General features: G+C 47.1%; 1 protein-coding gene across 2 annotated transcripts; it reads right to left on the reverse strand.

The window, feature by feature from the left end:
- Positions 1 to 1,578: 1,578 nt before the first annotated feature.
- On the reverse strand, positions 1,579 to 219,411 carry LOC141165423 (uncharacterized). Of its 2 annotated transcripts, XM_073651024.1 has the most exons (10): positions 219,260 to 219,411; positions 164,925 to 165,311; positions 156,481 to 156,816; positions 39,393 to 39,758; positions 27,049 to 27,156; positions 26,209 to 26,233; positions 19,109 to 19,146; positions 16,105 to 16,151; positions 14,224 to 14,301; positions 1,579 to 2,495 (listed from the first exon to the last, which is right to left on the reverse strand). In XM_073651024.1, the coding sequence occupies exons 1-10, from the start codon at positions 219,333 to 219,335 to the stop codon at positions 2,352 to 2,354; spliced, it is 1,605 nt and encodes a 534-aa protein (XP_073507125.1). In that variant the 5' UTR covers positions 219,336 to 219,411; the 3' UTR covers positions 1,579 to 2,351. The 2 variants fall into 2 exon arrangements, with proteins under 2 accessions (XP_073507125.1, XP_073507126.1); XM_073651025.1 differs by lacking the exon at positions 14,224 to 14,301.
- Positions 219,412 to 288,358: the final 68,947 nt, after the last annotated feature.

Raw genomic sequence — 288,358 nt, forward strand, 5'->3', positions numbered from 1 at the left:
AAGAAGCGTCTGCGATGCCATAGAAAGAATATGAATTCAATGATCGTGAGCATGTACTGTGGACAGGGCAGGAGTGTTAGATTCGAGGAGCAAAGGTTTCTCACCATAAGAGAACGCATTGATGCAGAAGGCTTATAATAAAGCATTTACTTAGAGTAAGGAATAATAAGGGGGTAGGAAAACCATAGTGCAAGTAAGGCAAAAGTGATACACATTTATATAATGAAAAAAAAGAGAGAGAGATGTAGTTGGCAAGTTTCCTGTTGAGATTTTAAGTATAAATCTTAATAAACTGAGACCTGGGAGATCGAACTTCGAAGCCTCTCTTGACTTACACTTGAATCTGTGTGAGTTCCTTGCGGTCTCAGGCCTTTAACCACTTAGACCCTTAGAGGACTCTAACACTTTACACTGTTTTAATAATCTGTTTGCCTTGATAAACTCTTTCAGTGTTTAATCTCTTAGCTACCCACCGCATCATGCAGTGGGTCATGGCATGTGGAACGGTTTCAAGAAGTGAGAAACTGGCTACGTTAAATAGCAGGCATCTGTGCCTAATCACCGAGGCCAGAGCTAAGCTCCACTACTGCTGTTAACAATTTAGATGCTGCTGAAAATCTCTGACAGTGGTATTTAAATGATGCAGTTGCTGGTTCTCAAAGTCATTGGCTACCAGTAACTTCCCGCATTGTGAGGAACCAATCGGTTACTATAAAAGCCAAGGTCCTGATAAAAACTGCCATTTTAGTAGAGCTGTCATTTAGTTGTGGAGCTCAGCCAAATCCTGAGCTTCATATGAGGCCATGTTTTACACTAGGTACTGCAATATTATGGTATTGCAGTACATAGTATAAAAGATCCGACTATCGCAAGTTCAAAACCTTAAAAAAAAGAGTAAAAATATAAGTTTTACAAAATCTGAAGAAAATATTAAAATTAAAATTAAAATCAATCCCTTTCTCCTGCCTGTAACAATAATTTAAAAAAAATAAATAAATAAACATATTTAGTATCACCGCGTCTATAAAATTCCAACCTATCAAAATACAAAATTAATCTACCAGTTCAGTAAGCATCGTAAACGAAAAAGAGAAGAAAAAATTAAAATTCAACGAGAAGCGATCAACAGATTGTATCTACCCCAAAATTATACCAATAAAATTATAAAATCCTTCACAGAGTTCCATCTATGGATAAATAAAAATGTTTCGGGTCTTGAAAAATAACAACAGGAACCAAATTTTTCTTGTTTAAAAATTTGTGAATGACTATGGACTGTTGGCTCTCGGAAGAAGGAGAGGAAAAATAAAAATGCAAAAATGAAAAATTGTCAGGGTGTTAAGGGTTTATAATATTGCTTCCCGCGCCCATTATATTTTTCAGAGCTTATTAGAATGCATGGTGTGAATGTACTCTTCGTTTTTTTTTGATAGTCATACCTTAGTTTTACAGCATGTTTCATCCTTTCCTGTGGGTTTCTGGTATTTGTGGTCATATTGTGGTGACATGATAGTTTTGTATTTTTAACACATACATTTCAGTTTGTCATCTTTTCTATCAGGACTTAGTAACACGGGATTATTTTTTATAAACAGATAAAGTTTATTTAGAATATGAAGCAATTGCAGATCACAAGTATGTAGCAAGATAAAAAGTCAAAAATGCTGCCAAAATTAACCTTTACCAATAAAAGGAGCAGATGCTGGAATTATGGAGGGCAGGAGGTCCATCACAACTGAAGGTGGGCCTCGGACCTACGCAATCATCATATATGTATATTAAATGTGAAATCAATTGTTTGGATATACCGTACAGCAAAAGACAGAATTTGTGGTCTTCCGTATCCTGTCATATAAGAATTTGCTAATCCGATGCAAGTAGACCCTAATTTTGGGGCTACTTGCATCAGATTACAACCGATAGTAAAAAAAAAACGGAATTTGATGACAAATAGATGATGAATCTGAGAACTGAGGCTAAATCCTGTGTAGACTAGACTTAGTATAGAAGGTTCTGTGAGGGATAAAGAACTAAATGGCCCTTTGATAATAGCTAGGAGTAGCAATTTAGTGGCTTCTATGATAATCTCTCATTGATCATCTGACATTTCCCCAACTTCCCCCCCATCTCAGCCTAGTTTATATATGGACTCACTCACTTTTTTAATCCAGCAGAACCTAATGCCCCTTGAATGCTAGACCAACACGTTCCCAAATAGGACCACTTTCCAGTTTGCAGAGTTGGCCCAGGTTCATGGTATGCCACAGGGGTGCTAGCTTATCAAAAAGAGTTTGTTTGGGGAATGGAAATTACTTATGTGTGAAATTATAGTCTGGGGACTGTTATGTTATTTATTGGGCCAAACTTTTCTGCCTCTTCTTATTTTCTGCAGTCTGGACTGAGGCGTAGACAGTTTGTTCTTGCTGAGTTTGGGATGAAGCTGGATTTCTTTCTGGTAGCTTGGTCTTGTTTAGTTCAGAATAGAGAATGTTCTCCTAGGAGGAAAAATGTAAAATGTATAAATACCAAAAAAAAAAAGGCATTTAATGTTTGAAACATGTAGGTAACCCTAATGAAATACTGGGTTTCTTTATTTGGGTTTGGGTTTAGAACTTAAAGCAACTTTGATAACCAATCTCACTATGCAAAGTCTTCATGAATCAATAAATGGACTTCTTCTGATGAGGCTGATGGTCTTGCTTTGAAAATCTATAATGGAAAAACAGATCCTCCTATCTTTCCAGACATACTAGAAAGAATCAAACTCCATAAAATCTATGAACATAAATTTGCCATTACAAATAATCAATTTCATAAATTTTGCAAAAAAATGGCTAAGATGGTCTGAATTGTTTCCCTGATAAACTAGTTCATCACTTCACCACGTCATAGGTGAAACATATATCTGGTTATTTGTTCAATTCAAGTTATAATTGATTTAATATAATATTTTTTCAATGAAATTTTATTGCAATAAATTTTATTGGTTATTTCGTTATGTAATATTTTTGTTTATGTATTACATTTGATTGTATCATATGATATTATTGAGTACCTCTATTCTCCTTCCCCCCATTCCTTTCCTTTCCTTCCCCTGTTCCCCTCAATATTCCCTATTTCCTCCTTTCCTTATTTCTGCCTAAAAATTAATAAAATCATTGGAAAATGAAAACCTATAATGGAATGGATACTCAATCCTCATGATAAGGTGAGTATTTTGAGCCCGCCTCCTGTTTACACGGCAAGATAATAGTAAAATAATTGTTTTTAGAAATGCTCGTTCACCATTATCTTGTAAATGCCCCTTAACAAGTATGGAAACAAAGTGCTTAAGATGGTGTGCTCACCTATATGAGATGGGCTACTATCAGGCACAACTCTGTTTCGATGCCTTGGGATATGGAAAAATCAGCTGCAGCTCTTCCCATGCATCCAGTCAGCTGAAGGATGCTGCTGTGTAATCCAATAATAATCAAAAATAAAAAGGACTGGGGGTAGCACTGAAGAATAAGAAGAATCCAGCGTTTCCTTTGAAAGCATTTAATTGCACATTCTTAAAAAAAACTCCAGGGATATGTGTTTCGCCGTGAGCCAGTGCCTTACTCTGGATCCAGTGAATTGTATATAGTGGATCCTTCCTATTCTTCAGCAGTGTCGTTTTACCTATTTTTAGTAATGGGGACATTTTTGATAAAGTTATTATCCAGGACAGAGAGACCCATCTGTAAACATCAGTGTACTGGTGTTTTCACTCATTCAGTACAGAATAAGGTTCGGGTGGGCTTACATTGTCTGCAAGTCGTCTTAAACCAACAGGTTCTTCACAATGAGTATCAGTAGCTTCCAAAAGATTGATGGGGAGATAACAATATGTTTAGGACATGTTCCGAGCATAAGGCTCATGAACATCAAAATATATTTAGTAGTGTTGATCGAGCATGCTCGACACTGCTCGTTACTCGCCCGAACATCACGCTACTCGGGATGTTCGGTGAGCACTGAGCATTTCCGGGTTACTCGGGCGGGAGCTCGGGTCTCCGCCCTGCATGTTTGGCGCTCTTTACAGAGCCAATGAACATGCAGGGATTGCCAGCCAGTCACTGGAATGCCGCAGCCATGTTGTTTGTGGGCATTCCAGTGATTGGCTGGCCGCACAGCGTCACCTCGAGTATATAAAACCGGGCGCCGCCATCTTCGACACAGTCGCTCCGGATCAGCCAGTGTAGGGTCAGTGCTGCTGAGTTATGGAGAGATATAAAGTGTGAAATAGGTAGTGTAGGGTCTCTAAAGGCTGCCAAATCAAACAAACAGTCCTTCTCAGAACTAATATCCATCCCAGATATCAGGCAAGCAGGCAGGCTGTATAGGAGACGCAGTGGTTATACCAGCTAACGCTGCATTACAGTCCTGTGTTCTCCTGTTGGTCAAATTGCTAGACTTATCCCCCGGTCTCAGGGGCCACAAAAAATTATTATTTTTTTCATCTAAATCCTGTCTTTTTTTTTTCCTCAGTCAGACTGTACAAATACCCGTCTTATTAACCTTTTGGTATTTTTTACCCCTCCCCCAAAAAATTGAGTGTGTCTGTGACTGTTCAGACACCAATATATCTGTTTAAAAGAGTCTGGTGTAGGCCAGAAAAATAGAACTGTGGTTTTGCAGTTCCACGGGTCAAATCTCTGTATTATTCTGTTTTTGGCATTTTTTGCCGTAAAAAAACCTGTAATATTGTCTCCCTGAATGGTCAGACACCAATATATATGTTTAAAAGAGTCTGGTGTACGCCACATAACTATAACTGTGGTTTTGCAGTTCCACAGGTAAAATCTCTATATTATCCTGTTTTTGGCATTTTTGCCGTAAAAAAATCCTGAAAAACTGTGGTTTTCGTTTTCCACAGTTCTAATCTCCTTTTTATTACCCTTTTTCCATTGATAGTGCGAGTGTAAACTATTTTACTTAACTTACAATGCGCAAGGTGCGTGGCAAGGGACGTGGAACTGGACGTTCTGGTGATGGTGCATGTAGGGGACGGGGCCGTGACCAAGGTGAAAATGTGCTACAACCAACAGCCACATCTTCTCGCTAAACACTTCTTGACCGAATTACTAGGGAAGCACACTACAACACCAGTATTGTGAACTGATCAGTGTGAACAGGTTATTAATTGGATAGCAGATAATACTTCCAGTTACCTGGGCACCACCACCACCTCCGGTCTGTCTTCCACACGGTCAAGTTTTATTAGCCGTGAGTTTCGACCGCATACTCCTCCTCACCCTGATGCTCCTTCCTCCCACCATGCGAGTGTCGTCAGACAGCAAGTGATCCCACACTTGGACACTCTGAAGAGCTGTTCACTGTTCCATTTCCATATTTGTTCCCCTCGCCTGCTCCGCTTGAAGTGGTGGAAGAGGAGATCCCATGTAGCGATGCCCAAATATTTGAACAGCCACGGCCAGAGGAAGTCGACGCTGGCAATTTGTCACAAGAGGTGGACGATGACGAGACACAATTGCCACGAAGTGAGGAGGTGGATCGTGGTGCGCAAATGGAAGAGGAGGAGGTGGTGGATAATCTAGTAACTGACCCAACGTGGCAGGAGGACACGCAGAGTGAGGCCAGCAGCACACAGGGGGAGAGAGGTAGAGTACCCCAACAGGCAGGAAGAAGCAGTGTGGTGGCCGCAGACAGAAGGCGGGCAACAGTTCCCCGTAACACCAACACGAGGGACGTTGCCAGTACAAGCGGTAGGTCTTCCAGAGTCTGGAATTTTTTTAAATACTCTGCTGATAACCCCAAAAAGGCCATTTGTACAACCTGCCATGCCAGCATCAGCAGGGGTGACAAAACTACCAGCCTGACCACCACCAGCATGATCAGGCACATGGTAGAAAAGCACCTGACTTTGTGGGGTGATCCTCAAGGTCCACGACCAGTGTCAGCGGGTGTCACCACTGCTTCTTCCACTGTAGTGTTTGTAATAGAACCCCCTGTTGCACGTGCAAGGCAATCCCCTGTCCATACTGCATGCAAAGATGCCCCCTCCTCTCAGTCTTCACTTGTTACGGCAGTTTATCAAGAAACAGCATCAACGTCCATGTCCACGTCCCACCGCAGCATTCAATTGTCCATATCCCAGAGCATTGAACGAAAGAGCAAATTTGCAGACAACGCCCCACAGGCCACAGTCCTAAATTCGCACATTTCACAACTGCTTGCGTTGGAAATGCCTTTTAGGCTGGTGGAGACGGAATCCTTCCGCAGCCTTATGGCGGTGGCCATCCCTCGGTACTCGGTCCCCAGCCGACACTATTTTGCCCGGTGTGCCATCCCTGCACCACACAATCACGTGTCACAAAGCATCTGCCGTGCCCTCAACAATGCAGTTACTGGGAGAGTCCACCTGACAACGGACACGTGGACAAGTGCTTGTGGCCAGGGACGGTACATCTCCCTGACGGCACACTGGGTAAACATAGTGGAAGCCGGGACCCAGTCGGACCTTGGGACGGAACACATCCTCCCCACACCGAGGATTGCGGGCCCTATGTCAGTCAGAGTTGCCCCCACAGTGTACAGCTCCTGCGCATCCTCCTCCTCCTCCTCCTCATGTTCAGCCTCCATCTCAGATATCACCACATCAGTTACAAGCTGGAAGCACTGCAGTACTCACTCAGCCAAGTGGCAACAGGCTGTGCTGAAACTCATAAGCTTAGGTGATAATCCTCACACTGCTTGTGAGTTGTGGAGAGCTGTGAAAGAGCAGGCAGATCTGTGGCTGAGACTGCTGAACCTACATCCTTGCATGGTCGTGTGTGACAATGGCCGTAACCTGGTGGTGGCTCTGAGGTGAGGCGAGATCATGCATTTACCATGCTTGCCTCATGTGCTTAACCTCGTGGTTCAGCGGTTTCTTAAATCATTCCCTCGAGTTACCAGATCTGCTCGTCAAAATATGCCGCCTGTCAGCTCATTTTCGCAAGTCGGCTACAGCTTCCGCCGCCCTTGCTGTGCTGCAGCAGCGTTTGCAGCTTCAGGCACACCGACTGGTGTGTGATGTCCCCAAACGTTGGAACTCTACCCTCCACGTGTTGTAAAGGATTTGTGAGCATAAGAGAGCAGTTGTGGAATACCACCTGCAACAAGGCCGTTAATATTCATCTCAGACTCCACACATAAGATCTCAGGAGTGGACCTGGATGTCTGCCATATGTACCATCCTGACAAGCTTTGAGGAGTCCACCAAGATGGTGAGTGGCGATGACGCCATAATTAGCGTCAGCATCCCACTTGTCTGTCTTTTGCAACGCTCTCTGCAGAGAATTAAAGATGAGGCATTGCAGCCAGAGTATGATGAGATGGATCAAGAACCTGTAATGGGCGATTACACACAGCCCAGCCTCATCTCATCCCAACATGCATTGGGGGACAATGAGGGAGAGGAGGAGGAGGAAGAGCAGGAGCTGGTATCATGCGCTGTAGACGGTAGTACCTGTACAACTGTCATACAGTCGGTTCAGTGTGGGTGGCTTGAGCACAGGGTGGAGGAGGAGGAGGAGAGCATGGTCAGTTGTCATCTTGGTGAGGACACGGAAGTCTTGCCCGTTACCAGTCTGGCAAGCATGGCTGACATTATTTTACGCTGCCTTAACCATGACCCTCGTGTTGACAAAATGTTGGGTGACAGTCATAACTGGTTGGTGACACTTTTAGACCCCTGCTACAAGGAGATCTTTCACTCTCTTATTCCTGAGGTGGAGAGGTCTACAAAAATGGGGCAGTAACAGAAGGCCCTTGCTGCTGAACTGTTAAAAAAATTCCCATCTGAACACGGTAGCGGCAGAGGTCACAGTTCGTTGACCAACCAAGGCGTACAGGCGAGAGAGACGCAACTCCAATCCAGTACAGGTAGGGGAACACTGTCAACATTCTGGGACAGTTTTCTGAGACCCGTCCAGCTTACAGGCCCAGAGGCGCGGGGTACTCTCACAAGGAGTGGAAAGTTTCAAAAAGTGGTGAGGGAGTACCTTGCCGACCGTACCAGCGTCCTCTGTGATTCTTCTGTGCCTTTTAATTATTGGGTATCCAAGTTGGACACTTGGAATGAACTCGCTCTGAATGCCTTGGAGGTCCTGGCCTGCCCTGCCGCTAGCGTGTTATCGGAGTGTGTTTTTAGTGCCGCTGGGGGAATTATAACTGATAAGCGCACTCGCCTGTCAACTGACAATCCTGACAAGCTGACCCTTATCAAAATGTAGAAGGGCTGGATTACACCAGACTTCTCATCACTAGCAAATGACAGCAGAGTAACATAAAGTCAAATCCACTGTTTTATTTAGGGAGGTGTATTCCCATGCAGAGCTTCACACCCAAACATGGGTATACGCTTCCTCAATTCGGCTTTTTTTTTGCTCTTCTCCTAATCCTCAGCCTCCACCACCACTATACTACCAGGGTGACCGAGGTCCGTGTTGCCAGCATTGCAACTTCCTCCGTCCTAATTTTTGGAAGCTTTTGCTTGGAAGGCATAAGCAAAGACTATGGGAGACCCACTCCTCAATAATGGAAATAATGTTTTTAATATGCTGTACTGCATGTCTCTTGTAAGGGGCATTAAAACTATCTTGTTAAACCACTCTGACCTCCAAGTCTCTTCCACACCGCTCTTCCAAGGGGCATTAAAACTGTCTTGTTAAGCTAATGCGACCTCCACCACTTTTCCCAGGGGCATTTATATTGTCTTTTTATTCCACTGCGACCTCCACGTCTCTTCCAAGGGGCATTAAAACCGTCTTGTTAAGCTACTGCAACCTCCATGTCTCTTCCAAGGGGCATTAAAACCGTCTTGTTAAGCGATTGCAAGCTCCACGTCAATTCCAAGGGGCATTAAGACCGTCTTGTTAAGCTAATGCGACCTCCACCATTCATCCAAGGGGCATTAAAAGCATCTTGTTAAGCTACTACGACCTCCACATCTCTTCCAAGGGGCATTTAAACCGTCTTGTTAAGCTACTGCAACCTCCACGTCTCTTCCAAGGGGCATTAAAACCGCCTTCTTAAGCTAATGAAACCTCCAGCACTTTTCCAAGGAGCATTAAAACCGTATTGTTAAGCTTTTGTGACCTCCACCACTTTTTCAAGGGGCATTACAGCTGTCTTGTTAAGCTACTGTGACCTCCCCCACTTTTCCAAGGGGCAAAAAAGCTGTCTTTTTAAGCTACTGTGACCTCCACCACTCTTCCAAGGGGCATTAAAACCATCTTGTTAAGCTACTGCGACCTCCACAGCTCTTCCATGGAGCATTAAAAGCGTCTTGTTAAACTACTGCGACCTCCACCGCTCTTCCAAGGGGCATTAAAACCGTCTTGTTTATCCACTCTGACCTCCACGTCTCTTCCAAGGGGCATTAAAACCGTCTTGTTAAGCTACTGTGACCTCAACCACTCCTCCAAGGGGCAATAAAACCATCTTGTTAAGCTACTATAACGTCCACCACTCTTCCAAGGGGTATTAAAACCATCTTGTTAAGCTACTGTGACCTCCACCACTTTTCCAAGGGGCATTAAAACCGTTTGTTAAGCTACTGCGACCTCCACATCTCTTCCAAGGGGCATTTAAACCGTCTTGTTAAGCTACTGCAACCTCCACATCTCTTCCAAGGGGCATTAAAACCGTTTTGTTAAGCTACTGCGACCTCCACCACTTTTCCAAGGGGCATTAAAGCTGTATTGTTAAGCTACTGCGACCTCCACCACTTTTCCAAAGGGCATTAAAGCTGTCTTGTTAAGCTACAGTGACCTCCACCACTCTTCCAAGGGGCATTAAAACCATCTATTTAAGGTACTGCGACCTCCACCGCTCTTCCAAGGGGCATTAAAAGCATCTTGTTAAACTACTGTGACCTCCACCACTCTTCCAAGGGGCATTAAAACCGTCTTGTTAAGCTACTGCGACCTCCACCACTCATCCAAGGGGCATTAAAACCGTCTTGTTAAGCTACTATAACCTCCACCACTATTCCAAGGGGCATTAAAACCGTCTTGTTAAGCTACTGTGACCTCCACGTCTCTTCCAAGGGGCATTAAAACCGTCTTGTTAAGCTACTGTGACCTCAACCACTCCTCCAAGGGGCATTAAAACCATCTTGTTAAGCTACTATAACGTCCACCACTCTTCCAAGGGGCATTAAAACCATCTTGTTAAGCTACTGTGACCTCCACCACTTTTCCAAGGGGCATTAAAACCGTTTGTTAAGCTACTGCGACCTCCACATCTCTTCCAAGGGGCATTTAAACCGTCTTGTTAAGCTACTGCAACCTCCACATCTCTTCCAAGGGGCATTAAAACCGTTTTGTTAAGCTACTGCGACCTCCACCACTTTTCCAAGGGGCATTAAAGCTGTCTTGTTAAGCTACAGTGACCTCCACCACTCTTCCAAGGGGCATTAAAACCATCTATTTAAGGTACTGCGACCTCCACCGCTCTTCCAAGGGGCATTAAAAGTGTCTTGTTAAACTACTGTGACCTCCACCACTCTTCCAAGGGGCATTAAAACCGTCTTGTTAAGCTACTGCGACCTCCACCACTCATCCAAGGGGCATTAAAACCGTCTTGTTAAGCTACTATAACCTCCACCACTATTCCAAGGGGCATTAAAACCGTCTTGTTAAGCTACTGTGACCTCCACCACTTTTCCAAGGGGCATTAAAACCATCTTGTTAAGCTACTGCAACCTCCACGTCTCTTCCAACGGGCATTAAAACCGTCTTGTTAAGCTAACGCGACCTCCACCACTTTTCCAAGGGGCATTAAAACCGTCTTGTTAAGCTACTGCGACCTCCACCACTTTTCCAAGGGGCATTAAAGCTGTCTTGTTAAGCTACTGCGACCTCCACCACTTTTCCAAGGGGCATTAAAGCTGTCTTGTTAAGCTACTGTGACCTCCACTTCTTTTCCAAGGAGCATTAAAACCGTCTTGTTAGACCACTCTGATTTCCAAGTTTCTTCCAAGCGCCATTAAAACTGTCTTGTTAAGTTACTGCGACCTCCACCACTTCGCCAAGGGGCATTAAAACCGTCTTGTTAAGCTACTGTAACCTCCACCACTCTTCCAAGGGGCATTTAAACCATCTTGTTAAGCTACTGCAACCTCAAAGTCTCTTCCAAGGGGCATTAAAACCGTCTTGTTAAGCTAATGAGAACTCCACCACTTTCCCAAGGGGCATTAAAACTGTCTTGTTAAGCTACTGCGACCTCAACCACTTTTCCAAGGAGCATTAAAGCTGTCTTGTTAAGCTACTGCGACCTCCACCACTTTTCCATGGGGCATTAAAGCTGTCTTGTTAAGCTACTGTGACCTCCACCACTCTTCCAAGGGGCATTAAAACTGTCTTGTAAAGCTACTGCGACCTCCACCGCACTTCCAAGGGGCATTAAAACCGTCTTGTTAAGCTAATGCGACCTCCACCACTTTTCCCAGGGGCATTGATATTGTCTTTTTATTCCACTGTGACCTCCACGTCTCTTCCAAGGGGCATTAAAACCGTCTTGTTAAGCTAATGCGACCTCTACCACTTTTCCCAGGGGCATTGATATTGTCCTTTTATTCCACTGCGACCTCCACCACTTTTCCATGGGGCATTAAAACCGTCTTGTTAAGCTACTGCGACCTCCACCACTTTTTCAAGGGTCATTGATCTTGTCTTTTTATTCTACTGCGAACTCCACCATTCTTCCAACGGGCATTGCTTTTCCTCCTAATTTTAGTCTGCTTTTGCTTTTCAATGCATAGGTGAACACTAAGGGAGACCCACTCCCTAATAATGGGTAGAAGGTTTTTAGTATGCTGTAATCCACATCTGTTTCAAGGGGCATTGCAGTTCCTCATAAATTTTGGAAAGCCTTCCATTCACTGCTTAGGCCAACAGTGCACAGGAGACCCAGTTGCTATAAATGGAAAAAACGGTTTAGTTAAGGCACTCTGACCTCCATGTCACTTCCAAGGGGCATTGGAGTGCCTTTAGGTATGCATGGCACTCACTGCATGCCCAATAACTGTGTAGCCGAACCTCTCCTTTTGGTACAGAAGCATATCCTACTAGACATGTGTGGTTAACTGGCCTGATATTGATGTGAATGGTCCCTGTTCCTCCTGCTCTTTCTCCTTTGCCACCACCTCATCCATCATTCATCACCTGAAGCTTTGTTTTAACGGTAGTCATAGAACTGGGATAGTAGCAGGAAAACATCCAGCAAACCTTGGAGGAGGTAGGATATACGCCAAAACGCTGACCATCTCAGACCTAGCCGCTACTACATACATGCGCTTGCATTCCAAGAAAACAAAGCAGATGCTAACTTCTATCATCATCATCATGCTCCTCACCTTGGCACTCTCAACTCCCCTGATGGAGAAGCCAGGGCCTACTGGAGGAGTCTGGTTCTCTGATGGACTCGTCCAATGCTGCCCTAAAGCAGGCTGGGCTAAGAAAAGTGTGGGGGATTTTCCAAGGAGAAATAGGGGTGGCTGGGGACCGTTTATCGACACCCGGCCGCCCCCAGGAGGCTGGGGACCGTGTTTGGACACCCGGCCACGGGGCGGCTGGGGACCGACTATGGACACCCTACCTCCCCCTGGTGGTTGGGGACCATGTGTGGACACCCGACCGCAGGGCGGCTGCGGACCAAGCATGGACACCCGGCCGCCCCCTGGCGGCAGGGGACCGAGCATGGACACCCGGCCGCCGGGTGGCTGGGGGTTGAGTATGGATACCCGGCTGCCGACGCAGCCATGACATGGTGGCCGGCGTCTGCCTCCATTTGCCTAAAAGGCCCAATTTCAAGTGCAAGCAAGCTAGCGGTATGGTATTGCAGCCTGGGGGTGGGTGGGTGGCAGGTTGCACACTTACGCTTGCATTTTAATTAAACAAAGCAGATGCTAACTTCTATCATCATCATCATGCTCCTTACCTTGGCACTCTCAACTCCCCTGATGGAGAAGCCAGGGCCCACCGGAGGAGTTTGGTTCTCTGGTGGGCTCGTCCAATGCTGCCCTAAAGCAGGCCGGGCTAAGAAAAGTGTGTGGGGGGATGTTCCAAGGAGAAATAGGGGCGGCTGGGGACCGTTTATGGACACCCGGCTGCCCCCAGGTGGCTGGGGACCGTGTGTGGACACCCGGCCGCAGGGCAGCTGGGGACCGAGTATGGACACCCGGCCGCCCCCTGGTGGCTGGGGACCGAGCACGGACACCCGGCCGCCGGGCGGCTGGGGACTGAGTATGGATACCTCACTGCCGAAGCAGCCATGAGGTAGTGGCCAGCTTCGGCCTCCTTCAAACTAAAAGGCCCTATTTCAAGTGCAAGCAAGCAAGCTGTATGGTATTGCAGCCTGAGGGTGGGTGGCAGGCTGCATACTTGCGCTTCCATTGTAAGGAATGGGGGAGGTACAATTGAACACTGCCCTGGGACAAGGACTTGAACGGGGATAGTTGCAAGTCTGCATCTTCTGATGCGGAAAGGATCACTTCTGATGGGCACACTTTTAGGCAGTGAGATGCTTCCAGCGGTCTTCCCCATGCTGTTCCCATGTCTTTTCAGCACTGTATGCATGTGTCACACAGCACATGGCCAGATAAGATTGTAAAATGTTAAAATGACATTTCCCGGTGAATGCATTTGTCACGGTTGAAAGCAATACAAAAGTGAAAAACGCATAAAAAATGCTACTTGTGAACATAGCCCAAGGTGTGGAGGAGTATTTTTGTTTTTGGTTATTTATTTTACCTTATACACAAGTCTTTAACCTGGAAAGGAAGTTCCTTAACATATTTCATAGGAAAGCAGTTTCAGTTTTGTTTTTGAACGTTTTATTGTGAGCCCGTTAAAGTGGCTTAATACCTCTGACCACGTTGTTGACAGCAGTGACCTGGGGGTCAGAAATGCTTCCTGGGGCGATGCCCATGCTGTCCCCATGTCTTTTGAGCACTGTCACTATCGTTTTGGCCACTTTTTAGGCTTTCTACAGACTGCCGGGGGTGCCGCCGCAAAAATGCTCGTGTCTCCCATAGACTGACATTGGGCTCGTTGCTTGGATCAAGCACCCGAGTATCACGGAGAGCTCAGCCCGAGCTTCGAGCACCCAAGCATTTTAGTGCTCGCTCAACACTAATATTTAGCAAATGGAGGAGTGGACCTGCTGGATGTCAGATCTGCTGGTACTTGCCTGGTCATCTATGTCTTTCTCCATCATCTTTTCCATTTCATCTTCCTTACACTCCGCTGCTTGATCATGTTTTGTGTTCTGAAAATTAATTTTATCTACTGAAATTAGAGATTCCAAAGAATGCTGACAAAATGATTCAAAAAGTGATTCAAAAAGTTTAATAATTGATCGGACCATGTGTACAGTGTCAATGTTTTGGCTCAAATACAGAGAGCATGATATAGATTTATAGTTAAGTTACTGGCATATTAACCTTCACCTAAAGCCTTGGACTCCTTTATTTATATCTGTTCCAGCTAGAGATGAGCTATTCGAATCGCATGACTCTGGTCCATGTATCTCTTACCTTCCAGAATCCCGAGTGCCAGGGCTGATGCGACATGAACTTCACATCACGCAGATGAGGTTGCACCAACCCTAACAATTCAAATACCATGCTGGGGATGCTAGAAGGTAACAAGTGCACAGACCTTCCATCTAGCAGCCATGTACCACTAATTTGGATGCTGGACCAGAGACTTGCGATTTGATTCATCTCTAGTCCAAGCCCAAATCTTGTTTCTTCTAACATAGCACAAACTATTATGGAGTTTTCCTTGAGCTCAGCTTCAAGGCACCAGACAGAAGTAGGGATGGGCAGACTAGGTTTTGGAACCTGACCCGAACTTTGGATAAAGTTCGGTATGGGTAACAGGACAGTACCCAAAACTTCCAGAAGAATCCAAACCCCATTGAAAATAATTGAGACTCGAACTTGTAAGAAAAGAAAAATCTCTCTCTTCAGGTTCGCCCAACTCTAGACAGGAGCACTACTTTGCCATTTGCTGTGCTTGACTTAAGAAAAAAAAATTAGCTGAGCAGTAGAGATGAGCCGAAGAATTATAAAATAATGAATTTCAATAAGAAGTTATCAAAAAAATTCAATTCTTCAAAGCAATCCTTACTTATTGGATTCAATTTATGCAAATTAAGCAGAATACTGGTAATGTGGCTTCCATTCTCCTGGATTTTTAGGTCCATGGAGGAGTTAAGAAACAATAAAATATTAAATTCGCCTCTCATTGACCCTACCTTCAACTCTGTCTCTTTGCGGCGGCTCCCCGTTTGGTTCTATATTCACTTCTCTTTTGTCTTCGCTTTGGTCTCAATTCTTACAGCACTGACTTTTCCCTACATGACTGGGCGTAACTAAAGTCCGATGTGCCCCGCTGCAGGATTTGGATACCCCCACCTCATCACGTGTTGGTCAGATGTATGGGCCATTGCAGAGTTCTAAATCCTATAAGGACATACAAGTTGCACCTCCTTCCCCATTATAAACTAAAGTCCCCCATTTTGGGCTCCTTCCTCGTACATATGCCCCTTATCCTGGGCCCCATCCTATATATTTGTCCCTCATCCTGGGCCCTATACTGGTTTATATATCCCCCTTTCCTTGGCCCCATCTTGCTATATACAGTATATTCCCCAATCCTGGTATATATATCTCTATTGCATAGAAAAAAAAAATAGATACTACTCACCTCACCTCCATTCCTCACCACATGGCATCCTTTTCTGAAGCCGGCAGCTAACTTCAGTGTGCACATGACAGGAGTACATGTCATCAATGCCATGCACCCCATGGCATGTGCACGCCGATATCAGCTGCTGGCCTCTGATTGGCTGATAGGATGTATTTCAGCGCTGCGAAGCAATACACTTTAGCTGTGTGTGCGTCCGAGGTCACACATCCAGTTGAAGTTTGTGCTGGCATCAGTGGGCCTCTCACCGGCGCGGGCCCATTTGTGACCTCTGCAATTACGATCATTATGCCCCTGGACAACTATATTTCTAATCCCGTACAAATCACCATAATTTTTAGGTAATCCAGATTCTGACCTTTGTTGAGATCTCACAATATGGTCGTTCTTCTAAAGATAATTCCTCTGGAAATCAAAAGGAGAAAGAAATTAATTTTCAGGAAATTGACAGTAAGATGTGTACGGCTTATAGCATTAGAGTAATTTTTTGATTTTGGTTCTCCTTGGTGTGTCAAGAAAACCATCATTGATGTGTCTATGGGGTTCGAATGACATGAAGGAGGCAAAATGAATCTTCTTTAGGCCTATATCAGGCCAGTATATGTTGATATATTGTAGCTTGTGAAAAAAAGTGTAGTAGTTCATGTTATTCACCAAAATCCTAAAAATATGTTTATTTATGGGGGCCTCTAGGTAATGGACAGAGTTGAATAGAATCCATTGAAGGCATCTATTTGATGTCTACAATCAGGGTCGGGACAAGGGATAGGCAGGATTGGCACCAGGTAGGATTGGCACCTGCCTAGGTTGCTGCCTCCTGCCTCCCCAAGTGGGGTGCACTTTGGAAAAAGACTAACATTTCTGAATGCCTGTGGCCACCCAGCATCTTGCTCCAGGCGCAGTTATTCAGCACAGTGATTGCCGGGGCTAGGGCATAGAGAAGAGTGATGTCAGCCAATAGCTGCAAATTAAAAATTCAAAAATCGTGTGGCCATTGACCACCTACGCATGTGCTGGGCCAAATCATGCAGCAGTCTGGCTGTCACCTCGGCCCAAACTCTACTCACCTGCAGAGACACCAATGGCTGCACAGTTTTGTGCACAAGATACCTCCTTGTACCAACTATGCTACAGGAGAGAACGAGAGGACCCCACAGATCATGAGAGTTTACACTCTACAGGAGAGAGACGACCCCACTGATCATAAGAGTTTACACTCTACAGGAGAGAGAGAGGACTCCACTGATCATAAGAGCTTACACTATACAGGAGAGAAAGAGAGGACCCCACAGATCATAAGAGCTTATACTCTACAGGAGAGAGAGAGGACCCTGCTGATCATAAGAGTTTACACTCTATGGGAGAGAGAGGACCCTGCTGACCATAAGAGCTTACACTCTACAGGAGAAAGAGAGCACCCCACTGAAGATAAGAGCTTACACTCTACAGGAGAGAGAGGACCCTGCTGACCATAGGATCTTACACTCTACAAGAGAAAGAGAGGACCCTGCTGACCATAAGAGCTTACACTCTACAGGATAGAGAGAGGATCCTTCTGATCACACATGTGACAGAGTGTGAGCCAGCAGCAGATGTGACAGGCTTTAAAATAGTTACTGCCGGTCACAGGCGTCGGCTGATGAGAGTACTACTCACATCATGCTACACCTAGTCTCGCTGAGAGCATTGAGAGCAGAAGAGGCTGATGAGAGAATTCATCAGCCGGTGCCTGTGCTATAAATAAATTTAAAAAATGATGTGCAGTCCCCTCTATTTTTGCTAACTAGCACAAGTAAAATTGGCAGGGGCTTCAGCCCCCAGCTGTCAGCTTTATATTGGCTGGTTATCAAAAATAAAGGGGTGACATGCCTTTTTTTAAATTATGTAAATAATTAAAAAACACGGCGTGGGATCCCCCACATTTTCGACAACCTGCCAAGCTAAAGCAGACAGCTGGGGGCTGGTATTCTCAGACAGGGAAAAGGCCATGGATGTTGGCCCTCCCCAGCCTAAAAATAGCAACTCACAGCCACCCCAGAAAAGGCACATGTATTAGATCCACCAATTCTGGCGCTTTGCCCAGCTCTTCCCACTTGACGTGGTGCGGTGTAAAGTGGGGTAATATTTGTGGGGTTGAATTCAGCTTTGTAATGTCAGCTGACATCAAGCCCACAAGTTAGTAATGAAGAAGTGTCTATGAGACACTCCTATTACTAACCGCAAAGTCAAATGTAATACAAACACAGCCAGAGTGTTTAAAAGTAATTATAATAAAACACCATAATCCTCACCTTTCCACCGATAATCCATTAATGGCGATGTCTCATGACGATCCGGATGGTTTGGAGTGCAGTTACATCAGTGATGCGACCACTCTACATGCCAGTCGGCTCACACTGAGCGGAGCGTGTGCAGCGCTTCCTGCCTGTGACCAGCACTGACGTCATTAATGTTACCGCCGGTCACAAGCAGCTGGTCTTACGCTGTGCTCAGTGTGTTCCAGCTGACATGGAAAGAGGTTGCATCACTGATGTGACTGCTCTCCAAACCATCTAGACATAGACATTACTGGATTATCGGCGGAAAGGTGATGAATATGGTGTTTTATTATTTTTTATTTTACAGTAATAAATGCGTAAAAGAGGGTGGAGAAATTTTATTTCAAATAAAACAGTCTGTTTGTTTATTTCTATTAAAGGACTTTTTCAGTGTGTGTCTTTATTTAATTTTCACTATGGGGTTAGTAATGGGGGTGTCTCATAGACCCCTCTCCATTTCTAACATGTGGGCTTGATGTCAGCTGACATTACAAAGATGACATCAATCCCACAAATATTACCCCACTGCCACCGCACCACAGAAAGTGGGAAGACCTGGACAAAGCCCAGAACTGGCGGATCTAATAGATTTGATACTTTTAGGCTGAGGAGGGCCAATATCCTAGGCCACTTCCAAGTCTGAGAATACCAGCCCCCAGCTGTCTGCTTTAGTTTGGCTGGTTATCAAAAATGTGGGGGGAACCCCCGCCGGTTTTTAAATTTATTTATTTAAATCATTTTAAAAAAATGGCATGGGACCCCATTATTTTGATTACCAGCCAATATAAATAAAGGGATGCATTATGATGAACTATTGGACTGCAAAACACCCACAAATTGTTATTGCACAGGGGCCCTTTTCTGTCTCTGTCTGCCCTTGGATAAAATATATAATCCTGAATTCCCTAGTAAATGAGAATTGTTGAGACTATATGCAACTAAAGCAAAGACTCAGCTGTCAAAAGAATCAAGTCTGTACAGGACGCAGACATATAAAAAAATGTGACATATTAAGCTGCGACTGCAGAACTTTCACATATTTACCATTTTTCGGATTATCAGAGGTCTTCTTTTCATCAGGACTATCAGGGATAACAGTGCATATTAATAAAAAATAAAAATGTTTACAACCGCAAATATTACATTACATTTTCTCTGCATTGATAAAAAACAATGTACATAAATGTATCATACATTGCAATTGTGTTATTATTTATAATTATATATTCTTAATATCGTTAATATTTTACCTATTAATGTTATCTCTATTAATAATAGTTTTTCACATATTTATTAATATTATTATTATTATTGTTATTATTACTACATATTATATATTACAATATATTGCAAATGTATTATTTGAAACCAAGTTGCCCAGTATTGCAATGCTGATGTATGGTTAATAGTACAAGAGTCAATCTAGCATTGTTATTTTAATTAGAAATTAGAAATAAATTCATAGGAACAATATCCTTTGTATGTTTCTGTATGAATTAGTACAATAGAAAACTGTATACAGGATTAGAGTGAATCTGTCATTCCCAAAAAATTCTATTTACCTGCATATATACTGGCAATGTACAGGAGAATAGTGACTAAATAATGCTTGGACTACTTATCGGACCTATATATAGAGGGGTATGGAAACTATTGCATTTCATTTCATTGCAGCTATTTGGTAAATTCTAAAATGTTCAATTTTCTTTTCTTTAAAGTACACTCTGCACCTCATCTTGACTGAAAAAAAACAAAAACAGAAATGTAGAAATTTTTGCAAATTTATTGAAAAAGAAAAACTGAAATATTACAAGGTCATTCAGACCCTTTGCTCAGCCACTCATATTTAAGTCATATGCTGTCCATTTCCTTGTGATCCTCCTTGAGATAGTTCTACTCCTTCATTGGTGCACAGCTGTGTTTAATTAAACTGATAATTAAACTGATAGGACTTCATTTGGAAAGGCGCACACCGGTCTATATAAGACCTCCCAGCTCACAGTGCATGTCAGACCAAATGAGAATCATGAGATAAAAGAAACTGCCCAAGGAGCTCAGAGACAGAATTTTGGCAAGGCACAGATCTGGCCAAGATTACAAAAAAATTTCTACATTACCCAAGGTTCCTAAGAGCACAGTGGCCTCCATAATCCTTAAATGGAAGAAATTTGGGACCACCAGAAGTCTTCCATCCAGCCAAGCTGAGCAATCGTGGGAGAAGAGCCTTGGCGAGAGAGGTAAAGAAGAACCCCAAGATCACTGTGGCTGAGTTCCAGAGATGCAGTAGGGATATGGGAGAAAGTTCCACAAAGTCAACTATCACTGCAGCCCTCCACCAGTCGGGCATTTATTGCAGAGTGGCCCAACAGTAGCCTCTACTCAGTGCAAGACATATGAAAGCCCGCATAGAGTTTGCTCAAAAACACATGAAGGACTCCCAGACTATGAGAAATAAGATTCTCTGGCCTGATGAGATGAAGATAGAACTTTTTGGTGATAATTAAGTGGTATGTGTGGAGAAAACCAGGCACTGCTCATTACCTACCCAATACAATCCCAACAGTGAAACATGGTGGTGGCACCATCATGCTATGGGGGTGTTTTTCAGCTGTGGGGACAGGACGACAGGTTGTAATTGAAGGAAACATAAATGCGGGCAAGTACAGAGATATCCTGGATGAAAACCTCTTCCAGAGTGCTCTGGACCTCAGACTTGGCCGAAGGTTCACCTTTCAACAAGACAATGACCCTAAGTACACAGCTAAAATAACAAAGGAGTGGCTTCAGAACAACTCTGTGACTATTCTTGATGGAACTGGAGAGGATCTGCAAGGAAGAATGGCAGGGGATTCCCAAATCCAGGTGTGAAAAACTTGTTCCATCATTCCCAAGAAGACTCATGGTTTTACTAGCTCAAAAGGGTGCTTCTACTCAATACTGAGCAAAGGGTCTGAATACTTATGACCATGTGATATTTCAGTTTTTCTTTTTTAATAAATTTGCAAAAATTTCAACATTTCAGTTTCAGTCAAGATGGGGAGCAGATATTTATACACTGCTCAAAAAAAAAATAAAGCGAACACTCAAATAACACATCCTAGATCTGAATGAATGAAATATTCTCATTGAATACTTTGTTCTGTACAAAGTTGAATGTGCTGACAACAAAATTACACAAAAATCATCAATGGAAATCAAATTGATTACCCAATGTAGGCCTGGATTTGGAGTCACTCCCAAAATTAAAGTGGAAAAACACACTACAGGCTGATCCAACTTTAATGTAATGTCCTTAAAACAAGTCAAAATGAGGCTCAGTATGGTGTGTGGCCTCCATGTGCCTGTATGACCTCCCAACAACGCCTGGGCATGCTCCTGATGAGGTTGCGGATGGTCTCCTGTGGGATCTTCTCCCAGACCTGGACTAAAGCATCCGCCAACTCCTGGACAGTCTGTGGTGCAACGTGACGTTGGTGGATGGAGCGAGACATGATGTCCCAGATGTGCTCAATCGGATTCAGGTCTGGGGAATGGGTGGGCCAGTCCATAGCTTCAATGCCTTCATCTTGCAGGAACTGCTGACATACTCCAGCCACATGAGGTCTGGCATTGTCCTGCATTAGGATGAACCCAGGGCCAACTGCACCAGCATATGGTCTCACAAGGGGTCTGAGGATCTCATCTCTGTACTTTATGGCAGCCAGGCTACCTCTGGCGAGCACAAGGAGGGCTGTGCGGCCCTCCAAAGAAATGCCACCCCACACCATTACTGACTCACTGCCAAACCGGTCAAGCTGAAGGATGTTGCAGGCAGCAGATCGATCTCCACGGTGTCTCAAGACTCTGGCACGTCTGTCACATGTGCTCAGTGTGAACCTGCTTTCATCTAGGAAGAGCACAGGGCGCCAGTGGCGACTTTGCCAATCCTGGTGTTCTGTGGCAAATGCCAAGCGTCCTGCATGGTGTTGGGCTGTGAGCAACACCCCCTTCTGTGGAAGTCGGGCCCTCATACCACATTCATGGAGTCGGTTTCTAACCATTTGTGCAGACACATACACATTTGTGGCCTGCTGGAAGTCATTTTGCAGGGCTCTGGCAGTGCTTCTCCTGTTCCTCCTTGCACAAAGGCGGAGGTAGCGGTCCTGCTGCTGGGTTGTTGCCCTACTACGGCCCCTCCATATCTCCTGGTGTACTGGCTTGTCTCGTGGTAGTGCCTCCAGCCTCTGGACACTATGATAAGAGACACAACAAACCTTCTTGCCACAGCTCACATTGATGTGCCATCCTGGATGAGCTGCATTACCTGAGCAATTTCTGTGGGTCGTAGAGTCTGTCTCATGCTTCCACGAGTGTGAAAGCACAACCCATATTCAAAAGTGACCAAAACATCAGCCAGAAAGCATTGGTACTGAGATCTGGTCTGTGGTCCCCACCTGCCGAACCACTCCTTTATTGAGTGTATCTTTATAATTGCCAATAATTTCCATCTATTGTCTATTTCATTTGCACAACAGCATGTAAAATTAATCGTCAATCAGTGTTGCTTCCTAAGTGGACAGTTTGATATCACAGAAGTTTGATTCATTTGGAGTTATATTCTGTTGTGTAAGTGTTCCCTTTATTTTTTTGAGCAGTGTATATACATAATATAACTGGGGATGCGTATCTCTGTCTGAAGCCTTTATAGAATGCACAAGCGCAACACGCCTGCACTGTCTGGCTCCAGACAGAAGCATACATGGAGCCGTTAAAGGTAAGAGGGGTGTATGGCACCAGAGATCGTGGTATGCGTACACACTGAATGCATACTGCGATGCTTACATACTTACCTGACCGGGAGGAGCTTTGCCCGGCACCTCTCTTCTTGTCGGAGACCGGGAGCGGAGTGAAGGCGTCGGAATCGGCACATGCGCATAGCGCTATCCGGTGCCATTTTACTGAAGACACATTTGCAGTGAGTCTTCAGTAAAATGGCACCGGACAGCGGGGTATGGGCTCGCGTGTACTCCGGCGCCACACTCCTCCCCCGGCCTCCGCCAGAACAGGACACCGCAGCGCTGGAGCCCAGGGAAGAAAGGTGAGTATTTTTTTTTGTATGTGTGCATCTTGAAAGGGATGCCATGCATACCAGGATTGGGGGATGAGGGGGCCACACATAGCAGGATTGGGGGATGAGGGGGCCACACATACCAGGATTTGGGGATGAGGGGGCCACACATACCAGGATTGGGGGATAAGGGGGCCACATATACCAGGATTGGGGAAGAGGGGGTCACACATACCAGGATTGGGGGTGAGGGGACCATGCATTCCAGGATTGGGGGATGAGGGGACCATGCATACCAGGATTGGGGGGTGAGGGGACCACACATACCTGGAATGGGGGACTAAGGAGGCCACACATACCAGGATTGGGGATGAGGGGTACCATGCATACCAGGATTGGGGGTGAGGGGTGCCTTGCATACCAGAATAGGGATGAGGGCTGCCATGCATACCAGGATTAGTGTTGAAAGGTGAAATGCATACCAGGATTGGGGGTGAGGGGTGCTATGCATGCAAGGACTGGGGGTGAGGGGTGACATGCATACCAGGATTGGGAGTGAGGGATGCCATGCATACCAGGATAGGGATGAGGGCAGCACATAATAGGATGGGGGAAAAGAATGGGGGCAGCACAAATACCAGGATGAGGGCAGCACAAATACCAGGATAGGGGCAGCACAAATACCAGGATAGGGGCAGCACAAATACCAGCATCGGAGACCATATACCAATAAAAATGCTGTATATATATATATATATACTGATATTGGATATTCTATCTATCAATGTTAAAATTAACCTACCCTTAAAATAATAGACTGTTCATGTCTTTGTCAGTAGGCAAACTTACAAAAACAGCAAGGGATCAAACACTTATTTCCTTCATTGTATATATATATATATAGTTACATGCACGCCGCTAGGTTCAGATAGGGGCGAGACAGGTTACATAAATTCTTTGGAATCCTGGAGGAACCCTTACTCAGGGCGACCATAGACAATATGCTGCAGCTTCTCTCAGGCACACAGGGGTATTGACCCTCAGGCTCAGACACGTAGGTCGTTTCACTTGCTGACCAGACACACTTGACAAGAGTCCTCATAAATGGTAGAACAGTACCAATTAATAAGAAGCCGCACAGCTAGTGTAAGTTAAGTCTCATGAGTAACAGGCTCCAGTGACAAACAGTGACAAACAGTACAGTTTCCTTAGCCGCACAGCAGTTCACAGTCTTCCCAGTAGTACTGGACAGCACAGATCGATCAAACCGTTGCTCACAGTCTAGTGAGTGGTGACTGTTAATGCTTGCTGCTCTGCTCAATGACTGTAAGCAAGTGGCTGATGGGAAAAAATAACTTCACTTTCCACCACCAGCAGCTGCTCCAGTAAGCCGACCATATAGGCATGAGGTAACATTATTTACAGTGGGTATGGAAAGCATTTAGACCCCTTTTCATTTTTCACTCTTTGTTTCATTGCAGCCATTTGGTAAATTCTAAAAAGTCACTTTTTTTCTCATTAAAGTACACTCTGCACCCCAACGTGACTGAAAAAAAAAGAAATGTAGAAATTTTTGCAAATTTATTTTAAAAAAAAAGCTGAAATATCACATTGTCATAAGTATTCAGACCCCTTTGCTCAGTATTGAGTAGAAGCACCCTTTTGAGCTAGTACAGCCATGAGTCTTCTTGGGAATGATGCAACAAGTTTTTCACATCTGGATTTGGGGATCCTCTGCCATTGTTCCTTGCAGATCCTCTCCAGTTCCGTCAAGTTGGATGGTGAACGATGGTGGACAGCCATTTTCAGGTCTCTCCAGACATGCTCAATTGGGTTTAGGTCAGGGCTCTGGCTGGGCAAGTCAAGAATGGTCACAGAGTTGTTCTGAAGCCACTCCTTTGTTATTTTTAGCTGTGTGCTTAGGGTCATTGTCTTGCTGGAAGGTGAACCTTTGCCCAAATCTGAGCTCCAGAGCACTCTGGAAGAGGTTTTCATCTAGGATCTCTCTGTACTTGGCCGCATTCATGTTTCTTTCAATTGCAACCAGTCGTCCTGTCCCTGCCGCTGAAAAACACCCCCATAGAATGATGGTGCCACCACCATGTTTCACTCTTGGGATTGTATTGGGCAGGTTATGAGCAGTGCCTGGTTTTCTCCACGCATACCACTTAGAATTATCACCAAAAAGTTCTATATTCATCTCATCAGACCAGAGAATCTTATTTCTCATAGTCTGAGAGTCCTTCATGTGTTTTTGAGCAAACTCTATGCAGGCTTTCATATGTCTTGCACTGAGGAGAGGCTTCCATCGGGCCACTCTGCCATAAAGGCCTGAATGGTGAGGGTCTGCAGTGATAGTTAACTTTGTGGAACTTTCTCCCATCTCCCTACTGCATCTCTGGAGCTCAGTGATCTTGGGGTTCTTCTTTACCTCTCTGATCAGTGCCTGCCACAATTCTGTCTCTGAGCTCCTTGGGAAGTTCCTTTGAGCTCATGATTCTCATTTGGTCTGACATGCACTGTGAGCTGTGAGGTCTTATATAGATAGATTTGTACCTTTCCAAATCAAGTCCTGTCAATTTAATTAAACACATCTGTACTTCAATGAAGAAGCAGAAGAAAGGAGGTTCACAAGGAAATGGACAGCATGTGACTTAAATATGAGTGTCTGAGCAAAGGGTCTGAATGACAATGTGATAATTCAGTTTTTCTTTTTTAATAAATTTACGAAAATTTCTACATTTCTGTTCTTTTAGTCAGGATGGGGTGCAGAGTGTACATTAATGAAAAAAAAATGAACTTTTTAGAATTTACCAAATGGCTGCAATGAAGCAAAGAGTGAACAATTTAAAGGGGTCTGAATACTTTCCGTACCCACTGTATATAATATTTTTATTATTTACTATTGTATTTTCCATTTTCTAAGTGAAAAATATAGTGAAATGTTTTGAATGAAGCTCTAAGAAAAAAATGTGTTTTTTGCATTTTTTTTACTATCAGAATAATTTATTGTATGCGTCTTCTACTAATAATACTATACACCAAGGGACACGGAACTGTAAGTATTTATTTCAAAGCAAAATATAGTGCTACTTACACATTTTTCTTTGTGCAAATGACACCTGAAAAGTATAAGCAGAAGTAACTGTTAAGGGGTTGTCCCAAAATGAATCATAGAATCATAGAATTGTAGAGTTGGAAGGGACCTCCTGGGTCATCTGGTCCAACCCCTTGCTCAAAGCAGGATTCACTAAATCATCTCAGACAGATATCTGTCCAGCCTTTCTTTATCATCATCATCATAGCTGTCCAAAGTCCAGTAAAGTTAGAATATCTAGAAGACACCTCATCCTCAAATCAATTGATTAGCTGCTTTCCTCCCCTTTATTTGCATCCCCCTGTATAGATGTACAGTGCTGAATGGGCCGTCCAGTTGGCCATAACACATAACCGCTTTTTGCCTCTTGGAACACTACTGTACATAGCTTGTTATCGATTATCATCTTTATTAATCCTTTTTCATTGTAACTTTTATTCTAATTACATTGCCTTTTTATTCCAATCACCAGTGATGACCAAATGTTTGCCAGGACCACCGATTTCCATGTAAATATATTAAATTTGCCTCATATTTACCTTTAACATACCATAACTACATTTTGTCAGATTCATTCACAATCCAGCAAAAAATACTCTTTGTGTCTCAATATGAAATCACAGCTGGACACCGGTAGGCCACATAGAAGTATATGGGCCCCAAATTATGACTCCCTAGAACCCAAGACAATAACTTTCTGGGGCATGAGAGAAAAACAAAACTTATCAAGTCCATCAGAGTTTTAGTTGATATTTTCACAAAGATTGTAGAGAAACATCAAGCATCGGAGGTGCCTGAAGATACAAGCTTGTCATCTACTAAAAATTATAATCCTCCTACCTCTTCTCTTCAGGATAACGACGATCACACACAGAAAAACCAACAGGACCACAGCAGAGATGGAGACAATGATCAGAAGTTGGGATTCACCAAAGTCATGTGGAGGTTCTGCAGATGAATGGATCACAAAGATGATAAACTGAGTATTTAAAGCCAACATAATAATTTTTCTTAAATGGAATATGTCATCAGGTATTTGACAGGTAATCTGAGAGCAGCATGAGGTAGAGGTAGTGACTAGTGATGAGTGAGCCCTAAAATGCTCGGGTACTCATTGCTCGGGTGGAGCAAGTTAGAATGCTCGAGTGCACAGACCGAGTAAAGAGCCAAATGTAAGTCTATGGGAAACTCGAGCATTTTTTTTGGCACCACCCCCCGGCGGTCTGCAGGGGGCCTAAAAAGTACCCAAATTGATGGGAACAGCTCTTAAATGACATAGGAACAGAATGGGGAAGACCCCTGACTTACAGGTCACTGATGTCAACAATGTTGTTAGAGGTATTATGCCACTTTTACGGACTCACAGTAAAACATACAAAAATGAACCAAACTGGATTTTCCTGGGAAATATGTTAAGGAACATCCTTTCCAGGGTAATGACTTGTATATAAAGCAAAATAAATAACCAAAAACAAAAATGCTCCTCCACACCTTGGGATATGTTCACACATAGTGTTTTTGCACTTTTGCATTGCTTTCAACCGTGACAAATGCATTCACCGGGAAACGTCATTTTAACATTTTACAACCTTATCTGGCCATGTGGTGTGTGAGATATCATCAGACTCATCATGTTTCATTTAGGAAGGATAGATTGTGAAAGTCACAAACTAATTTTTACAGCCTTCTATTCATAAAGGGCCAGCACTCGGCAATGCTTTGTTGTTCCCGTTATCAAACAGTAGGTTTCCTATACTGTTATTGCGTATGCAGTGACTGCAAGGGCTGCCCAAAATTTTCATGCACCCCAATACCCCTTTGAAGAGACATAGAGGAGTATATCAGTAAAAAAAAATGTTCCCATTATAAAGGAGTGGGTCTCCTATAGTGGTATTGCCCATGGCGTGATTCCAAGGGCTGCAACATTTTGAGAAAAATGCCACTAACAATTTAAAGACACATATAACTGAGCAACAGTAACGAGTACGACATGTTCTCATTAGAAATGAGAGGGTCTGCTATCCAGTTATAGGGTATGCAGTGAGTCCAACAGCTGCCAAAATTTAGGAAAATCCCCACTAACAATTTAAAGAGGCATAGAGCTGGGCCACAGTAATGACATGTTCCCATTAGAAAGGCAAGGGCCTGCTATACAGTTATAGAGTATGCATTGAGACCAACGGCTGCCAAAATTTAGGAAAAACCCCAGTAACAATTTAAGGCACATAGAGCAGGGCCATAGTAACGACATGTTCCCATTAGAAAGGAGAGAATTTTCTGTCCAGTTATAGGGTATGTAGTGAGTCCAACGGCTGCCAAAATCTAGGAAAAACCCACTAACAATTTAAAGACTAGAGATGAGCGATTTTGGGTGGTGTTCGAATCGTTCGACGAACTCGAAAAAATGCAAAAAATTCGGCTGTTCGAGGTTATGTTCGATAACTGTTCGTGCACCAAAAGCGTAACTGGATTTTTTCACAGTAATACTGTTAATCAATGTTAATAGACAGTTTCAGTGTAGAGTCGGCGGGGGGAGGGCAGGGGATGGATCTCTGCAGAAATAATGTCGATCTCCATTTTTTTTTCTTTCCCGCATTTACAGTGAGGCGGTGCAGTCTGCCAGCCTGTCAGCAGCGCACACACGCAGCGAAGTGCTTTTATTTTCACACAAGCAAGGGCATGTGTCATTGGCAGTGTATGTCACATGTCCTTGCCCTATAAGACCCAGCCATTTTCCCCGTCGCCACCATTTTCTCACTGCTGCAGCTGAGTGTTAGACGGCACCGCTGCTGCTGTGGGCGCTATACAGTATAACTGTGTGAATTGCGAGCGAATTTACAGTTACCTAGAGAGATAGGTTTAGGAAGTAGGGACGAGTTCTAATTGCAGCCCTTTTGAGGGCTAGGTTACAGCAGTTCATAGCACTTTTTGCCAGGCAGGTCTGTGCTAGTGCTGTGCAAGTGTTTTTCACAGCATTTGGCGAAATGTAGCTCAGCCAATCCTTTTGGGCCTGTAGCAGTGTCTGTTAGTCATTGGAGTAGCCTATCTGTGTTGCAAGCTATACCACCTGTGTATCTAATACCAATTTTTACTACATCTAAGCAAGCCAATCCCTTTGGGCCTGTAGCCGTGCCTGCCAGTCAGTGAAGTAGCCTATCTGAAGCAAGCTACACCACCTGTGTATCTAATAACAATTTTTTACTGCATCTAACCCAGTAAATCCTTTTGGGCATCATAGCAGTGTCTTGTAGTCAGCAGAGTAGCCCACCTGTGAAGGAAGCTACAATGCCTGTGTATCTAATTCTAATTTTTTACTGCATATAACCCAGGAAATCTTCTTGGGCCTAGTAGCAGTGTCTGGTAGTCAGAGGAGTAGCCCACCTGTGAAGGAAGCTACACCACCTGTGTATCTAATTCTAATTTTTTACTGCATCTAACATAGGAAATCCTTTTGGGCCTAGTAGCAGTGTCTGGTAGTCAATGGAGTAGCCCATCTGAAGCAAGCTACACCACCTGTGTATCTAATAATTTTTTACTGCATCTATCCCAGTAAATCCTTTTGGGCATAGTAGCAGTGTCTCATAGTCAGCGGAGTAGTCCACCTGTGAAGGAAGCAACACCGCCTGTGTATCTAATTCTAATTTTTTATTGCATGTAACCCAAGAAATCTTTTTGGGCCTAGTAGCAGTATCTGGTAGTCAGCGGAGAAGCCCTCCTGTAAAGGAAGCTACACCGCCTGTGTATCTAATTCTAATTTTTTACTGCATCTAACCCAGGAAATCCTTTAGGGCCTAGTAGCAGTGTCTGGTAGTCTGTGGAGTTGCCCATCTGAAGCAAGCTACACCACCTGTGTATCTAATAACAATTTTTTACTGCACCTAACCCAGTAAATCCTTTTGGGCATAATAGCAGTGTCTCGTAGTCAGCGGAGTAGCCCACCTGTGAAGGAAGCTACAACACCTGTGTATCTAATTCTAATTTTTTACTGCATCTAACCCAGGAAATATTTTTGGGCCTAGTAGCAGTATCTGGTAGTCAGCAGAGTAGCCCTCCTGTAAAGGAAGCTACACCGCCTGTGTATCTAATTCTAATTTTTTACTGCATCTAACCCAGGAAATCCTTCAGGGCCTAGTAGCCGTGTCTGGTAGTCTGTGGAGTTGCCCATCTGAAGCAAGCTACACCACCTGTGTATCTAATAACAATTTTTTACTGCACCTAACCCAGTAAATCCTTTTGGGCATAGTAGCAGTGTCTCGTAGTCAGCGGAGTAGCCCACCTGTGATGGAAGTTACACCGCCTGTGTATCTAATTCTAATTTTTTACTGCATCTAACCCAGGAAATCTTATTGGGCCTAGCAGCTATTAGAACCCTCCTGTTTGTTTTTTTTCCTTCCTGTGTTTTGCGGTCATGTGACCATTTGCCTTTATATTCCAGTTCTGTCCTTTTGGCTGTGCTGGATTTCAGTTTTTGACTGCTTCCCTAGCCAGGTGCTTCTGTGTCTATCTCTTGCAGTTCGCTTGGTCCTTCTAAGACCTTTAGTACCTTTTTGTCTGTTTGTATTTTTGTGTTCTGCAACTATGTCTCTGTTTAGGAGGTGTTCCTTTTTTTGTCCCAGTCCTTAGTTCTTTAGGGACCCCTTCCCTTATGCTATGGGTCTCCGTTCAGACTAGTCGAGGACTAAGGCGGGTCTGTTTTCTAGGAACAGGCAGCCCGCAATATCGTAGGGATTCAGCTTAGTCTTACTGTAGGGACAGCCTTCCTCTATCTTTACTTAGTTCATGTTGCAGTTCATAACAGTAGCAGTGTCTCGTAGTCAGTGGAGTAGCCCACATGTGAAGGAAGCTACACCGCCTGTGTATCTAATTCTAATTTTTTACTGCATCTAACCCAGGAAATCTTTTTGGGCCTAGTAGCAGTGTCTGTTAGTCAGCGGAGTAGCCCACCTGTGAAGGAAGCTACACTGCCTGTGTATCTAATTCTATTTTTTTACTGCATCTAACCCAGCCAATCCTTTTTGGCTAATACCACAGTTTGGCCACTCAGTTCTGCTCGGTTTCCATCCATCGTTTTTTGTGCAAACAACTACAGAGTTGCCAATTAGTTAACCACCAAAATGAGTGGCAAAAGGCCTGCTGCTGGTGGAAAGGGGAGTAGGTGCGTTGGAAAGGGAAAAAAAGGTTGTGTCCGTGGGGTAGGTGGTAAAGCAACAGTAGCATCTGCAGAAGAAAGACCATTTTCCAGCCAAACTAAGATGTCTACTTCTTTTTGTGGACAATGTGATATGATCCCTTTCTTACCGACATGCCCATCGCTACAAATTCCAGATGAGGCACAAAAACAGCAGGTGCTTCAACGGATATCAAGTGCTCCTTCAAGTGGGCTCTCCTCCACCTCAACTTCAACATCACAAATACTCCAGTCCTCAGCGGTGTCACCCCAATTGCACTTTCTTCCTCACAGCTCCCAAGTCTACAGCTGCCCGTCTGAGTATGGGGTAACACAGATGGTTGAGTCTGCAGAGCTGTTTACTCATACTATAGCCTGGCAATCAGAGGTCTGCTCCAGAGCTTCTGTGAATCCAGATGAGGAAATGATCTGCACTGATGCCCAGAATGTTTATGAGTCGGATCCAGGCCCAGATGAAGTAGGTTCTGAGCATAATGTAGACCCTCATTCCCAAACTGTAACTCCTGTTGGTGGAGACAATGAGGAAGACGATGATGAGACTCAGATACCTGATTGGAGTGACAACTTGACTTTTCGGTCAGAGCAGGAAGAGGTTGGCTCTGAGGACGACGGGTGTGAGAACACACATGGTGATGAAGGCGAGGTTGGAGATCAAACTTACTGTCAACCCATAGTCAGCCAGTCGATGAGGTCAGCAGAGGAGGTGGAGGAGGATGATAGTGACGACGAGGTTAGGTTGCGCCTTCCTGTACAGAGACGGAGTACTGGAAGCACGTCAACAACTGCATCCTCAGCCACAACTCTGCCTCTGACCACACATCGTGGTGGCTCTTCAGCTCGCATGGGCTCTAAGCTTGGCATAGCCTGGGCATTTTTTGAGATCGCAAAGGATGACCCAACTCATGTTATCTGTAATATTTGTCACCAAAAGCAAAGTAGAGGCCAAAAAATCCATAGTTTGAGTACTTCATGCATGAACCTTCACATGGATATGAAGCATAAGTTGCAGTGGGAAGCTCACTGTGCTACAATGTGGCCTAGTTGGCCGGGCCAACCACCGTCTGTCCCATCTTGTGCATCCACGGCCTCTTCATCCTCTGTGACTGGGGGGACAGCAGTCACACATGTTTTGGGACGCAGAACTGCCACCTCTTTAACCGCAACAGCCAGTGTGATTGACAGGTCATCAGTTCATTTGGAAGAGGAAACACCTGCTGGTGTTGAGCGCTCTCTGACATCGAGAGCACCACCTTTGAATCAAGGCAACATAACATGCCTGCCTGCATCTTCCTCACAGACTGGCAGTTTGCCGGGACACCCTACTCAACCCCGTCTAAGCACAACAGCCAGCCCTCGGTCCCTCAGATGTGGACAAGTAAAAGACCATTTCCTCCTAGCAATGACAAAGCAAAAAGGTTGAATTTCACCATCTGCAAGCTGTTGGCTACAGAAATGCTGCCTTTCCGCCTGGTGGACACAGAGGATTTTCGAGACCTTATGTCTGTCGCAGTGCCCCAGTACCATATGCCCAGTCGCCTCTACTTCTCAAAGAAAGCTGTGCCTGAGCTACACCAGCATGTCGCACACAACATCACCGCTTCCTTGAAAAACTCTGTTTGTGACAGGGTGCATTTCACCACAGACTCTTGGACGAGTAGGCATGTACAGGGGCGTTACATATAGCTGACTGGGCACTGGGTAACTATTGTGACAGCAGGACAAGGGGCTGCTGTCCCAGTCTTGCCATTCCCACGAGTTGTGCGTCAATCCTCTTTATCTAGAAGTTCCTCCACTGCTTCTGCCTCCTCAACCTCCTCTCCGTCCTCCACCTGCACCCAAAGCCTGTCTGGTAATGCCACCCGCGTTCTAACTGCGCAGAAGGAATCCTGCACACCTCTTTACTACGCTGGCAGCAGGGCTCAACAGCATCAGGCGGTGTTTACTTTGAAATGTCTGGGAAATGTGAGTCACACAGCTGAGGAGTTGTGGTCAGTTCTGGAGACTGAGTTTCATGAATGGTTGTCTCCACTGAACCTGCAGCCAGGGAAGGCCGTGTGCGACAATGCTGCAAACCTGGGTGTGGCCCTTCGCCGGGGCAATGTCACACATGTGCCTTGTATGGCTCACGTGTTGAACCTGGTTGTCCAGCAATTTTTAGCCCACTATCCCGGACTAGATGGCCTTCTGCAGAGGGCACAGTCGCTGTGTGCTCACTTCCACCGTTCGCATCCCGTACTCAATGACTTACATCTCTACAGATGTCCTTGGGCCTTCCAGTTCACCGGCTGAAATGTGATGTGCCGACACGATGGAATTCAACTCTGCACATGTTGCAGCGACTGGGGCAGCACCGATGAGCCCTGGTGCAATACGTTATGACGTATAGCATGGGCCAATGAGATCCAGAGGTGGGGCAAATCACGCTGCAGGAGTGATCACAGATCAGGGACCTATGCACCCTTCTGCACAGTTTTTAAATGGCGACGAAGATGTTTAGTGCTGACGATGCCATTATCAGCATGACTATTCCGGTCATTTACATGCTGCAGCGCACTTTAAACAGTATTCGGAGTCAGGTGGTGGGACAAGAGGAGGGGGAGGAAGTACAGGAGGAGTCGTATGCCGAAGGGATAACATCTCCAAGGTCCATTCGGTCGGCAGCACCAAGGCGGCAGGCATGGGAGGGTGGGGGAAAGGGATTAACGAGGGCGCATGGTAGCAGCCAAACTGTTGAGAAAGGTGCAGGAGCTGAGGAAGAAGTGGAGGACGAGCTGGCGATGGACATGGAAGACTCATTAGATGAGGGAGACCTTGATCACATTTCTGTTGTGCGAGGTTGGGGGAGAGGGCAGAGGAAGGAAGCATGATTCTTACCTCGCTACCAACACAACAAAGACTTGGTCCTCCTGGATGTGCAAGACACATGAGTGCCTTCTTGCTGCACTACCTGCAACATGATGTTCGGATTGTCAGAATTCAAAGTAATCCCGACTACTGGTTTGCCACACTCTTAGATCCCCGGTACAAAAGTAAATTTTCCGAAATAATTCCTGCCACAGAAAGGGATTCACGCATGCAGGAGTATCAGCAGAGGCTGTTACAGAATCTTACATCTGCTTTTCCACAAAACACCAGAGGTGCACATAGTGAATCTCACAGTTCTAACTTGCCAACCGTGGGATTGTGAAGTCTTCATCACTCAAACCGTAACAGTGACACCGTATCTGCTGGTAACAGCAATTTTGTGGAATCGTTTCACCAATTTTTTAGACCATCCTTTGCAAGGCCACAGGAGACAAAAAGTTTGACACATAGTCAACGCCTAGAGAGGATGGTACAGGAGTATCTCCAAGTGAATATCGAAGCCATGACTGTGTCACTGGACCCTTGCTCATTTTGGGCTTCCAATCTGGAAAAATGGCCTGAGCTCACCACTCACGCCTTGGAGATCTTGTCGTGCCCCGCAGCCAGCGTTCTTTCTGAACGTGTGTTCAGCGCTGCTGGTGGTGTGCTGACAGATAAGCGCACGCGGCTGTTCACTGAGAATGTAGACAGACTCACGTTCATAAAGATGAACAAATCATGGATCCGCAAGGACTTTTCTACCCCTGTGTCATCCTGGGGAGACTAAAAGCTTGAGGATTTTGGAAAATCACCTCACCAACCATTTTAAGCAACTCTGGGGCAATTGATGCCACTTAAGTGGTGTCTGTGCCGCAATTTTTGGAAAAAATGGAGACTCTTTTTGGAGTCCCCTTGCTCTGTTTGACATGACGTTGGCATCATCAATTCCAGGTGGGTCAGGTTGCTCCCCCCCCCCCTTTTAACCATAAGAAACTACATACACTATGGCTTGGTGTAACACAGATGGTTGAGTCTGTAGAGCTCTTTACTCATACTGTAACCTGGGAATCAGAGGTCTACTCTAAAGCTTCAGTGTCTGCTAGTCAGTGTAGTAGCCCAGCTGTGAAGAAATCTACACCACCTGTGTATCTAATAACAATTTTTTACTGCATCTAACCAAGCCAGTCATTTTGGACTAGTAGCAGTGTCTCGTAATCAGCGAAGTAGCCCATCAAACAGAGGCTGGACAGACATCTGTCTGAGATGATCTAGTGAATCCTGCTTTGAGCAGGGAGTTGGACCAGATGACCCAGGAGGTCCCTTCCAACTCTACCATTCTATGATTCTATGATTCTATGATATGATTAAGCAAGCTATACCCCCTTTGTATCTAATAACAATTTTTAACTGCATCTAGCCCAGGCAATACTTTGGGCCTAGTAGCAGTGTCTGCTAGTCAGCGGAGTAGCCCAGCTGTTAATCAAGCTACACAACCTGTAGATCTAATTACAAATTTTTAACTGCATCTAGCCCAGGCAATACTTTGGGCCTAGTAGCAGTGTCTGCTAGTCAGCGGAGTAGCCAAGCTGTTAAGCAAACTACACCGCCTGTATATCTAATTACAAATTTTTAACTGTATCTAGCCCAGGCAATACTTTGGGCCTAGTAGCAGTGTCTGCTAGTCAGTGGAGTAGCCTTACTGTTAAGCAAGCTACACCGCCTGTAGATCTAATTACAAATTTTTAACAGCAAGAGTATCAGGGAGGTGCCCCAAGGCAAAGGGGCTGGGACTGGCGGTAGCACTCCTTGCGGTGGACCGCCATGCTCGATCCTTATAAAAGCTTTTTAATTGCAGCAGCTTTAGTGAACGCTACTGGAGCTGGAATTACCGCGACTGCTGGCACGAGACTTGCCCTCCAATAGATCCTTGTAAAAGGAATTAAAGTGTACTCATTCAAATTACAGAGCCAATTTAAATTACAGAGCTTAGACCTGCCTCCACCGCGGGGGGTCTCGACCCACCAGCAGGCAGGCACAAGTATTGGGAGAGGGGGGGCTGGCCGTCAGGGTCCACCGTGGCTCTGGAACAAACCCGGTGACACGGAGGTCGCACGGGCAGGAATGGACTGGCCGTGTCGGCTTCGCACTCCAGCATAGTCCCTCTGCCCGCTCGTCAGAAAAGGTCATCTTAGCTAATGGTCAATATATGACTTCAGAAGCAGTAGGATTCGGCTTTCTCCACTGTCCAGTTTCCTCAGCACAAAGCAGAAAGTTCCCAGTAAAGGTGTTCTCTATGTTCCTTGTCTTGAAAGCAATCTTCTGTCAGTAAAGAAGCTTATGCAAAAAGGGAATGTAGGTACTTTTAAAGATAACAGCTGCATTATATAAAAAAAGGGTCACACTCTTGCAGAAGGAAAAATCCAAAATGAACTTTATCAGCTAAAATGCAAAGAAAGAGTGTACAGTGCTAGACAAGATCTGCATAAGAATTATATCCATATATGGCACAGACGTCTTGGGTACAGAGACCGAGAAGCAATAAGGAAGCTAGGTCAACTTGCAAATTGTGCGGAAATCAAATAATGTAGTCAAATTATGAAGTGCACTAACTGTCTTAAAGGGAAAATGTCAAGAAAATCCTTTCCTAAAGTATGCACCACTAGATCTGCACAGCCACTGGATTTGATAGACACAGATGTTTGCGTTCCATTGAGTGTTCAAACTCCAAGCAAGAATAGATATTTTCTCACATTTATTGATGACTACTCCAGATATACAGTCGCCTACCTGCTTCACAGTAAGGATGAAGTTCCACAGAAACTTGAAGAATATCTTGCCGTAATATTTAACAAATTTGAAAGAATGCCAAAAGCCCTGCCTGCAGATAATGAGACTGAATATACAAGTGGTGAGGTGCAAACCATTTTGAAAAAGAATGGAATCGTGTTCCAGACTACAATCCCATACAACCCAGAGCAGAATGGCATTGCAGAGAGAAAGAACCGCACTCTCTGTGAAAGTTGAAGAAGTATGTTGTTTGATGCGAATATTCCTACAACGTATTGGGGAGAAGCCATCACGACAGCTTCCTATCTTCAAAACAGACTGCCAGGTAAAGCCACAAATAAAACTCCATATGAGCTATGGAACTGTGAAAAGCCTAACCTGAAGCACCTCAGGATATTTGGAAGCAAAACGTTTGTGTATGTTCCCAAAGAAAAACGTTCCAAGTGGGAATCACATGCAAAGCAAGGAGTACTGGTGGGCTATAGCGAAACTCAAAAGGGATACAGAATTTTACACCCAGAGACCAACACAGTAACAATCAGCAGAGACATAGTGCTTGATGAGAACTCAGTTTCGCTCAAATTACATGAAGTTACACCAATCATTCAAGCCAAGAAACAAGAACAAGAATCTCAATCACCAAACCCAGACACTGAAAAAGAAATCACTGAAGTCTGGATAAGCTCTGAAGCCAGCAAGAAAGAAGCAGAAGAACCAAGTCAACCTCCAGTCAGGAGATCAGAAAGAACAAACAAACGTATCCCAGCTCGACGCCTTTTTTATATGGTCAGAACACTTCCTGAGCCAGAGCCACAGTCATGGCAAGAGATGCAAAAACTGCCTGTCCACGAGAAGCAGAAATAGATAAATGCCGCTAATGAAGAGATGGAGTCCCTTCACCAACTCCAGACACAGGAGCTTATGGAGCTACCACAAGAAAAAAGAGCTATCGGATATAAGTGGGTCTTCAAAAACAAATATGACTCAGAAGGTAAAGTTCGCCGGTTTAAGGCAAGATTGGTCACAAAAGGGTACTCGCAAAAATATGGTGAAGATTATGATGCTACATTTTCTCCAGCTTCAAAACAAATATGACTCAGAAGGTAAAGTTTGCCGGTTTAAGGCAAGATTGGTCGCAAAAGGGTACTCGAAAAAATATGGTTAAGATTATGATGCTACATTTTCTCCAGTTGCGAAGCAAACCACATTCACAACTTTAATGTCCATAGCTGCAGTTCAACAGATGACAGTGAGACATCAAAACAGCCTTCCTACATGGTGATATTGAAGAAGAGTTGTACATGAGCCAACCCGAGGGATATATTAAAAAGGGGGAAGAGCACCTTGTTTGTAGAATGCAAAAATCTCTCTATGGACTTAAGCAGTCGGCAAGAGCATGGAGCTCAAAAATGAACAAAGTTTTGATGGTATGACAAAAACATTTCCAAGAGCCAAGTTTGAGGACTCCAGAAACGCAATGGGACAAACAGGATAAGTAGTTGTTGAGTGGGGGTGTTGGAATATGTTTAGTGCAACAACTCCATTCCTGTGTATGTAAATGTTCTATTGCTAGGTTTGTGTATTGTCTATAAAGTTAAAAGAAAAAAAAACTCCCAGAGGCTCACACACAGAAAAGACCATGTGACTGTGTTCAGTTTCCTGCGTCTGTGCATGAGAGGAGAAGCAGCCACTGATGCTGCACAGAGACACTTAATATATGTATATTCCTGTTTCCACAAGGCCTGTACCTGTTTATATCTAATGAAAGCTTTGTTCTGTTGTCAACACGCTTTGAGAGTATCCTGAATGATCCGCTGCCAACATTCCTGCAGAATCTTATCCCGTTCCTCATCTATGGATAACTTTAATAAGTTCTTCTTTTTAATGTATAACTAAGGAGATGATGAATAATAGCTAAGTTTGACATTTGAGATTACTTAGGTCTCTTTATCTGACTCGTTTTTTCCCGTTTATTCTCCATGAATTTAATCTCTCTTATTATGCAAAAAAGAAAACAAAAACCTCATAGTCACCCACTGCTCACCTCTCCGGCCCCCCTGCTATTCACTGACACTCAATGTGCTGTCATGGCGCCTAGAAGGGTTTTGGGAATACGAGCAAAAAAAGGTCATGGCCCATTTTGATAAATCCGCACGGGAGAGAATTACAAAAGACCTGAAATTTGGCAAATTTTAAAAAGAATGTGATTAGAATTCGATTCCACTAGAATTTATTCTTTCATCTCTAGTAGTAATCTGTGATTGTATGAAATGGTCAATCAAGTAGTACAGTATGAAAATAATAACAATAAGGAAGCACCTGAGCCACAGAAAACCTCTTAACAGTTTTCACATTGTTATCTTACCTGTCACAATTAGTCTCGTCCCTTCTCCATATTGAACATGTTTTTGATTTTCGTTAGATTTCACACACCATCTGATCATCACAAAGCAGTAATACATGGAGTCATCTGACGTCTGCAGCCCCCCTATGTAAAGATCCGCTGCTCCTTTTATTTCCGTTCTTCCTTTATAACTGGGATGAACCATTTCTTTGTAGGGGTGGTAGACGTATGGTCCGCTGATGTTGCCCAGTCTCCAGTAAATATTAACCCCCAGGACATCACTCTCCATATAACGGCTGTAGGAGCAGTTTAGTGTCACAGACTCTCCTCTGTGAGCTGTGATGTTATGTGGTTGTGTAACAGTGAATGGTGCGGAGGATGGAGGACCTGGAAACATACAATCAAATTACATTGTATCAGTCCTGAAAGAGAACCTGTGACATAGGATAACACTACCATCAGATATAAGGTTAAATTGCAGGTTACAAAGGAGTTTGACCACTGTAATGAAAGTGAGGTTACTGGGAGAAGATGAACTTTATTCATCCCGGGAGCCACTGACTTTCAGGCAGAATTGCGCCGTTGTGACTACAGTCACCGCTCACAGCACTGCTCACTATACTTTGAATTGCAGCAGTAAGCACACCCCGATATGACTGATTTGCTATATAGCCGGCTGCCGGCGCGTGCTTACTCTGTCGGCTTATCTGTCACTCATAATACTGTGAGCGATTATTGTAGCTGTTTCAGGCACTCCTCAATAACTGAAAGCTGACATCTCCAGGAAGGAATAGAGTTACAGTCCTGCCCATCGTTATTGGCACCCATGACATTCAAGAACATAATGTGGATATATCTCCTGAAAAAAATGAATCAAGTGAAACAGTTTTTTTGTATAGAGACTGGTGTTAAATACAAAAGAGCAAATGATAAACAATAATTCAAAACAAAAAACAATGGGAGGGAAAGATAGAAAAACCTAAAGCTTGCTGTGACACCGGTATTAGCACCCTTTACATTAATTTAGTATGGAAACACATTTTGGTAAATCACAAAAGAGTCACCTGTGATTAATTGTCGGTGCCCATGTGACATGAATTAGCCAATGAATCATGACTTCAGTGATTTTAAAAAGCACATGGCTGGTCCTGTTCCTTTGTCTCAATGGTGAAGACAAAGGAGCTGTCTGAGGACATCAGAACTGCTATTATTAGCTAACACAAGACTTCAAAAGGGTATAAGGCCATCTTCAAAGACATTGGTATCCAGTTTCAAAAGTGCACAATGTTATTAAGAAGTTTGCCAAGCATTGAACCGTCAAGAACCTCCCTGGATGTGGGGGATAGAGGAAAATTGACAAGAGATGTCTTCAAAGATTGGTGCGAATGATGGAAAAAACTGGCAACAAACAACAAAAGACCTGAAAACCAACCAAGAATAGTCTGGGGTCATGGTTTCAACAAGTATTATACACCGCACACTAAACCAAGCAGAGCTTTATGGGTGAAGGCCAAGGAAGAAACCATTGCTGAAGAAAAGACATAAAAAGGAACAACTGATCTCTTCTAAACAGTACCTTGACAAGCCACAATCCTTCTGTTAAAATGTTCTGTTAACAGATGAAACAAAAATAGGTTTTGGCAATGCAAACCAACTGTTTTTTTTACAGAGGGCGCAATGACTCTTATAAGGAAAAGAAAGCCTTACCAAAAGTTAAGCATGGTGGAGGATCCATAATGCTATGGGGTTTCTTTGCAGCATCTGGTACAGGAGGCCTTGACCACATCACAGGAATCATGAAAACAGAGAATTATTAAGAGATTTTTAGAGTGAAATGTCCTACCTAATATGAGAAAACTTGGTTTGAGTCAAAGATCATGGGTCCTCCAGCAAGACAATGACCCAAAGCACGCATCTAAAAGTAGCCAGGAATGGTTGAATAAGAAAACATGGACTGTTCTAAAATGGGCAGCAATAAGTCCTGACCTCAATCCCATTGAAAATCTTTGGGGTGAGCTGAAATCTGCCATTGGGAAAAAGAACCCTGCAAACATTCAAGAGCTTGAACAAATTGCAAAGGAAGAGTGGGAGAAAATTCCAGCTGAGAAGTGCAAGATGTAGATGGCTACAAGAAATGTTTGGAGGCTGTCAGTAATGCCAAAGGGTGTGCAACCAAGTATTAATTAGGGGTGCCTTTATAGCTGCACATGCTGTTTATTCTGTTTTCTTTGAAATTGCAACATGGAAGTTGAAAAACAATGTTGTTTATTGTTGTATTGCTTTGGACTACTAATAAAAAAATCCTGAGGATATAACTTTGGTACATTTCCATTTATTTGTTAAGAGATTGCACAGTCTATGAAAAAAATGAGGGGGTGCCAATAATGGTGAGAAGCAATGTACAGAGCTACATAGTTTGAAAAAAGACCAAGGTCCATCAATTTGAACCTTCATCTAAAATTGTACATTTTGTCACTAATTTAACTGTAACCCACAATGTTATGTGTATCGAGGAAATCATCCAGCCCTTGCGTAAAGCTGTTATAGTGTCTGCCATTACTACTTGCCTGTGCTGGGCAGACTGCAAGGACTACAAGTGCAGAACTAACTAGCGAGGCTGCTGAGCGTGGAGAGACTACATTGAGCATCCAAGAGGAAACATAAGTACAGAGGTGGCAGATAAGTACATAGTTAAAAGCAATATAATAGTTTAACGCAGGGATCCTCAACTACGGCCCGCGGGCCACATGCGGCCCGCCGAGGATGTTTATCTGGCCCGCCGGGTGTATTTGCCGCCGCTGCCTGTCCTGTAATCGTGGGCGGAATGACGAGGCCACTCCGGAAGACAGCGCAGTCGACGTGAGGACGCCAAGCGCCTGTGCCAGAAGTAGACAGAATCGAGCGGGCGCCTATCCAGAGCAGCGCAGGACATAGGTAAGTAATGGTATTTTTTTTATTTTTAACACTGGGTCCGGTTTATCATGAACATTGGGGACATTTACCTGCCTATTGGGGACCTATGCTAGCTATTGGGGAGATTCACCTGGCTATTGGGGACCTATGCTGCCCATTGGGGACATTTACCTGCCTATTGGAGACCTATGCTGCCCATTGGGGACATTTACCTAACTATTGGGGACCTATGCTGACTAATGGAGACCTATGCTGCCCATTGGGGACATTTACCTGCCTATTGGGGACCTATGCTGCCTATTGGAGACCTATGCTGCCTATTGGGGACATTTACCTGCCTATTGGAGACCTATGCTGCCTATTGGGAACATTTACCTGCCTATTGGGGATATTTATCTGCCTATTGGGGAACTATGCTGCCTATTGGGGACATTTACCTGCCTATTGGGGACCTATGCTGCCTATTGGGGACCTTTACCTGCGTATTGGGGAAATATGCTGCCTATTGGGGACATTTATCTGCCTTTTGGCGACCTATGCTGCCTATTGGGGAGATTTACCTACCTATTGGGAACATTTACCTGTATATTGGGGACCTATGTTGCCTATTGGGGACATTTAAATGCCTGTTGGAGTCCTATGCTGCCTATTGGAGACCTATGCTGCCTATTGGAGACATTTACCTGCCTATTGGAGACCTATGCTGCCTATTGGGGACATTTACCTGCCTATTGGGGACCTATGCTGCCTATTGGGGACATTTACCTGCCTATTGGAGACCTATGCTGCCTATTGTGGACATTTACCTGCTTATTGGGGACCTATGCTGCCTATTGAGGACATTTACCTGCCTATTGGGGACCTATGCTGCCTATTGGGGACATTTACCTGCCTATTGGAGACCTATTCTGCCTATTGGGAACATATGCTGCCTATCGGGGACATTTGCCTGCCCATTGGGAACATTTGTCTGCCTGCTGGGGACATTTGCCTGCCTATTGGGGACCTATGCTGCCTATTGGGAACATATGCTGCCTATTGGGGACATTTACCTGCCTATTGGAGACCTTTGCTGCCTATTGGGGACATTTACCTGCCTATTGGGGACCTAGGCTGCCTATTGGGGACATTTACCTGCCTAATGGGGACATTTACCTGCCTATTGGGGACCTATGCTGCCTATTGGGAACATTTACCTGCCTATTGGAGACCTATGCTGCCTATTGGGAACATTTACCTGCCTATTGGGGATATTTATCTGCCTATTGGGGACCTATGCTGCCTATTGGGGACCTTTAACTGCCTATTGGGGACCTATGCTGCCTATTGGAGACATTTAACTGCCTGTTGGGGACCTATGCTGCCTATTGGAGATATTTACCTGCCTATTGGGGACCTTTGCTGTCTATTGGGGACATTTACCTGCCTATTGGGGACATTTACCTTCCTATTGGAGACCTATGCTGCCTATTGGAGACATTTACCTGCCTATTGGGGACCTATGCTGCCTATTGGGGACATTTACCTGCCTATTGGGGACCTATGCTGCCTATTGGGGACATTTACCTGCCTATTGGAGACTTATGCTGCCTATTGGGAACATATGCTGCCTATCGGGGACATTTGCCTGCCTATTGGGAACATTTGTCTGCCTATTGGGGACCTATACTGCCTATTGGGAACATATGCTGCCTAATGGGGACATTTACCTGCCTATTGGATACATTTGCTGCCTATTGACGACATTTACCTGCCTATTGGGGATCTATGCCTCCTATTGGGGACATTTACCTGCCTATTGGGGACATTTGCCTGCCTATTGGGGACCTATGCTGCCTATTGGGAACATTTACCTGCCTATTGGGGATATTTATCTGCCTATTGGGGACCTATGCTGCCTATTGGGGATATTTACCTGCCTATTGGGGACCTATGCTGCCTATTGGGGACCTTTACCTGCCTATTGGGGACCTATGTTGCCTATTGGGGACATTTATCTGCCTATCGGCGACCTATGCTGCCTATTGGGGACATTTATCTGCCTATTGGGGACATTTACCTGCCTATTGGGGACCTATGCTGCCTATTGGGGACATTTACCTGCCTATTGGGAACATATGCTGCCTATTCGGGACATTTACCTGCCTATTTTAGACCTATGCTGCCTATTTTGAACATTTATCTGCCTATTGGCGATATTTATCTGCCTATTAGGGACCTATGCTGCCTATTGGGGACATTTACCTGCCTATTGGGGACCTATTTTGCCTATTGGGGACCTTTACCTGCCTTTTTAGAACCTATGATGCCTATTGGAGACATTTACCTGCCTATTGGGGACCTATGCTGCCTATTGGGGACCTTTACCTGCCTATTTGGGGCCTATGCTGCCTATTGGAGACATTTACCTGCCTATTGGGGACCTATGCAGGCTATTGGAGACATTTACCTGCCTATTGGGGACCTTTCCTGTCTATTGGGGACATTTACCTGCCTATTGGGGACATTTACCTTCCTATTAGGAGCCTATTCTGCCTATTGGGCATATTTACCTGCCTATTGGTGACATTTACTTGCCTATTGGGGACTCTCGCAGCACACCAGTCTGAGCCTGAGGTAATAGCGGAGTTCCACCAATATGGGCACTGTTGAGGCTAAAATGATATAGACTGGCAAGGCTTCATTGATGGGCACTGATCAGACTGCATTAATGGGCAGTGCAGTCTGTATGTCTCTATGTGGGCAATTTTATTGCTGGTATGTTGTTTTTGCAGCGCTGTTTATATATTGGTATTTCACTAATAGCAAATTGGAATGCCTAGGAAACAATGATATCAAGAAAATGAAAAATTGATGCGGAGGGTAGGATATTCAAAGAACAGCGGACTTATGATAACTTTTTCATGGAGTACAAGGAAAGAGCTGTGTGTTTGATATGCCAGAATATAGTGTCTGTGTTCAAAGAATACAATTTGCGTCGACAGTATCAAATTCAATATAAAGTTAAATATGATTGTTTGGTCGGAGAAAGGAGAAAGGATAAAATATTAAAACTGAAAAATACATTGACAACACAGCAAAATACTTTTGTGAAGCAGAAGCAGCTAAATATCTCATCACTGCGAGCAAGTTTTCAAGTTGCCAAGCTAATAGCGTGCACTGGCAGACCATTCGTGGAGGGAGAATTTACTTAAGGAGGCCTTCTTTCTGTTGCCAAAGAGATGTGTCCAGAGACGGCCAATTTATTTAGTACAGTGAGTCTTTCAGGACCTACAATTACTCGAAGGATTGAAGAAATGGGAGACAATTTGCATCAGCATTTGCAAAACTCCGCAAAAAAACTTTCCTATTTTTCCTTGGCACTCGATGAAAGTAATGATATTCGCGATTCTGCAACAACTTCTAATTTTTATTCGTGGGACGAATGACTGTTTCGAAGTCACAGAAGAGATTGCTGCACTGCAAAGCATGAAAGGAACAACTACAAGAGAGGATATCTATGAAAAGGTTGCCCAAACTGTGAATGGTTTGCAGCTGGACTGGGCTAAACTAGCCAGTGTGACAACTGATGGTGCTCCTAGCATGGTGGGGTCTAAGGAAGGAGTAATTGCTCGCATTAACCAAGAGGTGGACAAACATAACCATTCTCATCCAATACTGCCTCATCCACCAACAGGCGCTGTGTAGTAAATCACTGAAGTTATGAAAATTGTGGTATCTTGTGTTAATTTCATTAGACCTAATGCATTAAACCACAGACAATTTCAGGAATTTCTGTCTGAGCTAAATGTTGCCTATGACGATGTTTTATACCACACAGAAGGGCGTTGGCTGAGTAGAGGGAGAGTTTTGAAACATTTCTATGACATACTTCCACAGATTACAGCTTTTCAGCTTTCAAAAAACAAAGAAGTACCGGAGCTCAATGATGCGGAATGGAAATGGCACCTTGCCTTTCTGACAGATGTAACAGAGTTACTTAACACTTTCAATGTGCAACTTCAAGGAAAGGGGAAGCTCATTGTAACGGGTCTGGGAGGCGGAACCTCAGAGCTACTATACAAGGGGGCGGTCCTTGTAAGGGAGCGGGTGGCGACCAGGCAGGCAGTCACAGCAGGTGACCGGGACAGTCTCTAGAAGAACGGGCAGGAGGTCACGGCAAGTGACCGGGGCAGTCTCTGGATGAACGGGCAGATGGTCGCGGCAAGTGACCGGGGCAGTCTCTGGGTGAACGGGCAGATGGTCACGGCAAGTGACCGGGGCAGTCTCTGGGTGAACGGGCAGATGGTCACGGCAAGTGACCGGGGCAGTCTCTGGGTGAACGGGCAGATGGTCACGGTAAGTGACCGGGGAAGTCTCTGGGTGAACGGGCACATGGTCACGGCAAGTGACCGGGGCAGTCTCTGGGTAAAGGGTTGGTACGACCTGTGGCGGCTGATGGTAGACGTGAGCTCCCAGGTGAGCGGGCAGAAGTCTCTGGACAGGCGGGTGGTCACAGCATGTGACGGCGGAGCCTCCAGGTAGGCTAGCAGACAGGCAGCAGATGAGCGCTCCCAGGTGAGCGGGCAGGAGTCACTGGACAGGCAGGTGGTCACAGCACGTGACGGCGGAGCCTCCAGGTAGGCAAGCAGGCAGGTAGCAGATGAGCGCTCCCAGGTGAGCGGGCAAGCTGGTCCTTAGACAGACTGACTGGAGTAGTAAGGCAGACCGTCGGACCTCAGGCTAGCAGGCAGGTAGCAGATGTGCGCTCCCAGGTGAGCGGGCAAGCTGGTCCTTAGACAGACTGACAGGAGCAGTAAGGCAGACCGTCGGACCTCAGGCTAGCAGGCAGGTAGCAGGATATCAGGCAGGAATTAGACAGCAGACTGGCAGGAATCTGGCAGGTAACTGGCAACGGGACCTGAGGGCTGAAGCAGAGTAGTGAACAGTGCTACAACATTGCTCGGGCACCTCCATTTTGGAGGAGGTGCCTATTATATGGGAGGTCCTCCGGCAATTGGCCGGGGACTCCTTAGGATGGCGCGCGCGGTCCCTTTAAGAGAGGGGGAGCGCGTGCGCGCGCGCCCTAAGCACACTGCCGGGGAAGGAGCGCGTGCCGGAAGCAGCGGGGAGAGCAGCGCTGGAGGACGCCGCGCCAGGAGCGGGGAGGTGAGAGGGACGGCGTCTCTGCCTAGAACGGGGCAGAGACGCCGATGCTACAGTACCCCCCCCTTTAGGCCCCCTCTTTTTTTGGCCAGAAAGAAATTTCTCAAGGAGAAGCGGGGCGTTGATGTTCTCCCTGGGTTCCCAATTTCTCTCCTCAGGACCAAACCCCCTCCAATCTACCAGAAAAAAGGTCTTTCCTCTTACCCTCTTGGAGGCCAGAATACTCTCTACCTCAAAGACGTCATCAGCGGAAACCGGAGCAGGAGGGGCACCTGGATTATTGGAAAAAGAGTTAAAGACAACGGGTTTGAGGAGAGACACATGGAAGGAGTTAGGAATCCGTAAGGTGGCCGGGAGTTTTAGTTTGTAGGCCACCGGATTTATTTGCCTGAGGATTTCGAATGGGCCGATGAAGCGAGGACCTAACTTGTAGGAGGGTATCTTGAGCCGTACATGTTTGGAGGAGAGCCAAACCTTGTCTCCCGGACGGAATTGAGGCGGATCCAGACGTCTCTTATCAGCATATCTCTTCATCCGCTCGGAGGACAGAAGAAGTGCGGATCTAGTACTCTCCCAAATGGTAGAAAACTCGCTGACAAGAGACTGCGCGGCAGGGTTGTCCACAGAGGCGGAGACGGGAAACGGAATCCGGGGGTGCTGGCCAAAGACAACAAAGAACGGGGATTTGGAAGAGGACTCGCTCTCGTGGTTATTGTAGGAGAACTCGGCCCAAGGGAGGAGGTCCACCCAATCAGAATGGTGGGCATTAACAAAGTGCCGGAGATAGCTGGTAAGGATCTGATTGATCCGCTCCACTTGACCATTGGACTGAGGGTGGTAAGCGGAGGAGAAGTCCAGGGTGACGTCCAGCAGTTTACATGTGGCTCTCCAGAAGCGCGAGGTGAACTGAACTCCTCGATCCGACACGATGTGGAGGGGTAGGCCATGAAGACGGAAGATATGGCGGATAAAGTCCTTAGCCAGCTCAGGTGCAGATGGAAGACCAGGCAGGGGAATGAAGTGGGCCATTTTAGAAAAGCGGTCAGCGACCACCCAAATGACAGTACACCCGGCAGAGACAGGAAGATCGGTAATGAAGTCCATAGCGATGTGTTGCCACGGGGCAACAGGTATGGGAAGCGGCAGGAGATGACCAGCTGGTAAGTGTCTGGGAACCTTGTTGCGGCCACAAGATGAACATGCAGAGACGAAGTCTACCACATCCTTACGCAGGGTAGGCCACCAGTAATGCCGGGAAATGAGTAGGAAGGTCTTTCTTTGGCCGGCATGGCCAGCAAGTTTAGAAGAATGACCCCAGTGAAGAACCTTCTGACGGTCAGGAGGCGCCACGAACGTCTTGCCGGGTGGAAGACGAGTCAAAACCAGGGGGGCCACATTCATCACCTTGGAGGGGTCGATAATGTACATAGGCTCCTCCTCTTGGTCGGAGGACAGGAAGGATCGGGACAAGGCATCAGCTTTGACATTCTTGTCTGCCGGGCGGAAATGAAGGATGAAATCGAAGCGGGCAAAAAACAAAGACCACCGGGCTTGACGTGGATTAAGTCTCTGGGCATTTTGGAGATATGCCAGGTTTTTGTGATCCGTGTAGATGATCACCGGGTATAGAGCCCCTTCAAGCAGGTAACGCCACTCCTCCAGCGCTAATTTAACAGCTAACAGTTCTCGGTCTCCAATGGAGTAATTGCGCTCAGAGGAGGAGAAGATTTTAGAGAAGAAGCCACAGGTTACCATTCTCCCGGAAGAAGACTTTTGGGTGAGCACCGCTCCGGCTCCAGAGGAGGAAGCATCAACCTCCAGGTAGAACTGTTTGTTGCAGTCCGGACGGTGCAGCACAGGGGCAGAGGAGAAGCCTTGCTTCAGGGAAAGGAAGGCCTCCTCAGCTTCGGGTGGCCATACCTTGGGATTTGCTCCCTTACGGGTGAGCGCAGATATGGGCGCAGTCCGAGACGAGAAGTGAGGAATGAAGAGACGATAGTAATTAGCGAAGCCCAGGAATCGCTGTATCGCCTTCAAGCCCTCCGGCCGGGGCCACTTTAGGACAGCAGAGAGCTTCTCGGGATCCATTCGCAAACCCGTCTGGGAGATAACGTAGCCCAGAAATGGAAGAGAGGTCTGCTCAAAAAGGCACTTCTCGTATTTAGCATAGAGGTGGTTCTGCCTGAGCCTCAGCAGGACCTGACGAACATCCCTCCGGTGTGAGGGAAGATCCGGAGAGAAGACCAAGATGTCGTCCAGGTATACCACCACGCAGGAGTAAAGAAGGTCACGGAAGATGTCGTTGACCAGTTCTTGGAAGACGGCGGGAGCATTGCAGAGACCGAAGGGCATCACACGATACTCATAGTGTCCGTCACGGGTATTAAATGCCGTTTTCCACTCGTCTCCCTGACGGATACGGACCAGGTAATACGCTCCACGTAGATCCAGCTTGGAAAAGATCCTGGCGCCTTTAAGGCGATCAAATAACTCGGAGATGAGCGGAAGGGGATATTTATTTTTAACCGTGATCTGATTGAGTCCTCTATAGTCAATACAGGGACGTAGCGAGCCATCCTTTTTTTTGACAAAGAAGAATCCGGCTCCAGCCGGGGAGGTAGACTTCCGGATGGATCCCCTGGCCAGTTTCTCCTCTATGTACTCAGACATGGCCCGGGTTTCGGCCGCAGACAACGGATAAATACGCCCACGGGGTGGAGTGGCGCCAGGAACCAGGTCAATCGGGCAATCATATGGCCTATGAGGTGGCAATGTCTCTGCTTTCTTCTTACCAAAGACGTCAGCATAGGTCCAGTAAGGAGCCGGAAGACCGGGTAAGTTAGCTGGGGTAGGTGGAGGACGAACCGGACGAACCGGAGCCAGGCAGGTCTTATGGCAGTCCGGCCCCCACCGGAGTACTTCACCGGAATGCCAGTTCAACACGGGTTCGTGTGTTTGGAGCCAAGGTAGACCTAGCAATAGGGAGTGGGAGAGTCCGGGCAACACATGGAAGGAGATTACCACAGAGTGCATTCCCACCTGCAGGGTTATGGGTTCCGTGGCGAGCAGGATGGTCACCGGAAGGAGTCTTCCATCCACTGAGGCGACCGACAAGGGTTCAGCCAGAGACTTGGTGGGAATACGGTATTTCTCAACCAGGGACTGGGAGATGAGGTTTCCAGCGGATCCAGAATCCAGGTGGGCGAGTTCAAAGTGACGGGTCTCTCCCCAGGAGATAGATACAGACAAAGTCAAGGTTGGAGAGGATTTATTTTTGTCTAGGGCGACCTCTTCGAGCGGTCCTAGACACTGGAGTTTCCCGGCCTCTCCGGGCAGGAACGAATCAAGTGCTCCTTACTGCCACAATAGAAGCAGCTCCCCTCGGCTCGGCGAGACTCCTGGCGAGATTTGATCATCTTGGTCTGGTCGACCTGCATGGGCTCGGGTGAGTGTGCCCGGGGAGTGACAGAAGAGGAGACAGGTTTCTTGAAAGTAGGAGCTAGGCGGGGAAACCTCTCTCGGGTGGTCTCTTTGGTGCGTTCTTGAAACCGGATGTCTATCCGGGTAGCCAACGACACCAGGTCATCCAGGGTGGTAGGAATATCCCGACCGGCGAGCTCATCTTTAATCCGACCGGAAAGGCCCTCCCAGAAGACGGACACCAGGGCCTCATTATCCCAGGCAAGCTCAGAAGCGAGGGTGCGGAACCGTATGGCATATTGGCCCACGGTGAGACTCCCTTGACGGAGACGTAGCAAAGAGGAGGCAGATGAGGTCTTTCGTCCCGGTTCATCGAAGACTCTCCGGAAAGCAATGAGGAAAGACGACAGGTCGGACACCAGGGGATCCCCTCTCTCCCACAGGGGGTTAAGCCATGCCAGTGCCTCCCCAGTGAGATGAGACATGATGAATGCCACTTTGGCCCGGTCGGAGATAAACTGGTGAGTCAAGAGTTCAAAGTGCAGGGTGCACTGGTTTATGAAGCCCCGAGCTTGAGCGGGGTCCCCTCCGAAGCGAGGAGGTGCAGACAGCCGGGGTCCGAGACAGGATGCCATGGTATTGGTGGGCAACGGTGCTGCCGGGGTGCGAGTCGTGACACTAGCGGTGGTTGCTGGTGGAGCAGACAGTGTGTCCAGGCGGGAGTTGACATTCCGCAGATGGTTCAGGATGGACTCCTGCTGGGATCTCTGACGGGAGAGTTCATGGTATAGGTCAGAGAGCGAGGGAGCTTGGGTGCCACCGGGTTCCATGGCCCGAGCAAACTGTAACGGGTCTGGGAGGCGGAACCTCAGAGCTACTATACAAGGGGGCGGTCCTTGTAAGGGAGCGGGTGGCGACCAGGCAGGCAGTCACAGCAGGTGACCGGGACAGTCTCTAGAAGAACGGGCAGGAGGTCACGGCAAGTGACCGGGGCAGTCTCTGGATGAACGGGCAGATGGTCACGGCAAGTGACCGGGGCAGTCTCTGGGTGAACGGGCAGATGGTCACGGCAAGTGACCGGGGCAGTCTCTGTGTGAACGGGCAGATGGTCACGGCAAGTGACCGGGGCAGTCTCTGGGTAAAGGGTTGGTACGACCTGTGGCGGCTGATGGTAGATGTGAGCTCCCAGGTGAGCGGGCAGAAGTCTCTGGACAGGCGGGTGGTCACAGCATGTGACGGCGGAGCCTCCAGGTAGGCTAGCAGACAGGCAGCTGATGAGCGCTCCCAGGTGAGCGGGCAGGAGTCACTGGACAGGCAGGTGGTCACAGCACGTGACGGCGGAGCCTCCAGGTAGGCAAGCAGGCAGGTAGCAGATGAGCGCTCCCAGGTGAGCGGGCAAGCTGGTCCTTAGACAGACTGACTGGAGTAGTAAGGCAGACCGTCGGACCTCAGGCTAGCAGGCAGGTAGCAGATGTGCGCTCCCAGGTGAGCGGGCAAGCTGGTCCTTAGACAGACTGACAGGAGTAGTAAGGCAGACCGTCGGACCTCAGGCTAGCAGGCAGGTAGCAGGATATCAGGCAGGAATTAGACAGCAGACTGGCAGGAATCTGGCAGGTAACTGGCAACGGGACCTGAGGGCTGAAGCAGAGTAGTGAACAGTGCTACAACATTGCTCGGGCACCTCCGTTTTGGAGGAGGTGCCTATTATATGGGAGGTCCTCCGGCAATTGGCCGGGGACTCCTTAGGACGGCGCGCGCGGTCCCTTTAAGAGAGGGGGAGCGCGCGCGCGCGCGCCCTAAGCACGCTGCTGGGGAAGGAGCGCGTGCCGGAAGCAGCGGGGAGAGCAGCGCTGGAGGACGCCGCGCCAGGAGCGGGGAGGTGAGAGGGACGGCGTCTCTGCCTAGAACGGGGCAGAGACGCCGATGCTACACTCATCTGTGATATGCAATCACATGTAAAAGCCTTTGACGTAAAATTAGGCCTCCTCATTAATGATGAGCGAGTATGTTTTGCTAACCCTTTCGCCGAGTACACTCGGCCGAGCACCGAGTATTTATAGCATGCTCGGGCTTTAAGTTTGCGCAGCTCTGTCAACATGATTTGCGACTGTTTGACAGATTTAATACATGTGAGGAATGCATGTTTTTCCAACATTCCACACATGTATCAAATCTGTCAAACAGTTGCAAATCATGTTCATGGGGCGACGAAAACTTAAAGCCCAAGCACGCTTTAAATACTCGGTGCTCGGCCGAGTATACTCGGCGAAAGGGTTAACAAAACATACTCGCTCATCACTACTCCTCATCAAACAAGTGAAGGAGGAAAATTTCTGCCATCTCCCCACAACTCAAAATCTGTTAGCGGAAAAACCATTGGTTGCATTCCCAAACAAAACATGCGTGGATTCACTGGAAAAGTTACAAAAGGAGTTCCAATGTAGATTTAAAGAGCATCATCTCCATGAACAGGACATACAGCTGTTCCGTAACCCATTTTCTATTGACATTGAAAATGTGGATACAATTTACCAAATGGAACTGACTGAACTACAGAATTGTGACTCTCTGAAAGATGCATTCAAGTCAAGCAGCCTTCCTAATTTCTATGCATCTCTCCCCATCTAAGACATATACTAATCTCAGGAACCATGCACTCAAAATGGCAACCATCTTTGGCAGCACTTATGTCTGTTTAAAGACTTTTTCCAGAATGAAACATCTGAAATCTCCAACCAGATCCAGACTAACTGATGCAAACTTGCAACACTTGTTACGACTAGCAGTGACAAATATGGAACCGGACATTGACCATCTCATTAGCCAAAAGCAGGCCCATAGTTCCCATTGAAATACCAGTAAGTTTGTTGATTTAACTTTACTTCTTATTCATTTTAAATATTGTATTTGTTCCTGTTTTGTTTTTTTTACTTCAAAATAAGATATGTGCAGTGTGCATAGGAATTTGTTCATAGTCTTTTTTAAAACTATATTCCGGCCCTCCAATGGTCTGAGAGACAGTGAACTGGCCCCCTGTTTAAAAAGTTTGAGGATCCCTGGTTTAACGTAAGAGCATAGTTTGGAGTTTTCCTTACTAGCCTTCTATTACTTTTTCTTCTTTTACCTGTATTTTTTATTCCCTTTTAATATGTGCTCCATGGGCAATGCTACCAGGTGGGCCTCTTGTGAGATGTATGTATTCCTTAACATCCATTTGAGGGTGAATATGTCTGCGCTCAGTGTCAGCCCAGATACTGAATCTAAGGCTATGTGCCCACAATGCAGGAATGAAGCAGAAAATTTCTGCAGCGTTTCTGCATCTACCTTGCCAGAAAAAACGCATGCAGATTGTGCATGCGTTTTTCCTGCAGAATACACGCATATTCACATGCATATTCACATGCGGTTATGCATGCGTTTACGCATGCGGACTACAAGCACTTTCCAGGCGATAGCATCACATGGAAAGTGCTTGACAACTAGGTCACACTATACAAATCCATGCAAACAGCATGGATTTATATAGTGTGACTGTAAAAAATAAAGCTATACTTACCCATCCCCTGCCTCGTGTGCTGCCCCGTGTGTTGTTGCGCTCCTTCCGGGTTGCCAGCATATCGCGAGACAGCCTGCGGTCACATGACCGCAACGTCATCTCAGGTCCTAGAAGATAAGCGCTGCCGGCCGGCCCGCGAGAAGGTAAACATAAACTTTATTTATTATTTTATTCTTTTTTTCACAGGTACAATGGTACCCAGGTCTGGATGAGAGTCTCCTCTCCTCAAGAGCTGGGTACCATCCGCACATTGAAATGCATATAATCCGCGTGTACAAATGTACAGACACGGATTATATGGATCTCAATGCAAGTCAATGGTGGCAATTCCGCTGCGCTTCCGCAAAATTAATGAACATGCCGCGGATTTTTGAGCGCCGCAGAAACGCTGCGGAATAATCCGCAGCATGTGCATTGACATTGCGGAATGCTATTGAGGACCATGTGGTGCGGATTACCAAGCGTTTTTGATTCGTTTCCGCTGCGGAAATTCTGCAGCGGAAACGCATGAAAAACGCATCGTGGGCACGCAGCCTAAATGTGCAGCTAGCAAAACTCAGGAGCATTGCAAATCTGGAGAGAAGTTTAGAGCTCACTGAACTTGCACTTGCTGGGGTCAGTGATCTGGAGGAGGGTGGAGGTGGAGAAGATCAGGACAGAAAAGTACATAGCTGGGAAAATGTTACAAGAAGGTGTAGGGGGAAAAGTGCCAGGGAGCCCAGTCCTTATCTGGCACAACCTAGTAAATATGCCTGCTTGGCTGATATTAGGATTGCAAGCCCAGGGCTGGGATCACTACAGCAGGACGTTGCTCCTAGTATTCCAGTAATTCCTAGTAACCAGGAAGATGACTGATGTAGGAAGGAGGGAAATAGGAGTGCAGCAAAGGCAAGTCAGATGTTGGTGACAGGGCTGCCTATTAGTGATGAGCAAACGCGCTCGCCACTGCTCGGTACTCACCCAAGCATCACTGTGGTTGGTGGCCAGCGAGTATGTCCGGGTTACTCGGAACTCGGCTCCCCTCCCTGCATGCTTGGCGCTCTTTAGAGATCCAATGAACATGCAGGGATTGCCTGCCATGCACTGTAATGCCATAACCATGTTGGTTGTGGGCATTACAGTGATTGGCTGGCTGCACAGCTTCATCAGGTGTATATAAGAACGGGCGCCGCCATGCACGTCACAGTCTACCCCGGTATTAGGCAGAGTAGGGAGAGCTTCTGCTGCCTCAGGGAGAGATTTGCTTCTTCATAGTTAGTATAGGTATTCTACAACATATATCTATATCCATCTGAACTAACAGTCCTACTGAGGACTAATCCAGCTGCAAATAATCAGTGCTAGGCAGACCGTCAGTGTATGTGGCAGGCCGCAGTGTTTAATACAGCACAAGAGGGTCCATTGAACGTCCTGTCTGCTGCTGTTGTAATAATTACAGATATTTTTAGACATAGCACCAGATATCAGGGGCCAGGGCAATTTTTTTTTATCTTAATCCTGGTTATTTTCTTAAAGCAATCCTGACTACACAATTTTTCTTCTCACTGTAGAATAAAGCCAGATCTGTTCCATATTATAGCGATAAAAATCCAGAAATTTGAACTGTACATGGAAAATATTGGTCTCCTTTTCCATTCTGTTGCAGTGTGTTGGTGAAGCTATTCACCCTATGTCTCTGTGTAGAATAATATTAGTAAATTACAGACCTACAATTTAAAGCCGTGGTTCTCAGTCAGACATATCAAATATAACTGCATTCCAAAATCAGCCATTTCTCGTGAACGTGGAAATTATTGTCCTCCATTTAAAATGGGCAAGGTGTGGGCAAGGTGAAATTGTGCCACAACAAACACCCACATCTTGTCGCTCGACCTTCCTGTCCCAATTATAAGGGGACCACAGAGCACCACTATTGAACACAGAGCAGTGTGAAAAGGTTATTGGTTGCATAGCAGATAATGCTTCTGTCACTTGGCCACCACCACCTCCACCCTGTCTTCCACAGTAGCCCTGAGTCTGGACCGCATATTCCGCACCCTGTTCCTCCTTCCTCCCACAATGCGGAGTGCCCAGAGACAACTGATCCCACACTGGGACACTCAGAAGAGCTGTTCACTTTTCCAATTGTAGATTCGGGACTCTCGCCCAGCCAGCTTCAAGTGAGTCAAGAGGAGAACGCGTGTAGCAATGCCCAAATATTGGAACAGCCACGGTCACACGAAGGTGATGGTGGGAAAGTGCTATTACTGTCGCAAGAGGTGGATGATGATGAGACACAATTGCCAGAAAGTCAGGAGGAGGACCCGGGTGAGTTAGTGGAAGACAAGGTGGTGGATGATATAGTAACTTATGCAACCTGTCATTCGGACACACAGAGTGAGGACAGCAGCACACCGGGGGAGGGAGGCGTAGCGCCACAAAAAGCAGGAAGAAGCAGTGTGGTGGCCGCAGACACAAAACGGGAAAGTGTTCCTCGTAACGCCAACACGACAGAAGTTGCCAGTACCACTGTTAGGTCTTCCCGAGTCTCGTTATTTTTTAAAGACTCTTCAGATTAACCCAAAAAGGTTATTTGCACCACCTGCCAGGCCAGCATCAGCAGGGGTAGCAAAACTACCTGCCTGACCACCACCAGCATGATCAGGCACATGGCAGCAAAGCACCAGACTAAGAGGGAGGAATCCCAGGGTCCAGCAACAGTGTCTGCGGGTGATACCACTGCTTCTTCCACTGTTGTGTGTGCACGTCAATCCCCTGTCCATGGCGCATGCCAAGATTCCTCCAACCCTGCACCTGTCATTGCACACTCTCAAGTAACACCATCAGCAAGAACGTCCACGTCCTTGTCCCAGCGCAGCATTCAGTTGTCCCTACCCCAGTCCATGGAACGGAAGTGAAAATACGCATCTAACGCCCCACAGGCCACACTACTGAATTCACACATTTTGCGAATGCTTGTGCTCGAAATGCTGCCTTTTAGGCTCGTGGAGACAGAAGCTTTGCGCAACCTGATGACAGCGGCCGTCCCTCGGTACTCGGTCCCCAGTGGGCACTATTTCTCCTGGTGTGCCGTCCCCTCATTACACGAGCACGTGTCCCACAATATTAGACTTGCCCTCAACAACGCAATTACCGGGAAAGTCCACCTAACAACGGACATGTGGACAAATGCTTTTGGGCAGGGACGGTACATCTCGCTGACGGCACACTAGGTTAATATAGTGGAAGCTGGGACCCAGTCGGACCTTAGGATGGAACACTTTGAGCAGGGGGTTGGACCAGATGACCCAGGAGGTCCCTTCCAACTCTACCATTCTATGATTCTACGTCCTGGGTCAATCAAGGTTGCCCCCACATTCTACAGCTCCTGCACCTCCTCCTCCTCCTCTTCAGCATCCATCTCCAAAAAGACCAAATCAGTCGCAAGCTGTAAGCACTGCAGCACTGCCACGGCAAAGAGGCAGCAGGCTTTGCTGAAGCTAATATGCTTAGGTGACAAACCAAACAACGCTGAAGAGTTGTGGACTGCTGTGAGTGAGCAGGCAGATCTGTGGCTGACACCGCTGAACCTACAGCCAGGCATGGTCGTGTGTGACAATAGGCGGAACCTGATGGCGGCTCTGAGGTGAGTCGAGCTCACACACATACCATGCCTGGCCCATGTTCTTAACCTCGTGGTTCAGCGTTTCTCAAAACCTACATGGATCTGCTTGTCAAAGTACACCACCTGCATACCCATTTTAGAAAGTCAGCTATAGCTTCTGCCACCCTTGCTGTGCTTAAGCAGCTTTCGTAGCTTCCAGCTTTCCGACTGATCTGCGACGTCCCCACGATTTGGAACTCTACATTGCAGATGTTAGGAAAGATTTGTGAGCAGAAGAGGGCAGTTGTTGACTACTAGCATCAACAAGGCTGTCGGTATTCAGGTCAGACTCCACACATAAAACCTCAGGAGTGGACATGGATGTCAGACATTTGTACCATCCTCCAAAACTTTGACGCACCATCAAGATGGTGAGCGGTGATGATGCCATAATTAGCGTCACCATCCCGCTTCTCTGTCTTCTGAAATGCTCTTTTCTCTCAATTAAAGAAGATGCATTGCAGGCGAAGCATGATGAGATGGAGCAAGGAACCATACAGGATGATTACACACAGCCCAGCCTCATCTCATCCTAACGGGGATTGGGTGACAATGAGGAAGAGGAGGAAGAACAGGAGCTAGTTTCCTGCGCTATAGACGGTACTACCTGCACAACTTTCATACCGTCTGTTCAGCGAGGATGGCCTGAGGACAGGAAGGAGGAGAAGAGGAGGAACATGAGGAGGAGAGCATGATCAGTCATCCTCTTGGTGAGGACAGGGAAGTCTTGCCTCTTTGCAGTCTGGCACACATGGCTGAGTTTATGTTTATGTATCCTATGACCCTCACGTTGTCCAAATTTTGGGTGACAGACATTACTGGTTGGTGATACTTGTAGACCCACTCTACAGGAAGAACTTTATGTCTCTTATTCCTTTGCAGGACAGGCCTAATTAAATTGTACAGTATGAGAAGGCCTTTGTTGTGGAATTATTCAAAAACTTCCCATCTGAAAACGCTGACAGCAGAGGTCACAGTTCGTTGCACAACCAAGTATTACAGTTAAGAGAGTCACAAATGCAATCCAGCAGAGGCAACGGAACCCTGTCAAAATTTTGCGACAGATTTCTCAGACCCTCCCATTGCACAGGTCCTGAGGAGCAGGTACTCTTACAAGGAGTGCAAAGTTTTGGAAGAAGGTGAGGGAGTACCTTGCCAACCGTACCAACTGAAAGTGCAAGACTGCTAACAGGCATGAGTTCCGTGTCCTCACCAAGAGGATGAGTGACCATGCTCTCCTCCTCCTCCTCCTATCTGTCCTCAGGCCATCCACGATGATCAGACGGTATGACAGCTGTGCAGGTAGTAGCGTCTATAGCGCAAGAAACTAGCTTCTGTTCTTCCTCCTCCTCCTCCTCTTCCTCATTGTCACCCAATCCACGTTGGGATGAGATGAGGCTGGGCTGTGTGTAATCACCCTGTATGGTTCCTTGCTCCATCTCATTGTACTCCACCTGCAATGCATCCTCTTTGATGTGAGCCGAGAGCAATTCAGAAGACAGAGAAGAGGGATGGTGACGCTAATTATGATGTCATCGCCACTCACCATCTTGGTGGAGTCCTCAAAGTTTTGGAGGATGGTACATATGTCGGACATCCATGTCCACTCCTGAGGTTTTATGTATGGAGTCTGAACTGAATACCGACGGCTTGTTGATGCTGGTAATAAACAACTGCCCTCTTCTGCTCACAAATCCTTTCCAACATCTGTAGAGTTCCAACGCGTGGGGACATCACACACCAGTCTGTGAGCTGGAAGCTGCAAACGCTGCTGAAACACTGCAAGGGCGGCGGAAGCAGTAGGCGACTTTCTAAAATGGGCACACAGGCGGCGTACTTTATGAAGCAGATCTGGCAGCTCTGGGTACTATTTGAGAAACCGCTGAACCACGAGGTTAAGCACATGGGCCAGGCATGGTACGTGTGTGAATTCAATGCAAGAGAAACATTCCGACACCACGCTAATTTTTCAAAAAATCAATCACCAGGGCATATTTCAGACTGCGTGCTTCAAGACTGAAACGGTGTTGCACATCCAAGAAATATTTCAATCACAGGCAAGAGTAGAAGGAAAGACAGGACCCACCCAGTCTTCTTATAACGTTCCTTTATTTGTATGTGAGGAGCATATCACCGTGCAGCATCGGACTGTGACCCCAAAGGGTGTGCGGGGGAGAGGAAAAAAGAGACGACGGCCGTTTCGCTGCCTTCCGGCGCTTCAACGGTTCCAGCTCACCTCAGAGCCACCACCAGGTTCTGGCCATTGTCACACATGACCATGCCTGGCTGTATGTTCAGTGGTGTGAGCCACAAATTTGCCTGCTCTTTCAGAGCTGTGCACAACTCTTCAGCATTTTGGGGTTTGTCACTTAAGCATATTAGCTTCAGCACAGCCTGTTGCCGCTTGGCCGAGGCAGTGCTGCAGTGCTTCCAGCTTGTGACTGATGTGGTCATTTCGGAGGTGGAGGCTGAAGAGGAGGAGGAGGCTGAGGAGGATGAGGTGCAGGAGCTGTAGATTGTGAAGGCAACCCTGATTGACCTGGGGCCCGCAATCGTTGGAGTCGGGAGGATGTGTTCCATCCCAAGGTCCGACTAGGTCCCGGATTCCACTATGTTACCTCAGTGTGCTGTCAGCAAGATGTGCCGTCCCTGCCCACAAACACTTATCCACGTGTCCGTGGTTAGGTGGATTTTCCTGGTAAGTGCGTTGTTTAGGGCACAGCTAATGTGTAGGGACACGTGTTTTGTAATGTGGGGACGGCACACCAGGAGAAACAGTGGCGGCTGGGGACCGAGTGCCCGAGAAGAGAGTAACCGAGAAGCAGAATGCTTCCGTCTCCATGAGCCTATAGGCAACATTTCGAGCGCAAGCAGTCGCGAATTGTGGAAATTTAGTAATTTGGCCTGTAGGGCGTTGGCTGCGTATTTGCGCTTGCGTTCCAAGGACTGGGGTATGGACAACTGAAGGCTGCCCTGGGACAAGTAAGTGGACATGCTTCCTGATGCTGCTACTTGAGAGTGTGCAACGACAGGTGCAGGGCAGGAGGCATCTTCGCATGCATCGTGGACAGGGGATTGGCTTGAATGCACAACAGCGGAAGAAGCAGTGGTGCCACCTGCAGACACTGTTCCTAGACCCTGGGGTTCGGCCTACAAAGTCGAGTGCTTTGCTGCCATGTGCATGATCATGCTGGTGGTGGTCAGGCTGGTCATTTTGCCACCCCTGCTGATGCTTTGGACAGGCAGGTGGTGCAAATGGCCTTTTTTGAAGTTATCGGCAGAGTCATTAAAAAAAACAGACTCGGGAAGACCTAACAGTTGTACTGGCAACTTCTTTCGTGTTGGTGTTACTGGGAATGGTTTCTTGCCTTCTGTCTGCGGCCACCACACTGCTTCTTCCTGCCTGTTTGGGTGCTCTGCCTCCCTCCACCTGTGTGCTCCTGTCCTTGCTCTGCATGTCCTCTGGCCAGGTTGGGTCAATTACTATATCATCCACCACCTCGTGTTCCATTTCCGCACCCTGATCCTCCTCTTGACTTTCTGGCATTTGTGTTTCATCATCGTTCACCTTTTGTGACACTTTCCCACCGTCGCCTTCGTGTGACAGTGGCTGCGCAAATATTTGGGGATCTTTACACGCGATCTCCTCTTGCCCCGCTTCAAGTGGACCTGGCGAGAGGCCCGAATCTATAAATGGAAAAGTGAACAGCTCTTTGGAGTGTCCAAGTGTGGGATCAGTTGTCTCCAGGCACTCGGCATGGTGGGAGGATCAGGGAGAGGAATATGCAGTCCAGACTCACGGCTACTGAGACTTGACCATGTGAAAGACAGGGTGGTGGTGGTAGCAAAGTGACAGGAAGCATTATCGGCTATCCAACCAACAACCTTTTGACAATGCTCTGGGTTCAATAGTGGCATGCTGCGGTCCCCTAGGAATTGGGACAGGAATGTCTTGCTAGAAAATCTGGGTGTTTGTTGTGGCACAATTTTAGCTTGCCAATGGCCTCGGCCTCGGCCTCTGCATGCACCATCACCATCACGTTCAGTTCCCCGACCCTTGCCACGTGCCTTGCCTATTTTAAATGGAGGACAATATCTTCCACGCTCACTACAAATTGCTGAATTTGGAGTGAAGTTATATGTAATCCGTGTGACAGAAAAACCACAGTTTTAAATACCTGGCCTGTAGGTAAGTATTTTGAATAGCAAACTGGTGACAATTGCTTCACTGATACACTGAAAGAAATTTTTAATGGAGGCCAGAAATGGCAGTATTTTCTGAAAACGCATATGTGATAAGTGTGATGGAGAAAACACAGTTTTAAATACCTAGCCTGTAGGTAACTATTTTGAGCAGCAAACTGGTGTCAAATGCTTCACTGACACACTGAAACAAATTTTTAATGCAGGCCAGAAATGGCAGTATTTTCAGCGTAATTATATGTGATCTGTGTGACGGACAAAGCACAGTTTTAAATAGCTGGATTTTTGGCGCTGCAATATGGAAAAGACCTGGCTGTATTCTGCAGTGCTAACAAGCAAATGGCACTGAGCAGTGTTCTCTGGATTGCTTTTTAAGTAAATAATGAGGATTAAGATCCAAAAAAAAATTATTCCTGGCCCCTGAGACCTGGGCCTTTTTCTAGAAATATCTAACTGCAGCAGCAGATAAAACTGGAATGGAGCCTCTTGTGCTATGTGCACTGCTGTCTGTTATATACCCTGCCTGCCTGCCTATATACACTGCCTGCCTGATATCTCTGCAGATAGATTAGTCCTCAGAAGGACTGTTTGTTGAGATGGATATGTGTCTCTAATATAGTTTGGTGCACCTATACTAACTAGAAACAAGCAAATCTCTCCCTAGCTCAGCAGCACCTCTCCCTACACTGTTTGATTCCGGAGTGACTGTGACGAGCTTTTCGGCGCCAGGTCTGATATAGACCTGATTACACTGTGCGGCCAGCCAATCACTGTAATGCCACAACCAACATGTCTACGGCATTACAGTGAGTGGCAGGCAATCCCTGCATGTTCGTTGGCTCTGTAAAGAGTGCCAAACATGCTGGGAGGGGACCCGAGCTCCCGCCGAGCAACCCCGGAAATACTCGGAGAGCACCGAGCATCTCGAGCAGTGAGATGCTCAGGAGAGCACCGAGCAGTAGCGAGCATGCTCGTTCATCACTACCAAACAATTTTAAGCGGAGATGCATCTGCTTTATAAACCCATTTTAACTTTATCAGGTCTGTGTACCCCTGTGTGGAGAAGAATATCTGCACCAAAAAATTATATCCACTAGAGTATAACTATTGTAAAGGAGACCAAAGCCAACCCAGCACATGTAGACCCAATCAAGGGTGTTCACATTTCCCTAAATTAGGGCCTAATGCCATTGAAGTGGCATCAATTTCAGTACAGTAGAAATAGTATAATTAGGACCGACACCTCTTCCCCTACAGCCCACCCAGTAGATGGAGACCCAGTCAGGAGTGTTCCCATTTGAAAACATTTGGGCCTAAAACCACCAAAATGGCATAAATTTCACTAGAGTACAAGTAGTATAATGGGGACCGACACCTCTTCCACTACAGCCAACACAATAGATGGAGATCCAGTCAGGATTTCCCACATTACCAAAAATTACTGGCAGATACTAATAAAGTGGCATCAATTTCAGTACAGTAGAAATTGTACAATTAGGAACAACACCTTTTCCACTACAGCCAACCCAATCGATTGAGAGATCAAATCTGTATTCTCCACATTTCAAAGAGTTAGGTCTTAAAACCTGCAGCTGCAGCAAGAGCAGGTACAGAAGCCATATCACAGACTGCAGTTCCGCAAGATCAATGCGGCACACTAAAAACTACAACATCGTCTACTCTGTACAGTCTACAAGTGGGGAGCAAATGATCCATGACTTGTTCATCTTGATGAAAGTTAGGCGGTCAACACTTTCATGGGACAGGCGGGTGCGCTTATTAGTCAGGACACCACCAGCAGCGCTTGAACACATGTTGTGAGAGAATGCTGGCTGCCGGGCATGATAAAACCTCCAAGGTGTGACAAGCAAGCTCAGGCCATTCATCTATTTTTGAAGACCAAAAAAGGTTTTAAAAATCCTCACTGATGGTATTCATATTGAGCTCTAGATAGTCCTCCACCATCTTCTCCAGTCGTTCTCCACGTGTCAGACTTGTACTCTGTTGTGCTCGTGCACAAGCTGGTCTAAAAAATGTGTGAAAGGACTCACAGAAATTGCTTCTGCCATTTACTCTGCTACTGCTGCTATTTTTTTGGCATTGATGAACTGACGTGCTGGAGGTTGAAAGACTACAGCTGCAATGCACACTGCGTGCCTCACTCCTATCTTGGGGAAAAGCTCTATTAAGGTTGCTTAAAAGCTTGTTTCGATACTCCAACATTAGCGGGTCCTTTTCCAGGGCGGGAAGCATCTGGCAAAATGTACTCTTATAATGTGGATCTAACAGAGTGACAACACAGTAGTCAGCATTATTTAGAATCCTAACTATACGGGGATCATGTTGCAGAAAGTGCAGCAAGAAGGCACTCATATGTCGGGCTCTTCCAGGTGGTCCAAAGCCAGACTCTATTGTGGGCTGCGCAATAGTGATGCATGTTTCCTCCATCCCCTCCTGCCAACCATGTTCAACAGAGAGGGGATTATTATCCTCTTCATCTTCTGACTGTTGCTCACCCATCACCTCTCCTCCTCCATTTGTTCCTCAGCTCTTGCACCTTCACTAACAGTACGTCTGGTATCACTAAACTCCCTCGATCGCAGGAAGCCACCGACATTTGGCATCTGCCTGTGTGATAACAGTCTGGAACTTTGAGACATTCTTTTCTCTTCCACATCCTCCTCTTCTTCTAGGACAAGTATGTCCTGCCGCACACTATTCAAAGTCTGCTCCAGAATGTAAATGACTGAAATAGTGATGCTGATGACAGCATTGTCAGCGCTAACTAGTTTAGTAGCCATTTCAAAACTGTGCAGAAGGGTGCATAGGTCCTTAATCTGTTCCCACTCTATAAACGTGATATGTCCCATGTCCGTACTGCATTGGGCCAGGCTATACTTCATGATATATTGCGTCAGGGCTCATTGCTGCTGCCACAGTTGCTGCAACATATGCAGAATGGAATTCCACCACGTCGGCACATTGCATATCAACCTGTTAACTGGCATGGACAAAGACCTCTGTATCGATGCAAGTTGATGACATGAGGGATGCGAACGGCGGAAGTGAGCACACAGCTTCATAGAATCATAGAATAGTAGAGTTGGAAGGGACCTCCTGGGTCATCTGGTCCAACCCCCTTCTCAAAGCAAGATTCACTAAACCATCTCAGACAGAAGTCTGTCCAGCCTCTGTTTGAAGATGTCCATTGAAGGAGAACTCACCACCTCTCGTGGCAGCCTGTTCCACTCATTGATCACACTAACTGTCAAAATGTTTTTTCCAATATCTAATCTGTGTCTCCTCCCATTCAGTTTCATCCCATTGCTTCTAGTCTTTCCTTGTGCAAATGAGAATAAAGATGATCCTTCTACAATGTGACAGCACTTGAGATATTTGTAGACAGCTATTAAGTCTCCTCTCAGTCTTCTTTTTTGCAAGCTAAACATTCCCAAATCCTGTAACCGTTCCTCATAGGACATGGTTTGCAGACCGGTCACCATTCTGGTCGCTCTTCTCTGAACTTGCTCCAGTTTGTCAATGTTGTTTTTAAAATGTGGTGCCCAAAACTGGACACAGTATTCCAGATGAGGTCTGACCAAAGAGGAGTAAAGTGCTTCCATACTTTCTGAAGCAGCTCATCCAGGCCGGGATAGTGGCGGAGAAATCGCTGTACCACCAGGTTGAGGACGTGAGCCACGCAAAGCACGCATGTGAGTTCGCCTTGGCTTAGGGCCACCAACAGGTTTGCACCGTTATCGCACACTGCCTTCTCTGGCTCCAGGTTCAGCGGAGAAAGCCATTGCAGAACCTGAGCCTGGAGAGCTGTCCACAATTCTTCAGCTGTATGACTGTCATCTCCAAAGCATATTAATTTGAAAACTGCATGATTGCGGTGAGCCCTGGCTGTGCAGTATGGAGGTGGTGTGGATTCGCTCTGCACTGTTGGAATGCATGTCTCGTTAAGGCAGAGGTTGATTGAGCTGGTGGAGGCCCTATAGGAGGTGGAGGATGCAGAAGCAGTGGAGGAAGTGTGAAATACAGATGTTTGTTCTGCAAGCCATGGGGATTCCAAGATTTTTGGAGCAGCCCCTTCCCCACCTGTCCCCACAGCCACCAGAGTCAACCAGTGCCCAGTCAGCGAGATGTAACGCCCTTGGCCATGCTTACTCGTCCAGGTGTCTGAGGTGTAGTGCACTCTGGCAGATATAGATTTAGTCAAGGAATGGGTGATGTTGTCTGTGGCATGCTGGAGTGGCACAGGCACAGCTTTCTTAGAGAAGTAATGGAGACAGGGCAACTGGTACTGGGGGACTGTGACGGCCATCAGCTTCCAGAAACAGTCTGTATCTACCAGGCGGAAAGGCAGCATTTCCGTGGCCAACAGATTTGAGATAATGGAGTTCAACCTCTTAGCTTTGTCATGTGTAGGATGAAACAATCTTTTATGTGACCACAACTGCAGGACTGAGGGCTGGCTGTGGTGCTGAGAGAGGGCGGAGTATTGTGAAAAGGACAAACTGCAGGATCGTGAGTGAGGTGCAAGTGCAGAAGTTAGGGTTAGTGTTGAGCGAGCATGCTCGACACTGCTCGGTACTCGCCCGAGCATCACGCTACTCGGGGTGTTCGGCGAGCACCGAGCATTTCCGGGTTACTCGGGCGGAAGCTCGGATCACCGTCCTGCATGTTTGGCGCTCTTTACAGAGCCAATGAACATGCAGGGATTGCCAGCCAGTCACTGTAATGCCGCAGCCATGTTGGATGTGGGCATTACATTGATTTGCTGACCACACAGCGTCACCTTGAGTATTTAAAACTGGGCGCCGCCATCTTGGACACAGACAGCTGGGATCAGACAGTGTAGGGACAGGGCTGCTGATTTAGGGAGAGATATATACTGCAAAATAGTTAGTGTAGGGTCTGTAAAGCCTGCCAAATCAAACAAACAGTCCTTCTCAGGACTAATATCCATCCCAGATATCAGGCAGGCAGGCAGGCTGTATAGGAGAAGCAGTGGTTATACCAGCAAACGCTGCACTACTGTCCTGTGTGCTCCTGTTGCTGAAATTTATGGACTTAGCTCCAGGTCTCGGGGGCCAGGAAAAATCCTTTTTTTTTATCTAAATCCTCTTATTTTTTTTCCTCCTTCACACTGTACAAATACCCGTCTTATTAACCCTTTGGTGTCCCCCCCCCCCAAAAAAAAAAGTGTGTCTGTGACAGTTCAGACACTAATATATCTGTTTAAAATAGTCTGGTGTAGGCCTGAGAAATAGAAGTGTGGTTTTGCAGTTCCACGGTTCAAACCTCTGTATTATCCACTTTTGCGCCATTTTTACCTAAAAAAAAAAACAGTTTGAGTGTGTCGCTCACTGTTCAGCCGCAAATATATCTATTTAAAAAAGTCTGGTATACACCAGTAAATTATAACTGTGGTTTTGCCATTCCACGGTAAAAAAATCTCTATTATCCAGTTTTTGGTATTTTTTCCGTAAAGAAAAACAGTAATAGTGTCTCCTGATGGTTCAGACACAAATATATCTGTTTAAAAGAGTCTGGTTTAGGCCTGAGAAATAGAAGTGTGGTTTTGCAGTTCCACGGGTCAAATCTCTGTATTATCCTGCTTTTGGCATTTTTTGCCGTAAAGAAAATCATTAATACTGTCTCCCTGATTGTTCAGACACAAATATATCTGTTTAAAAGAGTATGGTATAGGCCCGAGTAATAGAAGTGCGGTTTTGCAGTTCCACCGGTCAAATCTCTGTATTATCCTGCTTTTGGCATTTTTTGCCGTAAAGAAAAACAGTAATAGTGTCCCCTGATTGTTCAGACACAAATATATCTTTTTAAAAGAGTCTGGTATATACCAGTAAATTATTACTGTGGTTTTGCCGTTCCACGGTAAAAAATCTCTATTGTCCAGCTTTTGGTATGTTTTCCGTAAAGAAAAACAGTAATAGTTTATCCCTGATTATTCAGATTGTTTAAAAGAGTCGGGTGTAGGCCAGAGAAATAGAACTGTGGTTTTCCTCTTCCACGGTTCTAATCTACTTTTTATTACCCTTTTTCCATTGATAGTGCGAGTGTAAGCTATTTTACTTCATTTACAATGGGCAAGGCGCATGGCAAGGGACGTGGAACTGGATGTTCTGGTGATGGTGTGTGCAGAGGACGAGGCCGTGGCCAAGGTGAAAATGTTCCACAACCAACAGCCACATCTTATCACTCCCAGTTCTTGACCGAATTACTAGGGAAGCACACAACACCAGTATTGTGACCTGATCAGTGTGAACAGGTTATTAATTGGATAGCAGATAATACTTCCAGTTACCTGGGCACCACCATCTCCGGTTTGTCTTCCACACAGTCAAATCTTAGTAGCCGTGAGTCTCGACCGCATACTCCTCCTCACCCTGATGCTCCTTCCTCCTACCATGCCGAGTGTCATCAGACAGCAACTGATCCCACACTTGGACACTCTGAAGAGCTGTTCACTGGTCAATTTCCAGATTTGTGCCCCTAGCCTGCTCCGCTTGAAGTGGTGGAAGAGAAGATCCCATGTAGCGATGCCCAAATATTTGAACAGCCACGGCCACAGGAAGTCGACGCTTGCAATTTGTCACGAGAGGTGGACGATGACGAGACACAATTGCCAGGAAGTGAGGAGGAGGATCGTGATGCGCAAGTGGAAGAGGAGGAGGTGGTGGATGATCTAGTAACTGACCCAACGTGGCAGGAGGACATGCAGAGCAAGGCCAGCAGGCAGGAAGAAGCAGTGTGGTGGCCGCACACAGAAAGCAGGCAACAGTTCCCATAACACGGACACGAGGGGCGTTGCTAGTACAACCTCTAGGTCTTCCAGAGTCTGAAATTTTTTTAAAGACTCTGCTGATAACCACAAAAAGGCCATTTGTACCACCTGCCATGCCAGTATCAGCAGGGGTGACAAAGCTCAAAACTACCAGCCTGACCACCACCAGCATGATCAGCACATGGCAGCAAAGCACCTGACTTTGTGGGGTGAACCCCATGGTCCACGACCAGTGTCAGCGGGTGTCACCACTGCTTCTTCCGCTGTTGTGCATGCAATAGAACTCCCTGTTGTGTGTGCAAGGCAATCCCCTGTTAATACTGCATGCAAAGATGCCCCCTCCTCTCAGTCTTCACTTGTTAATGCAGTTTCTCAAGAAACAGCATCAACGTCCACATCCATGTCCCACCACAGCGTTCAATTGTCTATATCCAAGACCTTTGAACGAAAGCGGAAATTCGCAGCCAACGCCCCACAGGCCACAGTCCTAAATTCACACATTTCACGACTGCTTGCGTTGGAAATGCTGCCTTTTAGGCTGGTGGAGACGGAATCCTTCTGCAACCTTATGGCGGTGGCCATCCCTTGGTACTCGGTCCCCAGCCGAAACTACTTTGCCCAGTGTACCATCCCAGCACTACAAAAGAACGTGTCCCAAAACATCTGCCGTGCCCTCAACAACACAGTTACTGGGAGAGTCCACCTGACAATGGACACGTGGACCATTGCTTGTGGCCAGGGACGGTACATCTCCCTGACGGCACACTGGGTAAACATAGTGGAAGCCGGGACCCAGTCGGACCTTGGGACGGAACACATCCTCCCCACACCGAGGATTGCAGGCCCTATGTCAATCAGAGTTGCCCCCACAGTGTACATCTCCTGCGCATTATTCTCCTCCTCCTCATGTTCAGCCTCCATCTCGGATATCATCACATCAGTTACAAGCTGAAAGCACTGCAGTACTGCCTCCGCCAAGCGGCAACAGGCTGTGCTGAAACTCATAAGCTTAGGTGATAAACCTCACACTGCTTGTGAGTTGTGGACAGCTGTGAAAGAGCAGGCAGATATGTGGCTGAGACTGCTGAACCTACATCAAGGCATGGTCGTGTGTGACAATGGCCATAACCTGGTGGCGGCTCTGAGGCGAGGCGAGATCACACACGTATCATGCTTGGCTCATGTGCTTAACCTCGTGGTTCAGCGGTTTCTTAAATCGTACCCCGAGTTGCCAGATCTGCTCGTCAAAGTACACTGCCGGTCAGCTCATTTTCGGAAGTCGGCTACAGCTTCCGCCGCCCTTGCTGTGCTGCAGCAGCATTTGCAGCCTCCGTCACACCGACTCGTGTGTGATGTCCCCACATGTTGAAACTCTACCCTCCACATGTTGCAAAGGATTTGTGAGCAGAAGAGAGCAGTTGTGGAGTACCAGCTGCAACAAGGCCATCGATATTCAGGTCAGACTCCACACATAAGACCTCAGGAGTGGACCTGGATGTCTGACATATGTACCATCTTGACAAACTTTGAGGAGCCCACCAAGATGGTGAGTGGCGATGACGCCATCATTAGCGTCAGCATTCCACTTGTCTGTCTTTTGCAACGCTCTCTGCAGAGAATTAAAGAGGAGACATTGCAGCCAGAGTATGATGAGATGGATCAAGAAGCCGTAGCGGTCGATTACTCACAGCCCAGCCTCATCTCATTCCAACGTTCATTGGGGGACAATGAGGGAGAGGAGGAGGAGGAGGAGGAGGAGGAAGAACAGGAGCTGGTATCATGCGCTGTAGACGGTATCACCTGTACAACTGTCATAACGTCGGTTCAGCGTGGGTGGCCTGAGGACAGGGGGGAGGAGGAGGAGGAGAGCATGGTCAGTCATTATCTTGGTGAGGACATGGAAGTCTTGACCGTTACCAGTCTGGCACGCATGGCTGACTTTATGTTATGCTGCCTTAACCGTGACCCTCGCATTGTCAAAATGTTGGGTGACAGTCATTACTGGATGGTGACACTTTTATACCCCCGCTACAAGGAGAACTTTCACTCTCTTATACCTGAGGTGGAGAGGTCTACAAAAATGGGGCAGTACCAGAAGGCCCTTGTTGCAGAACTGTTAAAAAAATTCCCTTCTGAACACGCTAGCGGCAGAGGTCACAGTTCGTTACCCAACCAAGGCGTACATGTGAGAGAGACGCAACTCCAATCCAGCAGAGGCAGGGGAACACTGTCAACTTTCTGGGACAGTTTTCTGAGACCCGCCCAGCTTACAGGCCCTGAGGTGTGGGGTACTCTCACAAGGAGTGGAAAGTTTCAAAAAATGGTGAGGGAGTACCTTGCCGACCGTACCAGCATCCTCTGTGATTCCTCTGTGCCTTTTAATTTTTTGGTATCCAAGCTGGACCCTTGGCAATAACTCGCTCTGTACGCCTTGGAGGTCCTGGCCTGCCCTGCCACTAGCGTGTTATTGGAGCGTGTTTTTAGTGCCGATGGGGGAATTATAACTGATAAGCGCACTCGCCTGTCAACTGACAATGCTGACAAGCTGACCCTTATCAAAATGAAGAAGGGCTGGAATGGGCCAGACTTCTCTTCACCACCAAATGACAGCAGAGTAACATAAAATCAAATCCACTGTGTTATTTCGGGAGGTGTATTCACATGCACCGCTTCACACCCACACATGGGTATACGCGTCCTCATTTCGGCTGTTTTATACTCTTCTCCTTATCCTCAGCCTCCACCACCACTATACCACCAGGGTGACCGTGGTCCGTGTTGCCATTATTGAAAGTTCATCCGTCCTTATTTTTGTCAGCTTTTGCTTGGAAGGCATAAGCAAAGACTATGGGAGACCCACTCCCCAATAATGGGAATAATGTTTTTAAGATGCTGTACTGTATGGCTCTTGTAATGGTCATTTAAACCTTCTTGATAAGCTACTGAGACCTCCACCACTTTTCCAAGGGGCATTAAAACCGTCTTGTTAAGCTACTGTGACCTCCACCACTTTTCCAAGTGGCATTAAAACCGTCTTTTTAAGCTACTGCGACCTCCACGTCTCTTCCAAGGGGCATTAGAACCATCTTGTTAATCTACTGCGACCTCCACCACTTTTCCAAGGGGCATAAAAACCATCTTGTTAAGCTACTGTGACCTCCATGTCTCTTCAAAGGGCCATTAAAACCGTCTTGTTAAGCTACTGCGACCTCCACCACTTTTCCAAGTGGCATTAAGACCATCTTTTTAAGCTACTGCGACCTCCACATCTCTTCCAAGGGGCATTAGAACCATCTTGTTAAGCTACTGTGACCTTCACGTCTCTTCTGAGGGGCATTAAAACAGTCTTGTTAAGCTACTGTGACCTCCACGTCTCTTCCGAGGGGCGTTAAAACTGTCTTGTTAAGCTACTGCGACCTCCACCACTTTTCCAAGGGGCATTAAAACCATCTTGTTATGCTACTGTGACCTCCACGTCTCTTCTAAGGGTCATTAAAACCATCTTGTTAAGCTACTGTGACCTCCACGTCTCTTCCGAGGGGCATTAAAACTGTCTTGTTAAGCTACTGCGACCTCCACCACTTTTCCAAGGGGCATTAAATCCGTCTTGTTAAGCTACTGCGATCTCCACCACTTTTCCAAGGGGCATTAAAACCGTCTTGTTAAGCTACTGTGACTTCCATTTCTCTTCAAAGGGGCATTAAAAGCATCTTGTTAAACCACTCTAAACTCCACAGCTCTTCCAAGGGGCATTGAAATGTTGATTTTAATTACCTCTAACCTCCGCGACTCTTCCAACGGTCATTGCATTTCCTCCTAATTTTAGTCAGCTTTTGCTTTTCAATGCAAAGGCGAAAACTAAGGGAGACACACTCCCCAATAATGGGTAGAAGGTTTTTAGTACGCTGTAATCCACGTCTGTTTCAAGGGGCATTGCAGTTCCTCATAATTTTTGGAAAGCCTTCCATTCACTGCTTAGGCCAACAGTGTACAGGAGACCCAGTTGCTATAAAAGGAAAAAAAGGTTTAGTTAAGGCCCTCTGACCTCCATGTCACTGCCAAGGGGCATTGGAGTGCCTCAAAATTTTTGGTAGGCATTGCACTCACTGTATGCCCTATAACTGTGTAGCCTAACCGCTCCTTTTGGTACAGAAACATATCCTACAAGACATGTGTTTTTGATTGGCCGGATATTGATGTGAATGGTCCCTGTTCCTCCTTCTCTTTCTCCATTGCCACCACCTCATCCATCATTTATCACCTGAAGCTTTGTTTTAACTGGAGTCATAGAACTGGGATAGTAGCAGGAAAACATCCAGCAATCCTCGGAGGAGGTAGGATATGCGCCAAAACGCTGACCACCTCAGGCCTAGCCGCTACTACATATATGCGCTTGCATTACAAGAAAACAAAGCAGATGCTAACTTCTGTCATCATCATCATGCTCCTCACCTTGGCACTCTCAACTCCCCCGATGGAGAAGCCAGGGCCCACCGGAGGAGTCTGGTTCTCTGGTGGGCTCGTCCAATGATGCCTTAAAGCAGATCAGGCTAAGAAAAGTGTGGGGGAAGGTGACAGGAGAAATAGGGGTGGCTGGGGACCGTTTATGGACACCCAATGGCCCCCAGGTGGCTGGGGACCGTGTGTGGACACCCGGCCTCTTCCTGGCACCTGGGGACCGAGCGTGGACACCCGGCCGTCGGGCGGCTGGGGACTGGGTATGGATACCTCGCTGCCAAAGCAGCCATGAGGTAGTGGCCAGCTTCAGCCTCCTCCAAACTAAAAGGCCCATTATAAGGTGCAAACTAGCAGTATGGCATTGCAGCCTGGTGGTGGGTGGGTGGCAGGCTGCACACTTACGCTTGCATTCCAAGAAAACAAAGCAGATGCTAACTTCTATCATCATCATCATGCTCCTCATCTTTGGCACTCTCAACTCCCCTGATGGAGAAGCCAGGGCCCACCGGAGGAGTCTGGTTCTCTGGTTGGCTCGTCCAATGCTGCCCTAAAGCAGGCAAGCCTAAGAAAAGTGTGGGGGAAGTTCCCAGGAGAAATAGGGGCGGCTGGGGACCGTTTATGGACACCCGGCCGCCCGCAGGCGGCTGGGGACCGTGTGCGGACACCTGACCGCAGGGCGGCTGGGGACCGAATATGGACACCCGGCCGCCCCCTGGCGGCTGGGAACCGAGCGTGGACACCCGGCCGCCGGGCAGCTGGGGACTGAGTATGGATACCTCGTGTTATGTTCTGCTACCAAAGCTAAGGAAAGAGAGGAGATCTGTCCCTACTATAGGACTCAGCTGAATCCCTACGATGTAACAGGGAACCTGATCCTGCGATCAGACCTGCTAAAGTCCTAATCTAGTCTGTACGGAGACCTATAGATGTGGGGAGGGAATCCCAACAAGTACTAAGGACTGGGAGGAATATGGGACACCTCCTAACAGAAATAGTAGCAGACAGACGAACAAACAAAATAGATAGAACATAGAGGTCCGTAGACCAAGCAAACTAACTGAGCTAGATACAGAGCACAGGCTAGCTAGAAAGTAGATATACAATGAAGTCCAGCAAAGCCAGAAGGGCGGAGCAGGATTAAATAGGCCAACAAGGTCATGTGACCAGCAAAGGAAAAAAAACCTAACAGCAAGGTTCTAACAGTACCCCCCCTTCTAAGAGGATCCTCCGGATCCCCTAGGACCAGGCTTATCAGGAAATCTCCTGTGAAACGCTCTGATAAGTCTGGACGCGGAAACATCATCTGACCTCACCCAAGAGTTATCCTCGGGTCCGAAACCTTTCCAGGCCACAAGATACTGCAAACTACCTCTATACCGTCTAGAGTCAAGGATGCGAGAAATTTCATATTCCCCGTCCTCCACCACCGGAGGAACAGAGGCAGAGGCGTCACCATCCGACACAACAGCTTTTTTTAACAGAGAGACATGAAAGACCGGATTAATTCTCCAGGAGGTAGGAACCTCCAACCTAACAGCAGATTGGTTGACAACCTGAAGCACCTTAAAGGGCCCTACAAACTTGGGACCCAATTTCTTAAAAGGAATCCTCAACCGCAGATTCCTAGAGGACAACCAAACCATGTCACCAACAGCGAACAAAACCTCCTGTCGTTTCCTATCAAAGTAGTCTTTAGATTTTCTGTTGGCCTCCTGAAGATTACCACGCACATCCGTCCAAACTCTTTCCAAATCACCGGAAAAATTCTCCTCCTCAGGCACGGCAGATCCCAACTTGGAGAACGACCCAAACGACGGATGTCTCCCAGAACAACAAAAAAAAGGCGAACAACCAGCAGAAGAAGATGTATGATTGTTCAGAGCAAATTCAGCAAGTGGCAGAAACTCAGACCACCCCTCTTGATTGTCTGCCACAAAACAACGCAAGAACTGCTCAACATCCTGGTTTTTCCTTTCTGTCTGGCCATTAGATTCAGGATGATATCCGGACGAAAACGACAAATGAATTCCCAACCTGTCACAAAAGGCACGCCAAAAACGAGCCACGAACTGAGGACCCCTATCAGAAACAATGTCAGTAGGAACGCCATGAAGTCTGACAATTTCCTTGACAAAGGCCTTAGGGAGAGTTTTAGCGCAGGGCAGTTTGACGAAGGGAACCAAGTGACACATCTTGCTAAAACGGTCCACGACCACCCAGATGACAGTAAAACCCTCAGAGGGGGGAAGGTCAGTTATAAAGTCCATAGCCAAATGTGTCCAAGGAGCACTGGGGACCTCCAAAGGACAAAGTAACCCCGCAGCAGGAGTATGTGAGGACTTAGATCTAGCACATATAGTACATTGGCGCACCCACTTAATGACTTCCTTCTGCCATCCAGGCCACCAAAAACTGCGACCCACCAGTCTCTTGGTCTCAGAGATTCCGGGATGACCTGCCAACCGAGATTCGTGACACTCAACAAACAAATCTCTCCTAAAGGTCCCAGGCACAAACAACCTCCCATGAGGAGTGTTAGATGGGGCATTCTCCTGAGCTTTAAGAATCTCATCTTCCAAAACGGAGTCTAAAGCAGCTATCACAACACCTTCTTGTAAAATGTTTTCCTCTTTCTCAGCACCGACTATGGGAGAAAAACTGCGAGACAAGGCATCCGCCTTAACATTCTTAGTACCAGGGATGTAAGTAACGGAGAAATTAAACCGCGAGAAAAACAGTGCCCACCTAGCCTGACGGGCATTCAGGCGCTTGGCAGCATCAAGATATATCAGATTTTTATGATCCGTAAGAACCTGAACGGGAAATTCCGCACCTTCCAAGAAGTGGCGCCAGTGTTCAAATGCGAGTTTAATAGCCAATAATTCCCGATTACCAATATCGTAATTCAATTCAGTCTCCGAAAATTTTTTTGAAAAAAAGGCACAGGGATGTAATCCATCCCCGTTATCCTGAGACAATACTGCGCCAACCCCCACAGAGGAAGCATCAACCTCAACCAAAAACGGCCTAGTAACATCAGGCTGCATAAGGATGGGAGCAGAGGTGAACCTCTCCTTGAGATACACAAAAGCTTCAATGGCCTCAGAAGACCACTGAACCACATCAGCATCTTTCCTGGTGAGATCAGTCAGAGGTTTGACAATACTAGAAAAATTTTTTATGAATTTTCTATAGTAATTGGCGAAACCCAAAAACCTCTGTATCGATTTCAAACCAATAGGCCTAGGCCATTCCTGCACAGCCTGAACCTTAACCGGATCCATCTCAAAACCTTTGCTGGAGATAATGTAGCCCAAAAAACTAATTCTCTGTACAGTGAACTCACATTTCTCCAGCTTAGCAAAAAGCGAATTGTCCATTAATAACTGTAATACCTCACGCACGCTCCGCCAATGAGACTCCAGATCTGGCGAATAAATCAAAATGTCATCCAAATACACAACCACATTTTTACCGATCAAAGGTCTAAGGATGTCATTAATCAGATTCTGAAAAAATGCAGGAGCATTAGTAAGACCAAAAGGCATAACCAGATTCTCAAAATGACCCACAGGAGTGTTAAAAGCAGTCTTCCATTCATCACCCTCCTTCATGCGCAACAGATTGTATGCCCCCTTAAGGTCAATTTTAGAGAACCACTTGGCCCCCAATAACTGGTTAAACAGATCAGGAATCAATGGCAGTGGGTAAGGATTGCGTACCGTAATTTTGTTAATCTCACGAAAATCCAGACAAGGACGTAAACCGCCGTCCTTTTTTTTTACAAAAAAAATCCAACCGCCACAGGAGACTTAGAGGGCCTAATGTGACCGGCGGCCAAACTTGTCTGTATGTATTCCTCCAAAGCCTTCCTCTCAGGAATAGTAAGGTTAAATAAACGACTTTTAGGAAAAATCGCTCCAGGGACAAATTCAATAGAACAATCATAGTCTCTATGGGGAGGCAAAACCTGCGATTCTTTCTCAGAAAAAACTCTCCAAAAATCCTGAATAGGAACAGGCAATTCTCCCCTATCCAAAGCTGCAATACGCCCGTTACAACACTTGTCATAACATTTATGGCTCCAGGATTTAATTTCACTGGTAGACCAATCCAGTACAGGATTGTGAAATTTTAACCAGGGCAAACCCAATATTACTGGAGAAGGCAAGTTATTCAACACTACCAAATCCAATTTCTCATGGTGAACACCATTAATAGTGAGAGGAAATTCACTGACCTTGAGAGTAATATTCTTCAAAGGGGAGCCATCCACAGAAACCACAGCAATGGGGGATGATAAAGGTTCAGGTTTTAAATTGAGTTTTTCCACGAATCCCCCATCAATTACATTCAGTGTAGACCCGCAATCAACAAACACCCGAAATTCCATTAATTTTTCCTGAGCAATCGTGGAAGCAGCTAAAAATATACCCTTGGAATTTAAACAGGCAATACGGGCGTGACTGACCATTTTTTTTTCTTTCTTCATACGAAGCTCACAGCCTTTAATCAAATGGCCAGATTTTCCGCAATAGAAACACAAGCCTTCCGAAAAACGACGGTCTTTTTCTTGAGAGCGAGGTGCCACCGATCCAATCTCCATCGGTTCACCACTGTTAGTACACACATTATCATAACCAGAAACTGACATAGCAGAGGATTTGCTCTCATTAACCCTAGCACGCAGTCTTCTATCCACCCGTATAGCTAATTGCATAGCCTGTTGCAAATCCTCAGGTGTAGGATAAGCAATTAGCAGGTCTTTAACCCTTTCACTGAGCCCAGCAAGAAATAGACTTTTCAGAGCAGAATCGTTCCACCCTGTTTGAGTGGACCAACGACGAAAATGAGTACAATATTTTTCCACATTACCTGATCCTTGTTTTAAACGTCTCAACTCAGTCTCAGCTGATGCCACACGGTCAGGATCATCATATAATAATCCTAAAGCAGAAAAAAAACTATCCACTGATCTGAAGCATGTATCACTAGGTTGCAAAGAAAAGGCCCACTCCTGAGGCTCTTTGTGCAAAAGTGACATTATGAACCCTACGCGCTGGGATTCATCCCCAGAGGACTTGGGTCTCAAACGAAAATACAATAAGCAAGCATTTTTAAATGAAAAAAATTCTCGATGTTCACCAAAAAATAAATCCGGCAAACATACCTTAGGCTCCAAGAAATATGCTCCAGGACAGTTACTCACGTGCTGACGGAGCTCGGCCACTTCCAGAGAGAGTCCCTGCAGGTGTTTAGCCAAATCCTGAACCGACACCATGATGGAACAAAAAAAAAAAAATCTTTCCTTAGAGAATTTGCAGGCTGGACTTACTGTTATGTTCTGCTACCAAAGCTAAGGAAAGAGAGGAGATCTGTCCCTACTATAGGACTCAGCTGAATCCCTACGATGTAACAGGGAACCTGATCCTGCGATCAGACCTGCTAAAGTCCTAATCTAGTCTGTACGGAGACCTATAGATGTGGGGAGGGAATCCCTACAAGTACTAAGGACTGGGAGGCATATGGGACACCTCCTAACAGAAATAGTAGCAGACAGACGAACAAACAAAATAGATAGAACATAGAGGTCCGTAGACCAAGCTAACTAACAGAGCTAGATACAGAGCACAGGCTAGCTAGAAAGTAGATATACAATGAAGTCCAGCAAAGCCAGAAGGGCGGAGCAGGATTAAATAGGCCAACAAGGTCATGTGACCAGCAAAGGAAAAAAAACCTAACAGCAAGGTTCTAACACCTCACTGCTGAAGCAGCCATGATGTAGTGGCCAGCTTCGGCCTCCTCCAAACTAAAAGGCCCCATTTCAAATGCAAGCTAGCAGTATGATATTGCAGCCGGAAGTTTGGTGGGTGGTTAGCTGCATATTTGCACTGGCATTGCAAGGAATGGGGGAGGTACAATTGAACACTGCCCTGGGACAAGGACTTGCACGGGGATAGTTGCAAGTCTGCATCTTCTGATGCGGCAAGGATCAATTCTGATGGGCACACTTTTACGCAGTGACCTGGGTGTCAGAGATGCTTCCAGGATTCTTCCCCATGCTATTCCCATGTCTTTACAGCACTGTATGCATGTGTCACACAGGAATGCATTTGTCCCGGTTAAAAGCAATACAAAAGTGCAAAAACGCATAAAAAATGCTACTTGTGAACATAGCCCAAGGTGTAGAGGAGTATTTTTGTTTTTGGTTATTTATTTTACTTTATACACAAGTCTTTACCCTGGAAAGGAAATTTCTTAACATATTTCACAGTAAAACCGTTTCAGTTTCGTCTTTGAACGTTTTATTGTGAGCCCGTAAAAGTGTCTTAATATCTCTGCCCACGTTGTTGACAGCAGTCACCTGGGGGTCAGCAATGCTTCCTGGGGCGATCCCCATGCTGTCCCCATGTCATTTGAGCACTGTCACTATCGTTTTGTGCACATTTTAGGCTTTCTACAGACTGCCGGGGGTGCCGCCGCAAAAATGCTCGGGTCTCCCATAGACTAACATTGGGCTCGTTGTTCGGGTCGAGCACCCGAGTATCACGGTGAGCTCGTCCCGAGCTTCGAGCACCCGAGCATTTTAGTGCTCGCTCAACACTAGTTATGGTGGATTGAGGAATGTGTGGTGTGCTCGGTTAAACAAACACAGCAGGCATGTTCACTTCCATTACAGCTGACAGGCTCTCACTCAGCCTGGCTGGAGCGGGTAGAGAACCAGAAGTTTTGCGGTGGGAGACCTGGCATGCCAATACTTGGCACAGTAACAGAGGAGGAGGAAGAAGCAATGGAAATGGTTGATGCGGCAGCTGATGGTTTTCGAGGTCCGCTGGTCTGCATTTTAGCGCAGTGAGATTCCCAGTGTAACGCATGTTGTCTGTGCATGTGAAGGTTTATGCATGTAGTAGTCAAATTATTACACTTTTTCCTTCTATTGGGTTTTTTCTTGAAAGTGTGCAGATAACATTAGTTGGCTCATCCTTTACGGTCTCAAAAAAGGCCCAGGCTTGCCATATTTGTGAGCTGCAGACCCGCAACCTCTGCTGGCCACAGCCACAGTTGTGGCTAAGGATGCAGTGCTCCTCGTGCTTGCATCACTCCATATCTGTGCCGCAGGGCAGAAGGTAACCTCCTAATCTTTCTCCTCCACCTCCTCAGATGAGCTACTCGGCTGCGTGACTCTGGGTTTCAACCAAGTAGGATCTTCAACTTCATTATCATCCAATATGCTATTCCATTCCTCACCCTAAAAGTGACCCTTCTCCTCTTGTTGCCCTGACAGCACAATACAGTCCACATGAGCCTCATCAAGATCACCTCCCCGCTGTTTAACGTCTATTGACAAAGGTCAGGAAACTGCACGGCTCCTACTCCGTCCTGCCCAAAATCAAGCCTTAAAAAAATTTGGGGCATCGGTGCAGATGCTTTCCTCTTCTTGACTCTGTGAATGTTTGGAGTACACTTCTGATGCCCATGGTATAGAATGTATGAACAGTTAGACAGACTCACCCATCTGTGGTTCGCTACAGTCAGTTGGGCACTTGGACAGTTGGGACACGGGGGGAAGCAAGGGTAATTGGGGTGCTACCTCTGTGGACTGTATTGTGTGTGATGTTGAGGTGGAGGAAGAAGAAGAGAGGCCACTGGAGCACCTGCTCTTTCTGGCCCTTATCAACAAGGCATATCGCTGTGCAGCTGTCAAGGAAAGGGAGTGGAGTAGCCCGTCCACTGACAGAAGTTGTTAGTTGTCTTTGAATAGAACATGACGGTGTTGGTTCACTAGTGCTTTCACTAACATTACACCTACCCCACATATAACTTGAACACCAAGCCTATTCCCTCTTCCACCACGATCTCTCTTTTTCCCACTCATGTTTGTCAGATAGTGTGTTGGAGCACACTATTAGCAATACAAAATTAGATTTTTTCCTCTGTAACAGCTCTGCACACACCTGAATTTCAGTGGCACTAAATGACAAGGTAAGATATGGCTTGCTGTATAATGTTAGGAACCAAACAAAGTATTTTTTTTACTGTGGTTGACGCCTGTATAATATAGGAGATATTCTCCAAACTATTGCAAACTCAGATCTAGCCTGCTGTATAATGTTAGGAACATCAAAAAATAGATTTTTTGACTTCACAAAAGCTCTGAATACAGCTGAATTTCACCACCACTAAAAGGACTAGGTGTTTTATAGCAGAGTGTAACACAATTGAGACAGAAAAAATATTTTTTGGACTCTGCCTAGCAACAGAAGAAATCTTTTTTTTTACTCTGAAAACAGCTGAAGTTCACCGCCACTGACGTAGTAGCTGACGTATAGCAGAGTGTATGACGTTTGCCACACAAAAAATTCTTTGGTGGACTCTGCATAGCAAGACAAAATATCAATTTTTTTATTCTGAAAACAGCTGAATTTCAGCGACACTAAGATAGTTGGTGTCTTTTAGCAGAGTGTATGACGTTTGCCACACAAATAAATCTTTTGTGGACTCTGCCTAGCAAGACAAAACATATTTTTATTTTACTCTGAAAAGAGCTGAGGTTCACCGCCACTAATATAGTTGGTGGCTTTTAGCAGAGTGTATCATGTTTGTGAACCAAAAAATTCTTTGTGGACTCTGACTGGCAAAAGAAAATATATATTTGTTTTACTGTGCATACAGTTGAAGTTCACCCACCAAAAAAATGACAAACTGGGCTAACACAGCTCACACTATCACATTAGCAAATGAAAAAATAGGTTTTTGTGTTCTGCACTGACAATCTCTGTACTGACAAGCTCTGCAGATAGCTGAATTTCAACACCACAAAATCAAAAAGTGGCCTTCAAGGCATTGCTTGCTTGCTTTATCACATTACCAAGTGCAAAAATAGATTGAAGGTATATCCCTGCATGGAGCATAGACAGTACAACAGGTGCACAACAGTGTTCTATGCCATAGACCCTGCTGTTTCTGTCAGAATCTCAGTAATTGTACAAAAACAAAAAAAGTGCTGCAAGGTCGATTGAGCAGGTACACAGCATAGAACTTATCTACACTATCTGACTTCCACAGAAGCACCCATCTATGTAGCTAGTTTTTATTTGGAGAGGACATGTGATTTCAGCAGCCAATTGCAGAAGCCCTTGTGTCTGGGACACTGTGGATGCTTCCTGCGCTCTGAATGGCTAGCCACGCTATCCCTACTTAGAGTTATCACCTACAGGAAAAAAAAAAACAGCACGCTGCTGATCTGACCTGTTCTGAGCTATCACCAGCCCCTCCACTCATCTACCACGTCTCCCCGCTCATCATACACAAGCACTTTGCTAGCAAAACTGTTAAAAACGCTGTATTTGCCCCGCAATCTCGTAAATTTGCCGAACGTTACCGATTTCCAAAATTTTGCTCGCCTTTCCGAACACGAATCCAAAAGTGCCACATTCATGTCTAACCTAAGATTGGAGATTGGATTTTTAACATATTCACTCATCACTACCAAGTACCCCAGCGTTGCAAGGCTGCAGTGCTAACCACTGAGCCACCATGATGCCCTCTCTGTTCTCCCTCTGATATCTAACATGCCGGAGAAACTTCCACCTATTGTCACTCAGTGTCTTCAGCTCTTTTGTGAGAAACTAATGTATTTGGGCTGCCACTCCAATTAAAAATTCCTGAGAAGAAAATTGTGGATGGCTTTGTTTCTGGTACTGGGTGCTAATGCCAAACCATGGCATGCCTTAATTCACTGGAAAAGCTTTCCGCGACCTCATGGCAGAGGCTGTCCCTCACTATTTGGTCCGCAGCCGTCACTATTTCTCCCATACACAAGCACGTGTCCGAGAACATTACCCGTACCCTCACCAGCACAAGTGCTTGTGGCCAGGGACGGTACATCTCACTGATGGCACAGTGAGTTAATATTGTGGAAGCCAGGCCAAGTCGCACCCTAGGACCTTGTCCTCCTGACAAAGAGGATTGCGGTCCCTACGTCTGTGGCGCCCCTGAGGGTTCGACCGCCACAGGGATGCTGCACTTCTTTAATGGAGTGTAGTGTTCCTCCTCTGAGGTAAGAACAGTGTGATGGTCAGGACCCTTCCTTTGCATCCAACACCACACTTCTCCACCAGAGGGGGATAGAATACACTAGGTGCTGCCCTCCTGGTTACAGGGAGACTGGGGAACCAAGAGTTAGGGGGAACCGCGCCCTCTCTTTTTCCCACTCATGTTGCTCAGATAGTGTGGTAGGAGCATTCTATTAACAAAAGTAAATTAGATTTTTTCCTCTACAACATCTCTGCACACAGCTAAATTTCAGCATCACTAAAGGACAAATAAAGATATGGTTTGCTGTATAACGTTACCAACAGAAGAAAGTATTTATTTAGTGTGGAATTGTGGATGAGACCTATAAAACATACAAAATATTCTCCGACCTATTTCAAACTGAGATGTCCCCTTCTGTATAACATTACTAACAGAAAAAAGTATTTTTTTAGAATGGATGAGGCCTGTATAACAAAGGAGATATTCTCCAAACTATTTCAAACTGAGATATCCCCTGTTGTATAAAGTTAGGAACCATCCAAAGCATTTTTTTAGTGTGGATGAGGCCTGTATAACATACGAGATATTCTCCAAACTATTTCAAACTGAGATGTTCCCTGCTGTATAATATTAGGAACCGAACAAAGTATTTTTTTACTATGGATAAGGCCTATATAAGATACGAGATATTCTCCAAACTATTTCAAAATGAGATGTCCCCTGCTGTATAACGATAGGAACTGAACAAATATTTTTTTATTGTGGCTGAGGCATGTACAACATAGAATATATGCTCCAAGATATTTAAAACTCAGATCTAGCCTGCTGTATTATGTTAGCAACAGCAAAAAATAGATTTTTTTGCTCTGCATGAGCTCTGCGTACATCTGAATTTCCTCACCACTAAAGGACTATGTGACTAATAGCAGAGTGTAACACGTTTGCGAGAAAAAAATATTTTTTGGACTCTGGCTACCAACAGAAAAAAATATATTTTTTTACTCTGAAAGCAGCTGAACTTCAATGCCACTAATGTAGTGGATGGCTTTTAGAAGAGTGTATCACGTTTGCGACAGATAAAAATACTTTTTGTATTCTGGCTAGCAACAGAAAAAAATCAATTTTTTTACTCTGAAAACAGATGAAGTTCACCGCCACTAAAATAGTAGGTGGCTTATAGCAGAGTGTATGACGTTTGCCACACAAAAAAATCGTTTGTGGACGCTGCCTAGCAAGACAAAAAAAAAAATTTTTACTCACCGCCACAAAAATAGTAGATGCCTTAAAGCAGAGTGTATATCTTTTGCAAAACAAGAATATCTTTTGTGTACTCTGCTTGACAACAGAAAAAATATATTTTTTTACTGTGCATACAGCTAAATTTCACCCACCAAAAAAGTGACAAAGTGGGCTACCACAGCTTGCACTATCACATTAGAAAATGAAAAAAAAAGATTTTTGTGCTCTGCATTGAGAATCTCTGCAGAGTCTGCATACAGCTGAATTTCAACCCCGCAAAATCAAAAGGTGGGCTACAAGGGCTTGCTTGCTTTATCACATTAGCAAGTGCAAAAATAGATTGAAGGTATACTCATGTATACAGCACAATACAACAAACACAGTTCTATGGCATGGACCCTGCTGTTTCTGTCTGAAACTAAGTAATTGCACAAGTAAAAAAATTGTGCTGCAAGGTTGATTTCACAGGTACACAGCAGAGGAGTTATCTTCAGTATCTGACTTACAAACAAGCGCCCATCTATCTAGCTAATATCTCTCATTACACAGGAGCAGGGTGCAGGAGCAACGTCTATCACGAGTGACATGTATAAAATGGAGCTGAGGGAACATGTCCAGTTTTTATTTGGAGAGGACAGGTGATTTCAGCAGACAATGGAAAAAGCCCTTGTGTCTGGACAGTGTGGATGCTTCATCCGCTCTGATTGGCTAGCCGCGCTTTCCTCACTTAAAGTTACAAGGAAAAAAAAAAGATTGCAAGCGCGCTGCTGATCTGACCTGTTCTGAGCTATCACCAGCCCCCACCCCACTCATCTGACACGTCTCCCCACTCATCTTACACAAGCACTATGCTAGCTAAATTGGTAAAAACGCTGTAGTCGCCCCACAATCACGTTCCCGCACTTATTTGCCAAACGGTGCCGATTTTCCCGGAATTAAGAAAAAATGCTCGCCTTTCTGATCACGAATCCAAATGTGCCACATTCGTGTTGAACTTAAGTTTGGAGATCAGATTTCGAACATATTCGCTCATCACTAGTTATAATGCACTAAGGCACTAAAAAAGTACAAGCGAAATATGATAACATTGATTGTTATCATATTTCACTTATCATATTTCACTTGTACTTTTCACTGCAAATGATCTATATTGAATGGCTGCACACATGACCTCTGAGATATCATGTGCCCCTTTTGGTGTTTTTTTTTTTAAAAAAGACCGCCTATAAAAACTGCCTATTGTGACATGTCACCCATTGGGTTTTGTCCTGAAAAAGAGGTCCTGAGTGACTTTGAAACGCGTTGACTTTACAAACCTGTATTAATAAATGTAAGTATTTGAAGAAATCTTGTGATGTCCTGAGATCTCTATCTGCAGCGCACATTTAGAAACATTACTCCTGGATTTACAAGCTCTTCAGTCCATTCGACCCGTGTCCTGCAGCAGCTGTTTCATGCATTAAAAATGTTGCAAATTAGCAACTCCATCAGGTGAGCGTAATAGTCCCCTTCTCTATTCTAATCTTGTTACCAGTTAAGACCCTATTTTGTGCTCCTTTCCTCCCCAGTTTTCTTCTTCCATAACTCCCACTCAGCGCGCCTGCTGTCTTGGAGTCATATTTGACACCCAACTTTCCTTTATTCCCCATGGAAAATCTCTCACTTATGTCACCTGCACCTTAAAAACCTCTCTAAAAGGCAACCTTTTCTCACCTTTGATACTGCAAAAACTCTTACTGTCGCTCTTATTCACTACTGTAACTCTCTTCTAATCGGTCTACCTGTAAACAATCTCTCTCCTCTCCAATCCATTCCGAATGCAGCAGCCAGGGTCATATTTCTATCAAGCCGCTTCACCAAAGCCTCTACCCTGTGCCAGTCATTGCACTGGTTACCCATTCACTACATAATGCAATACAAACTCATCTCTCTCACCCACCAAGCTCTCCACAGTTCTGCACTGCCCTATATTCGATCCCTCATTTATGTCTATTACCCTTCCTGTGCCCTCCGTTTTGCAACTGATCTAAGGCTAACATCCCTCTTAATGTGAACCTCACACCTCCATCTCCAAGACTTCTCTTGTGCCACGCCAGTTTTCTGCAATGCCCAAAATGCATACAATGTGAGTGTCACAGTAAAGGCAGTGGAAAATAAAGTCAGCCATATGTGCCAGACTGCCAACAGCAAAACTTCCCTGTCCTCACCAAGAAGACAACTGTCCATGTTCTCCTTCTCCTCATTATCACCCAATCCGCATTGAGATGAGATGAGGCTGGGCTGTGTAGCATCACCCTGTATAGTTCCTTGTTCCACCTGCAATGCCACCTCTTAAGTTGTGAGCAGCAAGCGTTTCAGTAGACAGAGAAGTGGGATGGTGACTAGTGTTGAGCCACCCCCGTAGTGTTCGAGTTCGGTTCGGTTCGTCGAACACCCTTGTGTTCGCCGAACTGTTCGTCGAACACCTTCGAACACCGTTAAAACCAATGGCAGGCAAACAAAAACACATAGAAACACATAGAAAACACCTTCAAAGGTGTCCAAAAGCTGACAAACTGCTCAGAAGACACAACTAACACATGGAAAAGTGACAAGTACATATAGTCATGCGAAAAGAAAAGAGGTGGAGGAGTAAAAGGAGGGGGAGACACAGATATAGGCATGTCATGCCCTTCTAAAATCCAAAAAGTGAGAAGCCGAGACGGCCAGTCCGCTCCTGCCCGTGCCACCTCCGTGTCGCCGGGTTTGTGCCAGAGCCGCGGTGAACCCTGACGGCCAGCCCCCCTCTCCCAATACTGGTGCCTGTCCGCTGGTGGGTCGAGAGAGCCCCCCTGTGGTGGAGGCAGCTCTAAGCTTTTTAATTTAAATTGTCCCTCTAATTTGAATGAATACACTTTAAATCCATTTGCAAGGATCTATTGGAGGGCAAGTCTCATGCCAGCAGCCGCGTAATTCCAGCTCCAGTAGCGTCCACTAAAGCTGCTGCAGTTAAAAAGCTTTTATAAGGATCGAGCTCGGCTGTCCACCGCAAGGCATCCTAGTGCCAGTCCCAGCCCCTATGCCTTGGGGTGCCTCCTGATGCTCTTCACTAAGTATCCCGTGGTCCCGAAGCATTTCCTTTGAAAAAATTAAGTGTCCAAACTACAGGTGGTGTAGCTTGCTTAACAGCCGGGATAATCCGCTGACTAGCAGACACTGCTACTAGGCACAAAGTATTTCCTGGGCTAGATGCAGTTAAAAATTTGTAAGTAGATACTCTCGTTGGATGCTGAGAAAGCATTCCATAGAGTCTCCTGGCACGCCATATATGATTCTCTTAAAAAGCTTGGGGTAGGGGTCTAGGGGACCCTTTTATAGCCAAAATCACGGCCCTGTATCACAATACGTCACCTAGGCTGAAGATAAATGGAACTGTAGCACCGAGGGCTCGGTTGCTACAGACGTATTGCACCTCACCCAGAGGTGTGATATCTCACTCTCAGGTAAGGATGGAGTGTGGATCAGGACCCGACACCTGCATGCATTACACCACATTGCCGTGGGGCAGGGCGACCAATATGCCCCTGAGATGGGCACGACAGTCCCTGTCCCTGGCTGGAGTGGGGGGAGGGAACACTGAGGAAGGGGAACCCTGCAGTGCAGGAGCAGGGAGGAAGCAGTTCCTGGGTGCATTGAGAAGGGAGTATAAAAGGTGGGCACCATCTTAGTTCAGTGCAGAGAAGTCTGAGCAGAAGTGGCAGGGAGCAGGGGCTCTGCATGAGCTCTGCTCCGGAGGCGGGCCTAGTAACAGAGGCCCAGGCCTGCAAGAGGGAGAAGGAAGGAAGAGGAGCGGAGAAGGCTCCAGGAACGAGGAATGAAGGGATCCCAGGGGTGCGGACGGGCGAGTCGCCACCGCACGCCCGAATCCACCTGCGTGGAGGGGTCAGGCCAAAGGGGGAGACCGGTCCCCGAACTAGTGGAGGCAGGAAACGACCCTCAGCTAGAAACCGGAGGCTCTGACATTTTATGTGGCGCAGCCCCTTGCTCCACCCGCTAGGAAGGCACCACATAGGGTCAGGGAAACTGGCGCCAAGTTTACCAAGAGGAGGCCCGAGGCAGCCGGACAGAAGGGTTGGTAAGAAAGGCCAGACAAAGGACACACAAAGGGGGTCCTGTGAAGCGCTCCAAAGTTATCTGGGAGTTGTCTGAGCCCCTCACCTGGTGAGCACAGTACGACGTGGGCAGCCGTTACCTGCAGACGTGGTCTGGATAATAAGAACTGTGAGTAAAGGCCCTGAACTGCATCACTGACTCCGTGTCGTTACTGCTGCTGCCCTGCACCATCACCCCCATCCTCCGCATCCACTGCCCTGAGGCTATACTCCTCCCGTGGGGAGTTATGCTACGCTCTGCTGCACCCACAACACCAGCCTTAGCGGTCTGCCCTGTAGCGGCGGTTCACTCTGACCGCAATCCACGGGTGGCGTAGTCGGACATTTAAACATCAAAACCACATAAATAGTTCCGCCACTGGTTTGACCGCCCTGAGCCACGGAACCGGATCGCCGCCACGAAGACTACAACCACCAGCATCCACCAAAAAGGGTCCGGCTCCGGGTGTCCCAAGGCACAGGGGGTGCTTCAGAACATTTTCATCACCTTTCACAATCACCAATGGGACAAGGCAGGGATGTCCTCTGTCCCCTCTCTTATACATCCTAGTGACGGAGCACCTGCTCTCATCAATTCGCCATAACCCCAATATTAGGTGGATTGAGGTGGGAGGCACCGAGTACAAGTGCTCTCTATTTGCTGATGATGTCCTAGTATATATCACTCAATCACATATATCCATCCCTGCTGTTATGGCTGAAATAGATCACTTTGTTACATGGTAAAATTTTAAAATCAATGCAGCGAAGTCTGAGGCCCTCGATGTCTCCCTCCCTAAATCCATATAGGATTCCATCCAGTCCAACTTTCCCTTTGCCTGGCCCTCACAGGGTATCAAATACTTAGGAATTCCTATTCATAGAGACCTCTCCCATCTATGTTATCTTAATTTTGGGCCCTTTATTGAACAATTCCATACAGACCACGGTTGGCAAGTTAGAACTGTGAGATTCACTACGTGAACCACTGGTGTTTTGTGGAAAAGCACATGTACACCGCGTTCCAAATTATTATGCAAAAAGTGTTTAGGAGTGATAAGGGAAGAATTTGTTTGTTTGTCAGTTAAACTCATTGATGGTGATGTGTGTCAGGGCTCTTTATATCACTGTAAGCAATTGCAGACACCTGTGCTAATTAGTTTGGCAGGTGTGTCCAATGAAAGGCAAGACTACTTAAGAAGGCTCTCTCACATTATTAAGCAGCCTACATTTTCTGCCAAAATGGGAAAGAAAAAGGATGTGTCGGCTGCTGAGAAGCAACAAATTGTGGAGTGTTTAGGTCAAGGCATGACTACAATCAACATTGTGCGATGATCAGGATGAAGTGTCTTGGCAATCAAGAAGTATGTAGCTGATTCACAGTACACACGTGTGCGTGCTGATAAGGGCAAATTGAGGACTCTTTCCTACAGGCAATTACGTCAGGTTGAAACAGCAGCGGCAAAAAAGCCTTGTCATAGCAGCAGACAAGTTTTTGAAGCTGCTTGTGCCTCCAACGTCCCCCGAACAACAAGATGCAGGGTCCTTCAGAGGTTTGCAGCTGTGCATATGCCATCCTGTCGACCTCCTCTATCCACTTCACACAAGCAGAAACGGCTCCAGTGGGCCAAACATTACATGAAGACTGATTTCAAAACTGTTTTGTTCACGGATGAGTGCCGTGCAGCGCTCGATGGTCCAGATGAATGGAGTGGAGGATGGCTGGTTGATGGACACCCCACGCAAACACGGCTACAGCGCCAACAAGGAGGAGGTGGAGTAATGTTTTGGGCTGGAATCATGGGGAGAGAGATTGTTGGCCCCTTTAGGATCCCTGAAGGCGCTAAAGATGAACTCCATAATGTATGTGGATTTTCTCAAACAGCACTTCCTGCCATGGTTCAAGAAGAAGAACCGTGTATTTCACAGCAAGATCATTTTTCTGCATGATAATGCACCATCTCATGCTGCACATAAAACATCTGCATCTCTGGCTGATATGGGCATAAAAGGGGACAAACTTATGGTGTGACCCCCATGCTCCCCTGACCTCTACCCCATTCAGAACCTTTGGAGCATCATTAAAAGGAGTGTCTATGATGGCGGGAGGCAGTTCACATCTAAGCAACAGCTCTGGGAGGGTATTCTGTCCTCATGCAAAACAATTGAAGCAGAAACCATCCAAAACCTGACAAATTCAATGGACGAGAGAGTTCAGAAGCTCCTTTCGAACAAGGGGTCCTATGTGAAAATGTGACATCACCTAGAATAAAGTTTTGAGTTGAAAACTGTTTGATTTCAGTTTCTAACAACCTGCTAATGCTTATAATTTCAAAAATGACCATTTTTTTGGTCTTTATTAAAATAAAAAGGTTGATCGAAAAGTTTGGGGGATCTAAGAGTGTGGCAACCCAGTAGTCATGATTACTTCGAATTCTGACAATATGAGGGTCATGCTGCAGGTAGTGCAGCAAGAAGGCACTTATGTGTCTTGCGCATCTCGGAGCCCCAAAATTATTTTCCGGGCTAGATGCAGCTAAAAATTATTTTTAATTTTAAATCTGGTGAAGCTTATTATAGATGGCCTAATAGGATCAGTGCTGCACACTGCTACAAAGCCCAAATTATTTTCCAGTCAAGATACAGATAAACATGATTAGTAATTTGAAAGCTTAAAACGGTTGGTAGGGTGATTTTAACCAATCATCAAGCTTTTACTCTCCCCAGGATGACACAGGGGTAGAAAAGTCGTTTCGGATCCATGATTTGTTCATCTTTATGAACGTGAGTCTGTCTACATTATCAGTGGAGAGCCGCGTGCGCTTATCTGTCAGCACACCACCAGCAGCGCTGAACACACGTTCAGACAGAACGCTGGCTGCGGGGCATGACAAGATCTCCAAGGCGTAAGTGGCTAGCTCCGGCCATTTATCCAGATTGGAAGCCCAAAAAGAGCAAGGGTCCAGTGACACAGTCGTGGCTTCAATGTTTACTTGGAGATACTCCTGTACCATCGTCTCTAGGCGTTGACTATGTGTCAGACTTCTTGTCTCCTGTGGCCTTGCAAAGGATGGGCTAAAAAAGTGGTGAAATGATTCCGCAAAATTGATGTTACCAGCAGATACTGTGGTTCTGTTACGGTTTGAGTGCTGAACACTTGACGGTCCCACGGTTGGCAAGTTGGAACTGTGAGATTCACTACGTGCACCACTGGTATTTTGTGGAAAAGCACATGTAAGATTCTGCAACAGTCTCTGCTGATACTCCTGCATGCGTGCATCCCTTTCTATGGCAGGAATAATTTCTGCAAATTTACTTTTGTACTGGGGATCTAACAGTGTGGCAACCCAGTAGTCAGGATTATTTCTAATTCTCACAATTCGAGGGTCATGTTGCAGGTAGTGCAGCAAGAAGGCACTCATGTGTGTTGCGCATCCAGGAGCACCAAGTCCCTGTTGTGTTGGTGGCGAGGTAGCAATCATGCTTCCTTCCTCTGTCCTCTCCCCCCAACCTCGCACAACAGAAATGTGATCAAGGTCTCCCTCATCTGATGAGTCTTCCATCAGTTCGTCCTCCACTTCTTCCTGGGCTCCTGCACCTTCCTCACTAGTTTGGCTGCTACCATGCGCCCTGGTAAAATCATCTCACCCACCCTCACATGCCTGCCGCCTTGGTGCTGCCGACCGTCTGGACCTTGCAGATGTTAGCCCTTCCGCATACAACTCCTCCTCCTCTACTTCCTCCACCTCCTCTTGTGCCACCACCTGACTCCGAATTCTGTTTAACATGTGCTCCAGCATGTAAATCACCGGAATAGTCATGCTGATAATGGCATCGTCAGCACTAAACATCTTCGTCGCCATTTCAAAACTGTGCAGAAGGGTGCATATGTCCCTGATCTGAGACCACTCCTCCAGCGTGATTTGCCCCACCTCTGAATCTCGTTGGCCCAGGCTATACGTCAGAACGTATTGCACCAGGGCTTGTCGGTGCTGCCACAGTCGCTGCAACATGTGCAGAGTTGAATTCCACCGGGTAGACACATCGCATTTTAGCCGGTGAAGTGGCAGGCCCAACGACTTCTGTAGAGATGTAAGTCGCTGAGCTGCGGGATGCGAACGGCGGAAGTGAGCACACAGCGACCGTGCCCTCTGCAGAAGGCCATCTAGTCTGGGATAGTGGGCTAAAAATTGCTGGACAACCAGGTTCAACACGTGAGCCATACAAGGCACGTGTGTGACATTGCCCCGGCGAAGGGCCGCACCCAGGTTTGCAGCATTGTCGCACACGGCCTTCCCTGGTTTCAGGTCCAGTGGAGACAACCATTCATGAAATTGGTTCTCCAGAGCTGACCACAACTCCTCAGCTGTGTGACTCACATTTCCCAGACATTTCAATGTAAAAACTGCCTGATGACGTTGAGCCCTACTGCCAGCATAGTAAGGAGGTGTGCAGGATCCCTTCTGAGCAGTTAGAAAGCTTGTGGCATGACCAGACAGGCTTTGGGTGCAGGTGGAAGACCGAGTGGAGGTTGAGGAGGCAGAAGCAGTGGAGGAAAAATGACATAAAGAGGATTGACGCACAACTCGTGGGGACGGCAAGACTTGGACAGCAGCCCCTTATCCTGCTGTCACCATAGTTACCCAGTGCCCAGTCAGCGACATGTAACGCCCCTGTCCATGCCTACTCGTCCAAGTGTCTGTGGTGAAATGCACCCTGTCACACACAGAGTTTCTCAAAGAAGCGGTGATGTTGTGTGCGACATGCTGGTGGAGCGCAGGCACACCTTTCTTTGAGAAGTAGTGCCGACTGGGCATCTGGTACTGGGGCACTGCGACGGACATAAGGTCTCGAAAATCCTCTGTGTCCACCAGGCGGAAAGGCAGCATTTCTGTAGCCAAGAGCTTGCAGATGGTGAAATTCAACCTCTTAGCTTTCTCATGGCTAGGAGGAAATGGTCTTTTACTTGTCCACATCTGAGGGACCGAGGGCTGGCTATTGTGCTTAGACGGGGTTGATAAGGGTGTCCCCGGCAAACTGCCGGTCTGTGAGGAAGATGCAGGCAGACATGTTAGGTTGCCTTGATCCAAAGGTGGTGCTATCGATGTCGGACAGCGCTCAAGACCAGCTGGTGTTACCACCTCCAAAGAAAATGATGACCTGCCAATCACGCTGGCTGTTGCGGGTAAAGAGGTGGCAGGTCTGCGCCCCAAAACAGGTGTGACTGCTGTCCCCCCAGTCACAGAGGATGAAGAGGCCGCGGATGCACAAGATATGGCAGACGGTGGTTGGCCCGGCCGGCTAGACCGCATTGTAGCACACTGAGCTTCCCACTGCAACTTATGCTTCATGTCCATGTGCCGGTTCATGCATGAAGTACTCAAACTATGTATTTTTTGGCCTCTACTTAGCTTTTGTTGACAAATGTTACAGATAACACGAGTTGGGTCATCTTTATCGATCTGAAAAAATGCCCAGCCTATGCAAGGCTTAGCACCCATGCGACCTGAAGAGCCACCACGACTTGTGGTGAGAGGCAGAGTTGTGTTTGAGGATGCAGTTGTTGACGTGCTTCCAGTACTTTGTCTCTGTCCAGGAAGGCGCAACCTGACCTCGTCGTCACTAGCATCTTCCTCCACCTCCTCTGCTGACCTCATCTCTTGGCTGACTGTGGGTTGACAGTAAGTGGGATCTCCGACCTCATCATCATCACCCTGTGCGTTATCACACCCGTCGTCCTCAGAGCCAACCTGTTCCTGCCCTGACAAAAAACTAAAGTTGTCGCTCCAATCAGGTATTTGAGTCTTATCATCGTCTTCCTCATTGTCTCCACCAACAGGAGTTACAGTTTGGGAATGAGGGTCTACATTATGGTCAGAACCTTCTGCGTCTGGTCCTGGATCCGACTCATCAAGATTCTGGGCATCAGTGCAGATCATTTCCTCGTCTGGATTCACAGAAGCGCTGGAGTCGACCTCTGATTCCCAGGCTATAGTATGAGTAAACAGCTCTGCAGACTCAACCATCTGTTCTACCTCATACTCAGACGGGCAGCTGGAGATTTGGGAGCTGTGAGGAAGCAAGTGCGATTTGGGTGACACCTTTGAGGACTGGAGTATTTGTGATGTTGAAGTTGATGTGGAGGAGAGCCCACTTAAAGGAGCACTTGATATCCGTTGAAGCACCTGCTGTTTTTGTGCCTCATCTGGAATTTGTAGCGATTGGCGTGGCCGTAAGAAAGGGATCTTATCACATAGTCCGCTAAAAGAAGTAGACATTTTAGTTTGGCTGGAAGATGGTCTTTCTTCTGCACCTACCCCACGGACACAACCTTTTTTCCCCTTCCCAACACGCCTATTCCCCTTTCCACCAGCAGCAGGCCTTTTTCCACTCATTTTGGTGGTTAACTAATTCACAACTCTGGAGTTGTTTGCACAAAAAAACAATGGATGGTAACCGAGCAGAGCTGAGTGGCCAAACTGTGGTATTAGGCAAAAACTATTGGCTGGGTTAGATGCAGAAAAAAATTATTTTTAATTTGCAACCTGATGGAGGTCAGTATAGATGGACTAATAGACCAAGTCCCACACACCGCTAGAAGCCCAAATATTTTTTCAGAGCTAGATGCAGAAATTTTTTTTATTCAATTTGCAACCTGATGGAGGTCAGTATAGATGGACTAATAGACCAAGTCCCACACACTGCTAGAAGCCCAAATATTTTTTCAGAGCTAGATGCAGAAAAAAATTATTTTTAATTTGCAACCTGATGGAGGTCAGTATAGATGGACTAATAGACCAAGTCCCACACACTGCTAGAAGCCCAAATATTTTTTCAGAGCTAGATGCAGAAAAAAATTATTTTTAATTTGCAACCTGATGGAGGTCAGTATAGATGGACTAATAGACCAAGTCCCACACACTGCTAGAAGCCCAAATATTTTTTCAGAGCTAGATGCAGAAAAAAATTATATTCAATTTGCACCCTGCTGGAGGTCAGTATAGAAGGACTAATAGAACCAGTCCCACACACTGCTAGAAGCCCAAATATTTTTTCAGAGCTAAATGAAGAAAAAAATTATTTTTAATTTGCAACCTGATGGAGGTCAGTATAGATGGACTAATAGACCAAGTCCCACACACCGCTAGAAGCCCAAATATTTTTTCAGAGCTAGATGCAGAAATTTTTTTTATTCAATTTGCAACCTGATGGAGGTCAGTATAGATGGACTAATAGACCAAGTCCCACACACTGCTAGAAGCCCAAATATTTTTTCAGAGCTAGATGCAGAAAAAAATTATTTTTAATTTGCAACCTGATGGAGGTCAGTATAGATGGACTAATAGACCAAGTCCCACACACTGCTAGAAGCCCAAATATTTTTTCAGAGCTAGATGCAGAAAAAAATTATTTTTAATTTGCAACCTGATGGAGGTCAGTATAGATGGACTAATAGACCAAGTCCACACACTGCTAGAAGCCCAAATATTTTTTCAGAGCTAGATGCAGAAAAAAATTATATTCAGTTTGCAACCTGATGGAGATCAGTATAGATGGACTAATAGAATGATGCTATGCCCAAAAGATTTTACTTCACTAGGTGCAGTAAAAAAATTGGTATTCTATACACAGGTGGTATATCTTGCAACACAGATAGGCTACTCCACTGACTAACACACTCTGCAATAGGCCAAAAAGGATTAGCTTTGCTAGATTCAGCCAAATGCTGTGAAAAAAACTTGAACAGCACTGGCACAGACCTGCCTGGCAAAAACTGATAGGAACTGATGTAACCTATTCCTGAAAAGGACTCCAATTACAATTAGTCTTTACTCCCACAATCTATCTATTTAAGAGCACAGACCTGCCTGATAAAAGTCGTAGGAAATGCTGTAACCTAGTCCTTAAAAGGACTGCAATCACAAATATTCCCTACTCCCAAGCTATCTGTATATTTGTGCGAAAATTGGCTTGAAATTAACAAGGTATAGCGCACACAGCAACAGCGGTGCCGTCTAACACGCAGCTGCAGCAGTGAGAAAATGGTGGCGACGGGGAAAATGGCTTAGTCTTATAGGGCAAGGACATGTGACATACACTGCCAATCACACATGCCCTTGCACACATGCCCTTGCTTGTGTGAAAAAAAGCACTTCGCTCCGTGTGTGCGCTGCTGATAGGCTGACAGATTGCACCTCCCCACTGCAAATGCGGGAAAGAGAAAAAAAAATGGAGATCTTCATTGTTCCTGCAGAGATCCATCCCCTGCCCCTCCCCCCGCCCCGCTGTACACTCAAACTGCGTATTAACATTAATTTTCATCATTACTGAGAAAAAATCCAGTTATGATTTTGGTGCACGAACAGTTATCGAACATAACCTCGAACAGCCGAATTTTTCTCAAATCGTTCGTGTTCGCCGACCGGCTCGAACACCGCCCAAAACAGCTCGAATTTGAGATTGGCGAACAGTTCGAGTAGGCACAAAAACAGCAGGTGCTTCAACGGATATCAAGTGCTCCTTTAAGTGGGCTCTCCTCCACATCAACTTCAACATCACAAATACTCCAGTCCTCAAAGGTGTCATCCCAATCGCACTTGCTTCCTCACTGCTCCCAAATCTCCAGCTGCCCGTCTGAGTATGAGGTAGAACAGATGGTTGAGTCTGCAGAGCTGTTTACACATACTATAGCCTGGGAATCAGAGGTCGACTCCAGCGCTTCTGTGAATCCAGACGAGGAAATGATCTGCACTGATGCCCAGAATCTTTATGAGTCGGATCCAGGACCAGACGCAGAAGGTTCTGACCATAATGTAGACCCTCATTCCCAAACTGTAACTCCTGTTGGTGGAGACAATGAGGAAGACGATGATGAGACTCAAATACCTGATTGGAGCGACAACTTTAGTTTTTTGTCAGGGCAGGAACAGGTTGGCTCTGAGGACGACGGGTGTGATAACGCACAGGGTGATGATGATGAGGTTGGAGATCCCACTTACTGTCAACCCACAGTCAGCCAAGAGATGAGGTAAGCAGAGGAGGTGGAGGAAGATGCTAGTGACGACGAGGTCAGGTTGCGCCTTCCTGGACAGAGACGTAGTACTGGAAGCACGTCAACAACTGCATCCTCAAACACAACTCTGCCTCTCACCACAAGTCGTGGTGGCTCTTCAGGTCGCATGGGTGCTAAGCCTTGCATAGCCTGGGCATTTGTTCAGATCGATAAAGATGACCCAACTCGTGTTATCTGTAACATTTGTCAGCAAAAGCTAAGTAGAGGCCAAAAAATACATAGTTTGAATACTTCATGCATGAACCGGCACATGGACATGAAGCATAAGTTGCAGTGGGAAGCTCAGTGTGCTACAATGCGGCCTAGCCGGCCGGGCCAACCACCGTCTGCCATATCTTGTGCATCCGCGGCCCCTTCATCCTCTGTGACTGGGGGGACAGCAGTCACACCTCTTTTGGGGCGCAGACCTGCCACCTCTTTACCCGCAACAGCCAGCGTGATTGGCAGGTCATCATTTTCTTTGGAGGTGGTAACACCAGCTGGTGTTGAGCGCTGTCCGACATCGATAGCACCACCTTTGGATCAAGGAAAACCTAACATGTCCGCCTGCATCTTCCTCACAGACCGGCAGTTTGCCGGGGACACCCTTATCAACCCCGTCTAAGCACAATAGCCAGCCCTCGGTCCCTCAGATGTGGACAAGTAAAAGACCATTTCCTCCTAGCCATGAGAAAGCTAAGAGGTTGAATTTCACCATCTGCAATCTCTTGGCTACAGAAATGCTGCCTTTACGCCTGGTGGACACAGAGGATTTTCGAGACCTTATGTCCGTCGCAGTGCCCCAGTACCAGATGCCCAGTCGGCACTACTTCTCAAAGAAAGGTGTGCCTGCGCTCCACCAGCATGTCGCACACAACATCACCGCTTCTTTGAGTAACTCTGTGTGAGACAGGGTGCATTTCACCACAGACACTTGGACGAGTAGGCATGGACAGGGGCGTTACATGTCGCTGACTGGGCACTGGGTAACTATGGTGACAGCAGGACAAGGGGCTGCTGTCCAAGTCTTGCCGTCCCCACGAGTTGTGCATCAATCCTCTTTATGTCAAAGTTCCTCCACTGCTTCTGCCTCCTCAACCTCCTCTCGGTCTTCCACCTGCACCCAAAGCCTGTCTGGTCATGCCACAAGCTTTCTAACTGCGCAGAAGGGCTCCTGCACACCTCCTTACTATGCTGGCAGTAGGTCTCAACGTCATCAGGCGGTTTTTACTTTGAAATGTCTGGGAAATGTGAGTCACACAGCTGAGGAGTTGTGGTCAGCTCTGGAGAACCAATTTTATGAATGGTTGTCTCCACTGGACCTGAAACCAGGGAAGGCCGTGTGCGACAATGCGGCAAACCTGGGTGCGGCCCTTCGCCGGGGCAATGTCACACACGTGCCTTGTATGGCTCACGTGTTGAACCTGGTTGTCCAGCAATTTTTTGCCCACTATCCCAGACTAGATGGCCTTCTGCAGAGGGTACGGTTGCTGTGTGCTCACTTCCGCCATTCGCATCCCGCAGCTCAGTGACTTACATCTCTACAGAAGTCGTTGGGCCTGCCACTTCACCGGCTAAAATGCGATGTGCCTACCCGGTGGAATTCAACTTTGCACATGTTGCAGCGACTGTGGCAGCACCAACAAGCCCTGGTGCAATACGTTCTGACGTATAGCCTGGGCCAACGAGATCCAGAGGTGGGGCAAATCACGCTGGAGGAGTGGTCTCAGATCAGGGACCTATGCACCCTTCTGCACAGTTTTGAAATGGCGACGAAGATGTTTAGTGCTGACGATGCCATTATCAGCATGACTATTCCGGTGATTTACATGCTGGAGCACATGTTAAACAGAATTCAGAGTCAGGTGGTGGCACAAGAGGAGGTGGAGGAAGTAGAGGAGGAGGAGTTGTATGCAGAAGGGCTAACATTTGCAAGGTCCAGACGGTCGGCAGCACCAAGGCGGCAGGCATGTGAGGGTGGGGGAGATGGTTTTACCAGGGCGCATGGTAGCAGCCAAACTAGTGAGGAAGGTGCAGGAGCCCAGGAAGAAGTGGAGGACGAACTGATGGAAGACTCATCAGATGAGGGAGACCTTGATCACATTTCTGATGTGCGAGGTTGGGGGGAGAGGACAGAGGAAGGAAGCATGATTGTTACCTCGCCACCAACACAACAGGGACTTGGTGCTCCTGGATGCGCAACACACATGAGTGCCTACTTGCTGCACTACCTGCAACATGACCCTCGAATTGTGAGAATTAGAAATAATCCTGACTACTGGGTTGCCACACTGTTAGATCCCCGGTACAAAAGTAAATTTGCAGAAATTATTCCTGCCATAGAAAGGGATGCACGCATGCAGGAGTATCAGCAGAGACTGTTGCAGAATCTTACATGTGCTTTTCCACAAAACACCAGTGGTGCACATAGTGAATCTCACAGTTCCAAGTTGCCAACCGTTTGACCGTCAAGTGTTCAGCACTCAAACCGTAACAGAACCACAGTATCTGCTGGTAACATCAATTTTGCGGAATCATTTCACCACTTTTTTAGCCCATCCTTTGCAAGGCCACAGGAGACAAGAAGTCTGAAACATAGTCAACGCCTAGAGACGATGATACAGGAGTATCTCCAAGTAAACATTGAAGCCATGACTGTGTCACTGGACCCTTGCTCTTTTTGGGCTTCCAATCTGGATAAATGGCCGGAGCTAGCCACTTACGCCTTGGAGATCGTGTCATGCCCCCCAGCCAGCGTTCTGTCTGAACGTGTGTTCAGCGCTGCTGGTGGTGTGCTGACAGATAAGCGTACGCGGCTCTCCACTGATAATGTAGACAGACTCACGTTCATAAAGATGAACAAATCATGGATCCGAAATGACTTTTCTACCCCTGTGTCATCCTGGGGAGAGTAAAAGCTTGATGATTGGTTAAAATCACCCTACCAACCGTTTTAAGCTTTCAAATTACTAATCATGTTTATCTGTATCTTGGCTGGAAAATAATTTGGGCTTTGTAGCAGTGTGCAGCACTGATTCTATTAGGCCATCTATAATAAACTCCACCAGATTTAAAATTACTAATCATGTTTATCTGTATCTTGACTGGAAAATAATTTGGGCTTTGTAGCAGTGTGCAGCACTGATCCTATTAGGCCATCTATACTAAGCTCCACCAGATTTAAAATTAATAATAATTTTTAGCTGCATCTAGCCCGGAAAATAATTTTGGGGCTCCGAGATGCGCAAGACACATAAATGCCTTCTTGCTGCACTACCTGCAACATGACCCTCATATTGTCAGAATTCGAAGTAATCATGACTACTGGGTTGCCACACTCTTAGATCCCCCAAACTTTTCGATCAACCTTTTCATTTTAATAAAGACCAAAAAAATTGTCATTTTTGAAATTATAAGCATTAGCAGGTTATTAGAAACTGAAATCAAACAGTTTTCAACTCAAAACTTTATTCTAGGTGATGTTACATTTTCACATAGGACCCCTTGTTCGAAAGGAGCTTCTGAACTCTCTCGTCCATTGAATTTGTCAGGTTTTGGATGGTTTCTGCTTCAATTGTTTTGCATGAGGACAGAATACCCTCCCAGAGCTGTTGCTTAGATGTGAACTGCCTCCCGCCATCATAGACACTCCTTTTGATGATGCTCCAGAGGTTCTGAATGGGGTAGAGGTCAGGGGAGCATGGGGGTCACACCATAAGTTTGTCCCCTTTTATGCCCATATCAGCCAGAGATGCAGATGTTTTATGTGCAGCATGAGATGGTGCATTATCATGCAAAAAAATGATCTTGCTGTGAAATACACGGTTCTTCTTCTTGAACCATGGCAGGAAGTGCTGTTTGAGAAAATCCACATACATTATGGAGTTCATCCTTAGCGCCTTCAGGGATCCTAAAGGGGCCGACAATCTCTCTCCCCATGATTCCAGCCCAAAACATTACTCCACCTCCTCCTTGTTGGCGCTGTAGCCGTGTTTGCGTGGGGTGTTCATCAACCAGCCATCCTCCACTCCATCCATCTGGACCATCGAGCGCTGCATGGCACTCATCCGTGAAAAAAACAGTTTTGAAATCAGTCTTCATGTAATGTTTGGCCCACTGGAGCCGTTTCTGCTTGTGTGAAGTGGATAGAGGAGGTCGACAGGATGGCGTATGCACAGCTGCAAACCTCTGAAGGACCCTGCATCTTGTTGTTCTGGGGACGTTGGAGGCACCAGCAGCTTCAAAAACTTGTCTGCTGCTATGACAAGGCTTTTTTGCCGCTGCTCTTTTAACCTGACGTAATTGCCGGTAGGAAAGAGTCCTCAATTTGCCCTTATCAGCACGCACACGTGTGTACTGTGAATCAGCTACATACTTCTTGATTGCCAAGACACTTCATCCTGATCATCGCACATTGTTAATTGTAGTCATGCCTTGACCTAAACACTCCACAATTTGTTGCTTCTCAGCAGCCGACACATCCTTTTTCTTTCCCATTTTGGCAGAAAATGTAGGCTGCTTAATAATGTGAGACAGCCTTCTTAAGTAGTCTTGCCTTTCATTGGACACACATGCCAAACTAATTAGCACAGGTGTCTGCAATTGCTTACAGTGATATAAAGAGCCCTGACACACATCACCATCAATGAGTTTAACTGACAAACAAACAAATTCTTCCCTTATCACTCCTAAACACTTTTTGCATAATAATTTGTAACACAGTGTACATGTGCTTTTCCACAAAACACCAGTGGTTCACGTAGTGAATCTTACAGTTCTAACTTGCCAACCGTGGTCTGTATGGAGTTGTTCCATAAAGGGCCCAAAATTAAGATAACATAGATGGGAGAGGTCTCTATGAATAGGAATTCCTAAGTATTTGATACCCTGTGAGGGCCAGGCAAAGGGAAAGTTGGACTGGATGGAATCCTATATGGATTTGGGGAGGGAGACATCGAGGGCCTCAGACTTCGCTGCATTGATTTTAAAATTTGACCATGTAACAAAGTGATCTATTTCAGCCATAACAGCATGGATGGATATATGTGATTGAGTGATATATACTAGGACATCATCAGCAAATAGAGAGCACTTGTACTCGGTGCCTCCCACCTCAATCCACCTAATATTGGGGTTATGGCGAATTGATGAGAGCAGGTGCTTCGTCACTAGGATGTATAAGAGAGGGGACAGAGGACATCCCTGCCTTGTCCCATTGGTGATTGTGAAAGGTGATGAAAATGTTCTGATGCACCCCCTGTGCCTTGGGACACCCGGAGCCGGACCCTTTTTGGTGGATGCTGGTGGTTGTAGTCTTCGTGGCGGCGACCCGGTTCCGTGGCTCAGGGTGGTCAAACCAGTGGCGGAACTATTTATGTGGTTTTGATGTTTAAATGTCCAACTACGCCACCCGTGGATTGCGGTCAGAGTGAACCGCCGCTGCAGGGCAGACCGCTGAGGCTGGTGTTGTGGGTGCAGCAGAGCGTAGCATAACTCCCCACGGGAGGAGTATAGCCTCAGGGCAGTGTATGCGGGGGATGGAGGTGATGGTGCAGGGCAGCAGCAGTAATGACACGGAGTCAGTGATGCAGTCCAGGGCCTTTACTCACAGTTCTTATTATCCAGACCACGTCTGCAGGTAACGGCTGCCCACGTCGTACTGTGCTCACCAGGTGAGGGGCTCAGAAAACTCCCAGATAACTTTGGAGCGCTTCACAGGACCCCCTTTGTGTGTCCTTTGTCTGGCCTTTCTTACCAACCCTTCTGTCCGGCTGCCTCGGGCCTCCTCTTGGTAAACTTGGCGCCAGTTTCCCTGACCCTATGTGGTGCCTTCCTAGCGGGTGTAGCGAGGGGCTGCGCCACATAAAATGTCACAGCCTCCTGTTTCTAGCTGAGGGTCGTTTCCTGCCTCCACTAGTTTCGGGGACCGGTCTCCCCCTTTGGCCTGACCCCTCCACGCAGGTGGATTCGGGCGTGCGGTGGCGACTCGCCCGTCCACACCCCTGGGATCCCTTCATTCCTCATTCCTGGAGCCTTCTCCGCTCCTCTTCCTTCCTTCTCCCTCTTCCAGGCCTGGGCCTCTGTTACTAGGCCCGCCTCCGGAGCAGAGCTCATGCAGAGCCCCTGCTCCCTGCCACTTCTGCTCAGACTTCTCTGCACTGAACTAAGATGGTGCCCACCTTTTATACTCCCTTCTCAATGCACCCAGGAACTGCTTCCTCCCTGCTCCTGCACTACAGGGTTCCCCTTCCTCAGTGTTCCCTCCCCCCACTCCAGCCAGGGACAGGGACTGTCGTGCCCATCTCAGAGGCATATTGGTCGCCCTGCCCCACGGCAATGTGGTGTAATGCATGCAGGTGTCGGGTCCTGATCCACACTCCATCCTTACCTGAGAGTGAGATATCACACCTCTGGGTGAGGTGCAATACCGCTGTAGCAACTGAGCCCTCAGGGTGCTACAGTTCCATTTATCTTCAGCCTAGGTGACGTATTGTGATACAGGGCCGTAATTTTGGCTATAAAAGGGTCCCCTAGACCCCTACCCCAAGCTTTTTAAGAGAATCATATATGGCGTGCCAGAAGACTCTATGGAATGCTTTCTCAGCATCCAACGAGAGTATCTAATTACAAATTTTTAACTGCATCTAGCACAGGAAATACTTTGTGCCTAGTAGCAGTGTCTGCTAGTCAGCGGATTATCCCGGCTGTTAAGCAAGCTACACCACCTGTAGTTTGGACACTTAATTTTTTCAAAGGAAATGCTTCGGGACCACGGGATACTCAGTGAAGAGCATCAGGAGGCACCCCAAGGCATAGGGGCTGGGACTGGCAGTAGGATGCCTTGCGGTGGACAGCCGAGCTCGATCCTTATAAAAGCTTTTTAACTGCAGCAGCTTTAGTGGACGCTACTGGAGCTGGAATTACGCGGCTGCTGGCATGAGACTTGCCCTCCAATAGATCCTTGTAAATGGATTTAAAGTGTATTCATTCAAATTAGAGAGACAATTTAAATTAAAAAGCTTAGAGCTGCCTCCACCACAGGGGGGCTCGCTCGACCCACCAGCGGACAGGCACCAGTATTGGGAGAGGGGGGCTGGCCGTCAGGGTTCACCGCGGCTCTGGCACAAACCCGGCGACACGGAGGTGGCACGGGCAGGAGCGGACTGAACGTGTCGGCTTCTCACTTTTTGGATTTTAGAAGGGCATGACATGCCTATATCTGTGTCTCCCCCTCCTTTTACTCCTCCACCTCTTTTCTTTTCGCATGACTATATGTACTTCTCACTTTTCCATGTGTTAGTTGTGTCTTCTGAGCAGTTTGTCAGCTTTTGGACACCTTTGAAGGTGTTTTCTATGTGTTTCTATGTGTTTTTCTTTGCCTGCCATTGGTTTTAACGGTGTTCGAAGGTGTTCGACGAACAGTTCGACGAACAGTTCGGCGAACACACGGGTGTTCGACGAACCGAACCGAACTCGAACACTACAGGGGTGGCTCAACACTAATAGTGACGGCTCGTGACCGAGGACTGAGGGACAGCCTCTGCCATGAAGTTGCGGAAAGCTTCCACCTTTATGAGCTTAAAAGGCAAAATTTCTAGTGCAAGTGCAATTTCTAGTGCAAGCAGTCAAGAAATTTGGCAGTTTGGTATTGTAGCCTATGGGTGGGTGGCTAGCTGCATATTTGCACTTGTGTCCAAGGACTGAGGTAGGGACAACTGAACGCTGCACTGGGACGACATGGACCTGGTTGCAGACGGTGATGTTGCAAGCGTGCAACGATATGTGCAGGGTGGGAGGCATCTTCGACTGCGTCATGGATGAAGGCTTGGAGTGCACGTACAACAGGTGAAGAGGCAGTATTGTCACCCGCAGACAGTGTTTCTGGACCCTGGCGAATGGCCAAACTAGTCGGGTGCTTTCCTGTCATGTGCCTGAGCATGCTGGTAGTGATCAGACAGGTAGTTTTGCTGCCCCTGCTGATGCTGGTATGTCAGATGTTGCAAATGGCCATTTTGGGGTTAACTGGACGGTCTTTAAAAAAGATCCAGACTCTGGAAGACCTAACAGTTCGACTGGCAACTTCTCTGGTATTGGTGTCTTGAGGAACAGTTGCCCGCCTTCTGTCTGTGGCCACCTCACCGCTTCTTCCTGCCTGTTGTGGTGCTACGCCTCCCCCTCTGCACTGCGGTCCTCGCTATGCATGCCACCTTGCTAGGTTGGGTCAGTGACTTCATCATCCACCACCTCGTCTTCCACTTCCACACCCTGGTCCTCCTTCTGACTTTCTGTCCATTGTGTCTCAACATCATCCACCTTTTGCGACAGAAATTTCACTTTCCCATCATCACCTTTCTGTGACCATGGCTGCTGAAATATTTGGGCATCACTACATGCAATCTCCTGTTGCCCTGGTTGAAGTGGATCGAGCCAGAGGCTAGAATCTATAAATGAATACTCCGAAGAGCTGTTTTGTTCATCTTTCCAAGTGTGGGATCAGTTGTCTCTGGACACTCGACATGGTGGGAGGAAGGAGCATCAGGGTGAGGAATATGCCAACTCCAAGTAAAAAAAAATCTCCCCAATCCGCACATTCCTCAAACAAGAATCTGCAAAAATACTAGTGCGTACCTTCATCATCTCCCGCCTTCACTTCTGCAACCTCCTGCTCTGTGGCCTAACTTCTAACAGTCTCGCACCCCTGCAATCTATCCTAAACTCTGCTGCCCGACTAATCACCTATCTCCCTGCTATTCCCTAGCCACTCCTCTCTGTCAATCCCATCACTAGCTCCCCATTGCCCACAGACTCCAGTTCAAAACCTTAACTTTGGCATGCAAAGCCATCCACAACCTGTCTCCTCCATACATCTGTGACCTAGTCTCCCAATACTTACCTGCACACAACCTCCGATCCTCACAAGATCTCCTTCTCTACTCCCCTCTTATCTCCTCTTCCCACAGTCGCATACAGGATTTCTCTCGTGCACCCCCCCCCCCTCTTGAACTCTTTATCCCAACATATCAGATTCTTACCTACTGTTGAAACCTTCAAAATAAACCTGAAAACTCACCTCTTCCAACAAGTGTACAACCTGCAGTAATCCTTGCTCCAACATATCGCTGCACGACCAGCTCTACCCTCACCTACTGTATCATATGCCTCACCCATCCATTGTAGACTGTGAGACCTCACGGGCAGGGTCCTCTCTCCTCCTGTGCCAGTCGCCTCCACATTTTTGTTCAATTGCAATTGAATTGTATTGTAATTGTTTCTGCTATGTATACTCCTTTTTCACATATAAGGCGATCTAATAATAAATAATAATAATGTGGTCCAGACTCACGGCTACTGAGACTGGACCCCGTAAAAGACAGGATGATGGTGGTGGAAAACTGACTGGAAGCATTATGTGCTATCCAACCAACAACCTTTTCAAGCTGCTCTGGCTTCAAGTGTATTCCACTGTCCCATAGAAAGTGGGACAGGAAGCTAGTTTGACATGATGTGGGTGCTTGTTGTTAGTGTTGAGCCACCCCCGTAGTGTTCGAGTTCGGTTCGGTTCGTCGAACACCCGTATGTTCGCCGAACTGTTCGTCGAACTGTTCATCGAACACCTTCGAACACAGTTAAAACCAATGGCAGGCAAACAAAAACACATAGAAACACATAGAAAACACCTTCAAAGGTGTCCAAAAGCTGACAAACTGCTCAGAAGACACAACTAACACATGGAAAAGTGAGAAGTACATATAGTCATGCGAAAAGAAAAGAGGTGGAGGAGTAAAAGGAGGGGGAGACACAGATATAGGCATGTCATGCCCTTCTAAAACAAAAAAAGTGCGAAGCCGACACGGTAAGTCCGTTCCTGCCCGTGCGACCTCTGTGTCGCCGGGTTTGTGCCAGAGCTGCGGAGGACCCTGGCGGCCAACCCCCCTCTCCCAATATTGGTGCCTGTCCACTTCTGGGTCAAGCGAGCAACCCTGCGGTGGAGGCAAATCTAATCTTTTTAATTTAAATTGTCTCTCTAATTTGAATGAGTACACTTTAAATCCTTTTACAAGGATCTTTTGGAGGGCAAGTCTCATGCCAGCAGCCGCAGCAATTCCAGCTCCAGTTGCGTCCACTAAAGCTGCTGCAGTTAAAAAGCTTTTAAAAGGATCGAGCTTGGCGGTCCACCGCATGGCGTCCTACCGCCAGTCCCAGCCCCTGTGCCTTGTGGTGCCTCCTCGATGCTCTTCACTGAGTGTCCCGGGGGCCCGAAGCATTTCCTTTGAAAAAATTAAGTGTCCAAACTACAGGTGGTGTAGCTTGCTTAACAGCTGGGACAATCCGCTGACTAGCAGACACTGCTACTAGGCACAAAGTATTTCCTGGGCTAGATGCAGTTAAAAATTTGTAATTAGATACTCTTGTTGGATGCTGAGAAAGCATTCCAAAGAGTCTCCTGGCATGCCATATAATATTATCTTAAAAAGCTTGGGGTAGGGGTCTACGGGACCCTTTTATAGGCGAAATCACGGCCCTGTATCGCAGTACGTCACCTAGGCTGAAGATAAATGGAACATTTTCATCACCTTTCATAATCACCAATGGGACAAGGCAGGGATGTCCTCTGTCCCCTCTCTTGTACATCCTAGTGACGGAGCACCTGCTCTCATCAATTCGCCATAACCCCAATATTAGGTGGATTGAGGTGGGAGGCACCGAGTACAAGTGCTCTGCATTTGCTGATGATGTACTAGTATATATCACTCAATCACATATATCCATCCCTGCTGTTATGGCTGAAATAGATCACATTGTTACATGGTCAAATTTTAAAATCAATGCAGCGAAGTCTGAGGCCCTCGATGTCTCCCTCCCCAAATCCATACAGGATTCCATCCAGTCCAACTTTCTCTTTGCCTGGCCCTCACAGGGTATCAAATACTTAGGAATTCGTATTCGTAGAGACCTCTCCCATCTATGTTATCTTAATTTTGGGCCCTTTATTGAACAACTCCATACAGAACACGGTTGGCAAGTTAGAACTGTAAGATTCACTATGTGAACCACTGGTGTTTTGTGGAAAAGCACATGTACACTGTGTTTCAAATTATTATGCAAAAAGTGTTTAAGAGTGATAAGGTAAGAATTTTTTTGTTTGTCAGTTAAACTCATTGATGGTGATGTGTGTCAGGGCTCTTTATATCACTGTAAGCAATTGCAGACACCTGTGCTAATTAGTTTGGCAGGTGTGTCCAATGAAAGGCAAGCATACTTAAAAAGGCTGTCCCACATTATTAAGCAGCCTACATTTTCTGCCAAAATGGGAAAGAAAAAGGATGTGTCGGCTGCTGAGAAGCAACAAATTGTGGAGTGTTTAGGTCAAGGCATGACTACAATCAACATTGCCAAGCCACTTCATCCTGATCATCGCACAATCAAGAAGTATGTAGCTGATTCACAGTACACACGTGTGCGTACTGATAAGGGAAAATTGAGGACTCTTTCCTACAGGCAATTACGTCAGGTTAAAAGAGCAGCGGCAAAAAAGCCTTGTCATAGCAGCAGACAAGTTTTTGAAGCTGCTGGTGCCTCCAACATCCCCCGAACAACAAGATGCAGGGTCCTTAAGAGGTTTGCAGCTGTGCGTAAGCCATCCTGTCGACCTCCTCTATCCACAGTACACAAGCAGAAACGGCTCCAGTGGGCCAAACAATACAAGAAGACTGACTTAAAAACTGTTTTGTTCACCGATGAGGGCCGTGCAACGCTCGATGGTCCAGATGGATGGAGTGGAGAACGGCTGTTTGATGGACACCCCATGCAAACACGGCTACGGCGCCAACAAGGAGGAGGTGGAGTAATGTTTTGGGCTGGAATCATGGGGAGAGAGATTGTCGGCCCCTTTAGGATCCCTGAAGGGGTAAAGATGAACTCCATAATGTTTTCTTAAACAGCACTTCCTGCCATGGTTCAAGAAGAAGAACCGTGTATTCCGCAGCAAGATCATTTTCATGCATGATAATGCACCGTCTCATGCTGCACATAACACATCTGCATCTCTGGCTGATATGGGCATAAAAGGGGACAAACTTATGGTGTGACCCCCTTGCTCCCATGACCTCAACCCCATTGAGAACCTCTGGAGCATCATCAAAAGGAGTGTCTATGATGGCGGGAGGCAGTTCACATCTAAGCAACAGCTCTGGGAGGGTATTCTGTCCTCATGTAAAACAATTGAAGCAGAAACCATCCAAAACCTGATAAATTCAATGGATGAGAGAGTTCAGAAGCTCCTTTCGAACAAGGGGTCCTATGTGCAAATGTAACATCACCTAGAATAAAGTTTTGAGTTGAAAACTGTTTTATTTCAGTTTCTAATAACCTGCTAATGCTTATAATTTCAAAAATGACCATTTTTTTGTTCTTTATTAAAATGAAAAGGTTGATCGAAGAGTGTAGGGGATCTAAGAGTGTGGCAACCCAGTAGTCAGGATTATTTCGAATTCTGACAATCTGAGGGTCATGTTGCAGGTACTGCAGCAAGAAGGCACTCATGTGTCTTGCGCATCTAGGAGCCCCAAAATTATTTTCCGGGCTAGATGCAGCTAAAAATTATTATTAATTTGAAAGCTGGTGGAGCTTAGTATTGATGGCCTAATAGAAACAGTACTGTAAACTGCTACAAGGCCCAAATTATTTTCCAGCCAAGATACAGATAAACATGATTAGTAATTTTAAATCTGGTGGAGTTCAGTTTAGATGGCCTAACAGAATCAGTACTGCAAACTGCTACAAGGCCCAAATTATTTTCCAGCCAAGATACAGATAAACATGATCAGTAATACTAAATCTGGTGGAGTTTAGTATAGATGGCCTAATAGAATCAGTACTGCACACTGCTACAAGGCCCAAATTATTTTCCAGCCAAGATACAGATAAACATTATTAGTAATTTTAAATCTGGTGGAGTTTAGTATAGATGGTCTAATAGAATCAGTACTGCAAACTGCTACAAGGCCCAAATTATTTTCCAGCCAAGATACAGATAAACATGATTAGTAATTTTAATTCTGGTGGAGTTTAGTTTAGATGACCTAATAGAATCAGTACTGCAAACTGCTACAAGGCCCAAATTATTTTCCAGCCAAGATACAGATAAACATGATTAGTAATTTTAAATCTGGTGGAGTTTAGTATAGATGGCCTAATTGAATCAGTACTGCACACTGCTACAAGGCCCAAATTATTTCCCAGCCAAGATACAGATAAACATGATTAGTAATTTTATATCTGGTGGAGTTTATTATAGATGGCCTAATAGAATCAGTACTGCACACTGCTACAATGCCCAAATTATTTTCCAGCCAAGATACAGATAAACATGATTAGTAGTTTGAAATCTTAAAACGGTTGGTGAGGTGATTTTAACAAATCATCAAGCTTTTACTCTCCCCAGGATCACACAGGGGTAGAAAAGTCATTTCGGATCCATGATTTGTTCATCTTTATGAACGCGAGTCTATCTACATTATCAGTGGGGAGCCGCGTTCGCTTTTCTGTCAGCACACCACCAGCAGCGCTGAACACACGTTCAGACAAAACGCTGGCTGCGGGGCATGACAAGATCTCCAAGGCGTAAGTGGTGAGCTCCGGCCATTTATCCAGATTGGAAGCCCAAAAAGAGCAAGGGTCCAGTGATGCAGTCATGGCTTCAATGTTTACTTGGAGATACTCCTGTACCATCGTCTCTAGGCGTTGACTATGTGTCAGACTTCTTGTCTCCTGTGGCCTTGCAAAGGATGGGCTAAAAAAGTGGTGAAATGATTCCTCAAAAAAGATGTTACCAGCAGATACTGTGTTTCTGTAACGTTTTCAGTGCTGAACACTCGACGGTACCACGGTTGGCAAGTTGGAACTGTGAGATTCACTACGTGCACCACTAGTGTTTTGGGGAAAAGCACATGTAAGATTCTGCAACAGTCTCTGCTGATACTCCTGCATGTGTGCATCTCTTTCTATGGCAGGAATAATTTCTGCTAATTTACTTTTGTACCAGGGATATAACAGTGTGGCAACCCAGTAGTCAGGATTATTTCTAATTCTCACAATTCGAGAGTCATGTTGCAAGTAGTGCAGCAAGAAGGCACTCATGTGTCTTGCGCATCCAGGAGCACCAAGTCCCTGTTGTGTTGGTGGCGAGGTAACAATCATGCTTCCTTCCTCTGCCCTCTCCCCCCAACCTCGCACAACAGAAATGTGATCAAGGTCTCCCTCATCTGATGAGTCTTCCATCAGTTTGTCCTCCACTTCTTCCTGGGCTCCTGCACCTTCCTCGCTAGTTTGGCTGCTACCATGCGCCCTGGTAAATCTGTAGCACCCCGAGGGCTCGGCTGCTACAGGGGTATTGCACCTCAAAACAGAGGTGTGATATTCCACTCCCGGGTAAGGATGGAGTGTGGACCAGGACTCGGTAGGCTGCATGCACCACACACACCCCATTTCCGAGGGACAGCTCAACTGTGCTCCCACGAGACAGAAGTGCAGGCACGACAGCATCTGTCCCCGGCTGGAGTGGGGAGGGGGAGGAAAACCCAGTGGTGTAGAAGCAGATAGGGGTGGGTCTCTGGCCATAGGTAGGAGCCCACTGGTTGCTAGTCACCTGGGCTCACACATAGAGGGAGGTATATAAGGTGGGCACCATCTTAGTTCAGGGTCTGTTCAGAGAGGAGTTCAGCCAGAGAGGGCTGACAGGGAGCTGTGGCTCAGTCTGGGCCCAGCTCCACGAGGCAGGCCTGGAGTGGAGGCCAGAAACAGCAGAGAGAACAGGAACAGAAGAGAAAGGAAACAAGGAACAGAACATTAAGAGAGGCCCAGAGACACGAGAGAAGAAGGAACCCCATAGGCCCAGGAGATTGCGGGTGACGGGTGGGCAGAACAGGGTACCGGATCCCAAATTGGTGGAGGCGACTAATCCTCAGCCAAAGACCGGCGGTCGTGACTATATCTCGGTGCGACCCCTCACTACACCTACCAGGAAGGCACACCACATAGGGTCGGGGACGCACAAATCAGCGTACCAAGAGAAGGCGCGAGGCAGCCGGACAAATGTAGAGTCACTGGTGGGGCACGGCCAGAGAATGGAAGAGAAGGGAGCCCTGTGCCATGCTCTGGAATTGCCTGGGAGTTGGTCGAGCCCCTTGCCTGGTGGACGCAGCACGGCTTGGGCAGTCACCGCCGGTACCAAGGTGACTAGGACCAGTAAAGAACTGTGAGTAAAGCATTGGAAACTGCAACCACACGTCTCTGTGCTTCTTCGCCGCACCAGCACTACCAGTGCTGAGACGCTCGTGCACCATCACTACCATCATCTGCACTGACTGCCCTGAGGCCATACTTCTCCCGTGGGGAGTCATCCCATACTTGGCAGCGCATACATTAGCCTCAGTGGTCTGAATCGCAGCGGCGGTCCCCACTGACCGCAATCCACGGGTGGCGTAGTCGGACTATTATCACACTAATAAGACTGCCACTGATTTGACCAACCTGGGCACGGACCGGGTCATCGCCACGGAGACTACAACCCCCAGCGATCCGGCTCCGGGTATTCCCCGCACACACGTGCACGTACGACACAGGCCCAGGGGGCGCGTCAAATCCATCTCCCCCCACCCACACATGCTTGCCGCCTTGGTGCTGCTGACCGTCTGGACCTTGCAGATGTTAGCCCTTCCGCATACAACTCCTCCTCCTCTACTTCCTCCACCTCCTCTTGTGCCACCACCTGACTCCGAATTCTGTTTAACATGTGCAGCAGCATGTAAGTCACCGGAATAGTCATGCTGATAATGGCATCGTCAGCACTAAACATCTTCGTCGCCATTTCAAAACAGTGCAGAAGGGTGCATAGGTCCCTGATCTGAGACCACTCCTCCAGCGTGATGTGCCCCACCTCTGGATCTCGTTGGCCCAGGCTATACGTCAGAACGTATTGCACCAGGGCTTGTCGGTGCTGCCACAGTCGCTGCAACATGTGCAGAGTTGAATTCCACCGGGTAGGCACATCGCATTTTAGCCGGTGAAGTGGCAGGCCCAACGACTTCTGTAGAGATGTAAGTCACTGAGCTGCGGGATGCGAACGGCGGAAGTGAGCACACAGCGACCGTGCCCTCTGCAGAAGGCCATCTAGTCCGGGATAGTGGGCTAAAAATTGCTGGACAACCAGGTTTAACACGTGAGCCATACAATGCACTTGTGTGGCATTGCCCCGGCGTAGGGCCGCACCCAGGTTTGCAGCATTGTCGCACATGGCCTTGCCTGGTTTCAGGTCCAGTGGAGACAACTATTCATGAAAGTGGTTCTCCAGAGCTGACCACAACTCCTCAGCTGTGTGACTCACATTTCCCAGACATTTCAAAGTAAAAACCGCCTGATGATGTTGAGCCCTGCTGCCAGCATAGTAAGGAGGTGTGCAGGATCCCTTCTACGCAGTTAGAAAGCTTGTGGCATGACCAGACAGGCTTTGGGTGCAGGTGGAGGACCGACAGGAGGTTGAGGAGGCAGAAGTAGTGGAGGAGCTTTGAGATAAAGAGGATTGACGCACAACTCGTGGGGATGGCAAGACTTGGACAGCAGCCCCTTGTCCTCCTGTCACCATAGTTACCCAGTGCCCAGTCAGCAACATGTAATGCCCCTGTCCATGCCTACTCGTCCAAGTGTCTGTGGTGAAATGCCCCCTGTCACACACAGAGTTTCTCGAAGAAGCGGTGATGTTGTGTGCGACATGCTGGTGGAGCGCAGGCACACCTTTCTTTGAGAATTAGTGCCGACTGGTCATCTGGCACTGGGGCACTGTGACGGAAATAAGGTCTCGAAAATCCTCTGTGTCCACCAGGCGGAAAGGCAGCATTTCTGTAGCCAAGAGCTTGCAGATGGTGAAATTCAAACTCTTAGCTTTCTCATGGCTAGGAGGAAATGGTCTTTACTAGTCCACGTCTGAGGGACCGAGGGCTGGCTGTTGTGCTTAGAAAGGGTTGAGAAGGGTGTCCCTGGCAAACTTTCATTCTGTGAGGAAGATGCAGGCGGACATGTTAGGTTGCCTTGATCCAAAGGTGGTGCTATCGATGTCGGACAGCGCTGAACACCAGCTGGTGTTTCCACCTCCAAAGAAAATGATGACCTGCCAATCCCCCTGGCTGTTGCGGGTAAAGAGGTGGCAGGTCTGCGTCCCAAAACAGGTGTGACTGCTGTCCCCCCAGTCACAGAGGATAAAGAGGCCGCGGATTCACAAGATGTGGTAGATGGCGGCTGGCCCGGCCGGCTAGGCCGCATTGTAGCACAGTGAGCCTCCCACTGCAACTTATGCTTCATATCCATGTGCCGGTTCATGCATGAAGTACTCAAACTATGTATTTTTTGGCCTCTACTTAGCTTTTGCTGACAAATGTTACAGATAACACAAGTTGGGTCATCCTTATCGATCTGAAAAAATGCCCAGGCTATGCAAGGCTTAGCACCCATGCGACCTGAAGAGCCACCACGACTTGTGATCAGAGGCAGATTTGTGTTTGAGGATGCAGTTGTTGACGTGCTTCCAGTACTACGTCTCTGTCCAGGAAGGCACAACCTGACCTCGTCGTCACTAGCATCCTCCTCCACCTCCTCTGCTGACCTCATCTCTTGGCTGACTGTGGGTTGACAGTAAGTGGGATCTCCAACCTCGTCATCATCACCCTGTGTGTTATCACACCCGTCGTCCTCAGAGCCAACCTCTTCCTGCCCTCACAAAAAACTCAAGTTGTCGCTCCAATCAGGTATTTGAGTCTCATCATCGTCTTCCTCATTCTCTCCACCAACAGGAGTTACAGTTTGGGAACGAGGGTCTACATTATCGTCAGAACCTTCTGCGTCTGGTCCTGGATCCGACTCATAAAGATTCTTGGCATCAGTGCAGATCATTTCCTCGTCTGGATTCACAGAAGCTCTGGAGCCGACCTCTGATTCCCAGGCTATAGTATGAGTAAATAGCTCTGCAGACTCAACCATCTGTTCCACCCCATACTCAGATGGGCAGCTGGAGACTTGGGAGCTGTGAGGAAGCAAGTGCGATTGGGGTGACACCTCTGAGGACTGGAGTATTTGTGATGTTGAATTTGAGGTGGAGGAGAGCCCACTTAAAGGAGCACTTGAAGCACATTGAAGCACCTCCTGTTTTTGTGCCTCATCTGGAATTTGTAGCGATTGGCGTGGCCGTAAGAAAGGGATCTTATCACATTGTCCGCTAAAAGAAGTAGACATCTTAGTTTGGCTGGAAGATGATCTTTCTTCTGCAGATGTTACTGTTGCTTTAACACCTACCCCACGGACACAACCTTTTTTTCCCTTCCCAACACGCCTATTCCCCTTTCCACCAGCAGCAGGCCCTTTTCCACTGATTTTGGTGGTTAACTAATTGACAACTCTGGAGTTGTTTGCACAAAAAACAATAGATGGGAACCGAGCAGAGCTGAGTGGCCAAACTGTGGTATTAGCCCAAAAGTATTGGATGGGTTAGATGCAGATAAAAATAATTTTGAATTTGCAACCTGGTGGAGGTTAGTATAGATGGACTAATAGAACAAGTCCCACGCACTGCTACAAGTCGAAATATTTTTTCAGAGCTAGATGCAGATAAAAATTATATTAAATTTGCAACCTGGTGGAGGTTAGTAAAGATGGACTAATAGAACAAGTCCCACACACTGCTACAAGCCAAAATATTTTTTCAGAGCTAGATGCCGATAAAAATTATATTGAATTTGCAACCTGGTGGAGGTTAGTATAGATGGACTAATAGAACATGTCCCACACACTGCTACATGCCGAAATATTTTTTCAGAGCTAGATGCAGATAAAAATTATATTGAATTTGCAACCTGGTGGAGGTTAGTATAGATGGACTAATAGACCAAGTCCGACACACTGCTACAAGCTGAAATATTTTTTCAGAGCTAGATGCAGAAATAAATTATATTGAATTTGCAACCGGGGTGGAGGTTAGTATAGATGGACTAATAGAGCAAGTCCCTCACACTGCTACAAGCCAAAATATTTTTTCAGAGCTAGATGCAGATAAAAATTATATTGAATTTGCAACCTGGTGGAGGTTAGTATAGATGGACTAATAGAACAAGTCCCACACACTGCTACAAGCCAAAATATTTTTTCACAGCTAGATACAGATAAAAATTATATTGAATTTTCAACCTGGTGGAGGTTAGTATAGATGGACTAATAGAACAAGTCCTACACACTGCTACAAGCCAAAATATTTTTTCAGAGCTAGATGAAGATTAAAATTTTATTGAATTTGCAACCTGGTGGAGGTTAGTATAGATGGACTAATAGAATGATGCTATGCCCGAAAGGTTTTACTTCACTAGGTGCAGTAAAAAAAATTGTATTCTATACACAGGTGGTGTAGCTTGCAGCACAGATAGGCTACTCCACTGACTAACACACCCTGCAAGAGGCCAAATAGAATTTGGTTTGCTATATTTAGCCAAATGCTGTGAAGAAAACTTGCACAGCACTGGCACAGACCTGCCTGGCAAAATGTGATAGGAACTGATGTAACCTAGCCCTCAAAAGGACTGCAATTACAATTAGTCTTTACTCCCAACCTATCTATTTAAGAGCACAGACCTGCCTGATAAAAGTCGTAGGAAGTGAGGTAACCTAGTTCTCAAAAGGACTGCAATCACAACTATTCCCTACTCCCAAGCTATTTGTAGATTTGTGCGAAAATTGGCTTGAAATTAACAAAGTATAGTGCACACAGCAACAGCGGTGCCTTCTAACACGCAGTTGCAGCAGTGAGAAAATGGTGGCGATGGGGAAAATGGCTGGGTCTTATAGGGCAAGGACATGTGACATACACTGCCAATGACACATGCCCTTGCTTGTGTGATAAAAAGCAGTTCGCTCCGTGTGTGCGCTGCTGATAGGCTGACAGATTGCACCTCCCCACTGTAAGTGTGGGAAAGAGAAAAAAAAATGGAGATCTTCATTATTTCTGCAGAGATCCATCCCCTGCCCCTCCCCCCGCCCCGCTGTACACTCAAACTGCGTATTAACATTAATTTTCAGCCTTACTGAGAAAAAATCCAGTTATGATTTTGGTGCGCGAACAGTAATCGAACATAACCTCGAACAGCCGAATTTTTTTCAAATGGTTTGTGTTCGCCGAACGGCTCGAACACCGCCCAAAACAGCTCGAATTTGAGATGGGCGAACAGTTCGAGTCGAACACCTCTCATCTCTACTTGTTGTGCCTCTGCGTGCACCAGCACACTACGTCCACTACCCCGTCCCTTGCCACACTCCTTGCCCATTTTACATGGAGTTTAATATATGTCACGTTGCCAAAAATGTCTGTATTATTAGAGCAGTAATATAGGATCATGTCTGGTGACCATGGTTTTAGACAGTGACCTGGGAGTCAGATATTCTTCCAGTTCTTCCAGGGGTCTTCCCAATGCTGTTCCCATGTAATTTTAGCACTGCCTGGATCTGTCTGATCATGTCTCACACACCACATGGGCAGATAAGGTAGTAAAATGTTAAAATGTAATTTATCGGTGAATGTATTTTTCACAGTTGAAAGCAATTCAAATTTGCAAAAACGCATCAAAAATGCTACGTGTGAACATAGCCCAAGGTGGAGCATTTTTTTGGGGAGTTATTTATTTTGCCTTATATATAAGTCATTACCCTGGAAAGAATGTTCCTTATCATTTTTTCCAGGAAAATCCATTTTGGTTTCGTTTTTGTATGTGAGTCCATAAAAGTGGCGTAATTCTCCGACAACATTGTTCACAGAAGTGACCTGGAGGTCAGAGATACTTCCAGGGGTCTTCCCAATGCCATTCCCATATTATGAGAACCCAGGTATTCCAATTTGATCGACCTGATCAATGAGCACCCAAGCATTTTAGTGCACGTTCATCACTTCTAAATAAGTAATGTAAAAAAGAAATCAAGCTAGCAAAATTATCTGCAGAGAAACAAATCGCCAGCAATGATAAACTAAATCCCCAAAATTTTTATAAGTACATCAATGCCAAAAAGAAAAAAATAGATGGTATTAGCCACTTAAAAGATGATCATAACAAGATAATTATAGAGGACAAAGAAAAGGCTGAGATATTAAGCAGGCACTTTTCATCCATGTTCACCAAGAACCAGTCTGTTCCAGGGATTTTTCAACAGAGCAAAAATCAAAGTTCACCACCTGATTTAACTAGTTTAACACAAAAAAAGTATGCCTGCATGTGAGCAAATTAAACATTGACAAATCCCCCGGCCCAGATGGTATTCATCCACGGATACTGAGGGAATTGAGCACAGTAATTGATATGTCATATTCTTTGACTCTCTTGTAACAGGGGTAGTGCCACAGAATTGGAGGATAGCCGATGTGGTACTGATATTAAAGAAAGGTAAGAAAGTGGATGCAGGTAACTGCCATCCGGTAAGTCTGACATCATTAGTGTGCAAAGTTTTTGAGGGCATCAAAAGAGATAAATTGCAGAGTTATATCGCAGAGAATTATATAATAAATAATAATCAGCATGGATTCATGAAAATAGGTAGTGTCTAACCAACATGTTGGGGTTCTTTGAGGAGGTAAGTGCAAATCTGAATGTTGGTAACGAGGCTGATGTGATTTATCTGGACTTTGCAAAGACATTTGAAACTGTACGACATAACAGCCTTATACTGAAGCTACAGAAGCAAGGACTTGGAACGATATGCAGATGGGTGAGGAATTGGCTAAATGATAGTAAACAAAGTGTCATCGTAATTGGTACGTTTTCTAAATGGGATATAGTCAGCAGTGGGGTGCCTCAGGGATCTGTGCTACGACCGATTCTTTTTAACCTTTTATTAATGACCTTGCGGATGGGATTGAGAGTAAAGTATCAGTATTTGCTGACAACACCAAACTATGTAGGATGTTAAAATTTGACTTTGACATTACGATATTGCCGAATGATCTGGATAAGATGACTGAATGGGCAAACACTTGGCAGATGAGGTTTATGTAGATAAATGTACAGTAATGCACCTAGGAAATAGTAATCCTATTGCTGCATACATATTAAATGGGAGTATATTTGGAACTACAGAACAGGAGAAGGACTTTGGTATTCTGGTTACAAGTAAGCTGAGCAGCAGAACTCAATGTCAAGCAGCAGTCGCAAAAGCAAAGAAGATTTTACGATGTATAAAAAGAGAAATAAAATCCTGCAATCCCAAAAAATTGTTACTAGTAATTAGCATGCACTAAAATGCTTGGGTACTCGTTGCTCGGGTCGAACAAATTGGAATACTTGGGTGCTCGACCCGAACAACGAGCCCAATGTAAGTATATGGGAAACCCGAGCATTTTTCAGGCGGCTCCCCCTGCGGTCTGCAGAGGGCCTAAAAATTGCCCAAATCGATGGGAACAGTGCTCAAATGACATGGGAACAGCATGGGGAAGACCCCTGGAAGCATTTCCGACTCCCAGGTCACTGCTGTCAACAACGCTGTCAGAGTATTACGCCACTTTTATGGATTCACAATAAAACATACAAAAACAAAACCAAAATGGATTTTCCTGGGAAATGTATTAAGGAACATCCTTTCCAGGGTAATGACTTGTATATAAGGCAAAATAAATAACCAAAACCAAAAATACTCCTCCACACCTTGGGCTATGTTCACACGTAGCGTTTTTGATGGATTTTTGCACTTTTGCATTGCTTTCAACAAAGACAAATGCATTCACTGGGAAATGTAATTTTAACATTTTACAATCTTATCTGGCCATGTGGTGTGTGACACATTATCAGACACATACATACAGTGCTGAAAAGACATGGGAACAGCATGGGGAAGACCTCTTGGAGCATTTGTGACTCCCAGGTCACTGCCTAAAAGTGTGACCATCATAAGTGATCCTTAGCGCATGCAAAGATGCCTCCTGCCATGCACCTGTCGTTGCAGACTTGCAACAATCACCATCCATGTCCTTGTCCCAGTGATGCGTTCAGTTGTCCCTACCCCATTCCTTGGAATGCAAGCGCAAGTATGCAGCCAGCCACCCACCCACAGGCTGCAATACTATACTGCCAAATTTTTGACAGCTGCTTGCACTTGAAATGTGGCCTTGTAGGCTCATGGAGGCGGAAGCTTTTCATAACCTCATGCCGGCAGCGGCCGGGTGTCCATACTCTGTCCCCAGCCACCACTGTTTCTCCCTGTGTCGTCTCCGCCTCAAGCACTGGTCCAACAACATTACCTGTGCCCTCCCCAGTGCACTTACTGGGCAGGACCACCTAACCACAAAAACATGGACAGGTGAATGTGGCCAGGGACGGTACAGAGCCAGTCCATGGCTTTTTTTGCTGAGTTGTATTTCACCACAGCCATATTCTTTAGCTTGGTGAAAGGTTTTGGGAAACCATATCTACCCATCTGTCATTTCTCCCAGGAAGTCCTCTTAAGCTGCTTTCACTTGAAATGTGGCCTTTTAGGCTCATGGAGGCAGAAGCTTGTCATAACCTCATGCCGGCAGCGGCCGGGTGACCATACTCGATCCCCAGCCGCCACTATTTCTCCCGGTATCGTCTCTGCCTTCCACAAGCACTGGTCCCACAACATTACCCGTGCCCTCCCCAGTGCACTTACTGGGAAGGACCGCCTAATCACAAATACGTGGACAGGTGAATGTGGCCAGGGACGGTACGGAGCCAGTCCACAGCTTTTTTTGCTGAGAGTTGTATTTAGTTCGGTAAAAGGACTGGCATAGAAGGAAACCGTATCTACCATGGTTATCATTTCTCCCAGGAAGTCCTCTAAAGCAGCTTGTTGAAGAAGCAATGGCAGCCCGTCCAACATCAACTCGCACTTATCGATGGTGCTTTGACACATAAACATCTTTCTTTGGGCATTTAATTTCATGAATATAGAGTTGGACAATTGCCTGATCTGCAATGTGGTTTGAGAAATAACATGCATAAGTATGGCCGATCCACATTAAAAAATCAGCCATAGAGTGTCCGGCAACCTTCCCCCACACTGGGTTGGATGGGCCCACCAGAGAACCGAAGACTCTTCCGGTTGTCCCTGGCTTCTCCTTCAGGAGAGTTCATAGTGCCGAGGTGAGGCCATGATGATGATAGATGCCACCATCTTCTTAGTTTTCTAAGTGCTGTCAGCTTGTGGCTGATGTGGTCATTTCGGTGATGGAGAAGAAGGCGCACGAGCTGAACAATGTGATTTCATTGAGGTTACATTGGTGAAGCTGTTTTTTGTTCTAAAGAAAGATCCTATTGCTTTGTTTTTTAACAAATTTTTTTAAAGACAAATGCATTCACCGGGAAATGTCATTTTAACATTTTACAACCTTATCTTGCCATGTGGTGTGTGACACATCATCAAACACATGCTGTTTTATTTATGATGGAGGGACTCTGAAAGTCATAAAGCCTATTTTTATAGGGCCATCAGACGGCCCTTACTATTCTTAAAAGGCAAGCAGTCGGCCCTCCCTATTGTTAGAGAGCCATCAGCCGGCTATGCTTTCTTGTTCCTATTATTAACAAGTAGGTCTCCTATACTATTATTGCGTATCCAGTGACTGCAAGGGCTGCCAAAAATTTGGACGCAACCCAATACCCCTTTGAAGAGACATTGAGGAGGGTCTCAGTAAAAAAAATGTTCCCATTATAAAGGAGCGGGACTCCTATAGTGGTAATGCCCATGCTGTGACTGCAAGGGCTGCCAAAATTTGGGAATAACCCCACTAAGAATTTAAAGACACATAGAGCAGGGCCACAGTAATGACAAATTCCATTTAGAAAGGTGAGAGTCTGCTATACAGTTATAGGGTATGCAGTGAGTCCAATGGCTGACCAATTTTAGGAAAAACCCAACTAAGAATTTAAAGACACCTACAGCAGGGCCACAGTAACAAGTACAACATTTTCCCATTAGAAAGGAGAGAGTGTGCTAAACAGTTATAGGGTATTCAGGGAGTCCAATGGTTGACCAATTTTAGGAAAAAAATGACTAAGAATTGAAAGACACATAGAGGAGGGCCACGGTAACAAGGTACGACAAATTACCATTAGAAAGGAGAGAGTCTGCTATACAGTTATAGGGTATGCAGGGAGTCCAATGGTTGACCAATTTTAGGAAAAACCCCACTAAGAATTTAAAGACTCATAGAGCAGGGCCACAGTAACAAGGTATGACATGTTCCCATTAGAAAGGAGAGAGTCTGCTATACATTTATAGGTTATACAGTGAGTCCAACGGCTGACCAATTTTAGGAAAAACCCCACTAAGAATTTAAAGACACATAGAGCAGGGCAACAGTAACGACAAATTCCCATTAGAAAGATGAGTGTCTCCCATTATGTAGGCCTATGCAGTGAATGCAAGGGCTGCCAAAAGTTTGGAGGCACTTCAATGCCCCTTGGAAGAGACGTGGAGGAGGGCCTCATAAAAAAAATGTTCCCATTAGAAAGGAGCGGGCCTCCTATACTTGTAATGCCCATGCACTAAGTGCATGGGCTGACAAACATTTACCCCTGAGGGGTATACATGAACATACTGTTTAATTTTTTTTTTTTTTACGAGCATCGGAAACACCCTTTAAAAAAATTATGTGGGTGTTGCATCACGGACCACAGTCACCCTGGTGATATGGTGGTGGAGGATGAGGAGAAGGAGGAGGACAAGAGCAAAGAGCCAAAATCAGGAAACGTATACCTATGTGTGGGTGTGAAATTGTGCATGGGAATACACTTCCCAAGAAAAGACACTGGATTTGAGTTTATGTTACGCTGCTATCATTCGGTGGTATTGACAAGTCTGGCCCAATGCAGCCCTTGTTCATTTTTATAAGAGTCAGCCTGTCAGCATTTTCAGTTGACAGGCGGATGCGCTTATCAGTTATAATTCCACCAGCGGCACTAAAAACTCGCTCTGATATAATGCTGGCGGCAGTGCAGGCCAAGACCTCCAAGACATAGAGAGCTAGTTCATTCCACGTATCCAGCTTGGTTATCCAATAATTATAAGGCACAGCGGAGTCACGGAGGATGTTGGTACGGTCAGCAAGGTACTCCCTCAGCATCTTCCGAAACTTTACACTCCTTTTGATAGTACCCCACGCCTCAAGACCTGTGCGATGGGAGGGGCTGAGAAAACTCTCTGAGAACTTTGACAGTGTTCCCCTGACTCTGCTGGATTGAGGTTGGGTTTCTCTCGTCTATACTCCTTGGTTGTCCAACGAAGTGTTCCCACTGCGGCCAGCGTTTTCAGATGGGAATTTTTTTAATAGTTCCGCAACAAGGACCTTCTGGTTCAGCCCCATTTTTGTATACCTGTCCGCTTCAGGAATAAGAGATATAAAGGTCTCTTTGTAGTGTGGGTCTAGAAGTGTCACCAACCAGTAATGACTGTCACCCAAAATTTTGAGAACGTGAGGGTCATAGGAAAGGCAGCGTAACATAAACTCAGCCATGCATGCCAGATTACTAACAGGCGGCAAGACTTTTGTGTCCTCACCAAGAGGATGACTGACCATGTTCTCCTCCTCCTCCTCCTCCTCTGTGTCCTCTGGCCATCCACGCTGAACAGATGGTATGACAGCTGTGCAGGTAGTACCGTCTATAGTGCATGAAACTAGCTCCTTTCCTTCCTCCTCCTCCTCTTCCTCATTGTCATCCAATCCACGTTGGGATGAGATGAGGCTTTGCTGTGTGTAATCACCTTGTATGGTTCCTTGCTCCATCTCATTGTGTTCCGCCTTCAATGCATCCTCTTTGATTGTGAGTAGAGATGAGCGTTGTTCTACTCAAACTGTTCGCCAATCTCAAATTCGAGCTGTTTTGGGCGGTGTTCGAGCCGTTCGGCGAACACGAACGATTTGAGAAAAATTCGGCTGTTCGAGGTTATGTTCGATAACTGTTCGTGCACCAAAATCATAACTGGATTTTTTCTCAGTAATGATGAAAATTAATGTTAATACGCAGTTTGAGTGTACAGCGGGGTGGGGGGAGGGGCAGGGGATGGATCTCTGCAGGAATAATGAAGATCTCCATTTTTTTTTCTCTTTCCCGCATTTGCAGTGGGGAGGTGCAGTCTGTCAGCCTATCAGCAGCGCACACACGGAGCGAACTGCTGTTTTTCACACAAGCAAGGGCATGTGTCATTGGCAGTGTATGTCACATGTCCTTGCCCTATAAGACCAAGCCATTTTCCCCGTCGCCACCATTTTCTCGCTGCTGCAGCTGCGTGTTAGACGGCACCGCTGTTGCTGTGTGCGCTATACCATGTTAATTTCAAGCCAATTTTCGCACAAATCTACAGTTAGCTTGGGAGTAGGGAATAGTTGTGATTGCAGTCCTTTTAAGGACTAGGTTACAGCATTTCCTACGACTTTTATCAGGCAGGTCTGTGCTCTTAAATAGATAGATTGTGGGAGTAAAGACTAATTGTAATTGCAGTCCTTTTCAGGACTAGGTTACATCAGTTCCTATCAGTTTTTGCCAGGCAGGTCTGTGCCAGTGCTGTGCAAGTTTTTTTCACAGCATTTGGATGAATCTAGCAAAGCTAATCCTTTTTGGCCTATTGCAGAGTGTGTTAGTCAGTGGAGTAGCCTATCTATGTTGCAAGATATACCACCTGTGTATAGAATACCAATTTTTTTACTGCACCTAGTGAAGTAAAATCTTTTGGGCATAGCATCATTCTATTAGTCCATCTATACTGACCTCCATCAGGTTGCAAACTGAATAGAATTTTTTGTCTGCATCTAGCTCTGAAAAAATATTTGGGCTTCTAGCAGTGTGTGGGACTTTCTCTATTAGTCCATCTATACTGACCTCCATCAGGTTGCAAATTAAAAATAATTTTTATCTGCATCTACCTCTGAAAAAATATTTGGGCTTCTAGCTGTGTGTGGGACTTGTTCTATTAGTCCATCTATACTGACCTCCATCAGGTTGCAAACTGAATATAATTTTTTTCTGCATCTACCTCTGAAAAAATATTGGGCTTCTAGCTGTGTGTGGGACTTGTTCTATTAATCCATCTATACAGACTTCCATCAGGTTGCAAACTGAATATATTTTTTTTCTGCATCTACCTCTGAAAAAATATTGGGCTTCTAGCTGTGTGTGGGACTTGTTCTATTAATCCATCTATACAGACCTCCATCAGGTTGCAAACTGAATATAATTTTTTTCTGCATCTAGCTCTGAAAAAATAGTTGGCCTTCTAGCAGTGTGTGGGACTTTCTCTATTAGTCCATCTATACTGACCTCCATCAGGTTGCAAATTAAAAATAATTTTTATCTGCATCTAGCTCTGAAAAAATATTTGGCCTTCTAGCAGTGTGTGGGACTTTCTCTATTAGTCCATCTATACTGACCTCCATCAGGTTGCAAATTAAAAATAATTTTTATCTGCATCTACCTCTGAAAAAATTTTTGGGCTTCTAGCTGTGTGTGGGACTTGTTCTATTAGTCCATCTATACTGACCTCCATCAGGTTGCAAACTGAATATAATTTTTTTCTGCATCTAGCTCTGAAAAAATTTTTGGCCTTCTAGTAGTGTGTGGGACTTTCTCTATTAGTCCATCTATACTGACCTCCATCAGGTTGCAAATTAAAAATAATTTTTATCTGTATCTAGCTCTGAAAAAATATTTGGCCTTCTAGAATTGTGTGGGACTTTCTCTATTAGTCCATCTATACTGACCTCCATCAGGTTGCAAATTAAAAATAATTTTTATCTGCATCTACCTCTGAAAAAATATTTGGGCTTCTAGCAGTGTGTGGGACTTTCTCTATTAGTCCATCTATACTGACCTCCATCAGGTTGCAAACTGAATATAATTTTTTTCTACATCTAGCTCTGAAAAAATATTTGGCCTTCTAGCAGTGTGTGGGACTTGTTCTATTAGTCCACCTATACTGACCTCCATCAGGTTGCAAATTCAAAATAATTTTTTGTCTGCATCCAGCTCTGAAAAAATATTTGGCCTTCTAGCAGTGTGTGGGACTTTCTCTATTAGTCCATCTATACTGACCTCCATCAGGTTGCAAATTAAAAATAATTTTTATCTGCATCTAGCTCTGAAAAAATATTTGGCCTTCTAGCAGTGTGTGGGACTTTCTCTATTAGTCCATCTATACTGACCTCCATCAGGTTGCAAACTGAATATATTTTTTTTCTGCATCTACCTCTGAAAAAATATTTGGGCTTCTAGCTGTGTGTGGGACTTGTTCTATTAGTCCATCTATACTGACCTCCATCAGGTTGCAAATCGAATATAATTTTTTTCTCCATCTAACCCAGCCAATAGTTTTGGCCTAATACCACAGTTTGGCCACTCGGCTCTGCTCGGTTCCCATCCATTGTATTTTTGTGCAAACAACTCCAGAGTTGTGAATTAGTTAACCACCAAAATGAGTGGAAAAAGGCCTGCTGCTGGTGGAAAGGGGAATAGGCGTGTTGGGAAGGGGAAAAAAGGTTGTGTCCGTGGGGTTGGTGTTAAAGGAACAGTAACATCTGCAGAAGAAAGACCATCTTCCAGCCAAACTAAAATGTCTACTTCTTTTAGCGGACAATGTGATAAGATCCCTTTCTTACGGCCACGCCAATCGCTACAAATTCCAGATGAGGCACAAAAACAGCAGGTGCTTCAACGGATATCAAGTGCTCCTTTAAGTGGGCTCTCCTCCACATCAACTTCAACATCACAAATACTCCAGTCCTCAAAGGTGTCACCCCAATCGCACTTGCTTCCTCACAGCTCCCAAAACTCCAGCTGCCCATCTGAGTATGAGGTAGAACAGATGGTTGAGTCTGCAGAGCTATAGCCTGGGAATCAGAGGTCGACTCCAGCGCCTCTGTGAATCCAGACGAGGAAATGATCTGCACTGATGCCCAGAATCTTTATGAGTCGGATCGAGGACCAGACGCAGAAGGTTCTGACCATAATGTAGACCCTCATTCCCAAACTGTAACTCCTGTTGGTGGAGACAATGAGGAAGACGATGATGAGACTCAAATACCTGATTGGAGCGACAACTTTAGTTTTTTGTCAGGGCAGGAACAGGTTGGCTCTGAGGACGACGGGTGTGATAACGCACAGGGTGATGATGATGAGGTTGGAGATCCCACTTACTGTCAACCCACAGTCAGCCAAGAGATGAGGTCAGCAGAGGAGGTGGAGGAAGATGCTAGTGACGACGAGGTCAGGTTGCGCCTTCCTGGACAGAGACGTAGTAATGGAAGCACGTCAACAACTGCATCCTCAAACACAACTCTGCCTCTCACCACAAGTCGTGGTGGCTCTTCAGGTCGCATGGGTGCTAAGCCTTGCATAGCCTGGGCATTTTTTCAGATCGATAAAGATGACCCAACTCGTGTTATCTGTAACATTTGTCAGCAAAAGCTAAGTAGAGGCCAAAAAATACATAGTTTGAGTACTTCATGCATGAACCGGCACATGGACATGAAGCATAAGTTTCAGTGGGAAGCTCAGTGTGCTACAATGCGGCCTAGCCGGCCGGGCCAACCACCGTCTGCCATATCTTGTGCATCCGCGGCCTCTTCATCCTCTGTGACTGGGGTGTCACGCTGTCTCTGTATACTGGAGGTAGGGGGCCTAAGCTGACCCTAAGCTGGGGCCCTGACTAATCCCTCAACCTGGAGGTACTGTTAAAGGTACAGAGGTCCAGGCCGCCAGCGTAACCCCTACCTCCTGAAGATCCCTGCACCTCAGTAATCTAGTCCTGAGAAGGACCCCGATCACAACCAAAGGGAACAAGAAATAATATGCCCAAACACAGTATTTAGACGAACAAGACAGTACAAGGGAAAAACCAAAACCACCTTGCATACAAACAACTACTCAACTACAACAGAGGGAAAACCAACGGGAAAGGAGATAAATGATAAAGCGAGGAAAGGGAAGAAACACTTCCAAATACACTTATCTCAGCAACTCCAAACACCACGATCCGCTCTGTCAGTCTGAATGAAATGCTTTCACCGACACCTCCCAAACAGACCAGCAGGTATATGAAGGAGTCTCACTACAGAAGTATTGATTGCAGCTGGGCGAGGCTGGACCTCATCTAGCCCAGAGAGAGAGAGAGAATTAACTCCCTCACTGCCGAGAAACACAAAGCACCAACAAGTCAGCTGCGAGAAGTCAGGCTGTGTACTCGTGACGATCTTCGTGGCAACACACCCGTGACAGTACCCCCCCTTCTACGAGGGGCCTCCGGACCCTCAGGGCCAGGTTTATCCGGGTGAGTCGTGTGGAAGGCCCGAACTAATCGGTCTGCGTTGATATCCGACGCAGGAACCCACATCCTCTCCTCAGGACCATACCCCTTCCAATGAACCAGGTACTGAAGGGACCGGCGACTAAAGCGTGAATCAATGACCCTCGATACCTGGAACTCCAAGTTACCATTGACAACCACTGGAGGGGGAGGTAAAAGTGACGGTACCACCGGCGCCACATACCTCTTAAGCAATGATCTGTGAAACACGTTGTGAATTTTAAACGTAGGGGGGAGGTCAAGACGGAATGCCACCGGATTAATAATAGAACTGATTCTGTACGGCCCGATGAACCTGGGACCCAGTTTCCAGGAGGGAACCTTATGTTTTATATTCCTGGTAGACAACCATACCCGATCGTTCACACTTAGGTCCGGACCAGACACTCTCCTCCTATCAGCCATAAGTTTGTATCGGTTCCCCATAGTATTCAGGTTCTTCAGCACCCCTCTCCATACTGAAGCGAGTGATGAGGAAAATCGTTCCTCCTCAGGAACCCCCGAAGAGCCCCCCCCACTGAAAGTACAAAACTGGGGGTGAAAACCATATGCCCCAAAAAACGGGGACTTACCAGTGGACTCGCTCCGCCTATTATTAAGAGCAAACTCTGCCAGAGGTAAGAAAGAAGCCCAGTCCTCCTGGTTCTCTGACACAAAACACCGGAGATATGTCTCCAAGCTCTGGTTCATACGTTCCGTCTGACCATTGGTCTGAGGATGAAAAGCCGATGAGAATGACAACTGCATCCCCCGCCGTGCACAAAACGCCTTCCAGAACTTAGACACAAACTGAGACCCCGATCAGACACCACCTCGGAGGGTACCCCGTGAAGCCTCACAATCTCCCCAATGAACACCTGCGCAAGAGTTTTAGCATTAGGGAGAGCCGGAAGAGCGATAAAATGTGCCATCTTGCTGAACCTGTCCACTACAACGAGTATGACCGTTTTACCCGAAGACGGAGGGAGGTCCGTAATAAAGTCCATAGACAGATGAGTCCAAGGACGCTCCGGGATCTTCAAAGGTAAGAGGGCCCCAGACGGACGGGTATGTGAGGTCTTAGAGCGCGCACAAACCCCACAGGACGCGACAAAAGTTACCACCTCCTTATGTAAATTAGGCCACCAAAACCGACGCGAGAGGAGATCCACAGTAGCTTTACTCCCCGGGTGTCCTGCAAAAACTGAGTTATGGTGTGCCTCGATCACCTTTTGTCGCAACTGATCTGGAACAAACAATCTCCCTGGAGGTCCAACAGGGGCGTCCCCCTGAGCCTCCAATACCTCCTCCTCCAGCTCAGAGCATACTGCCGAAACCACCACCCCCTCCTGAAGGATAGGAATCGGGTCGTCCGTATTCCCGGCCCCCGGGAAACTACGAGATAAGGCATCTGCCTTTACATTTTTTGACCCAGGACGATATGTAACGACAAAATTAAACCTGGTAAAAAACAATGACCACCTAGCTTGTCTGGGATTCAGACGTTTCGCGGACTCCAGATATAGCAGGTTCTTGTGATCAGTGATGACGGTGACCGGATGAACAGCCCCCTCCAGAAAATGGCGCCACTCCTCAAAAGCTAACTTAATGGCCAAGAGTTCCCTATTGCCGACATCGTAATTCCTCTCAGCGGACGACAATTTTTTAGAGAAAAAGGCGCACGGATGCCACTTACCAGGGGACGAACCCTGTGACAATACTGCTCCCACCCCTACCTCGGAAGCGTCTACCTCTACAATGAATGGCTGAGACGCATCAGGTTGAATGAGTATGGGCGCCGAGGCAAAACATTTTTTCAAAGAGGAGAATGCTTGACAAGCCTTGTCAGACCACCTAGAAAAATCCGTCCCCTTTTTAGTCATGTCAGTGAGAGGCTTAACCATGGACGAGAAATTACGAATGAACTTCCGGTAATAATTAGCAAACCCCAGGAAACGTTGTAGTGCCTTAAGATTCTCTGGCCGATCCCACTCAAGAACTGCCCGCACTTTCCCAGGGTCCATACGAAAACCAGACGCTGAAACCAGGAAGCCTAAAAACTGGAGTTCCTGTACGGCGAACACACACTTTTCCCACTTGGCATACAGTTTATTATCCCGCAAGATCTGTAACACCTGCCTAACGTGCTCCTGATGAGACACCAGATCCGGCGAGTAAATTAGGATATCATCCAGATATATGACAACAAACTGTCCCACCAAGCGGCGAAAAATGTCATTAACAAAGTGTTGAAACACCGCCGGGGCATTAGTCAGACCGAATGGCATGACAAGGTTCTCATAATGCCCCTCCGGAGTGTTAAACGCCGTCTTCCACTCATCCCCCTCCTTCATCCTAATCAGATTGTACGCCCCCCTGAGATCCAACTTAGAAAACCATTTGGCGCCCACGATCTGATTAAAGAGATCGGGAATAAGTGGGAGCGGATACGGATCTCGGACCGTAATCCGATTAAGTTCACGGAAATCCAGGCAAGGGCGTAGGCCTCCATCTTTCTTCTTAACAAAGAAGAACCCCACAGCCACCGGTGAAGATGAAGGTCTAATATGCCCCTTAGCCAGACTTTCTGAGATATAATCCTTCATGGCCTGCCTCTCAGGACCAGAAAGGTTATACAACCTAGCTTTAGGTAACTTGGCCTCAGGGAGCAGTTTTACAGAACAGTCATACACGCGATGAGGAGGTAGTTCCTGACACCCTTTCTCCGAGAATACATCCTCAAAGTCCGCCAGAAATGGAGGTAAGACCCAAGGAGTAACCGCACCAATGACCGTGTTCATGCAGTTTTTATTACAGAATTTACTCCATTGGCTTATCTCCCTGGTTTGCCAATTAATAACCGGGTTATGCTTAGCTAACCAAGGAAGGCCCAACACAATAGGAGTGGGAAGACCCTCCAACACGTAGCAAGACAACAGTTCTTTATGTATTGCCCCCACTTGAAGTTTTACGTCATGCACAACTTGCAAAAAACTTCCCTGCCCGAGAGGCCTGGCATCGATCGAGAATATGGGGATGGGTTTAGCCAACTCACTCAACCGCATACCTTGAACCCGGGCAAACCGAGCATCAACCAGATTAGCCCCGGCCCCACTATCCAGAAGAACAGATATCCTCTCAGTTCTCGTACCCACCACCACCTCCGCCGGTACGAGAAACTGAGACGAACCTAGGGACGAAATACCTACTCCCAGATTGCCGTCCACCACACAACCTGGGATCAACAGTTTTCCGACGACTCTTCACTCTGCAAGGGACGGGATGGACACCCCCCAATAAAATGTCCCTTTCTCCCGCAGAAGAAACACCTTCCTGCCTTATGGCGCACCACCGGTCCCCTCCCCCGAAATGATGTCCCTCCTAATTGCATAGGCTCCTCTTGACTGACCAGGGGAACCACCATATGAGGGGACCTTGTAGGAGGTGGAGTCATCACAGGGGGTAGAGTTATCCCGCACCTCTCCCGAAGCCGTCTGTCCACGCGAATAGCGAGGGCCATAGCGGCTTCCAGAGACACGGGAGAGTCATACTGTGCCAACACATCCTGTAATTTGTCGGATAAACCATGACAAAACTGGCTCCTAAGAGCCGGGTCATTCCACTGGGTGTCCGTGGCCCACCTACGGAACTCCGAACAGAATTCCTCTGCCGGACGATCTCCCTGCTGGATCCTACGTAACTTAGACTCAGCAAGGGAGATCCGATCTGGGTCATCATATACGAGTCCCAGGGCAGCGAAAAACCTATCCACTGACTGGAGAGCCGGGGAACCCGGGGGAAGAGAGAACGCCCAAGATTGTGGGTCCCCTTGTAGGAGCGAGATGACAATTCCCACCCTTTGTTCTTCACTCCCCGATGACCGAGGCCGCAGCCGAAAGTACAATTTACATGCCTCCCGGAAAACAAAAAACTTGTCCCGCCCCCCAGTGAACCTATCAGGGAGAGCTACTTTAGGTTCTGGTCCGGCTTGCTCCTGAGGATGCCAAACCTTGGACCTAACGTCCGCCAGCTCCATGGACAAACTCTGCAATTGCCGAGCTAGACCGGCTACTGGATCCATAGTAGCTGGAGAAAAACTAAGTGGGTCGGTGAAAATGTCACGCTGTCTCTGTATACTGGAGGTAGGGGGCCTAAGCTGACCCTAAGCTGGGGCCCTGACTAATCCCTCAACCTGGAGGTACTGTTAAAGGTACAGAGGTCCAGGCCGCCAGCGTAACCCCTACCTCCTGAAGATCCCTGCACCTCAGTAATCTAGTCCTGAGAAGGACCCCGATCACAACCAAAGGGAACAAGAAATAATATGCCCAAACACAGTATTTAGACGAACAAGACAGTACAAGGGAAAAACCAAAACCACCTTGCATACAAACAACTACTCAACTACAACAGAGGGAAAACCAACGGGAAAGGAGATAAATGATAAAGCGAGGAAAGGGAAGAAACACTTCCAAATACACTTATCTCAGCAACTCCAAACACCACGATCCGCTCTGTCAGTCTGAATGAAATGCTTTCACCGACACCTCCCAAACAGACCAGCAGGTATATGAAGGAGTCTCACTACAGAAGTATTGATTGCAGCTGGGCGAGGCTGGACCTCATCTAGCCCAGAGAGAGAGAGAGAATTAACTCCCTCACTGCCGAGAAACACAAAGCACCAACAAGTCAGCTGCGAGAAGTCAGGCTGTGTACTCGTGACGATCTTCGTGGCAACACACCCGTGACATGGGGGGACAGCAGTCACACCTGTTTTGGGGCGCAGACCTGCCACCTCTTTACCCGCAACAGCCAGCGTGATTGGCAGGTCATTATTTTCTTTGGAGGTGGTAACACCAGCTGGTGTTGAGCGCTGTCTGACATCGATAGCACCACCTTTGGATCAAGGCAACCTAACATGTCTGTCTGCATCTTCCTCACAAACCGGCAGTTTGCTGGGGACACCCTTATCAACCCCGTCTAAGCACAATAGCCAGCCCTCGGTCCCTCAGATGTGGACAAGTAAAAGACCATTTCCTCCTAGCCATGAGAAAGCTAAGAGGTTGAATTTCACCATCTGCAAGCTCTTGGCTACAGAAATGCTGCCTTTCCGCCTGGTGGACACAGAGGATTTTCGAGACCTTATGTCTGTCGCAGTGCCCCAGTACCAGATGCCCAGTCGGCACTACTTCTCAAAGAAAGGTGTGCCTGCGCTCCACCAGCATGTCGCACACAACATCACCGCTTCTTTGAGAAACTCTGTGTGTGACAGTGTGCATTTCACCACAGACACTTGGACGAGTAGGCATGGACAGGGGCGTTACATGTCGCTGACTGGGCACTGGGTAACTATGGTGACAGCAGGACAAGGGGCTGCTGTCCAAGTCTTGCCGTCCCCACGAGTTGTGCGTCAATCCTCTTTATGTCAAAGTTCCTCCACTGCTTCTGCCTCCTCAACCTCTTCTCGGTCTTCCACCTGCACCCAAAGCCTGTCTGGTCATGCCACAAGCTTTCTAACTGCGCAGAAGGGATCCTGCACACCTCCTTACTATGCTGGCAGTAGGGCTCAACGTCATCAGGCGGTTTTTACATTGAAATGTCTGGGAAATGTGAGTCACACAGCTGAGGAGTTGTGGTCAGCTCTGGAGAACCAATTTCATGAATGGTTGTCTCCACTGGACCTGAAACCAGGGAAGGCCGTGTGCGACAATGCTGCAAACCTGGGTGCGGCCCTTCGCCGGGGCAATGTCACACACGTGCCTTGTATGGCTCACGTGTTGAACCTGGTTGTCCAGCAATTTTTAGCCCACTATCCCAGACTAGATGGCCTTCTGGAGTGGGCACGGTCGCTGTGTGCTCACTTCCGCCGTTCGCATCCCGCAGCTCAGCGACTTACATCTCTACAGAAGTCGTTGGGCCTGCCACTTCACCGGCTAAAATGCGATGTGTCTACCCGGTGGAATTCAACTCTGCACATGTTGCAGCGACTGTGGCAGCACCGACAAGCCCTGGTGCAATACGTTCTGACGTATAGCCTGGGCCAACGAGATCCAGAGGTGGGGCAAATCACGCTGGAGGAGTGGTCTCAGATCAGGGACCTATGCACCCTTCTGCACAGTTTTGAAATGGCGACGAAGATGTTTAGTGCTGACGATGCCATTATCAGCATGAATATTCCGGTGATTTACATGCTGGAGCACATGTTAAACAGAATTCGGAGTCAGGTGGTGGCACAAGAGGAGGTGGAGGAAGTAGAGGAGGAGGAGTTGTATGCGGAAGGGCTAACATCTTCAAGGTCCAGACGGTCGGCAGCACCAAGGCGGCAGGCATGTGAGGGTGGGGGAGATGGTTTTACCAGGGCGCATGGTAGCAGCCAAACTAGTGAGGAAGGTGCAGGAGCCCAGGAAGAAGTGGAGGACGAACTGATGGAAGACTCATCAGATGAGGGAGACCTTGATCACATTTCTGTTGTGCGAGGTTGGGGGGAGAGGACAGAGGAAGGAAGCATGATTGTTACCTCGCCACCAACACAACAGGGACTTGGTGCTCCTGGATGCGCAACACACATGAGTGCCTTCTTGCTGCACTACCTGCAACATGACCCTCGAATTGTGAGAATTAGAAATAATCCTGACTACTGGGTTGCCACACTGTTAGATCCCTGGTACAAAAGTAAATTTGCAGAAATTATTCCTGCCATAGAAAGGGATGCACGCATGCAGGAGTATCAGCAGAGACTGTTGCAGAATCTTACATGTGCTTTTCCACAAAACACCAGTGGTGCATGTAGTGAATCTCACAGTTCCAACTTGCCAACCGTGGGACCGTCAAGTGTTCAGCACTCAAACCGTAACAGAACCACAGTATCTGCTGGTAACATAAATTTTGCGTAATCATTTCACCACTTTTTTAGCCCATCCTTTGCAAGGCCACAGGAGACAAGAAGTCTGACACATAGTCAACGCGTAGAGACGATGGTACAGGAGTATCTCCAAGTAAACATTGAAGCCATGACTGTGTCACTGGACCCTTGCTCTTTTTGGGCTTCCAATCTGGATAAATGGCCGGAGCTAGCCACTTACGCCTTGGAGATCTTGTCATGCCCCGCAGCCAGATGAACAAATCATGGATCTGAAACGACTTTTCTACCCCTGTGTCATCCTGGGGAGAGTAAAAGCTTGATGATTGGTTAAAATCACCCTACCAACCGTTTTAAGCTTTCAAATTACTAATCATGTTTATCTGTATCTTGGCTGGAAAATAATTTGGGCTTTGTAGCAGTGTGCAGCACTGATTCTATTAGGCCATCTATAATAAGCTCCACCAGATTTAAAATTACTAATCATGTTTATCTGTATCTTGGCTGGAAAATAATTTGGGCTTTGTAGCAGTGTGCAGCACTGATCCTATTAGGCCATCTAAACTAATCTCCACCAGATTTAAAATTAATAATAATTTTTAGCTGCATCTAGCCCGGAAAATAATTTTGGGGCTTCGAGCTGCGCAAGACACATAAGTGCCTTCTTGCTGCACTACCTGCAACATGACCCTCATATTGTCAGAATTCGAAGTAATCATGACTTGCCACACTCTTAGATCCCCCAAACTTTTCGATCAACCTTTTCATTTTAATAAAGACCAAAAAAATGGTCATTTTTGAAATTATAAGCATTAGCAGGTTATTAGAAACTGAAATCAAACAGTTTTCAACTCAAAACTTTATTCTAGGTGATGTTACATTTTCACATAGGACCCCTTGTTCGAAAGGAGCTTCTGAACTCTCTCGTCCATTGAATTTGTCAGGTTTTGGATGGCTTCTGCTTCAATTGTTTTGCATGAGGACAGAATACCCTCCCAGAGCTGTTGCTTAGATGTGAACTGCCTCCCGCCATCATAGACACTCCTTTTGATGATGCTCCAGAGGTTCTGAATGGGGTAGAGGTCAGGGGAGCATGGGGATCACACCATAAGTTTGTCCCCTTTTATGCCCATATCAGCCAGAGATGCAGATGTTTTATGTGCAGCATGAGATGGTGCATTATCATGCAAAAAAATGATCTTGCTGTGAAATACACGGTTCTTCTTCTTGAACCATGGCAGTAAGTGCTGTTTGAGAAAATCCACATACATTATGGAGTTCATCTTTAGCGCCTTCAGGGATCCTAAAGGGGCCGACAATCTCTCTCCCCATGATTCCAGCCCAAAACATTACTCCACCTCCTCCTTGTTGGCGCTGTAGCCGTGTTTGCGTGGGGTGTCCATCAACCAGCCATCCTCCACTCCATCCATCTGGACCATCGAGCGCTGCACGGAACTCATCCGTGAACAAAACAGTTTTGAAATCAGTCTTCATGTAATGTTTAGCCCACTGGAGCTGTTTCTGCTTGTGTGAAGTGGATAGAGGAGGTCGACAGGATGGCGTATGCACAGCTGCAAACCTCTGAAGGACCCTGCATCTTGTTGTTCGGGGGACGTTGGAGGCACCAGCAGCTTCAAAAACTTGTCTGCTGCTATGACAAGGCTTTTTTGCCGCTGCTCTTTAACCTGACGTAATTGCCTGTAGGAAAGAGTCCTCAATTTGCCCTTATCAGCACGCACACGTGTGTACTGTGAATCAGCTACATACTTCTTGATTGCCAAGACACTTCATCCTGATCATCGCACAATGTTGATTGTAGTAAACACTCCACAATTTGTTGCTTCTCAGCAGCCGACACATCCTTTTTCTTTCCCATTTTGGCAGAAAATGTAGGCTGCTTAATAATGTGAGACAGCCTTCTTAAGTAGTCTTGCCTTTCATTGGACACACCTGCCAAACTAATTAGCAAAGGTGCCTGCAATTGCTTACAGTGATATAAAGAGCCCTGATGAGAGCAGGTGCTCCGTCACTAGGATGTATAAGAGAGGGGACAGAGGACAACCCTGCCTTGTCCCATTGGTGATTGTGAAAGGTGATGAAAATGTTCTGATGCACCCCCTGGGCCTTGGGACACCCGGAGCCGGACCCTTTTTGGTGGATGCTGGTGGTTGTAGTCTTCGTGGCGGCGACCCAGTTCCTAGCTCAGGGTGGTCAAACCAGTGGCGGAACTATTTATGTGGTTTTGATGTTTAAATGTCCAACTACGCCACCCGTGGATTGCGGTCAGAGTGAACCGCCGCTGCAGGGCAGACCGCTGAGGCTGGTGTTGTGGGTGCAGCAGAGCGTAGCATAACTCCCCACGGGAGGAGTATAGCCTCAGGGCAGTATATGCGGAGGATGGGGGTGATGGTGCAGGGCAGCAGCAGTAACGACACGTAGTCAGTGATGCAGTCCAGGGCCTTTACTCACAGTTCTTATTATCCAGACCACGTCTGCAGGTAACGGCTGCCAACGTCGTACTGTGCTCACCAGGTGAGGGGCTCAGACAACTCCCAGATAATTTGGAGCGCTTCACAGGACCCCCTTTGTGTGTCCTTTGTCTGGCCTTTCTTACCAACCCTTCTGTCCGGCTGCCTCGGGCCTCCTCTTGGTAAACTTGGCGCCAGTTTCCCTGACCCTATGTGGTGCCTTCCTAGCGGGTGTAGCGAGGGGCTGCGCCACATAAAATGTCAGAGCCTCCGGTTTCTAGCTGAGGGTCGTTTCCTGCCTCCACTAGTTTCGGGGACCGGTCTCCCCCTTTGGCCTGACCCCTCCACGCAGGTGGATTCGGGCGTGCGGTGGCGACTCGCCCGTCCGCACCCCTGGGATCCCTTCATTCCTCGTTCCTGGAGCCTTCTCCGCTCCTCTTCCTTCCTTCTCCCTCTTCCAGGCCTGGGCCTCTGTTACTAGGCCCACCTCCGGAGCAGAGCTCATGCAGAGCCCCTGCTCCCTGCCACTTCTGCTCAGACTTCTCTGCACTGAACTAAGATGGAGCCCACCTTTTATACTCCCTTCTCAATGCACCCAGGAACTGCTTCCTCCCTGCTCCTGCACTACAGGGTTCCCCTTCCTCAGTGTTCCCTCCCCCCACTCCAGCCAGGGACAGGGACTGTCGTGCCCATCTCAGAGGCATATTGGTCGCCCTGCCCCACGGCAATGTGGTGTAATGCATGCAGGTGTCGGGTCCTGATCCACACTCCATCATTACCTGAGAGTGAGATATCACACCTCTGGGTGAGGTGCAATACCTCTGTAGCAACCGAGCCCTCAGGGTGCTACAGTTCCATTTATCTTCAGCCTAGGTGACGTATTGTGATACAGGGCCGTGATTTTGGCTATAAAAGGGTCCCCTAGACCCCTACCCCAAGCTTTTTAAGAGAATCATATATGGAGTGCCAGGAGACTCTATGGAATGCTTTCTCAGCATCCAACGAGAGTATCTAATTACAAATTTTTAACTGCATCCAGCCCAGGAAATACTTTGTGCCTAGTAGCAGTGTCTGCTAGTCAGCGGATTATCCCGGCTGTTAAGCAAGCTATACCACCTGTAGTTTGAACACTTAATTTTTTCAAAGGAAATGCTTCGGGACCACGGGATACTCAGTGAAGAGCATCAGGATGCACCCCAAGGCATAGGGGCTGGGACTGGCAGTAGGATGCCTTGCGGTGGACAGCCGAGCTCGATCCTTATAAAAGCTTTTTAACTGCAGCAGCTTTAGTGGACGCTACTGGAGCTGGAATTACGCGGCTGCTGGCATGAGACTTGCCCTCCAATAGATCCTTGTAAATGGATTTAAAGTGTATTCATTCAAATTAGAGAGACAATTTAAATTAAAAAGCTTAGAGCTGCCTCCACCACAGGGGGTTCGCTCGACCCACCAGCGGACAGGCACCAGTATTGGGAGAGGGGGGCTGGCCGTCAGGGTTCACCGCGGCTCTGGCACAAACCCGGCGACACGGAGGTGGCACGGGCAGGAGCGGACTGAACGTGTCGGCTTCTCACTTTTTGGATTTTAGAAGGGCATGACATGCCTATATCTGTGTCTCCCCCTCCTTTTACTCCTCCACCTCTTTTCTTTTCGCATGACTATATGTACTTGTCACTTTTCCATGTGTTAGTTGTGTCTTCTGAGCAGTTTGTCAGCTTTTGGACACCTTTGAAGGTGTTTTCTATGTGTTTCTATGTGTTTTTGTTTGCCTGCCATTGGTTTTAACGGTGTTCGAAGGTGTTCGACGAACAGTTCGACGAACAGTTCGGCGAACACACGGGTGTTCGACGAACCGAACCGAACTCGAACACTACGGGGGTGGCTCAACACTAATTGTGAGCAGAGAGCGGTTTCAGAAGACAGAGAAGCGGGATGGTGATGCTAATTATGGCGTCTTCACCGCTCACCATCTTGGTGGAGTGCTCAAAGTTTTGGAGGATGGTACATATGTCTGACATCCATGTTCACTCCTAAGGTCTTATGTGTGGTGTCTGAACTGAATACCGACGGCCTTGTTGATGCTGGTACTCAACAACTGCCCTCTTCTGCTCACAAATCCTTCTCAACATCTGCAGTGTGGAGTTCCAAAGCATGGGGACATGACACACCAGTCTGTGAGCCGGAAGCTGCAAACGCTGCTGAAACACTGCAAGGGCGGCGGAAGCTGTAGATGACTTTCTAAAATGGGCACACAGGCGGCGTACTTTAACAAGCAGATCCGGCAGCTCTGGGTAGGATTTGAGAAACTGCTGAACCATGAGGTGAAGCACATGGGCCAGGCATGGTACGTGTGTGAGCTCGCCTCACCTTAGAGCCGCCACCAGGTTCCGGACATAGTCACACATGACCATGCCTGGCTGTAGGTTCACTGGTGTGAGCCACAGATCTTCCTGCTGTCCACAACTCTTCAGCATTGTGCGGTTTGTCACCTAAGCATATTAGCTTCAGCACAGCCTGTTGCTGCTTGGCCGAGGCAGTTCTGCAGTGCTTCCAGCTTGTGACTGATGTGGTCATTTCAGAGATGGAGGCTGAAGAGGAGTAGGTTGAGGAGGATGAGGTGCAGGAGCTGTAGACCGTGGGGGCAACCCTGATTGACCTAGGGCCCGCAATCCTTGGTGTCTAGAGGACGTGCTCCATCCCAAGGTCCGACTGGGTCCCGGCTTCCACTATGTTAACCCAGTGTGCCATTAGCGAGATGTACCGTCTCTGCCCACAATCACTTGTTCACGTGTCCGTGGTTAGGTGGACGTTACCAGTAACTGCTTTGTTGAGGGCATGGCTAATGTCTTGGGATACATGCTTGTGTAATGCAGGGACGGCACACAGGGTGAAATAGTGGCGGTTGGGGACAGAGTACCGAGGGACGGCCGCCGCCATCAGATTGCGGAATGCTTCCGTCTCCACGAAAAGGGAACAGCTCTTCAGAGTGTCCAAATGTGGGATCAGTTGTCTCTGTGTACTTGACATGGTGGGAGGAAAGAGGATCAGGGTGAGAAATATGTTGTCCAGACTCACTGCTACTGAGACTTGACCGTGTGGAAGACAGGGTGTTGTTGGTGGTGGCTAAGTGACTTGAAGCATTCTTCACTATCCAACCAACAACCTTTTGACATAGCTCTGGGTTCAATAGTGGTGCACTGCGGTCCCATAGAAATTGGGACAGGGAGGTCAGGCGAGAAGATGTGGGTGTTTGTTGTAGCACAATTTCGGCTTGGCCACGGCCTTGTCCTCAGCCTCTGCATGCACCATTAGCATCACGTCCAGTTGCCCGTCCCTTGCCATGTGCCTTGCCTATTTTAAATGGAGGACAGTATCTTCCACGCTCACTACAAATGACTGAGTTTGGAGCGAATTTATATGTGATCCGCGTGATGGAGAAAACAGAGTATTAAATACCTGGCCTGTAGTTAACTGTTTTGAACAGCAAACCAGTGTCAAAAAGTTTGCTGACACACTGAAAATTTTTTTTTATGGAGGCCAGAAATGGCAGTATTTTCTGAAAACGCATATGTGATCCTTGTGACGGAGAAAACACAGTTTTAAATAGCTGGATTTCTAGCGTTGTAATATGGAGAGGACATGGCTGTATTCTGCAGTGCCAGCAATCAAATGGCACAGAAAAAACGTGTTCTCTGGATTGCTTTTTAAGCAAAAAATGAGGATTAAGATCCAAATAAAGTTATTCCTGGCCCCTGAGACCTGGGACTATTTCCAGGAATATCTAACAGCAGCAGCTGACAGAACTGGAATGGAGCCTCTTGTGCTATGTGCACTGCAGTCTGCAGTGTGTGTGTATATATAAATATATATATATATATATATATATATATATATACACACACCCTGCCTGCCTATATACACTGCCTGCCTGATATCTCTGCAGATGGATTAGTTAGTCCTCAAAAGGACTGCTTGTTAAGATTAGTGTTGAGCCACCCCCGTAGTGTTCGAGTTCGGTTCGGTTCGTCGAACACCCGTGTGTTCGCCGAACTGTTCGTCGAACTGTTCGTCGAACACCTTCGAACACCGTTAAAACCAATGGCAGGCAAACAAAAACACATAGAAACACATAGAAAACACCTTCAAAGGTGTCCAAAAGCTGACAAACTGCTCAGAAGACATAACTAACACATGGAAAAGTGACAAGTACATATAGTCATGCGAAAATAAAAGAGGTGGAGGAGTAAAAGGAGGGGGAGACACAGATATAGGCATGTCATGCCCTTCTAAAATCCAAAAAGTGAGAAGCCGACACGGCCAGTCCGCTCCTGCCCGTGCCACCTCCGTGTCGCCGGGTTTGTGCCAGAGCCGCGGTGAACCCTGACGGCCAGCCCCCCTCTCCCAATACTGGTGCCTGTCCGCTGGTGGGTCGAGCGAGCCCCCCTGTGGTGGAGGCAGCTCTAAGCTTTTTAATTTAAATTGTCTCTCTAATTTGAATGAATACACTTTAAATCCATTTACAAGGATCTATTGGAGGGCAAGTCTCATGCCAGCAGCCGCGGTAATTCCAGCTCCAGTAGCGTCCACTAAAGCTGCTGCAGTTAAAAAGCTTTTATAAGGATCGAGCTCGGCTGTCCACCGCAAGGCATCCTACTGCCAGTCCCAGCCCCTATGCCTTGGGGTGCCTCCTGATGCTCTTCACTAAGTATCCCATGGTCCCGAAGCATTTCCTTTGAAAAAATTAAGTGTCTAAACTACAGGTGGTGCAGCTTGCTTAACAGCCGGGATAATCCGCTTACTAGCAGACACTGCTACTAGGCACAAAGTATTTCCTGGGCTAGATGCAGTTAAAAATTTGTAATTAGATACTCTCGTTGGATGCTGAGAAAGCATTCCATAGAGTCTCCTGGCACGCCATATATGATTCTCTTAAAAAGCTTGGGGTAGGGGTCTAGGGGACCCTTTTATAGCCAAAATCACGGCCCTGTATCGCAATACGTCACCTAGGCTGAAGATAAATGGAACTGTAGCACCCTGAGGGCTCGGTTGCTAAAGACGTATTGCACCTCACCCAGAGGTGTGATATCTCACTCTCAGGTAAGGATGGAGTGTGGATCAGGACCCGACACCTGCATGCATTACACCACATTGCCGTGGGGCAGGGCGACCAATATGCCCCTGAGATGGGCACGACAGTCCCTGTCCCTGGCTGGAGTGGGGGGAGGGAACACTGAGGAAGGGGAACCCTGTAGTGCAGGAGCAGGGAGGAAGCAGTTCCTGGGTGCATTGAGAAGGGAGTATAAAAGGTGGGCACCATCTTAGTTCAGTGCAGAGAAGTCTGAGCAGAAGTGGCAGGGAGCAGGGGCTCTGCATGAGCTCTGCTCCGGAGGCGGGCCTAGTAACAGAGGCCCAGGCCTGGAAGAGGGAGAAGGAAGGAAGAGGAGCGGAGAAAGCTCCAGGAACGAGGAATGAAGGGATCCCAGGGGTGCGGACGGGCGAGTCGCCACCGCACGCCCGAATCCACCTGCGTGGAGGGGTCAGGCCAAAGGGGGAGACCGGTCCCCGAACTAGTGGAGGCAGGAAACGACCCTCAGCTAGAAACCGGAGGCTCTGACATTTTATGTGGCGCAGCCCCTCGCTACACCCGCTAGGAAGGCACCACATAGGGTCAGGGAAACTGGCGCCAAGTTTACCAAGAGGAGGCCCGAGGCAGCCGGACAGAAGTGTTGGTAAGAAAGGCCAGACAAAGGACACACAAAGGGGGTCCTGTAAAGTGCTCCAAAGTTATCTGGGAGTTGTCTGAGCCCCTCACCTGGTGAGCACAGTACGACGTGGGCAGCCGTTACCTGCAGACGTGGTCTGGATAATAAGAACTGTGAGTAAAGGCCCTGAACTGCATCACTGACTCCGTGTCGTTACTGCTGCTGCCCTGCACCATCACCCCCATCCTCCGCATACACTGCCCTGAGGCTATACTCCTCCCGTGGGGAGTTATGCTACGCTCTGCTGCACCCACAACACCAGCCTCAGTGGTCTGCCCTGTAGCGGCGGTTCACTCTGACCGCAATCCACGGGTGGCGTAGTCGGACATTTAAACATGAAAACCACATAAATAGTTCCGCCACTGGTTTGACCGCCCTGAGCCACGGAACTGGGTCGCCGCCACGAAGACTACAACCACCAGCATCCACCAAAAAGGGTCCGGCTCCGGGTGTCCCAAGGCCCAGGGGGTGCGTCAGAACATTTTCATCACCTTTCACAATCACCAATGGGACAAGGCAGTGATGTCCTCTGTCCCCTCTCTTATACATCCTAGTGACGGAGCACCTGCTCTCATCAATTCGCCATAACCCCAATATTAGGTGGATTGAGGTGGGAGGCACCGAGTACAAGTGCTCTCTATTTGCTGATGATGTCCTAGTATATATCACTCAATCACATATATCCATCCATGCTGTTATGGCTGAAATAGATCACTTTGTTACATGGTAAAATTTTAAAATCAATGCAGCGAAGTCTGAGGCCCTCGATGTCTCCCTCCCCAAATCCATATAGGATTCCATCCAGTCCAACTTTCCCTTTGCCTGGCCCTCAAAGGGTATCAAATACTTAGGAATTCCTATTCATAGAGACCTCTCCCATCTATGTTATCTTAATTTTGGGCCCTTTATTGAACAACTCCATATAGACCACGGTTGGCAAGTTAGAACTGTAAGATTCACTACGTGAACCACTGGTGTTTTGTGGAAAAGCACATGTACACTGCGTTCCAAATTATTATACAAAAAGTGTTTAGGAGTGATAAGGGAAGAATTTGTTTGTTTGTCAGTTAAACTCATTGATGGTGATGTGTGTCAGGGCTCTTTATATCACTGTAAGCAATTGCAGACACCTGTGCTAATTAGTTTGGCAGGTGTGTCCAATGAAAGGCAAGACTACTTAAGAAGGCTCTCTCACATTATTAAGCAGCCTACATTTTCTGCCAAAATGGGAAAGAAAAAGGATGTGTCGGCTGCTGAGAAGCAACAAATTGTGGAGTGTTTAGGTCAAGGCATGACTACAATCAACATTGTGCGATGATCAGGATGAAGTGTCTTGGCAATCAAGAAGTATGTAGCTGATTCACAGTACACACGTGTGCGTGCTGATAAGGGCAAATTGAGGACTCTTTCCTACAGGCAATTACGTCAGGTTGAAAGAGCAGCGGCAAAAAAGCCTTGTCATAGCAGCAGACAAGTTTTTGAAGCTGCTTGTGCCTCCAACGTCCCCCGAACAACAAGATGCAGGGTCCTTCAGAGGTTTGCAGCTGTGCATGCGCCATCCTGTCGACCTCCTCTATCCACTTCACACAAGCAGAAACGGCTCCAGTGGGCCAAACATTACATGAAGACTGATTTCAAAACTGTTTTGTTCACGGATGAGTGCCGTGCAGCGCTCGATGGTCCAGATGGATGGAGTGGAGGATGGCTGGTTGATGGACACCCCACGCAAACATGGCTACAGCGCCAACAAGGAGGAGGTGGAGTAATGTTTTGGGCTGGAATCATGGGGAGAGAGATTGTCGGCCCCTTTAGGATCCCTGAAGGCGCTAAAGATGAACTCCATAATGTATGTGGATTTTCTCAAACAGCACTTCCTGCCATGGTTCAAGAAGAAGAACCGTGTATTTCACAGCAAGATCATTTTTCTGCATGATAATGCAACATCTCATGCTGTACATAAAACATCTGCATCTCTGGCTGATATGGGCATAAAAGGGGACAAACTTATGGTGTGACCCCCATGCTCCCCTGACCTCTACCCCATTCAGAACCTTTGGAGCATCATTAAAAGGAGTGTCTATGATGGCGGGAGGCAGTTCACATCTAAGCAACAGCTCTGGGAGGGTATTCTGTCCTCATGCAAAACAATTGAAGCAGAAACCATCCAAAACCTGACAAATTCAATGGACGAGAGAGTTCAGAAGCTCCTTTCGAACAAGGGGTCCTATGTGAAAATGTAACATCACCTAGAATAAAGTTTTGAGTTGAAAACTGTTTGATTTCAGTTTCTAACAACCTGCTAATGCTTATAATTTCAAAAATGACCATTTTTTTGGTCTTTATTAAAATGAAAAGGTTGATCGAAAAGTTTGGGGGATCTAAGAGTGTGGCAACCCAGTAGTCATGATTACTTCGAATTCTGACAATATGAGTGTCATGCTGCAGGTAGTGCAGCAAGAAGGCACTTATGTGCCTTGCGCATCTCGGAGCCCCAAAATTATTTTCCGGGCTAGATGCAGCTAAAAATTATTTTTAATTTTAAATCTGGTGAAGCTTTAGTATAGATGGCCTAATAGGATCAGTGCTGCACACTGCTACAAAGCCCAAATTATTTTCCAGTCAAGATACAGATAAACATGATTAGTAATTTGAAAGCTTAAAACGGTTGGTAGGGTGATTTTAACCAATCATCAAGCTTTTACTCTCCCCAGGATGACACAGGGGTAGAAAAGTCGTTTCGGATCCATGATTTGTTCATCTTTATGAACGTGAGTCTGTCTACATTATCAGTGGAGAGCCGCGTGCGCTTATCTGTCAGCACACCACCAGCAGCGCTGAACACACGTTCAGACAGAACGCTGGCTGCGGGGCATGACAAGATCTCCAAGGCGTAAGTGGCTAGCTCCGGCCATTTATCCAGATTGGAAGCCCAAAAAGAGCAAGGGTCCAGTGACACAGTCGTGGCTTCAATGTTTACTTGGAGATACTCCTGTACCATCGTCTCTAGGCGTTGACTATGTGTCAGACTTCTTGTCTCCTGTGGCCTTGCAAAGGATGGGCTAAAAAAGTGGTGAAATGATTCCGCAAAATTGATGTTACCAGCAGATACTGTGGTTCTGTCACGGTTTGAGTGCTGAACACTTGACGGTCCCACGGTTGGCAAGTTGGAACTGTGAGATTCACTACGTGCACCACTGGTATTTTGTGGAAAAGCACATGTAAGATTCTGCAACAGTCTCTGCTGATACTCCTGCATGCGTGCATCCCTTTCTATGGCAGGAATAATTTCTGCAAATTTACTTTTGTACCGGGGATCTAACAGTGTGGCAACCCAGTAGTCAGGATTATTTCTAATTCTCACAATTCGAGGGTCATGTTGCAGGTAGTGCAGCAAGAAGGCACTCATGTGTGTTGCGCATCCAGGAGCACCAAGTCCCTGTTGTGTTGGTGGCGAGGTAACAATCATGCTTCCTTCCTCTGTCCTCTCCCCCCAACCTCGCACAACAGAAATGTGATCAAGGTCTCCCTCATCTGATGAGTCTTCCATCAGTTCGTCCTCCACCTCTTCCTGGGCTCCTGCACCTTCCTCACTAGTTTGGCTGCTACCATGCGCCCTGATAAAACCATCTCCCCCACCCTCACATGCCTGCCGCCTTGGTGCTGCCGACCGTCTGGACCTTGCAGATGTTAGCCCTTCCGCATACAACTCCTCCTCCTCTACTTCCTCCACCTCCTCTTGTGCCACCACCTGACTCCGAATTCTGTTTAACATGTGCTCCAGCATGTAAATCACCGGAATAGTCATGCTGATAATGGCATCGTCAGCACTAAACATCTTCGTCGCCATTTCAAAACTGTGCAGAAGGGTGCATAGGGCCCTGATCTGAGACCACTCCTCCAGCGTGATTTGCCCCACCTCTGAATCTCGTTGGCCCAGGCTATACGTCAGAACGTATTGCACCAGGGCTTGTCGGTGCTGCCACAGTCGCTGCAACATGTGCAGAGTTGAATTCCACCGGGTAGGCACATCGCATTTTAGCCGGTGAAGTGGCAGGCCCAACGACTTCTGTAGAGATGTAAGTCGCTGAGCTGCGGGATGCGAACGGCGGAAGTGAGCACACAGCGACCGTGCCCTCTGCAGAAGGCCATCTAGTCTGGGATAGTGGGCTAAAAATTGCTGGACAACCAGGTTCAACACGTGAGCCATACAAGGCACGTGTGTGACATTGCCCCGGCGAAGGGCCGCACCCAGGTTTGCAGCATTGTCGCACACGGCCTTCCCTGGTTTCAGGTCCAGTGGAGACAACCATTCATGAAATTGGTTCTCCAGAGCTGACCACAACTCCTCAGCTGTGTGACTCACATTTCCCAGACATTTCAATGTAAAAACCGCCTGATGACGTTGAGCCCTACTGCCAGCATAGTAAGGAGGTGTGCAGGATCCCTTCTGCGCAGTTAGAAAGCTTGTGGCATGACCAGACAGGCTTTGGGTGCAGGTGGAAGACCGAGAGGAGGTTGAGGAGGCAGAAGCAGTGGTGGAACTTTGACATAAAGAGGATTGACGCACAACTCGTGGGGACGGCAAGACTTGGACAGCAGCCCCTTGTCCTGCTGTCACCATAGTTACCCAGTGCCCAGTCAGCGACATGTAACGCCCCTGTCCATGCCTACTCGTCCAAGTGTCTGTGGTGAAATGCACCCTGTCACACACAGAGTTTCTCAAAGAAGCGGTGATGTTGTGTGCGACATGCTGGTGGAGCGCAGGCACACCTTTCTTTGAGAAGTAGTGCCGACTGGGCATCTGGTACTGAGGCACTGCGACGGACATAAGGTCTCGAAAATCCTCTGTGTCCACCAGGCGGAAAGGAAGCATTTCTGTAGCCAAGAGCTTGCAGATGGTGAAATTCAACCTCTTAGCTTTCTCATGGCTAGGAGGAAATGGTCTTTTACTTGTCCACATCTGAGGGACCGAGGGCTGGCTATTGTGCTTAGACGGGGTTGATAAGGGTGTCCCCGGCAAACTGCCGGTCTGTGAGGAAGATGCAGGTGGACATGTTAGGTTGCCTTGATCCAAAGGTGGTGCTATCGATGTCGGACAGCGCTCAAGACCAGCTGGTGTTACCACCTCCAAAGAAAATGATGACCTGCCAATCACGCTGGCTGTTGCGGGTAAAGAGGTGGCAGGTCTGCGCCCCAAAACAGGTGTGACTGCTGTCCACCCAGTCACAGAGGATGAAGAGGCCGCGGATGCACAAGATATGGCAGACGGTGGTTGGCCCGGCCGGCTAGACCGCATTGTAGCACACTGAGCTTCCCACTGCAACTTATGCTTCATGTCCATGTGCCGGTTCATGCATGAAGTACTCAAACTATGTATTTTTTGGCCTCTACTTAGCTTTTGCTGACAAATGTTACAGATAACACGAGTTGGGTCATCTTTATCGATCTGAAAAAATGCCCAGGCTATGCAAGGCTTAGCACCCATGCGACCTGAAGAGCCACCACGACTTGTGGTGAGAGGCAGAGTTGTGTTTGAGGATGCAGTTGTTGACGTGCTTCCAGTACTACGTCTCTGTCCAGGAAGGCGCAACCTGACCTCGTCGTCACTAGCATCTTCCTCCACCTCCTCTGCTGACCTCATCTCTTGGCTGACTGTGGGTTGACAGTAAGTGGGATCTCCGACCTCATCATCATCACCCTGTGCGTTATCACACCCGTCGTCCTCAGAGCCAACCTGTTCCTGCCCTGACAAAAAACTAAAGTTGTCGCTCCAATCAGGTATTTGAGTCTTATCATCGTCTTCCTCATTGTCTCCACCAACAGGAGTTACAGTTTGGGAATGAGGGTCTACATTATGGTCAGAACCTTCTGCGTCTGGTCCTGGATCCGACTCATAAAGATTCTGGGCATCAGTGCAGATCATTTCCTCGTCTGGATCCACAGAAGCGCTGGAGTCGACCTCTGATTCCCAGGCTATAGTATGAGTAAACAGCTCTGCAGACTCAACCATCTGTTCTACCTCATACTCAGACGGGCAGCTGGAGATTTGGGAGCTGTGAGGAAGCAAGTGCGATTTGGGTGACACCTTTGAGGACTGGAGTATTTGTGATGTTGAAGTTGATGTGGAGGAGAGCCCACTTAAAGGAGCACTTGACACTTGATATCCGTTGAAGCACCTGCTGTTTTTGTGCCTCATCTGGAATTTGTAGCGATTGGCGTGGCCGTAAGAAAGGGATCTTATCACATTGTCCGCTAAAAGAAGTAGACATTTTAGTTTGGCTGGAAGATGGTCTTTCTTCTGCACCTACCCCACGGACACAACCTTTTTTCCCCTTCCCAACACGCCTATTCCCCTTTCCAACAGCAGCAGGCCTTTTTCCACTCATTTTGGTGGTTAACTAATTCACAACTCTGGAGTTGTTTGCACAAAAAAACAATGGATGGTAACCGAGCAGAGCTGAGTGGCCAAACTGTGGTATTAGGCCAAAACTATTGGCTGGGTTAGATGCAGAAAAAAATTATTTTTAATTTGCAACCTGATGGAGGTCAGTATAGATGGACTAATAGACCAAGTCCCACACACCGCTAGAAGCCCAAATATTTTTTCAGAGCTAGATGCAGAAAATTTTTTTATTCAATTTGCAACCTGATGGAGGTCAGTATAGATGGACTAATAGACCAAGTCCCACACACTGCTAGAAGCCCAAATATTTTTTCAGAGCTAGATGCAGAAAAAAATTATTTTTAATTTGCAACCTGATGGAGGTCAGTATAGATGGACTAATAGACCAAGTCCCACACACTGCTAGAAGCCCAAATATTTTTTCAGAGCTAGATGCAGAAAAAAATTATTTTTAATTTGCAACCTGATGGAGGTCAGTATAGATGGACTAATAGAACAAGTCCCACACGCTGCTAGAAGCCCAAATATTTTTTCAGAGATAAATGAAGAAAAAAATTATTTTTAATTTGCAACCTGATGGAGGTCAGTATAGATGGACTAATAGACCAAGTCCCACACACTGCTAGAAGCCCAAATATTTTTTCAGAGCTAGATGCAGAAAAAAATTATTTTTAATTTGCAACCTGATGGAGGTCAGTATAGATGGACTAATAGACCAAGTCCCACACACCGCTAGAAGCCCAAATATTTTTTCAGAGCTAGATGCAGAAAAAAATTATATTCAATTTGCAACCTGCTGGAGGTCAGTATAGAAGGACTAATAGAACAAGTCCCACACACTGCTAGAAGCCCAAATATTTTTTCAGAGCTAAATGAAGAAAAAAATTATTTTTATTTTGCAACCTGATGGAGGTCAGTATAGATGGACTAATAGACCAAGTCCCACACACTGCTAGAAGCCCAAATATTTTTTCAGAGCTAGATGCAGAAAAAAATTATATTCAGTTTGCAACCTGATGGAGGTCAGTATAGATGGACTAATAGAATGATTTTATGCCCAAAAGATTTTACTTCACTAGGTGCAGTAAAAAAATTGGTATTCTATACACAGGTGGTATATCTTGCAACACAGATAGGCTACTCCACTGACTAACACACTCTGCAATAGGCCAAAAATGATTAGCTTTGCTAGATTCAGCCAAATGCTGTGAAAAAAACTTGCACAGCACTGGCACAGACCTGCCTGGCAAAAACTGATAGGAACTGATGTAACCTAGTCCTGAAAAGGACTCCAATTACAATTAGTCTTTACTCCCACAATCTATCTATTTAAGAGCACAGACCTGCCTGATAAAAGTCGTAGGAAATGCTGTAACCTAGTCCTTAAAAGGACTGCAATCACAACTATTCCCTACTCCCAAGCTATCTGTATATTTGTGCGAAAATTGGCTTGAAATTAACAAGGTATAGCACACACAGCAACAGCGGTGCCGTCTAACACGCAGCTGCAGCAGTGAGAAAATGGTGGCGACGGGGAAAATGGCTTGGTCTTATAGGGCAAGGACATGTGACATACACTGCCAATCACACATGCCCTTGCTTGTGTGAAAAAAAGCACTTCGCTCCGTGTGTGCGCTGCTGATAGGCTGACAGATTGCACCTCCCCACTGCAAATGCGGGAAAGAGAAAAAAAAATGGAGATCTTCATTGTTCCTGCAGAGATCCATCCCCTGCCCCTCCCCCCGCCCCGCTGTACACTCAAACTGCGTATTAACATTAATTTTCATCATTACTGAGAAAAAATCCAGTTATGATTTTGGTGCACGAACAGTTATCGAACATAACCTCGAACAGCCGAATTTTTCTCAAATTGTTCGTGTTCGCCGACCGGCTCGAACACCGCCCAAAACAGCTCGAATTTGAGATTGGCGAACAGTTCGAGTAGAACAACGCTCATCTCTAGTTAAGATGGATATGTGTAATGTACTTTTTTTCTCCCTACACTACCTAAAACACAAGCAAATCTCTCCCTAGCTCAGCAGCAGCACCTCTCCCTACACTGTCTGATCTGGAGTGACTGTGCGAGCATGGCGACGCCAGTTCTGATATACACCTGATGACGCTGTGCGGCCAGCCAATCACTGTAATGCCCACAACCAACATGGCTACGGCATTACAGTGCATGGCAGGCAATCCCTGCATGTTCAAAGGCTCTCTAAAGAATGCCAGACATGCAGGGAGGGGAGTTCCCGCACGAGCAACACGGAAATACTCGCTGAGCGCCGAGCTTGTCGTGCGCCATGATTCTTGGGAGAGTACCGTTTAGTGGCGAGCACGTTCACTCATCACTACATGTGACCAGACCTGTCAATCAGCCTCATCAATTTCTTTCCCATGTCAAGGGTTTTCCCATTGCAGGAGGCAGATGGACAGGTCAGGTCACATGTTCCTCTATCTGAAGACATTATGAGAAGGACAGGTCTGGTCACATGCTCCTCTATAAGGACAACGCCACCGTGTGGGAGGACCAACGACTGACGTCGCCTGCCAGGAGAGCTCATCTGCTACCATAGCCACAAGGCAGGTCACATCACCAGGACCTGTCCTTTAAACGGGCAAACCCTGGGGCCAAGGGCCAACACCCAGGAGTAGACCAACCGGGCCCATCCAGCTAGTATTACCGGTTTGTAGGAGGAAGACCTTTCCTCTTCATCATGCTGGACGGCATAGCAACACCTGCAGTACTGAACACCGGATCACAGGTAACCATCATACCTGACATCCTCTACAAAAGGTACGGGTCCATAGATGAACTCCACCCGCCGGCCCCAAACCTCTCTGTGTATGCCTTCCTCTTAACCTAGTCGGGGTTAAGGACGTGACAGTGAAGGTGGGAAGAGCGGAACTAAAGGATCAAGGACTGATTGTAGTAAAGTATAACACTGGTGATACAGACTTATATATGATACTTGGTACAAATGTTGTTGGTAACTGTTTGGGAGAAGTGTTGTTCTTACTTCAACAGATGGCTGACACTGCCAAACCAGATCAGAGTAAGGTGCTCCAGAAAGAAATTCAAGCCCTCCTGTACCAGCAACAGGTAAAACTAACAGGTGGTGAGACTGGTAATGTACGGGTGACAGACCCGATTCCCATTGTGATTCCCCCACTAAGTGAAATGCTGATTTGGTGTAGGGCAGCAATAGGTCTCAAGGGACAGAACTACCAGGCGGTAGTAGAGCCCATCAACTCAGAACACAGACCTACACTCCTAACTGCTAGAGGGGTAGTTGATGTGCGCAATGGAAGGGTACTCGTACGCCTCCTAAATTGTGGAGAGGCGCAAGTCAAATTGCCAAGGTACGCCATTGTTGCCAAACTGTATACTGTGAATAATGATGCCATACACACAGTGTATCCCTTGACCCCACCAGACACGATGGAGGACAATGACTCCAAAGCTCAGCTGGAGGAATGGTGTCAACAGCTCCATGTTGGAACTGACGCCACTCCTGTCCATCAAAAACATGGTGTTTACAGAGTGGTTCAGGAATATGAACAGGTGTTTAGTAAACACTCACTTGATTTTGGAAGGGTCAAAGGGGTACAACACCACATACCCACAGGTAACCATCCACCCATCAAGGAGCGTTACAGACCCATACCACCAGCACATTACCAAAAAGCAAAAGAAATGTTGCATGACATGAAAAGGGCATGGGTAGTAAGGGATAGCTGTAGCCCCTGGGCAGCTCTCCTGGTCCTGGTCAGAAAGAAGGACGGTAGCATGAGGATGTGTGTAGATTACAGACAAATTAATCGAATAACACATAAAGATGCATACTCTTTGCCCCATATAGAGGAATCCCTGGCTGCACTGAAATCTGCCAATTACTTCTCCACATTGGATCTCACTAGTGGGTACTGGCAAGTCTCTGTTGCTGAGCACTGAGACCAGCCAAAGACTTACACCTGTAAATAGTTTGCGCTTCATAAAGTGCCCCTCATTGGTTTTATATATACAAAATGACCTCAGAACAAAAACCCGTTTGGCATGGCCGATGACGTGGTCCATCACCTGGATCACTTATGCCCCGCAGCCACGCCCAGGCCCTACGTTGGGGGTTTTCGGACGGGTCCCTCATGTTGCTCATGTTGTACATTCACCAGTGAGATGGACACCTGTTTATGGATCTCACTGCAGCCTTAAGAAGAATGTTTTATATGAAAAATGTTTTATATACTTTAAGAAAATGTGCCTTTAAAATGTGTTATTGTTATTATAATTGTAATTGTTGTTGTTATTTGTTACAAAATGCTTCAGTCCAGGAGTACTGAATTGTGCTAGGGGGGAATGTGGCACCCTGCTGTTCACAGGTACCACAGGACCCAATAGGGTGCATGGACGGACTTCTCCACAAGAGGCCCTCACTACACACAGACACCTCCACCCTTCCACCTCATACCACCAGAGGGAGCCTGTTAGGGATATATATATACTGGAGGGTGGAGTCAGTTAGTTTAGTTTTGTAGAGGAGAGTGTGCTGGCACTTTAGATCAGTGAAGAAGCAGCAGGTTAGCTGCTGTGCTGAGGGCAAGCAAAGGCCCTAAGCACGTACTGAAGCCTGAGGGGCCTAGAGTGTGGCCGGATTCAAGGAGAGAGAAGCGATAAGGGGGCAGAGAAGCATCCTAGGCTTACCCCAGAACACAAACCGGACACCGGGTCCGTGCCTACAGGGTCCTCTACGCTCAGTAGGAACAACCTGTATACCAAGAGGGTTCCTGACCCCTGGTCAACCTAAAGCTACAATCATTTAAAGAACTAGGAACCACGAAGGCCCCAGCGTCCAGGGATAGTGGTAGCCAGAAGAAAGTTCTTACTACCAAGCAGACAGGTGAGAGAGTAAAACAGTGCAGAAGCTAGGCCCAGTTCCAGGCGGGTCAGAAGCTTCAGAGAGAGGAAGAAACGGATCAGGAGGCCTTATACCCGCTCACTGGGGAGAGTCCAGAAGTGCACCTTTCCTACCAAGTACCCTGGATCATACCTGCCGTCTACACCAGTAAAGGTACTGAAGCGAATCCCCTGTGTGCGTGTCTGTCATTCTCGCCTGACCCGACTGGGCCACCTCTCACCTGCATCCCTTCCATCAACCCCGTCCCGGGGAGTCCGCTCTGCCTGTGGAGAGCAGAAACATCACAGCTGCCATCCCATCATCCCCGGAGAACTGCAGCAGCGCTGGTATCTGTTACCAGGAACCACAGGTGGCGTCACAAACTTTATACCAAAACTATCAATTCCCCTATAAATAACTACCCCCTTTTTAAGAGTGACCCCAGGGTACAGGCCCGGGAGCCGACTGCCGTGACATCCCACAGAAGGTAAAGGCCTGGGTACCGAGTTCCCCCACATATTCCCCTGGGCGAGACAGTTATATCTTAGTATGTGCCACATAATAACTTCCCATGTACATCTGTTAATACAGGTAAAACTAACCACCCCTATAAGTTTGTTTTATGCTCAGCTTCTGATCTTAACTTTAATCTTAATTTTAAGAGGCTGGTTACATTATACTGGTCCATGTACTGGAACTGTTCATTAAACCAATAGTCAGCTCTCATTCAATTCCTCATTTTATCATTTCCTCACCTGCGATGTTCAGCTCTGTACCAAATGTGCTTTTCATTGTTCCATTACTGGTAGCCACAAGGCAACAAAACCGGGAGAATTCAGCATCAATTACATGGTGTATACGCAGAGAAACATCTTCCGGGAAGTTCACCAGTGAATATCGGTTGGATATGTGGGGTCGGTCCAATGCGTAAATTATGTCTTCACTACTATAGTAACATCTATTGTTATCTCCAATATACCAGGACACTTTCTGAACCTTCACCCGGGTCTTCATTGGGTAATGACAGGGGATGATCATCTCTTCTCCAGAGACCGCCATCAGTTCTTCCATCTGAGTTAACTCGTCATTTTCTACAGACAGGAACCATGGGAGATATAGTTATGCGTATTGTTATACTAATAACATTACAATCCGTCATTATAAGGGCTGGGCCATATTTTCATTAATCTCTAAAATGTGCTGGGAACATGATTATTTGATATTTACTAATATATAAGTATTACATGTGACCAGATCTGTCCATCAGCCTCATATAATAGAAAGTATTTCATATGGGAAAAAGTTTTTCTATTGGAGGAGACTGATGGACAGGTCTGATCTCATGCTCCTCCATCAGCAGCCATATTGTGGACAAGAGAGATGTACAGTGGTGGCCAAAAGTATTGGCACCCCTGCAATTCTGTCAGATAATACTCAGTTTCTTCCTGAAAATGATTGCAATCACAAATTCTTTGGTATTATTATCTTCATTTAATTTGTCTTCAATGAAAAAACACAAAAAGAATTGTCCTAAAGCCAAATTGGATATAATTCCACACCAAACCTAAAAAAGGGGGTGGACAAAAGTATTGGCACTGTTTGAAAAATCATGTGATGCTTCTCTAATTCGTGTAATTAACAGCACCTGTAACTTACCTGTGGCACCTAACAGGTGCTGGCAATAACTAAATCACACTTGCAGCCAGTTAACATGGATTAAAGTTGACTCAACCTCTGTCCTGTGTCCTTGTGTGTACCACATTGAGCATGGAGAAAATAAAGAAGACCAAAGAACTGTCTGAGGACTTGAGAAACCAAATTGTGAGGAAGCATAAGCAATCTCAAGGCTACAAGTCCATCTCCAAAGACCTGAATGTTCCTGTGTCTTCCGTGTGCACTGTCATCAAGAAGTTTAAAGCCCATGGCACTGTGGCTAACCTCACTAGATGTGGACGGAAAAGAAAAATTGACGAGAGATTTCAACGCAAGATTGTGCGGATGGTGGATAAAGAACCTCGACTAACATCCAAACAAGGTCAAGCTGCCCTGCAGTTTGAGGGTACAACAGTGTCAACCTGTACTATCCGTCGGCGTCTGAATGAAAAGGGACTGTATGGTAGGATACCCAGGAATACGCCACTTCTTACCCCGAGACATAAAAAAGCCAGACTGGAGTTTGCCAAAACTTACCTGAGAAAGCCTAAAACGTTTTGGAAGAATGTTCTCTGGTCAGATGAGACAAAAGTAGAGCTTTTTGGGAAAAAGCATCAACATAGAGTGTACAGGAAAGAAAAAGAGGCATTCAAAGAAAAGAACACGGTCCCTACAGTCAAACATGGCGGAGGTTCCCTGATGTGTTGGGGTTGCTTTGCTGCCTCTGGCACTGGACTGCTTGACCGTGAGCATGGCATTATGAAGTCTGAAGACTACCAACAAATTTTGCAGCATAATGTAGGGTCCAGTGTGAGAAAGCTGGGTCTCCCTCTGAGGTCATGGGTCTTCCAGCAGGACAATGACCCAAAACACACTTCCAAAATCAATTTAAAATGGTTTGACAGAAAGCACTGGAGACTTCTAAGGTGGCCAGCAATGAGTCCAGACCTGAATCCCATAGAACACCTGTGGAGAGATCTCAAAATGGCAGTTTGGAGAAGGCACCCTTCAAATATCAGGGACCTGGAGCAGTTTGCAAAGAAGAATGGTCTACAATTCCAGCAGAACATTGTAAGAAACTCATTGATGGTTACCGGAAGCGGTTGTTCACAGTTATTTTGGCTAAAGGTTGTGCAACCAAGTATTAGGTTGAGGGTGCCGATACTTTTGTCTGGCACATTTTTGGAGTTTTGTGTGAAATGATCAATGATTTGATTTTTGCTTCATTCTCTTTTGTGTTTTCTCCTTGCAAGCAAATTAAATGAAGATAATAATACCAAAGAATTTGTGATTGCAATCATTTTCAGGAAGAAACGGAGTATTATCTGACAGAATTTCAGGGGTGCCAATACTTTTGGCCACCACTGTATCAGTTTATTTAAACACAGCTGGACTCCAATGAAGGAGTAGAACCATCTCAAGGAGGATCACAAGGAAATGGACAGCATGTGACTTAAATATGAGTGTCTGCGCAAAGGGTCTGAATACTTATGACCATGTGATATTTCAGTTTTTCTTCTTTAATAAATTTGCAAAAATGTCTACCTTTCTGTTTTTTTTCCATCAAGATGGGGTGCAGAGTGTACTTTAATGAGAAGAAAAAAATAACTTTTTAGAATTTACCAAATGTCTGCAATGAAACAAAGAGTGAAAAAATTATGTAGCACCCTGAGGATTCGGCTGCTACAGGGGTATTGCACCTCAACCCAGAGGTGTGATATTCCACTCCCGGGTAAGGAAGGAGTGTGGATCTGAGCTCGGTAGGCTGCATGCACTACACACATCCCATTTCCGAGGAACAGGCCGACGGTACTCCCACTTAGAAATGTGCAGGTACGACCGAGTCTGTTCCTGGCTGGAGTGGGAGGGGGGTGGTACATCCCAAGTAGTGTAGGGGCAGATAGGGGGAGCAGCCTGGGTAAAGATAGGAGCTCATTGGGTGCTGGTCACCTGAGCTCACACATAGAGGGTGTATATAAGGTGGGCACCATCTTAGATCAGGGTCAGTCTGTCAGAGTCAGTCTGTCAGAGCAGAGCAGAGGAAGAGGAGCAGAGCAGCCCCAGAGAGAGAGAGAGGAGAAAGAAGGAGAGACCCAGAGGGGGAAGCAGAAGAGAGGACTCTAAGACCCCAAATCCAATCCACGGGTGAAGAGTCGGCATCAGGGTACCGGAACCCACCACATCCACCACGAAGGCATACCACGTGGAGGGTCAGGGAACCCAAGGCCAAGGGTCTCCCAACAGAAGGCCCGAGGGAGCTGGACCTGGGTGGATCACTAGTGGGGACGGCCAGAGAAAGGACAGAAGGAGAGCTCAGGGTCACGCTCCGGACTCGCTTGGGGGTTGGCTGGATCCAGGACCTGGTGGACGCAGCACGGCTCGGGAGGTCACTTGAAGCTGGAGTGACCGGAACATCAGCAGTGAGTAAATACCCTAAACTGCACAACCCGACTCTGTCTTCCTTTAACATCTATGCTGCACCACCACAACCCCCATCCTCTGCACCTGACCCCCTGAGGCTATACCCCACCCGTTGGGGGTTATACCATCACAAGCTGCACCTACACCATCACCCTCAGCGGACCCTGCTGCAGCGGCGGCCATAGTGACCGCAACACAACGGGTGGCGTAGTCGACAATAAAGAACTTATAACATCTGTAGGACTGCCACATACAACTGAGTTTGACACCCTGGGCACGGACCGGGTCACAGCCACTCGGAAGACTACAACCCCCATCTGATCCGGCTCCGGATATTCCCACTAAAGAATATGGCCCAGGGGGCGCGTCAACTTTGGCGTAGTCGGCAGGATTACGTGCCCGCAACACCCGGGTACTGCGTGCCTGAAGAAAAGAACGAATTTACCTCAAAAAGAAGTCTCCTGCCGGTTCCGGAGGGTCCATGCCATCGGACTCCATCACAGGTCGATTCCCGCCGGTTGTCCGCCATTAACAGCTTTTTCCCGCCATCTGCAGAGTTTCCCGCCACTGGGAAGCGATTCCCGCCTTTTCCAAAGGTTTCCCGCCTTGGAAGAGCGGACGCCATTATGGGCGTGCCAGAGGGTGGCGAGAGGCCACCTCCCATCGTGGGCCAGGACCGAAAATGGCGCCAAAAGTGGAAACCGCCCCCACCAACAGAGACTGTGATGCTAGAGGTGTCTGTCAGCGTGAAAGAACTGCCCCTGGAGCTGACAGTCACCAAGTGGCCCCGGGACCGCCCTCAAAGGGGGAGGAGACGAAAGAAAAGAACGAAGATGGGTGCCGTCTGGAGCAGTCTAGAGTGAGAGCACCCGGAGGCAGGAAGCCTGGAGAGGAGTAGCAGAGAATCTCACCCGGAGATGGCGAGAGAGCAGAGCGGCACCGGCCCGCTGGCCAGGAGCCTGCTGGAAGAAGAGCAGAGCAGCACCGACCCGTTGGTCAGGAGCCTGCTGGAAACCACGACCCCACTAGGCCTAGTGGAGGTCCTAGCACAGCTCCCCCGAGATCGGGAGTGTGCGCAGACCGCTCTGGAGGGCCTCGCAAGGAGGATGGCCCGGGTGCAGCGAGAGACGTTGGCGGAGTGGAGCCGAGAGATGGCCCAGCAGACCGAGACCTGTCAGCGGAGCACGCCACCCAAGACGAGGAGACCGACCGCCTCTGAGGATGGCGCGGGAGGACTGAAGGCCGGAGACGGCGCCGAGAAGGGAGCCGAACGAGGGGAGGCAGGTAAAGGGGACGTCTATACCCCAAACCGGGAAACCGCGTACCTGCCCCAGCTCCCCGTCGCAGAGCCCGAAGTCTATCCTGCCGTGCCCGTCGCTGCAACGTCACCGCCGCAGACTAGGCCTCAAACGGGAGCCGCGACCCCTGTGACGTCACACGCCTCGACCCTGAGCGTGACCAAGCAGGAAGTACCACCAGCCTGGTCGCAAGGCCTAGTACCCCCGGGCGCCGCAATACCAACAGCGCCCCCTACCTCCGCGGAGCCCCCGGTCTGGTCGCAGGGCCAAGTAGCCCAGGGCGCCGCCGTCCTTACGGTGCCCTTCACCTTCCAGATACTCCAGGCCTGGCCGCAAGGCCCGGGCAACCCGGGCGCTAACACCACCACCGCGCCCATAAAACCTAGAGTGCCGCATCTGGGAGAAGATCTGAAACTAGAGTCAAAGGTAACAAAAAAGAAAGAGCAGGAGGATGCCGTCGTTAAGTACAGCGAAGTAGGAGCTGTATATAGTTGCCCGTCGGGGCACCATAAACTGAAACTGTTGCTGCTGCTAATATAGTCCCCGTTGGGACCAGCTGAGTGAACTGTTTACCCGTTTACCCTTAATCCCACAGGCTGAGGACTGTGAGCAGCCATCCCCTTTCCCTCCTTACCTGGCCGAGGACTGAGAGCGGCCATACCCCTTGTAAATAGTTGCGCGTCCTAAAGCGCCCCCTACCGGTTTTATAGGAAAACCAGTTTTTCTAAGAGACTGTCGCACTTTTCCCGGACACATGTTGCACAGTGTCCGGAGGAGGAGGAACCAGGAGCCTGAGACGACGAGAAAGTTTTATCTGCTAAGATATGTTATTTATATAATGTTTTATATGTTTTATATGTTTATGCAAAAATTTGTATGTTTTGGTGTTTATGTCTTACAGCCCGAGGACGTGCTGTGATTTACCAGGGGGGAATGTAGCACCCTGAGGATTCGGCTGCTACAGGGGTATTGCACCTCAACCCAGAGGTGTGATATTCCACTCCCGGGTAAGGAAGGAGTGTGGATCTGAGCTCGGTAGGCTGCATGCACTACACACATCCCATTTCCGAGGAACAGGCCGACGGTACTCCCACTTAGAAATGTGCAGGTACGACCGAGTCTGTTCCTGGCTGGAGTGGGAGGGGGGTGGTACATCCCAAGTAGTGTAGGGGCAGATAGGGGGAGCAGCCTGGGTAAAGATAGGAGCTCATTGGGTGCTGGTCACCTGAGCTCACACATAGAGGGTGTATATAAGGTGGGCACCATCTTAGATCAGGGTCAGTCTGTCAGAGTCAGTCTGTCAGAGCAGAGCAGAGGAAGAGGAGCAGAGCAGCCCCAGAGAGAGAGAGAGGAGAAAGAAGGAGAGACCCAGAGGGGGAAGCAGAAGAGAGGACTCTAAGACCCCAAATCCAATCCACGGGTGAAGAGTCGGCATCAGGGTACCGGAACCCAAGCTGGTGGGGGGCAAAAACACACCCCAGCCAGAGACCGGAGGCCGTGGGCAGCGTCTGCCACGGCCACCCACCACATCCACCACAAAGGCATACCACGTGGAGGGTCAGGGAACCCAAGGCCAAGGGTCTCCCAACAGAAGGCCCGAGGGAGCTGGACCTGGGTGGATCACTAGTGGGGACGGCCAGAGAAAGGACAGAAGGAGAGCTCAGGGTCACGCTCCGGACTCGCTTGGGGGTTGGCTGGATCCAGGACCTGGTGGACGCAGCACGGCTCGGGAGGTCACTTGAAGCTGGAGTGACCGGAACATCAGCAGTGAGTAAATACCCTAAACTGCACAACCCGACTCTGTCTTCCTTTAACATCTATGCTGCACCACCACAACCCCCATCCTCTGCACCTGACCCCCTGAGGCTATACCCCACCCGTTGGGGGTTATACCATCACAAGCTGCACCTACACCATCAGCCTCAGCGGACCCTGCTGCAGCGGCGGCCATAGTGACCGCAACACAACGGGTGGCGTAGTCGACAATAAAGAACTTATAACATCTGTAGGACTGCCACATACAACTGAGTTTGACACCCTGGGCACGGACCGGGTCACAGCCACTCGGAAGACTACAACCCCCATCTGATCCGGCTCCGGATATTCCCACTAAAGAATATGGCCCAAGGGGCGCGTCAATTAAATGGGTCTGAATACTTTCCGTACCCACCGTTCCTTCAAGCTGTTCCACCAGCCTTCAGGATAATTTTTTTCATACCTAAATGCAGGTATTTGGGGAAAAAAATTTGTTGCAATTAGGTTTCATTACAAATTCTGCACTGTATGTCTGGCTGCAGAATGACATAACTGAGAATCCGTCAGTCAGTTTGGTGTGACAGTCTAATATGAAGTTTGTCACTCTCTTATCTGTCTATTCTTGAACTCCTCGCATCTGACTTCTAACCACAGACCATATCAAAGTAGAATGTGCTGGGAAAAAAGAGCCTGTAAAAACATTATTAACTCCAAATACATGCATTTAAGTATACAAAAAAATGTCACCAAAAGTATACAACCCATGTGGGGGTTCCACCTCTGTACCTCCATCTTTCTGGAATACTGGCACCTCTTGACTCCATCTCTGCCAAGCTTGTTTGTCAATTTCCAGAATTCCTATAAACTTGAACAGAGAGTTGAAAGCTAAAAAAAAGTGCTATTTAAAAAAGAATATCACAAGTAAAAGTGGCAAAGTGTTATCTAACCTTACCTTCAAAAAACAACAACATGGACATCCCCTGGGACATGTATTCCAAGACCTATTGCATACTACTAGCAGCTTAAAGGACTATGTGGCAAACATAGCCTCTACCTTTTTCTCTTACCAAAGTTGCTATGGTGCCCCTTTGGCATATAGAATTTTTCATTCTTTACCATAGACATACTGTAAACCACTGTCCTCAGGGGCATGCATAAAATTCATTGGGCCCCACAGCAAAAGTTTCAGTTGGGGCCCCTTCAAACCCTTAAAAAATATTCAGCGGAGTAGGTATGGCCATATCTCCCGACTTTTATATAGAGGGAGAGGGGCTTGTATTGCAACACAAAGATAGTAGTTATGCCCCTATTAAAGCTACTAAGACCCTTTGTGTTCTCACCCAAGAAACTCCTTTCATGGTTGAGGCTCTCAAAAATGCCCCCCCACCCCTTCTGCGCTCACATAGAGTAGAATATCCCCACACAATATGGCCACCACATAGTGTGATACTTTCAGAGCCTCTACTCAGTATGGAGGTCTCCGCAGCTTATGACATTAAAAAAATAAATAACCACTACTCACCTAGCCCCATTTCCTCCAGTCAGTGCAATGTGAGTACTGAGTCTCCGCTCTGCAGGTGCGGTGTAAGTACATCATCAGACTCAAAGGCGCAGGCTGAATGGTGGATCATGGAGCTTTAGGCTTCCTGATCCACCATACTATTCAATAGTATCCACATTCTGGGGATATGGATTCCACTGAAATTTTGATGATGGGCAGAGGGGCATAAAAGCTTATGGGCCCCATAGTGCCCATGTGGTCTGCTGCTATGGATGGTATTCTCCTGACAGTCCTATTAGATGACAACCCTCATTTTTATCGTAAGTCAGAATTTTCTAGAAAACCTCTCAAAGAAATCCATCTGATAAGCTGTATCTGTAATCACAGGATTCCCTCTATAAGTAATGGCAGTGCCACACACTTTCCTGTGTGCTAAATTTGGACGGTCCTTCATCTTATATTGTAAGAAAAGCCCATGTGGAGAAAAGTAGGTAATGTTAGGACACATCTGTAGATCTCCAGGTTTTCCATATATCAGTATTTGGAATTTGTTAGATAAACATATTTTTACCTGCAATTATAAGAGATGTTCCAACATCATAGAAGGCTACCTCTTCATCAATAGTTAAGAATAATATAGTTACTGTACAACAGAACGTGATTTCATCTGAAGCTTTCACTCCTCGGATTATGAGAGACTCGGTCCGGTTGTTATCAGGAGGCTTTACTATAGACATCCGGTCTTTATACTCATCATTAATATTTCCAGAACCGTCTGTGATGTGTTTCTTGATACTGGAGCAGTATAGACCATTACGCTCCCCCCATCTTACGGTAATCTGTGACTCTTTGATGTGCTGAGGATAGGTGTATGAACACGGGATGGTGACTGAATCTCCTTCCATCACGGAGAAAGTTTTTGGTTGGTAAACGCAATGACGTGATGTCCAGCAAGTTCCTGTAATAAACCACAAGGGTCAATGATAGAAGAAAATGAAATTGTAAATATATTACATTTTATTAATATATAATTACAGAACAACGTTATGGGGTCGTCTTACTTCTGTGACAAACCATGAATTACAATGGACATTGTCTCAAAAACATTTCACAATTGATGGTGAACAAAATAGAGAATAATTGTACCAGGTCACCTAAAAACCCAATGCTCAACAAGGGATAGACAGACCAGACAGAATTCACAAGGATCCTGTGAATAGTCCACAGGAGGCCTTATGTGGAGTACATTTATTTTTAAGGTCTTTTCTTGGATTTGAATTAATTTTGAAGTCTACTTTGCCGTCTGAATTAAAGAGGTTTCTTCTACTAGACAGCCCCTTCTTAAAGGCTAAAGCGGCCATGATGAATAAAAAGAAAAACAAATACTCACCTTCCCAGACCGGCGTTAGTTCTGTGTCTCCAAGCAATCATATGACATTGTTATGTCATGTGACCACTGCAGCCAATCAATTGTCACAGTTCATCTAGAGTTTTCACTAATCTATCAGAATGGAATGCTTAAGCCCATCACCAATCAATGGCCACTGATTGGCTACAGAGTTCACGTGACATAACAATATTACATGAAGAACTGCACCGATCGAGAAATGTAAGTAGATATTTTATATCACTGTAACCATTTTACCTGTTATCCCCTTCACAACATTTGACATAAGCTTATGTGGGCACAGGAGCAGTGCCCACACAATCGTGGCCAGGAGCTCAGCTTAAGTGAAAACCGAGCCCAAGCTGTTTCTGCCAAGAGCGGTGCCAACACTGCCCTGGGCCATTTAACCCCCTAAATGCTGCAATCAAGAGCGATCACAGTATTTAGAAGGTTGTGGGAGAGAGAGGCCTCCTTTTCCCTTCCGATCGGCGCCCCCGTGTGGGGCCAATCATTGCTATTGCAACCTGAGGTCATCATCACGACCTCTGGGTCTGCCAGCTATGGTGGCCTGTTTAGACCATGCTGAGACCATGGTCTAAGAGGCTTCTGTCAGTGCAACACTGACCGGTATATTGTATTACAGTGCTGGTGCACTGGAATGCAGTATACCAGTGATCAGACAAATGAAAGTTAAAGTCCCATAGAGGAACTAAGTAAAAAAGAAAATGTAAAAATGTTAAAAAAAAATCACTAAATAACAAATAAAAGAAATTTTTAAAAAAATGTACCAATAAATATTGTACATATATTTATATAAAAACAAAAATAAATAAAAAAAGTACACATAGTTGGTGTCAACACGTCCAGAACGACCCAATCTATAAGACTGTAACATTATTTAACCCCTTCAGTGAACACTGGGAAAAAAAAATATGGCAAAAAAAATGCATTTTCATCACACTGCCAAAAAAAGTGGAATACAACGCGATCAAAAAGACAAATGTAACTAAAAATGGTGTTGCAGAAAACATCATCTTATCCTGAAAAAAATGAGCCTCTATACAGCTCCATCAAAAGAGAAAAAAAAGTTAATCCTCTCATAATAAAGCGATGCACAAGCAATTCTTTTCTCTATAAAATAGTTTTTATTGTTTAAAAGCGCCAAAACACACAAAAACTTCATAAATGTAGTATCGCTGTAATAGTACTGACCCGAAGAATAAAGCTTGCCTTATCAATTTTACCATATGGTGACCAGCATAAAAAACCTAAATCAATTTCTGAATGGCTGGGTTTTGTTCCCCACTCAGGTCTGTCATCTGTCAATGGAAATATAGGGTAGAACAAAAGTTTTGGAAAAGGGCTATGGCTCCTTACCCCCCCCCCACCCCCGCAAATAAAAAAACAGTGAACTCTGTGCTCCTAAATCTAAATGTCCCACTCTTCTGAGCTCCACACTGTCCCCAAACCACATTTAGCATCCACATGTTTTGCATTTCTGTAGCAATGAGAGCCCGCTTAATTTATGGGTGCATGTCTGTAGAAGTACAAGCTGGGCACAACAGAATGTATGTGCCCTAAAAAGTGCAGCCACTACAATTTACGGGCACTACAATGTAGGGGCACTACAATGACAGATTTGCAATTTTTTACATAGCAACATCCACTCCTGCTTGTTTCTGGAAAACACCTGTGGTGTCAAAAGTTGGTTCACTTGAGAGGTGATTCTGCTCTTCTGGCACTTGGGGGCTCTGTACATGAAGTCCGCAAACTATTTTATGATAATTTGTTCATTAAGAGCCAAATAGCACTCCGTCCCTCCCGAGTCTCGCTGTGTGGCTAAGCAGTGCTGTACAGCCACGTATGGAGTATTGCCACATTCAGCACAAATTGTGTGATAAGCGTTGGTGCTATTTTTACCCATTTTCCCGTGGAAAAAAAGTAAAATCTGGGGTCTGGGGCTAATACAAAATTTTTGTGGTAAAAATGTAATTAATTTTTCTCCACTGTCCAATAGTATAAAATCCTGTGACACCCGTTATGATTATTGTGTGACGCCTCTTCTCGAAAGCCCCTTTTTACCCTGGGAGATGGGCGACTCGGAGTCGGGTCCTGTGATGGAGAGATGGGGTGCAGCCGTGGCCCGGACCCGCTCCGTGCCCAGGGCCATCACAATTAAAAGGATGGTATGGGCTTATCCAGGTTGAGTGGCTGATTACGATTACGTCACCTGTGGCACCTGGTGAAGGCCACCAGTGCTGCTGCAGTCCGCTGAGGCATGGTGGTACGGCGGCCGTCGTTGTTACTACTCCCCACAGGCGGAGCAAGGCCTCAGGGCAGAGAGACAGGATGGAGGGGGTAGTAGTAGAGGGACCGGGTGCTGCGTAGTGCGGTGTAGCGCAGAATAAAGAGTCCGGAGGCCATAGGGGTCAACTTCCAAGGCTTTACTCACATAAGAGATGGCAGAAGGAAGGTGACTCCCTGCTCCTCGCGGAGTTCTGCGGTCACCAGGAACGGGGGTCCGACAACCTCCGAGTAAGTCCAGCGTTCAATCAGGACCCCGCACCAGAGTGTTCCTGAACTACAGACCGATTCCTTTCCTGTCAGTGCGCGTGTAGATAGGCCGGGTCTCCCTCTGAACTTCTCTCAGAAAAAGGGTATGGGTGGCAGCTCCGCTCCTTCCGTTACCCGGTGGGATCATCAGGGCCTACCGGGCTTCCCTGACCAGGACATGGAGTAGGGTCAAGGTCGGGTGTTGGGGGCCGGGACCCCTCTTGCAGCCGGGCTCCCTCTGAATATATCAGGTTGACGAGGACAGGTAGCGTGTACCGCTCCATCTGTATCCTCCCTGGGATCCATTTGCTGTGCAGCAACACTCTTAAGCTCCGGGCCTTCTTGGTCATGGCCCTTGACCGGGTTGAGACATCTATTGTCTGCAACCTGCCCCTCGACCCAAGGCTGAGGGACGAGGGACGTGTCTCCGTCCTCTCTAGGCCCACACAGGATCCACGCTCAGGGAGGGAGATCACGATAATTGACAGTCAAAAGAACACAGAACCAAAATGGCTTTTTATTAAATATGAAATTTAAAGTGTTACTAAAATGTGAGTCCTCCACCCTCACCCACTAATTTGGTTCCCCTAGCTCTTGGTTCTCCAGTCTCCCTGTAACCAGGAGCGCAGCACCTAGTGAATTCTAGCCCCCTCTGGTGGAGAAGTGTGGTGTTGGATGTGGAGGTTGGGTCCTGACCATCACACTGTTCTTACCTCAGAGGAGGAACACGACACTCCATTAAAGAAGTGCAGCATCCCTGTGGCGGTCAAACCCTCAGGGGCACCACAATTGCACCCCTAGATGAATTCATTGAGAGGTGCAGTTTGTAAAATGTGATCACTTATGGGGAGTTCTTCTGTTCTGGCACCTCAGGGGCTCTCCTGGTTGGTCATGGCACCTGCAAACCATAACAGCAAAATCTTCACTACAATATAGCACTCCTTCCCTTCTGAGCTTTCCACTGTGTCTGAAAAGTATTTCCTGATTACATGTACAGTATTGGCGCTCTCAATAGAAATTGCACAACAATTTGAGTGGTCCATTATTCCTATTAACCCTTAGAAAAATAAAAAAATTGAGAATAAATTAAAATTTTAGTAGTAAAAATATAATTATTTTTCTTCACTGCTAACATGTGAGGAACATGTGGTATCAACATGTTCACTGCAACCAAAGATTAATATATTGAGAGGTATAGTTTAAAAAATGGGGTCACTTATGGGAGGTTCCACTGTTCTGGCATCTCAGGGGTTCTGTCAATGTAACAGGGCACCCTCATACCATTTCTGGATAATTTCAACTCAAATATAGCGCTCTTTGCCTTCTGAGCTTTGCACTGTACATCAAAAGAAGTTTTCATCCACATATGAGGTGCAAGAGGCTGGGTGGTGGAACCACTGTGCCGTGATCCGAGGAGAGCCTGGAAGGGCGTGACTATGTACCTCTCCAAGTCCAACCTCAGATGACACAGTGATCCAAGGAGAGATGTGGGAGGCTGGACCAGGTGGTACTCCGGGACTGACCTCATGTGGATGGCAGTTGACCCCAAGGGACAGGAGGCAGGAATGGTAGATAGGCTGACACCACTTGTATAGTGACAGGTACGCCAGACACATGGGCAGACAGGTACAGTCAGGCACGACTGGAGTATAGGCAGGCTGATGCAGGTGGACATGGCTTATAGACAGACAGGCAGGCCGGCATGGCTGGTATACAGGCAAGCCGGTGCGGCTGATAGGCAGGCAGGCATGGCTGATGGATAAGCAGGTGGGCATGGCTGATGTACAGGCAGGTATACAGGATATGAGCACTGGGACCTAAGAAATAGCAAGCGTGTTAATACCAGACATACAATGCTGCTCAGGCACCTCTATGTTGGAAGAGGTGCCTTAAATAGCAAGTCTCCTCCAATTGGCTGGGAAAACTTTAGGATGGCGCTTTCGGCCCCTTTAAGAGATGAGGAGCGCACACACGCATGCCCTAAGCACAACGACCAAGTTTTTGCATGCTGTGCACGCACCCTAGGCACTCACAGACCTGGAAGGAGGAGGAAGTGCAGGACGGGGGCCATGGTGGTGAGTGAGTCGGCATCCCTGCCGGAGAAGAGAGGCAGCGTACATTGACACAGGCACTAAAGTACCCCCTATTTACTCACCCTCTTTTTCAAGCCAGCAAAAACTCTGCCCATGAGGAGAGGGGCATGGATGTTCTCCCTGGGCACCCAAGCACCTCAGGACCGAACCCCTTCCAATCCACAAGAAAAAAGGATTTTCATCTTACCCACTTGGTGGCCAGAATTTTCTCTACCTCAAAAACATCTTCATGATGACTGTAGCAGGAGTGGTGCCAGGGTCTTAGAAGAAAGAACTGAGGATGACTTGTTTGAGAAGAGACACATGAAAGGAATTGGGGATTCGTAACGAGGCTGGTAGTTTGAGCTAGTAGGCTACCAGATTAATTTGTTTCAACACCTCGAAAGGACCGATGAAGCGACTGACAAATTTATACAGCGGTACTTTTAGATTGACATACTTGGACTGCCAGACCTTATCCCCAGGATAAAACAGAGGTGAATCCAGACGTCCAAAAAGAACTGTTTATTATTGTCTGGGCGATGCAGCACAGGACCAGAGGAGAAGGCTTGCTTTAAAGATACAAAGGCACTTTCAGCCACTTTTGGCCCCTTTGCTGGTCGGGGCAGAGATAGGGGCAGTCTGGGAAGAAAAATGGGGGATGAACTAACGATAGTAATTTGCGAATCTGAGAAACTGCTGGATTGCTTTAAGACCGTCTGGACAAGGCCACTTCAGGATGGTGGACCTTTTTTTGGAATCCATTTTCAAACCGGTCTCAGAGAATATGTATCCTAGAAATGGAAGAGAGATCTGCTCAAAAATGCACTTTTCAAATTTGGCATACAGACGGTTCTTCCTAAGCCTCTGCAGAACCTGGCAAACATCTCTACTGTGTGAAGGAAGATCGGGGGAGAAAATCAAGATATTGTCCAAGTACACTGCTACACACATATAAAGAAGATCCCAGAAGATTTGTTTACCAGTTCTGGAAAGACTGCTGGTGCATTACAGAGTCCAAAGGGCATAATAAAATATGCCTAGTATTAAAGGCCATTTTCCATTAATCTCACTGGTGAATATGGAACAGGTTCTACGCCCCCGAAGGTCGAGTTTCATGAAGACTATAGAACCTTTAAGGCCACCGAACAACTTGGAGATGAGAGACAAAGGGTATTTATTTTTTATCGTTATTTAATTTAGTCCCCTATAGTTGATACAGGGTCGAAGCGAACGGTCCTTCTTCTTTGCAAAGAATCCTGCTCTATCCGGGGGGGAAGATTTCTGGGTAAATCCACTAGCCAGATTCTCTTTGATAAATTCAGACATGGCTCAGGTCTTGGCTTGAGACAGGAGGTAGATTCAACCTCATGGAGGAAATGCGCCTAGAAGAAGATCAATAGGGCAGTCATACAGTCTATGAGATGGTACTGTCTCAGCCTCCTTCTTGTCAAAGACGTCGGCGTATGTCCAATATGATGCCAGCAAGCCAGGGAGGTTAGATAGAGAAGCCAGAGGTCAAGCAGGATGAATGGGAACCAAGCAGGTTTCATAGCATTCCTGTCCTTAAAGGAGTACTTCTTTAGATCTCTAGTCAAAGACAGGCTTGTTTGTCCGCAGCCATGGCAAGCCCAATAGAGGAGGGTGAGACAACCAGAATGAACATAAAGAGGAATCTTCTCAAGGTGTAGCATCCCTACCCAATGTTTCATGAAATCGGTAACGAACTGGATGGTCTCAGAAAGGCTTTCCATCCACCGATGAAACCACCAACGGATCCTGCAGATGTTGGATCGGGATTTTACACCACTCAACTACTGTGTTGGATGAGATTGCCTGCAGAAGCGGAGTCCTGATAGGCCATCTCAACAAAACTAATGTTGCCACAGGAGACCAATACTGTCAGAGTCAGCAATGTAGAGGAGTTATTCTTGCCCAAGGTAGCCTCTCCAACCTTCCCTAGGCACTGGAGTTTACCGATTTCTCGGGGCAGGATTGGATTAGGTGTTCGGGACTGCCACATTAGAATCATGTTATTTCTGCATGACAAACCTCCTGATGACTCTTAGCCAACTTCACCTGGTCAATCTGCATAGATTCTAGGAGAGGGACCATAGTGGAGGCTTCCTGGGTGACCAGCCTTTGGAAGGAGGGAGCTAGGTCTACAGATCTTCTTCCGTGGGTCACCCATTTGGTTTGCTCCTGGAACCTGATATCTATCTGGGTTGCCAGGGACACCAGCTCATCCAATGAGCTGGGTAGTTCCTTACCGGCCAGCTCATCCTTCATTCACCCGGAGAGACCCTCCCAGAAGGTGGCCACCAGTGCCTCATTATTCCAAGTGAGTTTGGATGACAGGGTACAAAAACGAACTGCATACTGGGTCACTGTGAGGTTATCCTGGCATAACCTGAGCAGAGACAAAGCTGTAGAAAAAGTTTAGCTGGGCTCGTTAAAGACCTTATGGAAGGCCTGTAAGAAGGAATTGAGGTTCAACACCAGTGGATCCCCTCACTCCCATAGGGGATTGAGCCACACCAGAGCTTTGCTGGTGAGATGGGACATAATGAAAGCCACTTTGGCCCCATCTGAAATTAACTGATGGGCCAACAGCTTGAAGTGTAGCGTGCACTGATTAACATACCCACGGGATAGAGCAGGGTCCCCGCCATAGCATGGAGTGGCAGATGAGGTCCAAAGCCTGGTGCATAACTGGCAGACTGCTGAGGCACATTCATAGTTGTTGCAACTTGGGTATCTATGTGTATGCAGGTGGAGTTGTCAGCACCTCCAGGCGGGTGTTTACAGTCCGCAGGTAGGACAAGATTGTGTCTTATTGGGTTTTCATGCAGGAGACCTCCTTGTATAGGTCAAAGATGGAGGGAGCCTAAGAGATAGCAGATTCCATGGCCTCAGCAAACTGTAACGGGCTGAGTGGTGGAACCACTGTGCCGTGATCTGAGGAGAGCCTGTAGAGGCGAGACTATGGATCTCACCAAGTCAGAACTCAGATGTAAGGCAGTTTGACGATACCATGATCAAAAGAGAGACGAGGAAGGCGGGACCAGGTGCTACTCCAGGAATGACCTCGGGTGGATGGCTGTTGACCCTCAAGGGACAGGAGGCAGGAATGGTAGATAGGCTAACACCGCTGGTATTGTGACCGGTATGCCAGACACAAGGGCAAGCAGAAACAGGCAGACACGACAGGAGTATTGGCAGGCAGGTGCAGGTGGACATAGCTGATAGAAAGACAGGCAGGCGTAGCTGATAGACAGGCAGGAGAGGCTGATAGACAGGCGCGGCTTATAGACAAGCAGGCAGGCATGACTGATAGACAGGCAGACGGGCAAGACTGCTAGATAAGCTGACGGGCATGGCTGATAGACAGCCAGCGTGGCACAGCTGATGGACAAGCAGGTATACAGGATACGAGCACTGGAACCTGAGAACTAGCAAACGTGTTAATTACAGACATACAACATTGCTCAGGCACCTCCATGTTGGAAGAGGTGCCTTAAATAGTAAGTGTCCTCCAGCAATTGGCTGAAGATACTTTACGATGGGGCGCGGCCCCTTTAAGAGACAGGGAGCGTGCGCGCGCCGTAAGCACAGTGTCCGGGGATCTGCGCATTGTGCCCTCACAAACCAGGAAGGAGGAGGAAGTGTGGGATGATGGCAGCAGTGAGTAAGCCAGCCTCACTGACGGGGAAGAGGAATAGCGTCCAGGGACAATGGCACTACATTAGATATTGGTGTACTCAGAAGAAATTGTGTATAAAATTGTACTGTTCATTTTCTCCAATTATTATTTTTGAAAATTAAAAGCTTGGGTCAAAGCCACATTTTAGTGGAACAAATGGTGATTGCCTGAGGGCTAAAAATGCTTAATACACCCCTTTATGAATTACTTGAGATGTAGTTTCCAAAATGGGATCACTTGTGTTTTTTTTTGCTCTTTTGGCATGTCAGGGGCTCTTTAAATGTGATATCATAGCATCTGCAATCTATTCTAGCCAAAATTGCATTCCAGAATTCAATTGATGCCTCTTCCCTTCCGAGCCCTGCCATGTACTCAAACTATAGTTTTACACAACATATAAGGTATAATTGTACTCAGGAGAAATTGCACAACAAATTATAAAGTCCATTTTCTCCTATTACCCTAGTGACAATGCCAAATTTTGGCTATAGAAGCATTTCTGTGGGAAAAACTTAAATTTTCATTTGTCAAACATCTAATGGGTTAATAAACATGTTGAATGTGTTTTTGAGCGCTTTGAGGGGTGCAGTTTTAAAAATTGGGTCACTTTTCAGTATTTTACAGTGGATACGGAAAGTATTCAGACCCCTTTAAGTTTTTCACTCTTTGTTTCCTTGCAGCCATTTGGTAAAAAAACAGAAATGTAGACATTTTTGCAAATTTATTAAAAAAAGAAAAACTGAAATATCACATGGTCATAAATATTCAGACCCTTTGCTCAGTATTGAGTAGAAGCACCCTTTTGAGCTAGTACAGTCATGAGTCTTCTTGGGAATCATGCAACAAGTTTTTCACACTTGAATTTGGGGATCTTCTGGCATTCTTCCTTGCAGATCCTCTCCAGTTCCGTAAGGTTGGATGGTGAACGTTGGTGGACAGCCATTTTCAGGTTTCTCCAGAGATGCTCAACTGGGTTTAGGTCAGGGCTCTGGCTGGGCCAATCAAGAATGGTCACAGAGTTGTTCTGAAGCCACTCCTTTGTTATTTTAGCTGTGTGCTTAGGGTCATTGTCTTGTTGGAAGGTGAACCTTCGGTCAAGTCTGAGGTCCAGAGCACTCTGATAGAGGTTTTCATCCAGGATATCTCTGTACCTGGCGGTATTCATGTTTCCTTCAGTTGCAACCAGTCGTCCTTTCCCTGCAGCTGAAAAACACCAACATAGCATGATGCTCCCACGACCATGTTTCACTGTTGGGATTGTATTGGGCAGGTGATGAGCAGTGCCTGGTTTTCTCCACACATATTGCTTAGAATTATCACTAAAAAGTTCTATCTGCGTCTTATCAGACCAGAGAATCTTATTTCTCATTGTCTGGGAGTCCTTCATGTGTTTTTGAGCAAACTCTATGCGGGTTTTCATATTTCTTGCACTGAGGAGAGGCTTCCATCGGGTCACTCTGCCATAAAGTCCCGACTGGCGGAGAGCTGCAGTGATAGTTGACTTTGTTGAATTTTCCCCCATCTCCCTACTGCAACTCTGGAGCTCAGCCACAGTGATCTCGAGGTTCATCTTTACCTCTCTCACCAAGGCTCTTCTCCCACGATTGCTCAGTTTGGCTGGACGGCCAGGTCTAGAAAGACTTCTGGTGGTCCCAAACTTCTTCCATTTAACGATTATGGAGGCCACTGTGCTCTTAGGAACCTTGAGTAATGCATAAATTCTTTTGTAACCTTTGCCAGATCTGTGCCCTGCCACAATTCTGTCTCTGAGCTCCTTGGGCAGTTCCTTTGAGCTCATGATTCTCATTTGGTCTGACATGCACTGTGAGCTGTGAGGTCTTATATAGACAGGGGTGTGCCTTTCCAAATCAAGTCCTATCAGTTTAATTAAACACAGCTGGATTCCAATGAAGGAGTAGAACCATCTCAAGGAGGATCACAAAGAAATGAACAGCATGTGACTTAAATATGAGTGTCTGAGCAAAGGGTCTGAATTCTTATGACCATGTGATATTTCAGTTTTTCTTTTTTAATAAATTTGCAAAAATGTCTATCTTTCTGTTTTTTTCAGTCAAGATGGGGTGCAGAGTGGACTTTAATGAGAAAAAAAATTAACTTTTTAGAATTTACCAAATGGCTGCAATGAAACAAAGAGTGAAAAATGGAAAGGGGTCTGAATACTTTCCGTACCCACTGTACGGTCATATAGGCCCCAAAGTCACTTCAAATGTGATGTGGTGCCTACAAAAATAGTTTTTGTAAATTTTGTTGGCAAAATGAACAATTGCTGATAAACTTTTAACCCGTCTAATTTCTTAAGAAAAAAAATTCTATTTAAAAAATCATGTTGATGTAAAACAGACATGTGACAAATGTTGTTTATTAACTATTTTGTGTGATATAACTGTCTGGTTTAAGGGCATAAAATTAAAACTTTGAAAATTTCAAAACATTCTAAATTGTGGCCAAAATTCGGATATTTTCACAAATAAACACAAAATAATATTAATCTAAATATATCAATAACATATAGTACAATGTGACATGAAAAAAATAATCTCAATATCACTGGAATATGTTGAAACGTTCTCGAGTTATTGCCATATAAATTGACTCTGGTCAGAATTGTAAAATTTGGCCTGTTCAGGAAGTTGAAAACAAGGTATTAAGAAAGGATTGTCCAGTAGTGATGAGCGAGCATGAGCTCAAGATGCTCGACGCTTGCCGAGTATTTCTGAGGTTGCTCGGCGGAAGCTCTGGTCTACTCCCAGCATGTTTGGCGCTCTTTACAGAGCCAATAAACATGCAGGGATTGCCTGCCACTCACTGTATTGCCGTAGCCATGTTGGTTGTGGCATTACAGTGATTGGCTGGCCACACAGCGTCATCAGGTCTATATCAGACCTGGCGCCACCATGCACATCAAAGTCTACCCCGGAAACAGACAGTGTAGGGAGAGGTGCTGCTGATCTAGGGAGAGATTTGCTTGTTTCTAGTTAGTGTATGTGTAAAAAACTATTTTAGAGACACATATCCATCTCTACAAACAGTCCTTCTGGGGACTAATCCATCTGCACAGATATGAGGCAGGCAGTGTATATAGGCAGGCAGGATAAAAAGCAATCCAGAGAACATCGTTATTCTGCACCATCTGCTTATTGGCACTGCAGAATACAGCCAGATACTTTCCATAATACAGTGCTTAAAATGCAGCTATTTAAAACTGTGGTTTGTCCGTCACACGGATCGCATATACATTTTCATAAAATACTGCCATTTCTGACCTCTGTTAAAAATCTGTTTCAGAGTGTCAGTGAAGCAATTGACACGAGTTTGCTGTTCAAAATAGTTACCTACAGGCCAGGTATTTAAAACTGTGCATTCTCCGTCACAGGGATCACATATACGTTTTCAGAATATACTGCCATTTCTGGCCTCCATAAAAAAAAATTCAGTGTCTCAGTGAAGCAATTGACACGAGTTTGCTGTTCAAAATAGTTACCTACAGGCCAGGTATTTAAAACTGTGGTTTGTCCATCACATGGATCACATATAAGTTCACTCCAAATTCAGTCATTTGTAGTGAGTGTGGAAGACATTGTCCTCCATTTAAAATGGGCAAGGCACGTAGCAGGGAACAGGGAACAGGACGAGATGGTGATGGAGCATGCAGAGGCCGAGGCCGTGGGCAAGCTGAAATTGTGACACAACAAATACCCACATCTTCTCGCTCGACCTTCCTGTCCGAATTAATAGGGGACCGCAGAACACCACTATTGAACACAGAGCAGTGTGAAAAGGTTTTTGGTTGGATATCAGATAATGCTTCCAGTCACTTAGCCACCACCACCACCACCTTGTCTTCCACACTGTCAAGTGTCAGTAGCTGTGAGTCTGGATCACATATTCCTCACCCTAAACCTCCTTCCTCCCACCATGCCGAGTGCCCAGAGACAACTGATCTCACACTTGGACACTCCGAAGAGCTGTTCACTTTTCCATTTATAAATTTGGGCCTCTCACCCGTTCCACTAGAAGCGGGGCAAGAGGAGATTGCATGTTGCGATGGCCAAATATATGAGCAGCCACGGTCACACGAAGGCGACGGTGGGAAAGTGTCACAAGAGGTGGATGATGATGAGACACAATTGCCCGAAAGTCAGGAGGAGAACCAGAGTGCGGAAGTGGAAGACGAGGTGGTGGATGATATAGTAACTGACCCAACCTGGCAGGAGGACATGCATAGCAAGGAGAGCAGCACACAGGGGGAGGAAGGCAGAGCACCCCAACAAGCAGAAATAAGCAGTGTGGTGGTCACAGACAGAATAAATGCAACCGTTCCCCGTAACACAAACACGAAGGAAGTTGCCAGTACAACTGTTAGGTCTTACTGAGTCAGTATTTTTTTTTAAAGACTGCCGATAACCTCAAAAAGGCCATATGCACAACCTGCCAGGCCAGCATCAGCAGTGCAGGGGTGGCAAAACAACCAGCCTGACCACCACCAGCATGATCAGGCACAAGGCAGCAAAGCACCTGACTTTGTGGGCCGAACAGTGTCTGAGGGTGGCACCACTGCTTCTTCCGCTGTTGTGCATGCAAGCCAATCCCCTGCATGCGAAGATGCCTCATGCCCTGCACCTGTCATTGCACACTCTCAAGTAGCAGCATCAGGAAGCATGTCTACGTCCTTGTCCAAGCGCAGCGTTCAGTTGTCCTCACCCCAGTCCTTGGTACGCAAGCTCAAATACGCAGCCAATGCCCCACAGGCCACAATACAAAATTCTCACATTTAGCAACTGCTTGCTCTAGAAATGTTGCCTTTCAGGCTCATGGAGACAGAAGCATTCTGCAACCTGATGGCGGCGACCGTTTCTCGGTATTCGGTCCCCAGCCACCACTATTTCTCCCGGTGTGCCATCCTCGCATTACAAAAGCATGTGTCCCAAAACATTAGCCGTGCCATCAACAATGCAGTTACTGGGAAAGTCCACCTGTTGTGTTCTGCAACTAAGAACTATGGAATAGAAAGTAAAAGCTGTCCCTGCTCTGAGACTCAGCTTAACCCTATGCTGGGGTGGGTGCCCTATTCCTAGTGAATAGCCCCACCAACACTCCTGCACTGAACTCAAACGAAGACCTGAAGTAAGGGGTCCCTAAAAGATCTAAGGACTGGAAGCAAAAACAGGCGACCTCCTAAAAGAACTGTTACAGAAACCAATATAAAAGGAAACAAAACTGGTGGAACAAGAAGTCCCAGGATATCAATTATCCTAAGCACAAAGAACTAACAAGGCAACTTAGCCAGAACACAAGCGTAACAACAATAATGTCCAGCGAGGAAAGGGATACAGGTGCTGAGTAATAAAGATTGAGGATATCACGTGACCAAGACACCCAGCACCAGAAGAAAAGACTAGAAGCCAGAAAACCACAAAAAGATGTCCGAAAAGAAAAACAACATAGATTCTAATACCACCTAACCATGGACGTGTAGACAAGTGTTTGTGGGCAGAGACGGTACATCTAGCTGACGGCACACTGGGTTAACTTAGTAGAAGCCGGGACCCAGTCGGACCTTGGGACGGAATACATCCTCCCCACACCGAGGATTGTGGGCCCTATACCAGTCAGAGTTGCCCCCACAGTGTACAGCTCCTGAACACCATCCTCCTCCTCCTCATGTTCAGCCCCCATCTCAGATTTCACCACATCAGTCACAAGCTGGAAGCACTGCAGCACTGCCTCGGCCAAGCAGTAACAGGCTGTGCTGAAGCTAATATGCTTAGGTGACAAACTGCACAATGCTGAAGAGTTGTGGACAGCTCTGAAAGAGCAGGCAGATCTGTGGCTTTCACCGCTGAACCTACAGCCAGGCATGGTCATGTGTGACAATGGCTGGAACCTGATGGCATCTCTGAGGCGAGGCGAGCTTACACACGTACCATGCCTGGCCCATGTTCTTAACCTCGTGGTTCAGTGTTTCTCAAAACCTACACGGATCTGCTTATCAAAGTACGCCACCTGTGTACCCATTTTAGAAAGTCAGCTACAGGTTCCGCCACCCTTGCTGTGCTTCAGCAGCATTTGTAGCTTCCAGCTTACCGACTGATCTGCGACGTCCGCATGCTTTGGAACTCTACATTGCAGACGTTGGGAAGGATTTGTGAGCAGAAGAGGGCAGTTGTTGACTGCCCTCTTCTGCTCACAAATGGCCCATATGTTTACCCTGGTGGTTCAGTAATTTCTTAAAAGCTACTCGGAGCTGCGGGATCTGCTTGTCAAAGTACGCTGCCTGTGTGCCCATTTTAGATAGTCAGCTACAGCTTCCGCCACCCTTGCTGTGCTGCAGCAGCGTTTGCAGCTCCCGGCTCACAAACTGGTGAGTGATGTTGGAACTCTACACTACAGATGTTGGGAAGGATTTGTGAGCAGAAGAGGGCAGTTGTTGAGTACCAGCATCACCAAGGCCATCGGTATTCAGTTCAGACTACACACATAAAACCTTAGGAGTGGACCATGTACCATCCTCCAAAACTTTGGGGACTCCACCAGGATAGTGAGCGTCGATGATGCCATAATTAGCATCACCATCCCGCTTCTCTGTCTTCTGAAACGCTCTCTGCTCACAATCAAAGAGGATGCATTGCAGGCAGAGCACGAAGAGATGGAGCAAGGAACCATACATGGTGATTACACACAGCCCAGCCTCATCTCATCCCAACGTGGATTGGTTGACAATGAGGAAGAGGAGGAGGAGAAGGAAGAATAGGAGCTAGTTTCATGCGCTACAGATGGTACTACCTGCACAACTGTCATACCCTCTGTTCAAAGTGGATGGCCTGAGGCCAGAGAGGAGGAGGGGGAGAGCATGGTCACTCGCCCTTTTGGTGAGGACATGGAAGTCTTGCCTCTTAGCAGTCTGGCACGCATGGCTGAGTTTATGTTACGCTTCCTTTCCCGTGACCCTTGACTTCTCAAAATTTTGGGTGACAGTCATTACTGGTTGGTGACAATTCTAGACCAACGGTACAAGGAGAACTTTATGTCTCTTATTCCTGAGGCAGACAGGTCTGCAAAAATGGGGCAGTACCAGAAGGCCCTTGTTGCGGAACTATTAAAAAAATTCCCATCTGAAAACGCTGGCGGCAGAGGTCATAGTTCGTTGGACAACCTAGGACTACAGGCAAGAGAGATACAACTCCAATCAAGCAGAGGCAGGGGACCCATGTCAAAGTTCTGGGAGAATTTTCTCAGCCCCTGCCATCGCACAAGCCCCGAGGCGCAGGGTACTCTCACAAGGAGTGCAAATTTTGGGAATATGCTGAGGGAGTACCTTGCCGACCGTACCAACGTCCTCCGTGATTCCTCTGTGCCTTATAATTATTGGGTATCTAAGCTGGATACGTGGAATGACCTGGCTCTCTATGCCTTGGAGGTCCTGGCCTGCCCTGTCTGTAGCGCTTTATCAGAGTGGGTTTTTAGTGTCGCAGGTGGAATAAAAACTGATAAGCGCATCTGCCTGTCAACTGAAAATGCTTACAAGCTGACTCTTATAAAAATAAACAAGGGCTGGATTTGGCCAGACTTCTCAACACCAATGAATGATAGCAGCGTAACATAAGCTCAAATCCAGTGTCTTTTTTTTGGGAGGTGTATTCCCATGCACCTTTTCATACCCACACATGAGTATAGGCTTCCCGATTTTGGCTATTTGCTTTTGTCCTCCTCCTTCTCCTCATCGTCATCCTCCACCACCATATCACCAAGATAACCGTGGTCCGTGATGCCACACCCACATCATTTTTTTAAAGGGTATTTATGATACCCGTAAAAAAAAGTTTTATTCAGTTTGTTCATGTATACCTCTCAGGGGTAAATGTTTGTCAGCCAATACACTTAGTGCATGGGCATTACAAGTATAGGAGACCCTCTCATTTCTAATGAGAACATTTTTCATGAGGCCCTCTACGTCTCTTCCAACGGGCATTGGAGTGCCTCCCAATTTTTATTAGCCATTGCATTCACGGCATAGGCCAACACTATGGGAGACTCTCTCCTTTCTAATGGGAATTTGTCATTACTGTAACGGGTCTGGGAGGCGGAACCTCTGAGCTACTATACAAGGGGGCGGTCCTTGTAAGGGAGCGGGTGGCGACCAGGGTAGACGGGCAGGCAGTCACAGCAGGTGACTGGGACAGTCTCTGAATGAACGGACAGGAGGTCACGGCAAGTGACCGGGGCAGTCTCTGGATGAACGGGCAGGAGGTCACGGCAAGTGACCGGGGCAGTCTCTGGATGAACGGGCAGGAGGTCACGGCAAGTGACCGGGGCAGTCTCTGGATGAACGGGCAGGAGGTCACGGCAAGTGACCGGGGCAGTCTCTGGGTAAAGGATTGGTACGACCTGTGGCGGCAGATGATAGACGTGAGCTCCCAGGTGAGCAGGCGAGAGTCTCTGGATAATCGGGTGGTCACAGCATGTGACGGCGGAGCCTCCAGGAAGACCAACAGACAGGTAGCAGATGAGCGCTCCCAGGTGAGCGGGCAAGAGTCTCTGGAATAGCAGGTGGTCACAGCACGTGACGGCGGAGCCTCCAGGTAGGCAAGCAGGCAGGTAGCGGAGGAGCGCTCCCAGGTGAGCGGGCAGGAGTCTCTGGAATAGCAGGTGGTCACAGCACGTGACGGCGGAGCCCCCAGGAAGGCTAGCAGGCAGGTAGCAGATGTGCGCTCCCAGGTGAGCGGGCAGGAGTCTCTGGAATAGCAGGTGGTTACAGCATGTGACGGCAGAGCCTCCAGGAAGGCTAGCAGGCAGGTAGCAGATGTGCGCTCCCAGGTGAGCGGCCAAGCTGGTCCATAGACAGACTGACAGGAGTAGGAAGGCAGACCGTCGGACCTCAGGCTAGCAAGCAGGTAGCAGGAATATCAGGCAGGAAACAGACAGCAAACTGGCAGGACTCTGGCAGGAATCGGGCAGGTAACTGGCAACGGGACCTGAGGGCTGAAGCAGAGTAGTGAACAGTGCAACAACATTGCTCGGGCACCTCCATTTTGGAGGAGGTGCCTTATATATGGTGAAGTCCTCCGGCCATTGGCCGGGGACTCCTTAGGACGGCGCGCGCGGCCCCTTTAAGAGGGAGGGAGCGCGCGCGCGCGCGCCCTAAGCACAGTGGCCGGGAAGGAGCGCGCGCTGCCAGCAGAGCGGGAGGAGGACGCAGGGCTCGGAGCAGAGAGGTGAGGGGAACAGCGTCCCTGCCTAGCAGAGGGCAGGGACGCCGACGCTACAATTACTATGGCCCTGCTCTATGTGTCTTTAAAATCTTAGTGGGGTTTTTCCTAAATGTGGTCAAAGTTTGACTCCCTGCTTACCCTTTAACTGTATAGAAGACTCTCTCCTTTCTAATGGGAACATGTCATACTTGTTACTGTGGTCCTGCTCTATGTGTCTTTAAATTCTTAGTGAGGTTTTTCCCAAATTTTGGCAGCCCTTGCAGTCACAGCATGGGCATTACCACTGTAGGAGACCCGCTCCTTTATAATGGGTAAATTTTTTTTACTGAGACCCTTTTCTAAGTCTCTTCAAAGGTGTATTGGGTTGCGTCCAAATTTTTGGCAGCCCTTGCAGTCACTGCATACGCAATAACAGTATAGGAGACCCACTTTGTAATAATGGGGTGAACAAAGCTTAGCCGGTTGATGGTTCTCTAACAATAGCGAGGGCCGACTGCTGGCCTTTTAGGAATAGTACGGGCCGCCAGATGGCCCTATATTAATAGGCTTTGTGACTTTCAGAGTCCCTCCATCATTAATGAAACAGGATGTGTCTGATGTGTTACACACCACATGACCAGACAAGGTTGTAAAATGTTAAAATGACATTTCCCGGTGAATGCATTTGTCTTAAAAAAGGTAGGATCTTTCTTTAGTATAAAAACATAGTCACCAATTTAACCTCAATGTAATCACATTGTCCAGCTCCTGCACCTCCTCCTCCATCTCCGAAATGACCACATCAGTCACAAGCTGACAGCACTGCAGCACTGCCTTGGCCAAGCATCAACAGGCTGTGCTGAAGATAACATGCTTAATGCGCAGGTGACAAACCACCCAGCGCTGCAGAGTTGTTGAAAGCTGTAACACAGCAGCCTGATCTGTGACTCTCACCACTGAACATACAGCCTGGCATGGTCCTGTGTGACAATAGGTGGAACCTGGTGAAGGAGAAATGACAGCTGGGGTAGAAATGGTTTCCCTCTTTGCCAGTCCTTTCACCGAGCTAAAGAATATGGCTGTGGTGAAATACAACTCCCACTGAGAAGCTGTTTCAGATTGAAAAACATTGGTCCCACCAGAGGATTTGATTCTGAGGGCACACCTTTCTCCCCTGCTCAAGAGCCCCACAGCAGCTGCAAAGTTAGCGCTATTATGAACTCTCCTGATGTAGAAGCCAGGGCACACCCGAGGACTCTCTGGTGGGACTGTCCAACCCTGCCAGAAGCAGTCCTGGCTAAGAAAAGTGTATGGGAAGGTTCCTGGACACTCTATGGCTGCTTTTTTACTGAGGTGGAAACCAACACAAACACAGGTAGAACATACAAATCCTTGCAGATGTTGTCCTTTCTGGGGTTTGAACCCAGGATCCCAGTGCTGCAAGGCTTCAGTGCTAACCACTGATCCAAAGTGCTGCCGTTCACCCTCTGATATCTAACAGGCTGTAGAAACTTGCACCTACTGCCACTCTATCTTCAGCTCCTTTGTGGGAAACTAATTGTATTTGGGCAGCCACTCAGTCTACCAAATAAAATTCCTGAGAAGGAAATTGGGTATGGCTTCACTACTGGTACTGGGGGCAGTGCTAACACCATGGCGTCGTACCATCGTTTACTGGAAATATTCCAGGCTGGTAGCAGTTTCCCACAGAAAAGTACCAGCAGTAATGTTTAGGGACCCACGCTTGTCGAAGGTGGAGACAATACCGGGAGAAATAGTGGCAGCTGGGCACCGAGTATGGACACCCGGCCGCCGCCGGAATGAGGTTGTGAAAAGCTTCTGCCTCCACGAGCCTAAAAGGCCACATTTCACATGCAGGCAGCTGCCCTGAAATCTGGTAGTTTAGTATTGCGACCTGTGTGTTGGTGGGTGGTTTGGTCTCTGGCTGCATACACTCTATGGCTGCTTTTTTAATTTTGATTGGATGTGCTTAGGCATGTTATTTCTCAAACCACTTTGCAGATCAGGCCATTGTCTAACTCTGATGTCATGAAATTAAAGGCGCAAAGAAAGATGTTTGTGTGTCGAAGCACGACCGACAAGTGCGAGCTGATGTTGGACAGGCTGCCATTGCTTCTGCAACAAGCTGCATTAGAGGACTTCCTAGGAGAAATGACACACAGAGTAGATACAGTTTCCCTCTATGCCAGTCCTTTCACCGAGCTAAAGAATATGGCTGTGGTGAAATGCAACTTTCAGTAAAAAAAGCTGTGGACTGGCTCCGTACCATCCCTGGCCACATTCACCAATCCACGTGTTTGTGGTTAGGCGGTCCATCCCAGTAAGTGCCCTAGGGAGGGCACGTTGTTGTGGGACACGTGCTTGTGGAAGGCGGAGACTATACCAGAAGAAATAGTGGTGGCTGGGGACCGAATATGGACATCCGGCCGCCGCCGGCATGAGGTTGTGAAAAGTTTCTGCCTCCACGAGCCTAAAAGGCCAAATTTCAAGAGAAAGCAGCTTTAGAGGACTTCCTGGGCGAAATGACAGCAGGAGTAGATATGGTTTCCTTCCCAGTAAGTGCACTGGCGAGGGCATGGGTAATGTTGTAGGACCCGTGCTTGTGGAAGGCGGAGACAACACCGGGACAAATAGTGGCAGTTGGGGACCGAGTATGGATACCCGGTTGCCGCCATAAGATTGTGGACAGCTTCCACCTCCACGAGCCTAAAAGGCCATATTTCAAGTGCAAGCAGCTGTCAAAAATTTGGCAGTATAGTATTGCAGCCTGTTTGGCTGGCTGCATACTTGTGCTTGATTTCCAAGGAATGGATAGGGAAAACTGGACGCTGCACTGGGACAAGGACATGGACGGTGATTGCTGCAAGTCTGCAACAACAGATGCATGGCGGGAGACATTCCAAGGGTCTTCTCCATGCAGTTCCCATATCTTTTCAGCACTGTATGCATGTGTCTGATGACATCAGTCACACATTACATAGCAAGATAAGGTTGTAAAATGTTAAAATGACATTTCCCAGTGATTGCATTTGTCTTGGTTGAATGCAATGCAAAAGTGCATCAAAAACACTATGTGCGAACATAGCCCAAGGTGTGGAGGAGCATTTTTTTTGTATATTTATTTTCCCTTATATACAAGTCATTACCCTGGAAAGGATGTTCCTTAACATTTTTCCCATGAATATCCATCTTGGTTTCATTTTTGTATGTTTTATTGTGAGTCTGTAAAAGTGGCGCAATACCTCTGACAATGTTGTTGACAGCAGTGACCTTGGAGTCAGAAATGCTTCCTGGGGTCTTCCCCATGTTGTTCCCATGTCATTTGAGAACTGTTCCCATCCATTTGGGCAATTTTTAGGCCCTCTGCAGACCGCTGGGGGGAGCCACCGGAAAAATGCTCGAGTTTCCTATAGACTTATATTGGCCTCGTTGCTCGAGTCGAGCACCCGAGTATTCCAATTTGCTCGACCTGAGCATCGAGCACCCGAGCATTTTAGTGCTCGCCCATCACTATTGTCCAGTAGTGTCCAATACCATTTATTTAGAAGTCTGGTATAGACCCGTTTTAAGGTAATGTGAACACTACATCTTTTTTCAGTCGGATTCTGTCCAGAATGCCTGAGAAACTTCAGCAAAATTTCCCTTTAAAATTAACATGTTGCATGGCATTTGAGAACATTTTCTGCCTTAGTCACTTCTTTAAACCACTTCAGGGTTTAAAATTATTGAAGAGTACAGTGTACATTTTAGGACCTGATCAGATATCAAAGTCAAACATCAGAATAATGTCAGTTTGAGGCTAAATACCCTGTCTGAGAACTGACTTTGATATGTGACTTTCACATCTGACTTTGATAAGTGACTTTGATATCTGACTTCTTTATGTGACTTTGATAAGTGACTTTGACATCTGACTTTGATAAATGTCTTTGATATGTGACTTTGAAATTTTACTTTGATAAGTGATTTTGACATGTAACTTTGACATGTGACTGACATCCGACTTTGACATCCGACTTTTACAACTGATGATATTTAATAATAATAAAAAACTGTATGCTGCTGGGACTTGAAGCCAAAACTCTGGTACACTTAGGCATTCTATTTGGCTATGTGATTTTCAGTGCAAACCTGTCTGAAACTCATCGGGACTTATACACAGACCTCCTCCAAGCCAAATTAAAATGATATGTGACTTTGATTTGTGAGTTTGATATCTGACTTTCTTCACACATCAGAATCAGAATCACAGTGACTTTTAGACACTCTGTGTATTTTCATGGTTAATCCAATAATCCAAGAAAAACTGCTAGTCATTATCACTTGACCTGATGGCTTATTGGTAAAACTTCAGCCTCATAGAGAGGAGCTTTAAGGTTCAAATCCCAGAACCAGAAGAATTTTAACTTTTTTTTAATTAAGCTTAGTTAGCACACAAACTACAGGGATGTTTTACTTTTAATATCTGACATTCTGATTGTCATCCTGGCGTTTTAAGAAAGAGTTTCAGACACGCTGTCTATTAGCATGGTAAATCACGAAGTCAAAGTAAATTAAAATGGTAAGTGTACTGTCTTCCAGATAAAGAGTTTTAGGTTCAAATCCGAGCAGCATTCAGTGAACATTTTTTATTATCAGTTGTAAAAGTCAGATGTCAAAGTCACTTGTCAAAGTAGGATGTCAAAGTCACTTGTCAAAGTCACATATCAAAGTCACTTAGCAAAGTCAGATGTCAAAGTCGGATCACAGACAGGGTATTTAGCCTCAAACTGACATTATTCTAATGTTTGACTTTGATATCTGATTATGTCCTAAAATGGACACTGTAGGGGTTAAAAGAAGTACCAAATTTAACATTTTGGGCAACTCCCACTCTCTGTGCTCCACAATAAAGAGTAAAGATGGCAGTCACTGAGCCGGCGCAATGGCGACAACAAAGTTGCTGGCAAGGCCGCTTCAGGAAAACAACTGCTAGCGTTTTCCTGAAGTGGCCTCACCAGGGAAAACTTGGCAGCTGCGCCAGTGACTGCGCCATGTGCATATCCCCTAATACTGGGTCTTGTGTGCAGGTCTGTATCAGTTTAGGGTTTTGGACTGAGATCCAAATAAATTTTTTGGTATAGATTGGGATTTTAGATTTATTTACGGGTGGGTCTGAGATCTGCATTAACTTAAGTGGCCTGTTCCAAGGTTTGAATTTATATAGGGGTGTAGCCTAATTTCATTTTTGAGTCTGGTGCTAGGATTGATGCCTCTCTGTCCCCAACCAACATGCAATGAAAGAGGTAACTTATTTGTATGAAATTGGGTGCAAAAGGGTTACTTTTTTGCATAAAGAAACACAAGAAATATGAAATGGAGGACAAATGGAGATATTATATTCAAGAGTCATAAGAAGAGAAAAACAGAAAACAGTAACCTATTAAATGTTTTGTGGTCCAGCCCCTTGTTACATTACTGTTCTTTCACAAATCTTTACCAAGTAACTATTTACCTGGGAATTGGAGCAAAATAATTATAGTATAAAAATATGTATTGGATAATAAAAAGTGGTGCACAATGTGGATTCAGATCCAAGTCTGAGATCCGAAACTCTTGTATCTTCAAAAAGTAGAATAATCACTAAGAATTTTCAGTGTTAGGTCTTTGGTTATATGTGTCTTTCATTTTACAATTATTTATTTTACATCACCTTATTTGTCTCTTCCTGTCTTGTTTTTTATGAGTACTGTACCTTCATATTACAGATTAAAACTTTATTCAGTTTAATCCTTGTTTGCTCTTCAGAGTCAATAGGTTTTCTTAGGCTAGGTGCACATAATGTCTGTACAGCTACCCTATAGTATATATTGAGAGCATTTCCTGATGTATACTGTAAAATTGCCAAAAGTTCCCATACAGTACAGACCAAAAGTTTGGACACACCTTCTCATTTAAAGATTTTTCTGTATTTTCATGACTTTGAAAATTGTACATTCACACTGAAGGCATCAAAACTATGAATTATCACATGTGGAATTATATACTTAACAAAAAAGTGTGAAACAACTGAAAATATGTCTTATATTCTAGGTTCTTCAAAGTAGCCACCTTTTACTTTCATGACTGCTTTGCACACTCTTGGCATTCTCTTGATGAGCTTCAAGAGGTAGTCACCGGAAATGGTCTTCCAACAATCTTGAAGGAGTTCCCAGAGATGCTTAGCACTTGTTGGCCCTTTTGCCTTCACTCTGCGGTCCAGCTCACCCCAAACCATCTCGATTGGGTTCAGGTCTGGTGACTGTGGAGGCCAGGTCATCTGGCGTAGCACCCCATCACTCTCCCTCTTGGTCAAATAGCCCTTACACAGCCTGGAGGTGTGTTTGGGGTCATTGTCCTGTTGAAAAATAAATGATGGCCCAACTAAACGCAAACCGGATGGAATAGCTTGCCGCTGCAAGATGCTGTGGTAGCCATGCTGGTTCAGTATGCCTTCACTTTTGAATAAATCCCCAACAGTGTCCCCAGCAAAGCACCCCCACACCATCACACCTCCTCCTCCATGCTTCACGGTAGGAACCAGGCATGTAGAGTCCATCCGTTCACCTTTTCTGCATCGCACAAAGACACGTTGTTTGGAACCAAAGATCTCAAATTTGGACTCATCAGACCAAAGCACAGATTTCCACTGGTCTAATGTCCATTCCTTGGGTTCTTTAGCCCAAACTCGTCTCTTCTGCTTGTTGCCTGTCCTTAGCAGTGGTTTCCTAGCATCTATTTTACCATGAAGGCCTGCTGCACAAAGTCTTCTCTTAACAGTTGTTGTAGAGATGTGTCTGCTGCTAGAACTCTGTGTGGCATTGACCTGGTCTCTAATCTGAGCTGCTGTTAACTTGCGATTTCTGAGGCTGGTGACTTGGATAAACTTATCCTCAGAAGCAGCGGTGACTCTTGGTCTTCCTTTCCTGGGGCGGTCCTCATGTGAGCCAGTTTCTTTGTAGCGCTTGATGGTTTTTGCAACTGCACATGGGGACACTTTCAAAGTTTGCCCAATTTTTCGCACTGACTGACCTTCATTTCTTAAGGTAATGATGGCCACACCTTTTTCTTTACTTAGCTGCTTTTTTCTTGCCGTAATACAAATTCTAACAGTCTATTCAGTAGGACTATCAGCTTTGTATCCACCTGACTTCTGCACAACACAACTGATGTTCCCAACCCCATTTATAAGGCAAGAAATCCCACTTATTAAACCTGACAGGGCACACCTGTGAAGTGAAAACCATTTCCGGTGACTACCTCTTGAAGCTCATCAAGAGAATGCCAAGAGTGTGCAAAGCAGTCATCAAAGCAAAAGGTGGCTACTTTGAAGAACCTAGAATATAAGACATATTTTCAGTTGTTTCACACTTTTTTGTTAAGTATATAATTCCACATGTGTTAATTCACAGTTTTGATGCCTTCAGTGTGATTGTACAATTTTCAAAGTCATGAAAATTCAGAAAAATCTTTCAATGAGAAGGTGTGTCCAAACTTTTGGTCTGTACTGTATATCAGATGGAAGCCAAAAGTATCTTCTTTCAGAATCTTAATGATCGGTATGCGCTTGCATACTGTTATGCCCAACAGTGGCACACATGGATTTGTGGAAACACTATGTTACGGACCAGGCCTACCCTGGAGGGGCGTAACTAAGCACACTGGTGTTCACTGGAGCCTCTAGTGGTTAGCTGACACTGCTGAGGGCTCTGTTCAGACTCAATAGATACAGTCCAGGATCACTGACACAGAGACTTAGATAGAGGAATATTCAGACCAGGGGACTTAGGGAACAGCACTGGTCGCATCACGACCAGGGGACAATATTAAGGACACTGGTCACACCAGCACCAGGAGACTTGGAGAACAGGACAAAGGGACAATATTCAAAGCACTGGCCACACCAGTACCGAGGGACAGTGTTTCAGGTAATGGCTGCTTTGGGACCAGGGGACGAGGGTTCAAGTCCTGGCCGCTCCAGGAGCAGGTGTTCGGGTACAGGACTCTAGCCACACCGGGACCAGCAAACTACGGACTCAGGATTCTAGCCACTCCAGGACTAGAGGACTATGTACTCAGGATGCTGGCCACACCAGGAGTAGGGGACTAAGGACTCAGGTCTCTGGCCACACTAGGGCCAGGGCACCTCGCAACTCACTAGCAATACACCTTACTGACTAATGATTAAACTCATTGTTTGATAACTCCCTATGGGAGAGGGAATCTTTTATACAAGATGCCTCACAGCTACTGGCTGGGAGTCATCTTACAGGTGTACAACAAGCTGAGAGCATTTATCATATGCGTGCGCTGCCCCTTTAAGAGCAGGGAAGTACGCATGAGCACTAGTCGCCGCTGGGACTTGTGGTGCACAGACTGGACTATGGAAGCAGGATTTCACCAAGGGTTGTGGTGGTGAGTAAGCCGGCATCCTTGCATGGAGGGAGAAGGGGACACCATGCAAGGGTGCCGGCAGCAGCAGCAGCGTTGCACATACCATATATTTTACTGTATAGGAAAGCCCTACAGACTGATATTACAGACCATCTGGTATATGTTTCTTTGCAATAGGTCCCTATTAGAGATGAGTGGATCTTTTGAAATTCCAATTCCCAGGCTTCACTGAAATTTTCCCCCAAAAAATGTAATTTGCGGCAAATAAATTCACGTTGAATTGCATAACTAAAAGACCTCTGATTGCCTGCAAAATATGTGTATAACATGCTGTGTTTCCCTTGGAGCCTATTAAACCCCTTTTGAGCTTAGTGATGCAAAGATAGCAAACATAGACTTTTTAAAGGGAGCCGGTTGGTCGGATTAGGAACTTCAATCTGATATAATCTATGATAGGTTACTGTAATGCAAAATAAATCCATGCCTTTTATTCATCAATCCTTTCTATTTCAAAGAAAACTCTAGTCCAATTTTTAAGCTAATGAGCTTGACCCTGCACTGACAGATGTATGGCTTCTCTTGTTTTTTCCTGACAGGTCACTTTTCTCTGTGACACTCAATCCCACCCCACCGCCCTACCTTGAGATCTAGCCCAAGCACTGTCATTCCAGAGGCGGCACATGCCCCACACTTGTGGCTCATGAGCATAAAAACTGGAAACGGGATTCCTCTGCAACAGAATCAAACCTTAATTAAAAAATAGGTATGGGTTTACAAAAGCCTGCTGATGGGTTCCCTTTAACATCCAAGTGACCTCAACCTATCTGGCCAGGAGAATATAGATGGTAAATGGTGGTAACCAGAAGCCTATTTAACCAAACAGCAATTTCAAACTTAGTAGTCTACTTTAGTACAAAAAAGGTCCAAAAATTATCACTTTTTGGGGGGCCTGCCTTGCTGATTTTTATACAAAGCCTTTGAAAACAGAAGAAGCCGTGGCATTTTCACAGATTTGGGTGCAAAAATAATCAGGGAGTATTAAGAGCTAAACAAGGAAGCAATAGATTTTTCACAAGCCATTTAAAAAGTATTCCTTTAATTATGGAGTCAAAACAGGTGTTTCTCACCTAGGATTAAACATGTATCCCTTTTTGGGGTTCTCAGTTGGTTTACTTATCACAAATAATAAAGCAATATCAAAGGCTTTTTAGCAAGCTGTCCAAAACTTACCCTCATTTTTCTGAGTCAAAACAGGTGCACTGTTTTTAATGTAAAAAAGTTATTGTTTCTAAACTAGGAGTGAAAAATTATCCCTTTTTTAGGGTCTACAGATGATTTTCTAGCCAGAAATGATTAGGCAATTGAATATGTGTCCTGTTTTCTTAGTCAAGAAGCTGAAGGTGGAAAAAACACATCCATGTGCCTTTATAAATTAGGATGGGACTAGAATATTTATGCAGAATCGTGTCCCCAAAAAAGCACCTACCACTGTATTCAGGTAGCATGTGTACATGTCCAATATTAGACAATTGAAGTTGCTTAAAAAATGCATTTTAACAAACGCTTTGGTGGGTAAACAGTTCTTTCTTAAAAAAAAAGTTGGATGTCATGTCTCAAAATAAAAGAATCACACATTCAGTGAAGCACAAGCCCTGAATTCAGAATTTGGTTTTAGTTGCAAAATTATCAATGAGGGGTTTAAACTGCCCCTCCTTGTTTGCACTGTTAAAAATGCAGTTAATAATATGCTGTTACATCAGTATATAAAATATGTATTAATTCACTATCATACTGAGTGAATATACAGCTGCACCAGTTCCCTAAATAATACTTAGTCTATGAATATGAAGTCGAAAGATTCAAGACTATCACTCCCATTTTTAATCTGGTACAATTGCATTGAAGCAGTGCACCACAATCAAATTAGGCAATTTTTTATCACTATGTTGTGAGCTACTATCATTTGTGTTGCCTCTGACAGCTTCCCTGATTGGCTGGGATAGACAATGTGATCTGATTTCTGTAGGGTATTGTCATAAAGCTAGCTCATCTGTAGTTATAATGGTGGACTGATGCCCCGTCACACTAAGCGACGCTACAGCGATCCAGACAACGATACGACCAGGCAGGGATCGTTGCTGCATCGCTATGTGGTCGCTGGTGAGATGTCAAACTGTCAGATCTTCCCAACGACGCAGCAACGATGCGGCGACCCGTAACGATCTGTATAACGATGCACGCCTATGTGTTTCTGTGTCTGAGTCATCAACAAGGTCGTTGGTAAGGAGTCAAACACACCGATGCATGCTACCCAGCGGGGCCTCAACGATCAAAGAAATGTCCAGACCATTCCAACACGACCAGCGATCTCACAGCAGGGGCCTGGTCGCTGCTAAGTGTCAAACGTAACGAGATCGCTACTGAGGTCGCTGATGCGTCACAAAACTTGTGACTCAGCAGCGATCTCGCTAGCGATCTCCCTTAGTGTGACGGGAGCTTTAGCATCGTTTCTGACTGTGGTTATTTTTTTAGTGCATAGCTTCTTAGCGCATTCAATCGACAGTGGTCACAAATACAATATGCTCTTAGAAAAAGGATATGTTAGCACTGAGTTTTTTTCAGACATTTTCTGAGTGTAAGTTCTTCAAAATCCTACTCACAACTGTTTTAAAAACTCTTGGAAAACTTTTCCATTTCATTTCTCTTAATTGCAACACTGACTAGAAAAGTCTAAGTGCCCTCTACAGTATATGACAAGGGAAAAAACACATGGCACTGGTGGTATCCAACAGCCTATTGAAAACATACTGCACTGAAGAATTCTTAGGCTACTTTAATTGTAAAAATGGTCCAAAAGGTATGCAATTTTGGGGAAAGATGCCCACCTTTCTGGTTTTTAAACACAGACAGTACAAATGGAAGAAGCTATAGCTTTTTCACAAAGGGTGGTACAAAAATGATTCTGTAAAGGACCGGGTGGGGATTGGGGAATCCACCGTGCCGTGAACCAAGGAGAGCCTGGAGGGGTGTGACTAGATGCCTTACCAAATCTGACCTCAGATGCAGGGTGGCTGATGATACAGCAATCTGAGGAGAGACAAGGGAGGTGGAACCAAATGTAACTCCAGCAATGAGTTCAGGTGGATGGCAGCTGACCCCCAAAGAAAAGGAAACAGGAACAACCAGGTAGTGTAGACTTGGCAAGCACAGATGGGCACGGCTGATAGAGAGGCAGGTGGGCAAGCCCAGCTGATAGACAGGAAAGATGGCACAGCTGATAGTCAAGCAGGCAAGCAAAGCTGATGGAGAGGAAGGTGGTCACAGCTGATAGATATGCAGGATGGCACAGATGATAGAAAGGCAGGCTTGCACAACTGATAAACAGGCAGGCTGGCACGGCTAATAGATAGGCAGGCTGGCAATCATGGCTGATAGACAGGCAGGTATTCTGGATATGAGTACTGGAGACCTGACCATCAGCAAGCATATTGGTGACAAAGATAAAACGTTGCACAGGCACCTCCCATCAGTTGGAGGTGCCTTAAATAATCAGTGTCTCCCAGCCATTGGGGACACTTTAGGATGGCATGTGCTGGTACTTTGAGAGGACGGGACCACGCAAACTCGTCCTAAGCACAGTACCCATGGATCTGTACGCAGTGCGCGCACCCCGGACATTACCAGCCAAACCAGGAAATGCGGGAAGGGGGCTGTGGCAGGAAGTGTGTCGGTGTCTCTGCTGGGGGGAGAGAGACAGAAGGCAGAGATGCCAGCACTACAGATTTCATTTGAGGAATGTTAAAAGTTTTGTTATTTGTTAAATAAAGAAGTGATAGCATTTTCACAAACCAACCTAATATTATACCTTTATTTAAAGTTCAAGAACAGTAATGGCTTATCAACTAAGAATTAAATAATTATCCTTTGTTTAGGACCCACAATCTTGTTTAATATTCTAAAAATGATTCAATTATTACAAAGTCTTTTTGCAAAGCTGTCCAAAGATTATCCCTTTTTAGAAAGGAGAAACAGGTTAGCTTTTTTAAAAGTGAAGAAGCAATGGCTTGTTAACAAACCATGCCATTTTTTTTTTTCTTTTTTGGAAGCTGTTTCGTGATTGTGTACCCTCAAAAGAGTACGCATCCCAGTAACAGTACTTATAGATCCACAAAATCTTCCATATACCGGGACCATCCCACGAGATCAGCCATATGCCAGACAACCCCTCCCTCCCAAGACCTGCTGTACATTGGGAACAATCCTCAATTCTTGCCATGTACAGTATATGAACTTTACAAGACCTGAAACATGCCGGGAGCACTCCACAAGATTTGCTTTATACCAGAAACGATTCACAAGATCTTTGGTATGCCAAGAACACCCCACAAGAGGGAGAAAACTCGGCCACTTTGTGAATTTTTTTTTTTTATTAATAAAGTGAGTTTTTTTATTATCGCTGTCTGTAAAATGAAATATTACACATAGCTCTGATTGTTCAGTTTTGATAGAACTTTGATATGTCCACAAGTCTCAGCCAGTGACGGAGCAGCCAACAGAATCATCAGAATGTACAGCACAAAAGTGGCGCAACTGATAACAACAGTGTTCTCCAGGACACCCCGGACATTCCTGTATTAATTTGTCACTTCTGTGTTGTACATTATGGTGACTGTCGGGGGCGCTCTTTTACGCCTCTCCCCGTGGAGCTCTGCCCACTCTTCACAATGTCAGTGCTGCGGACAGGACTGTGGATAAATGGGAGGAGTCACATTCTGGCAAAACTGAACAATCAGCGATAAGGGGAATTTTTTATATTACATAAAGCGAAAATAAAAATGTAAGTTTCATTAATCAGGAAAAAAAAGAATTTTTCCCAAATCCATAAAATATATAACAGTGTAAAAATACATAAATTATATAACAGTATAAAAATCATTGTTGACTTGTGATGTCTGCTCCATTAAAAACATGAGCACTTGCATAAAAAAGCATAAGAAAAACAATAAAAAGCGAGAAGAGGCGAATAGACAGCAGAGAGTATGAGGATCTGGGAGTCAACTCCGATCTAGTGGTGTCAGTGCTGAACTGTCTACATCGGAGGGGATTACTGAGGCCCTCACTCCAGCAACTCTGATCTAGTCTCCTCAGCAGTGAAGCATCTAGATCGGAGGCTAAAATGAGGAGCACAAAAAATCACTTCCGATCTAGACAGAACCTCGCCGGGAGCAATATTCGAATACATGGGCGGCGCCAGCAGTGACTGAATGAGAGAATAACACCCCTATGACTGAATACGAGCAGGTAGGACAAAGTATATATAATGTTATAAAATTATTATACAACCACTGATTTTAATGAAGAAAGCTTGTTAGTGATGCACATAACAATTGTAACGGGTCTGGGAGGCGGAACCTCTGAGCTACTATACAAGGGGGCAGTCCTTGTAAGGGAGCGGGTGGCGACCAGGCAGGCAGTCACAGCAGGTGACCGGGACAGTCTCTGGAAGAACGGGCAGGAGATCACGGCAAGTGACTGGGGCAGTCTCTGGGTGAACGGGCAGATGGTCACGGCAAGTGACCGGGACAGTCTCTGGAAGAACGGGCAGGAGATCACGGCAAGTGGCTGGGGCAGTCTCTGGGTGAACGGGCAGATGGTCACGGCAAGTGACCGGGGCAGTCTCTGGGTAAAGGGTTGGTACGACCTGTGGCGGCTGATGGTAGACTTGAGCTCCCAGGTGAGCAGGCGAGAGTCTCTGGATAAACGGGTGGTCACAGCATGTGACGGCGGAGCCTCCAGGAAGACCAACAGACAGGCGGCAGATGAGCGCTCCCAGGTGAGCGGGCAGAAGTCTCTGGACAGGCGGGTGGTCACAGCACGTGACGGCAGAGCCTCCAGGTAGGCTAGCAGACAGGCAGCAGATGAGCGCTCCCAGGTGAGCGAGCAGGAGTCACTGGACAGGCAGGTGGTCACAGCATGTGACGGCGGAGCCTCCAGGTAGACTAGCAGGCAGGTAGCAGGTGTGTGCTCCCAGGTGAGCGGGCAAGCTGGTCCATAGACAGACTGACGGGAGTAGGAAGGCAGACCGTCGGACCTCAGGCAAGCAGGCAGGTGGCTGGTGTGCGCTCCCAGGTGAGCGGGCAGGCTGGTACTTAGACAGACTGACAGGAGTAGTAAGGCAGACCGTCGGACCTCAGACTAGCAGGCAGGTAGCAGATAATCAGGCAGGAATCTGGCAGGTAACTGGCAGGTAACTGGCAACGGGACCTGAGGGCTGAAGCAGAGTAGTGAACAGTGCAACAACATTGCTCGGGCACCTCCATTTTGGAGGAGGTGCCTTATATATGGTGAAGTCCTCCGGCCATTGGCCGGGGACTCCTTAGGACGGCGCGCGCGGCCCCTTTAAAAGGGAGGGAGAGCGCGCGCGCACGCCCTAAGCACAGTGGCCGGGAAGGAGCGCGCGCTGCCAGCAGAGCGGGAGGAGGACGCCGGGCACGGAGCAGGGAGGTGAGGGGAACAGCGTCCCTGCCTAGCAGAGGGCAGGGACGCCGGCGCTACAGTACCCCCCCCTTTAGGCCCCCCCTTTTTTAGGCCAGACAGAAATTTAGCAAGGATAAGAGGGGCATGGATGTTCTCCCGGGGCTCCCACGTTCTCTCCTCAGGACCAAACCCCTTCCAATCTACTAGAAAAAAGGTCTTTCCTCTTACCCTTTTGGTGGCAAGAATGTTCTCTACCTCAAACTCGTCCTCAGCAGAAACCGGAGCAGGAGGCGTACCTGTAGACTTGGAAAAACAGTTAAGTACCACAGGTTTAAGGAGAGATACATGGAAGGAGTTAGGGATCCGTAAGTTGGCCGGGAGTTTCAATTTATAGGCCACCGGGTTGATCTGACTGATGACCTCCAGGGGGCCGATGAACCGAGGCCCTGACTTGTAAGAAGGTATCTTGAGCCGGACATATTTAGATGAGAGCCAGACTTTATCTCCGGGACGAAATTGTGGAGGATCCAGGCGTTTTTTGTCAGCGTGTCTTTTCATCCGTTCGGACGACAGATGGAGTGCGGATCGGGTACTCTCCCAAATGGAGGAAAATTTGCTAACGAGAGATTCCGCAGCCGGGTTGTCCACAGAGGTGGAGTCAGGAAAAGGAATCCGAGGATGCTGACCGAAGACTACAAAAAACGGGGATTTGGAGGAGGATTCGCTCTCGTGATTATTATAAGAGAACTCGGCCCATGGTAGGAGATCCACCCAGTCAGAATGATGGGCATTAACGAAGTGCCGGAGGTAACTGGTCAGGTTCTGATTGATCCGCTCCACTTGACCATTGGACTGTGGGTGGTAAGCGGAAGAGAAGTCCAGGGTGACATCTAGCAGTTTACAAGTGGCTCTCCAGAAGCGTGAGGTGAACTGTACCCCACGATCCGACACGATGTGGAGGGGCAGGCCATGAAGACGAAAGATGTGATGAATAAAGTCTTTAGCTAGCTCGGGTGCAGACGGGAGGCCTGGCAGGGGAACGAAATGAGCCATCTTGGAGAAGCGGTCAGCGACCACCCAAATGACCGTACAACCGGCAGAGACTGGGAGGTCTGTTATAAAGTCCATTGCTATATGCTGCCAGGGGGCAGCAGGTACTGGGAGCGGAAGGAGGCGACCGGCTGGCAGATGTCTCGGAACCTTGTTGCGGGCGCAGGACACACAGGCAGAAACAAAGTCTATTACGTCCTTGTGCAGGGTAGGCCACCAGTAGTGCCGGGTAATAAGCTGGAGGGTCTTTTTCTGACCGGCATGGCCAGCTAGTTTAGATGAGTGACCCCAGTGAAGGATCTTCTCCCGATCAGGTACTGATACGAACGTCTTTCCGGGAGGGAGACTATTTAGACTCACGGGTAGAGATGAGCGTTGTTCTACTCGAACTGTTCGCCAATCTCAAATTCGAGCTGTTTTGGGCGGTGTTCGAGCCGTTCGGCGAACACGAACAATTTGAGAAAAATTCGGCTGTTCGAGGTTATGTTCGATAACTGTTCGTGCACCAAAATCATAACTGGATTTTTTCTTAGTAATGATGAAAATTAATGTTAATACGCAGTTTGAGTGTACAGCGGGGTGGGGGGAGGGGCAGGGGATGGATCTCTGCAGGAACAATGAAGATCTCCATTTTTTTTTCTCTTTCCCGCATTTGCAGTGGGGAGGTGCAATCTGTCAGCCTATCAGCAGCGCACACACGGAGCGAAGTGCTTTTTTTCACACAAGCAAGGGCATGTGTGATTGGCAGTGTATGTCACATGTCCTTGCCCTATAAGACCAAGCCATTTTCCCCGTCGCCACCATTTTCTCACTGCTGCAGCTGCGTGTTAGACGGCACCGCTGTTGCTGTGTGCGCTATACCTTGTTAATTTCAAGCCAATTTTCGCACAAATATACAGATAGCTTGGGAGTAGGGAATAGTTGTGATTGCAGTCCTTTTAAGGACTAGGTTACAGCATTTCCTACGACTTTTATCAGGGAGGTCTGTGCTCTTAAATAGATAGGTTGTGGGAGTAAAGACTAATTGTAATTGGAGTCCTTTTCAGGACTAGGTTACATCAGTTCCTATCAGTTTTTGCCAGGCAGGTCTGTGCCAGTGCTGTGCAAGTTTTTTTCACAGCATTTGGCTGAATCTAGCAAAGTTAATCCTTTTTGGCCTATTGCAGAGTGTGTTAGTCAGTGGAGTAGCCTATCTGTGTTGCAAGATATACCACCTGTGTATAGAATACCAATTTTTTTACTGCACCTAGTGAAGTAAAATCTTTTGGGCATAGCATCATTCTATTAGTCCATCTATACTGACCTCCATCAGGTTGCAAATTAAAACTAATTTTTATCTGCATCTACAGTACCTCTGAAAAAATATTTGGGCTTCTACCTGTGTGTGGGACTTGTTGTATTAGTCCATCTATACTGACCTCCATCAGGTTGCAAACTGAATATATTTTTTTCCTGCATCTACCTCTGAAAAAATATTGGACTTCTAGCTGTGTGTGGGTCTTGTTCTATTAATCCATCTGTACTGACCTCCATCAGGTTGCAAACTGAATATAATTTTTTTCTGCATCTAGCTCTGAAAAAATATTTGGCCTTCTAGTAGTGTGTCGGACTTTCTCTATTAGTCCATCTATACTGACCTCCATCAGGTTGCAAACTGAATATAATTTTTTTCTGCATCTAGCTCTGAAAAAATATTTGGCCTTCTAGTAGTGTGTCGGACTTTCTCTATTAGTCCATCTATACTGACCTCCATCAGGTTGCAAATTAAAACTAATTTTTATCTGCATCTACAGTACCTCTGAAAAAATATTTGGGCTTCTAGCTGTGTGTGGGACTTGTTGTATTAGTCCATCTATACTGACCTCCATCAGGTTGCAAACTGAATATATTTTTTTCTGCATCTACCTCTGAAAAAATATTGGGCTTCTAGCTGTGTGTGGGACTTGTTGTATTAGTCCATCTATACTGACCTCCATCAGGTTGCAAACTGAATATATTTTTTTCCTGCATCTACCTCTGAAAAAATATTGGGCTTCTAGCTGTGTGTGGGTCTTGTTCTATTAATCCATCTATACTGACCTCCATCAGGTTGCAAATTCAAAATAATTTTTTTCTGCTTCTAACCCAGCCAATAGTTTTGGCCTAATACCACAGTTTGGCCACTCAGCTCTGCTCGGTTACCATCCATTGTTTTTTTGTGCAAACAACTCCAGAGTTGTGAATTAGTTAACCACCAAAATGAGTGGAAAAAGGCCTGCTGCTGGTGGAAAGGGGAATAGGCGTGTTGGGAAGGGGAAAAAAGGTTGTGTCCGTGGGGTAGGTGTTAAAGCAACAGTAACATCTGCAGAAGAAAGACCATCTTCCAGCCAAACTAAAATGTCTACTTCTTTTAGCGGACAATGTGATAAGATCCCTTTCTTACGGCCACGCCAATCGCTACAAATTCCAGATGAGGCACAAAAACAGCAGGTGCTTCAACGGATATCAAGTGCTCGTTTAAGTGGGCTCTCCTCCACATCAACTTCAACATCACAAATACTCCAGTCCTCAAAGGTGTCATCCAAATCGCACTTGCTTCCTCACAGCTCCCAAATCTCCAGCTGCCCGTCTGAGTATGAGGTAGAACAGATGGTTGAGTCTGCAGAGCTGTTTACTCATACTATAGCCTGGGAAACAGAGGTCGACTCCAGCGCTTCTGTGAATCCAGACGAGGAAATGATCTGCACTGATGCCCAGAATCTTTATGAGTCGGATCCAGGACCAGACGCAGAAGGTTCTGACCATAATGTAGACCCTCATTCCCAAACTGTAACTTCTGTTGGTGGAGACAATGAGGAAGACGATGATAAGACTCAAATACCTGATTGGAGCGACAACTTTAGTTTTTTGTCAGGGCAGGAACAGGTTGGCTCTGAGGACGACGGGTGTGATAACGCACAGGGTGATGATGATGAGGTCGGAGATCCCACTTACTGTCAACCCACAGTCAGCCAAGAGATGAGGTCAGCAGAGGAGGTGGAGGAAGATGCTAGTGACGACGAGGTCAGGTTGCGCCTTCCTGGACAGAGACGTAGTACTGGAAGCACGTCAACAACTGCATCCTCAAACACAACTCTGCCTCTCACCACAAGTCGTGGTGGCTCTTCAGGTCGCATGGGTGCTAAGCCTTGCATAGCCTGGGCATTTTTTCAGATCGATAAAGATGACCCAACTCGTGTTATCTGTAACATTTGTCAGCAAAAGCTAAGTAGAGGCCAAAAAATACATAGTTTGAGTACTTCATGCATGAACCGGCACATGGACATGAAGCATAAGTTGCAGTGGGAAGCTCAGTGTGCTACAATGCGGCCTAGCCGGCCGGGCCAACCACCGTCTGCCATATCTTGTGCATCCGCGGCCTCTTCATCCTCTGTGACTGGGGGGACAGCAGTCACACCTGTTTTGGGGCGCAGACCTGCCACCTCTTTACCCGCAACAGCCAGCGTGATTGGCAGGTCATCATTTTCTTTGGAGGTGGTAACACCAGCTGGTGTTGAGCGCTGTCCGACATCGATAGCAGCACCTTTGGATCAAGGCAAACTAACATGTCCGCCTGCATCTTCCTCACAGACCGGCAGTTTGCCGGGGACACCCTTATCAACCCCGTCTAAGCACAATAGCCAGCCCTCGGTCCCTCAGATGTGGACAAGTAAAAGACCATTTCCTCCTAGCCATGAGAAAGCTAAGAGGTTGAATTTCACCATCTGCAAGCTCTTGGCTACAGAAATGCTGCCTTTCCGCCTGGTGGACACAGAGGATTTTCGAGACCTTATGTCCGTCGCAGTGCCCCAGTACCAGATGCCCAGTCGGCACTACTTCTCAAAGAAAGGTGTGCCTGCGCTCCACCAGCATGTCGCACATAACATCACCGCTTCTTTGAGAAACTCTGTGTGCGACAGGGTGCATTTCACCACAGACACTTGGACGAGTAGGCATGGACAGGGGCGTTACATGTCGCTGACTGGGCACTGGGTAACTATGGTGACAGCAGGACAAGGGGCTGCTGTCCAAGTCTTGCCGTCCCCACGAGTTGTGCGTCAATCCTCTTTATGTCAAAGTTCCTCCACTGCTTCTGCCTCCTCAACCTCCTCTCGGTCTTCCACCTGCACCCAAAGCCTGTCTGGTCATGCCACAAGCTTTCTAACTGCGCAGAAGGGATCCTGCACACCTCCTTACTATGCTGGCAGTAGGGCTCAACGTCATCAGGCGGTTTTTACATTGAAATGTCTGGGAAATGCGAGTCACACAGCTGAGGAGTTGTGGTCAGCTCTGGAGAACCAATTTCATGAATGGTTGTCTCCACTGGACCTGAAACCAGGGAAGGCCGTGTGCGACAATGCTGCAAACCTGGGTGCGGCCCTTCGCCGGGGCAATGTCACACACGTGCCTTGTATGGCTCACGTGTTGAACCTGGTTGTCCAGCAATTTTTAGCCCACTATCCCAGACTAGATGGCCTTCTGCAGAGGGCACAGTCGCTGTGTGCTCACTTCCGCCGTTCGCATCCCGCAGCTTAGCGACTTACATCTCTACAGAAGTCGTTGGGCCTGCCACTTCACCGGCTAAAATGCGATGTGCCTACCCGGTGGAATTCAACTCTGCACATGTTGCAGTGACTGTGGCAGCACCGACAAGCCCTGGTGCAATACGTTCTGACGTATAGCCTGGGCCAACGAGATTCAGAGGTGGGGCAAATCACGCTGGAGGAGTGGTCTCAGATCAGGGACCTATGCACCCTTCTGCACAGTTTTGAAATGGCGACGAAGATGTTTAGTGCTGACGATGCCATTATCAGCATGACTATTCCGGTGATTTACATGCTGGAGCACATGTTAAACAGAATTCGGAGTCAGGTGGTGGCACAAGAGGAGGTGGAGGAAGTAGAGGAGGAGGAGTTGTATGCGGAAGGACTAACATCTGCAAGGTCCAGACGGTCGGCAGCACCAAGGCGGCAGGCATGTGAGGGTGGGGGAGATGGTTTTACCAGGGCGCATGGTAGCAGCCAAACTAGTGAGGAAGGTGCAGGAGCCCAGGAAGAAGTGGAGGACGAACTGATGGAAGACTCATCAGATGAGGGAGACCTTGATCACATTTCTGTTGTGCGAGGTTGGGGGGAGAGGACAGAGGAAGGAAGCATGATTGTTACCTCGCCACCAACACAACAGGGACTTGGTGCTCCTGGATGCGCAACACACATGAGTGCCTTCTTGCTGCACTACCTGCAACATGACCCTCGAATTGTGAGAATTAGAAATAATCCTGACTACTGGGTTGCCACACTGTTAGATCCCCGGTACAAAAGTAAATTTGCAGAAATCATTCCTGCCATAGAAAGGGATGCACGCATGCAGGAGTATCAGCAGAGACTGTTGCAGAATCTTACATGTGCTTTTCCACAAAATACCAGTGGTGCACGTAGTGAATCTCACAGTTCCAACTTGCCAACCGTGGGACCGTCAAGTGTTCAGCACTCAAACCGTGACAGAACCACAGTATCTGCTGGTAACATCAATTTTGCGGAATCATTTCACCACTTTTTTAGCCCATCCTTTGCAAGGCCACAGGAGACAAGAAGTCTGACACATAGTCAACGCCTAGAGACGATGGTACAGGAGTATCTCCAAGTAAACATTGAAGCCACGACTGTGTCACTGGACCCTTGCTCTTTTTGGGCTTCCAATCTGGATAAATGGCCGGAGCTAGCCACTTACGCCTTGGAGATCTTGTCATGCCCCGCAGCCAGCGTTCTGTCTGAACGTGTGTTCAGCGCTGCTGGTGGTGTGCTGACAGATAAGCGCACGCGGCTCTCCACTGATAATGTAGACAGACTCACGTTCATAAAGATGAACAAATCATGGATCCGAAACGACTTTTCTACCCCTGTGTCATCCTGGGGAGAGTAAAAGCTTGATGATTGGTTAAAATCACCCTACCAACCATTTTAAGCTTTCAAATTACTAATCATGTTTATCTGTATCTTGACTGGAAAATAATTTGGGCTTTGTAGCAGTGTGCAGCACTGATCCTATTAGGCCATCTATACTAAAGCTTCACCAGATTTAAAATTAAAAATAATTTTTAGCTGCATCTAGCCCGGAAAATAATTTTGGGGCTCCGAGATGCACAAGGCACATAAGTGCCTTCTTGCTGCACTACCTGCAGCATGACCCTCATATTGTCAGAATTCGAAGTAATCATGACTACTGGGTTGCCACACTCTTAGATCCCCCAAACTTTTCGATCAACCTTTTCATTTTAATAAAGACCAAAAAAATGGTCATTTTTGAAATTATAAGCATTAGCAGGTTGTTAGAAACTGAAATCAAACAGTTTTCAACTCAAAACTTTATTCTAGGTGATGTTACATTTTCACATAGGACCCCTTGTTCGAAAGGAGCTTCTGAACTCTCTCGTCCATTGAATTTGTCAGGTTTTGGATGGTTTCTGCTTCAATTGTTTTGCATGAGGACAGAATACGCTCCCAGAGCTGTTGCTTAGATGTGAACTGCCTCCCGCCATCATAGACACTCCTTTTAATGATGCTCCAAAGGTTCTGAATGGGGTAGAGGTCAGGGGAGCATGGGGGTCACACCATAAGTTTGTCCCCTTTTATGCCCATATCAGCCAGAGATGCAGATGTTTTATGTGCAGCATGAGATGGTGCATTATCATGCAGAAAAATGATCTTGCTGTGAAATACACGGTTCTTCTTCTTGAACCATGGCAGGAAGTGCTGTTTGAGAAAATCCACATACATTATGGAGTTCATCTTTAGCGCCTTCAGGGATCCTAAAGGGGCCGACAATCTCTCTCCCCATGATTCCAGCCCAAAACATTACTCCACCTCCTCCTTGTTGGCGCTGTAGCCGTGTTTGCGTGGGGTGTCCATCAACCAGCCATCCTCCACTCCATCCATCTGGACCATCGAGCGCTGCACGGCACTCATCCGTGAACAAAACAGTTTTGAAATCAGTCTTCATGTAATGTTTGGCCCACTGGAGCCGTTTCTGCTTGTGTGAAGTGGATAGAGGAGGTCGACAGGATGGCATATGCACAGCTGCAAACCTCTGAAGGACCCTGCATCTTGTTGTTCGGGGGACGTTGGAGGCACAAGCAGCTTCAAAAACTTGTCTGCTGCTATGACAAGGCTTTTTTGCCGCTGCTGTTTCAACCTGACGTAATTGCCTGTAGGAAAGAGTCCTCAATTTGCCCTTATCAGCACGCACACGTGTGTACTGTGAATCAGCTACATACTTCTTGATTGCCAAGACACTTCATCCTGATCATCGCACAATGTTGATTGTAGTCATGCCTTGACCTAAACACTCCACAATTTGTTGCTTCTCAGCAGCCGACACATCCTTTTTCTTTCCCATTTTGGCAGAAAATGTAGGCTGCTTAATAATGTGAGAGAGCCTTCTTAAGTAGTCTTGCCTTTCATTGGACACACCTGCCAAACTAATTAGCACAGGTGTCTGCAATTGCTTACAGTGATATAAAGAGCCCTGACACACATCACCATCAATGAGTTTAACTGACAAACAAACAAATTCTTCCCTTATCACTCCTAAACACTTTTTGCATAATAATTTGGAACGCGGTGTACATGTGCTTTTCCACAAAACACCAGTGGTTCACGTAGTGAATCTTACAGTTCTAACTTGCCAACCGTGGTCTGTATGGAATTGTTCAATAAAGGGCCCAAAATTAAGATAACATAGATGGGAGAGGTCTCTATGAATAGGAATTCCTAAGTATTTGATACCCTGTGAGGGCCAGGCAAAGGGAAAGTTGGACTGGATGGAATCCTATATGGATTTAGGGAGGGAGACATCGAGGGCCTCAGACTTCGCTGCATTGATTTTAAAATTTTACCATGTAACAAAGTGATCTATTTCAGCCATAACAGCAGGGATGGATATATGTGATTGAGTGATATATACTAGGACATCATCAGCAAATAGAGAGCACTTGTACTCGGTGCCTCCCACCTCAATCCACCTAATATTGGGGTTATGGCGAATTGATGAGAGCAGGTGCTCCGTCACTAGGATGTATAAGAGAGGGGACAGAGGACATCCCTGCCTTGTCCCATTGGTGATTGTGAAAGGTGATGAAAATGTTCTGACGCACCCCCTGGGCCTTGGGACACCCGGAGCCGGACCCTTTTTGGTGGATGCTGGTGGTTGTAGTCTTCGTGGCGGCGATCCGGTTCAGTGGCTCAGGGCGGTCAAACCAGTGGCGGAACTATTTATGTGGTTTTGATGTTTAAATGTCCGACTACGCCACCCGTGGATTGCGGTCAGAGTGAACCGCCGCTACAGGGCAGACCGCTAAGGCTGGTGTTGTGGGTGCAGCAGAGCGTAGCATAACTCCCCACGGGAGGAGTATAGCCTCAGGGCAGTGTATGCGGAGGATGGGGGTGATGGTGCAGGGCAGCAGCAGTAACGACACGGAGTCAGTGATGCAGTTCAGGGCCTTTACTCACAGTTCTTATTATCCAGACCACGTCTGCAGGTAACGGCTGCCCACGTCGTACTGTGCTCACCAGGTGAGGGGCTCAGACAACTCCCAGATAACTTTGGAGCGCTTCACAGGACCCCCTTTGTGTGTCCTTTGTCTGGCCTTTCTTACCAACACTTCTGTCCGGCTGCCTCGGGCCTCCTCTTGGTAAACTTGGCGCCAGTTTCCCTGACCCTATGTGGTGCCTTCCTAGCGGGTGGAGCAAGGGGCTGCGCCACATAAAATGTCAGAGCCTCTGGTTTCTAGCTGAGGGTCGTTTCCTGCCTCCACTAGTTCGGGGACCGGTCTCCCCCTTTGGCCTGACCCCTCCACGCAGGTGGATTCGGGCGTGCGGTGGCGACTCGCCCGTCCGCACCCCTGGGATCCCTTCATTCCTCGTTCCTGGAGCCTTCTCTGCTCCTCTTCCTTCCTTCTCCCTCTTGCAGGCCTGGGCCTCTGTTACTAGGCCCGCCTCCGGAGCAGAGCTCATGCAGAGCCCCTGCTCCCTGCCACTTCTGCTCAGACTTCTCTGCACTGAACTAAGATGGTGCCCACCTTTTATACTCCCTTCTCAATGCACCCAGGAACTGCTTCCTTCCTGCTCCTGCACTGCAGGGTTCCCCTTCCTCAGTGTTCCCTTCCCCCACTCCAGCCAGGGACAGGGACTGTCGTGCCCATCTCAGGGGCATATTGGTCGCCCTGCCCCATGGCAATGTGGTGTAATGCATGCAGGTGTCGGGTCCTGATCCACACTCCATCCTTATCTGAGAGTGAGATATCACACCTCTGGGTGAGGTGCAATACGTCTGTAGCAACCGAGCCCTCGGTGCTACAGTTCCATTTATCTTCAGCCTAGGTGACGTATTGTGATACAGGGCCGTGATTTTGGCTATAAAAGGGTCCCCTAGACCCCTACCCCAAGCTTTTTAAGAGAATCATATATGGCGTGCCAGGAGACTCTATGGAATGCTTTCTCAGCATCCAACGAGAGTATCTACTTACAAATTTTTAACTGCATCTAGCCCAGGAAATACTTTGTGCCTAGTAGCAGTGTCTGCTAGTCAGCGGATTATCCCGGCTGTTAAGCAAGCTACACCACCTGTAGTTTGGACACTTAATTTTTTTAAAGGAAATGCTTCGGGACCACGGGATACTTAGTGAAGAGCATCAGGAGGCACCCCAAGGCATAGGGGCTGGGACTGGCACTAGGATGCCTTGCGGTGGACAGCCGAGCTCGATCCTTATAAAAGCTTTTTAACTGCAGCAGCTTTAGTGGACGCTACTGGAGCTGGAATTACGCGGCTGCTGGCATGAGACTTGCCCTCCAATAGATCCTTGTAAATGGATTTAAAGTGTATTCATTCAAATTAGAGGGACAATTTAAATTAAAAAGCTTAGAGCTGCCTCCACCACAGGGGGGCTCTCTCGACCCACCAGCGGACAGGCACCAGTATTGGGAGAGGGGGGCTGGCCGTCAGGGTTCACCGCGGCTCTGGCACAAACCCGGCGACACGGAGGTGGCACGGGCAGGAGCGGACTGGCCGTCTCGGCTTCTCACTTTTTGGATTTTAGAAGGGCATGACATGCCTATATCTGTGTCTCCCCCTCCTTTTACTCCTCCACCTCTTTTCTTTTCGCATGACTATATGTACTTGTCACTTTTCCATGTGTTAGTTGTGTCTTCTGAGCAGTTTGTCAGCTTTTGGACACCTTTGAAGGTGTTTTCTATGTGTTTCTATGTGTTTTTGTTTGCCTGCCATTGGTTTCAACGGTGTTCGAAGGTGTTCGACGAACAGATCGACGAACAGTTCGGCGAACACACGGGTGTTCGACGAACCGAACCGAACTCGAACACTACGGGGGTGGCTCAACACTAATTAGTACCCTTACGGGTGAGCGCGGAAATTGGGGCAGTCCGAGAAGAGAAGTGTGGTATGAAGAGGCGGTAGTAGTTGGCGAAGCCCAGGAACCGCTGAATGGCCTTCAACCCCTCCGGTCGGGGCCATTTCTCGATGGCAGACAGTTTCTCTGGATCCATTCATAGGCCGGTCTGAGAAATAATGTAGCCCAAAAACGGAAGCGAGGTCTGCTCAAAGAGGCACTTCTCGTATTTAGCGAAGAGGTGATTCTGCCTGAGCCTGAGCAGGACCTGACGAATGTCCCTCCGGTGAGTCTGGAGATCCGGAGAGAAGACCAAGATGTCGTCCAGGTACACCACTACGCAGGAGTAGAGAAGGTCCCGGAAGATGTCATTGACCAACTCTTGAAAGACGGCAGGAGCGTTACAGAGACCAAAGGGCATTACCAGATATTCATAGTGGCCGTCCCGGGTGTTGAATGCCGTCTTCCATTCATCCCCCTGACGGATACGAACCAGGTTGTAAGCCCCACGGAGGTCCAGTTTGGTGAAGATTCTAGCCCCTCTCAGACGATCAAATAACTCCGGAATGAGCGGAAGGGGGTACTTATTTTTCACCGTGATCTGGTTAAGGCCTCTATAGTCTATACAGGGACGGAGAGAGCCGTCCTTCTTTTTTACGAAGAAGAAGCCTGCTCCCGCCGGGGAGGTAGACTTCCGGATGAATCCCCTGGCCAGATTCTCCTCAATATATTCGGACATCGACCGGGTGGAGTAGTACCGGGTAACAAGTCGATAGGGCAGTCGTATGGTCTATGAGGGGGTAGTGTCTCTGCTTCCTTTTTATTAAAGACATCAGCATAAGACCAATAAGGAATCGGAAGTCCAGGTAGATTAGCTGGGGTAGGAGAAGGACGGACGGGATGGACGGGAACCAGACAGGTCTTATGGCAGTCCTGTCCCCAGCGAAGGACTTCTCCGGTCTGCCAGTCAAGCACGGGTGCATGTCTCTGGAGCCAAGGTAGACCTAGCAGGAGGGCGTGAGAGAGTCCAGGCAGAACTTGAAAGGAGATACTCTCAGAATGCAGCATTCCCACTTGCAGAGTAATGGATTCGGTGATGAGTTGGATGGGGCGTGGTAAGAGACCCCCATCCACGGCAGCAACAGACAAGGGTACAGCCAGAGGTTTGGTGGGGATGCGGTACTTCTCTACCAGGGACTGTGAAATAAGATTCCCGGCTGCTCCAGAGTCCAGTTGGGCTAGTTCGAAATAACGGTTCTCCCCGCAGACGATTGAAACTGACAGCAGCAGAGATGGAGAGGATTTATTCTTGTCTAGGTCGACCTCTCTGAGCGAACCTAGACACAGGCGTTTCCCGACCTCTCTGGGCAGGCACGGATCCGGTGCTCCTTACTGCCACAGTAGAAGCAGCTCCCCTCGGCACGGCGTAAGTCCTGACGGGTTTTGACCATCTTGGTCTGGTCGACCTGCATAGGCTCAGGAGAGTGTACCTGGGGAGAGACGGAGGGAGTGACGGGTTTCTGAAAAGTAGGAGCTAGACGTGGAAACCTCCTCTCACGGGTGACCTCTTTGGCACGCTCCTGGAACCGTAGGTCAATCCGGGTGGCAAGAGTTATTAGGTCATCGAGAGTGGTAGGAACGTCCCGACCGGCAAGTTCATCTTTAATACGGCCGGACAGACCCTCCCAGAAGACGGATACCAGAGCGTCGTTATCCCAGGCCAGCTCCGAGGCAAGGGTACGGAACCGTATGGCATATTGGCCCACGGTGAGACTTCCCTGACGGAGGCGTAGCAGAGACGATGCGGATGAGGTCTTCCGTCCGGGTTCGTCGAAGACTTTCCGGAAAGCCGTGAGGAAGGCAGGCAGGTCGGACACCAGGGGGTCTCCTCTCTCCCATAGAGGATTTAGCCAGGCCAGGGCCTCCCCGGTGAGATGGGACATGATGAAGGCAATTTTGGCCCGGTCGGAGTTAAACTGGTGGGACAATAGTTCAAAGTGCAGGGTGCACTGATTAATGAAGCCCCGAGCCTGGGCGGGGTCGCCTCCGAAGCGAGGAGGTGCAGAAAGCCGGGGTCCGGGGTAGGATACCAAGGTATTGGTGGGCAGCGGAGCTGCCGGGTTGCGAGTCATGGCACTGGCGGTGGTTGCTGGTGGAGCAGTCAGAGTGTCCAGGCGAGAATTGACATTCCGCAGGTGACCCAGGATGGACTCCTGTTGGGACCTCTGACGGGACAGTTCATGACAGAGGTCCGAGAGCGAGGGAGCTTGGGTGCCACCGGGTTCCATGGCCCGAGCAAACTGTAATGGGTCTGGGAGGCGGAACCTCTGAGCTACTATACAAGGGGGCAGTCCTTGTAAGGGAGCGGGTGGCAACCAGGCAGGCAGTCACAGCAGGTGACCGGGACAGTCTCTGGAAGAACGGGCAGGAGATCACGACAAGTGACTGGGGCAGTCTCTGGGTGAACGGGCAGATGGTCACGGAAAGTGACCGGGACAGTCTCTGGAAGAACGGGCAGGAGATCACGACAAGTGACTGGGGCAGTCTCTGGGTGAACGGGCGGATGGTCACGGCAAGTGACCGGGGCAGTCTCTGGGTAAAGGGTTGGTACGACCTGTGGCGGCTGATGGTAGACTTGAGCTCCCAGGTGAGCAGGCGAGAGTCTCTGGATAAACGGGTGGTCACAGCATGTGACGGCGGAGCCTCCAGGAAGACCAACAGACAGGCGGCAGATGAGCGCTCCCAGGTGAGCGGGCAGAAGTCTTTGGACAGGCGGGTGGTCACAGCACGTGACGGCAGAGCCTCCAGGTAGGCTAGCAGACAGGCAGCAGATGAGCGCTCCCAGGTGAGCGAGCAGAAGTCACTGGACAGGCAGGTGGTCACAGCATGTGACGGCGGAGCCTCCAGGTAGACTAGCAGGCAGGTAGCAGGTGTGTGCTCCCAGGTGAGCGGGCAAGCTGGTCCATAGACAGACTGACGGGAGTAGGAAGGCAGACCGTCGGACCTCAGGCAAGCAGGCAGGTGGCTGGTGTGCGCTCCCAGGTGAGCGGGCAGGCTGGTCCTTAGACAGACTGACAGGAGTAGTAAGGCAGACTGTCGGACCTCAGACTAGCAGGCAGGTAGCAGATAATCAGGCAGGAATCTGGCAGGTAACTGGCAGGTAACTGGCAACGGGACCTGAGGGCTGAAGCAGAGTAGTGAACAGTGCAACAACATTGCTCGGGCACCTCCATTTTGGAGGAGGTGCCTTATATATGGTGAAGTCCTCCGGCCATTGGCCGGGGACTCCTTAGGACGGCGCGCGCGGCCCCTTTAAGAGGGAGGAAGAGCGCGCGCACCCTAAGCACAGTGGCCGGGAAGGAGCGCGCGCTGCCAGCAGAGCGGGAGGAGGACGCCGGGCACGGAGCAGGGAGGTGAGGGGAACAGCGTCCCTGCCTAGCAGAGGGCAGGGACGCCGGCGCTACAACAATAATATTAACAGGAGATCAATTCACGTCTATTTTAAAGAGGTTTCCACTTTAAAAATACCCGGGTCCCCAAGCTCAGTTTGTTTTGTAAAAAAAAAAAAGTGATTTACTCCCCCTCCCTGGGAACACTTCACATGATCTTTTGTATATCAAGAACAACCGCACAAGTCTTGCTGCTTACTGGAAACAGTCAACAGGACCTGCCGAATACCATGAACACCACACATGACCTCCTGTATACCCGGAATACTCCGCAAGACTTTCCATATACTGGGAACACCCCACAAGTGTTGCGGTATGCCAAGTACACCCCACACCATCTGACATATACCGACAACATTCCACAAGACTTTTAATCCCATATGTCCAAAAAAATTAGTATAATGTTAGACACTTCTATATTAATAACACAACATAATCTACTACGGCACATAGCCATCAGATCAGATCAAATTCAAACCAAAAATAACATAAAAACATGATGGGATGACATCACTTGGGCTGGGCTCCAGCCTTCATATTTTCATTAGAATCTCTAACTTCTGGGATAACTTATGATTGGCCGCAGAAGCCTGAAAGTGATACCATATTTTCCATTTTGAATTTACCCTTCTCTAGAGACATACACATGACAAAGTTGCCGTCTGATATTTTGTTACTTTTTCACCACAGCTCCCAGAAGGGGCGTACAGTGACTGAAAATTATGCATATTGTTCCTTGGCTGACCCTGCCACTAAAAATATGGGTCCCATTATTATCAGAATTATTTCAATATTCAATATTTCATGCTGGTGCCTAAATGTCCATAGTTTGCAGCTGGCTATTGTGAGTAGTGTGACAGAGTTCCTTTGAAGCTCCTGACTAAATCTTTCTCATCTACGTGTAAATTTGTTGCAAGCCTGTGCCAGTGGAAAACACACTCGTGTGTTAATTGGGTTTGCCACCTCTCTCTTTTTATTGCCATCTGCCTAGTAGTCAACTCTGCTGTGTGGGCTAATTTGCAGAGAGATCGTTCTTTAGATTGTCAGCTCTTCTCTTGTGACAAATGGTAGATAGGAGGGGTGAGAGGGGCTACAATAGGAGAAAGAATATTTTCAATATTTCTATGACATCTCCCCCTCTTTGAGGTAGCATAGGGGCTGATTTACATATCACCCCTTAAGCCTATCTCGCGACCCACCCTTCCTGCTAATCCAACAAGCCCATGGACCCAATTCGCCCACCACTCGGACCGACTGGGGATCCAGATTTCCGATCACCGTGACCGGTTAAGGATACATTTTTCCTACACCTCTGACAGGCTATGGGTACCATCCTCCCATACTCCTGAAAGACAGGGGGACACACATTTCTTTTACCTTGCCTGGTTGTGGGGCCTATCTCTCCAGCCATCGTGTTTATCTTGGGAGTTGTGCTCACTATGAGGCAGCCACGACTGGCCATGTCACAGTCCGTCGTGACAATGGTCGGCGGCACAGGACCACTTTCCCTATGGTCTCCCTGTGTCTCCCCATCCTTTCTCATTACCGCTGGAGCCGTGCAAGTCATGGGGCAGCTACAACCGACCATGTCACCATCTGGCGTAACCCTGGTCACCTGCAAGGGATGACTTGCTTCCTAGTGTCCTCACCTGCCCCCATTGCCAATAGCACTTATGCTGACCCATTTTAGGGGATCCTCAGCAGCTTCACCCCGCCGTGTGATGTCTCCTTTACCACAACGCACATTTTTATTATGTATCACATTGACATTATTGACACTGGCATTACATGCCAAATCAGATCTGAGAGGATTGTCAGGGATGTATGGGGCAACCCACCATCCCAGATCAGTTCCCAATAGCACATTAGTAAGGAGATTCTCCAGCACCCCCACTTCTCTTAAACCCTTCCCCGCACTCCAGTCCAGGAAAACTCGAAAACTCGGGCCATCGGTATGGGATGGCAAACACTCCCAAACCTGGTGACAGTCAGGGTCTTCCCAGGAATGAGTTCTTCTAATAACACAAACTCAGGGCAGATGAGGGAATGTTCTGCGCCAGTGTCCTTCAGGCCAACAGTAAGAGTGTTGCCCAGGGTAACAGGTTGTAAGTTCACCAGGGCCCTTCAAATCTCCCCTCCCACAAAAACAAATGGCAGCATTGGCCCTGGGGCCTCAGGTGTGGGGTTCATCTTCTGCCTGTCCAGGCAGACAATGGTGATGTGACCCATTTAGTCACAAATATAACACTTACGGGAGTCAAATGCAGACCGGGTGTTGGATGCTGAGTCAGGACCCGCTAAGGGGCGGCTGGCTGAAACACTGGGGATGGCGGTTGGTTTACGCCCTGTCCAGCAGGCGGCAGATGCCTTATGCGCCTCTGGTGTGTGGTTTGCCTCATAGGCATTTGCGATCTGGGCTGCTTTGGCGGCTTCCTTTGTCTCCCGGTCCCTCACAAACTGACGCACTTACACAGGGCAAAGATGAAGAAACTGGTCCTTCACCATCAGATCCTTTAGGTCCTCAAATCTGGTGACTGACAGTTCTTGGACCTACTGCTCAAAGCTGGTACGGAGCCCATCCACCACATCACAGTAGCTATCACGTAGTCCATGTTGGAGGGCTCTGAACTTTTCCGGTAAACCTCCGGAGTCAGCTGGTACATTTTTATTAGGGTCTGCTTGACAGCCTCATAGTCTACATCTTGGTCTCGAAGCAAACACCTCTAGAACTTTTCCTCTGAGCCCTGGAGTTAAGTACCTGGCCCTCTGGTCCACAGGCAGCTGGTACTGTCCAAGTCCCCTTCCTTTTCCATCACAGGGAAATGCTGAGGACGGGGTTTAAAACAGTTGGCACTGTTGGACATACGGGCCTGTGTGAAGGATGACTCCTTCTGAATCCGGTCTAGCTCCAGCTGGTACTGTCGGTTGGCTTGGGCCTGTCGCTCCTCTTGGTCAACTTGGGCCTGTCGCTCCTCTTGGTCAACTTGGGCCTGTCGCTCAGCAGCCTCTTGGTCAGCTTGGGTCTGTCGCTCAGCAGTCTCTCGGTCAGCTTGGGCCTGTCGCTCACCAGTCTCTCGGTCTGCTTGGGCCTATCGGTCAGCAGCCTCTCGGTCAGCTTGGGCCCATTGCTCTACTCGCTCCTGGAATTTCAGGATCAGCTGCAGTCGTCCGTTACGATCGTCTGCGGTGAGCTGCTCCAGGGATATTTGCAGGTGGGTGTCCACAATACCCCGGCTGTGGGTATGGCTGGCAATCACAGGTGAGACTCCTGCAGCAGCGCCACCATCTGGGCCTTGGCTGGCCGCCCCATCATCAGGGCTCTGCTGTCGGATGGGCTCTGCAGCACCTTGCAACAGTTCTGCGATAATTTGGGCCCTGTTTTTGCCTGTGGGGCCAATATGTCTCAGCTCACAGAGGGCAGTGAGAGTGGCCTTCGACTGCGGGGTATACCAGGGCTCTTCATGCATTGCCATCATTGCCAAATAAAATATAGGACAGAAAAACAAGAGAAGGGAGAGGATGCAACTGCTACACGTACAGCAATGTCCCAGAAAAAAAATATTAAAACACTGAGTCTGATTTCTTAAAACTCTGCACAGAATTCTTGCAAGAACCATGCAAGTTTTTAGTGACAGGAATGATTGCTCAATCCAGCCACTGATGTTCTGTAATATCCCACCGCTTGCCATCAATTTGTCAGGGATGTCAGTAGTGACAATGGGGAGATAAAATAATATCCCACCGCTGCCCTCATTCTGTCAGGATTGACCAGGAATTTGCGAGCACACGATCCCAATTACTCACTACGTAGCTATCGGCAAGCGAGCAGAAAGCATATGGTGTAAACACCTCTGGACTCCAACGCATGGAATGTGTGTATGCACCCCCATACGGTTACTGCCAGCTTCACGATAGCCCAATTATTATTATTCGCTGCCACCACCGGCCAGATTTGAAATATAATACAGGCCTGGTCGGACGCCTGCGTTCTGGTAGCATATATGGCTTCAGGGGAGGGAATGATTACAGAGCAAAAGAAACAGGACTATTACATTTAATATTTAATCCAAAAGGGAGGCAGTGTTTAGGAAAAATATACAAAGATTTTACAGAAGGGGACAATACAGTACAGAATATACAGTTACACAAAATAAACTGGATTAAAGAAGAAACTTACTATAAAGTTCGCAGAGAAAATTCAGTATAGCTGAAGGGGGGCGCCCTCTTATTGATTTGACCGTTATCAAACAGGATCCATTGATTAGAGTCTATATACTCCCCTGGCAATGAATACCCCCCTTCGGCTTGGTGTTTTATGCCAAAGGGATAGACCTGCTGACACCCCCCTGGGATGACATCACGTGGGCTAGGCTCCAGCCTTCATATTTTTATTATAATCTCTTACTTCTGGGATAACTTATTGCTGGTTGACCGCAGAAGCCCCAAAGTGATACCATATTTTCCATTTTGAATTTACCTTTCTCTAGAGACCACACATAACATAGTTACGGTCTGCTATTTTGTTACTCTTCTGCCACAGCTCCCCAGATGGGCATACAGTGACTGACAATTATGCATATTGTTTCATGGCTGACCCTGCCACTAAAAGTATAGGACACATTATCATCAGAATTATGGAACTTCCAATATTTAATATTTTGTGTCGGTGCCTAAACGTCTGTAGTTTGCAGCTGGCTATTGTGAGTAGTGTGACAGAGTACCTTTGAAGCTCCTGACTAAATCTTTCTCATCTACGTATAAATTTGTTGCAAGCCTGTGACAGTGGAAAACACACTTGCATGTTAATTGGGTTTGCCACCACTATCTTTACTGCCATCTGCCTAGTAGCCACCTCTACTGTGTGAGCTAATTTAAAGAGAGATCACTCTTTAGAGTGTCAGCTCTTCTCTTGTGACAAATGGTAGATAGTAGGGGTGAGAGGGGCTTCAGGGGGAGAAAGAATATTTTAAATATTTCTATGACAATTAGTTATGCAGATTATTTTTCATATCACTGCATTGTTAATGTTTTGCTCCAAAAAATCTAAATTTTAAGTTGCTTTATTTTGTTAGTATTTTGTAAATCCACCTTTTGGCTTTCAGCACTGCCTGAATCCTTCTGGACTGTTCTCTATCAGATTCAAGCATGTCTTGACTGAAATCTGGATCCCAGGTCTCTTGCACACGTTCCCAATATTGGTACAAACTAGACAGCTCCCTTGGGTATATATACAGCTTTTTTTCACCTGTACCCACAAGTGTTCAATTGGGTTGAGGGCTGGGGACTGTGGGGGCCAATCAAGCACCACTACATCATTGTCATTAAACCATTTCTTCGTCAATCTCTACATATGCTTAGGGTCGTTGTCCTGCTGGAACACTATGATGTCCTTTTCATACCCATAGTACTTGAGTGTATGAAGTAAATTGTCTTGCGGTATACTATAGCTTAGGAAAAAAAAATGGTTTTACTCGCCCTCCCTTGGTCCAGTTTTCGCTACTTCTCCTGGTGTCTGCTATTATGTGGAGCATTGGCGTCATGTCGAAAATGCTGCAGCCAATTATTGTGCTCAGTGACTATGAACCTCTTTATTGGCTTCTCAGGCAGAGCTGCTAATCTCACTGATTGGCTGCAGAGCTGTCGAAGTGACATAGGCATTACAAACAATAACAGACACCCTCAGCAGTGGCGGAAACTCAATACTTGGGGAGGGTGAGTAAAGTGCTGTTTGTTTTTTAAAAACAAACTTCACCTTGTGGCAAGGGATCTATAAAAAACCCTTTTAACTGGTGAAAAACTTTGACTGACAACTCCTATAATTTATACTTCTGCGTCTACATCATAGATATATCACATCTTCTGGGTTAGTCTTTTGTGTCTGTTATTGAGATATTTTTATTGTCATTGTCATCTTCCTCATCATTAAAGAACAGAACAAGAAAGCAAATCCAAGTAAGTAAGAGATCCTGATGGATCTAATCATACACAACACCGGTAATTCCATCTCTGTAGGTATAATAGTCATCTGCCGTCATCTAGGGGCTGGCGTTATTCTGGAATAGAGATAAAGGCAGACCCTGCTTTCTCATTTTCTACTATCCCCTTTAAAAGTCTAGTTCAGTGTTCTTGTGATATGTAGAGTTTGTGACTTACCATGGAGGCAACAGAAGATCAGGATGCAAAGTCTCATTGTAGCTGTCGGAGAACGATCTGGACAATGTGCAAGCATAATCAGGAATCTAAAGGAAGCTTCTTTTCTTTACATCACTATTTCTTTTTTTCTTCTATGAAGCAAGAGGAAGAGACTAAAAGAGGAAGCCACCTATAAAGGACACAGAGGTTAATTCCTAGGAACTGAGAGTGTTGAAAGGGTTGTCCACTACCGGGTAAACTCTTCTTAATAATTTCATCCTACTGCACAAAAAAAACATGCATACTTACCTCTCAGGCTAGCGCCACTCATGCAATCTGCCCACTATGTCTTCAAACAGTCACATGACATTGCTCTTTGTGGGGATGTTATACTGTGTGTGGGGGCATTATACTGCGTGGGGGTCTGTGAAGGCCATCATACTCTGTGGGGATTGTGGCGACACTATTCTGTGCTAGAGGGCACATCATACTCAATTAAAGAACTGTGAGAGTATCAAACTATGTATATAGAGGGTACTGTGACAGCATCATTATGTGGGATTCTTATGTTATTCTTGTTCACATGGGACATTAAAACTTGATTAAACAAAATGAAGAAGTGCTGCCTGCTTATTTTTATCTCTAGATACATAGATTAAATGGATGGATGAAAGAAATATAGGAGATCATTCGAAGATAGATACATAATAGATAGATGAGATACAAAAAAGATGCCAAAAACATGAAGAGATGCAGTGTTCCCTATATATAATGCACGGAAGCCAACCTCACACACGAGCTGCTTAATCGGACATTTAAGAAGAGGAGTTTAAAACAGCAATAATTGTTGCAAAATTTATCAAAACATTTTATTAAATCTAAACATCAATTATAGAGGATAGATAAGAGGAACAGTGCAAAGTGGTATAGTGCACCAAGATAGGCAATAAATAATAAACCAGCCACACATCACAGAAAGACCCATACAGAAATATACATATTATTGCACAATGCCCAATTCCATATGGTATCAATTAAGGGACTTATAGCAATATGTGGGCGCACAAGATGGAGTAGCAGAATAAAAAATTCCTCCTAAGCCAAACCATACATAAGAAAAAAGGGAGCGTGTATATGGGGAAAAAAAATATTGGAGCAAACGTCTGCCACTAAATAGGGTAGAAAAGGTCAAACTGTCCCAAGATGTAACACAGCAATGGAGGAAGTAGCCTACCTTGGGCGCACAGCACAGTCAGGGGGAGATGTGGAGGATGGTGCCCCAGTGTGAGCCTGACGCAAGTTTCGTGGCCTCACCGCTTTCTCCAGGGCTAGAGACATATGCTGGACGTAATGGCCCATACCACTATATACAGCTCTGGCAAAAATTAAGAGACCATTGAACAGTTTTCTATTGGAAAGCACGGAAAGACGCATGAAAGTTGTGATTAAAAATCATGGTTAGTCCACCAAATATTAATTTCTGAACTCTTCCTGAGTTAAAACATGAGTAATTTGAGGTCTGAAAGCACTGTTTCTTACTTAGTATTTTGACGCTTTATCATTTGCTGCCAATAAACACAACATTTTTAGCTTTGAATTTCGGAGACATGTTGTCAGTAGTTTATAGACTAAAACAACAATGTACATTTTACTCAAAAATATACCTATAAAAAGAAAAAACAGAGAAACTGAAAATTTTGTAGTGTTCTCTTAATTTTTCCCAGAGCTGTATGCACATAAATAACTAAATGAGTCACCTGGACTGTTTTTATCTCCAGAGGCACAGCACACCCATGGGGGCGGCCTGCGCGTCCTCCTACACCAACCTCTTCCTCAGGCAGTGGGAGAGGGAGATCTTTGGCTGGGGGGAGTGCTGACCATCAGCCATGTGAGGTGCTGGCTTAGATATATTGACAACGTTTTGTTTTTGTGGCAGGATTCGGCACTATATGCACTATACCACTCTGCACTGCTCCTCTTGTCTATCTAGAATTTATGTTCAGATTTAATAAAATGTTTTGATAACTTTTGCAACAATTATTGCTGTTTTGAACTCCTCTTCTTAAATAATAGATAGATGGTATGTATTCTACACAATATAAAGTACCAGCAGATTTCTCCAGGAAAAACATATATCTTTGTACCATGTTAGCCAGTAGATAGAAAAATATTTCGATTTGAGAGTCCTCAGTGGAATAGACCTTTTAATGGTAAATGAAAAGATGGTAACAAATTGCAAGCTTTGGAGACTACTCAAGCCTTTTCATCAGGCATCTTTTTAGTTAGCCATTAAAAGGTATCAGCCACTGAGGACTCTCAAATCGAAATATTTTTCCATCAAATCTTTCAACAATGTACACAGGTCGTCATCATTGACGAAATCTATCCCTGCCGTAATAGGGTTCACAATCACACCAGGACTAATTATCCTGCCAATATTTATCAGGGGGATGAAGGTGAGAGGGAAAAGGAAAATCTGTAAGAACCTTAGTTTAGAGTCTTAAAGTAAAATATATATCTACAACCACAGAGACAAATGTTCACTGTATTCCTCATTGCTTACAATTATTTTCTGTTATATTTTTGGCTGATCTCGTCTAGGACACAGAATTTTTGAGGAAGCGAGATCTCATTGAGGTAAAAATAATATCTAGGACTATAAAAGAACATTGTGCAAACAGACATTAGAAAGGCACTGTGCCAGAATGGTATATAGGCACCTTGTTCTAATTCATATTTCTCTAGATAATCCTTCCCAAATGCACTGGAGGGTTGCAAAATATAAGTAATTATGAGCCATGAAACACCTTAGGGCATGGTAAGATAATATATGAATCTGCATTTCCAGCAACATCACTTCTTTCATTCATCTTTTACCACAGGACTGGAAACAAAGTCAGACAGTAAATGGGCAGAGAGCATAACCTCTGAGTCATGAATTAATAGAGGAGTCTATAAAAGGGGAGTTAATGTATATCTATTCGCTCTGCATTATCAGTTTGGGCCATTGGGGTGCACATGTGTGTAACCAGATACTTGATCGATCTGATGGATCTGCTATAGATATCAACTTATTGATTCTAAAGGAATCTAATTCACTATGACCATTGCCCAAAATTAATTAATGAATTTGCTTAAGTCTAACAAAATAGCAGTCACATAGTTGCCATTTTGACAAATTATCAGAATTGATGATGATTAACTCTTATTCTCACCCTTTATCATGTCCCATAACTTGGCAATGTAGGGATTTAGCTCGTTGGTAGTTAGTAGAGTTCACACAAGCACGCAGATTCTTGTCCAAAAGGAAGGTTTATTAACTCCATAAACTTGCAGCACAAAGTAATAACAAAACAAAGAGTCCATACAGCAGTATGAGAAGCAGAGCTTTAGAGCTACTCAGTATTCAAAGTCCAATACTCGACCTCTTGCAGAGTCGAAGCAAATTTCGCAGGTGCTCCACCTTGCATCCACATTTGTCAAATACCAGAGATGTTTGCACCTTTACTCCCAGACAAGGAATGAACAGTTCAGCTGCCCTTTTAAACCAGCTGCATCTCCTGGATTGGAGTTAGGGAATGACTAGTTATACCCATCTCATCTATTCCTAACAAACCTGGAGCCATATATTGGTTTTATTAACCCTTTCAGTGTCCCCTATCCAGGATTCTGCCAGCTGCTTGTCTACATACCATCCCCCTCTGCCCAAAATTGATGGCTGGGTATCTTCAACAAACCAATCATGAACCCCATCCCGGCAAGGCTTGACCAAGCCGATATGACATACCTTGTAGGGCTTCCTTATTGTTGGTTGGTAAACTCTATAGTGGCCCTCACCAACCCTTTTTAATACTTTATGGGGTCCTTGCCACTTGGCAAGTTGTTTTCTCCCCATGGTAGACACCAACACGTGCACCCAATCCCAAGGTTTAGATTGTTTCACCCGAGTCAATAGACTATACCCCCTTGATCATGCCTTGAGGAAGCAGTACTTGCCTGGCACATCACCTCAGTCCCCTGACATAACTGATCATTATGCCTAGCCAAACACATAACCCAAACATGGGTTCCTGGCTGCTGAGGAACAATATTTAGCACCTTCACTTTTCCCTGAGTATGTTTTTTTACTGAAGTCCTTGAGTTAAGCGGTTCCAAAGTTTTCCCTGGATATCTCCAACTTAGGGATATTAGCTTCATTGGATGCTTTCTCCTCCTTGTCACCAAACAGTACCGACAACAGAAGCTCATCGACGATGGCTATCATCAGGACATTACTGCTATTATTGGTGTATGGGGCCCAATGAACAAAAGCAAACAGGGGGGGGTTAGACAGACACAATGCGCAACCTGCACTGAGGCTGCACAGCCGAATCACTGAATAAATTGGTAGTAATAAACCAGAATTATGGCTTGTAGAATAAAAAAATGAGTCTGTGTGGAACAATGGAAGTAAGTCCTTATGTTTCCATCAATACTTACTCCCCAAGAAAGGGGGGGAGGGGGATTCCCCGGGGATACACAGAGCAAGGTACACAATGTATAACCCATTTTTATAGATAAAATCCTCCTTATTTATTCTACAAATCATAATTCTGGTTTATTACAACCAATTTTATTTATTTGTTCCCCTTTGTTTGATATATTTCCATATTTCCATGGGTTATAGAATCAGAATATTTTTAACAGAACCCATATAAACATTCACACAAAGTATAGTTTATTCAGGGTCACATTATTTCAGAGTTATTTCTAACATACAGTACATACACCCCTATGTGGCAGTTTTCATTTTAATTTTATCAGTGAAGTGAGCATAAAGAAGGACTATAAAGCATTCTATGTATGTTCATTTGTAAATCACATTTTTTATTCAGTATTTTTTATTTGTTTCATATTTTTTGGTCAGGTTTCATCATATTTTAAGAACATAAGAACATAAATACAATTTTAGCATTTTAGGTAATGACTAGTGTTGAGCCACCCCCGTAGTGTTCGAGTTCGGTTCGGTTCGTCGAACACCCGTGTGTTCGCCGAACTGTTCGTCGAACTGTTCGTCGAACACCTTCGAACACCGTTAAAACCAATGGCAGGCAAACAAAAACACATAGAAACACATAGAAAACACCTTCAAAGGTGTCCAAAAGCTGACAAACTGCTCAGAAGACACAACTAACACATGGAAAAGTGACAAGTACATATAGTCATGCGAAAAGAAAAGAGGTGGAGGAGTAAAAGGAGGGGGAGACACAGATATAGGCATGTCATGCCCTTCTAAAATCCAAAAAGTGAGAAGCCGAGACGGCCAGTCCGCTCCTGCCCGTGCCACCTCCGTGTCGCCGGGTTTGTGCCAGAGCCGCGGTGAACCCTGACGGCCAGCCCCCCTCTCCCAATACTGGTGCCTGTCCGCTGGTGGGTCGAGAGAGCCCCCCTGTGGTGGAGGCAGCTCTAAGCTTTTTAATTTAAATTGTCCCTCTAATTTGAATGAATACACTTTAAATCCATTTACAAGGATCTATTGGAGGGCAAGTCTCATGCCAGCAGCCGCGTAATTCCAGCTCCAGTAGCGTCCACTAAAGCTGCTGCAGTTAAAAAGCTTTTATAAGGATCGAGCTCGGCTGTCCACCGCAAGGCATCCTAGTGCCAGTCCCAGCCCCTATGCCTTGGGGTGCCTCCTGATGCTCTTCACTAAGTATCCCGTGGTCCCGAAGCATTTCCTTTGAAAAAATTAAGTGTCCAAACTACAGGTGGTGTAGCTTGCTTAACAGCCGGGATAATCCGCTGACTAGCAGACACTGCTACTAGGCACAAAGTATTTCCTGGGCTAGATGCAGTTAAAAATTTGTAAGTAGATACTCTCGTTGGATGCTGAGAAAGCATTCCATAGAGTCTCCTGGCACGCCATATATGATTCTCTTAAAAAGCCTGGGGTAGGGGTCTAGGGGACCCTTTTATAGCCAAAATCACGGCCCTGTATCACAATACGTCACCTAGGCTGAAGATAAATGGAACTGTAGCACCGAGGGCTCGGTTGCTACAGACGTATTGCACCTCACCCAGAGGTGTGATATCTCACTCTCAGATAAGGATGGAGTGTGGATCAGTACCCGACACCTGCATGCATTACACCACATTGCCGTGGGGCAGGGCGACCAATATGCCCCTGAGATGGGCACGACAGTCCCTGTCCCTGGCTGGAGTGGGGGGAGGGAACACTGAGGAAGGGGAACCCTGCAGTGCAGGAGCAGGGAGGAAGCAGTTCCTGGGTGCATTGAGAAGGGAGTATAAAAGGTGGGCACCATCTTAGTTCAGTGCAGAGAAGTCTGAGCAGAAGTGGCAGGGAGCAGGGGCTCTGCATGAGCTCTGCTCCGGAGGCGGGCCTAGTAACAGAGGCCCAGGCCTGCAAGAGGGAGAAGGAAGGAAGAGGAGCGGAGAAGGCTCCAGGAACGAGGAATGAAGGGATCCCAGGGGTGCGGACGGGCGAGTCGCCACCGCACGCCCGAATCCACCTGCGTGGAGGGGTCAGGCCAAAGGGGGAGACCGGTCCCCGAACTAATGGAGGCAGGAAACGACCCTCAGCTAGAAACCGGAGGCTCTGACATTTTATGTGGCGCAGCCCCTTGCTCCACCCGCTAGGAAGGCACCACATAGGGTCAGGGAAACTGGCGCCAAGTTTACCAAGAGGAGGCCCGAGGCAGCCGGACAGAAGTGTTGGTAAGAAAGGCCAGACAAAGGACACACAAAGGGGGTCCTGTAAAGCGCTCCAAAGTTATCTGGGAGTTGTCTGAGCCCCTCACCTGGTGAGCACAGTACGACGTGGGCAGCCGTTACCTGCAGACGTGGTCTGGATAATAAGAACTGTGAGTAAAGGCCCTGAACTGCATCACTGACTCCGTGTCGTTACTGCTGCTGCCCTGCACCATCACCCCCATCCTCCGCATACACTGCCCTGAGGCTATACTCCTCCCGTGGGGAGTTATGCTACGCTCTGCTGCACCCACAACACCAGCCTTAGCGGTCTGCCCTGTAGCGGCGGTTCACTCTGACCGCAATCCACGGGTGGCGTAGTCGGACATTTAAACATCAAAACCACATAAATAGTTCCGCCACTGGTTTGACCGCCCTGAGCCACGGAACCGGATCGCCGCCACGAAGACTACAACCACCAGCATCCACCAAAAAGGGTCCGGCTCCGGGTGTCCCAAGGCCCAGGGGGTGCGTCAGAACATTTTCATCACCTTTCACAATCACCAATGGGACAAGGCAGGGATGTCCTCTGTCCCCTCTCTTATACATCCTAGTGACGGAGCACCTGCTCTCATCAATTCGCCATAACCCCAATATTAGGTGGATTGAGGTGGGAGGCACCGAGTACAAGTGCTCTCTATTTGCTGATGATGTCCTAGTATATATCACTCAATCACATATATCCATCCCTGCTGTTATGGCTGAAATAGATCACTTTGTTACATGGTAAAATTTTAAAATCAATGCAGCGAAGTCTGAGGCCCTCGATGTCTCCCTCCCTAAATCCATATAGGATTCCATTCAGTCCAACTTTCCCTTTGCCTGGCCCTCACAGGGTATCAAATACTTAGGAATTCCTATTCATAGAGACCTCTCCCATCTATGTTATCTTAATTTTGGGCCCTTTATTGAACAATTCCATACAGACCACGGTTGGCAAGTTGGAACTGTGAGATTCACTACGTGCACCACTGGTATTTTGTGGAAAAGCACATGTAAGATTCTGCAACAGTCTCTGCTGATACTCCTGCATGCGTGCATCCCTTTCTATGGCAGGAATAATTTCTGCAAATTTACTTTTGTACCGGGGATCTAACAGTGTGGCAACCCAGTAGTCAGGATTATTTCTAATTCTCACAATTCGAGGGTCATGTTGCAGGTAGTGCAGCAAGAAGGCACTCATGTGTGTTGCGCATCCAGGAGCACCAAGTCCCTGTTGTGTTGGTGGCGAGGTAACAATCATGCTTCCTTCCTCTGTCCTTTCCCCCCAACCTCGCACAACAGAAATGTGATCAAGGTCTCCCTCATCTGATGAGTCTTCCATCAGTTCATCCTCCACTTCTTCCTGGGCTCCTGCACCTTCCTCACTAGTTTGGCTGCTACCATGCGCCCTGGTAAAACCATCTCCCCCACCCTCACATGCCTGCCGCCTTGGTGCTGCCGACCGTCTGGACCTTGCAGATGTTAGCCCTTCCGCATACAACTCCTCCTCCTCTACTTCCTCCACCTCCTCTTGTGCCACCACCTGACTCCGAATTCTGTTTAACATGTGCTACAGCATGTAAATCACCGGAATAGTCATGCTGATAATGGCATCGTCAGCACTAAACATCTTCGTCGCCATTTCAAAACTGTGCAGAAGGGTGCATAGGTGCCTGATCTGAGACCACTCCTCCAGCGTGATTTTCCCCACCTCTGAATCTCGTTGGCCCAGGCTATACGTCAGAACGTATTGCACCAGGGCTTGTCGGTGCTGCCACAGTCGCTGCAACATGTGCAGAGTTGAATTCCACCGGGTAGGCACATCGCATTTTAGCCGGTGAAGTGGCAGGCCCAACGACTTCTGTAGAGATGTAAGTCGCTGAGCTGCGGGATGCGAACGGCGGAAGTGAGCACACAGCGACCGTGCCCTCTGCAGAAGGCCATCTAGTCTGGGATAGTGGGCTAAAAATTGCTGGACAACCAGGTTCAACACGTGAGCCATACAAGGCACGTGTGTGACATTGCCCCGGCGAAGGGCCGCACCCAGGTTTGCAGCATTGTCGCACACGGCCTTACCTGGTTTCAGGTCCAGTGGAGACAACCATTCATGAAATTGGTTCTCCAGAGCTGACCACAACTCCTCAGCTGTGTGACTCACATTTCCCAGACATTTCAATGTAAAAACCGCCTGATGACGTTGAGCCCTACTGCCAGCATAGTAAGGAGGTGTGCAGGATCCCTTCTGCGCAGTTAGAAAGCTTGTGGCATGACCAGACAGGCTTTGGGTGCAGGTGGAAGACCGAGAGGAGGTTGAGGAGGCAGAAGCAGTGGAGGAAAAATGACATAAAGAGGATTGACGCACAACTCGTGGGGACGGCAAGACTTGGACAGCAGCCCCTTGTCCTGCTGTCACCATAGTTACCCAGTGCCCAGTCAGCGACATGTAACGCCCCTGTCCATGCCTACTCGTCCAAGTGTCTGTGGTGAAATGCACCCTGTCACACACAGAGTTTCTCAAAGAAGCGGTGATGTTGTGTGCGACATGCTGGTGGAGCGCAGGCACACCTTTCTTTGAGAAGTAGTGCCGACTGGGCATCTGGTACTGGGGCACTGCGACGGACATAAGGTCTCGAAAATCCTCTGTGTCCACCAGGCGGAAAGGCAGCATTTCTGTAGCCAAGAGCTTGCAGATGGTGAAATTCAACCTCTTAGCTTTCTCATGGCTAGGAGGAAATGGTCTTTTACTTGTCCACATCTGAGGGACCGAGGGCTGGCTATTGTGCTTAGACGGGGTTGATAAGGGTGTCCCCGGCAAACTGCCGGTCTGTGAGGAAGATGCAGGCGGACATGTTAGGTTGCCTTGATCCAAAGGTGGTGCTATCGATGTCGGACAGCGCTCAAGACCAGCTGGTGTTACCACCTCCAAAGAAAATGATGACCTGCCAATCACGCTGGCTGTTGCGGGTAAAGAGGTGGCAGGTCTGCGCCCCAAAACAGGTGTGACTGCTGTCCCCCCAGTCACAGAGGATGAAGAGGCCGCGGATGCACAAGATATGGCAGACGGTGGTTGGCCCGGCCGGCTAGACCGCATTGTAGCACACTGAGCTTCCCACTGCAACTTATGCTTCATGTCCATGTGCCGGTTCATGCATGAAGTACTCAAACTATGTATTTTTTGGCCTCTATTTAGCTTTTGCTGACAAATGTTACAGATAACACGAGTTGGGTCATCTTTATCGATCTGAAAAAATGCCCAGGCTATGCAAGGCTTAGCACCCATGCAACCTGAAGAGCCACCACGACTTGTGGTGAGAGGCAGAGTTGTGTTTGAGGATGCAGTTGTTGACGTGCTTCCAGTACTACGTCTCTGTCCAGGAAGGCGCAACCTGACCTCGTCGTCACTAGCATCTTCCTCCACCTCCTCTGCTGACCTCATCTCTTGGCTGACTGTGGGTTGACAGTAAGTGGGATCTCCGACCTCATCATCATCACCCTGTGCGTTATCACACCCGTCGTCCTCAGAGCCAACCTGTTCCTGCCCTGACAAAAAACTAAAGTTGTCGCTCCAATCAGGTATTTGAGTCTTATCATCGTCTTCCTCATTGTCTCCACCAACAGGAGTTACAGTTTGGGAATGAGGGTCTACATTATGGTCAGAACCTTCTGCGTCTGGTCCTGGATCCGACTCATAAAGATTCTGGGCATCAGTGCAGATCATTTCCTCGTCTGGATTCACAGAAGCGCTGGAGTCGACCTCTGATTCCCAGGCTATAGTATGAGTAAACAGCTCTGCAGACTCAACCATCTGTTCTACCTCATACTCAGACGGGCAGCTGGAGATTTGGGAGCTGTGAGGAAGCAAGTGCGATTTGGGTGACACCTTTGAGGACTGGAGTATTTGTGATGTTGAAGTTTATGTGGAGGAGAGCCCACTTAAAGGAGCACTTGATATCCGTTGAAGCACCTGCTGTTTTTGTGCCTCATCTGGAATTTGTAGCGATTGGCGTGGCCGTAAGAAAGGGATCTTATCACATTGTCCGCTAAAAGAAGTAGACATTTTAGTTTGGCTGGAAGATGGTCTTTCTTCTGCACCTACCCCACGGACACAACCTTTTTTCCCCTTCCCAACACGCCTATTCCCCTTTCCACCAGCAGCAGGCCTTTTTCCACTCATTTTGGTGGTTAACTAATTCACAACTCTGGAGTTGTTTGCACAAAAAAACAATGGATGGTAACCGAGCAGAGCTGAGTGGCCAAACTGTGGTATTAGGCCAAAACTATTGGCTGGGTTAGATGCAGAAAAAAATTATTTTTAATTTGCAACCTGATGGAGGTCAGTATAGATGGACTAATAGACCAAGTCCCACACACCGCTAGAAGCCCAAATATTTTTTCAGAGCTAGATGCAGAAATTTTTTTTATTCAATTTGCAACCTGATGGAGGTCAGTATAGATGGACTAATAGACCAAGTCCCACACACTGCTAGAAGCCCAAATATTTTTTCAGAGCTAGATGCAGAAAAAAATTATTTTTAATTTGCAACCTGATGGAGGTCAGTATAGATGGACTAATAGACCAAGTCCCACACACCGCTAGAAGCCCAAATATTTTTTCAGAGCTAGATGCAGAAAAAAATTATTTTTAATTTGCAACCTGATGGAGGTCAGTATAGATGGACTAATAGACCAAGTCCCACACACCGCTAGAAGCCCAAATATTTTTTCAGAGCTAGATGCAGAAAAAAATTATATTCAATTTGCAACCTGCTGGAGGTCAGTATAGAAAGACTAATAGAACAAGTCCCACACACTGCTAGAAGCCCAAATATTTTTTCAGAGCTAAATGAAGAAAAAAATTATTTTTAATTTGCAACCTGATGGAGGTCAGTATAGATGGACTAATAGACCAAGTCCCACACACTGCTAGAAGCCCAAATATTTTTTCATAGCTAGATGCAGAAAAAAAATATTTTTAATTTGCAACCTGATGGAGTTTAGTATAGATGGACTAATTGACCAAGTCCCACACACTGCTAGAAGCCCAAATATTTTTTCAGAGCTAGATGCAGAAAAAAATTATTTTTAATTTGCAACCTGATGGAGGTCAGTATAGATGGACTAATAGACCAAGTCCCACACACCGCTAGAAGCCCAAATATTTTTTCAGAGCTAGATGAAGAAAATTTTTTTATTCAATTTGCAACCTGATGGAGGTCAGTATAGATGGACTATTAGACCAAGTCCCACACACTGCTAGAAGCCCAAATATTTTTTCAGAGCTAGATGCAGAAAAAAATTATTTTTAATTTGCAACCTGATGGAGGTCAGTATAGATGGACTAATAGACCAAGTCCCACACACCGCTAGAAGCCCAAATATTTTTTCAGAGCTAGATGCAGAAAAAAATTATTTTTAATTTGCAACCTGATGGAGGTCAGTATAGATGGACTAATAGACCAAGTCCCACACACCGCTAGAAGCCCAAATATTTTTTCAGAGCTAGATGCAGAAAAAAATTATATTCAATTTGCAACCTGCTGGAGGTCAGTATAGATGGACTAATAGACCAAGTCCCACACACTGCTAGAAGCCCAAATATTTTTTCAGAGCTAGATGCAGAAAAAAATTATTTTTAATTTGCAACCTGATGGAGGTCAGTATAGATGGACTAATAGACCAAGTACCAGACACTGCTAGAAGCCCAAATATTTTTTCAGAGCTAGATGCAGAAAAAAATTATTTTTAATTTGCAACCTGATGGAGGTCAGTATAGATGGACTAATAGACCAAGTCCCACACACCGCTAGAAGCCCAAATATTTTTTCAGAGCTAGATGCAGAAAATTTTTTTATTCAATTTGCAACCTGATGGAGGTCAGTATAGATGGACTAATAGACCAAGTCCCACACACTGCTAGAAGCCCAAATATTTTTTCAGAGCTAGATGCAGAAAAAAATTATTTTTAATTTGCAACCTGATGGAGGTCAGTATAGATGGACTAATAGACCAAGTCCCACACACTGCTAGAAGCCCAAATATTTTTTCAGAGCTAGATGCAGAAAAAAATTATTTTTAATTTGCAACCTGATGGAGGTCAGTATAGATGGACTAATAGAACAAGTCCCACACGCTGCTAGAAGCCCAAATATTTTTTCAGAGATAAATGAAGAAAAAAATTATTTTTAATTTGCAACCTGATGGAGGTCAGTATAGATGGACTAATAGACCAAGTCCCACACACTGCTAGAAGCCCAAATATTTTTTCAGAGCTAGATGCAGAAAAAAATTATTTTTAATTTGCAACCTGATGGAGGTCAGTATAGATGGACTAATAGACCAAGTCCCACACACCGCTAGAAGCCCAAATATTTTTTCAGAGCTAGATGCAGAAAAAAATTATATTCAATTTGCAACCTGCTGGAGGTCAGTATAGAAGGACTAATAGAACAAGTCCCACACACTGCTAGAAGCCCAAATATTTTTTCAGAGCTAAATGAAGAAAAAAATTATTTTTAATTTGCAACCTGATGGAGGTCAGTATAGATGGACTAATAGACCAAGTCCCACACACTGCTAGAAGCCCAAATATTTTTTCAGAGCTAGATGCAGAAAAAAATTATATTCAGTTTGCAACCTGATGGAGGTCAGTATAGATGGACTAATAGAATGATGCTATGCCCAAAAGATTTTACTTCACTAGGTGCAGTAAAAAAATTGGTATTCTATACACAGGTGGTATATCTTGCAACACAGATAGGCTACTCCACTGACTAACACACTCTGCAATAGGCCAAAAAGGATTAGCTTTGCTAGATTCAGCCAAATGCTGTGAAAAAAACTTGCACAGCACTGGCACAGACCTGCCTGGCAAAAACTGATAGGAACTGATGTAACCTAGTCCTGAAAAGGACTCCAATTACAATTAGTCTTTACTCCCACAATCTATCTATTTAAGAGCACAGACCTGCCTGATAAAAGTCGTAGGAAATGCTGTAACCTAGTCCTTAAAAGGACTGCAATCACAACTATTCCCTACTCCCAAGCTATCTGTATATTTGTGCGAAAATTGGCTTGAAATTAACAAGGTATAGCGCACACAGCAACAGCGGTGCCGTCTAACACGCAGCTGCAGCAGTGAGAAAATGGTGGCGACGGGGAAAATGGCTTGGTCTTATAGGGCAAGGACATGTGACATACACTGCCAATCACACATGCCCTTGCTTGTGTGAAAAAAAGCACTTCGCTCCGTGTGTGCGCTGCTGATAGGCTGACAGATTGCACCTCCCCACTGCAAATGCGGGAAAGAGAAAAAAAAATGGAGATCTTCATTGTTCCTGCAGAGATCCATCCCCTGCCCCTCCCCCCGCCCCGCTGTACACTCAAACTGCATATTAACATTAATTTTCATCATTACTGAGAAAAAATCCAGTTATGATTTTGGTGCACGAACAGTTATCGAACATAACCTCGAACAGCTGAATTTTTCTCAAATTGTTCGTGTTCGCCGACCGGCTCGAACACCGCCCAAAACAGCTCGAATTTGAGATTGGCGAACAGTTCGAGTAGAACAACGCTCATCTCTAGTAATGACATTTTACATTTCTCACAAAAATCATGTTTAGCTCTCTCTTCACACTTTTTGTTATGGGGCTCTATATGTCTCTCACCCTGTTCATCCATATGGCATGGCTGAGTAAGTCCTAATTGATTCAGCTATATAAACCTATTCTACCTGGGTGGGCCACACCTTGAGGAAGAAGGACAGCGCCTCCTTCGAAACACGTTAGTCTGTGGCCCCGCCGAGGCTCCGTAACCTTCTCAAGTGTGATGTCACAGTAGACATGCCCCCCTTCTGCACTACCAGTCTGCCACGATTGAATCATCTTCTGGCGCACACGGAGTGGAGCATTCACGGAAGGACGCTTCCGCAACTGACTTTTTGCCAGCAGGACTTGGCTCTGTACCCTACACTTAATGCTGAACTAGATCTTCATCAGTAAGTACCCCAATTTATTCAGCAACCGTCAGTAAGTGGGTTAGTTGCATAGTGGAGTATGATGTCCAAAGTGCCCTCTAACACAGTATAGTGCCCCCATAGTCCATACAAAGTATGATGGCCTTCACACACCCCCACACACAGCATAATGCCCCCACACACAGCAATGTCATGTGATTGCCGGAAAATATAGTGGGTAGATTGCACGAGTGGTAAGTATACACTTTTCATTTTTGCAGTAGGATGCATTTATTAAGAAGAGTTTACCCAGTAGTGGATAACTCTTGTAACGCCCTCAGTTCCTATAAATTAACGTCTGTGTCCTTGAAGGGTGACTTCATCTTCTAGTTTCTTAATCTTGCTTCACAGAAGAAAAAAGGAAATGTCCAGATCGTTCTCTGACAGCTACAATGAGACTTTGCATCCTGATCTTCTGTTGCCTCCATGGTAAGTCACAAACTCTACACATCACAAGGACACTGAACTAGACTTTTAAAGGGGATAGTAGAAAAAGTGAAAACCTTTATCTCCATTCCAGATTGACGCCAGCCCCCAAGATGACGGCTTTACCTAATATCCTACAGAGCTGGAAATACCGTTGTTGTGTATGATTAGATCCATCAGGATCTCTTACTTACTTGGATTTGTTTTCTTGATCTGTTCTTTAATGTTGAGGAAGATGAAAATGACAATAAAAATATCTCAATAACAGACACAAAAGACAAACCCAGAATATGTGATATATTTATGGTGTAGACACAGAAGTATAAATGATAGGAGTTCTCAGAGTTGTTCACCAGTTAAAAGGAGTTTTCTTAGATCCCTTGTCACCAGGTGCAGTTTGTTTATAAAAATTAAACATCACTTTACTCACCCTCCCCGGGTATAGTGTTATCTCCACTGCAGTTGGTGTCTGTTAATGTCTGCATTTCTGATGTCACTCCAACAGCACTGCAGCCAATCAGTGAGCTCAGCGATTCTGCCCGAGTAGACAATAAAGAGGCTCATAGCCGCTGAGAGCAAAGATTGGCTGCAGCATTGTTGACGTGACTTCATTGCTGCTCACAATAGCAGAAACCAGGAGAAGCAGTGAAATCTGGACAATGGAAGAGGGAGTAAAACACAGTTTTTTCAGGGGACTGGAGTATTCTGAAAATGGAAAACCTCTCCATTATTATTATTGTTATTATTATTTATAATGTCAAATAGTTTAGCAAGGGTATTAACCCAGCACAATGTACTTCGCACTAAATGTTACTGTAGCTAGATGGCCTATTATTATTATTAATATTATTATTATTATTATTAGCGCAGTCTACGTCGATCAGTCATATCATTAAATCAGATGAAGTGAATAATATTAATTATCTGATGACAATGATTAATTTCAGAAGAAGGGTAATATTAGGCGCAACGAAGCTTAGGTAAAACGCGCGTCGGGTGTGCTACTGTGGTTGGACATGTGTCTTGCATGCAATATGGCTAACTGCCCTCTCCCTGGCTGCTGGGACGTCCATGGCTCACATTGACTTACTTTTTACATCTCTTATGTTTGTTCATGATTTGACATTATATTTGACAACTTAGACTGTACTCTGAAGGTAGGTCCTCTTTGATGGATCTGAAGTTGCATTTATGCCTTCCTTTTATCCAGCCAGCTGAAGTTTACCATCTATGAATATATACTGTTTTCAAATATGAAGTTTTGATTCAGCTTTTTCTGCACTGACATTTTATTCAAAATCACCCTGGCTACGTTTATTGACTTACTATTTTGTGTCCCTTTATGCATCTCAAATATTGTAGCCATCAACTGCATCCTTACTAGTGTTGAGCGAGTATGTTCTGTTAACCCTTTCGCCGAGTACGCTTGGGCCGAGCTCCGAGTAGTTACAGCGTGCTCGGTGATATGCTTGAATCGCTCCCGTGTCCATGATTTGCGACTGTTTGACAGTTTTATTACATGTGAGGAATGTCTATTTCTTACACATTCCTCACATGTAATAAAGCTGTCAAGCAGTTGAAAATCATGCACATGGAAGGGATTCAAGCATATCACTGAGCAGCTGTAAATACTCGGAGCTCGGCCCGAGAATACTCGGACAGAACATACTCGCTCATCACTAATCCTTTCCCCTCTTCTGTTTAATGTCACCTCAAGTCTGTTTAGATCCCTTTTTTATTTTAATAAAGATTAATTGCGTTTTATACTTTGTCTTCCAATATATCTTTAAGGAGAAAATAAATATTCAGAACGTAAAGTAGATTTGTTGGAAAAAAAAATAATTAGCAGGTATAAGGATTAGTGATGAGTGAGCACTAAAAAGCTCGGTTGCTCGTTGCTTGGGTCGTGCAAATTGGAATGCTCAAGTTCTCGGCCCGAGCAACGAGTCCACTGTAAGTCTATGAGAAACTCTAGCATTTTACCGGGGCCCTCCAATGGTCAGCAAAGGGCCTAAAAATTGCCCAAACAACAGCGAGCAGGGAACAGTGCTCAAATGACATGGGTACAGCATGATGAAGATCCCTAGAAGCATCTCTGACTCCCAGGTTACTGCTGTCAAAAATGTTATCAGAGTATTATGCCACTTTTACGGACTCACAATAAAACATACAAAAACGAAACCCAAATTGATTTTCCAATAAAAAATGTAAATGAACATTCTTTCGAGAGTAATGACTTTCATATAAGGAAAAATAAATACCCCCCCCAAAAAGTGCTCCTCCACACCTTGGGCTATGTTCACACGTAGCGATTTTGATGTGTTTTTGCACTTTTGCATTGCTTTTAACTGTGAAAAATACATTCAACAATAAATGTCATTTTAACATTTTTCTACCTAATCTGACCATGTGGTGTGTGAGACATAATCAGACACATCCTGCTTCATTTATGAAGGAGGGACTATGAAAGTCACAGAGCCTATTTTTATAGGGCCATAAAGTGTCCCTTACTATTCTTAAAGGGTCAGCAGTCGGCCCTCACTATTGTTAGAGAGCCATCAGTTGGCTATGCTTTGTTGTTTCCATTATTAATGAGCGGGTCTCCTATACTGTTGTTGCATATGCAGTGACTGCAATGGCTGCCTAAATTTAGGAAAAACCCTATACCCCTTTTGAAGAGACATACAGGAGGGCATCGGTAACAATATGTTCCCATTATAAAAGAGTAGTTCTGAGTTCTGTTATACAGTTATTGCATATGCAGTGACTACAACGGCTGCCTAAATTTTGGAAATACCCCAAAACCATGTTAAAGACACATACAGGATGGCCTCCATAGCAAAATGTTTCCATTATAAAGGAGTGGTTCTGCTATACAGTTATTGCATAAGCAGTGACTGCAATGGCTGCCTAACTTGTGGAAAAACACACTCCAATGCCCCACACTCCAATGGAAGAGACATAGAGGAGAGCCTTACTAAAAAAATGTTCTCATTATAAAGGAGCGGGTTCTCCTACACTGTTCTTGCATATGCAGTGACTGCAATGGCTGCCAAAAATTTGGACACACTCCAATGCCCCTTGGAAGAGACATAGAGGAGGGCCTCATTAAAAAATGTTCCCATTATAAAGGAGCGGGTCTCCTACATTGTTCTTGCATATGCAGTGACTGCAAGGGCTGCCAAAAATTTGGACGTACTCCAATGCCCCTTGGAAGAGACATAGAGGAGGGCCTCATTAAAAAAATGTTCATATTATAAAGGAGCGGGTCAACTATACTTGTAATGTCAATGTAGTAAGTGCATGGGCTGAAAAACATTTACCCCGGGGGGGTATACATGACCATACTGTATGACAAACATTTCCTATGGGTATCATAAACACCCTTGAAGCAAATTATGTGGGTGTTGCATCATGGTCACCCTGGTGATCTGGTGGTGGAGAATGAGGATGAGGAGAAGGAGAAGAACGACAACAAATAGACAAAATCAAGAAGCGCATACCCATTTCTAGGTGTGAAGTGGAGCATGGGAATAGACCTTCCAAAAAAAACCACTGGTTTTGAGTTTATATTCTGCTGCTATCATTCGGTGGTGTTGAGAAGTCTGGCCCAATCCAGCCCCTGTTTATTTTCAGCAAGAGTCAGCATTTTTAGTTGACAGGCATATGCGACTATCAGTTATAATTCCCCCTGCAGCACTAAAAACCCACTTTGACAAAACGTTAGCGGCAGGGCAGGCCAGGATCTCCGTAGAGAGCCACGTGTCCATCTTGGATAAGAAATAATTATAAGGCACAGAGGAATCACGGAGGACATTGGTACAGTTGGCAAAGTACACTTTCAGCATCTTTGAAAAATTATCCCTCCTTGTGAAAGTACCCCGTGCATCAGGGCTTGTGCGATGGGAGGGTCTGAGAAAGCTGACATTTGACAGTGTTCTGCTGGATCATATTTGTGTCTCTCTCACCTGTCTTCCTTGGTTTTCAAAACACTGTGATCTCTTCCGCCAGTGTTTTCAGATGGGAATTTCTTAAATAATTCCGCAATAAGGGTTCTGGTTTTCACAATTTTATTAGACCTGTCTGCCACGGGAATAAGAGATAGAAAGCTCTCCTTGTAGCATGGGTCTAGAAGTGTCACCAACCAGTAATGACTGTCACCCAAAATTTGGAGAACACGAGGGTCATGGGAAAGGAAACGTAACATAAACTCAGCCATGTGTGCCAGACTGCTAACAGGCAAGACTTCCGTATCCTCACCAAGAGGACGAGTGACCATGCTCTCCTTCTCCTCCTCCCTCTCCTCAGGCTATCCATGCTGAACAGACGGTTTCACAGTTGTGTGGATAGTACCATCTATAGATCAGGAAACTAGCTCCTGTTCTTTCTTCTCCTCCTCCTCCTCTTTCTCATTGTCACCCAATCCACATTTGGATGAGGCTGGGCTGTTTGGAATCACCCTGTATGGTTACTTGCTCCATCTCATCATGCTCCGCCTGTAATGCCTCCTTTTTAATTGTGAGCAGCAATCATTTCAGAAGACAGAGAAGCGGGATGGTGACTCTAATATTATGGCGCCATTGCCAGTCACCATCTTGGTGAAGTCTTCAAAGTTTTGGAGGATGGCACAGATGTCTGATATCCATGCCCATACCTGAGCTCTTATGTGCGGAAGCTAACCTTAACACCGACTGACGTTTTGAAGCTGGCTGGTACTCAACAACTGCCCTGTGCGGCTCACAAATCCTTTCCAACATATTCAACCTTGAGTTCCAACGCGGGTGGGGACATCTTACACCAGTGGTGTATGATTTGTCACCCAAGCATATTAGCTTAAGCACAGCCTGTTGCTGCTTGGTCAAGGCAGTTCTGCAGTGTTTTCAGCTTCTGACTGATGTGGTCATTTTGGAGATGGAGGCAGAAGAAAAGGAAGAGAAGGTGCAGGAGCTGTAGAATGTGAAGGCAACCCTTATTGACCCAGGGCCCGCAATTCTCGGAGTCGGGAGAATGTTTTCTGTCCCAAGGTTCAACGGAGTCCTGGCTTCCACTATATTAACCCAGTGTGCCATCAATGAAATCTACCGTTCCTGCCCACAAGCACTTGTCCATGTGTTTTTAGGTGGACCTTCCAAGTACTTGCATTGTTGAAGGCATGGCTAATGTTCTGGGACACAAGCTTGTGTAATGCGGGTATGGCACACTGGGAGAAATAGTGGCAGCTATGGACAGAGTACCGAAGGACGGCCACTTCCATCAGGTTGCGGAAAGCATCCGACTCCACGAGCCTAAAAGGTATATCGAGCGCAAGCATTCGCAAAATGTATATGTTTAGTAGTGTGGCCAGTTGGATGTTAGCAGCGTATTTGCGCTTGAGTTCCAAGAACTGGGGTAGGGACAACTGAACGCTGCGCAGGGACAAGGACGTGTACGTGCTTGCTGATGGTGCTAGTTGCGAGAGTGCCATTAGAGGTGCAGAACGGGAGGCATCTTCTCATGCTTCATGAACAGGTGATTGGGGTGCAAGCACAACAGCGGAACAGGCCGTGGTGTCACTCACAGACACTATTTCTGGACCCTGGCATTCCCCCCACCTAGTCGGGTGCTTTGCTGTCATGTGCCTGAGCATGCTGGTGTTGGTCAGGTTGCCAGTTTTGCTACCCCTGCTGATGCTGGCCTGGCAGAAGGTGCAAATGGCCTTCCTGGGGTTATCTGCACAGTCTTTAAAAAACAACCAGACTCGGAAGACCTAACAGTTGTACTGGCAACTTCCGTCTTGATGGTGTTCGGGAGAACAGTTGCCCACTGTTAGGATCCGGGAGGTGGAACCTCTGTGCTGTGGTGCAAGGAGGGGCCACAGGAGCGTAACTAAGTATCAACTTGAACCGACCAAAATCACACGGCAGCTCAATCGACTCTGTGAACCAGGGAGAGACCGAGCAGAGGGACCAGGTGCCACTCTGGGACCGACCTTGTATGAGAACAGGTGAATCTCATGGGACAGATGGCAGGGACTGACCGGTACAGCAGATGAGCATGGCAGGCAGGCTGACGGGTAATCTGGGTAGATGGACTGGCAGGCACTTCGGGTTGCTTGCAAGAAACTGGCAGGGGCCTCCAGGCAGGTAAGAGGCGAGTTATCCGGGTAGGCAGTTTTTACCTAACCCATAGACAGACTGGAGGACTGGGCAGCAAGCAGACTGTCGGGCTGAACTAGTAGTCAAGCTGGCGGGCTGGACTGGCAGTCAGGCTGGCGGACTGGACTGGTAGTCAGGCTGGCGAACTGGACTGGTTGTCAGGCTGGCGGACTAGACTGGTAGTCAGGCTGGCAGACTGGACTGGTAGTCAGGCTGGTGGACTGGACTGGTAGTCAGGCTGGCGGACTGGACTGGAAGTCAGGCAGGCAGCAGAACCTGAGGGCTGAAGCAGAGTTTATCACACAAAGCTACAACCTTGCACTGGCACCTCCATTTTGGAGGAAGTGCCTTTTATAAGAGAGATCCTCTGGCCATTGGCCGGTGAATCCTTAGTACGGCGCACGCAGCCCTTTTAAGATTGGGTGGCGCACGCTCCCTAAGCACAGTGCCCGGGAATCTGCACATGCCGGCAGCAGCAGGAGCAGGAGAGCAGGAAAACGCTGGGGCAGGAGCGCGGCGGTAAGGGGGACGGCATCTCTTCCTGTCTGGGGGCAGAGACACCGATTCTACAGTACCCCCCTCCTTTGCGCCCCCTATTTTTCAGGCCTGCAAGAAATTCTTTAAGAAGAAGCGGGGTGTGGATGTTCTCCCTGGGTTCCCAAGTTCTCTTCTCTGGACCAAACCCCTTCCAATCCACCAGAAAAAAGGTTTTTCTGCTTACCCTTTTGATCGCCAGAATGTTCTCTACCTCATAGATGTTCTCAGTGGAGGCCGGAGCAGGGGTGGTACCTGGATCGTCGGATAAAGAGTTAAGAACAACAGGTTTGAGGAGAGATACATGGAAGGAGTTGGGAATCCGTAAGGTGGCCAGGAGTTTTAACTTGTAGGCCACTGGATTGATTTGCTTGAGGATTTCAAACGGGCCAATGAACAGTGGACCCAGCTTATAGGAGGGCATTTTCAGACGAACATGTTTGGAGGAAAGCCAGACCCTGTCTCCTGGGCGGAGTTGAGGTGGATTCAGACGTCTCTAATCGGCATTCGCTGACCAGAGACTCCCCGGCAGGGTTGTCTACTGAAGCGGAGACGGGAAGCAGAATCCGGGAGTGATGACCTTAGACCACAAAGAACGGGGATTTGCAAGAAGATTCGCTCTCATGGTTGTTATAGGAGAAATCGGCCCATGGAACAAGCTCTACCCAATCGGAATGGTGAGCATTGACAAAGTGCCGGAGGAAGCAGGTAAGGATTTGGTTGATATGTTCCACTTGGCCATTGGACTGGGGATGATAAATAGAAGAGAAATCCAGGGAGAGATCCAGCAGCTTACACGTAGCTCCAGAAGCGCAAAGTGACCTGGACCCCTCAATCAGACACAATGTGGAGGGGTAGGCCACGGAGATGAAAGATGTGATGGATGAAATCCTTAGCCAGCACAGATGCAGACGGGAGACCAGGCAGAGTGATAAAGTGGGCAATTTTCGAGAAGCGGTCAGCGACCACTCAGATGACAGTACAACCGGCAGAAACAGGGAGATCAGTAATAAAGTCCATTGCAACGTGTTGCCGCGGGGCATCAGGTACAGGCAGAGGCAGAAGACGGCCGGCTGGAAGATGTCTTGGAACGTTGTTGCGGGCACAGGATGGACAGGCTGTGACGAAGTCTACAACATCCTTGTGCAGGGAAGGCCACCAGTAATGCCGGGTAATGAGCAGGAAGGTTTTCCTCTGGCCAACGTGGCCGCTAACTTAGATGAATGACCCCAGTGAAGAACCTTCTTATGATCCGGAACCGCTACAAATGTCTTACCGTGTGGGAGACGAGAAAGGTCCAATGGAGCTACATTCATCACTTTGGAAGGATCAATGATATGCAGAGGCTCCTCCTCTTGGTCGAAGGACAGGAAGGATCGGGACAAAGCGTCAGCTTTAATGTTTTTGTCTGCAGGGCGGTAATGTAGAGAAAAGTTGAAACAGGCAAGAACAAAGACCACCAGGCCTGATGTGGATAGAGTCTTTGGGCATTTTGTAGATATGCCAGGTTTTTGTGGTCAGTGTATATGACCAACGGGTGCAAAGCCCCCTCAAGCAGGTAACGCCACTCCTCCAGCATCAATTTGATTGCCAGTAGTTCTCGGTCTCCAATGGAGTAGTTGCGCTCGGACGAGGAGATGAGTTTGGAGAAGAAGCCGTATTTTACCATTCTCCCAGATGGGGACTTCTGGGTGAACACCGCCCCGGCTCCAGAGGAGGATGCATCTACCTCCAGGAAGAACTGCTTGTTGCAATCTGGACGGTGCGGTACCGGGGCAGAAGAGAAGGCTTGCTTCAAGGAGAGGAAGGCCTCCTCTGCTTCGGACATCCATTCTTTAGGATTTGCTCCCTTACGGGTGAGCGCAGAGATGGGAGCAGTCCGGGAAGAGAAATGTGGGATGAAGAGGCGGTAATAATTAGTGAAGTCCAGGAATCGCTGAATCGCCTTCAACCCCTCCGGACGGGGCCACTTTAAGACGGCAGAGACATTCTTGGGTACATCTGTATACCAGTCTTAGAGATAATATAGCCCTGGAATGGGAGAGAGGTTTGCTCAAAGAGGCATTTCTCAAACTTTGCATATAAGTGGTTCTGCCTAAGCCTATGCAGAACCTGACGGACATCCCTTCGCTGTGTGGGTAGGTCCGGAGAGAAGACCAAGATGTCGTCCCGATATACCACCATGCATGAGTATAAGAGATCATGGAAGATGTCATTAACTAGCTCTTGGAAGACTGCTGGGGCGTTGCAGAGACTGAAGGGCATCACTTGGTATTCGTAGTGGCCATCCCGGGTACTGAAAGCCGTCTTCCACTTGTCACCCTGACGGATCCGGACCAAGCTGTACGCTCCGTGAAGATCAAGCTTCGTGAAGATCTTCACGCCTTTAAGGCGGTCGAACAATTCAGAGATGAGCGGCAGGGGGTACTTATTTTTGATGGTAATCTGGTTGAGTCCCCTATAATCAATTCAGGGACGCAGAGAGCCATCCTTTTTCTTTACGAAGAAAAATCCTGCTCCAGCCGGGGAAGAAGATTTCTGGATGAATTCTCTAGCAAGATTTTTTTCGATGTACTCCGACATGGACCGAGTTTCGGCCAGCGACAAGGGGTAGATGCACCCACGGGGTGGAGAGGCACTCGATAGGGCAATCATATGGTCTATGAGGTGGCAGTGTCTCTGCTTCCTTTTTGTCAAAGACGTCTGCATAGGACCAGTAAGATGCCGGTAAACCAGGTAGATTAGCCGGGGTAGACGGGGGTCGAGCTTGGCAAACCGGAAACAGGCAGGACTCATGGCATTTCTGACCCCGACGAAGCACTTCACCGGATCTCCAATTCAGGAAGGGTTCATGTTTCTGAAGCTAGGGCAGACCGAGCAGGAGAGCGTGAGAGAGATTGGACAGCACGTGAAAGGAGATCTTCTCCGAGTGCAGCATTCCCACCTGAAGGATTACAGGCTCTGTAACGAGTAGGATGTTAACTGGAAGAAGTTTCCCGTCCACAGAGGTGACAGACAAAGGTTCAGCGAGACGTATAGTAGGAATCTGATACTGCTCCACTACCGCCTGTGAGATGAGATTCCCGACGGATCCAGAATTCAGGAATGCAGTTTCAAAGAAGCATGTGCTGCCACTGGAAATACAAACAGATAGAGTCAATGATGGAGAGGTTTTACTCCTGTCTAGGATGACCCCTCCAAGCGGTCCTAGACACTGGAGTTTCCCGGCCTCACCGGACAGGAGCAGAACAGATGCTCCTTATTACCACAGTAGAAACAGCTCCCCTCGGCTTGGCGTGTTTCTTGGCGAGACTTGACCATCTTGGTCTGGTCGATCTTCATGGGTTCGGGTGAGCGTGCCCGGGGAGTTGCTGATTGGGAGCCAGGTTTCTGGAAAACAGGAGCAAGACGAGGAAATCTTTTCTCCCAAATAGTCTCCTTAGCTCGTTCCAGGAAACAGATGTCAATCCGGGTAGCTAGTGACACCAGGTCGTCCAGGGTGGTAGGAATGTCCTGGGCGGCTAGCTCTTCCTTGATCCATCCGGAAAGACCTTCCCAGAAGGTGGACACCAGGGCTTCGTTGTTCCAGGCAAGCTCAGATGCGAGGGTACGGAACTGTATAGCATACTGGCCCTCAGTGAGACTCTCTTGGCGGAGACGGAGTAATGAGGAGACAGTAGAAGTCCTTCGTCCGAGCTCATTGAAGACCTTCTGGAAAGCAGAGAGGAAAGTCGGAAGATCTGACACCAGGGGATCCCCTCTTTCCCATAAAGGGTTTAGCCATGCCAATGCTTCCCCGGTGAGGTGAGACATGATGAACGCCACATTGGCCCGGTCGGAGGGAAACTGATGTGCCAGGAGTTCAAAGTGCAGCGTACACTGGTTCAGAAAACCCCGACATAAGATGGGGTCACCCCCAAAACAAGGAGGCGCAGAGAGCCGGGGTCCAGAGCTGGATGCCATGGCACTAGTAGACTGAGGCGCCGCCAGAGCGGGTACCGCTCGGCTCGAGGCGGACACAGATGGGACGGACAGCGTGTACAAGCGGAGTTGACATTCCGCAGGTAGGTCATGATGGTTTCCTGTTGGGATCTCTGACGAGAAACCTCCTGGTACAGGTCAGCAAGCGAAGGAGCCTGGGAGCCACCGGGTTCCATGGCCCATGCAAACTGTTATGGATCTGGGTGATGGAACCTCTGTGCTGCGGTGCAAGGAGGGGCCAGAGGGGCGTAACTAAGTATCAACTCGGACTGACCAAGGTCGCACAGCGGCTCAATCGATTCCGTGAACCAGAGAGAGAATGAGCAGGGGGACCAGGTGCCACTCTGGGACCGACCTTGTATGAGAGCAGGTGACTCCCATGGGAAAGATGGCAGAGACTGACCAGTACAGCAGATGAGCACGGCAGGCAGGCTGACAGGTGATCCGGGTAGACGGACTGGCAGGCACCTCGGGTAGCTGGCAGGAAACTGGCAGGGACTCCAGGTAGGCAGGCAGGTAACACGGCTGGTAACAGGTGAGTTCTCTGGGTAAGCAGATTTGGCCTAACCCATAGACAGACTGGCGGACTGGGCAGCAAGCAGACTGTCGGGCAGGACTAGTAGTCAAGCTGGCGGGCTGGACCCTTTAGTCATGCTGGCGGACTGGACTGGTAGTCAGGCTGGCAAACTGGACTGGTTGTCAGGCTGGCGGACTGGACTGGTTGTCAGGCTGGTGGACTAGACTGGTAGTCAGGCTGGCGGGCAGTACTGGTAGTCATGCTGGCGGACTGGACTGGTAGTCAGGCTGGCGGACTGGACTGGTAGCCAGGCTGGCGGACAGGACTGGAAGTCAGGCAGGCAGCGGGACCTGAGGGCTGAAGCAGAGTTTAGCACGCAAAGATACAACCTTGCACGGGCACCTCCATTTTGGAGGAGGTGCCTTTTATAAGAGAGATCCTCCGGCCATTGGCGGAGGAATCCTTAGGACGGCGCGCGCGGCCCCTTTGAGAGGGTGGAGCACGCGTTTGCGCCCTAAGCACAGTGCCCGAGAAGCTGTGCGCGCAGGCAGCAGCAGGAGCAGGAGAGCAAGAAGATGCCCGGGTTGGAGGGCGGCGGTAAGGGGGACGGCGTCTCTGCCTGTCAGGGGGCAGAGACGCCGATGCTACACTCGCCTTGTGTCGGTGGCCACCACACTGCTTTCTCCAGCCTGTTGTGGTGCTACGTCTCCCTCCCCATGTGTGCTGCTGTCCTCGCTCTGCATGTCACCTTGCCAATTTGGGTCAGTGATTTCATCGTCCACTACCTCGTTTTCTATTTCGGCGCCCTCGTCCTCCTCCTGACTTTCTGGCCATTGTGTCTCATCATCATCCACCTCTTGCAATAGTAATTGCACTTTCCCACCGTTGCCTTCGTTTGACTGTGTCTGCTCAAATGTTTGTGCATCAGTACATCCTCTTGCCCCGCTTGAAACTGGCCGGGAGAGAGACCCGAATCTATAAAGGGAAAAATGAAAAGCTCTTTGGAATGTCCAAGTGTGGAATCAGTTGTCTCCGGGCACTCGACATGATAGGAGAATCAAGTTGAGGAATATGTAGTGTGGAAGACAGGGTGGTGGTGATGGTGGCGGCAAAATGACTGGAAGCATTATCTGCTATCCAACCAACATTCTTTTGACACTGCTCTGTGTTCAATAGTGGTGTGCTGCTGTCCCCTAGTAATTGGGACAGTAACATGGGGGTGTTTGTTGTGGTACAATTTCATCTTGCCCACGGCCTTGGCCTCGGTCTCTGCATGCACCATCACCATCACGTCCACTTCCCTGTCCCTTGCCATGCGCTTTGCCCATTTTAAATGGAGGACAATATTTTGCACGGTCGCTACAAATGGCTGGACTTGTACCGCAGTTATATGTGATACGTCTGACAGATGCCCACAGTTTTAAATAGTGGGCTTGTAGTTTCCTATTATTGGCCGTGGCCATGTGTGAATAACTTCACTGACACACTGCTGCCAAGCTGTAAATGGAGGACAATATTTAAATGGTCATTACAAATGGCTAGATTTGTACTGCAGTTATATGTGATACGTCTGACAGACGCCCAAGATTTTAAATAGCGGGCTTGTAGTTACCAAATATTGCCAGCGTTAGTAGGATATGTTGGATATGTATCCTGGAGTGGAATACTTATGCCTGACTATTACACCACCAATTCTGCCCCTCACACAGCAGCACCTCTTCCTACTCTGCCAGTCTGAATGTTAGACTGTGACATGCATAGAGTCACCAGGTCTTATATAGACCTGATGATGCTATGCGGCTAGCCAATCACTGTAATGCCACAACCAAGATGGTTACGGCATTACAGTGAGTGGCAGGCAATCCCTGCATGTTCATTGGCTCTCTAAAGAGCACCAAACATGCAGGGCAGGGAACCAAGCTCCCGCCCGAGCATCCCGGAAATAATCGCCGAGTACCGAGCATCTCGAGCAGTGAGATGCTCGGGCGAGTACAGAGCAGTAGAGAGCACGCTCGCTCATCACTATTCACTACCTTATCTGGCCATGGGGTGTGTGAGATATGATCGGACACATCCTGCTTCATTTATGTAGGAGGGACTCTGAAAGTCACAAAGCCTATTTTTATAGGGCCATCAGGTGGTCTTTCATTTTGTTAAAGGGCCTGCAGTCGGCCCTCACTACTTTTAGAGAGCCATCAGCCGCTATGCTTTGTTGTTCCCATTATTAAGGAGCGGGTTCCCTATACTCTTATAGCATATTCAGTGACTGAAAGGCCTGCCCAAAATTTGGAAAAAATCCAATATCCGTTTGAAGACACATGGAGGAGGGCCTCAGGTAAAAAAATATTCCCATTATAAAAGAGTGTTTCTCCTATACTGTTATTGTGCATGCAGTAACTGCAAGGCCTTCCCAAAATTTGGAAAAACCCCAATATACCTTTGAACAGACATAGAGGAGGGCCTCATTTAGAAAAAAAAATTCCCATGTTTAAGGAGCAGGTCTCTTATACTATTGTTGCATATGCAGTGACTTCAAGGCCTGCACAGAATTTTGAAAAACCCCAATACCAAATTTGAAGACGCATAGAGGAGGGCTTCAGTTAAAAATATGTTCCTGTTATAAAGGAACGGTTCTCCTATATTGTTATTGCATATGCAATGACTTCAAGTGCTGCCCAAAATTTGGGAAAAACCATACCAATTTGAAGACACATAGAGGAAGGTTTCAGTTAAAAAATGCTCCCATTAAAAAGGAGCGGATTTCCTACACTGTTATTGCTTATGCAGTAACTGCAAGGCCTGCCCAAAAATTGAAAAAACCCCAATACAATGTTAGAGGTAGGTCTCTAAATAAATTTCCTACGGGCATCATAAACATCCTACAAAATAATTATGTGGGTGTTGCATCACGGACGGTCAAATTGGTGATATGGTGGTGGAGGATGAGGAGAATGAGAAGGAGGAGAACAACAGAAAATAGACAAAATCAGGAAGGGTATACCCATGTTTGGGTGTGAAGAGGTGCATGGGAATAGGCCCCCCCCCCTAAAAAAAAAGCCACTGGATTTTACTTTATGTTCCACGCTATCATGCGGTGGTGATGATAAGTTTGGCCCAATCCAGACCCTGTTCATTTTGATAAGAGTCAGCCTGTCAGCATTTTCAGTTGTTAATGAAAACAGAAAAAAACAGCTCACCCTCCACAGTCTTGATTATTCCAGGGGCTCATAATCAACGCTCTGCCGGCGCTCGATTGCAACGGAGAATGAATTGATAGAGTTTGCCGGACATCAGAGATGATCTTAATATATACTTACCTTGTAATGTCTTCACATCCTGTTCCGTCCAGATGTGTGCGGATCCCAGAATTCCAAGCTGTGGAAGTTCATCGACCGCCATATTGGGACACCAAGTGTTGGGTGTCTCAATATGGAAACCGCTGGTGGTATCAGCCTCTTGCGCGGTACTACAAGTAGAACACCATCACGAACACGCCATACACACTGCACAAACCGCCACCGGGATCAGTTGAATGATTTACTAACCGCCGCCATCTTTGAATAGGAGGAGCAAATGTTCAGTTTTAATATGACCGCCGCTATCTGCCTCCACAAAGATGGCAGCAGTCTGATTTACTGAGCCTGCGTGAATTCCGCGCAGGCGCAGTGAATCATTCAGCTGATTTCGGCGGAGCTCTCAAACAAAAGAACAAATGAGGGAAGAAGACAGCACAGGGGTGAAGAGAGGGCAGACAAGGGGGAGAGCACATGGGGTACACAGGTCAAAGAAGAGAGCACATGAGAGGAGAAGAAAGCAGATGGAGGAGAGAGAAAGCGCACAGTGGGAAGAGAGACAGAGCACAGGGGGGAGACAGCTCAAATGGGACAGCACATCAGGGAAGAACATGTCGCAGAGTGCATCTTCTTATAGTCACCACTGTACTTATGAGAGCTTCAGTCAGCAAGATAACTTGAGTAAACTGTATTTACTTCATACTGGTAAAACATGAGATACAATTCAGTGTCACACAGTCCGTGTGCTGCTGACATAACACATTCAGGAAAAAAAGAAAAAAACAGGAAGTAAAAACAACCAACAATTGAGAGCTTTTCTCCCACACATTACAGCAAGCATATAACTTTACACACCATCGCCATCTGCTGTCTGGTTAGTATAAAGTCCTCCTTTCACTTATAATAAGTTCTAATCTGTTGCATATGCCAACACCTTTTCTCAACAGTAAGGAATTATTCAATCAAACCCAACATTTTTATTAGTCTCTGGTGTTTATCAGCATTCAACTCATTCGTGGAGATGTCTGCTGTCATTTCTTCAGTAGGACAATACTCTAACTTCAAGACTCCTTGTTCCTGATGATCTATCAAGAAATGATATTTCACATCAATATGCTTGGTTCGTGGATTGAACAAGACATCCTTGATTGTCCTCTTTCAGTTTTGTTGGTTCCAACTGTGGTTGTCCTAATTCTGTCAACAATTGTCTTAACCACAGTACTTCTTGACTCGCATGTGCTGCGGCAACATATTCTGCTTCTGTTGAAGACAGTGTCACAATTGACTGTTTCTTACTTGTCCAACTTATTGGTCCACCTGAGAGAAAAAAAAAATGTCCACTGGCAGATCTTCTGTCAGTTGGATCTCCAGCCCAATCTGCATCAACATATCCTGTTAAAATGCAATTATCACTTGTGGGTAATTTCAGCTTAACATTGCTAGTTCCTTTCAAATAACGCATTACCCTCTTCATGGCATTCCAATCAGCTTTATTTGGTTTTGATACCTTTCTACTCAGGATTCCTACTGCTGCTGCGATGTCTGGTCTTGTAACGGTCGCTAGATACAGTAGTTTTCCTATTGCTGTTCTGTATTCTTCATTATTTGGTAGAATATTTTTTTCACTGTTCATCTCTTTGAGATAATTAGTTTCCATTGGAGACTTTACTGTTTTGGCATCCTTTAATCCAGATTTTTCTGTTATGTCTTGAATCATGTGATTTTGATTCAGTAGGAAACTTCCGTCTTCTTCTCTTTCTACCTGTATTCCTAGGTACTGTTTTACATTTCCCAAGTCTTTGATTTTGAAATGTTGCTTCAGGATTTTTAGAATGTTTTCTTTATCCCTTTCTTGTTTAAAACAAATCAAAATGTCGTCTACATACTGTATATGAGTACATAAATCCATCTATTAATCAGCCTTTTTGTGTACAAGCATGGATCAGCTTTGCTTCTTTGAAATTTTTCATTTGTAAGTACTTCCGTGATTTTGTCATTCCACGCTTTAGCTGCTTGCTTTAAACCATATATGCTTTTCTGTAGTTTGCAAACTTTCTTTGGATTTCTTTCATCTTTGAATCCTGGAGGTTGTTCCATGTAAATGTCTTCTGTTAAATCTCCATTCAGAAAAGCTGTCTTTACATCCAGATGTCTCAGTTCCATCTATTTCATTGCTGCAAATGTAAGTAAAGTTCTTATTGTAGTGTGTTTGACAACTGGAGAAAATGTCTCATCATAATCTTCTCCATATTTTTGAGAATACCCTTTAGTACGAGTCTTGCTTGGTATCTATCAGCTGTGCCATCTGTTTGATATTTTACTTTAAAAATCCATTTACATCCTATGGCTTTTCTTCCTTCTGGCAAATCTGTTAGTGTCCATGTATTTGAATCATGCATGGATTTAATTTCTGTTGCTTCTATCCATTTATTTGCTTCATCTTCAGGATGTTTAGATATGTCTTCCCAAGAGGTAGGCTCATAGATTTTTCTTATGCTTGTCTTGTATGAGAGACGTTTTGGTGGTTTTCCTTTGTTCTCTCTCATTGAACGTCTTGGTTCTGAGTCTGTTTGTAGTTGTGATTCTTCAGTTTCAGTATTTTGTTCTTCATTGATTTCTACTTCTTTTTCATCAGATATTTCTTCAGTTATGTCACTATTGTTTTTCTCATTTTTTGTTTCAACTGAAATCATAATGTCTTCATTTAAATCTTCAATGAATGTCACACTGTTACTCACCGTAACTCTGTCTGTTTTGGGATCTATGATTCTATATCATTTGCAATTTTCACTATATCCAACGAATATTCCTTCCATGGATCTGTTTTGAAGTTTGGAACGTTTTTCTGTTGGAATAAATATAAAAACTTTACATCCAAAAACTTTTAAGTGATTGACACTTGGTTTCATAGCTTGCCACAGTTCATATGGAGTTTTTTTCAGTTTTCTGGAAAAAAGTCGGTTCTGTAGATATGTAGCAGTCATTGCTGCCTCACGCCAATATTTCTCTGGTAGTTTGGAATCCGTCAGCATACATCTTATCATTTCTGTCAGAGTTCTATTTTTCCTTTCTGCTACTCCATTTTGTTCAGGTGTGTATGGAACAAATTTCTGGTGTTCTATTCCATTTTGTCTTAAGTATTCTTCTATTCTGTGACCTGTAAATTCACCTCCATTATCACTTCTGATGACAATTGGCTTCCTTTGAAATTTGTTGCATGATCTTGTTACATAGTCTACAAGTTTATCAAAAACTTCACTTTTGTCTTTAATTAAGTATGTGACTGTGTATCTTGAGTAGTCGTCTATAAAAGTCAACATGTATTTATTTCCTCCTGATGTAGTCACTTTCATGGGTCCACATACATCAGTTTGCACCAAATCAAGCGGTATTTCGCTTTTCATCTCACTTTCTTTTGGAATAGATATCCTTGTGGCTTTGGATTTTATACAACATTCACATCTTATGGTAATTAAGCAATCTGATATCTTTAAATCTTTTGTCAATTCTTTTCTCTGTAGTTTCCTTATACTGTCAGGGTGTCTATGTCCTAGATGTCTATGCCACATGTGAATACAGTTTTTGTGATCTTGTGTACATACCTTCATCTGTTCCTTTGGTGTGTCAAAATGATATAATTGTTCATCTGCCTTGAATTTGGTTGTCACCTTGTTTCCTGCAATAATTGCACACTCATTGTATTTGAATTTTACTGTAAGTCCTTTTGCTGTTAAAAGTTTCACAGATAATAATCTGCCTTCCAATTTTGGAACATACAACACATCCTGTACAAGTATCTTTGAATCTTGTCCGAACTTGTTTGAACAATTTTGCATACTTTGTCCAATACCTTCTGCAGTTATTTTGCTTCCATCTGCAAGATAAATGGCTTCTTTCTTATCTAAATCAAGATCAGTAAAGAAATTCTTGTCACTTGTCATATGACTCGTTGCTCCTGAATCAATAAATCAACCAAGTGATGATTTCTTGTCTGTTACTTTAAATGTGCCATTCTAATTATTCTCACATGTATCGGAAGTTGTGTTTTTTACTTTCTGTGTATGCTTTTTATGTTGTAATTTTTGTTGTGCTGCTTTCCATATTGTAGCATCGACGTCTCTGCCCCGTTCTAGGCAGAGACGCCGTCCCTCTCACCTCCCCGCTCCTGGCGCGGCGTCCTCCAGCGCTGCTCTCCCCGCTGCTTCCGGCGCGCGCTCCTTCCCCGGCAGTGTGCTTAGGGCACGCGCGCGCTCCCCCTCTCTTAAAGGGACCGCGCGCGCCGTCCTAAGGAGTCCCCGGCCAATTGCCGGAGGACCTCCCATATAAAGGGCACCTCCTCCAAAATGGAGGTGCCCGAGCAATGTTGTTTGCACCTGTGTCTCACCTGTGCTTCAGCCCTCAGGTCCCGTTGCCAGTTACCTGCCAGATTCCTGCCAGCTTGCTGCCTTTGTCCTGCCTGATATCCAGTCACCTGCCTGCTAGCCTGAGGTCCGACGGTCTGCCTTCCAACTCCTGTCAGTCTGTCTATGGACCAGCTTGCCCGCTCACCTGGGAGCGCACACCTGTTACCTGCCTGCTAGCCTACCTGGAGGCTCCGCCGTCACGTGCTGTGACCATCTGCCTTTCCAGAGACTCCTGCCCGCTCACCTGGGAGCGCACACCTGTTACCTGCCTGCTAGCCTACCTGGAGGCTCCGCCGTCACGTGCTGTGACCATCTGCCTTTCCAGAGACTCCTGCCCGCTCACCTGGGAGCGCCCACCTGTTACCTACCTGCTAGCCTACCTGGAGGCTTTGCCGTCACGTGCTGTGACCACCTACCATTCCAGAGACTCTCGCTTGCTCACCTGGGAGCACACATCTACCATCTGCCTGCTAGCCTACCCGGAGGCTCTGCCATCACAGGTCGTACCTACCCTTTACCCAGAGACTGCCCCGGTCACTTGCCGTAACTCCCTGCCCGTTCATCCAGAGACTGCCCTGGTCACTTGCCGTAACTCCCTGCCCATTTATCCAGAGACTGCCCGGGTCACTTTCCGTGACCTCCAGCCCGTCCACTCAGAGACTGTCCCGGTCACCTGCTGTGACTGCCTGCCCGTCATCCCTGATTGCCACCCGCTCCCTTACAAGGACCGCCCCCTTGTATATTAGCTCAGAGGTTCCCCCTCCCAGACCCGTTACAGTTTGCTCGGGCCATGGAACCCGGTGGCACCCAAGCTCCCTCGCTCTCGGACCTGTGTCATGAACTGTCCCGCCAGAGGTCCCAACAGGAGTCCATCCTGGGTCACCTGCGGAATGTCAATTCTCGCCTGGACACTCTGACTGCTCCGCCAGCAACCTCCGCCAGCGCCATGATTCCGCTGTCCACCAACACTATGGTATCCTACCCCGGACCCCGGCTTTCTGCACCTCCTCGCTTCGGAGGCGACTCCGCTCAGGCTCGGGGCTTCATAAATCAGTGCACCCTGCACTTTGAACTCCTGTCCCACCAGTCTAACTCCGACCGGGCCAAAATTGCCGTCATCATGTCCCATCTCACCGGAGAGGCTCTGGCCTGGCTAAATCCTCTATGGGAGAGAGGAGACCCCCTGGTGTCCAACTTGCCTGCCTTTCTCACGGCCTTCCGGAAAGTCTTCGACGAACCCAGACGGAAGACCTCATCCGCATCGTCACTGCTACGCCTCCGTCAGGGAAGCCTCACCGTGGGCCAATATGCCATACGGTTCCGTACCCTTGCCTCGGAGCTGGCCTGGGATAATGACGCTCTGGTTTCAGTCTTCTGGGAGGGTCTGTCCGGCCGTATTAAAGATGAACTTGCCGGTCGGGACATTCCTACCACCCTCGATGACCTGATAGCTCTTGCCACCCGGATTGACCTGCGGTTCCAGGAGTGTGCCAAAGAGGTCACCCGTGAGAGGAGGTTTCCACGCCTAGCTCCTACTTTTCAGCAACCCGTCACTCCCTCCGTCTCTCCTGAGCCTATGCAGGTCGACCAGACCAAGATGGTCGGTTCTCGCCAAGAATCTCGCCGAGCCGAGGGAAGCTGTTTCTATTGTGGCAGTAAGAAGCACTTCATCCGTTCCTGCCCGGAAAAGCCGGGAAACGCCAGTGTCTAGGACCACTCGGAGAGGTCATCCTAGACAAAAGTAAGTCCTCTCCGTCTCTGACCTTACCGGTCTCTATTGCTTGGGGAGAAAACCGTCTCTTCGAACTCGCCCATCTGGATTCTGGAGCTGCTGGAAACCTCATCGCCCAGTCTCTGGTAGAGAGATACCATATTCCCACCAAGTCCCTGGCGGAGCCATTGTCAGTTGCTTCCGTGGATGGAAGACTTCTCTCACAGACCATCCTGCTCGTCACCGAACCTATAACCCTACAGGTGGGAATGCTGCACTCTGAGGAGATCTCATTCCATGTGCTGTCCGGACTTTCTCACTCCTTGTTGCTAGGTCTACCTTGGCTCCAGACACATGAACCCATATTGAACTGGCGGTCCGGTGAAGTACTCCGATGGGGTCCTGACTGCCATAGGACCTGCCTGGTTCCGGTCCGTCCACTTCGCCCTCAGCCTACTCCAGCTAACTTACCTGGTCTCCCGGCTCCCTACTGGCCCTATGCGGACGTCTTCGGTAAGAAGGAAGCTGAGACGTTGCCGCCCCATAGGCCATACGATTGCCCGATCGACCTGGTACCTGGCACCACTCCTCCCCGTGGGCGTATCTACCCGTTATCTGCAGCCGAGACCCGAGCCATGTCTGAGTACATTGAAGAGAATCTGGCTAGGGGATTTATCCGAAAATCTACCTCCCCGGCTGGAGCCGGATTCTTCTTTGTCAAAAAGAAAGACGGCTCGCTACGTCCCTGTATTGACTACAGAGGACTCAATCTCATTACGGTAAAAAACAAATATCCCCTGCCACTCATCTCCGAATTGTTTGACCGGCTCAAGGGCGCCAGGATCTTCTCCAAGCTGGATCTTCGAGGAGCGTATAATCTGGTCCGTATCCGTCAAGGAGACGAGTGGAAGACGGCATTCAATACCCGGGACGGTCACTACGAGTACCTTGTGATGCCCTTCGGTCTCTGTAATGCTCCCGCGGTCTTTCAGGAACTAGTCAATGACATCTTCCGTGACCTCCTGTACTCCTGCGTAGTGGTATACCTGGACGATATCTTGGTCTTCTCTCCGGATCTCCCCACACACCGGAGGGATGTTCGTCAGGTCCTGCTTAGGCTTCGGCAGAACCACCTTTACGCCAAATACGAGAAGTGCCTCTTCGATCAGACCTCCCTTCCGTTCTTGGGCTATGTCATCTCCCAAACAGGTCTGCAAATGGATCCCGAGAAGCTCTCTTCCGTTCTAAAATGGCCTCGTCCTGAAGGTTTGAAGGCGATACAGCGATTCCTGGGCTTCGCTAATTATTATCGTCTTTTCATCCCACACTTCTCGTCTCGGACTGCTCTCATATCTGCACTTACCCGTAAGGGGGCTAACCCCAGGATATGGTCGCCTGAAGCCGAGGAGGCCTTCCTTTCCCTAAAGAAAGCCTTCGCCTCTGCTCCCGTCCTGCACCGTCCGGACTGTAATAAACAATTCTACCTGGAGGTTGATGCTTCCTCCTCCGGAGCCGGAGCGGTGCTCACCCAGAAGTCTTCTACCGGGAGAATGGTAACGTGCGGCTTCTTCTCCAAAATCTTCTCCTCGTCGGAGCGCAACTACTCCATTGGAGACCGGGAATTGCTAGCCATCAAATTGGCACTAGGAGAGTGGCGCTATCTGCTTGAAGGGGCTCTCTACCCGGTAATTATCTACACGGATCACAAAAACCTGGCATATCTCCAAAATGCCCAGAGGCTCAATCCTCGCCAGGCCCGGTGGTCGTTGTTTTTTGCCCGCTTCGACTTCACTCTTCATTTCCGTCCGGCGGACAAGAACGTCAAAGCTGATGCCTTGTCTCGGTCTTTCCTGTCCTCCGATCAAGAGGAGGAACCTACGCACATCATCGACTCCTCCAAGGTGATGAATGTGGCTCCCTTGGATCTAACTCGTCTTCCACCCGGTAAGACGTTCATAGCTGTGCCAGATCGGGAGAGGGTTCTTCGCTGGGGACATTCTTCTAAACTAGCTGGCCATGCTGGCCAAAAAAAGACCTTTCAACTTATTGCCCGGCATTACTGGTGGCCTACCCTACGTAAGGACGTGGTAGACTTCGTCGCGGCCTGTTCATCCTGTGCTCGTAACAAAGTTCCCCGACATCTACCTGCCGGCCATCTCCTGCCCCTTCCCGTACCTGCTGCTCCTTGGCAACACATCGCTATGGACTTTATCACCGACCTTCCAGTTTCTGCCGGTTGTACCGTCATTTGGGTTGTCGCTGACCGTTTTTCTAAGATGGCCCACTTCATTCCCCTGCCTGGTCTTCCGTCTGCACCCGAGTTGGCTAAAGACTTTATCCGCCACATCTTCCGTCTCCATGGTCTGCCCCTCCACATCGTGTCGGATCGTGGGGTTCAGTTCACCTCTCGTTTCTGGAGAGCCACTTGTAAGCTGCTGGACATTACCCTGGATTTCTCCTCCGCTTACCACCCTCAGTCCAATGGTCAAGTGGAGCGGATCAATCAGATCTTGTCCAGCTACCTCCGGCACTTCGTGGATGCTCACCACTCGGACTGGGTGGATCTTCTACCGTGGGCCGAGTTCTCTTATAACAACCATGAGAGCGAGTCCTCTTCCAAATCCCCGTTCTTTATAGTTGGTGGCCAACATCCCCGGATTCCACTTCCTGTCTCCGTTTCTGTGGACAACCCTGCTGCGGAGTCTCTTGTCAGCGAATTTTCTACTATTTGGGAGAGCACCAGGTCCGCTCTTCTTCTCTCCTCTGAACGGATGAAGAGTAGAGATGAGCGTTGTTCTACTCGAACTGTTCGCCAATCTCAAATTCGAGCTGTTTTGGGCGGTGTTCGAGCCGGTCGGTGAACACGAACAATTTGAGAAAAATTCGGCTGTTCGAGGTTATGTTCGATAACTGTTCGTGCACCAAAATCATAACTGGATTTTTTCTCAGTAATGATGAAAATTAATGTTAATACGCAGTTTGAGTGTACAGCGGGGCGGGGGGAGGGGCAGGGGATGGATCTCTGCAGGAACAATGAAGATCTCCATTTTTTTTTCTCTTTCCCGCATTTGCAGTGGGTAGGTGCAATCTGTCAGCCTATCAGCAGCGCACACACGGAGCGAAGTGCTTTTTTTCACACAAGCAAGGGCATGTGTGATTGGCAGTGTGTGTCACATGTCCTTGCCCTATAAGACCAAGCCATTTTCCCCGTCGCCACCATTTTCTCACTGCTGCAGCTGCGTGTTAGACGGCACCGCTGTTGCTGTGTGCGCTATACCTTGTTAATTTCAAGCCAATTTTCGCACAAATATACAGATAGCTTGGGAGTAGGGAATAGTTGTGATTGCAGTCCTTTTAAGGACTAGGTTACAGCATTTCCTACGACTTTTATCAGGCAGGTCTGTGCTCTTAAATAGATAGATTGTGGGAGTAAAGACTAATTGTAATTGGAGTCCTTTTCAGGACTAGGTTACATCAGTTCCTATCAGTTTTTGCCAGGCAGGTCTGTGCCAGTGCTGTGCAAGTTTTTTTCACAGCATTTGGCTGAATCTAGCAAAGCTAATCCTTTTTGGCCTATTGCAGAGTGTGTTAGTCAGTGGAGTAGCCTATCTGTGTTGCAAGATATACCACCTGTGTATAGAATACCAATTTTTTTACTGCACCTAGTGAAGTAAAATCTTTTGGGCATAGCATCATTCTATTAGTCCATCTATACTGACCTCCATCAGGTTGCAAACTGAATATAATTTTTTTCAGCATCTAGCTCTGAAAAAATATTTGGCCTTCTAGCAGTGTGTGGGACTTGTTCTATTAGTCCACCTATACTGACCTCCATCAGGTTGCAAATTCAAAATAATTTTTTGTCTGCATCTAGCTCTGAAAAAATATTTGGCCTTCTAGCAGTGTGTGGGACTTTCTCTATTAGTCCATCTATACTGACCTCCATCAGGTTGCAAATTAAAAATAATTTTTTTCTGCATCTAGCTCTGAAAAAATATTTGGGCTTCTAGCAGTGTGTGGGACTTGGTCTATTAGTCCATCTATACTGACCTCCATCAGGTTGCAAATTGAATAAAAAAATTTTCTGCATCTAGCTCTGAAAAAATATTTGGGCTTCTAGCGGTGTGTGGGACTTGGTCTATTAGTCCATCTATACTGACCTCCATCAGGTTGCAAATTAAAAATAATTTTTTTCTGCATCTAACCCAGCCAATAGTTTTGGCCTAATGCCACAGTTTGGCCACTCAGCTCTGCTCGGTTACCATCCATTGTTTTTTTGTGCAAACAACTCCAGAGTTGTGAATTAGTTAACCACCAAAATGAGTGGAAAAAGGCCTGCTGCTGGTGGAAAGGGGAATAGGCGTGTTGGGAAGGGGAAAAAAGGTTGTGTCCGTGGGGTAGGTGCAGAAGAAAGACCATCTTCCAGCCAAACTAAAATGTCTACTTCTTTTAGCGGACAATGTGATAAGATCCCTTTCTTACGGCCACGCCAATCGCTACAAATTCCAGATGAGGCACAAAAACAGCAGGTGCTTCAACGGATATCAAGTGCTCCTTTAAGTGGGCTCTCCTCCACATCAACTTCAACATCACAAATACTCCAGTCCTCAAAGGTGTCACCCAAATCGCACTTGCTTCCTCACAGCTCCCAAATCTCCAGCTGCCCGTCTGAGTATGAGGTAGAACAGATGGTTGAGTCTGCAGAGCTGTTTACTCATACTATAGCCTGGGAATCAGAGGTCGACTCCAGCGCTTCTGTGAATCCAGACGAGGAAATGATCTGCACTGATGCCCAGAATCTTTATGAGTCGGATCCAGGACCAGACGCAGAAGGTTCTGACCATAATGTAGACCCTCATTCCCAAACTGTAACTCCTGTTGGTGGAGACAATGAGGAAGACGATGATAAGACTCAAATACCTGATTGGAGCGACAACTTTAGTTTTTTGTCAGGGCAGGAACAGGTTGGCTCTGAGGACGACGGGTGTGATAACGCACAGGGTGATGATGATGAGGTCGGAGATCCCACTTACTGTCAACCCACAGTCAGCCAAGAGATGAGGTCAGCAGAGGAGGTGGAGGAAGATGCTAGTGACGACGAGGTCAGGTTGCGCCTTCCTGGACAGAGACGTAGTACTGGAAGCACGTCAACAACTGCATCCTCAAACACAACTCTGCCTCTCACCACAAGTCGTGGTGGCTCTTCAGGTCGCATGGGTGCTAAGCCTTGCATAGCCTGGGCATTTTTTCAGATCGATAAAGATGACCCAACTCGTGTTATCTGTAACATTTGTCAGCAAAAGCTAAGTAGAGGCCAAAAAATACATAGTTGAGTACTTCATGCATGAACCGGCACATGGACATGAAGCATAAGTTGCAGTGGGAAGCTCAGTGTGCTACAATGCGGTCTAGCCGGCCGGGCCAACCACCGTCTGCCATATCTTGTGCATCCGCGGCCTCTTCATCCTCTGTGACTGGGGGGACAGCAGTCACACCTGTTTTGGGGCGCAGACCTGCCACCTCTTTACCCGCAACAGCCAGCGTGATTGGCAGGTCATCATTTTCTTTGGAGGTGGTAACACCAGCTGGTCTTGAGCGCTGTCCGACATCGATAGCACCACCTTTGGATCAAGGCAACCTAACATGTCCGCCTGCATCTTCCTCACAGACCGGCAGTTTGCCGGGGACACCCTTATCAACCCCGTCTAAGCACAATAGCCAGCCCTCGGTCCCTCAGATGTGGACAAGTAAAAGACCATTTCCTCCTAGCCATGAGAAAGCTAAGAGGTTGAATTTCACCATCTGCAAGCTCTTGGCTACAGAAATGCTGCCTTTCCGCCTGGTGGACACAGAGGATTTTCGAGACCTTATGTCCGTCGCAGTGCCCCAGTACCAGATGCCCAGTCGGCACTACTTCTCAAAGAAAGGTGTGCCTGCGCTCCACCAGCATGTCGCACACAACATCACCGCTTCTTTGAGAAACTCTGTGTGTGACAGGGTGCATTTCACCACAGACACTTGGACGAGTAGGCATGGACAGGGGCGTTACATGTCGCTGACTGGGCACTGGGTAACTATGGTGACAGCAGGACAAGGGGCTGCTGTCCAAGTCTTGCCGTCCCCACGAGTTGTGCGTCAATCCTCTTTATGTCATTTTTCCTCCACTGTTTCTGCCTCCTCAACCTCCTCTCGGTCTTCCACCTGCACCCAAAGCCTGTCTGGTCATGCCACAAGCTTTCTAACTGCGCAGAAGGGATCCTGCACACCTCCTTACTATGCTGGCAGTAGGGCTCAACGTCATCAGGCCGTTTTTACATTGAAATGTCTGGGAAATGTGAGTCACACAGCTGAGGAGTTGTGGTCAGCTCTGGAGAACCAATTTCATGAATGGTTGTCTCCACTGGACCTGAAACCAGGGAAGGCCGTGTGCGACAATGCTGCAAACCTGGGTGCGGCCCTTCGCCGGGGCAATGTCACACACGTGCCTTGTATGCCTCACGTGTTGAACCTGGTTGTCCAGCAATTTTTAGCCCACTATCCCAGACTAGATGGCCTTCTGCAGAGGGCACGGTCGCTGTGTGCTCACTTCCGCCGTTCGCATCCCGCACCTCAGCGACTTACATCTCTACAGAAGTCGTTGGGCCTGCCACTTCACCGGCTAAAATGCGATGTGCCTACCCGGTGGAATGCAACTCTGCACATGTTGCAGCGACTGTGGCAGCACCGACAAGCCCTGGTGCAATACGTTCTGACGTATAGCCTGGGCCAACGAGATTCAGAGGTGGGGAAAATCACGCTGGAGGAGTGGTCTCAGATCAGGGACCTATGCACCCTTCTGCACAGTTTTGAAATGGCGACGAAGATGTTTAGTGCTGACGATGCCATTATCAGCATGACTATTCCAGTGATTTACATACTGGAGCACATGTTAAACAGAATTCGGAGTCAGGTGGTGGCACAAGAGGAGGTGGAGGAAGTAGAGGAGGAGGAGTTGTATGCGGAAGGGCTAACATCTGCAAGGTCCAGACGGTCGGCAGCACCAAGGCGGCAGGCATGTGAGGGTGGGGGAGATGATTTTACCAGGGCGCATGGTAGCAGCCAAACTAGTGAGGAAGGTGCAGGAGCCCAGGAAGAAGTGGAGGACGAACTGATGGAAGACTCATCAGATGAGGGAGACCTTGATCACATTTCTGTTGTGCGAGGTTGGGGGGAGAGGACAGAGGAAGGAAGCATGATTGCTACCTCGCCACCAACACAACAGGGACTTGGTGCTCCTGGATGCGCAACACACATGAGTGCCTTCTTGCTGCACTACCTGCAACATGACCCTCGAATTGTGAGAATTAGAAATAATCCTGACTACTGGGTTGCCACACTGTTAGATCCCCGGTACAAAAGTAAATTTGCAGAAATTATTCCTGCCATAGAAAGGGATGCACGCATGCAGGAGTATCAGCAGAGACTGTTGCAGAATCTTACATGTGCTTTTCCACAAAATACCAGTGGTGCACGTAGTGAATCTCACAGTTCCAACTTGCCAACCGTGGGACCGTCAAGTGTTCAGCACTCAAACCGTAACAGAACCACAGTATCTGCTGGTAACATCAATTTTGCGGAATCATTTCACCACTTTTTTAGCCCATCCTTTGCAAGGCCACAGGAGACAAGAAGTCTGACACATAGTCAACGCCTAGAGACGATGGTACAGGAGTATCTCCAAGTAAACATTGAAGCCACGACTGTGTCACTGGACCCTTGCTCTTTTTGGGCTTCCAATCTGGATAAATGGCCGGAGCTAGCCACTTACGCCTTGGAGATCTTGTCATGCCCCGCAGCCAGCGTTCTGTCTGAACGTGTGTTCAGCGCTGCTGGTGGTGTGCTGACAGATAAGCGCACGCGGCTCTCCACTGATAATGTAGACAGACTCACGTTCATAAAGATGAACAAATCATGGATCCGAAACGACTTTTCTACCCCTGTGTCATCCTGGGGAGAGTAAAAGCTTGATGATTGGTTAAAATCACCCTACCAACCGTTTTAAGCTTTCAAATTACTAATCATGTTTATCTGTATCTTGACTGGAAAATAATTTGGGCTTTGTAGCAGTGTGCAGCACTGATCCTATTAGGCCATCTATAATAAGCTTCACCAGATTTAAAATTAAAAATAATTTTTAGCTGCATCTAGCCCGGAAAATAATTTTGGGGCTCCGAGATGCGCAAGACACATAAGTGCCTTCTTGCTGCACTACCTGCAGCATGACCCTCATATTGTCAGAATTCGAAGTAATCATGACTACTGGGTTGCCACACTCTTAGATCCCCCAAACTTTTCGATCAACCTTTTCATTTTAATAAAGACCAAAAAAATGGTCATTTTTGAAATTATAAGCATTAGCAGGTTGTTAGAAACTGAAATCAAACAGTTTTCAACTCAAAACTTTATTCTAGGTGATGTTACATTTTCACATAGGACCCCTTGTTCGAAAGGAGCTTCTGAACTCTCTCGTCCATTGAATTTGTCAGGTTTTGGATGGTTTCTGCTTCAATTGTTTTGCATGAGGACAGAATACCCTCCCAGAGCTGTTGCTTAGATGTGAACTGCCTCCCGCCATCATAGACACTCCTTTTAATGATGCTCCAAAGGTTCTGAATGGGGTAGAGGTCAGGGGAGCATGGGGGTCACACCATAAGTTTGTCCCCTTTTATGCCCATATCAGCCAGAGATGCAGATGTTTTATGTGCAGCATGAGATGGTGCATTATCATGCAGAAAAATGATCTTGCTGTGAAATACACGGTTCTTCTTCTTGAACCATGGCAGGAAGTGCTGTTTGAGAAAATCCACATACATTATGGAGTTCATCTTTAGCGCCTTCAGGGATCCTAAAGGGGCCGACAATCTCTCTCCCCATGATTCCAGCCCAAAACATTACTCCACCTCCTCCTTGTTGGCGCTGTAGCCGTGTTTGCGTGGGGTGTCCATCAACCAGCCATCCTCCACTCCATTCATCTGGACCATCGAGCGCTGCACGGCACTCATCCGTGAACAAAACAGTTTTGAAATCAGTCTTCATGTAATGTTTGGCCCACTGGAGCCGTTTCTGCTTGTGTGAAGTGGATAGAGGAGGTCGACAGGATGGCATATGCACAGCTGCAAACCTCTGAAGGACCCTGCATCTTGTTGTTCGGGGGACGTTGGAGGCACAAGCAGCTTCAAAAACTTGTCTGCTGCTATGACAAGGCTTTTTTGCCGCTGCTGTTTCAACCTGACGTAATTGCCTGTAGGAAAGAGTCCTCAATTTGCCCTTATCAGCACGCACACGTGTGTACTGTGAATCAGCTACATACTTCTTGATTACCAAGACACTTCATCCTGATCATCGCACAATGTTGATTGTAGTCATGCCTTGACCTAAACACTCCACAATTTGTTGCTTCTCAGCAGCCGACACATCCTTTTTCTTTCCCATTTTGGCAGAAAATGTAGGCTGCTTAATAATGTGAGAGAGCCTTCTTAAGTAGTCTTGCCTTTCATTGGACACACCTGCCAAACTAATTAGCACAGGTGTCTGCAATTGCTTACAGTGATATAAAGAGCCCTGACACACATCACCATCAATGAGTTTAACTGACAAACAAACAAATTCTTCCCTTATCACTCCTAAACACTTTTTGCATAATAATTCGGAACGCGGTGTACATGTGCTTTTCCACAAAACACCAGTGGTTCACGTAGTGAATCTTACAGTTCTAACTTGCCAACCGTGGTCTGTATGGAATTGTTCAATAAAGGGCCCAAAATTAAGATAACATAGATGGGAGAGGTCTCTATGAATAGGAATTCCTAAGTATTTGATACCCTGTGAGGGCCAGGCAAAGGGAAAGTTGGACTGGATGGAATCCTATATGGATTTAGGGAGTGAGACATCGAGGGCCTCAGACTTCGCTGCATTGATTTTAAAATTTTACCATGTAACAAAGTGATCTATTTCAGCCATAACAGCAGGGATGGATATATGTGATTGAGTGATATATACTAGGACATCATCAGCAAATAGAGAGCACTTGTACTCGGTGCCTCCCACCTCAATCCACCTAATATTGGGGTTATGGCGAATTGATGAGAGCAGGTGCTCCGTCACTAGGATGTATAAGAGAGGGGACAGAGGACATCCCTGCCTTGTCCCATTGGTGATTGTGAAAGGTGATGAAAATGTTCTGACGCACCCCCTGGGCCTTGGGACACCCGGAGCCGGACCCTTTTTGGTGGATGCTGGTGGTTGTAGTCTTCGTGGCGGCGATCCGGTTCCGTGGCTCAGGGCGGTCAAACCAGTGGCGGAACTATTTATGTGGTTTTGATGTTTAAATGTCCGACTACGCCACCCGTGGATTGCGGTCAGAGTGAACCGCCGCTACAGGGCAGACCGCTAAGGCTGGTGTTGTGGGTGCAGCAGAGCGTAGCATAACTCCCCACGGGAGGAGTATAGCCTCAGGGCAGTGTATGCGGAGGATGGGGGTGATGGTGCAGGGCAGCAGCAGTAACGACACGGAGTCAGTGATGCAGTTCAGGGCCTTTACTCACAGTTCTTATTATCCAGACCACGTCTGCAGGTAACGGCTGCCCACGTCGTACTGTGCTCACCAGGTGAGGGGCTCAGACAACTCCCAGATAACTTTGGAGCGCTTCACAGGACCCCCTTTGTGTGTCCTTTGTCTGGCCTTTCTTACCAACACTTCTGTTCGGCTGCCTCGGGCCTCCTCTTGGTAAACTTGGCGCCAGTTTCCCTGACCCTATGTGGTGCCTTCCTAGCGGGTGGAGCAAGGGGCTGCGCCACATAAAATGTCAGAGCCTCCGGTTTCTAGCTGAGGGTCGTTTCCTGCCTCCACTAGTTCGGGGACCGGTCTCCCCCTTTGGCCTGACCCCTCCACGCAGGTGGACTCGGGCGTGCGGTGGCGACTCGCCCGTCCGCACCCCTGGGATCCCTTCATTCCTCGTTCCTGGAGCCTTCTCCGCTCCTCTTCCTTCCTTCTCCCTCTTGCAGGCCTGGGCCTCTGTTACTAGGCCCGCCTCCGGAGCAGAGCTCATGCAGAGCCCCTGCTCCCTGCCACTTCTGCTCAGACTTCTCTGCACTGAACTAAGATGGTGCCCACCTTTTATACTCCCTTCTCAATGCACCCAGGAACTGCTTCCTCCCTGCTCCTGCACTGCAGGGTTCCCCTTCCTCAGTGTTCCCTCCCCCCACTCCAGCCAGGGACAGGGACTGTCGTGCCCATCTCAGGGGCATATTGGTCGCCCTGCCCCACGGCAATGTGGTGTAATGCATGCAGGTGTCGGGTCCTGATCCACACTCCATCCTTATCTGAGAGTGAGATATCACACCTCTGGGTGAGGTGCAATACGTCTGTAGCAACCGAGCCCTCGGTGCTACAGTTCAATTTATCTTCAGCCTAGGTGACGTATTGTGATACAGGGCCGTGATTTTGGCTATAAAAGGGTCCCCTAGACCCCTACCCCAAGCTTTTTAAGAGAATCATATATGGCGTGCCAGGAGACTCTATGGAATGCTTTCTCAGCATCCAACGAGAGTATCTACTTACAAATTTTTAACTGCATCTAGCCCAGGAAATACTTTGTGCCTAGTAGCAGTGTCTGCTAGTCAGCGGATTATCCCGGCTGTTAAGCAAGCTACACCACCTGTAGTTTGGACACTTAATTTTTTCAAAGGAAATGCTTCGGGACCACGGGATACTTAGTGAAGAGCATCAGGAGGCACCCCAAGGCATAGGGGCTGGGACTGGCACTAGGATGCCTTGCGCTGGACAGCCGAGCTCGATCCTTATAAAAGCTTTTTAACTGCAGCAGCTTTAGTGGACGCTACTGGAGCTGGAATTACGCGGCTGCTGGCATGAGACTTGCCCTCCAATAGATCCTTGTAAATGGATTTAAAGTGTATTCATTCAAATTAGAGGGACAATTTAAATTAAAAAGCTTAGAGCTGCCTCCACCACAGGGGGGCTCTCTCGACCCACCAGCGGACAGGCACCAGTATTGGGAGAGGGGGGCTGGCCGTCAGGGTTCACCGCGGCTCTGGCACAAACCCGGCGACACGGAGGTGGCACGGGCAGGAGCGGACTGGCCGTCTCGGCTTCTCACTTTTTGGATTTTAGAAGGGCATGACATGCCTATATCTGTGTCTCCCCCTCCTTTTACTCCTCCACCTCTTTTCTTTTCGCATGACTATATGTACTTGTCACTTTTCCATGTGTTAGTTGTGTCTTCTGAGCAGTTTGTCAGCTTTTGGACACCTTTGAAGGTGTTTTCTATGTGTTTCTATGTGTTTTTGTTTGCCTGCCATTGGTTTTAACGGTGTTCGAAGGTGTTCGACGAACAGTTCGACGAACAGTTCGGCGAACACACGGGTGTTCGACGAACCGAACCGAACTCGAACACTACGGGGGTGGCTCAACACTAATGAAGAGATATGCTGATAAGAGACGTCTGGATCCGCCCCAATTCCGTCCGGGAGACAAGGTTTGGCTCTCATCCAAACATGTGCGGCTCAAAATACCCTCCTACAAGTTGGGTCCTCGATTCATCGGCCCCTTCGAAGTCCTCAGGCAAATTAACCCTGTGGCCTACAAATTAAAACTCCCGGCCACCCTACGGATCCCCAACTCCTTCCACGTATCTCTCCTCAAACCCGTTGTCTTTAACTCTTTTTCCAAAAATCCAGGTGCCCCTCCTGCTCCGGTTTCCGCTGATGACATCTTTGAGGTAGAGAGTATTCTGGCAACCAAGAGGGTAAGAGGAAAAACCTTTTTTCTGGTAGATTGGAAGGGGTTTGGTCCTGAGGAGAGAACTTGGGAACCCAGGGAGAACATCAACGCCCCGCTTCTCCTTGAAAAATTTCTTTCTGGCCTAAAAAAGAGGGGGCCTAAAGGGGGGGGTACTGTAGCATCGACGTCTCTGCCCCGTTCTAGGCAGAGACGCCGTCCCTCTCACCTCCCCGCTCCTGGCGCTGCGTCCTCCAGCGCTGCTCTCCCCGCTGCTTCCGGCGCGCGCTCCTTCCCCGGCAGTGTGCTTAGGGCACGCGCGCGCGCGCTCCCCCTCTCTTAAAGGGACCGCGCGCGCCGTCCTAAGGAGTCCCCGGCCAATTGCCGGAGGACCTTCCATATAAAGGGCACCTCCTCCAAAATGGAGGTGCCCGAGCAATGTTGTTTGCACCTGTGTCTCACCTGTGCTTCAGCCCTCAGGTCCCGTTGCCAGTTACCTGCCAGATTCCTGCCAGCTTGCTGCCTTTGTCCTGCCTGATATCCAGTCACCTGCCTGCTAGCCTGAGGTCCGATGGTCTGCCTTCCAACTCCTGTCAGTCTGTCTATGGACCAGCTTGCCCGCTCACCTGGGAGCGCACACCTGTTACCTGCCTGCTAGCCTACCTGGAGGCTCCGCCGTCACGTGCTGTGACCATCTGCCTTTCCAGAGACTCCTGCCCGCTCACCTGGGAGCGCCCACCTGTTACCTGCCTGCTAGCCTACCTGGAGGCTTCGCCGTCACGTGCTGTGACCACCTACCATTCCAGAGACTCTCGCTTGCTCACCTGGGAGCACACATCTACCATCTGCCTGCTAGCCTACCCGGAGGCTCTGCCATCACAGGTCGTACCTACCCTTTACCCAGAGACTGCCCCGGTCACTTGCCGTAACTCCCTGCCCGTTCATCCAGAGACTGCCCCGGTCACTTGCCGTAACTCCCTGCCCGTTTATCCAGAGACTGCCCCGGTCACTTTCCGTGACCTCCAGCCCGTCCACTCAGAGACTGTACCGGTCACCTGCTGTGACTGCCTGCCCGTCATCTCTGATTGCCACCCGCTCCCTTACAAGGACCGCCCCCTTGTATAGTAGCTCAGAGGTTCCGCCTCCCAGACCCGTTACACATATGGTATAGTTTTTCTTTAAATTACCTTTTTTCTTACATCTGAAGCATTCTCTTATCTCTTTATTATAGGGTTTTTTAAATTCTGTAGCTTTAAGAGCGTTTTCACTGTCCTTTTCAGTAGACGAATCATTTCTTTGTTCTTTTCTTCTCTGATATTCCTCTATTAGTCTTGTTTTCACAAAATCTAATGTAATGTCAGTTTCTGGTCTCGTCTCAAGGGCATTTATCAAGGATGTATACAAATTTGGTAAACTGCACAATAATATAGCTGCTACATGACTATCTTTAATGTCTTCACCAATAGATCTTAGCTGTGATATCACTTCCATCATTGAGAATATGTGCTTCTGCATGTCGTCATTTGCACTCAATCTCATACTGTAAAGCTTTCTTAATAAAAATAACTTGTGATTCAAGCTAGGTCTTTCATACAGTTTTCTTAATTCTTCCCACATTCCTTTAGCTGTTTCTTCATTTCTTATATGTATTAATTGAGCATCATCCACTAATAAGCTAATGGTGACTCTCGCTTGTCTATTCTTCTTATCCCATGTCTGATTATCTTGATCTGGTCTTTCTGTAACAATTACTTCCCATAAATCATCCTTAGATAACAACGTCTCTACTTTGAATTTCCATAACTGATAATTTTCACTATTCAGTTTAGCTACTGTGAATTTCAGTTCTGTGCTACTCATCATCTTTATATAGTCTTACTTGTTTAGAGAGTTGTACTGAAGATATTCTCCTGTTTTTTCTTCAAGCTGATAGTTCCTGTATGTCCTGCCTGTGTAGAAATCTCTGTAATTATATCCAGCTCCTGGGATCATGAATTCCTTTGTCACTCTGTATCTGGATTTATTTCCTTCTGTTTACAGAGCTTATCTGTGTGCTCCGTTATCTGGGGTTATAAACCCGAATCCTCTTGTAGTGCGGGCCTGTAGTGTCTGGGCTTTAGAGTCTGGGTTCCGGCCTGGGCCCATAACCTGTCACAGAGTGCATCTTCTTACAGTCACCACTGTACTTACAAGAGCTTCAATCAGCAAGACAACTTGAGTAAACAGTATTTACTTCATACTGGTTAAACATGAGATACAATTCAGTGTCACACAGTCTGTGTGCTGCTGACATAACACATTCAGGAAAAAAAGAAAAAAACACAGGAAGTAAAAACAACCAACAATTGAGAGCTTTTCTCCCACACATTACAGCAAGCATATAACTTTACACACTATCGCCATCTTCTGTCTGGTTAGTATAAAGTCCTCCTTTCACTTATAATAAGTTCTTATCTGTTGCATATGCCAACAGAACACAGCACAGGAAGGAGAGAGACAGCAGACAAGGGGGATAGCACATGAGGTAGACCGGTCAAAGAGAGCACAGATGGGAGAAGTCAGAAAATGGGGGAAAGTGAGAGTGGATAGGTGGGTGAGCAAATGGTGGGGAGAGATTCTCAACACTGCAAAGCCAGCCCCAATCGTGACATTACTGCCCTCCAAATGCGATAGCATGGGGCCTCCATCTAGTTAAAATATAAATATTTATTTACTCAATAATTAAAAACCTAATTATGTCGGTGCATACATATGTCATGTCCGACAATTCAAGGTAAAGAAGGGGCACAGGTGGTACAATGCTGTATTACCAGACATGTTTTGAATGAATTTTCTAAGACTTGGTAAATGAATGCCATGCTTTTCTCTTCTTCCTCCCCCTCCTCATTCTCCCTTTCATCAGGCCATCCATTCTGAACAAACAGTATCAATGTTGTGTGGGTAGTACTCTCTGTAGAGCAGGAAACTAGCTCCTGTTCCTCCTCCTCCTCTTCCTAATACTCCTCCTCATTAGCACCCAATCCATGTTGGGTTGAGATGAGGCTGGGCTGCGTGGAATCACCCTGTATTGTTCCTTGCTCCATTTCTTCATGCTCCGCCTGCAATGCATCCTCTTTAATTGTGAGTAGCGAGTATTTCAAAATACTGAGAAGCGGGATCGTGTTGCTAATTATGGCGTCATTGCCGCTCACCATCTTGGTGGAGTCCTCAAAGTTTTGGTGGATGACACAGATTTCTGACATCCATGCCCACTCATCAGTTCTTATGTGCGGAGCCTGACTTGAATAACGACAGGCGTGCTGAAGCTGGTACTCATCAACTGCCCTCTGCGGCTCACAAATCCTTCCCAACATCAACAACATTGAGTTCAAGTGCGTAGTGATATCGCACACCAGTCAAGGAGCTGGAAGCTGCAAACACTGCTAAAGCACGATGAGGTGATGATTGTTACCGCAGTAATCACATCTAATGACCATGGTTTTAGGCAGTGGCCTTACAGATGCAGTGAAGGAAATAAATATTTGATCCCTTGATGTTTTTGTAAGTTTGCCCACTGACAAAGACATGAACAGTCTATAATTTTAAGGTAGGTTAATTTTAACATTGACAGATAGAATATCCAAAAAAAATCAAGAAAATCACATTGTATAAATTAGATACATTTATTTGCATTTTGCAGTGAGAAATAAATATTTGATTCCTCTGGCAAACAACACTTAATATTTGGTGACAAAACCATTGTTGGCCAGTTCAGCAGTCCAATGTTTTTTGTAGTTATGATGAGGGTTGCGCACATGTCAGGAGGAATTTTGGTCCACTCCTCTTTGCAAATCATCTTTAAATCATTCAGATTTTGAGGCTGTCGCTTGGCAAATCGGAGCTTCAACTCCCTCCATAAGTTTTCTATGGATTAACGTCTGGAGACTAGCTAGGCCACTCCATGACCTTAATGTGCTTCTTTTTGAGCCACTCTTTTGTTGCATTGGCTGTATGTTTTGGGTCATTGTCTTTCTGGAAGACCAAGCCACGACCCATTTTTAAAGTCCTGGCGGAGGGAAGGAGGTTGTAACTCAGGATTTTACGGTACATGGTTCCATCTATTCTCCCATTGATGTAGTGAAGTAGTCCTGTGCCCTTAGCAGAGAAACACCCCCAAAACATAATGTTTCCACCTCTATGCTTGACAGTGGGGATGGTGTTCTTTGTGCATTTATGCGGGGGCATTTACGCATATAGCATTTATGCATATTTTATTGAAGTGCCATAGTTTATCAAAGTGTCACGGCAGTTAGATATGGTAGTTCTAATATTCATCTTTCTTCTCTTCTTACTGGTATATATATCTCACTCCTCTACTAAGTGTTATCTATTCTGAAACCTGCATTGTATCTCCATGTTATTTGCAATGCTCTGCAGCTAATCACTGGTATATATATCTCACTCCTCTACTAAGTGTTATCTATTCTGAAACCTGCATTGTATCTCCATGTTATTCGCAATGCTCTGCAGCTAATCACTGGTATATATATCTTACTCCTCTACTACGTGTTATCTATACTGAAACCTGCATTGTATCTCCATGTTATTTGCAATGCTCTGCAGCTAATCACTGGTATATATATCTCATTCATCTACGTTGTTTAACCCATGATACTTTAAGGTCATCACACTTACTTTAACAGTTTATGATCCATGGTGAGTTGTCAGTATGTTTTTTTCTGCAGTTTTATTGTCTCCTGTCTTAAACTAGTTGATAGAGTGCTAACGAGCTAAATATGCATAGATCTAAGCAGATATGTCCCTATATATTGAGACATAGTCAAAGGGCAGCATTTATGCGGGGGCATTTATGAATATAGCATTTATGCATACTTTATCGAAGTGCCATAGTTTATCAAAGTGTTAAGGCAGTTAGATATGCCAATTGGACAGGGCAGGAGACAGATAAGACATGCAAGACACTTAAACAAACTTGCTTCCAATTCATCTGTTTTGCAAACAGCATTCACCATTTGTATTTGTGCCATTTACGTTCTGGCTGCTACTGTATAATCATCCACATTTACCGTTCTCCCACAAATTCGGCACACTTCATCCATATTAACCCCCCTCTCATCTCTTCCCCTATGTACAGCTGTCATGCTCTCTTCACAATGCTATACCACAAACATCCATTCATTCCCACCATACAACACAGGAAACGCTCTCACAAATCACTCAACCATCTGCTCACTCTCTGTATCTTCCTTCTCTTAGTCGCAGGTGAAATTTCTCCGAATCCAGGACCCTCCAGTAATAATAACACTAACTCCTTCCCTGTTACATTCAGAAACCCTGCTAATCTCATTAATATCCCCTGCATATCTTCTGTCTCATTCAACTGTGCCCTTTGGAATGCGCACTCAGCATGTAATAAACTCTCTTACATCCATGACTTTTTCCTCCCTAATTTCCTCAACCTTCTGGCTCTCACTGAAACCTGGATCCAGCAGTCAGACACTACCGCTGCTGCAGCTCTATCCTATGGTGGCCTATACTTCTCTCATACCCTGAGACCTGACAACAGATCAGGGGGAGGTGTTGGTCTGCTCCTTTCAACAAAATGTACTTTTCAGATTATCCCCCCAGTTCCCTCCCTTATCTTCCCTTCTTTTGAGGCCCACACAGTCAAACTCTACCGGCCCTTCTCCCTGCGAGTGGCGGTTGTCTATCGCCCTCCAGGTCCCTCCCATCAGTTTCTGGATCACTTTGCTGCCTGGCTTCCAAATTTTCTATCCTGTGACATCCCCACTCTAATCATGGGAGATTTTAACATCCCAATTGGCAATTATCTTTCCCCATCTGCCACTCATCTTTTATCCCTAACCTCCTCCTTTGGCCTTTCACAGCTTGCTAATTCTACTACAGTCATGGCCAAAAGTATTGAGAATGAGACAAATAGTAATTTTTCCAAAGTTTACTGCTTCATTTTTTGTAATGGCAATTTGCATATACTCCTGAATGTCAAAGAGTGATCAGCTTAACAGCAATTACTGTACTTGCAAAGTCAATATTTGCCCAGAAAATGAACTTTAACCCCCAAAACACATTTCAACATCATTGCAGTCCTGCCTTAAAAGGAGCATCTAACATCGTTTTAGTGATTGATCCATTAACACAGGTGTGGGTGTTGATGAGGACAGGGCTGGCGATCAATCAGTCATGATTAAGTAAGAATGACTTCACTGGACACTTTAAAAGGAGGCTCGTTCTTGGTATCATTGTTTCTCTTCAGTTAACCATGGTTATCTCTAAAGATACACGTGCAGCCATCATTGCACTGCACAAAAATGGCCTAACAGGGAAGAGTATTGCAGCTACAAAGATTGCACCTCAGTCAACAATCTATTGCATCATCAAGAACTTCAAGGAGAGAGCTTGCATTGTTGTCAAAAAGGCTCCAGGGCGCCCAAGAAAGACCAGCAAGCGCCAGGACCGTATCTTAAAACTGTTTCAGCTGCGGGATCGGACTACCAGCAGTGCCGAGCTTGCTCAGGAATGGCAGCAGGCTGGTGTGAGTGCTTCTGCACGCACGGTGAGGCGGAGACTCTTTGAGCAAGAGCTGGTTTCAAGGAGGGCAGCAAAGAAGCCACTTCCCTCCAGAAAAAACATCAGGGACCGACTGATATTCTGCAAAAGGTACAGGGAGTGGACTGATGAGGACTGGGGCAAAGTCATTTTCTCTGATGAATCCCCTTTTCGATTGTTTGGGACATCTGGAAAACAGCTTATTCGGAGAAGAATAGGTGAGCGCTACCACCAGTCTTGTCTCATGCCAACTGTAAAGCATCCTGAAACCATTCATGTGTGGGGTTGCTTCTCAGCCAAGGGAATCGGCTCACTCACAGTCTTGCCTAAAAACACAGCCATGAATAAAGAATGGTACCAGAATGTCCTCCAAGAGCAACTTCTCCCAACCATCCAAGAGCAGTTTGGTGCCCAACAATGCCTTTTCAAGCATGATGGAGCACCTTGCCATAAAGCAAAGGTGATAACTAAATGGCTCATGGAACAAAACATAGAGATTTTGGGTCCATGGCCTGGAAACTCCCCAGATCTTAATCCCATTGAGAACTTGTGGTCCATCATCAAGAGACGGGTGGACAAACAAAAACCAACAAATTCTGGCAAAATGCAAGCATTGATTATGCAAGAATGGACTGCTATCAGTCAGGATTTGGTCCAAAAGTTGATTGAGAGCATGTCAGGGAGAATTACAGAGGTCTTGAAAAAGAAGGGACAACACTGCAAATATTGACTTGCTGCATTGACTCATTCTAACTGTCAATATAACCTATTGGTACTCATAATATGATTGGAATTATATTTCTGTATGTGATATAAACATAAGACAAACACTAATAAAAACCAGAGGCCAGCAGATAATGTGAAAATATCATTTTGGTGTCATTCTCAATACTTTTGGCCATGACTGTACACATGAAGACGGGAACACATTGGACCTGACCTTCTCCCGGCTATGCACAGTACATGACTTTACTAACTCTCCCCTTCCACTCTCTGACCATAATCTTCTTTCATTCTCTGTCAAGAACTGTGAGGCTACTCAAGAAACCCCCACTTTCCACACTTATAGAAATACACGCGCCATTAACACCCAGAAATTTATGAAAAAGTTGCAATAATCATTGGCCCCAATCTCCTCCCTCTCATGTCCCGACTCTGCATTGAAGCATTATAACGAAATATTGCTATTCGCCCTGGATGAAGCCGCACCTCCTACACAAAGAACAATTCTGCATAGACGGTGACAACCCTGGCTCACGCCTCAAATACATCTTCTCCAGAGGTGCTCCAAGTGCGCTGAACGGCTGTGTAGAAAATCTAACCTGCCCGAAGATTTCCTCCATTATAAATTTATGCTGAAAACATATAACTCTGCGCTTCACCTCTCCAAACAAACCTACTTTAACAATCTCATCATCTCACTTTCCAATAATCCTAAATGCCTCTTTGACACATTTCATTCTCTCCTCAATCAAACAGCACAGGCCCCGACCACCGACCTCAGCGCTGGCGATCTGGCCAATTATTTCAAAGAAAAAATTGACCATATCCGAAAGGAAATTTTCTCCCAATCCCCAAACATTATGCATGCTCTCCCCGGCCACATTGTATCTTTCTCACTTTCTGACTTCGAACCAGTCACGGAAGATGAAGTGATCAGGCTCCTTGCATCTTCTCGCCCTACTACCTGCACCAGTGACCCTATTCCCTTGCATATCCTTCAGTCCCTTTCTCCAGCTGTCACCACTCACCTAACTAAAATTTCAACCTCTCTCTCTTATCTGGTATCTTTCCCTCTTCTTTTAAACACGCCAGCATACATCCATTACTTAAAAAACCATCCCTTGACCAGAACTGCACGGCCAACTACAGACCTGTTTCCAATCTTCCATTTATCTCTAAACTCCTGGAACGCCAGGTCCATTCCCATCGAATCCGCTATCTCTCAGATAACTCTCTTCTTGACCCTCTACAATCTGGTTTCCGCTCTTTACATTCTACTGAAACTGCGCTCACTAAAGTCTCTAATGATTTACTAACAGCTAAATCTAATGGTCACCGCTCCCTGCTGATTCTCCTGGATCTCTCTGCAGCATTCGACACTGTGGATCACCTGCTCCTCTTCACTATGCTCCGCACTATTGGCCTCAAGGACACTGTTCTCTCCTGGTTCTCCTCCTATCTCTCTGACCGCTCCTTCTCTGTGTATTTTGCTGGCTCCTCCTCCTCTCTCCTTCCCCTTATTGTCGGGGTTCCTCAAGGATCAGTCCTAGGCCCCCTTCTTTTCTCCTTATATACTTCTCCTATTGGACAAACAATCAGCAGATTCGGTTTTCAGTACAATCTCTATGCTTATGACACCCAATTATACACCTCTGCTCCGGACATCACCCCTGCATTACTACAAAAGACCAGTGATTGTCTTTCTGTTGTGTCTAATATTATGTCCTCCCTCTGCCTAAAACTGAATCTGTCAAAAACTGAACTACTCATATTTCCTCCCTCCACTAACCTACCTGTGCCTGATATTGCCATTTCAGTTTGTGGCTCAACCATTACTCCCCAGCAACAAGCCCGCTGTCTTGGGGTCATTTTTGATTCAGATCTTTCCTTCACTCCTCACATCAAATCACTCGCTCATTCATGTCATCTACACCTCAAAAACATCTCAAGAATCAGGACATTTCTCACCTTTGATTCGACAAAAACTCTTACTGTAGCTCTAATTCATTCTTGTCTCGACTATTGCAACTATTTACTAATCGGTCTCCCTCTTACTAAACTCTCCCCTCTCCAATCTGTCCTTAACGCAGCAGCAAGGATCATATTCCTCGACAACCGCTACACTGATGCCTCTTCCCTGTGCCAGTCAGTGCATTGGTTACCCATCCAATATAGAGCTCAATTTAAACTTATCACGCTTACCCACAAAGCGCTCCATGCTTCAGTACCCCCCTATATCTCCTCCCTTGTCTCAGTCTACCAGCCTACATGTGCCCTCCATTCTGCCAATGACTTAAAACTAAAATCCTACATAATCCAAGATTTCTCGCGTGCTGCGCCAATTCTTTGGAATGCACTCCTCTGGACAATTCGATTAATTCCCAATACCCACAGTTTGAAGCGAACCCTAAAAACCCATTTCTTTAAACTGCCGTATCGCCTAAACACACTATCTGTCCGTCCCAGTTTTCCCCATATTAAAATCTTCTTCAATTTCAGGTTCATACCATTCATGCACTTAATAGCCTCGGTCAGGACTGTACACATACAGGCTGTCGACCAGTCCATGCATTATTATTTATCCTATTTAGTATATGAAGGCTGCATTATGCAATATATGTACACTTTACCTTTTGTGTCTCCCCCATTTCCTCATAGACTGTAAGCTTGCCAGCAGGGCCCTAACTCCTTTTGATTTGAGAAATGCTTTTTCTGTATTGTTCGTATAAGTCCCACCTAAAATTGTAAAGTGCTGCGGAATATGTTGGCGCTATAAAAATAAAATTATTATTATTATTATCATTATTGGAAGCATTTCTCTTCCTCCAAACACGGCAAGTTGAGTTAATGCCAAAGAGCTCAATTTCTGTCTCATCTGACCACAGCACCTTCTCCTAATAACTCACAGAATCATCCAGGTGTTCTCGGCAAACTTCAGGCGGGCCTGCACATTTATTTTCTTGAGCAGGGGGATCTTGAGGGCACTGCAGGATTTTAAACCTTTAAGGTGTAATGCGTAGTGTTGAGCCACCCCCGTAGTGTTCGAGTTCGGTTCGGTTCGTCGAACACCCGTGTGTTCACCAAACTGTTCGTCGAACTGTTCGTCGAACAACTTCGAACACCGTTAAAACCAATGGCAGGCAAACAAAAACACATAGAAACACATAGAAAACACCTTCAAAGGTGTCCAAAAGCTGACAAACTGCTCAGAAGACACAACTAACACATGGAAAAGTGACAAGTACATATAGTCATGCGAAAAGAAAGGAGGTGGAGGAGTAAAAGGAGGGGGAGACACAGATATAGGCATGTCATGCCCTTCTAAAATCCAAAAAGTGAGAAGCCGACACGTTCAGTCTGCTCCTGCCCGTGACACCTCCGTGTCGCCGGGTTTGTGCCAGAGCCGCGGTGAACCCTGATGGCCAGCCCCCCTCTCCCAATACTGGTGCCTGTCCGCTGGTGGGTCGAGCGAGCCCCCCTGTGGTGGAGGCAGCTCTAAGCTTTTTAATTTAAATTGTCTCTCTAATTTGAATGAATACACTTTAAATCCATTTACAAGGATCTATTGGAGGGCAAGTCTCATGCCAGCAGCCGCATAATTCCAGCTCCATTAGCGTCCACTAAAGCTGCTGCAGTTAAAAAGCTTTTATAAGGATCGAGCTTGGCTGTCCACCGCAAGGCATCCTACTGCCAGTCCCAGCCCCTATGCCTTGGGGTGCCTCCTGATCCTCTTCACTGAGTATCCCGTGGTCCCGAAGCATTTCCTTTGAAAAAATTAAGTGTCCAAACTACAGGTGGTGTAGCTTGCTTAACAGCCGGGATAATCCGCTGACTAGCAGACACTGCTACTAGGCACAAAGTATTTCCTGGGCTAGATGCAGTTAAAAATTTGTAGTAGATACTCTCGTTGGATGCTGAGAAAGCATTCCATAGAGTCTTCTGGCACGCCATATATGATTCTCTTAAAAAGCTTGGGGTAGGGGTCTAGGGGACCCTTTTATAGCCAAAATCACGGCCCTGTATCACAATACGTCACCTAGGCTGAAGATAAATGGAACTGTAGCACCCTGAGGGCTCGGTTGCTACAGAGGTATTGCACCTCACCCAGAGGTGTGATATCTCACTCTCAGGTAAGGATGGAGTGTGGATCAGGACCCGACACCTGCATGCATTACACCACATTGCCGTGGGGCAGGGCGACCAATATGCCTCTGAGATGGGCACGACAGTCCCTGTCCCTGGCTGGAGTGGGGGGAGGAAACACTGAGGAAGGGGAACCCTGTAGTGCAGGAGCAGGGAGGAAGCAGTTCCTGGGTGCATTGAGAAGGGAGTATAAAAGGTGGGCACCATCTTAGTTCAGTGCAGAGAAGTCTGAGCAGAAGTGGCAGGGAGCAGGGGCTCTGCATGAGCTCTGCTCCGGAGGCGGGCCTAGTAACAGAGGCCCAGGCCTGGAAGAGGGAGAAGGAAGGAAGAGGAGCGGAGAAGGCTCCAGGAACGAGGAATGAAGGGATCCCAGGGGTGCGGATGGGCGAGTCGCCACCGCACGCCCGAATCCACCTGCGTGGAGGGGTCAGGCCAAAGGGGGAGACCGGTCCCCGAAACTAGTGGAGGCAGGAAACGACCCTCAGCTAGAAACCGGAGGCTGTGACATTTTATGTGGTGCAGCCCCTCGCTACACCCGCTAGGAAGGCACCACATAGGGTCAGGGAAACTGGCGCCAAGTTTACCAAGAGGAGGCCCGAGGCAGCCGGACAGAAGGGTTGGTAAGAAAGGCCAGACAAAGGACACACAAAGGGGGTCCTGTGAAGCGCTCCAAAGTTATCTGGGAGTTGTCTGAGCCCCTCACCTGGTGAGCACAGTACGACGTGGGCAGCCATTACCTGCAGACGTGGTCTGGATAATAAGAACTGTGAGTAAAGGCCCTGGACTGCATCACTGACTCCGTGTCGTTACTGCTGCTGCCCTGCACCATCACCCCCATCCTCCGCATAGACTGCCCTGAGGCTATACTCCTCCCGTGGGGAGTTATGCTACGCTCTGCTGCATCCACAACACCAGCCTCAGCGGTCTGCCCTGCAGCGGCGGTTCACTCTAATCGCATTCCACGGGTGGCGTAGTCGGACATTTAAACATCAAAACCACATAAATAGTTCCGCCACTGGTTTGACCACCCTGAGCCACGGAACCGGGTCGCCGCCATGAAGACTACAACCACCAGCATCCACCAAAAAGGGTCCGGCTCCGGGTGTCCCAAGGCCCAGGGGGTGCATCAGAAAATTTTCATCACCTTTCACAATCACCAATGGGACAAGGCAGGGATGTCCTCTGTCCCCTCTCTTATACATCCTAGTGATGGAGCACCTGCTCTCATCAATTCGCCATAACCCCAATATTAGGTGGATTGAGGTGGGAGGCACCGTGTACAAGTGCTCTCTATTTGATGATGATGTCCTAGTATATATCACTCAATCACATATATCCATCCATGCTGTTATGGCTGAAATAGATCACTTTGTTACATGGTCAAATTTTAAAATCAATGCAGCGAATGTAACGGGTCTGGGAGGCGGAACCTCTGAGCTACTATACAAGGGGGCGGTCCTTGTAAGGGAGCGGGTGGCGACCAGGCAGGCAGTCACAGCAGGTGACCGGGACAGTCTCTGGGTGTACGGGCAGGAGGTCACGGCAAGTGACCGAGACAGTCTCTGGAAGAACGGGCTGGAGGTCACGGCAAGTGACCGGGGCAGTTTCTGGGTGAACGGGCTGGAGGTCACGGCAAGTGACCGGGGCAGTCTCTGGGTGAACGGGCTGGAGATCACGGCAAGTGACCGGGGCAGTCTCTGGGTGAACGGGCTGGAGGTCACGGCAAGTGACCGGGGCAGTCTCTAGGTAAAGGGTAGGTACGACCTGTGATGGCTGAACCTCCAGGTAGGCTAGCAAGGCAGATGGAGGATGTGTGCTCCCAGGTGAGCAAGCGAGAGTCTCTGGAATAGCAGGTGGTCACAGCACGTGACGGCGGAGCCTCCGGGCAGGCAAGCAGGCAGGTAGCGGAGAAGCGCTCCCAGGTGAGCGGGCAAGAGTCTCTGGAATAGCTGGTGGTCACAGCACGTGACAGCGGAGCCTCCGGGCAGGCAAGCAGGCAGGTAGCGGAGGAGCGCTCCCAGGTGAGCGGGCAAGCTGGTCCATAGACAGACTGACAGGAGTAGAAAGGCAGACCGTCGGACCTCAGGCTAGCAAGCAGGCAGGTAGCTGATGTGCGCTCCCAGGTGAGCGGGCAAGCTGGTCCTTAGACAGACTGACAGGAGTTGTAAGGCAGACCGTCGTACCTCAGGCTAGCAAGCAGGTAGCAGGAATAACTGGCAGGAAACAGACAGCGAACTGGCAGGACTCTGGCAGGAATCAGGCAGGAATCAGGCAGGTAACTGGCAGGTAACTGGCAACGGGACCTGAGGGCTGAAGCAGAGTAGAACAGTGCAACAACATTGCTCGGGCACCTCCATTTTGGAGGAGGTGACTTATATATGGTGAAGTCCTCCGGCCATTGGCAGGGGACTCCTCAGGACGGCGCGCGCGGCCCCTTTAAGAGGGAGGGAGAGCGCGCGCGCGCGCCCTAAGCACAGTGGCCGGGAAGGAGCGCGCGCTGCCAGCAGAGCGGGAGGAGGACGCCGGGCACGGAGCAGGGAAGTGAGGGGAACAGCGTCCCTGCCTAGCAGAGGGCAGGGACGCCGGCGCTACAGTACCCCCCCCTTTAGGCCCCCCCTTTTTTAGGCCAGACAGAAATTTAGCAAGGATAAGAGGGGCATGGATGTTCTCCCGGGGCTCCCACGTTCTCTCCTCAGGACCAAACCCCTTCCAATCTACTAGAAAAAAGGTCTTTCCTCTTACCCTTTTGGTGGCAAGAATGTTCTCTACCTCAAACTCGTCCTCAGCAGAAACCGGAGCAGGAGGCGTACCTGTAGACTTGGAAAAAGAGTTAAGGTTTGAGGAGAGATACATGGAAGGAGTTAGGGATCCGTAAGTTGGCCTGGAGTTTCAATTTATAGGCCACCGGGTTGATCTGACTGATGACCTCCAGGGGGCCGATGAACCGAGGCCCTAACTTGTAAGAAGGTATCTTGAGTCGGACATATTTAGATGAGAGCCAGACTTTATCTCCGGGACGAAATTGTGGAGGATCCAGGCGTTTTTTGTCAGCGTGTCTTTTCATCCGTTCGGACGACTGAAGGAGTGCGGATCGGGTACTCTCCCAAATGGAGGAAAATTTGCCAACGAGAGATTCCGCAGCCGGGTTGTCCACAGAGGTGGAGACAGGAAAAGGAATCCAAGGATGCTGACCGAAGACTACAAAAAACGGGGATTTGGAGGAGGATTCGCTCTCGTGATTGTTATAAGAGAACTCGGCCCATGGTAGGAGATCCACCCAGTCTGAATGATGGGCATTAACGAAGTGCCGGAGGTAACTGGTCAGGTTCTGATTGATCCGCTCCACTTGACCATTGGACTGTGGGTTGTAAGCGGAAGAGAAGTCCAGGGTGACGTCTAGCAGTTTACAAGTGGCTCTCCAGAAGCGTGAGGTGAACTGTACCCCACGATCCGACACGATGTGGAGGGGCAGGCCATGAAGACGGAAGATGTGACGAATAAAGTCTTTAGCTAGCTCGGGTGCAGACGGGAGGCCTGGCATGGGAACGAAATGAGCCATCTTGAAGAAGCGGTCAGCGACCACCCAAATGACCGTACAACCGGCAGAGACTGGAAGGTCTGTTATAAAGTCCATTGCTATATGCTGCCAGGGGGCAGCAGGTACTGGGAGCGGAAGGAGGCGACCGGCTGGCAGATGTCTCGGAACCTTGTTGCGGGCGCAGGACACACAGGCAGAAACAAAGTCTATTACGTCCTTGTGCAGGGTAGGCCACCAGTAGTGCCGGGTAATAAGCTGGAGGGTCTTTTTTTGACCGGCATGGCCAGCCAGTTTAGACGAGTGACCCCAGTGAAGGATCTTCTCCCGATCAGGTACTGATACGAACGTCTTTCCGGGAGGGAGACGATTTAGACTCACGGGAGCCACCTGCATTACTCTGGCGGGATCGATGATGTGTTTCGGATCTTCCTCGAGATCAGACACCAGAAAGGATCGAGACAAGGCGTCCGCCTTGACGTTTTTGTCAGCCGGGCGAAAATGAAGAACAAAATCAAAGCGAGCAAAAAACAAGGACCACCGGGCTTGGCGCGGGTTAAGTCTCTGGGCATGCTGGAGGTAAGCCAAGTTCTTGTGGTCCGTGTAAATTATTACCGGGTGAAGAGCCCCCTCGAGCAGGTAACGCCACTCCTCCAATGCCAGTTTGATGGCCAATAACTCTCGGTCTCCTATGGAATAATTGCGCTCTGAGGAGGAGAAGAGTTTAGAGAAGAAGCCGCAAGTTACCATCCTCCCGGAAGATGATTTTTGAGTAAGTACCGCTCCGGCTCCAGAGGAGGAGGCGTCAACTTCCAGGAAGAACTGCTTGTTGCCGTCCGGGCGATGCAGCACCGGGGCGGAAGAGAAGGCCTGTTTTAAGGAAAGAAAGGCCTCCTCTGCTTCGGGCGGCCACTCTTTGGGATTAGTACCCTTATGGGTGAGCGCGGAAATTGGGGCAGCCCGGGAAGAGAAGTGTGGTATGAAGAGGCGGTAGTAGTTGGCGAAGCCCAGGAACCGCTGAATGGCCTTCAACCCCTCCGGTCGAGGCCATTTCTCGATGGCAGACAGTTTCTCTGGATCCATTCGTAGGCCGGTCTGAGAAATAATGTAGCCCAAAAACGGAAGCGAGGTCTGCTCAAAGAGGAACTTCTCGTATTTAGCGAAGAGGTGATTCTGCCTGAGCCTGAGCAGGACTTGACGAACGTCCCTCCGGTGAGTCTGGAGATCCGGAGAGAAGAGCAAGATGTCGTCCAGGTACACCACTACGCAGGAGTAGAGAAGGTCCCGGAAGATGTCATTGACCAACTCTTGAAAGACGGCAGGAGCGTTACAGAGACCAAAGGGCATTACCAGATATTCATAGTGGCCGTCCCGGGTGTTGAATGCCGTCTTCCATTCATCCCCCTGACGGATACGAACCAGGTTGTACGCCCCACGGAGGTCCAGTTTGGTGAAGATTCTAGCCCCTCTCAGACGATCAAATAACTCCGGAATGAGCGGAAGGGGGTACTTATTCTTCACCGTGATTTGGTTAAGGCCTCTATAGTCTATACAGGGACGGAGAGAGCCGTCCTTCTTTTTTACGAAAAAGTAGCCTGCTCCCGCCGGGGAGGTAGATTTCCGGATGAATCCCCTGGCCAGATTCTCCTCAATATACTCGGACATCGACCGGGTCTCAGCAGCGGATAATGGATAAATACGCCCACGGGGAGGAGTAGTACCGGGTAACAGGTCGATAGGGCAGTCGTATGGTCTATGAGGGGGTAGTGTCTCTGCTTCCTTTTTATTAAAGACATCAGCATAAGACCAATAAGGAATCGGAAGTCCAGGTAGATTAGCTGGGGTAGGAGAAGGACGGACGGGATGGACGGGAACCAGACAGGTCTTATGGCAGTCCTGTCCCCAGCGAAGGACTTCTCCGGTCTGCCAGTCAAGCACGGGTGCATGTCTCTGGAGCCAAGGTAGACCTAGCAAGAGGGCGTGAGAGAGTCCAGGCAGAACATGAAAGGAGATACTCTCAGAATGCAGCATTCCCACCTGTAGAGTAATGGATTCGGTGATGAGTTGGATGGGGCGTGGTAAGAGACCCCCATCCACGGCAGCAACAGAAAAGGCTACAGCCAGAGGTTTGGTGGGGATGCGGTATTTCTCTACCAGGGACTGTGAAATAAGATTCCCGGCTGCTCCAGAGTCCAGTTGGGCTAGTTCGAAATAACGGTTCTCCCCGCAGACGATTGAAACTGACAGCAGCAGAGATGGAGAGGATTTATTCTTGTCTAGGTCGACCTCTCTGAGCGAACCTAGACACAGGCGTTTCCCGACCTCTCTGGGCAGGCACGGATCCGGTGCTCCTTACTGCCACAGTAGAAGCAGCTCCCCTCGGCATGGCGTAAGTCCTGACGGGTTTTGACCATCTTGGTCTGGTCGACCTGCATAGACTCAGGAGAGTGTACCTGGGGAGAGATGGAGGGAGTGACGGGTTTCTGAAAGGTAGGAGCTAGACGTGGAAACCTCCTCTCACGGGTGACCTCTTTGGCACGCTCCTGGAACCGTAGGTCAATCCGGGTGGCAAGAGTTATTAGGTCATCGAGAGTGGTAGGAATGTCCCGACCGGCAAGTTCATCTTTAATACGGCCGGACAGACCCTCCCAGAAGACGGATACCAGAGCGTCGTTATCCCAGGCCAGCTCCGAGGCAAGGGTATGGAACCGTATGGCATATTGGCCCACGGTGAGACTTCCCTGACGGAGGCGTAGCAGAGATGATGCGGATGAGGTCCTCCGTCCGGGTTCGTCGAAGACTTTCCGGAAAGCCGTGAGGAAGGCAGGCAAGTCGGACACCAGGGGGTCTCCTCTCTCCCATAGAGGATTTAGCCAGGCCAGGGCCTCCCCGGTGAGATGGGACATGATGAAGGCAATTTTGGCCCGGTCGGAGTTAAACTGGTGGGACAATAGTTCAAAGTGCAGGGTGCACTGATTTGTGAAGCCCCGAGCCTGGGCGGAGTCGCCTCCGAAGCGAGGAGGTGCAGAAAGCCGGGGTCCGGGGTAGGATACCATGGTATTGGTGGGCAGCGGAGCTGCCGGGTTGCGAGTCATGGCACTGGCGGTGGTTGCTGGTGGAGCAGTCAGAGTGTCCAGGCGAGAATTGACATTCCGCAGGTGACCCAGGATGGACTCCTGTTGGGACCTCTGACGGGACAGTTCATGACAGAGGTCCGAGAGCGAGGGAGCTTGGGTGCCACCGGGTTCCATGGCCCGAGCAACCTGTAACGGGTCTGGTAGGCGGAACCTCTGAGATACTATACAAGGGGGCGGTCCTTGTAAGGGAGCGGGTGGCGACCAGGCAGGCAGTCACAGCAGGTGACCGGGACAGTCTCTGGGTGTACGGGCAGGAGGTCACGGCAAGTGACCGGGACAGTCTCTGGAAGAACGGGCTGGAGGTCACGGCAAGTGACCGGGGCAGTCTCTGGGTGAACGGGCTGGAGGTCACGGCAAGTGACCGGGGCAGTCTCTGGGTGAACGGGCTGGAGATCATGGCAAGTGACCGGGGCAGTCTCTGGGTGAACGGGCTGGAGGTCACGGCAAGTGACCGGGGCAGTCTCTGGGTGAACGGGCTGGAGGTCACGGCAAGTGACCGGGGCAGTCTCTAGGTAAAGGATAGGTACGACCTGTGATGGCTGAACCTCCAGGTAGGCTAGCAAGGCAGATGGAGGATGTGTGCTCCCAGGTGAGCAAGCGAGAGTCTCTGGAATAGCAGGTGGTCACAGCACGTGACGGCGGAGCCTCCGGGCAGGCAAGCAGGCAGGTAGCGGGGAAGCGCTCCCAGGTGAGCGGGCAAGAGTCTCTGGAATAGCTGGTGGTCACAGCACGTGACGGCGGAGCCTCCGGGCAGGCAAGCAGGCAGGTAGCGGAGGAGCGCTCCCAGGTGAGCGGGCAAGCTGGTCCATAGACAGACTGACAGGAGTAGAAAGGCAGACCGTCGGACCTCAAGCTAGCAAGCAGGCAGGTAGCTGATGTGCGCTCCCAGGTGAGCGGGCAAGCTGGTCCTTAGACAGACTGACAGGAGTTGTAAGGCAGACCGTTGGACCTCAGGCTAGCAAGCAGGTAGCAGGAATAACTGGCAGGAAACAGACAGCGAACTGGCAGGGCTCTGGCAGGAATCAGGCAGGAATCAGGCAGGTAACTGGCAGGTAACTGGCAACGGGACCTGAGGGCTGAAGCAGAGTAGAACAGTGCAACAACATTGCTCGGGCACCTCCATTTTGGAGGAGGTGCCTTACATATGGTAAAGTCCTCCGGCCATTGGCCGGGGACTCCTCAGGACGGCGCGCGCAGCCCCTTTAAGAGGGAGGGAGAGCGCGCGCGCGTGCCCTAAGCACAGTGGCCGGGAAGGAGCGCGCTCTGCCAGCAGAGCGGGAGGAGGACGCCGGGCAAGGAGCAGGGAGGTGAGGGGAACAGCGTCCCTGCCTAGCAGAGGGCAGGGACGCCGGCGCTACAGCGAAGTCTGAGGCCCTCGATGTCTCCCTCCCCAAATCCATATAGGATTCCATCCAGTCCAACTTTCCCTTTGCCTGGCCCTCACAGGGTATCAAATACTTAGGAATTCCTATTCATAGAGACCTCTCCCATCTATGTTATCTTAATTTTGGGCCCTTTATTGAACAACTCCATACAGACCACGGTTGGCAAGTTAGAACTGTAAGATTCACTACGTGAACCACTGGTGTTTTGTGGAAAAGCACATGTACACTGTATTCCAAATTATTATGCAAAAAGTGTTTAGGAGTGATAAGGGAAGAATTTGTTTGTTTGTCAGTTAAACTCATTGATGGTGATGTGTGTCAGGGCTCTTTATATCACTGTAAGCAATTGCAGACACCTGTGCTAATTAGTTTGACAGGTGTGTCCAATGAAAGGCAAGACTACTTAAGAAGGCTGTCTCACATTATTAAGCAGCCTACATTTTCTGCCAAAATGGGAAAGAAAAAGGATGTGTCGGCTGCTGAGAAGCAACAAATTGTGGAGTGTTTAGGTCAAGGCATGACTACAATCAACATTGTGCGATGATCAGGATGAAGTGTCTTGGCAATCAAGAAGTATGTAGCTGATTCACAGTACACACGTGTGCGTGCTGATAAGGGCAAATTGAGGACTCTTTCGTACAGGCAATTACGTCAGGTTAAAAGAGCAGCGGCAAAAAAGACTTGTCATAGCAGCAGACAAGTTTTTGAAGCTGCTGGTGCCTCCAACGTCCCCCGAACAACAAGATGCAGGGTCCTTCAGAGGTTTGCAGCTGTGCATACGCCATCCTGTCGACCTCCTCTATCCACTTCACACAAGCAGAAACGGCTCCAGTGTGCCAAACATTACATGAAGACTGATTTGAAAACTGTTTTGTTCACGGATGAGTGCCGTGCAGCGCTCGATGGTCCAGATGGAAGGAGTGGAGGATGGCTGGTTGATGGACACCCCACGCAAACACGGCTACAGCGCCAACAAGGAGGAGGTGGAGTAATGTTTTGGGCTGGAATCATGGGGAGAGAGATTGTTGGCCCCTTTAGGATCCCTGAAGGCGCTAAAGATGAACTCCATAATGTATGTGGATTTTCTCAAACAGCACTTCCTGCCATGGTTCAAGA

The sequence above is a fragment of the Phyllobates terribilis genome, unplaced genomic scaffold (assembly GCF_046119375.1).
Source record: "Phyllobates terribilis strain yellow unplaced genomic scaffold, ASM4611937v1 Scaffold_11__3_contigs__length_659146591, whole genome shotgun sequence".
Lineage (NCBI taxonomy): Eukaryota > Metazoa > Chordata > Amphibia > Anura > Dendrobatidae > Phyllobates > Phyllobates terribilis.

Coding starts and splice junctions, on each gene's coding strand:
- LOC141165423 (XM_073651024.1), bottom strand. CDS start 219,335: ATGCTTGCACATTGTCCAGATCGTTCTCCGACAGCTACAATGAGACTT. Junction 19,147..26,208: donor ATTTGCACAAAGAAAAATGT/GTAAGTAGCACT, acceptor TATCCCTGATAG/TCCTGATGAAAAGAAGACCT. Junction 14,302..16,104: donor ATTGTGAGATCTCAACAAAG/GTCAGAATCTGG, acceptor ATTAATTTTCAG/AACACAAAACATGATCAAGC.